Genomic DNA, 243,793 nt, shown 5'->3' with positions numbered 1-243,793 from the left:
ACTAACTGTCTGACAGCAATCTTTCGGCACTAACACCGGGACTGGTTTGAGATCCACGAGGCGGATAAAGCACTGTGCACGCCATGCCTTCCATCAGAATGTATGATTAACTACAAGTTTATCAAACATGGCTCAGTACAGTACTATGACACAACCATCACACTGAACAGTCTACAACAGCAGAGAGAGAGCATTCGAGAGAGAATGGTGTGAAGTTATGCACCGGCAGAAAAAACGGCCAGCAGATTCATGTCCATTGGTTGCATCACCCTCTGCTCTGGCAAAGAAAATCCATGGCAAAACAGTGGGGGGGGATCTGCCTAGACAGGAAGCAGAGCTGTCTCCAAAATAATGCTCACTAGCCTTCTGTGTATTCCTCTCCTTTTACCATCTACATGGGAACTAGCCAACAGGAGTTATTCTGCATGGACCTGTTGTGTTGGGAGTCAGTAAATGTTACTGTATATATATCCGGTTAAGCCCAAAGCAGTAAGTTCCTGAGATACAGAACACTGGTGGCAGTTAAAAAGTTTTGCTTACAAAACCAAAATTAAACCAGTCGAAGAGAAATACACACTGGTCTTTGCAAAACAACTTTAAGAACACTAACCGAGTTGCCTAGTCCACTTTTCTTAAGAACATATCAAACATAAGAGGCCAGAAAGAGTACATCCTCCAAAAATATGCACATGCATACAAAATTCTGGCTGTACTAGTTTGAGCCACAGAATATTTTTAAAAAGAGATTTTAGAACAGATTATTTCTTTGAACTTTCACCTAAAGTCTAAAACCAATGTAGTTAAGATTAAGTTTCAAAAGGTAATAGGAAAGAAGTGTATTACGGCCACACTGAAAATTAACCCTTGAAGTAGGCATCAAAAGGGTAAGCTAGTTCCAAGGGACACCTGTACTGCTGAGAAACCCAACTCAACAGAAATCATCTGCAGAACAGAGAGATGTAACATGAATGCGAAAAAAAAAAAAAAGAGAACCCAACAACCAAACAAACCAAAAAACCAAGAACAGAAACAGTCATTTGCAACATTATCCCTGCAACTCCCTTTAATGCTTATTGTTGATATCAAACCAAATTTCAAGCTTTTACCCATTTGAAATTATTGATACCCATCATTCCCTTTAATTAAAGGGATAATTATATATATATATTTTATTAAAAAATCAACTCTGTATTCTGTCAATACCAGGTAGGAATTCACAATTTGTGATGTTACTGAAAATCAAGATAAATGTTTCCGGAGTTTTGTTTTGTTTTGTTTCTCCCCTCTACCCAAAAAAGTTATTTACAGACTTAAAAAGCCATGCTGCAGAACTGAGCTCTCTTTAAAATTATGAAGATTTCCTACAATGTATTAAAATAAAAGTAGATTTTTATTATTATAGCACTTGGATTCAGAGCTTGTTATGTCACCTACTTGCAATCCTTGTTTTTTTTTAAATAGCTATAGATGCATTGAGTGTCTCTTCACGCACAGTGACTTGTATTGTGAACCTGATTCTAGCACCTACTCAAAACAAACTAGTAAGAAAAGAAAAAAAAAAAAAAACCAAGATTGCAGGAAGTTCTCTGAATATTCCACACAGTCCTGTATTTTCAATAGGCTTCTGAATACGTTGTCATGCAGGGAGACCCACACCAGTCTTGAGAAATCTTCTCTACAAATGAACACTATGCTGATAAGTCTCTACTTGTTGGGTGGTTGTTTCTGTTTTAAATATATAAAGAAATCTTTATAAGATATTCTTTTCCTTTTGTAGCTCTTATTGTATGTAAAAATGTTCCACTCCTTCCCAAGGACTGGGGTTTCCATAGCCAGCATTACAAATAAATAATTTATTACAACTGTTTGTCGCCTTCTTTCTTCAGTCGACTGAAAGAGAAAGAAAACTCATTTTAACAAAACGAAGGAGGTGTCATGACACTTCAGAGATAGCTTGCCTTCCCGCGAACCTCACCCAGGTGCCCTGAAGGGAACAGAGGTTGCAACAGGGCTTGTGAGCTTTCAGCGCAAAAACGGGAGCCCTCTCAATGGCAGCGGTAACACTGCCTGTTGCGGGAGGAAGCGACGACCTTTTGCTACTGAAGCACTCCTTACATGTGAGCAAGATCCTAGTGCCAGCTCACCAAGCTTTAGCTTCATCTGCGCTTGCAGATGTGACAGTCGGCTTCAGGCAGACTGGCTGCCCCCATGGCACAAGGCCAGCTGGTAATTTTGGATAGCAGGAGGACTGAAACATCAGAGTAAAGCAGTGCAAGGCAGATGTTTAATATGCTGCTTCCTATATACCCTTGCTACCCACAGACATGTGGAATGACCCTCGGTAGGCGCCGGTGGCGTTTTCTTCTTAGCTGACATATTGTCAGAGGTAACTGCCAAACAGCAGATAAGGTGGTGTCACATCAGGTAGGCCAAGAGAACCCCTCTACTACCAACACCATGTAGCATTCCGGGGAGAAAGAAATCCCATGATTCACCTAGGCATTCTCAGCTGGTAATGCAGGATCCGTATTATTCACACATTTCAACATCCCATTGCCTTTAGTAATTTCTTAAGATTTATGGAATTCCTCCCCTCTTTGCATTCACAAAGCTTTTACCTACCCTCTGCCACTGTTCTCAAGGAAGAGGGAGAGACGTGGAAGCAGCAATCGTAGCAACTATCACACTAAAAACCCCAATCAGGGTAATTCTGCAACAGTCTGCACCCTTTCAATACTTAAAAGGGGGACTGTAAGGAAGACTGGGACAGACTTTTTAGCAAGGCCTGTTGTGACTGGACAAGGCGTAACGGTTTTAAACTAAAAGAGGACAGCTTTAGATTAGATAAAAGGAAGAAATTTTTCACAATGAGGGTGGTGAAACCCTGGCACAGGTTGCCCAGAGAGGTGGTAGATGGCCCATCCCCGCAAACATTCCAGGTCAGGTTGGACGAGGCTCTGAGCAACCTTATCTAGTTAAAGACATCGCTGCTCACTGCAGGGGGTTGGACTAGATGACCTTTAAAGGTCCCTTCCAACCCAAACTTCCATGATTCTATGATCCTGTGCCAATAATTTGGACCTAGCTTCCAATTTGCCCTATCACCTATGCCCAAATTAGATCTTAGTACAGCTTCACCATCTTCCCTAACTCAGGATAGTAACTCAGCACACAGTAAGAAAGGCAGCAATTAAGAAAAAAAAAGATGGAATGCGGAGAAAGGTGAAGGAACCTGTAGCACCCCGAGACTCCAAAAGCCTTCATTGCACCTCTCACCTGTAATAATCTTCCTGACTTGGTAGATGACCACCATGCATGTGAGGATGCCCATGCAACCACTGCTGCTCCATTGCCAGTCTTTGCAGCTCTGCTGACTGGGCATGCATGGCCTGCAGTTGGTGGGCTGCTGACATAGGAGGTGGAATGGCACCAGGCAGATCTCGTGGATAAGGAGTACCTAAGAGAGAGTTGCCCATTTTTAGACACTTGTTTGCTGGGAGGTCTGCAGAGAAGAGCTGTCCCATAAAGCTTTATCTTTTTTAAACAAACCAAACCAACCAACCTACCAACCAACCAACCTCTGGCTGTAACCTAAGTTACAGCTCAACTCCACCAACTCCCCTTGCAAGAAATGCTAAGACCCAGAAGAAAAGATGACAGTTTAGATCAAGAGCCAGCCTTCATAAAGAACCATAAAATGCTCTCACCAAAGACTGGATGTCGGAGCATTTCATGCTCATGAGGTGGCTGCCCTAGCAACGGGTTGGGGATGGTCCCAGGTGGGTAGGGAAAGCGTGCCAAATGGGGTCCAGCTGCTAAAGGATCCACCAGCGGGTGAACAGGTCCTGCTGAACCTTTAAAAGAAGGAAAGCAAGCAAGCCATGAACTGCTTTGGGAAGCTCACTGTTGGGAGATCAAAAGCTCTGTTAAGATTTGAGCTGGATCAGCATCTGGCCTAACTGGCACGTAATTACCAGGAGCTTAGCTCCATCCAATTTGAAACCCACTTTTCTATCTTCAAGTGACATCCGCTTACCAAACAGTCTTAATTGTTAAAGCGACAGCCCAGGGCTTTCAATTTCTGCAAGAAGAAGAAATCCCCCCAGCAACAGGGGAAAAACAACAAAGATGGTCAACATTTAGAAACATTTTCCCCAAAACTCTCTCCTATTTTGCTTTTACACACATAAAATTGAAGGATCACTAGTGTCATTTAGTACAGAAGCACTTAAGCATCCTTCTGACTTTACCAATACCACTTGATAGGCCAAAAGCTGGCAAAAACCTTTGTTTGCAAAAGGTGACACTGTCACCATCCTTGTGTGGAGAGGGACAGCTGTAGACAACCTCTCTGATGTCACTTTACCATACAATGAAAAAAGAAACTGGCAAAACCTGAAAAACTCATCAGCTCATCTGAAATCTCTGCATGTTAAGCTGTTAGCAGATTGCAGAGGAAATTAATCCACGGATAAAAGGAATACAACACAGCTAACACAATTCTCCCTCGGCTGTTAGCCGGTCCAGAGCAGAAATACGTGGCCATTTTACACTCTATTCACCCCCACTCTTAAGGAGACACACAGGTTATGCACTCCAGGGTCTTACCCACCCGTGGAGCTACGCTGGAGCAAGAACTACGCAGAGACACTCAAGAGCCCCTAACTGTATTCTAACCTGGCATTCAAGATTAAAGCCAAATTACTTTTCAAATACAGGTAAGAGAGACTTGACAATGAACTGGCTTGTCTTTGTCTGCCCCAGTCTCTCGTTAGACTGAAAATGAAAATGTATTAGCCACGTTTTTCTCCAGAACAGGTAACTGGGGAGTATCTAGACTTACCCGCACAGAGGTGGCAAGTGACAACAGAATCCTCGTATAGACACGATCTATGACACATTTCTCTTGCTATCAATGGCCTATGCAAACCTGCCTCAAATTGAACCATTCTGTAATTTGAGCAGTGTCAACCAATGTCCACACTGACAGCTTTAAGAATGCTGATATTCAGCGCTATCATCTCCTACCTGTAGCCTCCTGCCCCGTAACAATCTCACAAGACCCTGCTGATTCCTTTGCTATACAATTTGGCTTCTGCAACAACACTCAAATTCCTTCCACGCTCCAAAAAGCAGACGTCCAAGATACATTTAATGCATATTGCTCCAAGGCAAAGTATGCTACATTTGTTTGCACAAACACTACATTTGTAGCCAGCTGTACTAGAAACTGCACTTTAAGTACTTGGACTTTTTTTTTTTCCTTACTTAGCAGCTACTGCACCTGCTGCCTTGCTTGCTATGTTCTCTCCAGTCTGCCACCAGAAAATCAGAAAAATTCTGCTTAGTGCCTCATCTTCCAGACTTCTAGAGGAGTAACCACATAGCTTGCTTCAGAAATTAGCAAGGCATTAATTCATTTTTGATACTATTAAATACTTCGGGGAAAAAAAATCCACACATAAGAATACACTGTGGCTAAAAAGATGCCAATCCGTAAATTTAGATGGTTCTTATGAGAATTGTGACAGAGAATTTCAGCTCAACTAAAGCCAGATGGTTGGCATGTCAGATGGCTAAAGAGATGAAGCCTGTCTCCCTTTTTTTTTTTTTTCCAGCTCCTATACGGCAACACCAGCTTCAGCTCCTTTCCATCTATAACTCATAACGTAACAGCCATTAGCATTAGCAGTGTTACCAGTTCCATGGCATCTCTCCTAGTGAATTCCCTTCACTCAGTGGAGTCTCCATCTGTACACCCCTGTAAGGTGGTGCTCTAGGACTTCAGTACTTAAAAAAAACCCCAAACCCAAAACAGCAAACCTTTTACAGTGACAGTGTGCAGCCTCAGTGAAGACTGCTGTACTGTTACCATCATTTACGTTATCACTATTATAAGTCCACCCTCACAAAAAGTAACTGTTTGCATTTCAGTTATCCTTATACAACCTTACACAGTACAGAAGCCACATCATATACAAGAAAATAGGGATTTTGCTACTTGAATTCCAGCATCACAGTCTGCCTGTTTTGGGTAGGCTGCTGCTAACAGCTCATGAGAGAGGTTCCCTAGTTAAGCTGCCTAGCCCACTTCCCGGGCTCACCTTGATGTAAGGGATCCTGCTGATGTAGGTGTAAATGCGAGTGTATGTGTGAATGTTGGTGATGGTGAGGCGTAACGTTGAACATCTGGAGCCGTGCCAACGGGTCATTTGTCAGCGATGCCATCCGCTCAGCATGTATTCTCTCTGCTGCCAGTCTGTCAGGGTAGCTCATTTCAGGCCGTAACTGTGGGCCTGCCAGTGCAAGTCTCTCTCTTTCAAGGGGGTTCAAACCCGGATGGAAGGAAGCAAATGGATGAGGTCCTGCTGTTGGGGGAATAGTCAGTGCACCATGCCTGGCAAAATGCTCCATGGGGTTAGTAGCTGGGTGCAGCGCATCTAGCTCTGGGGGCTTCACCTCAAAGCCAGGTTTCATCCTCTCTCTCAATTCCCTTTCCCGGATTTCCCGCTCCCGGATTTCCCGCTCTCGCAGCTCTCGTTCCCGAATGGTGGGATCCACATTGTAGAGGCCAGGCATATGGTAGGCCAGAAGTGGATCAGTGGGATTTAGAGGGACAAAGAAAGGATGATTACGGTTTGTTGGAGACATGACATGAGGACGGGCATATTCACTCAGTGTTCGTAAAGCAGGCGTATCTGGACCAATGTACGGTGGTACAGCAGCAATGGTCGTCGGGGGAGGTTCAAATGAAGGTCTCATATGTCCTGGCCCACTGAGCTGAGATTCTCCAAGACGGCCTTCATGGGAGGAGCTGGATACCTTCTGCTGCACAGAATGGGGAACAGAACTTTAGTTCAACACATTTGACTTAAAAACACAGCAGGCACACACTTCCCTTCTTGTGCTTCAAGCTCTAGGAGGAGGTAAGTGGAGCCTGCCGAGCCTCACGACTCCTGCAGCTGAGTGCTCCAATGTGTTTGGGGAAGAACTGGATTCTGTCTATCCTTTAGGCCACAAGAGAACTACTTTGTAGTGGCAGCCCCAAAGCTACACAAAGCAACTAGCTGCTACGTCACAGCTATGGGCAACAGTTGGCTGGTCCATCTCACTACAGACTGCCAGTCTTGTTCGCAGCGTGGTGTTCTCCTCTCCACACTCCCTTGCGTCCTAAAACTTGCTATAGAAGACTCATCTCCACGATGTGCAACACAACAAGCTCCATTCCTTTCACATTAGGACTCTGAATCCTGCTCTCTCCTCCTGCACAAGGGCAGCGTATTGCTTCTGGGGAGGGCAATAAGCACAGTTTACCCATGCAATTGCCCAAGGATCCCTATCCCCAAAACAAAGCAAAGCCCCCATACATGACACAACCCTTAATGGACAGATGCTGTATCCTGACTTTCATAATCCTACAGAAACACATAGCTGTGGTTCAGATCTGAAATGCACCGTGGAATAGGAAGACTGCAGCACCACCTTTTTCAGCATCAATGGCGTATTACCAGCCTACCACTCCTGTGGGCCCAGAAGTAATCATTCTGTTCTGACAGGCCATAGAAAAATGGATTAGTTGTATTGGCTCTTTGTACCAAGACTGGAGTTTGGGTCTCCCAATTAAAAAAAAAAGTTACATGCCTGTAAGTTTACTTCAAATTTAAAAAGCCTTTGTATCCCCTTTTTCCAGCAGACAGAACTCTTGTGCCTACACAGTAGTACAAGGTACACAAAGGCCTTCACTATATCGCAGAGTGCTTTTCTACTGCAAGTAAATGTAAATACTTGGCCTAGTTATCCCCAGCTGTGTTGGTTTCCCACACATCAGAAACAGACAGAAGTAGAAACTCTGCATTTCCTTTAAAGAGAAGAGAGTCACAGGGCGGCCAGGAAGTGCTCATAGCTGCTTGGCTTTCACTGAATACACAGGGCTCCCATGTTCATGAATACCTGACTGCACATGCATTGTAACGTTTCTGGGGATTTGCATTCCCTAGTCACCATCCAGGTCCGATCCTACCATCCCAACTCCCTTAAACAGCTCTTAGCTACAAACAGACCTACCGCAGCTCTTTCTGCTTCTCTTTCACGCTCCCGCTCCCTCTCTCTTTCCTTCTCTTTTTCTTTTTCTCTTTCCCTCTCTTCTCTGGCTTTCTGCTCTGCTTCCCTTTTGGCCTTTTCAATGGCCTCTTCTCTCTTCTTTGCCAGTTTTGATCCTGCCAGAGGCATGAAGTACAAGTCTGCTCTTGAGCATGAATTATAGCCACGGTCTAGGTGCTTATAGAACCTGAAAGAAACAAAACAGAAAGCTTAGCCCTAGGAAAGATGCAAGAGTCTGGGATTTAAGAGCTGTATGTCCAAAAAAAAAAAAAAGTATCACTCTACACCTATACAATAGCACTACCAGCTTTCCTGAAAGCCATGAGAAAATTAATTGTACCATACTACTCCACAGACAAGCGGAGTATAAAATCCCTCTCAATTACAAACTGTAATGCCATGTCTGAACATGCTGGCTGAACCAGCACCTTTCCAGAAAAACAGAGCAAAATCACGCTACAAAGAGGCTGACAAGATACACATTTAAAATAGACACAGCTCCCACAGGAGCCAACTTCTCAGCTTTTGGGAGAGCCCTGCTACACAGAAAAACAGAGCCCACTAAGGAAGCACTGCTGACAACCTCCATACCTGGCTGATTGACTAGCGTGACTTGGTGTATCCACCACAGTAGGTTCTGGTGATGGACTTCTGGGTGGAGGGGGAGGGCTTTCTGGTTCCTCAGCTTCATCTGGTACTTCTTCTTTGATTTGAATAGGTGGTAGCGTGCAAGCTGTCACCACTGGCACATTTCCACTAGAAGCTGCTGATGTGGGGATGGAAGTCTGAAGTGGAATGCCAGGCACAGTGGGTGGCGTGGAAGTGGAGGGGCCAGAAGGAGGGGTGATGGAAGGTGGGCCTCCTGGGACAAACGGATGCTGAGAAAAAGGGGGCTGGGAGGATACCTGATGGAGTCCAGATGGAGGGTGATTAGCAGGTGGGGGAAGGCTCTGACTCTGCGTCAGTACAGGAGGTTGGGCTTGCGAAGACTGCAGTGGTTGGCTTTGAGGCATCAGCTGCAAAGGAGGAGGGTGTGCAGATGGAGGATGATGAGTTGAGAGGGAGCTCAGAGGTTTTAAAGCAGGTGGCGGAGGCAAATTGGAGTTCATTGAGAATGGAGAAGGGCCAGAGAGATGAGGAGGGTGCTTGTGGGATGGAGCAGTGGGGAGCTGAGGGATTGGGGTAGTAGGGGGAGGTTTGATATGAGGCATGGCCATGGGTGCAGGAGGCAAGGGCTGCTCCCGTGGAGGCTGAGCCTGCTGCAGCGAGGTTGCAGTCGGCAGGACAGGCTGTGTTACCTGAACCTGGAGAGCAGAGTGAGAATGAGACGGCGCTTGTGTCTGAAGGGGAACCTGAGACTGAGATGACTGAGTGGGGAGGGAAAATGGCTGGGAAGGTACAGGATGAGGCAGGAGGGGCTGGCTCTGCAGGCTGTGAGGGGTCGGCTGGGCCTGACTGTGGAGCGGAGGCTGCGAGTGAGGTTGTGAAGAGGCGGCGGTCGGCTGGCTCTGCGACACACTCAGAGGCTGCAGGGGTGGGTGAGGCGAGGGGAGCCTCTGCGGGTGCAAAGCAGGGGCCTGCTGTATGTGAGAATGAGGAGGCGGCGGCGCAGGGGCCTGGGGCTGGCTGGGGGGCTGGGATGCTGACGGCGAGACCTGTGGTGGAGCTGAAGCAGCACTGGACGCTGCCGGCAGCGATGCTGGTAACTGGGCTGACATCGGTGGCGTAGGAGGAGGAGCCTGGCCAGAACCGCTCTGCGCCTGCAGCACTTGGGGCTGCGCCTGCAGCACCTGCTGTTGAGCAGACGAATCCGAGTCGCTCTCATTGTCTTGAGGGCTAGGGATGCTGGGTGACGTGCTCCGGTTATCCTGGTCGATGTCCTTGGGATCACTGCTCCCTTCGTCATTGACGCTGCGGCTGTCCGAGCTCTCACCTTCACCCTCACCCTCTGAGGGAGAGTTTGGCCTGCTGATCTCCTGCAGGGAGAGGGCGAAGCATAACCACCGTGCGTGAGAGAACTGCACGAAGAACACTACCAGCGTGCCACTGGACGCAACCTATTGCACATGCTGTGCAAGCACGAGTGCAAGTACCACCCCTTGAACCTCACGGGGCTTAAAACGGCACAGGCAACAAAGATCCAAAGGGAGGGTGCAAAGACAACGGAGCCAGGCTCTTTTTAGCAGTGTCCAGTGGCAATGGGCACAAACTGAAATACAGGAGGTTCTGCCTGGACATAATGAAACACTTTTTCACTATGAGGGTGACCAAGCAATGGAACAGGTTGCCCAGAAAGGCTGTGGACTCTCCACCTTTGGAGATACTCAAAAGCCATCTGGACATGGTCCTGCTTGAGCAGCAAGGGCAGACTAGATGTCCTCCAGGTGCCTTCCAACCTCAACCATTCTGTGATTCTGTCATATGGAAAGCTCAGTGCCAAAATTCTCAAATCCTGTGCACAGAGTGAACCTGGTCAGGTACACGGAGCTGAAAAAGACATCCTAAAAATACTTCAGCTGAGCTTTGATACCACTAAATTAAGAGAATTCCAGCGGTGGTGGTCTAACTTGCCACAGAAGAAGAAAAAACATTTCAATTAAAAAAAAAAAAATGGTGAAGAGGGGGTGGAAAATAATTCAAGTATACTCCTATATGGTTAATACTGGTATTAAAACTTACGGACTTACCCCGTATCATTCCACTGTTTTTCAACAGAAGGAACACATTATAATATGGGTTGCTTTCCAGCCGCAGATTAAGTTACAATTTGCTGTGGCTTAAATCAATTTCATGTTTTTGGTTCATTACTGGGTTTGCACCCCCTCCCACTCTCAAACCATTCTCCTAAGCGAAAATATTCCTCTGTAGGACTCACTTGAGTTTTGGATTTTTTGGCATTGGACCTGTCAGGTTCCTCTGTGTCAGAAGCTGCCTTTTCCCGCTGCCTCTTGGAGTTCTTGAGGGGAGAAGATACCTCTTCTTTTATCTTCTGCCACAAATGATGCAGAACACAACAGTTACTAGTGATGTAAATGCAAAAGTAAATTGAGCGTATGCCAGCGCTACCATATTTAATACAAACAAACAAGAAGGGTTCCTGTGGAGCAGGAGAACTGATCAGAAGTTCAGATAGTATTTAACAACAATCCAATACGCATCTGTCCCTCTGTTCAACTACAGGTTGCAGGGGAATCTGTTCTGGAGCTGCTGCTGTATTCCGCCATCTGCCAGGAGCAGCTCCCAGAAGACTTGCATCCACACAATGCTTCAGCCACTGAGGTCAAATTTAAGACAGAACACAAAACAGACTGCAATTTTACTTCCGCAGACAGAAACCCAAGGGGCAGTTTACACACAAACCCTGCACACATTTCTGACACAAGCCAGTAGGAAAAAGGAGCATAGAGTAAAGCATTTCTCATCATGCAGATGTGGTCTTGAGCTTTGAAAGTGAAGGAATATTTTAAAGAAAGCAGTTGTCTTCAGCTGTGCAGAATCGAGTCCATCAGGAACTCATACTAGATCAACTGGCCCAGTATGCTCTTCTAACGGAGGCCAACACCAGTTGTTAACAGAGGATGGAGCAAGAATTTCTACAGTAGACAGGCACAGGATAAGCCTCCTTCTAATACATGAAAGTCTTGCTCCTGATATTTTGAGAGGCATATTTTTATATCCCCTCAAATACAGGGCTACCAGTGAGTAGTTATTGCAAGATTACTACCTTCTTTCATGGCCTGGGACAGCTTTATACATCACATAATTACCTAACCTAACTTCAAATTTTGCTAAGGTCCCAGTTTTATCATGTGAAAACTTGCTTAATATGCCGGTTCTGACTTGTTTTTTTTAAAAAAGAGTATTTATTTTTAACTTCCTACTTTTCAATTTACACTGCTTAACGCCAAGCCTTCCCACTTCATCTGGCTTTGTTTCTTACAGGCACTTATGCATTTAAACAAACTAAACTGTGTCTTGCTCTGAAAAATCAAGCAAATATACATACAGAAAACCAGTAACAGAAGTAGTCTCAATTACTACATATTCATATTCCTTTCTAAACAAAGATTAAGTACTGCTTAAAAAAAAAAGCCCCAAACTGTCTACTTGTCTCAAATATAGCATTTCTCATCTGTATTACTTCCATGAGCCTAGTGCTTGCATTTGCATCTGAAATTGAAGGATTAATTTATCATGAGAGCAGTAAAGTTATGTGGGGATACTTTGATGGCTTTTATCACTACACATCCTTATGTACAGGAACAAAGCATCAGTCAGATGCAGCATTAAATTTTTTGCTTATCCACATAAGTAGGAAATTCTAGGTCACCGAGAGATTCCCTGGCCTCCTAGAATCGGCATCTCATTTATCTGACTGAGGCAGCCTTAGGTGTCCAGCCCTAACACAAAAGAAGGATGGGAAAATTGTACCTTGGTAGACTTCTTCACTGAGTCTGCTTTGCTGTCATTACTGGAAGTGCTGGCAGCGCTAGGAGAGTTGCGGCCACTGGAACGGATGTCTTCATTAATAGGTGAGGCTCTACCATCAGGGCTGGCTGGCTGCTTTTTACGACCACTACGTAGTGTAGACATCTATTTGTTTAACAGAAATAAAAGCGTATCAAAGTCAGCATTTGTCCAACCTCTTCATTTTTTTTCTGCCTTACAGCAGAGGCATGGATGGAGCACTCCTGTTAAGAGCTTGAAAATGAAAAACCAACAGCATTTAAACACTGTTACAATTTTTGCTTGAAAGCTCATCTGAACTTAAAAGTAAAAGTAGGCAAATTTGCCTACTCAAAAATATTAAGTGCTGATTATTTAGTAGTGTCTGCTAGAAATGACAACATTAGAAAGATGTTCCAAAGCTGCTGCTGTTTGCGTGCTAAATTTTCTTCATAAAATGCATGCATGCACAGTTGTAAGCGTGCATACACTCGGGGTGAATGAGGTAGGACGGGACCCTCATGCTCCATTAAAAAAAAGAAGTCTATCTGTTGGTATTCAAGTAGTCAAGACCAGTTTCTAAAGCCACAGTTGCAATGTGCTCCTGCTATGTGAGAAGGAATCACTGTAGGGTGTATTTCAATAATCAGTGCTGTTTCTCTCCCATTTTGGCAGTTTTCTGTAGGACTGGCTACCATAAAAACAATGAAGCCAACCTTACCTGACAGTGTAGCCTCACAAGGTATTTAGAAGCAATGGTCGTATCATCATGATCAGAAAGATGGAGAGGAGAGGGCAACCAAAACGCAAAGCGAACATCAAACTAACTAGAGCTGCTGCCAGAGTTCTCACAAGTGACCTGCGCACAGTAAGGCTCCTGGCATTTCACCTCAAGTAAAAACTCTGTGATAGAGCACGCTAACTATGGGAGCAACCTACAGTTTTCTGTAGGGAAGAGATTTTAACTCCAGTAATGAGGAGATCATGTGAATAGCATTTAATTTTTTAAAACTCGTCCTCTAAAATAAGCCCAAGGGCTTACCTCTGACAGGATCCAGCTCAAAGAAGGATACATACTAGTAAAAAATCTGTAATGATACACTGGTCAAGTGCCCCCTTACACTGACAGTCCACTGTCAGTCATTAAAAATATGAAAATAATGAGTTTCACTAGAACTCGCAGAAAAGACATTTCGGCTCTGTTGCCCGAAGAAAGCCTCAACCTCAGCAAATCTCACACTTGCATACACAAATATAGCAGCAGGCACATACCATGGCAAACAATCAAGATGGAAAATGGAGAAAGTGTCATTTTAGAGGTTTGACTACCTTTTTCCAGACAACACCCCCTCTTTACAGAAGAGGCTGCAATGCAAAAGCATTAAGCCTACCGAGCCCCGACTCCGTCTTGTCCTCATGCTATGCTTTCCACTAAGTCCATCATCTTCCTCTTTGACAGGCTTAAACATAAAGGGTGGAGGGTCTACAGGCTTCTCAATGGGTGGCAGCTCTCCGTATTTTTTGAAGTGAATGCGACAATCGGTGCACAATAAAATGTTTTCTCGACCGCCGTGGTGCCAGTCCTTGGAGGCTTGGGGCAGGAAAAGCAACAGCTTAGAAATACACAATGTACCAGATACTCACAGCACAAACACACTGCGTTATTAAAAAGCACGTAACAACTAGAGAAGTAGCTGCTTTTCTGTGGGCAGTAAAGTTGGAGAAGTTTCTGGAAAACTTTGTCTTGTTCCAGGCTTAGCCTGTGTTCCAGTGCACATCTTCAATATTCAATTTACAAACTTTGTTTACTTAAGCAACTACAGCTTTGAAAATAAAGCATGAAGCCTTATCTGCTCTACCTGGGAGCTAACAGGCAGCTGCTATTCTCCAAAGCTGTGGTTTCTTAAAGTGAAGTGAGCTATGAACTTCTCATTTCCTTCCCTATTTTGGGGCTCACGCTTCCATGCCATGCATATGCCCAAATATCAGAAAACCTTCAGGAATACCTACAGGAATGAGGCTGCTGTAGAGGAGATTTTGTGCAGTATAAAGAAGTTTTGTGTGCAACAGTCACAGTCCAATATTGATTTGCTATATCACAAATAGATTATTTAGATTACGGATTATGTAGATTTTTTCCTGTATGAAGGTCTACCTCTCAGGACTCTCCTTTGTCACTGCAATATTAATTTGCAATGGCAAAGCATGATTAACTCTGCTAGGAACACTGCATATTTTTGCTGATTCAACCCCACATTTCTTTGAACAGCTGTACATGCACACAAACTGCTCTCGCTTGAATGAGCCTGCGTTAAGTAGTCAGTAGAGAAGGGAGAGAAATACAGCAATGAATCAGGTGCGTACTGGTTGTGAAGCAGTGACGACAGGCGTAGCCCTTCAGTTCCTGTTCACTGTCCTCGCTGTCAAAGTCATCTTCACTGGCCGAGCTCAAGTCCACTGAATAAGTGAAGAACAAGGGAAGAAGGGGAAAATGGAAAAGAAAAACTCAGCAGGATTTTCTACTTCCTCCTACTTGGCTAAAATAACCATTAATAACAATAGTTCTCGCATAGATTTTGTGACTTCCTACAATCACCTTGCCTTGGATGGCCATTCTTTCCCATTCTGCAAACTAAGCAAGGCCAGACCTCATCAGTCTACAGATCAAAGGAGGATTCCAGGAACGCACCAAGTAATACAATTGACAGAACTTTTGATTCAGTACACAGTACTTTTCCAATTAAGTTGTCATTCAAATACTGTTCATGCTTAGTTAGAGGCTGTGTTCCAAAGGGCAATTTTCAAGAGAGAGGAAGTTTGTATCTCTAGAACCTGGTCAAATTTAAAATCAAATATTCTGTACCTAAATACTACTTTACTAGATTCCATGGACAGATACTGTGGTGGCTCTTCTGGTTTTTATTTTGTTTCTATAGACTTCACCTTCTCATCCAGACGGTGTCTGTTGCTATGCTCTGTGAGACAGGGGCTATATTTAACCCAAGAGCTAGATATGCTTTGCGGGTGGAAGAAATGATGCCTGCACATAATGTACCTGTTTGAAAAACAGGTTGTGATTCTTTTGGATGAGAGGTACTACAATGATACTACCAGCTTTCCAATTCTTACTGCAAGCCTCCTTAAGAGTTTTAACCTGTGGCAAACTTACATTTAATGAATGTTATGTTTTGAAGAAGTAGAGAGTATGGAAAGGGTCGCTTTCCATTGTGGCAAGCAGTACACAGCAAATTAGCTGATTACAAGTCTGTGAGCTAAAAAGCACCATCTAAATCACTGAAAATCTGCAGACATCACAAAAACTGTATCTTACCTCATCTTCTAAAACAACTCAGGCGTAAATCCTTTCTTATTGAGAGTACTGCATTTTTCTAACACCACCACTATAAATTCACAACGTAACAGGTCTATAATTTGTCACAAGCAGAAAGCCCTGTGGCTGCTTTTGTTCACATCTTTAATTAGAAAAGACGTCCTTGATGCAAGAATAGTGTTTTTCTAAAGGTTCCAAGAGGGTATTTTGCAATACATGCAGGTCATAGAGAGGGAGGGATTCTACAGTACTTGCCATTAGCCTTGGTCACCAACTCATTACCCTTCAAATTAACACAGGGCACTACCATAATTTCTACATTAATTCTTGTAGGTGTTTAAAACCTGACTGCAAAACTGACACCAGGCTAGAACTTGTTTTCTTTTACTGAATTGATTTTTATTCTCCTCCTGCAGCCGGATCCATATGGCTGGGGCCTTCCAGCCACAGGCACTCTGTAGTGCTGTGTACCTTGGATCGAGCTGTACAGTCGAGATACTCACTCCTTGTGCACGCAGAAATCGGCAATAAATAAATCCTATTAATTTCAGAAAGGAGAACTTAATGGTCCTTCCTCACTACCTAATATCCTCCTCTCCAGAACTCTCTGTCCTGCCTGCTCACCACATCCTCTACCTCCCCCTTATTAAAAGGTTCTGCCAATTTCTGCCTTCCATAGTCCCTTTTCTTCAGAAGGCACGTGAAATGTGCTGGGTTTAGTCCACAGAAAGCCTGAGAACTCACAGGGTAACATAAGCCTTTTACATAGGGATAAGAGTTTATATATCCCTGTGGACATTACTAATCATAACCCTTTGCAATGCAGGACATTTCACCGGTTTGGGTAATTATCCTTTGTTTAGACACTTGTGCTTCAGTCAAGGCCAAAGTTCTTCCAAGATGCATTAAGGTACAACAGTGCTGGCTGCAGCACACAGCCTGAGATCAAGCAGAAGGTATGGGTCACCAAGTAAGGATGAAAGGGACTTCCAAAGGGATGAAGGACTTCCTTCTTTTTGCATTTTCTAATTCCCATTACTGTAATAAGCCTGGAGAAAATACAACACAAAACCAAGAAAAGAGTAGGGAAATTCAGTACCAGGGCAATGTTTTCATCCTTGCAGGAAGCTTTTATGTTTAAGAACTGCACAAAGCACTTGGTGATCAAAGATGCCTACCACATTCCAGCATAATGGTATAGGAACAGGAGAGGGCGACTGCCTGAACTCCATTTCCTTGCTTCTTTCACTTGAAGGCACAGCACCATTATATTAACTGTTGCTCCCTGCATCTAAACAAAGACAAACGCATTGCTTTTAGCTTCCACTTACAGAATTCACTGGAGGGGGGCCTGGAGGGAGTGTTGACTGGAGTGGAAGCAGTTCGAGTTTTAATTCTCCGAAACACAGCCTGTCTTCGATGCCTACGGTGGGCTCGAGAACTTGCTGCTTCAGGGGTTTTCTTCCAATAGTAATAGAAGGTGATTAGTTCTCCCTGCAAATACAGAAGGAGTATGTTAGAGGGCCATGCAAATCTGACTTGTCAGCTTTTTTCCTCCCTTTTGCTCTCTGTATGCGAGCACGTGGATTTTTGTAGGAAGCTTCATGATGTATTTCAGCCAGACAAAAGAATTCTTTAGCTAAGACAGAAAAAAATCCTCGTTATTTTTTTGTTTGCTTTTGCGGGGGAGGAACAGAAGTAAATAAATGCCTTTCACTCCTCTCCTCCTCCACTAGGAAAGAGGTTGGGTAGTAAGTATCCAGCTTCCACCTGGATCAGCAACTCGGAAGGGGTGCCCTTGCCTTGCTGGTGACACCCTGCACAGCTCCGGAGCCACCGCGTCCGGAGGGGCACTACCTTCCAGGGAGCGGTCACAAGTAACTGGCAACCGCTAGGAACCCTCTGCTGTTTACAGAAAGAATAAGGATCAGTTCAAGCAGATGCTGCCATTTTGTCAACCTACGTTCTGAGTACAGATATTTTTAAATAGTCCCGTTTAAGAAGCTAAAAGTTAGAAAAAACCCATGTTCAACGAGAAGTCTATAACCATAACTCAAGCCTACTACAGTAAATAGTGTTTTAATTTGAATATATATGCCCACATCTAAATTAATTAAGCAGTTAGAAGAGCACACCTAGAGAAATGAGTGATAATTTCACAGCATAATGAATCTGGCTTACATTCAAAAACTGGAGCAGCTGCCATTCAAGCCGGCGGATGTAATGCCGAACTAAAGAACAGCATGTGGTTTTAATCTCTTTTCTCTTACTTTGAAACCCCATCATTTCCTGGCGACTTGTCTGCCTCTAAGGTAAAAGGTGGTGTTTCTTTCAAGTTGCAAAAGAAAAACGGAGAAGTTCTAACCAGCCCCTTGAAAAATCAACATCAGAACAAACATACCTGGATTGCCCACAAAAAGGGTTTCTTTGAACTGCGTTTTATGTGATCAAATAACATAACCTCAGCCTGCTCCCTCTGTGGGGAAATCCTGCAGCCCATACTCCGGGCAGATCACTCAAGTTAACTCTAATAAAGACACACCCTTAATTCAAACTCTCCCAAGGGCCTCAAACAAGCAATTACAGCCATAACCAACATCTGTACCACTGAAACACTTGAAAGACAAAAGGAGGATGTTGTTCTAGACATTAACTGCTGGCATTTGAGACACTTAAGAATTTACCAATGATTAACCTAAAAATAGAAACACCAGAAAAAGAACACAACCACCACTTTGATTTCTGGCGATGGACAGAATAGATGAATTTTTAATCTGCACTGCTACAGACCGCGATTGATGCTACTGATCTCCACCACAGACCTGAACAATACTCACACCAAACTGTATTCAGAGCGATACTTGGTGAGGAGGAGGTAGGAGTAAGTGGGCAAATTTAATTGTTACCTACAATTGTTGATCCTGAAGGACAAAAGCCCTACTAAAAAAACCCCAAGCCACACAACTCTTTCCTGAAGAGAATTTAAAACTAGAATGGGTGCAGGCTGGCGATGAGCGTTCAAGCTGTGTCGGATCTGGGCAGAACACGGAGCTCTGACACCCAGCTACACACCATGCTCTGCTACTGCATGTCCAACCGTTCCTGTTTGCTTTAGAAATAACATTTTACTTGGAGTCCATTAAAGGGGCTCAAAGTCCATCTGGCACAACTGTTTGTCAAACCGAGGATATGACCTGTGCCAGGCGGCCGACGAGGCTCTGCAGAAAAGCTTATGCAATCCTTTTCAGCGGTAGAAAGTCTGTTGCAAATGAAACCAGCTACATTTTACCTATAAATTCATTTATATCAAATCCGAGGTGCCAGCACCAAGGAGCAAGTCAGTAAATCCCGTGTCTTCATGTCAGTGAATTAACGTACCCTCTGACACGGCAACAGCGGAGTGCAAACCAATCTGTTTTCCTCCCATCTTAAAAGAGGAAATGGGAACCTATTTGAGCTCTATTTACACATCGCAAACCCGTCAGGTCCCAAGTGAAGTTTAACAACTTTTACATTGCGCTACATCATAAACCAAACTTTTAAAAAAGAAACGGTGTGTATTTATAAATGATCATAATGTTTTTTTTCCGGAGACCCTCTCAAAACTGCAGTCACAACTGCATGCAGCCAAAGATGAAATAGAAGTTTATTCAACAACCATTTTTACCCCATTTATGGGGGTGTATAACATCTGTATATATAGTATATGTACATCAATATGTAACATCTGGATATATTAAAGAACTAGAAAATATTTTATACTTCCAATTCATCGTCAGACTGCACAGCTACAGGTCAGTGAACGACTCGACTTTCTGACAAGGCTGGAGAAGTAAAAGTCGGAGAGGAAGCACCGACGGAGAATGTCAGCGTTATATACGTACACACAGGTTAGACATGCACTACGCTGAAAAAATTCCATGCCCGATCGTATCAGCTGCCTGGCCATCCAGTATTATATTGTCTACCTAAGGGACTAAATGCTGGAGCGGAGCGAGTCTGGAAGGATTAGCAGCAGCATACTGGTGACTGCACGGGCGGCAGAAGCTTGAGCACAAAGGAGTAAGTCAGGAAAGCTTTGGTTCTACAAACAGAGAGTAAGAACAGCTTCCAGCTTCACTGCAAGTGAAGTCAAATGAACTTTAATCAAACATGCATAGTGTGCACGGCTGAAACCCATCGCACATAAATTCAGGGAACAAAAGCTGTTGCAGAAATCAATAGCCTACTGAAACATTAACACAGGCAAGCATTGATCAAAAGCCCTTTTACAAAAGGCAGCCTTGCAAATTAGCTGCTGTTTTTGCTTGCAAGCAAACAGAAAAGCATAAACGCTGCTGACATGAATGGCCTGTAATGATCATTTTGTTCCTGGTGATCTCACCTCACCTCACCACAAGGTCTCACAGTCAACGCATCCTACATCTCTGTACTCTAATTGCGCACAGCATGATGAACTGAGGCGGTCTGGTGCTCGTTCACTGGGGGAGGGCTGAGAGCAGCTGCTCTGAATGTGATTTTCTGGGTAGCACATCTACACCCAGGGTAATAGTCCTAACCCGACCACCTGCAAATATATTTTATGTCTCATTTGAAGTTTTTTGTGTCAGGAACTGGGTATTGCTAGTAACACACACACACTAAAATCACACAAGATAAAGCAGACTTTGACAGACAATGAACCATCCTTCATTGGATCGTTACACTCGTTCAACTCAACAGGAGTGACATCTCCCTCATTTCCAAACTTCAGAGATAAATTAAGGAAAGGGTGAGACCATTGAAGCAACTGCTACCTGTGGTGAGGTCTCTGGCTGATGGTGGAAGAGAAATTCAAGGCTTGCAAGCCAAGTCCAGGGAGGGCTGAACCTGCTGCTTGAAATAGTGACCTTATTCATCACCCTCTAATACAGTTTAGTGGCCTGAAGTGCACAGACCATCTGAAGTTAGGAGGAGACTGCCTTCTTTTGCAATAAGCACCATCCAACTACTTCTGTCACCCTCTTCTCCGCTCTCAATAATACGCTCTTGCTTAGCCAAGGTCTGGAACCACCAATAAAACAGGTATTAACAACCACTGCAAAGCCTCACAATGAAACGGTAAACGTAAGGGATGCATGACCCAGCTTATCACCACTTTGAACGTGAACTAGCAAAATCTGATATGGCTGCACATACATGGGTGACCCATAATTCATATGCAAGTGAGTAACATGAATGCTCAATGAAGCAGGTCCTCATAGCACATGCAAAACCATTCCTCAGCAAAGCTCCCAGTCTGAATGAATCAGAGCAGTCGTAACATTCCAGATGTTTGGTGGTAATATCGCCACTATTTTGAGGCAACTGTCCAGCAGGAAGGGTTTCCACGTCCAAGTCACTGCTTCTTTCACCACATCTCTCAGATCCCCAGATACTGATGCTGCTGACAACTGTCCATTTGTATCACTTACCAATACATCCAGTGTTAGAAGGAACGTCCCAATAAAATGACCCACAAGTCTACTCCGACACCATCCCTCAAACAAGCAGCTCTAATTCCTGTACTGTGCCGCATCCAAGAGAGACACTATTAGTACCCTCCCAGATCAGCTCCATCAAGATACAGCTTTTTCCATTAGTGGGGGAGAGGATTCATTTCTTTCCCAGTCTTCTCAGTTGTTCATAGTAACACCCTCACCTCCACCTGATACACCACCTCTCTTTTCTGCAAACACAACTCCATTTTTCTATGTTAACAACTGATTGACTGTCCCAAGCAATTTATCAAACACTTATAAAGCAAAACAAGAAGCACTCTTCAGGCTTTTAATGCCACCTTTCCTTGAGAATATCTGATTTTTTATGCAGAGGGTGGTGAAACCCTGGCACAGGTTGCCCAGAGAGGTGGTAGACGCCCCATCTCTGGAAACATTCAAGGTCAGGTTGGACGGGGCTCTGAGCAACCTGCTGTAGTTGAAGATGTCCCTGCTCACTGCAGGGGGGTAGGACTACATGACCATTAAAGGTCCCTTCCAACCCAAACTATGGTTCTGTACATTCCCATTACTGAAGTTTCACAAGACAGAAGGGGGACACATTCTTCACTAAAAGCCATTGTTCAGCTTTCATCAATTTTGAAGTACATGCAGAGCTTACAACTCTTCCAATCTCCTGCCTTCTCCTGCCAAGGCCATTTGAGCCCATGTTGTAGGTACCTAGAAAAAAGTCACACTTCATCTCCTCTTAGCTCTGTTCTAGGGATTATTTATAAAGAGGAAGAAATGGTTCAGATCCACTCCCACTGGAATATGCAGCAGTGAGACCTCTGCAATTCAGCTCTGGAGGCTGAGCTGACAAAAGCCTTCAAGTGCCCAACAGCCCACACCCTCCCTACCCCAGCACCCCTCCTTGCACTGCATTTATTAGGAGATTACTTCCTTGGCATGTGGCACCTTTCTTTTACCTCTCCCACCATTTTCACCCACTGGTCTCACTCGTATTTTTTTGCAGCTCAGTCAAGCTCTCCAAGCCACATCACAAAACACCAGGGCAGGTTACAAACTCTTCCCATACCCTTAGCAAACTATGAGTGCCAGTAAGTGCTGCGTGTCCTGGTTCCTCACTTCTTATCAGTAGTTTTCAAATGTAAAATACACAATACAAGCTGTGTCCCATGTTTGTGTTTAGTCTTGCCTTAGGTAAGCAAAGGATTAACACCATGTATGCATTTCTGGATATGAGAGGTTTTGACAGCCCTGCTGCAGCAGAAGCTGCTCCCACAGAAGCCAATCACACAAACACATCAACTTACCTTCAAGTATCTGTTATGGTATAACAGAGTGAGCAAACATAATAATTGCTGTTTAATTTCCCCAGAGCCTAGCTCTGCCGGGGGGTGTGGGGGGGGCGTGGGGGGGTGGTGGTGTGTGTGTGTAATCACACGGGAGGGGAATAGCTTTACAGTAATTAAACAGAAAAGGTAAATGACAACTCTCTTCAATGGTTATAAACTAGTCATGGCAGACCAGAGGGGAACAGATTGTCCAGCTGTGGTCTTAATGAATTCACAGTCTTTCTGGAATGCATCAAGATTTTATTAAGTCAACTCAATTTAGCTAATGCTCCCTATTACTAAAGTCCTGTGGTAAAAACACTGTCCCCAGTGCCTCCCTCTTCCACTCTATCCCTGGCTTTACAGTCTTGGTTACAACATCTGCTCAAACGTTGCACGCCAAGGGGTATATCAAGAAAATGGACTGCACGTGCAGTTTTGCATAACGGGAGCCGTATAGTACATACCTTCGGTACAGACCAGTGTATCGCTGTCTGCCACCTCCAGGTTGCTTCCTGAAACTTTACAGAACAACCCAGAACATTGCCATACACTGTTAGACTGGGAAACAAAATTGAAGGTGTCAGTCCCTTCCATCACATGCATCTCCATACCCAAGAGCTGCTAATACAAGAGGCACGAATGTATGCAACAGACTAGCACAGTTGTGCAACCGATCCTCTGACCTCCGGAACAGCACAGCCCACCACACCAAGGCAGAAACGGCGAGTGGAGAGCACCGCACGGCTATTTCTCGTTAGGAGCCTAGATCCAGATAGAGAAAGTTTGGAACTCTTGTCTGGTCTAAACATGCTGAAATATTGAAAAAATGCAGCAGGAAAGAGAATAAACAGCTGTGTGCAGCTCAGAAGAGTTGAACCTAGATATTTTTACAATTTTAAGCTTGGTCTACATGCTTCTGCCAGCTCTGACAAATAGGTTTGCATGTGCTCTAATTAAGCAGTAAGTCTCAGCAGCTTGTTCAGTAGCACTGATTAATGTCCACCTTGGGTGCGCAGGAATACTGCATAATCTAAAACATTGCTGAAGTTTTAAGAGACATTTTTAAGAACCAAGCAATATTTTACTAACACTACAAAAACCACATTAAAAATTGCAGGCTGCTCTCTAAGGAGTATCCTGCAGGTCTCAGCTCTCTAGCATATTTTAAAATTATAGGCATTTTATCTAGAAGTTCCTCTAGCCACTTATCTTTCGGATGGCAATACAGCCTCCTCTGCCTGGTCTCTGCTAAGAACTCTACCTACAATTTTAGAAGACTGGCTGTCCTCATACTCCATTTTCCTTGTTCTGTAAACAGCAAGGTAAGCTAGCTGGTTTCATCTTTTACTTGAAACTCCTGGCAAAACAGGCTGGCCAAGAGGGCATCAAAAAAGGAGATAGGTATACAAGAAACCCAGGCTAACTCCTTGGTTATTTATGCTGTCAATCTACCCCCAATTCACAGGATTAGCTGGGAATCCAGCTAAGGCTCCATCTGTATTTTCTGGATTTCATTTTGTTGTGGAAAAAACCTGCTATCAGATACAGCCTTATGCTTTCTAACTGTTTCTGCTAAACGAGCACTGCTACGCTGCTTAGTCCTCTACAGGCAAGAGAAAGAGTGAGCTTCTATCTCCTACAAATTATTATGCTTTTGTTCAGAGAGCTGACACAGGCCTATGATACAACAGGTCATCAGAGAACCGTGTTGCTCCTGATAGTGCTGAAACAAGTTTGGAACCTGAAGATTTCACTCCAAAGTTCCTCAAGCAGTGAAGAGACTAAAATAATTTCATTTTTCATGTTGGCTAACCAAACGCACAGATCACTTTTGTAGTTCTCCCGAGAGAATGTATTTGCTCTCCTTCACAAATAAAATTAAAAAATAAACCCCCAGCATAACGGATGAGTGCAAACTAAACCCAACTCTCACAACAAAATTATGCATGGGAACTGGAAGTGGTAGGAGACACAAAGAGTAATGGAATCACTAGTACAAGAGTCAATGAACAGGGACTGCAAAGCAGGGAGGAAAAAAAAGAAAGAGATATAGGAGATAGGATGTAAATAATCTCTCATTTGTCACAAACATTTATCTGCACTAACACAGTAACACAACCATTGTATAGCATCTTCCATTTGATGACAAAGTCAATGAAGTATTTACAAATTAAGTCTCAGCACATCCTTTTTAAGTTTACTTTGTACAGAAAACTGTATAGAAACAGAGAGACAGAAGATTTATAAACTGGCCAAAATCAATCCTGTGTGAGAAGGACAATTGTACCAATTAACCTCAAACTATGTGAACAGCTCTACTGGTGGCACTCAGGCTCTAAAACTCCTTCATAATTCAAAACCAGGCCTACTGGATGGACTTACCCATACTTATTAAGCACAGTACGGGCTGACTGTTCCTCAACAGTTCAGCTTTCCCTTTGCCCTCCATACAAGCTGCTTTTTCTTCCAGTTGGATATTCTGGTTTCATTCCTACCTCTTGACTGTATGGTTTTAGCAAACCGCAGAGAAACCGAAATGTTATTGTCCATAGCCTGAAAAAACCCCACACAAATAACATGTCTCTGTGCCACATCTAACTCACAATTTTCATGTAGTTCATTTTTGCTAACCTCTTCCAGTGTTTGTATTTAATAGGTAGGAAATAAGATAATTAACGTATTCTGGAACTTGCCCTCGCTACTTGTTCTATGTGAACATTTTTTTTTTTCATTTATAGGGATTTAAATACCAGCTTTAACGGTTCTGCAAAAACAAATGCTTAGCACACTAGTGCATTGTTTTAAGCCTCAGCCACAGTTAAAAGCTGCTGACCCTCTCTCCAGCTGTACGTCATGCCAGAATGAAAAGAAAGCTTTTGTAATTAAGGCTTCTTCCTCCAGAGACTCCTCTTTGTTAATCAACAGAGTTTCTAATCCCCACAGGAACTCACAGACTGTTGGCTGCATCCATTATTAATTATTAGAGCCTATCTTTAATAGTGTCAGTTATAGTTCTCCAGGACCGCATAACCGCTACCAGCGTCACCAGGTATGCCCCACGGGGATCTCTGGCGCCTGATCAATTAAGAGGTTATCAAAATAGCGAAGGAGTTAAGAACCTGCTCGCCTTATACACATTTGTCGAGGATTTATTTTCTACTTAGCTCCCCTTTGCAACTCAATACCATCAACATTTCTGAGGTTAGAAATCCCGATCTGCTCGATCACCTCACTTCTCCTCCCCTCCCCTGCCCTCCCCAGCCTCCTCTCTGCCGCCTGCCTTCCCGCACAGCTCTTCAGCCGCCGCCCGGCGCCTGCCGGCTCCGCGGCCGCGGGGCCTCCCGGCACGGACGGGACGCGCCCCGGCGCAGCGCACGAACTGCTTCACGCGGAGCCTGGAGGGGGCAGGTGAGCCCCTGCGGAGCCAGCGCACCTCTCCTCCTATGGAGGCTCAGGCTGGCACACGCTGCAGGTTCCTTCCAGCCCGCAGTGGTTCCACAGCCGTCTGCTCTCCCTAGCGAACGCCAACACCCAGCCCTTCTCCCCGGTCACTTACTTCCCGATGCCACCCCTAACAGAACGCACGTGGGCCAGGTGAGTTAAGCACAACGTGCTTCTGAAGAACAGAGACTAAATGCTTTTGCAAAGATGGAGCAGTGCCTATTTTCTTGAGCCAGCAATTCTTTCGTTCCCTTTTACAACCCACATCAGAGTCCCGGGGTTCCCAGCTGTTTCATGCAACATCTTTCACTGACAGCCTCTTGTTAACTGGAAGTTCTCAATATTGGAGCTCACACCTCAGGACGAAAAGGAGAAAGGGGTAAACACCCAGATAAATTAAATGCAAAGTATTCAGAACAGCTTTCGGGGCAGAGCTCGCTGTAGTCTATACTGGACCGTTGTCTTTTCCCCTTCACGTACAATTTTCCATCAATTCTGCTGACATTGAAAATTTAGCAGCACAATACAAGGAATAGGATTTTCTCAAATGAAGGTGCCGAGCACCGATACATCATCCCTTTAACTGCACTTTCTTTTTCTACCAGCTCAGTAATTAAGTTTCTTGGTTGTATATTGCTAGAGTTCAGGTGTGGGACAAAAAAAAAAAAAAAAAATTACTGCTACTGGCTATAGTGCAATGATATGTTTCCCAACGCCTGTAATACATCACATTTTTGCTATTTAAAGCTAAAGTATCGGTGGTGGTTCACGTGGGTGAGTATATGAGAGAAGCAAGCCATAAAGCAGTTAAAACTACCACACTCCATCCTGTAAACATTTTTCTATTTATCTGCCCTTCATTACATGCACAATCTTATTATCTCTGCACATCCTCAAAGCGACAGCCGTCAGGGTCACCCTATAAAATATACATCGGCAATGTTACATTTAATGACTGGAGCGAGAAGAAAAATGAAGGATGGGAGGAGTGGAATACCACAGGATGTTTTAAAGGGATCATCAGTTATATCTATGCGTTTCCTGAGGTGATAATTGAATGACAGTGGCTGGGGGGAAATCCATTTTTGAGCTTGGGAAAGGACTGTTAAGAAAAAAAGTGGGTTTTGTACTGGCAGCATGTAATGGCTGCCAGAAAATGAAAAAGGTTCCTTCAACCACAGCAGTTCCTCTGTTTTATGGATTTTATATAGGGGCTGAAAATGATATCAAGTACAATCAGTTATTCAAACCAAGCAAAAAAATATCGACAGACTTTGGTAATTTCATCCCCAAGTAGACTTTCTGTTGTGGTTTGCATGTCAACTTTAATTAATTTAAATGAAAGACTAATTTGTGTATGTGCATGCGTGTGTATAAAGTGACATTTCAAACACAAGGATAACAGCATTTTCTGCTGTCGTAATTTTTGCTTAAAGTATTAAAAATTTAATTCTACTGTTCAGCAGTGAACTTAATCCTCCTGCATTTCAGTAAGGTATACATACGCTAATTCTGCACGACTGAAATTAGGCTTGCAATTATTAAAAAAAGTGTTACTACTTTAAAAATATTTTTATTATAATCGCCTGATGACAATTTTACAAATAGAATCAAACTATACTTACCGAAATGTTTCCTGTGTTGTAATTGTTAGATTTACTGGTTCTCTTAGTTGACGACTACACAGCAACAATACAAGTTGCTATTTAAACCAAACCACTTCCAGTTAATTGTCACTTAGAATCGATGCCCTGCACTACTGCAACACTGCGCGGGATGCCCCAGGCTCACCGAGGGACACCTACACGGAACGGACGGGGTGACAGAATACACTGACTTCGAGCTCATCCGAATTAGAAAGGTTTTCTCTCACTAGAATATCGGGGAGGGACAATAAAATAACCACCCCACGCTCACCCTCCTCAGCAGCTAAACAGACCACCATTACGTAGCTCAGCAAACTCCCCTCCCGTTCAGCTGGAAATTACACCGCGGCAAGATGGACGACATTTTCCTGAGCTGAAAAGATTATTTCGAACAGTTAAGTGCTTACATCTTGCCATGCAAGTTCCTGGCTCAACTTACCTGAGAAGACACTGGAGTCTCTAACATTTAACAAAGAAGTTTCCAGCGATCTTTCAAGCTCCAGTTTAAAAGTCATCAGTTAGTCTGTGAGTGGGGAAGCGGTTCAGGTCGACCAGACTAACATCATTCAACGCGTCTGGGACACCCTGGACGGTCTGTAAAAAAGTTCCAATCCCCAAGTCACTGCAGCTTGTCTGTAATAGTCTAATGTGGAAATCCTACACCACTTCACGAGCCACCGAGGACTGTCTTCCTGTTAATTAGAGCTGGTACTTCTGTTTGTGTCCTTGGATGAAACCGTCTCACACCTTCCCCAGGTTAAGTTAGAACATATTATATTACCAGGTTTCAAAACAAATCTGATTCTTGCCATATTCTGTTACTGGAATCTGACGTCATTCTCAATAGGATTTCTTTCCCTTGATGTCAGATAGGTTTTTCCCCCCTTATGACTTTGGAGAGTGGGGTTTTGTCTCTAGATTATTTGCACTGTGCTCTGCAATCCTAAACCCATTTCTTTCCTGGGCAGGCAGTGGTCACTGAGAAGATACGTGCCACAAAAGCAACGAAAACAAAAACACTCAAATATATAAGCGAACGGAAATGCTGAAAGTTTGATCAGATTTTCCTGTTTTAACAGGGCAAGAAGAGCTGAAAGTAAGGCATTAGCCATTTGTTTCTTGAATGTCACATTCTGTAACTGCCTTTATTTAAATATAGAAATAAGAATTGAAGGTCCACTCAGTTCTGAGACAAATCACCAGCAACTTTGCCACTAGCAGCACTGTTTCAGACTGCTGATGTGCCTGCATGCTGACCTGCATTCCACATTTCAATGTAACAGATGTTTTGGGTTTTCCAAACACATCTGTGATGAATCACACAAAGCCCGGCTTGTCAAACGGGGCACGCATTATCTCTCCTGACACACAGCTTCCTCCCTTTGCGGCCCATGACCTATAGGGGAGCTGCTGAGTTTTAACAGTTTATTATAAAAGTCATGTTAAAAACAACTGCATTCAGAAAATACTGAAAATTACACAGGAGGCAACAAACCTCGTAAAATAATCCTCACTGCTATGAGGAAAGTGAAGGTGCAATCACCTGGAAACAGAAAAAAAATTGCATCCTTTTTTTATTGCCGCTATCCTCAAAGTCTTCACAACTGGTTATTTCATGGTGGAAACTATCAAAACCCCCGGTTCCATGCTGAAGACAGCTAAAATTTGACCTCTTAATAAAAATCTCTATCACAGGATGCCCAGCACCTGAACACGCCAGATGGAGGAAGAACGCCATCCGTTTTACACCTGGAAAGCATCAAACAAACTAATGCAGACTACCAGGCTCATCACTGAGAACCTCTCACACGCTGCAGACACAGCTTAGGGAGGATGGGTTCCCGCTCTACTACTCGCTCTGAGTTACGGACACAGCAACAAACCTGCGAACAAAACCTCTCGGCCACCCGTGCCATCAAGTCGTGATTTTAAACAGACTCAGTTTCTCTCAGACCTGATCCCCGAACAGCTGTTTTCCTTTTACTGCTCTCCAAGAACATTTCTCTAAACCAGTAGATTTTCTAGATTAAGTGTGGAGGGTTGAGGGGTACTTAAGTGTTTTCCTGTTTATCAGAGCAGTATCTGAAACGAGGAACATCGAAGCAGGACACTGAGCGACCCCAGTCCCCAGAAGAACTGCCACGTAAGCCGCTTATCCCTCCGTTACTGTTGCTTCAACAGCCTCAAATTCTGTCAGGAAAAAATCCTCAGCAAGCAAAACTTCTCTAAAAGACAATGGTAAGCGTTGTAAAGCGGTATTAGAAAGACCAATTCATTGTTGCTGACTACAACACCTATACAGTGAGCTCAAAAGTGGAAAGAAATTGCTCATTCTTTAGAGTTCCGTTCCGCCCTGGTATCTCCAGCAAGCACGAATCCTAGCTACTCCCTTGGAAAGCGAATTCGATCCCCACTTTGTAATTAGGGATAAGGAAAAAAAGGCGCCAGTAATTTGGGGCATGACTTAGGGCTCTGACTCCTGAGCCTTGCAGATCATACTACAGTGAGTCCGGAGACGGAGCTGGGCTGCTGCCATTAATGCTGCCCGCCCCATTAATGGCCCACACGGCCACAGCAGGGGCGTCAGGACAGGCGATACGGCCGCCGCAGCTGATTTTAAAAAGTATTCTAACTTAAAACGTCATTGATTTCAGTTTACACTGTCAATTGCCATGAAACAGTGGGCTCGTTTTTACCTTTCTGTCGTGTCCACGACAGGGATGCTAACCTCTGATAGAAGAACCACGTAAGCAGGAAAGAAAAGTATGATGGAACATGGAAGTTAAGGCAATAGCGTTTTTCATCAACCCAAAAGTCAACCACCACTCAGAGCCAGAGATCTCAGAGACAGGAGTAAAACCCAAGAGCTCCGATTCACACCACCAGGCAAGCTAAACTTCTAAGAGCTGTTTCTCACAAGCTGGGCAAATCTCAGATTCTGACCCCCTGGATGACATAAAGCAGCTGCAGCGTTAGAAAAGGCATCTTCGTTTATCTGGCTCTGCACAATACCTATTACACAGAACTGTAGCTCCACGTGCAGTTATCCACCAGGGAGACAGAAGAGCCACTAAAGCAAAAGGGCAGCATTGGCAAAAGAACAATGGCTATAGACCTTATGAGCTTTAATATGAAGCTTGATCCGTTCGTGAACGGGATTTGAGAGATGGTTGCCTCCGACGACAGAACTTTAGATTCAGCAATCCCCACCCCAGCCTGTTCTGGCCCTGCATTCTTATGCTGGAGGAGGAAGAAGTGCAGACTCCAGGACGCCCGTCCAGCAAGGGCGCTGACCCGTTACACGGCCCGTCCGCCATTTGCGGAACATTCTCCTTGCAGTAGTCTGACAAGCTTCTTCTAGAGCTGCCCTTCTGCTTCCCTGGAACAGTTCTCTCTACATTTCACTTCACTACCCAGGAAAAGCTCGATCCCCTCACGTAAATAAATCAAGTCAGGTTTATTTCCCTCTTCATAGCATCAGGCTCGTATTGTCTCTACTTGCCTTCTTGAGTTGTTCTACAAGTAGAGATTGAGGCAGTTTCTGATAAAGAGGAATAAAATACCATTTTTACCCAGTCACCAATCCTCTGAAGACGAAGACCGCTTCATTGTACTGCTTTGCTAGGTACGCTACGTAACCGGTCCCTCTGAATGATGCTTGACAGCTGCCGCCTCGCCACGCGTAGCCCAGACACACTCGCCCACTCAGCCAGCCCTCAACTGCATCGACTTGCTTCTCATGACCAGTTTATAAATACTGAAGAGTCTCACTCCAGTTGCATCAGTGAGAGCTCAGAAATTCTTTACCATTACAGTTAAGACTATGCCAATATGCCTTGGAAACACAGAGACTGGCTGATCAGGTATTCCAAACGCACGGAGTATTACACCATTTATTCCCTGCCACCACGTCTTACAATCACAGCATGTTGATGCCTACCACTAGGCAGCATGAGCGATCATTTTAATTAGCAGATTGTATTCAACACAGCAACCAAGGTGTCAGAAACTAAAAAAGAACCACTTACAATAGAGAACTTCAAAACAACAAGAAAAAAGAGGTTATATCAATACTTGCTGGCCTCCTTTGAGAGAAAGCGAAGCCTACTAGCATACATTTATACTGGCGTGCCTCTTAAAAGGACACTCCATTATTAACTGATAAGCTGTAGCCACAAAGTCTCTGAAATTGTTGGAACATAAATCTTCATGCATTTACCAGCGGGCAACCTATACACCACACTATTTGCCAACAAAACTACTCGTAGAAGCATCCTGCACCCTCAACAAGACACTTCCACCCCTATTAGCCACCAAAATTCCCTGTTGCACATTTTCCTTAAACTTTGTTTTTCTGGAATCCTACACCTTCTTCAGTTGCTCCTAATGGTGACAGCAGGTTTGTAAAGCAATACCACTCGCAAATCAGCCCTCAGCACACATATCTTAACGACAGTGGTGCCACACAGGAGGCTCTACTTGAAGGTCTAAGTTAGCATTTCCATCATGAACCTGAAAAGATAGTACAGACCAAATTTAAACACACCACTAGGAAAAAAAAAATTTAAAAATCAAGGTGGTAAAAGCAAGCAGAACTGCAACTGTAAACTTAAGCTGGTTTTACCTATAAGCATATACTTTAGGAGTGAGGCTATATTGTCAGCTAGGACTTCCAGCCTTAACTTTGTGTGCAACAATACTTTCATTTTTAGTGATCATCTACAAAATCAGTAGTATTACGGGAGGATAAATCAGAGTGAAGTAAAAACTAGTGATTTACTGCATGGAAAACTCCATTAACTAGAAGTGAGTACATGCTGAGTTAGTTCAAGAATTCGCTCCCCTGAAAGAACAGATTTCTCCTCCCACCAACCAACCAACCTGCGGCTCTAGACCAGCTTTCATCTATTATGAAGTTGCATCACATTTTAGATTTGGTTTACTACAGCAAAATATTACACTATAAAAAAATGCTTCAGAAAGATGCAGAGACCCAGTGACAGAGCCCAGTGCTGAACAGAAGCTCGAGATGGATGTTCAGTCTGTTGATTTCACTGCCATGTGCAAGTTTGAAAACTGGAATGCCAAGTTCTATTCGGTGGGGACACATTCTCATTTTACCTTTTAACTGTGGAAGATTTCCATTTGCGAAACAAGATCAGTGTTTAACATAGTGTTTGGGCTCGGGGCCAAGTTCAGCAAACAACCACATGTAGTGCACAAGCTAACGTTTCCTCCAGATATCAAATACTTGTAACTTTTGTAAAGGGTTTCTCTGTATATTGCCCCATCACATCAAACTTGTAGTAGAAAGGCCAGCGTAGAAAGGCCACGTTGACATCATATGACAAATCATTTTGGGAGTCCTCCAGCTCCTATCTTTTTCCTTTCCCTGTCCACCCCAATCCTTACAAAGCCTCTTCTACAACCAAGCTTTGGAGTGATCTCTCTGTATCTTAACCGGTTTCATTTCACAGAACTTGGAGAGAAACTAGTCAAGCCAGAAGAGAAAGCCCACAAAAGAACAAGGAGATGAAGTCAGTTTGCTCTTTACAAGACTAACTTAATGGTCTGCCAGATCATCCTTCTGCTTTGTTTTCTGGGCCTCCCTTAAGGCTTTCTTCCTCCCTCCAATCCCTCTAGAATCTGAAGGTGAGAAATTCCCACAAGGGGCAGTGGCTGAGCACACACGACACCAAGACTCCTGCAATTCTTCCTGGCAGGGTCTAGGTGATGAGTGAGTGAAGATAAAGAGATGGTATCCTGCCTATTTAAGTAGTATATTGTAATATGCTGCTCATGTAAACTCCTCAAAAATACAAGACCATAGCAACATCTCGAAGAAAATCTCATTGGTCTGGTATTACAAAATTTATTTTCTGGGCAATGTGTAGACAGGCAAGCACTTTTTCCAAGGAAAGTGGAACACACCTCTGCGTGATGCAGGCAAACTTTCTGGTCTTGAGTGCTCTTGTGTCCAAAAGGAGTGAAGGCATCCGCGATAAAATGATGATCTTGCTCACATAAAACGTGGTTTAATTTAGAGTAACCCTGACTTGCTAAGACAGAAAACTGAATTTCAGACAAAGAAAGCAAGAAAAAAGGATTTTACATATGCCTTCTGTAGACCTCCACATGCTTTAGACTACCACATCCAAAGCATTTTATTTCCCAGCTTTAAAAAGAAATGTCCCTTTAACAAGCTTCTTTTGTCTGTAAGCAGTAGCTGAAGAAAACAGGAAGACATGAAGATCACAGGGTATCTGAGCTATGCTGAGCCAAGACACAAGGAATTATCGTTCTCCTGCTCCAACAGGTAGCTGCTTTCCAAAGGAGGATAAGAACAGACTTCACTCATGATAGCTATCACCAAGCTTTTACACTGGAAGAAATAATAAAAACCAAAGCTCAATCATAGCAAGATTCAGTGCTTGAAGACTCACTAAATAGATTCTGCAGGAGCACTGGGACGTCCCATTACAGATTATGTATGCTTCCTTCCTACCTGTTTCCATGAAATGGAAAAGTGTCAGTTAAGGGATAAAGCAAAACTGAAGTTTGGGCGAGAGAGAGAATCGTAGAATGGCTTGGGTTGGAAGGGACCTTCGAAGACCATCTAGTCCAACCCCCTTGCCACTGGCAAGGACATCTTTCACTAGATCAGGTTGCTCAAAGCCCTGTTCAACCTGACTCCAAATGCCTGCAACGATGGGGCATCCACAACTTCTCTGGGCAACCTCTTCAAGCGTCTCATCACCCTCATCATAAAAAATGCCTTCCTTATATCCAAACTAAATCTACTCTCTTTTCAGCTTAAAACTGTTGCCCCTTGTCCTGTCACTACAGGCCCTGGTAAAAAGTCTTCCTCCATTTTTATATGCTGAAAGACCACAACAAGGTCTCCTTGGAGCCTCCTCTTCTCCGGGCTGAACAACCCCAACTCTCTCAGCCTTTCTTCATAGGCGAGGTGTTCCAGCCTATGTGTTCCAAATGATCATTTCCATGGCCCTCCTCTGGACCCGCTCCAACAGGTCCATGTCTACCTTGTAGTGTGGACTCCAGAGCTGGATACGGTACTCCAGGTAGGGTCTCACGAGAGCACAGCAGAGGGGGAGAATCGCCTCTCTCGACCTGCTGGCCACACTTTATGCAGGTCAGGATATGATTTGCTTTCTGAGCTGTAAGCACGCATTGCTGGATCATATCCAATTTTTAATCCATCAGTATTCCCAAGTCCTTCTCGGCAGGGCTGCTCTCGATCAATTCATCACCCAGTCTGCACTGATACTGGGGATTTCCTCGACCCAGGTGCAAGACCTTGTACTTGGCGTTGTTGAACTTTATGAAGTTACTTACAAGCCATGTAAGGGTCACGACTAAGTCCAGTCAGAGGCATGATGCATTTGATTCAGTTTGGTCCAATAGGCATGACAGAGAAGGACTTTCTAAAGCTGTGTGTTAGAGAACAGTTCTTTGCGGTTGGTATCTTTGCAGCCTCTCTAAATGCAGAATCCTTGTGTTTTCCATATGAAATATTCAATCACCTAAGAATGCTTTCACCTTTATGTGCAGTTCTCCATCAATTAGGAGCAAAACACAGCAGTGACAGCCATCTCGGCTCTTAAAGGCATCTGCTGCTTCAAACAATTCATCACCTCAAGTTATTCAACAGCAACATTATTACCTCACAACAACCTTTCTGCTCCGCTTAACTCTTCTTCATCTGTTTGCCCAGTTTTTGAGTCGGTAGCATCCTGTTCTACCAATCACAAACCCCGTTATCTCGCAGGCTTAGGAAAATTCAAAGAAACAAAAAGCCATGGGCTCAAGATGCGAGCTCCCTTCTGATTACAAATACGTTCAATTACCCAACCAGCTGACACAACTCAGGCAGACATCTTGCAATAACAGGGATTTGAGACATTACACAACTCTGGAAAAGAAACGCTGTGACACATGAAGGACAGACCACAAACGCTACGTTCACAGTTAAAAATCACTTTACTCTGCTGGATCTAGCCACATACATTATAAGCACAAGGGTATGTTTTGAGCGCCTCATGTATCATTTTGTAAATAATTCTAGCTCTCATATTTTTTCCCCTCATTAAACTAAGCACAGCAACACTGATAAGATGCATCATTTATTCTTGGTCCATCCTTGCAGGTATTGTTTGTAAGGTAACCGAATAATTTCTCTGTTTATTTGTACATTTCTAGTGCTGAGGCCTCACTTGTGAAATCACCATCTGGGATTCAGCCCATTCCTATACGGACGCAGGGACAATAAGGATTCCCCAGGTCTAAACACTGCTGTTATTGGCTGCTACCAAGGACAAGAAGTGGCATCTTCAGATGGGAGTAAAAAAAAAGCACCAAATTAAGACAAATACAGATGTTTTCACAAATGGTACTAATGATAAAAACAAGAGGGAAAATGCAGAAAATGATGCACCAAAAAAAATGGAATCACAGGAATTTTTCTGTAACAGTGTTTTTAACAACAGTACTACCATCTCTTTAAAACGTTTCATGAATCTTTCACACACAAACACACACAAGAGGCCCAGCAAATACCTGACATTCAACGCAGGCACGTAAGTCTTTTTACATCGCTTATTTTATACCATGTAAAAACAACATCAGCAGCTCCATGTCCGAGAACACCAAGCTGTAAGCAGCAGGGCAACCACCACACATTCATGTCTCCGAAGCAGGAAAGGGACTTTGAATAGGTAAGATATGCAATTCTTCACTTCCGACTCACCGGTTCAAATCCAGTCTGAAGCATCAGTGACATAAAAGCTGAACAGCTGGCAGCATTCCCAAGCAGCAAATATGCATCTTGGGGGGGATCAGAATATCTGAAGAAGTCAAGGAGTCTAAATCCACTCCTAGCCTTCTGTATGGAAGACACACAAAACACTGCAAGAGAAAAGCAATGAGCAGCTCATCTGGACTTTGTGTAAATCCTAACACTGAGCTGCTTCAGCTTCCTGAATTGGCCTCTCCTCAGAGTCATACAAGAGGAGAGCAACGCCGCAAAACTCCAGACTTCTGTGAAATGGGTAAACTCTGACCTAAAGTTGAAGCTGGAGAAATACTAAAGCATTAAAAAAAGAGTAGGAGATGAGAGCGCAGCAAAGAAACACCCTTTGCAAATTCCACACTCTTCAGAAAAACCTATCTTTACAAAAGAAAGCATACAAATATGCAGATTCAAACATACACATAACCCATTAATCCTGTTAGCTGACTGTCCAAAGCTCCTTATTAAGTCAAACATCAGAAGTAGGCCATGTTAAGAACTGCTATTCCTCCCAGTTCCCTTACCTCCCCCCTCCTTCTTGGCCATCCTCTCCTCTGCAGAAACTCTACAAACCCTGAAACTATTGATCTTCCCTGTCAACACAAACCAGGTACAACCGCGCACCCAGTCCCACCCAGCCAACCGCACCTCTTCTTCCAATACGCCCGTTCTAGTCCTCCTCCCTTTTAGCAGCTTCACTCACCACCTGAAACAAAATACTTACAAAACGCACCAGCTAAGAAGCCCGCCGCGAAAGGCTGAGGCGGCAGGAACGGCTTGCGTTCAACATTTGTGGAGCAGCAGCAGGGCATCTGCTGCAAGGCTACGGCGAAAATGCTTCTGTCAACTCAGCCATCTTGTCTGGAAAATTATAAACCCTGGAGGGATGTTTGCTGTTAAAGTTTCAAGCGCTCGCAAAGCAGCTTTCTGACTAATGCAAGTGACACAGAATAACGCCGCTGTTATAAATATAATGTAATGTTTTAACAGCCGTTCTCGAGGATTTCTATTTCGCAAGGACCCATGCAACAATTTCCAATTGTCACGGTATGGAAATATGCATTATGCAAGGTTTGATAAATGTAAAATAAAAAAGTAACATCGACATGTGAAAAGAAAAAAACCTAAGTATTTCTTTCACGTCAAATGGACATAGCTTGGTAGATCTCACTTGTTTGTTAAATACAGAATAATTTCACAAAAAGAAAACGTATCTTTATACTAAGCATTTCTCCTGCGGTTGGCACTACTGGTTAAACACATTACCATCGTGCTCTACATTCAAAGTTTCAAGATGTTGTCAGTCGGACCGTATCTGTCTGTGCACATCATCAATCAATCCTTTTTCCCCTTCCCCATTACCATAACAGGCTTTTTATTTTTTTTAATAGAATGCCAAAGTTTTAGAGTACCACTTATTTCACCAGGCGATATTTTTTCTTAAAGACATTTTTAACTTCAACAGCAACACCGCAAGTAATTATCTGAAACAAGGTAGAATTGCTTAAAAGGAAAGGATGGGAGAAACACGGCATAAGACTCTCATAGAACATGCCCGAGAAAAAAAACACACACCAACAACTGCCATGTAGCCCTGAAATAATTGGCTCCATACTTTCAACATTAAAAGCAGCCCCTTTCAAGATAAAAGGAACTAGGCTTCCCATAGTGCATTAGTGTATAATCTCCAAAAGGCTGACGTTAAACGCACATTTGAAAACTAGCCTTCAGGAACAGTCATGCTGTCACAAGGCTGTTATACCCTTTGTGTTTGAAAACTCTGCCTGAATGCAAGCCTGCAGTTTTACTAGACTTAGGCAATCGATTTGGCATGATGGGGCTTTTGTGTGTGTTTTGACTTTTGTAGTTTGGGTTGGTTTGTTGGGATTTTTGTTTGTTTAAAACAATGCTACATTCTCGTATCGTTTTTGTTCCTTCCAATCATCTTTCACAGCTTCTGTCTCCCAAGGAAAGTGAACCAAAGAATGACGGGGGCATACCAATAATATAACGGATCAGATCAAAGCATAGCCCTGTTACCCTAGAAATGGGTTAACTTTTTCCAATAAAATTACACTGCTTCTGTACAAATGTGGTAGTCAAGTTTCCTATGTGAACACGCTAATAGTGAGACTACATCACATAAGGAAATTAATTGCAATTTTAATGCTACAATAGATACCTATGCATATTACTGCTTTCCACTGTAGAATGAACACTCACTGGTGTTATCACCTTAAAACCAAAATCAAGAGCAACTTGAAACATGTGCTTTCCTCCCATCCCGTCATTAACTAGATGACTGCATTGTACCCTAGGAGATTTGCTTGTTAACATTAATCCAGTTTTCAAACGGCAGGCAACTATATTATCAGATGCTTGACTACCACTGGCTATAACCGTCCTTCCTGGCAGCCCGGGTGGGTAGTCGAGGGAGAAAAGAGTGAGGCTTTCAGTAACGTCGTGTTAGCTTCAAACAGCTGGGTAACAGGGAGGAGGGAAACTGTTAGTATTATGTTTTTTCAGGATTATGTTGATCAGTAACAAGTCTGTTAGTCATTTTGGCTGCCACACACGCTGTACTCCTTGGAATAAATTCAAATAAAAGGTTAAGAAGTCCAGATAAGATTTACAGTTAAAAATCCCTGTGTTAGTTTCCAAGCCTGTGATAATTCTCCATACAGGAAGAGTTCAAAAGACAGTCAACCCGGGGAAAAAAGTTAACCATGAGTTGTAGTAAAGAAGGTAACAGGTCAGCAGAGCATATTGTGTCACTTGTGTAGCATGGAAAAGCTATACAGTCTAACTATCAAACTTAACTACTTTCCTACTAAATTGACTCGTGGTTCTTACCCAAGAGGAACAATCTGGCTAACAAGACTTGAATTGTGGAAAGGATAACAAACCAGATTGCTTCCTGAATTAGGATATTCTCCAAGCACTATAGTTATGGATGTGTGCATATTTTAATTTACTGTGAATGAAAATATTTAACACACCAAAAGAATTACATCCAACAACGTAGGAAAACACCAATTTCCTTTTGGCCTTAGATAAAGGCGCTAACTTCAGAAAAAGAACAGTTATTTACTGTGCAAATACACAGAATTCTACGAACATTTGAATTTTTAAATAGATTAAACATGTGGGACAAGGTGAAAGCATCACAAGATACAGCCATTTACCTGTGTCCTTTTTTGGTATCTATTTTAGCTGAGTACCCGTTCTATACTCAGTGCTCTGGCAATTACAAACAAAGCAAAAACCCAAAAAACCAACAAAACCTAACAAACCCACAACTAACACAAATTATTTCCTTACAGTCAGTCATAGCACACAATTACCTTGAGCAGAGAAACATCCAGCAGCAACAGCTCAACTAGACATAAATTCCCACAGCAGCCTTGAAAATTCAAACTTACAAAGAAGTAGTTGAAGTGGTAAAAAGTATGTAAGCGAATATCACACAACTCTGAACACAAACAGTCAGTTCTTAGAGTGGTTGTGTGTGTTTACTTTGGTTATTTTTTTTATGTTTAAAACCACGAAGGCCTCCTTAACTTGCATTTCCCTACTCAGAAGAAAGCTGCTGCTAACCCGAGGAGCAGGCACTCCTTCCTCCCTTTAGAAAAGACTCGAGAGACACAAGGCAGCAAGACAGGTTTTCTATTACTCATGTTTCCCTAATCCATCAAACACACGCTACTGCAAAGCGGTCTCATAATTGAAACCATTCTAATTGTCAAATATCTGAACAAAGCTTTTTCTGTGGTTCACTAGCCATTTTCTACTGCGGTTTGGTTACTCACTAGGCTTAGAAAAATTTGCAGCAACATGACCCCAGACACCCAGGAGGGCCAGTACAGGTGCACAGCCGGCAACCTCCTCGCACCAAGGTACGCAAGCTCACAGCGTTCAGAAGGTACCGCTTCACAGAATTCCGCAGAAATGCTTCAGAGCTATAAGCCTCCTACAAAAGGGCTTTTAACCTATTCAAGGATTTAACTAATGGGCGCACACTGTTTCTGTTCAGAAAAGATGCAGGTACCTGCAACTTCTGTTTTCAGCGTCTGCATCTCAGAGGTACACATCCCATGGCTAACAGATCCCCTGTGGAGTAAGAACGCAGAGCTGCCAGGAACCCAGCAGCCTTCAAGCAAGCAACGTCAACGTTAATTATTACAGAGACAAGGCAAAATAATACAGCGGCAACAAAGCTTTGGCAGCATCTAACTTACTTTTCTGCTGCCCTTCAAAAACACTTCTAACGAAATAAAATGGAAATCCCCACTATACACTGCCGATCAAGGTGGCCTTGGGAGGATGGGGAGAAGAGGAATAAAAGCAGATGGATGATCTTAGGAAACTGCCTGGTACCCAACAGACCAGCTCCTCCCCAGCCCTGTCCGTCCTTCTACCTGCTAACAACCAGTCCAAATGGACAGATCTAAGTGAAGCCTCGGGGCAAACCACGTCTATCAGTGTCTATCCACCAGGTTTCCACCGGCTAGGTTTTCCCCCTGTGTGGCTCAACCTGCAAAGCTTCAACTACAGACATTAACCCAATTAAAGAAACGACCTCTTCTCATTAGCCTTCCTTTCACCACTACAGTATTACGGCTTCAATGAAGTGGCGAAAGCAGGAGGTTGACTAGCAGAGCGTTTGGCCAGTAAGTCACACAATGGACTCTTTTCAGCACTGAAGGAGAGAGGATGTACTCCTGGTGAGAGACTGAAGCAAGAATAGCCAAAAAATCAGTAGCCCAAAGAACTTCTTACTCCTAAGAAGTCCCTGCTCTTCGGGGGGGCGGGGGGTGTTGGTTTGGTTTGGGTTCATTGTTGTTTGCTCCCCGCCTCATTTTAACATGACCTTTACGGAACGACAAACCAAGACCGAACAGTGCACCGGAAAGGCTGTTGATCTACAGCCTGCAGGATTCCATCCACATTTTAAGCTCGGAGATGACAACTAAAGCAATCAAACTTAACATGAAACTCAGCTTTAAAAACATCCCATCTCTTTTCTACCAAAGTTCACTTGAAAAGGTCAAAGTGAAGCATCAGTAATTCAAAAAAAACCCTGAAAACTTAGCACTGGTTTGGCACAAACATAAATATATAAAACTATTCATACAAATTTGTTACATACTACTTAACTGCTAGAGCAATGAACTTCTACAGTTGCAATTTTTAAATGCTGACAGCATGTTGTTGGGTTTGGGGGTTTTTTGGGTTTGGTTTGGTTTTTGGAGTCGTGACTGGAGATTGTGCGAACACTGGATAAGGACTATAAAAGAGTGATTGGATGAGGTGGGAAAATGGTAAGGCAGTTTTCACTTAAACACTTAACAATCCCATTGATTTGTCTTCGGCGGCACTATTAATATGCTCCAAGGAAAAATATTCAGAAGATCAGAGTGGGGCAAGTGGGGTCATTCGTAACAACCACAAACAGCAGCTTACAACCTCTATTTGTCTCTCTACAGTAGCTACACAGCTATTAAATAAAACATTCTAATAGCATATGCATTATTTCCAAATAAATTTTGGACAGCTATGGGTTAAAACTCTCTGGTTGTTCAAACCTAACAAGACTTTAGCTTTCTCCTTTTCATCCTTTATGTGAAAATAATTTGAATCATTTTTGAAAGGCTTACAAGTTTAAGAAACATACAGATTTCTCTGAAACACATTACTCGCCTTACAAGAATAAAAGTAAGAGAGCGGGAGGAGAGCTTTATGCCCACACTGAGCAGAGAAGCTCTTACACTCACAACAAAAGAATGTTCTCCTCCTAAAGCCAGGAAACAACAACAAAAATCTATCACATCAAATGGCGCAGAATAAGAATGAGCTAAAATTGTTAAATCAATACAACTTTAACGCAGCATTGAAGGTGGAAGGCCTTTGTCCATGTCACTTCGTAACAAGGTGAAAGTCCAGCTATACAACCCACAGAGTTATTCTACATACTGGATCTGATTTAACAGTGGGAATTAGGATAAATGCATTTTTCTATATGCTCTTTAAACATCCAGAGTGTGCAAGGTTTAGAGGGCATATTTTTCATCACATCTGAACCTGCGAGGTATGAAATTCTGCAGAACAAAACCAGGGTCCAAACCAAAACCACCTATTTCAGTAAAGTACATTCTTCCAGTATCTAAGCCGTTATACACTGCAGCTGTATTACTCTAATGCAATGAAAGGAAGCCTACACAGAAAGCATAGTCTGTGCAACATAAAAATTGCAGAGAGGTCAGTCAAGCTCTAGTGAAGCACAACAACCACACGGGAAGACGACTTCCCAGGAAAATAAAACTTACTACACAAACTAGCAAGTATACCATCACTGATGAGGTCATGCCGCCTACATGACACAACCTCTCCCACACAGACAAGCAACAAATGCGTCTTCGGGGCTTTTACAAAGGCAAAACCCTCTTCCCCTGATCTTGTGCTGCTAAATAGAAAGGACAAAACCAAGTAATGCAGTTAGCATTGCACAACTGTCTAAATTCACTCTTAACCCTAAAGACCTAAAAGAAACTTCAGGTATGGGAAAGTAACAGATGGGAAGTAATAGTGGTAGAGCTGCAGGGACAAGCGAAGGCGAAAGAAAAGGGTTGCTTTTATAGTTTAATGGCATTTCTTTTGTTTGGTTGGGTTTTGCTTGTTTGTTTGTTGGGAAGGCGGCATGATTTATTTCTCCAGGTCCCTCTCATTGCAATTCAGGTAATGAAAGACTTGAGCTTTGGCAAAGATCACCTCCCTTAGCTGTACAAAACAAAACAAAAAAACCCTGAAATTAAGCTTACCGGAAACAAAGCTAATCAAACTTGAACAGTAACAAAGAGCAACAGAAACATGTTCACTGTATCACATCTTCCTTGCTGGCCAAGAGCCCGGAGTTTTCATTACATTTTTTTTCTTCCCGGCCGCCCCGTTTCACAATAGCATTAACAAGCCCTGGCCCAGGACGCGTAGCTTTACAGACCGTGTTTGTAGGAGGTCAGCTTTTCTTAAGGCCAAAAACCCAGCATGTGGAAAGTGTTAAGTCTTTCATGTAGTAGAGGAGGTTCTTAAAACTACTACTGTGCAACTCAAAAATCTTGGAGCTTCACAGATCATTAGAGGTTTGTGAACCACAGAGAAGGGCAGAGTTGGCAAAATAAATCAAGAGTTCCTGTGGGATGTCCTAGTGCTTTACACAACACCAGGCACTAGGCACAAAGCAGGCTCAGAATTAAACAACAGGGAGGACTTCTCAAATTGCATGAGGAAAGAGCTGTTTTATAACCTGGAATGTACTCTCCCTTTCTTTAAAGGTTAGCGTCTGGAGGCATCGTACAAAATAACTCGGTTTGTGTCAGGGGCGTTGGGAGGAAGGGGAAAGGGAGCAGGGAAAGCATGTCTGGAGGAGGGGAAGGAGAGGAGTCAGCTCCACTGTTCCACCCAGCAAGAACAATCTCTTTCTCTACTGCAATAAAGTACTTATCAGCACCATTTTAATGCCAGATTTCTTACTGCTCTGCAGGAGTTTGGTATCATAAACCCCCCCCAATACTTCCTGCTCATTTTCTATATACCAGACGGCCAGAGGCAATAAGGCTTCCCAACCATCAGGACTGTCAGCAGTTTTGATTTTGTCAGTAATCTCGTACCACTTTGCCTGTTTCTTAGGACTCCGTGCAGCAGTTACTTAGGAAACCACCTCTTTCGTTTACTTCTCCCCAAAAGAGAAAGTTTCTAAGTTCACGTTTACAAAGAAAGGGGGAATTGAAAAGTTTAACCTCGAAAGATCCAAATCGGACAGAAACACACCCGTCAACAGTCTAAGATTTTTTTAAAAATAAGGGACGTAAAATACAAAAGGTTTTCTGTGGAACCGGCTGTCATTACTCAACGTTTGATGTGGCACTACATGCACCTTCTTAACTAGGCTAAAAGCGAGCAGTGAAGCGGCGTGTTGAACGCGCGACAACGCGGGAGGCACGGTCAGCAGCGGGAGCCCCTCGTACTCCAAGCAAAACGCACAAACAGCACAAATGGTGGACCCCAAGCGGGCCAGATACTTGGTACGCACAAGCATGAAGGGGAAACCCAAAGCCCAAGCGTTTCACGTGGCTCACAGCTTCATTATCTTCGTTTTCCGCATACCAGAAGACACTGACGTGCCTGAAAATGCATTCTACCTCTTGGCAGGGAAAGGAATCCCCCACTATAAATCCCTTATCATACACACGTACCGAGAGCCACGGTTCAGATTTGCAGCCCTCCTCCCACCAGCTGAACACCCTGCAGAACAGGCCTCCTCCCGCGCGCTGTTGTGATAAAAGCAGTAGAAGCTGACCCAAAAGAACACCACCGTCACCTGTAGTCATTAGCATTTTTATATCCTGAGAATTTGAATTCTATCATACTACTAAGCATTTTTCTTTCGAAAGAAAACAAAAGCAAATGTAGCAGATTTCAGCCCGTGATGTTGAATGTTTCTGAAAGTACAAGGCTTGCGGAGCCGGTTACATCCACAAACTGCCTCGGCCTCCCCTGCGGCACAGCCCCTTTAAACAAAAGCCACTATTCTTAACTCCCCATTCTCTGTTTATTCCACAATCTGTGTAATTCCTGGGAGTTTTCCCTGGCAAGAAAAAAAAAAACAACAAACAAACAACAACCCCCCCCAACAGTAATCAAGCATTGCTTCTTTTTTACAGCTGGTTTGAAACAAAAATGACAAAATGAGCGCATCTGTCTACTGAAGTTGTTATTGTCTTGTTCTCACAGTACAGTTATAGCAGCACATTACAGGATATTTAGGACTGAATAATGTATTTGGGGGCTAATTCTACGCCAAAAGAACACTGTAGATGCCGTTCTTACGGTGCCATCTGGGGCAGGAAGCAGCGATTAAGGCCAATGATCTGGTGTGTAAGAAGAAAGTTAATTTCATGCTCAGTGTGGCAGGCAAGATGCATTAGAAGTATACTTTACTCTCTGCCAACAGTCCATTTTTCTTCCCCCGGTGCACAATCTTTTGCCCCCAAATGGTTTGCTCTATTGAACCCCTCACGACCTGGACAACAGTGTTATGACTGTCTGTGTTAAGGAACTGAAAACTGCTTTGCACTACTAAGCACTCCAGATCACCCCGACTCCCCTGTAACGTGACTCTCTCAACAGGCCAAAGCTGTTTATATTTATTTACTTCTTGAACTTGAAAATTCAAAGAAAACTGCTGCAATAGCTTTTGAAATTGTAATCTCTGTCTCTCACACACCATGAAATGGCACCACTTGGGACAACGCCTAGATAACACCCTCAGTTATGGCAGCTACAATCTAGCTGCCCCTGCTCCATTTTTTCCCCTTAATAGTACATTTGTAATTAATCTTCATTATCCCTGACTACGATACGAAAGCAGTGCGGGTGCCGAGGAGGAGAGAAATCAAGCAGCAAGACAGAATGCTTGTTCCCCAAATGTCAGCAAGCCACCAGTCCGGCGAACGTTGTCTGTGAGCAGTCTGCGCTGGCTTCTAGTGGGTAACTGAGGATAAAATTTGGCCCAAATACACAAACACAAATTCAAAAGTCCAATTACATATAGGCCATAAACATCGAGTTTAAACACAGAAGTTGAACTAGCCGCAAAAACTGCTTGAGTTTCACTGCTGTTTTTTAGGATCTCAGACTGGAGCTATTGCCATGAAACTCACCACTTGCCAATCAAACCACTTGTCTCCCCATCTCCATCCTTTTCGAAAAACCCTTTTAAAAAAGAATTCCTTTGTTTGCTCCATACAGCAATTTTAAAAATTAGCATTCCCACTGCACTGGTAAGAAAGAGGGGTTCCAAAATGACTTGCATTGGTTGGCCCCTTTGGTCCCGTCCCATTCCCCCCCAAACAGATGATACCGTTTTAGAACGCCACGACTTTTTCTCTTTGCCTTTCTGAAAGCCATCTGCAAGTTTTAAAGCGTATCTTCGGTCACAGGAAACAAACAACATGCAGGGTTTGGTACACGGCATCCGTGGGAAAGAATCTTGCCAGGATAGGACACTCAACCATGAAAATAAACTGCACAAATTCTCGAATAGATACCTATTTTATGGACCTTAGGATTGATGTCTGAGTATTTGATACAATTTGACAACTGCCACAGAGGAATAAAAGCTAATATCTTTTATCACAGGGAAAGCAAAATACAGAATAAAAAGCATACAGCTCTTGATGAACAAAAAACATTTTAACCAGTCACACATACCCTTCAGCATGGATGCAAAAAAGAGAATTCACAATAAGAAAATAAAGAAAACTCCTTGTGATGGTGAATTATAAACAGAGGTAAGGAAAAGGCAGTGTAGCAGAACTATGAGGAGTCACAGAAGCATCGTGTTCTCTCAGTTGTTGAGGAATATCGTATCAATTTCCCAAATAATCTTGGCTTAGATCATCAGCTACATACCTTTCACTACAAAGCAGAAATTGTCCATTTTGGCGCTCTGACAGAACTCAATGCAATTGCCTAATGGCCCTCTTTTGTTTGCAACAATATTTTACCCCTACCTACCTCTAAACCTTCAGAGAAAAATAAAAAATGGGTTTCAATCTTGTAACATAAAACAATTAAAAAAAACCCTCCAGAGTGCAAAGTTGATTTATTACCCGTGCTAAATGCAATTCTAGAGTCCAGTTGGCACAGTGAATAACCCTTTTGGTTTTATGCTCTTCACCTACGAAGGTTTCTTAGTAAGAAACTCAAATACGCAGCCCAGTTTTTGAGCTGATGACACTGTAAATTACCTTTACAATACAGAAGGAAAATAACACAATGGAAAATTTATTCTCTTAAGAGAAAGCTTAAGAGATTTAAAACAAAACCAAGGCACATTAGGTACTTTCTTTTGTTTCACTCGCTTCAGCTGAAGTCGAGACACACAGGTATGCAAAAGGGCGTTTTGGCATTTGGAAGATGTAACCATAGTTATTCATCAGATGACCACAGACTAGTGGCACTGGGCCCTGAAAGTGAACAGTCAGTGTAAAAAGGCAGTTCACAGAGCAAGGATTTAAGAGCAATATGTACCTTCAGGATACATTAGGTCGAAAGAAGAAACTCGGGAAACTGAAACAAAAGGCACACGTGTGGTATATATATAAACCATGAAGCTGGAACGGTGGCCCAGGCTTGTCCAGTGAAGTACACAGTCGGCAGCTCTACTCACCTGTAAGACCTGAAATCAGTTTTAGAGAGGAAGACGACATGGTGTATACTAGAGTTAAACCTTTATGTCTCTTTAAAGACCTTTCCAAGCCTTCTGTTTTATTATCCAATAAAACGACGACATTTGCAATAGGTTTAACAACTAAACTTTTAAAAACAAGCCAAATCACAGTGAACACATATACTGAACATCCCTTACAGATGATCTGGTCTTTGTAAACAGCTTTCAGCTCAGTGCCACTTAAATTTAGGAATACCTCCATCTGAGCTCAGCTCCTATGAGCTCAGCATTTCATTAAATCCTTTGGCTTACTTATTCTGCTCCTGGTGAGAAGCGTGAACTGAGTTACTGTATGCCTCCTCGGTACGCTGCTTTACCTTAAAGCCAAACGTATTAATTTAGCGTTCTCCCTCAATCAGCTAAAATAGTCACACTCAAAAAAAACCAAAAACCAAAAAAAAAACCACAAAACAAAACAAAACAACCCCCCCAAAAAGCCACCACAAAAACGCAACATGTTCCCTACAGAAGAGTTTGTTATGCAAATAAATCCGTGGTTTCACTTACACAGGAAAAGCAACTAACTGATGCCTCTGCCCATTTTTCAAAATGGACTGAAGCCCAGTAGGATATCTGCTATGACTAACGAAAAAAGTCTTAGGCTATTATTTTTAAAACGTGAAGCCTATAGTCCCTGTTTTAACAAGAACAAAACCCTCCAACTGTAATATCCATGCAATGGAAGCACTAGCAGCAGTGAGCAGAGATGAAATGAAAAGAAGCAGTGGCTGTTTATGTTGGCAGTCGCTTCAAACTCTAATGGAAAATTTCAGCTCTGACTGCATCCAGGCTAGAACAAGTTATTAAGGAAAAAGGTTCAGCTTTCAAACAGAAAAGGCTTACATAGCTTGCCCCTTTCCGAACAACTCCTGCAGCAAAAGACAAGTCAGGAAATAATATGCCTTAACTATACAATGTATTAATATCCTATCATTAGGGGAATATACCATCAAATAAAATGTTATTTTCTTTTGGAAAGAAGAACAGTGATAATGCCATGCCACAGACACAAACTCAGCTATTGGTACAAATAAGTTATATCACTAAACGCAAATATTAAAAAGCTGATGTAGGGCAAACTAATCACTTTATACTAATGGACCAAAATATACTCACCTAATTATCCCCCTCTCTTGATCAAAGGAAAACTGCTATTTGAACGATTATATCAAGGGAAAATCTTTACCTTTCGTATGCTCATGAGAATTTTGAACAAATATTAAGGCTGTTGGTTTGCATGAATAGTATACAGTTTACCCCCAGAAAAGACAAACACCTTGCCAGCCTGCACATATGGTAACTGCAGCGACCTTTCCGCTACTACACATCTACACCGTATTTAAGAGCTACTCAGGAAGCCAGTATTGGATATTATGTAACACAAGATTGAGCATTAATGAGGCAAGAATAAAACTGTTTATCTAAACAGCAATCTAAAATTGAACAGAAGTTTATGCTGGAAAAGCTCACACTGCACTCATTCGGTCTCCTAACACGAGCAGAGCACAGCTTATTTAGTCTCCGAGATAACTCCCAACAGCATTTAACGTGGAGAGAAAGATTTTACTCTCAGAAGAGAGACTGTATTTCCTGAAGAAGAAAGTGATGCGTATTTAGTTCTTATGCACATGAATACAGCACGGTTGCAGGTATTTTGATCTAAGGAAAACAGCTGTTATTCATGACTTCTGTTTACGCTGTGTTTTAAAGCTAAATACCGAAGCATCCACCCAGAGGCAAGACCTTTTGACTGCACTCTGTCATCTCTCGCTAAGCAGCCAAACCAAAAATCACACACGCCAAAGATACCTATGGACTCAACAGGGAAATTCAAAACAAAATTAGACCAAAGTCTGCATGCCTCCACAAAGATTCACTGTCCTCTTTTTTGACTTCTCACTAAGCAAGCAGCTCCACAAGGCTCGCTAAGGAGCTTCAGCCTGCCAGAAAAAAGACAAGCAATTAGACCATGGTCGCAATCACAGTACCATAAACCTTCCCTGAAGAACGCACTAGGAGTCACTCGAGAACCTCAAAACATTCAGATAGGTGTCACCCCCTGTTTTAAGAATAGGTAGAAGCGATCGAAAGTACTTGGGCCTATTCCCATGAAAGACACAGTGCTTCCAAAACCTCAATTCAACTGCAGTAGGACACGGCTATCTAATGATACAACATGGTGTTATTCTTAAACCTATGTACGGCCACCAAAGGGACTATCACGTACATCCCCCTCCATTTCTAGTGGCTAACGAACCGGCATAAGAAGTTTGAGTTCCGCCGCTCGGACAACGCATCTGACACAAAGCTGGCTGCAGGAACTCCAGCCAGAGGAGGGGGAAAAAAAAAAAAAAAAGTTTCTTCTGGGACCACGGCCCTAAATAGTTCAGGCGAACTGAAACTGCACCCTAACTGAAGCTTACAGAAGTGTTCCTGCATGACCAGCACAAGGGTGGGCTGAGTGGAACAGGACCCAGCTCTAAATCTGAGCAAGCTGACACCACAACTTGGCATCCTCCTCCTGCTGCTCGGACTGGACATGACTGCCCTGCGCAAGCTCACGTTCATCCCACGCTTCTATTTGCTTTTGCATGTCACTAGCACAGAGTTAAGCTGTTTACAAGAACACAGTAAGTCAAGCCCCGACCTTCTTGGCATTTAAGTAAATTTATCTCAGGCCTATCCCAATGCTGGTGCTTCTAAAACTCTCAAATTCAGTAGCTCAAAGAATTCAGAGCAGGAGCATTTTGAATACTTTGAAAGTCCCATATTATCACAAAGTTTTAGGAAATTATCCCAAAACAAGCGGGGAGCGAGAGTGTGTGTGTATAAATCATGTTTAAAGCCAAATCAGATACTTAAGAAAACTTGTTGCCAGCTGTGTACCTTGAAGTCTCACAACATATGGATTTAAACAAAAGTTATTAATGAAAACTGTTATGTCACATAGGTGCCTCCAAAATTTATTTCTCGGCTTACCATGTAGAAGAAGCAAAAGTGCTGCTAAGCATGAACCAAATGAGAGCACGATACTTCACCAACCGTGCCATTCAACTACAGCTGCAACTAAGAGAAAATCATTCAGGAGGAAGGGGAAGGGAAGAAAAAGACGTGGGAGAAGAGATGATACACTGAAGACAGAGTTCAAAGGAAACCCATGGAAGTTTCAGAAGTTTGTATTTAATATAAATATATTTATGGATTTTTTTTATATATATATAAAATGTATGCTATTTCAGCATTCCCACTTCAGCAGAGGGCATGCTCAGCTAAGATTTTAGTTCCTGTGTCTTGCTTATAAAAGCTCGAAGAGGACGCTGCAGCTGTTTACACTCATGCCCCCGGGAGCCCCCTCGGACATACACTTTGAAATGATCCGAAAATTTCAAATAAACTGGAAGAGTGAAGACCTAAATGAACATACAGCTTTGATATGCAGTAAATATTTTCTTTCATAAAGGTTTTTTTTTTTTCTTCGCTGGTTACCATTTAGAGGAAGCAGTTAAAAAAAAAGTTGAAAAACTATGTTAAACTAGTTGAAGCTCACATTGACAAATACAGGGTTTTCTTAAAAGATATGGTACATTAACTGTAGAGAGGAAAGAAAGCAAAGGCACAACCCAAATAGGACATTCCTTAACATGCTTGTGAAAGCTTAGTACAGTGTGGCCTAATTCTCATCTCTCACCATGGGCACTTTACGTCTCCCAACATTACAGAAGAAATACAACGTCATATTCACTTCTGTATTCTGATTTCCTGTACAGTAGCATCAGCTTGATTTAATATAAAGTAGGCCTAGTCTCTACAATAATTTTGTATTTCTGTGGTACTACTCATCTTCCACTATTGCAATCTTCCAGCTGCAGGGCTTAAGGCCTTAAGGTTCTTCCCCTGTGAAAGCAGCATAAATGTAGGTGCCTAGAAAAGGCACGTATTATACAAGAAGCACGACAATAAAAAGATTTAACTTTAAGTGGGTTTTGCAGAGAGGCAAAAACCCTGGCTCCCTTCCCCACAGGCTTCAGTGACTAGTAAGGTAAACTCTAATAAATTAGAAACGTGCAGGATGTATTGACCTATAGCCTGGCTTCCATCTAGAGCAAGTCACTTCACAAACGCCCCTGGCTAATTTTCAAGTAGCTTTTGCAGAACTTGGGAGTTGCCGTAGTGCTTCTGTGTCCATACGAGAATTTTTAGAGTTTCACCTCATGTTAATATGGTGGCTAAACAGGAAAATAAGGCCTTTTTTCTAGTGTTTCTGGAATTGCTAGAGGGTTACTTGACACTGCGACAGAAAAATGGCAGGCAAAGTATCCGAAATTATTCTGCTGATGAAAAATACAGACAAATTAATTCCACAGCCTTCTAATTTACATTATTCATTATTCCACTTTAAGGAGGAAAAGCAAAACTGGATGGTCCAATATTATTTACTGTAGTCTCCATTCTGCATGCCTTACTATAGCAAAACTGCTGTAAATTTTTACTGAAAACGATCGGGGATTAAAACAAAGCAGAAGTGAGACCTGTGGGCAAAAATAGGAAACAGAGATTAAACAATCTGTTGTAGGTCAAAGGTTATTTGCAGATCAGTTACCACCAGGGGCTAAAAAAGCCTGCTCAAAGCCATCAACACACTGCTTCCCCGTTGCTCAAACTTAGTATTTAGTCCTCTCTATACTTCTATTACTAGAAGTAATGAAACAAAATAAAGTTTCACACCACTTGCAAACTTGCAAAACTTTTACAAAAAGCCTTAGGCCTGATACCCAGGTTCAAACGTAGAAGTCAAGCAGTACAAACAGGGTCAGACACCTGCCCCCAACTCTCAATTCTTTAGATATTCTTTCCCTTTCTCCTACAAACTCTATCACAAAGAGACAGTTTGTATTTAAAGGCATATTTCATAGCTGCTGTGATGCAAACTTGAGAAGAGTACTTTCACCTCCCAGTAACTTTACCATCGGCAGAATTCATTTCTAAAGTAAACACCATTTTGTTCTCAATACATTGCTAGGAGACATTCAAAAGAAAAGAGGAAAGGCCTGCTTAAGCTGACTATGTGCTGGATTTGTTAGATGTTGCTAAGAAGCACAGTATTTCAGCGTTCCTTCTAAGCTGCCGTCTTTCCAGCACTGGGCCTTCACACCTCAAGATCCAACAGAATACTAAAGCAAAGTCTACCTCCACTTGAGCAGCAATTAAGTTTTCCCATGACTCCCAGTAGAATCAGCGAACACATACACCAACTGAGGCACTCCAGGAATCGTTCCACCTTCCCCCTTTCTATTTGACTTATGCGGTGTTACTATTTACCAACGAAGACCGTGATACCACAGCACCGCCTCACAGAAACATCTCAGAAGAGAATGGAAACGTCCTACAGTAAGTGATAGGTATTAAAATATTTTTACAGTAACATTCTTCCCCTCTGAACATCCAAATTCCACACGCACAAAGTCTAAACAACCGGTTATGCTTTAGAATAAATATTTTCCAGGTCACTAACACGCTGCTAGAAAACAGTCTAACTCAATTTTCATTGAGTTATCCCACTTCTAAATTCAGAACAAATATGAAAACAGCTCTCCAAAACCACCCCCCCAATGACACCTGCAGAATAGAAACCGAAGCTTCTAGAGAAGCTTGGCAATTAGGACTAATGGAAAAGTAACTACATTCCCAAGGCTTCCCAAACCCTCTTGCCTTTGAAGAAGTCAACCACTCCTCCCTGTCCATCTTCCTTGGAAGCGCTTGCCAGGGCTTTCAGGAGAATGACAGTTATGTAAGCTTTATGAAGTTCAGTGGAGTAGTAAGCCGCAGATAATTGAGAAACTGAAGTTACACGCTTGCTGTCCACATGTTTAAGGAACATGAAGAGTTAAATACAACAACCGAGCTCTGCAGGTCGTAGGAGCAGCCGGCACATACCTCAATCTTCCAGATTCAATTAGATTTTGTTTTGTTTTAGGCTTTAATTACCCGCTGCCATTTGAGCCCAACTGGGTGACATAAATGTATTATCCCATCATAATGTCAGAATTTAAAATTAGATTTGGCCTCCATAAATACACTTCATCCAATCTCAGTGACTCCGTCCAGCAATGACGACTATTTTATATAACATCTTTCATACACCAAGACCTAAAAACTGCACTAAAAATTACAGCCGCCTTTTCTGGCTGTGGATTTCTCCTCCATTTATCTGAAGAGAATTCAGTTCAGGATGAAAAGGAAAGAGTTTTGTAAGATCAAACACTGAAGCAGCAAGAGAAAAAGCAAATTACATAAAGTCCAAATGTACTTACAGTCTCCTTATTCGGAAGCAACTCCTTTCGGATCCTGAAGAAGTTCTTGCCGTACTGCCTCAACCCCTTAATGAAACGTTTCTGTGATAAAAGATAACAGAAATAGTATGTCAGCAGAAAGAGAAAAAAAAAATCTTGCTAATCAGCACAACAGAAAAGCAATGTTCTTAGCTTGAAGACCGTCGATAGAAGAAAACGTATACCTACACAGCAACTGAAAACGGAGGAAAAAAGGCTTTAGAAAGATACCGAAAAATTCAAACTACCTTCTCTTCTACGTCAAACTTCCAACATTTGAAGCTTAAAAAAAGTCAGTACCACAGTCAGTTCTTTTCCCAAACGACCGAAGTATTCTGCTGCACGTCTCCTCTGAAGTCTATTTTTCCACTAAGAAGCAGCAGGCGAAGGAAAATACGCAACGCTGATTTTCAGGGGAGAAAAGTGGCTCTCCAGAGAAGGTGTCGCAGGGGTTAACGAGTCCTCGCAGACGCCAACCCTCCGGATTCACCCTTCCCAATTTTCCGAGGAATACCAGCGAAGGGCTTCCCGAGAGAGCCCTCCACCAGGCGACAGCGGAGCCGCCGCGGCCGCTCCCCCTCCGCGGCTCGCCGCGGTCCGCGGCCGCTCGCCACGCCGAGACACTTCCTCCTCTCGCCCTGCCGCCGGGGCCGGGGCCGCGGCCGCGCACGGCGGGGCCGGGCGGGACGCGGCGGTGCAGGCGCAGGTAGGGAGCGCGGCGGGGCCGCCCCGCGCCCGCGGCGATGGCGGGCGGCTGGGCTGCGGCGCGGCAGCGAGGCGCGCGGAGCGGGGCCGCGCCGAGCCGAGCCGAGGAGCCGAGCGGCGCGCAGGGCCGGGCGGGCGGGAGGCGGCGGCCGCGGCCGCCCAGCATGTGATCGCGGCGGGGCTGGGCGGCGCGGCACCCGCGGGGCGCGCCGCAAAAGGCGGCCTGGATCGCCGGGCCCCCCCGGGCCCCGCGCGGCGGGGCCCTCGCCCCCCGGGAAGCCCCGCCAGACAAGCCGCCGGATTCACGCCCGCCGGGCCCCGGGGGCTGCGTCTCTCTCCCCCGCCAGCTGCTGTACCTCATCTGCCGCACCCCCCCGCTGCCCTTCTTCACCCGCCGGCCCCCGTCAGCTGCCCCTTGCGCTCGTCTTCCCCCTCCGCGCTACCTCCCCTCGCGCGGCAACTCTTCAGCCTCGGGCTGCAAGCGTCGCTCGCTCCCCTCCTCCTCCTCCTCCTCCTCCTCCCCCCTCTCCGGGGCCAGCACCTTCGTCTGGCGACTGTGCTGCAGCTCGGGGACCAGTCTCGCCGACACCCCCACAGCCCCCCGCCATGAACGAAGACTGAAGGCAGAGCGCCTCTTTTGGGAAGGGGCAGGTCCGCGGACCCGGTTTCCCTGCCCGTAGCAGGCGTACAGGTATGGACATGAGCAAATACCAAATTGTGCCTGCAAAAAAGATGAGAGGTGGTGAGTATACGGGCCCTTAGATTCTGGAGGAGGGAGATGAGAATTAAATAATTCCCTAAAAAGAAACATAGCTTAAGGTGGCCTAATGCATTTTGGACCACAGCTTCTTGCACCTCTCTGCTTGAAGGAGGTGGGCAGGCGATTAGAGGCTGCCATATTGTGAAGTGACTAAGGAATCCCAGAAAGGGTAATTCACCACTAAAATAGTGCGCTGTACACCTCAAGCTCCCACCACAACGCCGAATACGAGCGAGCCGTCTCTTTGGAACCTCATGCATATTACTTTGCAGAGATGCTCCCACAGGGATCTATCCTTACCTAACCCGGACCCTCAAAACCAGCAGGACTGCTAGGCTTCGCCAACAACATGCCTGGGGGCTCGGAGACAGGAGTTAACCACCAGTTGTATACGCTTTGAGACTACAGTCCCTTCCAGTGTATGATTTGCTCCTTTTAAACCTGTGAACAGAGCGCTCCGGAGGCTTAAGCGACAGGGGTGCTTGGGCTCCTGAACAAGGGCAATTTCACTAATAGCAGGGCACCAGGCCCCTGTTCACAGGCAGAAGTCACACAAGTATCTACAGAGCGAGATATTAAGCCTGCCTACGATGTGTAACTGGTCACTAACGCACTTACTTCTCACTTTTTACCGTGTGAATGAACAAGGAATTTTCATTACACTGAGGGGGAGGACCACCACTCCCTGGCACCATATGCATACCGCTGCCATTTCGTCCTCCTGGGCAAGAAATGATGGCAGCAGCAGCAAGGCAAACAAACATGCCCTTGTTCCACTCCCAACATCCCAAAGAGCAGTAGAATTCCTGTCTGCAGCTTATCACAAAGAATGAAAATCAACTAAACCAAGAAACATTTAAAAAACAGGCAATCCAAAGGGAACTCAGATTCTCAACGATGCAGCTCAGTTCCTGGCTTTGACATCACTGCCTTGTGGACTGGATCAGAGGTGCGATGCTTATGCAGCATCAGTTAACAGAGCATATATAGGAAAACGTGACATAAAAGCCTGTAGAGGAATAAGAAGAAACCAGAGCTGGAACACTCCAACCGTGGATGAAAAAGCACAGGGAAATTCGAGACAGCACTCTGGTCCACTGCATAAAATGAAAAGCCCCGATTCCTTATTCCTCATTTTGCCAAAGACTTACTATGGCATATCTGAATTCTCAGGGAACCATTTTCTTTATTTTTTTAAGATTCCTTTTAACCAAACTATTTTACGTTTGATTCAACTCTGTATTAAAAAAAACTATGACAAACTGTTTTCCTTTGAACTCATGAGATGTCAAAAGTCCTTACTGGGAATGTAAGCCGAGCATATAGTCTATCTGAGTAACAGAGGGAGCTTGAAATGCTGTTCCAAATATGAATGAAGTCACAATCCTCCTGGCATTCTGAAATTTTGTCCAATTATGCTGTCACCTTTATCTGTGTCATACAGAATCATCACTAGGCCATTGAGGCAGTGCAAGACACCCAGCTATGAAATAGTTGTGTGACTCTATTGAAAGGCAAGAGAGCGCCACTTCTTAATACACAAAGAACAACAAAGCACACAAAAAGTAGTTTCAGAAACTTAGACAGAAATTTTAAAGCTTAACAAAATGATCAAGATTATTTTAAAACATTTTCTTTTTCAGATTTTCCTTCCTATTCTAGTCTTCCATTAAGTCAGGCATCATGTTCAGTTCTCCCTTAGCCTACAGCAAGAACAGCTGCTACTTTTCTCCAAGCACAACAGAGACCTCTAAATGTTTTTATATTTAAAAGAAATGAATAGTTGCACACCAAATCAGAAGTGACCTGTTGCTCTCCAGTGTCTCATAAAACAGACTGCATAACACAGTTTAGATTTTCTCTCCTCTGCACAAATGACATGCAACAAATTCTGTGTCTGCCTTTTAGTGGTGCAGGAGGTCTTGCACTGCTCACAGAAGGCATCCAAAAATGACAGCTGCTGAATTAAAATAGTCCCACAATACAGGACTAGTAGAACAATGAGGCGCATTGGACACATGGACACATGAGAAAAGCTTTGATAAAAAGTGCAAGTGGCTCTATAATGGTTTAAAAATCCAAGTTCTGTACTTTTAAAAATTAACGTTTCAATTTTACCACTTATGTTTAACTTTGAAACATTATTTATGACAGAATTCTGTCAGCATTGTTGTTTGTACGGTTCACTGAAGACAAACCGTAACATAATTAAAAAAATGCTATGGATAATTATTGCTGTGAAGTAGCACGAGGAAATCCCATGGCTTGCTAGGTCAGTCAGTGTTGACAGACAACACAGCTATATTTTATGAAGTGGTTACCATGGCTATTGACCAGCCACAACACAAGATCTCCTAATACCATTTCACAATTTGAGCTTCCCCAATGAAATGCATTAGATTCGGCAGTATCCTGCTACAACGTGTAAACAGGGAGCTATAAATAACCAAGGAAGAACAAGGAACAAGCATGTTAATGTTTGCATATGTGTTACTTGCAGGTCCCGTATTTTATCCCAAGAAACAAATACCATGACAAGATACACAAAGCCATTATGTTCTGACTAACAGAGCTCAGATGGCACGTTTATCAACGTGATGATAATGCCATTGCAAAGCTGTAGTTAAGGTTATGCGTCAGGGTTTCTATTAACAAGAGATTACAGCTTGGCAGGAAAAATTTGCTGCTGCATGCTGAAACTCAGCACCCCATGTTTTAACTGGGTTCCCAGGTCAGTTTTCTTCTTCGCTGCAGAAATCCAAAATAAAGCTGTCTCTAAAAGCATGCAAGAATAACATCTTGTACAAAATAACCTGTTTAATCAATTTAAGAATTTCAAACTGAACCTTCATGGGCTTCAGAAAGGCAGGAAAACTGTGATAAAACTCTAAATTCATAACTGCTACTAATATATCTCCTCTGAGGTGATGCTTCAATCAGGTTTAGATCAAATGTATTTTCTCTAAGAAAACCCATGTGCTCTTTCATTCCCTTCCCATGATTTCCACCTGGTTAATTAGTGAACAGCATGTTGTAATGCAATATATTTGCAAACACAAACAGAGCCTTTTCTGTTCCTTCTTAATCCAGGAAATAAGGGTGTTTTTTTTCCCCCGCAATCTTTCTAAAAAAAAAAAAATTTTCCTCTTTAGACCATATCCAAGAACAGCAGGTTCTTCTTGCAACCTTTTCCTTTAATTACAAGCATATAAAAATGGAAGATTTTGCTACCATGAGAGCAGTAAGTATAGTGCATGTTTTGAAATGCCCAAGGTTTTCCAGGCAGATGCCAACTGAAGTTGTCACCATCCTCCATATTTAATGTACCTTTTTAAGTTTTATAGTAAATATGGTAGGAAAATTTATGGGGTTTTAATTGTTAACAGCAATTAAATGCTAAATGCATAAAAGCATCTTTATTTCTTAAATTTCCCAGGATGAAAAATTATGGCAGTGGTTCTGAAAAGCAAATGGGATTTGGTTACATCTGTAAAACTTCCGTTAAATGGGCAGCACAGTTACAGATTGCCCCAAACAATTTTTAGCATGCAGACATTGTATATGCCTACTAGCTGAATTTCAGTGCACAGAGTACATTTCATTAAAAGCTTGGCTGAGTTTTAACATTATATTTTGCTTATGTGTGTACAGTGCAAATAAAGGCATTTGCTGGTAATGTTAAATTATACATACAGTCCTCTAGAAACAGAAGGATCCTGATAGTTTCCTTAAGAAGGCACAGTTTAACCTAAAGATGTCTGGTATCTTTTACAGAAACATAACTTGTGTTATTCACAATTTTTTTTCCCCACCAAACTACACCTGGCTGCAACAGAAAGCGTTACTAGTATTTATTGTGTCTTCACCTCAAAGGAATTCTATATGCTCAGTAACAGACAGGGCTAAGTATTGCTCGGTAAGTAATTCCATCAAGGGCAAAAAGAGGTACTTAAAGAAAAAGCAGCTGTCACATATCCAAGCTATTCTCAGAATCCACCTAACCACTGCAGACACATAGCATGCCTGTCTAACTCTTTCCACAAGCTGCTTTGTGCCCTGAACGCTCTTACCCAGGGAAGGTCCCACTGCCCTAGGATGCTGTAGCAGCTAGGACTGTGGCCAGAGAAGGGAGGGTCTCGCAGGGATGGGAAGCTGCAGTCGGATTGGTACGCCCTTGCCGTGCCCCATCTGCTTCCAGCCTTAGCTGGCAGGCTTTCTCTCAGTCCTGCCTTCTCCCACAGCCCAGCTGGGGACTTGCAGCTTGGCTAGAGCTGGGGGAAACACGTTCTGGCACTGGACCCAGGAAGGCTGCATGATGGAGAAGCAGATAAAGAGACGGACAGATGTTCTATCCGGTCAGAGAGAGAACAGGATAGCCAAAGACTTCCACGACGCAACTTTAAGATGCACAAATTGCCAGCTAAAGAAGAGAAAGCTGCAAGAGGAGGAGAAAAGACTTTTCTAGGGGTACAGGAGAGGGCAGGAGGGACAGACATTCCACAGAAATTTCTTGGCCCAAGAATGCATATCCTCAGAGCAATTTGCCATGAACAAGGATTGGTCCCAAGGTGACAGAATATTCTAGGTTACAACAGTAGCGTGTAAAACAAGGGAAAAGTGTGACGACTCAACGAAACTCACCTGAACTCTTTGTGAAAAAAAGAAATAAATCAGTCCGCCGGGAAAGAGGAACTATCAAGAAAAATCGACATTCAGGCCTCTGCTATGTTCCTTTAACGTGCCCTGCTGCTGGGAGCACAGGATATGCTTCAACCTCACCTGAACTTTGTTTTATTGTTTCCTGTCACTACCATAACTCCGCTTAATGTTTTTTAAATTTAATTTTGAAGTAGCAAGCAATTAGATACTTGTGCTGTTGTGTGTTACATCAGTTAACAGCAAGCTTGCAAAAATCACCTAGCTGGAAAAGTTGTTTTATAGGCAGATACCATAAGCCTTCCCTAAACGCCTCTTCACGTTGTTCCACAGACCTTGGCATTGTACCAGAGATGTGTGCGGGTCTCAAGCATGCAAGCAGAAGCAGTAGATCTTTGTGGGAATATCTACGTTCCCTCAGCGTTACCTGCCTTTAGCCTAGAGCACCGCAGATGCTCTGAGGTTAAGTTTACTGCTCTCTCCCATCTCTAACCACAGCACCTCGTTGTCTACTCCTGCAGGAAGGCAGGCTGCCACCAGCTTGCAGTTCAGAGCCTCCTCCTGAAGAGGCTGCGCCGAAGCACAGGACCTTGTTCTCTTCTCTGACACAACCACGCAAAGGTATGAGAAATTGTTCACGCAGTCTGACGACTGCTTGAAGATGTCTGCTACCACTCGTGACAAATCTCTATTGCAAGAGACCTCTGTGGTAGGGGAATGTCTGTGCCCTGATGGGCACCGACACTATACACACAAGCTCGTTCATGACCTCTTTGGCTTGCAGGAAGTTGGGGAATAATAGCAAGTAAAGATCCTTCACTGTACTTGGTGCACTGTACCTCGTGAAGCGTGAACAGTAGTAAGTGCCAGCCAACCCCTGCAGTGCCACTTCATGCTGCTTAATTACAAACTACACATTCTTAAGTAACTGATTTTGGGACGAGCTTGTTTGTGGGGTTTTTTTGTTTGTTTGTGTTTTCAACAGTCACCTTTCACAACTGTAAACAGGTAAATGTTTCTTAAATTGTGCCACAAACACGTTTCCAGACTTCCAGTCCAAGAGAGAAGGCAGACGTGCAGGTGATCATTTTGTAGAGCAAGACTGGAACAGAATAATCATACACATGTGTGTGAGTGTGTGTATAGATACTTTTTTTTTGTTTGAAAGCATCCCTTACTTCCGAAATACACTTACTCGATTTACTCCTCATTCAGGTACCAAATTCAGCTTTCTTTTAACAGATACTGATCTGTTTTTTTTTTTCTTGTCAATTTTTAAAAATGAAATAATTCTGTTGTGTCAAGACAAAATTGTACTGTAACCTTTTGTGGCATTTTGAAAATAAAATTATTTTTCACCATGTCTTTTTATTCAAAGACAGGGAAGAACAAAAATATTTTGATGGTATTCATTAGATACCGATCTATGTTAAAAGGCATTAACGTTCTCACTGGATATTCAAAGCACCTCTTCAGAGTACACTGCTGGTCATCTACGTGGGATAAACATCTTATACTCCTTAGGCCATACGCCTGTAAGATCAAGTATCCTCTATAAACAAACTGACAAGAAATACATCAGCTGAAAGGCTTAAAGGGGCTGAACAATTACCTTTCCCTCCCAATCGGATCCCTTTGTCTTCCCGAAAAATTACGCTGACAAATTAAACCCTACCTCAAACTGTAAGGGATTCAACACCAAAGCATATAGAGAGGCATATAGAGAGGCAGAGGGGCACACAACATCCACCAGCGCCTGTCTTCCGTCTCTCCGTAGCCACATACACAGACGGAAAGTCATTAAGCAGCCTCTCCCAAGGGAATGCCAGAAGATCCTGCAATGATAATGAGCCCCCTTCCATGGTGCCGCGCTGCTAGCTTTTGTTTTGAACAATGGCTCTCCCATGATACCTCTCGCTTGCTGAAAATATTGGTATTAAGTGAGCATGAGCACAGCTGTGTGTAAATTACATATATAAACAGATTAGATTTGTATATTTATACTGGATGCAAACACATTAATAGCACATTTGCATACGCAGTTGGCTAAGTGAGATTGCATGCAGAGCAGGATTACTAGTTACAAACACATTTATTTAGAATTTTCAATAAAGTATTTATACTGCCATCCGAGAGGTCAGAGTGGATTTATCATACTTTCTCTCCTCGTCGCCTTCTTAGAAGTATGCAAAAACGCTCTTGTCAACATGCTTCCTACATATTGCCAAGCCCTCAGCACGACGATTCTCGAAAAAGGACTCAAGCTAGCAGAAGAAACCGAACTGGAGCGCGTACCTAAAGGTTATCCAAGCTTCCTTCAGTTTAGCTTATTGAAGGTGATGTTGGGGGTGCGTGTGCATGCCCGAGTTCTACGTTTGACCACAGTATGAACTACTGCCTAAATGCCAGTTTATGAAACTCTTATTTCCCTCCTCTGTTTAATGCCAGGGATCAATGCAAAAGTCTGTATGAAAGGCAACATGATATCGAAGGTGACACAACAGCTCTCAGACGTTTTCCAAAGCTGGGGGAGAATCCAACTATTCCTTCACCCCGGGGCTTTGAGCTGTCAGGGTGCTGCTAACCTTATGTGCTAACCCCAGCTTTATTTTACCGTCGGTATTTCAACAGAGCTGTTTTTATAAAGAGAGAGATTTCAGGTTCACCCAAAGCAGTACACAAAGCTTCCACTCACTTTCTGCATCGCACCTATTTCTGCGCGAGAGCCTAGGTGAGAAGGAGAAAACGAACAGCAAAAAATCAATTACGTCTAAACGTGGAGCTTTTATTTTTGCTCTGATTGTGCCCTCTGACTGTCGGCTCCGGGCGCTTTCACCGCACATCCCCGGATAACGCTCCCAGGCCGGCCGGTCTCTCGCTCGCCTTCACGTTTCACGTCGGTTCCTGTTAAAAGGTCCAGTCCTGCCGCTTGGGTTCACCGTGCTCGCAGCCCCGCCGATAAATCATCTACCAACCTGCTCTCGGAAACGCGCTGGCCGCGGTGCGGCGGCGCTGGCCCGGGTTGCCAAGCAACCTGCGCAAGAGGGATGTCTGAGAACCGCTGACAAATAGCCAAGTGGCTGCAACAACAGGCTTCTCTCCGTCAAAGACGTGTTTGGGAGAAGTGCCTCCCCCGCCGCCGCCCTGTGCGCAACGCTGCGTGATTGTAAAATCAAAATCAAAAGGCTATTGTAGTGAACACACACTTCCTGCTCAATTACTAATTGTTAAAAAGCTGCGGGGAGGCTGCGATCACGCAGCGTATGGCAACAGAAATGGGATCCGGTAAACGAGATAAAGTCAACAGCGCGCCGAGAAACCTGATCTAAGAACAGCCTGCAGTGGCACATCAGGAGCTGATGCACAGATCAAAAAAAGGCTGGATATTAAAGCAGCAGCAAAAAAGAAAACCTGACTTTACTTTTCCTGAGCTCTAGGAGGGGTATTCAGTAAGCAACCCTGACTCTTTGGAAAAAGAATTCGGGGAGTACTACAAGCATTATTACCCATTGTAACACCACTGCAGTTGCCTGGTCCCACATTTCAAAGGAAAGACGAGCACTCTTGTTTGAAGACCGCTCAGTTTGCAGTGTCCTTTCCTCTAAGAAAATAAGGGTGGGAAGAGGCGGCGTTTATTTTCCCAGATCAGGTCTGGAGAACTCGCCAGCTGCGGCACTGCAGCAGAGGGTCAAGCTGCAGCAAGATCCTCCGAAGAGAGCAACAAGTCCCGGCCCTCCCGAAGGCTGGGAACGGACATCCCTTTGCCTCTCGGCCGAGCAGCGGTGCAGAGGGGCAGTTACGTTTAACGTACAGGCAAGCATTTCCTTATTCTGCTGAACTTTGTCGTTTCCACCGGCAAGAAACTGGGTAGGCCAGCTTGCCCAGCCCACGTTTATATTTAAACGCCCATGACAGAGCTTCTGCTGACAGGCGTAAAGGCCCACCTATGCAGGCACGACGGGCAGGTCCAGATCTGTACAACACTCAGCTGCTCCCAAAGCCTCCCAAGACGTTTACTCTATCGCGACCTTCAGAAAACAATCGTGTTGCACATGTCCGTGAACCAGGTTTCGCACAGTGACTCTAGAACTATCCCATTCTGTGGACACAAACCTTAAAAACCACCAAACTGGAGACTGCCTTCATTGACAATATTTATAAAACATTACCTGTAGATTATTGTCTCCTGTAACGAACAGTTTCTCAGTGCTGAAAGCAAAGCTAAAGTTATTTGAGTGTGCTTTTACATAAAATATATCTTAAAAAAATCACTTAGGAGTTAAAGCGAACAAAGGTCTGGCACATTTGTGACCCAGGGCAGCAAAACAACGTGCTGCTGCCAAGAGAAAACAGAAAGCTTTTGATTAACTTCAGATCGCCTTTTTCTATACACAAAGAGATTAATTTCTGATTGTTATTTTAAACTGCTGTTAAAATGCTAATTTACAAAAAGCCGCCTTATGCATCAAAACTAAAGAGCAAGTCAAAAGAAAAAAGTTTGGCAACGTGTTCCTTCTCAAGGACATACTTCCATTCCCATATGACATCTCAAAGCATGTCCTTTAATATAGATAAGTAGTAGAAATTCAGCACTTAACCTGCAAACTTCGAGCTAGAAAAAGACAAGCTATTTGCTTTTCATTTCTCAAACTCATGTTCACCCAGACTTGGTAAAAATGCATTTTCTAAAAAAATAATTCATAGTTCCAGGTGGTGGTGGTAGCGTTTTTTTGGTGATTTGTTTTGTTTTGGGGTTTTTTTTGGGGGGAGTTGTTTGGGGTTTTTTTGTTAGGTTTTGTTTGCTTGTTTTTAAACAGGATGAAACTAGCTGAAGTATAGAATCCAAAAGCAGAGATAAAATACACACATACAGAGCATATGTAATATGAACCAAAAAAAAGAAAAGCAGCACTTGTGGAATGTAAACAATGCCCTACTACACCACCTTTCCTCCAAAGGAATGGTTCTCATGCATCAATTTGGAATATCAACCTCTCTTCCTCACATACTCTGAATCTCAAATACCTGTACCAAAAGCTGCAATGCCAGTGCTTTCTTAAAAGTTTTATTTCCTTGAATAATGCCAACATCAGAATGTATATCATCTTCCACAGGGCTGAAGATGTTCCTTATGTTTCTTCACCTTTACTGGGCAGAAACAACCCAAGAGGAAAAATACCATATATTCGCCTCCCTCTGAATTTCATTCTCCTCATACTGTTTTTCTTAACAACAGGATTTTTACTCAACTTACAATACCATAGGGAACACCACGCTGTCCGCTAACACAAAGCGAATCTCCATTAAATCATCAATACTAAAATGCCCGTTCCAGGCAATAACATGGGTGGATGAACACAGATATACACCAGCCCCCAACCCTGTGAGCTGTAGTTCAAGCAACATCAGACCACAAGGCTAAAAACTAACGTGGGGATTAACACAAAATGAGCTTCCACTTCTTAAACATCAGAACACTTCCATTTTCTCCATCTTTTTGTCTCCCAAAAATTTTTTTTTTAAACACCTATCACAAAGTTCTGAAAATACGTGTCTGTTTAGTCCCGTTTAACACTATTACGCAAGCCTGAAGTTGTGCTCTTTCACTGTGACATTTTTTGTCTTTTCAGTCAATTTGTAACACTAAGCACAAGCAAGCTGCTCTCAGACCACTTGAAATATACTGTATGATCCTTTCAAGACTCGAACGTGGTACTTCTAGTGGAAGTTCCCTATTGCAGAAATATTGCTCCATTGGGATTTCAACCATTATTGTCAATTATTCTGGAGACTATTTCTGCCTTCAAACAGTGACTTTATGCAAATGACAGAAGGAAACAAATAAAACCACTTCAAGAGCTCCCATACTTCAGAGCAGCGAACAAATCCAAGAATAATGAGACAAAATGGGGACAAGAATCCCCAAGGAAATTATACATATAGAGAGGAAAATATTTCTGTAGGTGAATTCGCCCAGTAAATAATTAAACAGCAGGGCCATTCACGGTAGCAACGCCCAGGTTCGAGTTCAAGCACTAAGATACAAATTCCATTTTGTGACACTTACTAAAAACGACATAAAGGCAACCTCTGCAAAACTTCCTGAATTTCTCTCAGGGTAAGTCTGTGGCTGACTGCAGCGTACCGAAGGGTTACCCAAGAACGCAAATCTGGATATAAGAAATACTAGTGATGACAAAAGCAAATTCCAGGCTAAGAGACATATCCCCAGTGAGAGACCCTTCCTGTATCAAGCACAAAGCAAATTTCCTCCTGTGGCAGGAGTTCTTCATTCTGCCGAGTTGTTTACAAGAAAAATAGAGTGCTCTGATGTTTTTCAAGAATTTCATACTCTTTTAGTTAGAGAAATGAAAATTTAGTCATCATGACAGCCATTTTCACCTAAGATGATACAGCATCAGAAAACCTTGAACGCTCAAGACCAAAACAAGCATATTCAGAACACTGCAAACACGGTACAGCTCTTTAGAAAATTCAGTCTCCAAAGCCTCATAATTTAAAATTTAACTTGTGTTTTCTTTCTTCCACTGAGGCTTTTATTACAAAAAATTCTGCCAGTCAAAAAGTTAGAGATGAGAAGTCGCAGGGGAATTTAGGTACGTAATACTGTCTCCACTGAAAGGCAGCAGATTTTAGCACGTGAGCAAGCCCCTGAACTCCTCCTTTAGATGTGGTCTGGGGTAACAGTGGCATTGTATTTTGTGTCTGCGACTGTTACTCGTAAGCTCTGAAGGCTAAGGCCAGAAATATTACATTACTTGGGATACTTTGCACTGGTTAGAAAGATGAGTGACAGTTTAAAGAAGCGACTAACTTCCAAATAGTTACAGATACACTTCCTTAGACACTTTTATAAGAACTGAACCCCCAAATTTTGCATCCAAGTAACTTAATGAATTCTTTATTTCAGTTGTGTAGCCCAGTCGGGCCCAGCTATGTAGCAGTTCCTCGGACGAGGGGCAGCATTTACCTCCCACTTCCAAGACTCCGTGCTGAAATCGCATAACGTAGCCTTCTCTCTAAGTAAGGAAGAAAAAAGGCCTAACCTTTTCCAGGACTTTGACTGATTACTAAACAAAGATTGTTTTCATAGCCTTATCTTTAAAAGAATCAGAATGTAATAAACAGCACTAATGCTGTCATAATAGTAAGACTCCAATTCTTTAGCTACTGCCAGCTGCCAGTGTGGCTACAAGCAGCATCCAAGCACCAAAATAAGCAAGACGACTGCTTATAACAAAGTAGATGAATGGTCAGCTAAGGTTTCTAATTATAATTATTAATAATTTTTATTATTTTAACCACTAGAATCCCACTGCGCAAGGTTTCGGTTCCTTGCCAGCTCCTATCATGAACCCACACCACAACCCTCACTGTTCAGTTATCCGTCGTATTTTTGTCGGAAGCATCCAAGATTCCAGTAAAGTGAATGATACACTTCGGCAACGCAGCCATCCAATTACTGGCTCATATGGTGATCTTGGCAGTAACGTATAAAAATAGTTTTTAAAAGTATCAGACGATTCGTAAGTTCCCTTTTGTGTAAGGGGCCCTGAATAAAAACATCGGGGGGGCAAATATGAAAGGGTGACCCACAAATAAGAGAGGAGAGAAAAAATATTTTAAAAATGAAGGACCAGAAATGCATCTATAACAAAAGCAAACACTGGCAAAGGCAACTTGAAAGGCAGGTATTTGGGGGAGGGAGGCAAAGGGGAGGTGGTGCTGAGAGTATGGAATTACCTCCTCAGACACGTAGAACTGGACAGTATCTTCCATAGCAGATAAATGACATATGCACCCTAATAAAACAGAGGTGCTCTCTTTTGCCTTCCCCAATTTGTAACAAATAGAATGTTTGAGTGTTTGAAGCTATTCCAATGCAGTGGAGGGTAATATGCTGTGATGCTTATTTATTAACTCCTCTAAATGCATAAGCCCCTGTCTGATCAATCTCCCCACGTAGCCTAGAAGCTATATAAATCTGAAAAGGGGCAGGGGGGAAGAGGAGGAAAGGAACAAAAGAAGAACAACATGGTAGATCATGCGCAGTCGGATAAGGGAACAAGTGAGATATCTGCTTTTACTGGCCTCTTGAAGCAAAACCACAAAGCCAGAAGCTACGTGCACTTCAGAGTCTTTACCACAATATGTTCAAAACCACAGGCACATGAAAGTACAAAAGCAACGCTGGCCAAGGAGCACAAAGTAGTAGTTTTTAAATGCACCCTCATGAGCACTGGTCAACACAACACATCTTTTACACAACACTTAAAGGAGGAGGAAGGAAGAGAAAACCCAACGCCACGCTAGTTTAAGACTTTGCAGAAGCGCGGCAGCATTTACAAGCTGCCCGGGGACTGCTGTGTTGGGGCTTAGCTCTGCCGACTACGTAAACTTTTAAGGTTAAAAGTGAAGTTACTCCACCGCTGTGGACCGGAAAACACTATTCCAAGGCGGCATTTCCACACTCACATCCAAGTTTCTTTCCAGATCATCTGAAAACCCTCACGTTTGCTATGTACGCAACATGGAGCCAGACGTGGAAATGAAGCCTTCTCGGCTCCAGCAGACTTCCCCGGTACTAGCAGGTACTGACTATCTCTCTGCATCAAGTCCCTGTTTGCCGTCAAATTCTTTTTATGGCAGTATAATCATCAGCTTTACTGGCGCTGTTACCCTCGTAACTAATTAGGAAACTTGGACGGATGCAGAAAATTATTAATATTTAGTCACTGTGTGTCTACTACAGAAGCAGCCTATTACCAAACAAGTGACACCTCCACAAACTGAAATTAAATAATGGCTCCCGTAGGGGATTCAGAGCCACCGACAGAATGGCAAGTGATTTAAGTAGCATAAAGCTGAGCAACTGGTGATGGATCGCAGTTTTTTCACTCGCTCTGTTACAACCTGTAATAGAACAAACGATCGTTTTTCAACCTAATTGAATATGGCCACCTCGCTTATACACAAAAGGAGACAAAACTATATAATTTGCTTCATTGAAATGCACTTTTATGGCATTCGAAAGATTAAAAAAATTGGTGTTCTTGATATGGAAGATTAGAAAAATAAAATTTATCATGCAAACAGAACTGGAAAATGAGTTGTTTTTTGGCATTCATACTGCTTACGCTTGTGCAAGAAAGCTAAGTCCTCAATGCTAAAGCACATAGAGCATCTATATTGTGAGAGTAATCAAGGTTTCTTAAATAAGAATTCTGTCGCTACACCAATTTGAAGAAGCATTTTGTAATTTTCTGCTGCAAAGGCCACTGGGCCATACTAAATAGTTCTCAGACAAGGTGTCACATCGAACCACAGAGAATCTAGTGACATTTGAAAAGTCTGGCCAAAAAATTATTTTTTGTAATTATTATAGAGATCTCTCTAAATGTTAAAATAAAAATAAAAAATAACCCTGTTAAAAATGAGCTTTTTCCAACATCAAATGAAAGCTTCAAGCAAGAGTGCTGCATTTCAAATATAACCTTAATTATACTAAAGCTTTCCAAGACGCCATGTTTTGGTACTCTCACCCTCCAGAAGCCAGGTGGCAAACAGAGTTGGTTTTCCCCTCTCCAGTCCCCCCTTTAGCTTCCATTGCTTGCAGACGCCAGGAGGAGATCTAGGAAGCTAGATAGTTATTTAAAATTAGTTACCAACTGACACTAGGAAAGAAATTTGGGGGTTTTTTTCCGTATTTCAAGCTTGGCCATGAAAGCAACAACGCCTCTCCTGTTGGTATTACAGAATACCAGAAGTATATACACTTCTGGTAGCAAATGCCACTCTGGCAACGAACGTCCGTCCATCAAGCGCTGCCACAGCGCCAGAAGGGAGAACTTGGTTTGTTTGCCCTACCACGCATGGAAGCACGCTGAGCTCCACACTGCTTTCTGACTAAAATACTCTCACCCGTTTCCAGCTCTGCTCATTCGTGAACCTCTCTGACCTACACGTTCTACAGCTACTCTTCAGCTTTAGGATTCCCGTTACGTAGTCTGAGCGGACAGATCCCGTGTTCAAACAGAAAGATGGAGATCTCCAAACTAACACTGGGAAAAAACACTTGCGGGGCAAGGGGAGCAGGGAATTCAAATGCCATCTTGCCAAGTTGGAGACAACACTATGATGTGTCTCTGCACGTGGTTTGTTTTAGGCTTTTTTGTGTTTTTAAAGCAATCTTGTTAGGAACAGCAGATTGCCATTTCTCATGGTTTAGACAGTTGTCCCGGTTTCAGCTGGGATAGAGTTAACTTTCTTCACAGACACTAGTGTGAGGCTGTGTTTTGGATTTGGGATGAAGAATAACGTTGATAACGTGCTGGTGTTTTCGGTTGTTGCCAAGCAGCCAAGGACCCTCCAGCCTCCCACGCCGGCCGGCCGGCCAGAGGGCTGGGGGGCACGGGGGGCTGGAGGGGCACAGCCGGGACGGCCGCCCCAGGCTGGCCAGAGCCACGCGCCAGACCACACGACGTCACGCTCGGCGTATAAACCTGGGGAGGAGGAGGAGGAGGAGGAGGAGGACGAGGAAGCGGTGGGGGGACGTTCGGAGTGCGGGCGTTTGTCTTCCCAAGTAACGGTTACGCGTGCTGGAGCCCGGCTGTCCCACGGGCAGCGGGGAATGGATTCCTTGTTTTGCTTTGCTTGCGCGCGGCTTTTGCTTTCCCTGTTAAACTGTCTTTACCTCAACCCACGAGTTTTCTCGCTTTTACGCTTCGGATTCTCTCCCCCGTCCCGCGGGGGGGGTGAGCGAGCGGCTGCGTGGGGCTGAGTTGCCGGCTGGGGCTAAACCACAACAACAGCAGACAACTCTTTCAAAACAAAATAGTGATTTGCCGTATCAAGTAATCCATTCCTGGGCTCTATGTATTTAATAAAGTGTAATTCCAGCATAAATATTCCAAAATGAAACACTTTTACCTGTATCAAGTTAGACTAGTTGGAGAGATGCTGGAGATTTCAATGATACACTTAACATGGAAAAATACCAAAGCACTTCGCCAGTATTTATTACTATATTACTATTGCACTTTTAGGTATTAAGGAGGTAAGGGTCCTGTAGACCAATTTAAACTCCTTACCACGTGCAAGACAGATAAAATCAAGCAAACTACTGAAATGACAGGGCTATTGAAATAATGCGAAATCAAACCAAGAACTCCGGATGTTGCTGTCAATACAAGCCAGTAAACCAGTCACCCCTTCTTAACCACTAGAAAAGGTGAACCTAAATTTAAATCACACTGTTCATAGCGCTTCCAAAACAAACACACAAAAAAGTCTTCTGAAAACAGACAACCAACCAAGATTTCTTATATTTAAATGATAAAATTGCTTTCATAAACAAACTCATACAGCCCTGAACGTGGATGAAGTACACCAAGGAGCGTGAGCCAGAAACCTATCTAAGGCCATTTATTACATTTGCAGTCAGAATGGGAAGCAAACTGTGAAACGTATCTTACGAACGCTATCAGTCCTTTAAAAGTCAATCACACTATTAACAAATACGGATTATCTTTTAAAAAAATAAATTTCAGAATTTGGAAATTAAGTTATATACAAAGAAATGGAGAGTAAATAGATCAGTGGAATTTAAGCAAGATAGCTCTGATACACAGTATCTTTCTAAAATTAAATCAAGATGCCTCCCCCCGAAAAAGACAGATATAGGGCAAAAAAAGTTTGACCATGATCACAAGTGATGAACACTTACAGTCGCTCCCTCGGTTCCGATCGCTATGGCGAAAGCATTAACCCTAGAAAGCCCCAGAATTTTGATGACCCCTGCACTCTCCAGATGCTCTTACTGTTATTAATGGCATGACTCAGTTTCCTTTTGGACAAGGACAGGACACAGCATGATGTTATATTTAAACCAGATTCCGGATCTCTTAGCAGATAAAATCCGAATAAAAGGTCAGAGTATTGAAGACAGCCCCTGTGTCACTGACCAGAATATCATCTGATGGGGAGAAGGAGGACAGACAGACGAGTCCGTGCCGCGCATCAGCACGCTTGGGTTGTTCTCTTCCCCTGCACGAGGCTAGAGTGAATAGTCTTTGTTTCAGCTGCAATACTGCTGATCTGCGCAGCTCATGCTTCTATACATAGAACTTGTAAGATATACACGAACATTAAAACTGACTCCAGCTCTGTTGCTAAGAAACTACAAAAGATAGCTTTTTTGGCCCTCTTCATTTATAAAATAACCACTTTGCCCTATGGGAGAAAAAATGCAATCTCTCAAGCCCCCCAGTGCCTTGTTCTCATTTTTAAATGAACACAGAAAGATGATCGAGAATACTAGGAAGTGTAAGTGATCTCCATTTTTAAGATGCCCTTGAAAATGAGATGAAAAACATGGTTTCAACAATCAACTGCTGTCGTATTTATTAATCTTTCAAGCAGCAGATTCTTTCCCCTTGGCAACAGTGAACTATGTGTATGTGCTTCTGTTTCTCTATTATAAGCCTTTTTCTAGAAAACAAAAAACCCACGAGCTTCTGAAAGCACCTACAAATTATTTAGTTTATACTGGGAGTTAAACCTTGAGTTTAGAGTTTAGCTTCCCGTCCCCACACAGAAATAGCCTTCTAAGCCGTGGCAACTGGCCAGTGTAAATATTTGTTGTATTATTTTTTGGGATCAGCAATATGGTAAGTGCTTAATAGATAAAAATATTCCACATTAAGGCAGAAAGATGATGAACCAAGAAACATATGGCAGTTAAACAAAGCAAATAAAAAAAAAGATATTGTTAAGAAAAGACTAACTTATCTGGCAGCTGTGGGAAGATCAAGATTAGCAAAAGCAGTGAAATCACCAATTTTGAAGCCAAGGTCACTGACAGGATTTATAGATTTATCCCTGAAGGCAGCTTTTGCTGAACATGAAATGCCAAAATAATTTTTTTTTTTTAATCTACCCCCCCCCCCCCCCATTTGGGCTATCTCATTTGCTGGAGGCTTTTAAAATTCATTCCTTTTCACAGCTGGTTAAACAATGGAATCTTTCTGCAAACTAAAAGGACAAAATTGATTGCCCTACACAAACTTTTCTGCACGTATAATTGATTTTTAATTCACTGTCTTATTTCCAAAAGGACTTGACAATAAACTCAGTGCTGCATGTGCAATATTGATCCCTTTAAACAAGGAATTGGATCAAAGACCGATGCAAGATAATCACAACCAAAAAGATTATCTTTTGTCCAGAAACCTGTGTTTAAATTAAATTCACTTTTCCCAGCCATATTACACCTCATATTTTCTAGCTGTACTGCACCTTATAATTTTGTATACCTGTCAACTGCTAAGTAGTTGTAATTTTATGCAACTTTTAAATAATGAGTTTCTTCCCTCAAGCAGAATAACTTCATCCTTCATCGGTCACTTTTTACTGTGAGGACTGATGGTTCTTTTACACTCTTACATTCTTAGAATAAACTATAGAAAAGACTGTACATTCCCACTCTTTCTTAAACTAAAATCTTGTTTATTCTTCTTAAAGTAAAGGTCCTACTAGACTACGGCAATTTCTGTTTGGTGGTGGATTTTATTTCAACGCTCAGTTAATTTTCAGCTGTTCTGATTAACACACCTGCAAATGGAATCAGATGGCTTGATTTCTAAAGTCCAGAAAACGTTAGTTTAGTAGGGACTGTCACTCCACTATGAAGCTGTAATGTTTACTTTTTGGGGATAAAAAATTAAAACTAAGCGACAGCTGATATCTTAACCTTCTAAGCCCACTCAGTTACTCAACTGCAGCCCTGCAGTGCCAGCCTCCTTTTCAAATATCCCTGATCATCCACACACACACACTATACCAGGGGCTCCGGTTCAGTTTTGCTATGAGTTACATTTTCTATGGCTGCCATATAAACAGTAAATAAAATTCATGGTATTTTTGCCCCAGTAAGCAGCTCTGTCTTCCAGCATATCTGAAAAGCCTGGCTTTGAAGGAACAAGCAATGAAAACAATGTTTTCATGAGCAGATACTCCAAAAAGGGCAGATGAGAGACATTTGAAGATGATTCTAGGCAAAGCAGCCAAGCAAATAAGTATGTGTGTTTTGCGTAAGTAATTTCTTGACCAGCTACACTGGATTACAAATACTTGCAAACATGTTAGGAAATTAGTTTGCTCTATCTTGTCATTTTTGGCAGAAGGATCTCTACTTGTATTTTATGACAAATGAGCTTTAAGCTGAAGCCAGGTGTGGATCTTTTAAAATTTATGAACTTGTAAATCCATGTACATGGCCAATTAAGGTTTAATCGCCAGGAAGGATTAACTATCCCTACACATAAATTTAAGAGGCTGTTTGAATCTAGGTTGTTTACCTCAACTACTCTACATCAAAAGCAATGTAAAATATTTAAAGGGCACCATATTTCATGATAAAAGCCAGTTATCACGGTGTGTCATCGACAGTTCTGACATCTCCATCGACATGGAGATGCACAAGTAAAAAAAACCTTCTTAAGGAACACTTAGCAATTTCTTTTTAAGAATTTAACATCTATGAAAACATGGGACCGAGCGTAGAAGAAAAAAGAGGCAGTGTCCAAGAAATAATGCAAAACTACCGTTTCACCCAGATTAACTTTGGAACACACAGCCCTGAATTTCAAAGGTGGTTCAATTAGCCTCGCCAGTGTTCGTCATAATCAACATCGGAATGCTAATTAGCAGCACAATTCCATGCAGCAAAAGCATCCCTGTGCAATAAACTGCAACACAGCGGCAGTGAACTCTGCCTTTAGCTAGCATGCATAAGTAAACAGAATTAATAACTACCCGAGTGTGGACGGGTGACTTAATCTGTTTCGATTAGATGCAGCTCAGCCTGAGGCCTTTGTGTTATTTAAAATGTGTTCATCATGTTTAATTAAAAACCTAATAAACTAGGGGTTCTTTTGGTTCTGATTTGTATTTCTCTCTTCTGTAAGCCGTATTGATTTTGCGAGTGCTTTTGATACGATGACAGAAGAAAGCACATTCTGAATAAGGAGACAAAAACTCACATCAGATCAGCAGGACTGCTATGTGAAGAACAGCCAGAACTGGTCTGCTTCCTTCCCCGTTTCCACTACGGGAGGCATACCAGAACTGAAAACCATTTCATTAAATTAACAAACCTCCAGATGAACACCGTATCCTTTGTGAGTGATAGCCATTTGATAGCTTATTTATTTTTCTGAAATGGAAGGGTGCACAATAAGCTCATTTTTGGACCTGGAACAAGTGTAGGGTCAGAACTGAACTGACCATCACTGAAAGCACAAAAGCCATTTTGCAGAGCAGATTTTATCCCAAGACGGGTGGAAATTCTGTAAGGACGGTTTTTCTTCCGAAATATTTTCACTGAAACCACACGAGGAAATAAGAGTGTTTAATTTAACCTTAACTGAGAGAAGCTAATGATCATAGTTCCAGATCTGGAATCTGTGGACAGGAACGCAGCATATCATCAGGGCAAGCACCATAGTTTTAGATACAGGCACTCAGTTTCAGGTTTGTTGTACTTATTCCTCACAGACAGCAAACGAAGTCTGCATTTTTCAAAATACAATTTCAATGTCACTTTTTAAATATTTCCAACTGGAGAAAAAGAATTGACCAGCACCATTCCGTTCTTATTAGGGATTTCTGATTGCTTGCATCAAAAATGCCTCCACTCTGACATAGACTGAGAGTCATTTTTAGAGGTGACCATGAGATGCAGAGTAGAGCTCACGTCTCACTCTGACAATCCCTAGCTGAGTTTGACTGAAGCATCTCTGTCTTCTTAGTCCGTTGAAAGTAAGACAAATACTAACTACACCTTGCCTGTACTGCAAACTACTGTTGCACACAGAATGACGAAAACAGCGTTACAGAGACTGGGCACCACCAGGGCTTATGCAGACCGGAAAGATGGCTGAAGAAAATGGCATGAGGAAAGTGGTTACTCTATAATCTCATATTAGCGAAAGATACCCCATGGAACACCTGCCCAATGGCTAAGTCAGTGCCCCGTTCCAAGTTACGCTGACCTCGCTCTCGCAGTGGGCACCAACGCCGCGTGTCAGACGTGGCATTCGATGGTAGGAAACTTGGAGGGCACTGCCACCAGCTGCATAAAAAAAGACCTGCTCCATGGCTTCTTCCCAAATACTGCATCTACTTTGAACCACACCGCTTGCTATTTGAAACTGCAGCCTAACGAGAGTCCACCAGGAGATGCTGCTGAATATTGGGCTATAGGGTGCGTGCTTAGAAGGTGCTTAAATATGACATTATATATGACAACTGCTCAACAAATTTGTGCATGGACGTATCATGAGCATTGCAAGAGAAACCAACGCCTCGCACCAAATGACTGCTGGAAACCGATGGTGTCAGGTGAAGCATAAGCCTTTATAAACAGGAAACAGCTGCCGTTAGAGCTGCATGTAGACACAGCAGTGAAGAAGTTTCTTCAGCCACTTTTATTAAGCAGTGTGGAAGACTGGTTTTCACAGTATGCCTCTGAATTTACATACCAGAATAAAAAAGTAGTTTTAAAAATAGCCATCGGTTTAGAAACACAAGGGAGACAACAAACCTCCGTCTTCATATTTACAGAGCTTTCCATTTAATTCAATCACTGGAAAAATTTATCCTGTTTAATTTGATTTAAAACTCTGTAACCACATCATCAGTAGTAAAAATAACATAACATCCATCCTTTATTTTAATCAGTTCTGAGCACTGCGAAGGAGCTCTTACTTGACAGTTTGGTCACAAGCAACAAAATTGTTTTAATTAACAAGAACGGCTTGACCTTTGGGCAACAGATACCCCACAGAAAAAGTTAAAAGCTTTATAAATACATAAATTTTCAATAAATTTGAGTTATTCATACAGTGTTATATCACAAATACTACTGAATGCTGCCGAGATCTGTGCTGGACACAACAGTGCTATCATGTGCACAACAAAATCAGCTACATTAATCATCCAGCACAGTGGAAGTGGACTCAGTAAAAATACTTGTGCAAGCAATACTCCAACTAACTTACAGAGGGTTTTGACTTAGGCAAGTCTTAAGAATTAGTTTTGTACTAAGTCAGTTCTTTCCCTCCATCAGTGTGACTACACTGACACTTCACCTGCCCAAGTACTTGACCTTACCACAACGCTCCTTCCCCTCTGCTCCCTGTTCTCCGCCCAGCCACACAACCGTACATCTTCCCTGCAATAGAATTTGTCTGATGCTCATCTTAAAAAAAAAAAAAAAAAAACAACACAAACTGGCAGAAAGTTAAGAGTAACAAAAGGGGGAGTGTGACTTTTCGGGGGTCCGGAGGCATGGCAGGGGGCAGAATATGATTATAGGATTCTAAAGGCAGGAATGGAAAAACTGAGACAATACAAGCCATGATCTAAATTATTTCAGTTGGCCACATGCCAGAGAACCTCTCTCAGTTGGGGAGGTTAACTAGCCAAAGCTTCATACCTGGTGTGGTATCTGCTTATTTATACAAGGTGTAAAAATTAAATAAGCAGATACTTGCTGAGCCACAAGAAGAGATTAATTCTAAGTCCAGCACAAATAGAGACATGGTTTGTACCTGGATCTTCCACTTCCCTTAGAAGTGTCTCTTGGATTATCAGCCAGCCACATTACTAGAAGCTTCCACCTGCTCATCACTTGCCATCATGAGATGGGGGAGACAGGACACTTAAGGTTGTCATCAAAATTTCATTATTCTGGCCAGACTTTGGGTTTGACACATCAGTGTTTTCTGAAAAATACTTTGTTGTGGAGATTCTATGCAGCTTTAGCACCCTCGGTATCACACAGAACGAGTTTTCCCTCAGTTTCACAGAGCCAACAATACAGAAACTTCCCTTGCAAGTCTCAGAAATGCTCCGAAGTGCACTACAGCTGCTTCAATCTGGAGTTTTCTACAAACTGCCAGGGACAAACATGTTATGAAGTTGTGCAGGTGGAGCTTAGCTGTCTATAAATAAGAGCACAGTTTGATCTTTGGCTCTGCGGAGGCTGGAAGGCTGCCAAATGTTTCTGGAAACTTGGATGGAACAGAACAAGTACGATAAAATGAGCTGAGACTGACAATGATTTATAGAGTCAATGATCATTATTCTGTACTCACAGAGTTTGCAGTTTTGGAGTAATGTTTCACTTTTCAATGAACTTTGCTTTTTCTTATTTGTAAGGCTCTATTCTCTATCGCTTACTATGGACCACTCAAAAAAACCCTGAGCTGCAGCAGCTACGGCACTCACAACATAGTGCAGCTGATGGAAAAAAACCAAGGAGAGTGAAAAAAAAAAAATCTACACAGAAAAAGAGGTAGTAGCACTGTACAATTTAACCATGAATGTGGGAAAGAATGTACGCAGAGAAAACAAACTTACTAAACACAGGGCAGAGCACTTGAAGTATTTGTTCCGACGGTCAGTTCCCTGAACAAAACTCCCTTTTGTGACAAGATAACTGTAAAACTTATCAGGAAGCTGTGTTCTAGCCTTTTTACTCATCCTCTCCTCCGCTTTGCTGCCAGTGTCAGCACATCATCCTCTTTCACTCTATGACTTCGGGCGGTCTCCTTACCACAAAGGCTCTTTGCTGGATTTCAGAATAAGCCTACTTTAATACAGGTTTATATGGCCTGGCCGACCCCTAATCTAGCTCTTGCAAAAAGGTTTACATAAGGAGAGAGCAAGCACATGTAATTCATTGGAATAACTCCCTGAAAGACTTTCAGAGAAACTAGAGCTTAAAAAAAAGTCTCTCCAGCCATTGTCTGAATAATTAAAAAGTGCTAAGAAACCATTAAAGTTTCACCCATTACACATCAGTTCTATTTTATAGCACCAATGCAAATTTTATCACTAGCTTAACAAGACCACAAAATTTATTTTTATTTACTTCTTCAAATTCTTTACCAATTTATTGCTTCATCAAAGCTTAAAAAGTCATTAATTCAAAGAAAAAAAACCCAAAAACTTCTGTCACTTTTACATGAGCAATGCTGTCTTGCACCGTATTAGATTTTTTGCATTTGTATCCTGCTAAGTATGCATGACAAGTTGAATTTCCATCCCCATTTATTCCAATATGGTACATAAGAGAGAAGCTTTGACAAAAGTGAAAGGTAAAAAACCATAAGCGAGTCTGAAGTTCTTCTGTGATAAATATTTTATCATAACTAACTTCCAATCATCTGATTTTCTATTTTAGTGCACACTGCAGCCTAATTATTGAGCTAGGAAATATAAGATTTTTCCATTTTCACAAAACCAGACATGCCTAGTCAGCTTGCTAAAGAGGTACTGTCTTCTTGCATGTTACATTTCACATAAATCTATTCTGTTAAGCAACATCAATATCAGCATTAAAATGCAAAATAGTTTTAGGATGTAATCCAAGCGAACTTGTTCAGCGTTTCTCCTGGGTACTGAAAAAGCACGAGTTTCACGCTTTTTCTTTTTTTTAAACAGTCAAAGCTGCGAGCTCTGACAAAAGAAGGGTTGTAATGCAGCAGCATTTGGATTCCAAATCCTGCCAGAAAATGCATCTTGTGTTGAATGCAATACTTAAGAATCTGTTTACAAGGTGTCAGCAAATTAAGAATCTATAATTTGCTCCCAACTTCACACAGTTTATTTCAGCTTACAACCCTACAGAAAACTGTTTAATAAGCACAGTTGCATTATATCAGATGTATAAAAATTAAGCCAGCAGAAACCTCACAATTGCAACAATTAAGCTGCAGAATGAATGGCAAGAAACACCTTTGCTTCACTAATTCTCACAGATACCATCTCTCCCAAATTCTGTAAAAATAGCCAGAAATTGAAAAATAAAAAGTGGACTATTTGAATGTGAGGCGCTTTCCCAGCAGCACACTCTCTCTGTCAACTGCAGCTTTTATGAAGAGGTGTCTTTCTCAAGTCAAAATTATTTTTTCCACTAATCAGGACTGCAGAGCAGTATCTTTTAGTAGGCTAATAACAACAGTAACATCTCAATCCAAAGCCACACATACCAAAAGCCCCAACCTCTGAAGGAAAGAACGACACGTTCACAGTGTTCCTCCTCTGCCTGCACTAGAGCCCCAAACCTAGAAAAACTAACTACCAGCACATGCCGAAACAGCAGCCATATGGAAGAACCAGCACTGTGACTACTTACTTTAAGTAAGTACTTTTACTTTTTAAAGTACACGTGGATTGTATGGCTAAACACCAGCTTTCAGATAATCTACTTTTGGCCTGCTCTTCTTTAAAAATTCATCCATCAAGAACTATGCCAGTAAACGGTTTCTAATGTTCCGTGTGAGAGGAAGAAGGCACGTAATCTCAAATTCTGTTTAGGGGCAGCACCGATATCCAAACTCCCGTTAGCCAACTTGAGCTGACACTTTAAGCCTCTGACAATATCAGCAGCAAAAAAACCAGGGACAATACTTTGTATGCCTTTTACATCTTGTCCTACTCCAATTAATGAATATGGCCAGTCTTCCTGGAGGTGAAAGTGAAATTTAGAGTCCAGAAGTTTTGCAGCTATTCATTTACCCTATAGCATCCTCTCAAAACCAGTCACTTCATCTTCTCTCTTATTCTACTATTAGAAAGGTATTTTCCCCAGTCTAATTAGGTTCTGTATATTGAACGAGGGCCCAACAACTCAGAATTGTACAAAAACTTATCCTATGCAGCAAATTATTTGCCCCTCTTTCCCATAAAGATAACCTCTTTAGAAAAAAAAGAAAAGCAAGAGAAGCAACATGAACTATAAAGGCTCAAGGGAATAATTAATTTCCCTACCACTTCATCTTCAGTCCAACACTTCTCAATCAGTTTTGGCACAGGTTTCTTCACCAAGCGCTGCAGGGCTTTTCCAGCATCATAGTTACTTTCATGTAGCTAAAAAATAAAGACGACAAATAGATCATTCAATGGAATTAGCAGTGATCTGTTGTTGGAGAAAACACACTAAAAAGGGAGCCACATGAGATGTTCTATGCCTAATTATTTTTACTGTTTATATGAAGTGAAATGAAAAACAACCTGAAAGGTAATTGGGGCTTCATTAGTAGAATAAATAGCATTAAACCAATTATGTTTCCCCCTTCCTTCCTAAACTTCCCCCACATAATGTCTGAGCCCATAAAACACTGAAGATTTTTTGGCTAACTTTAAAAAATATTTTTTACGTAAAAAAAATTTTCCTTGGAATTTCTAAAGCTCCAACAAAATAGTTTTCAAAAGGAATTGTATTTCATGCAGCATGTTTTGTTCAGATTAGTAAAAGCAACTGGAAAAACTAGCATACAGGAGGGATTGGAAGCCATGGGATATCAAGTTTACCCGTCCAGAAAATTCTCCTTATTTTTATTGCACTGTAAAGATCATCACGTTGTTGGAAAACAAGTATGGAAAAGAAACAAACCTTCTACAGATAGCTACAGGAGTACATAAATGCAGCTAGGGATGTCTAAGTTGACATTACTGTTTCAGCTGGTCACAGCCTACAGTGTACCTTATTTTCTGCCATAAATTTGGCATCTATATGATCAAAAGCTGTCTGAAGTAGATAGTAGACATTTAAAGTCAGGGTGAGGTAGAAAAACAACTACACAGGCAAAAAAAATTCAGCAATGAACCCATGAGACTCTCCAGCTCTTAACTCTTCATGGAAAACATTTAGCACACCATAGATTTATAGCCTGTCCTATCTTCAAAGTGCAGTGCAATATTAGGAATTGAAGAACTAGACAGGAGCCTGCTCTATGTCTTCTAAAAACAATCAGAAAGAAAAAGAAATATTGCTGGGATAACAAAAACTTAATTATCTTCCTACACCCAAAAGGCAGAACGATTTGCATGACTACTTCCCTACAGACAAGGGGTAGTTTCTCTGAGCAAGGTGCTAAGCAAACCAAAGCTTCAAAGCGGTCTATTAATAACACAGTATTTTACAGACTCTCAAAAGTTTCTTTACAATAGGGACAACCGAAGTATGATTCTGTACATTGCCTCCTGCTTTTCCTTCCTCCCCAGAATTCATCCCAATCCATCTGCATCCCACTCTCTAGAAGCGTCCATGCTGCTAGACCTATGCTTAATCACTCTCAGAAAACATTTCAACGAGTACTGTAATTCTTGAACCTTTCCCAAGACTGATGAACTGAACAGGGATCAAGACACAATTTCCGAACAGCGACAAGATATTAACTATTTTGTAACTATTAAAGTTACAGCAAAACCCAATTACAAGGGGAAAAAATTTCTCATTTTTCTTATGTCAAAAGACTCAAATTTTAGAACAGAATTCTGCTTCAAATAAAGCCAGCAAGATTACTTTCTTACTGCTGCTCACTTTAGCTATTTATGTCTCTCCAACAATCCATAAGTACTGGTTATGTCCATCTGACAACGGTCAGACCCCTTCTGCCCTAGGGCCACCTGCTAGCAACACTGTTTTTTCCCTTGTATTGCTTCTTTTGTCTGTCTGGTCTTGTCTTGGTAAAGGCTGTAAGCTCTTCGGTGCACAAGAATGCCCTGCATTCATACCGCATCCAGTGCTATGATTCAGAAGCTTTTAAAGGCTGTAAGTAAATTACTCAAATTTACTTCTGTTAAGTAGGTTTAAGTGATTTCTACTAAGAAATAAAGGCAGACATCTGAATTGAGACAGAAGGGAAAAACAAATCACTGGCCATAGAGACTTTTTTTTTTTGTGAGACTATAATAAAAATCAGTTTCCACTGAAAGCCAGCTTTGTACAGTTCTCCCAGTAAATAACCCATGAAAGGTTTGTGCACTCACTTTTGAAAGCCACCATACAACTTGCGGAAGGAAGGAAGTCAAATGGCAACTTAGATTGATACGATGGCATTTACAGCAAAATACAGACATGCGTGCATGTGTGTGTGTTATAAACATATATGCAATATGCTTTTTTAAAGCTGAAACACTACTGAATGTAGGTTTTAGATGGGAGAAGCCCACTGTAAGAAAGCCAGCATGGCTCCAGAGCCATGGTACTTCTGAGAATGACAGGGCAGAATATTCCAGAAGTCTTCAAGAGCTGCAGCAGAACTTGCCAAAAGCTGGGAAATCGAAAGCAAAGCCCTGCACTCTGTACGTGGCCTCGTGCAGCTGTGAAGAGAAAACCCATCTGTAAGACCTGGAACAAAGCAGTCTTCACTTTCACTTGCTGGCTTTTGTCAACTCGGGTTTTAAATAGCTTGTGCATCCAAGCACACGGTTTTCTTATAGAAGTAATCACTTTTTCAATAAAAACGATACCATAAACGGACAGGGAATTTCACAGAACAGAAAGTGCCCGTTTCACACAAGGCACTATGGTCTGTCATTCTGCTGCACTGTCTGAAATGGCAGATTTTGGATACCACGTATCATGACATGCCATCTTCCCATCTATCCTACTAGCATCTCAGTTTTCTGGTCATGAATGCCACAGAACGGATCGTGGCAGCCTATAAAGCCAATCTGTCTGCAATACAAAACACCAGAAATTTCTTTGTTAGTAACTACCAGTTAGCTATAAAAACAGAAGTGCACGGCCCTCTAGAAAATCACGCCACTCAAAAGTCATACCGCCTACCTCCTACTGCCAGGGATGAACACATTATCAGTTGTGTTAAAGAAGAAATCAGTACATCGTGGGTTATACTTCACACAAACTTGCTCACAGCTTGCACTGATGAAGGTGCTCTTCCACCTTCAAGTTATTGGGGCATTCAAAAATTATTTATACTTGAGGGATTTTTAAAGAAAGTAAAGTATTTCTAAAAATAAAAGGTCACTGCTGGGCAAAGACCTCCGATCATTACCTGCACTGTGTTTTTAGAACAAACAGTGATGTCCCCTTAACTGGCAGCCTGAACATTTATTTTCTTCCTTACCAATAGTATATGGGGTGTCACTGCAGTAAAACAAGTGCTTAGCTAATATAGTGGGAACGAGAAAGAAAACTAAGCTAGGGCGGTTTTCTACTCATTTTCAGCTTTCTATACAGCACCTACGGGGAAGTTACAGATACTCTGTGCAATCATTGTATGCACCTTTGCAGAGTGACCACAGAAAACAATGCTTCAGCTTCCAAAAAATAATTTCCTCCCCACTCCCCTGCTTCAGCTACCTGATCTCTGCAAGCTACTGCTACGAGATGCGTTAACACATCAGAGCCATCAATAGCACCTCACGCTGCCGTGAGCCAGGGAGATGCATTACCCGAGATCACGTCGTAGAAACCATTGCTTTCAAACCTGTCTCCCCAGGTGAAATTTCCTAATGCACCGCAGAACGATGCCTTGTAAATGTGCCTCTGACTACAGCGGTGTCAGCTCCCGTGACTGCACTTCCACGCACGTGGAACAATGACCTCGGTCCATCTAACATAAGTCACCAGTAGAAAGCTAGACTTGCCATGCCGAGCGCTCAATGCCAATATTCAAACGCTACTGACTTTAAACTTTTTTAAACTTTTGGTTTTTTTAATCAGACTCCTGTGGTATGCAATAGCTACTTAAAGGTATGAAGATAAGATGTTGTCTTTTCTACTGGGTACACATTAATTTTTCTCCTTGTTTGCACTCCAGCACTGGGAACAGATCCATCTTAAAGCAAAAAGGACCGTTTGTTTTGCCAGCTCACCTTGCAAATGCTTTTTTCTGTGTATGCCACTACCTAAAATATTTTTTACTTGGGAAATTTGACAGTGTTGCAGAGAATAGTGCTTCTGTTTCTTTTCCTTCTTTGCTCCCTCCAAAAACATGCAGTAATGCCAAAGCCTCTTTGTAACTTGGAGGGCATCTTCACTTTGCCTCAAGGACAACACGTGGTTTTCCCTGGCAGCCCTACTGCCCAAGCAGTTTAATCTGCAAAAAATCAGACATGCCCAGAAAGAGTCGATTGGTCTAACAGGCAACTACTCTGGTTACTGAAAAATAGCGGAGTTTACAGGCCATCCGAACTGTCCCAAATCAACAATAAAAAATGTGAGCATTAACTTTTGACCAAGTAATTACATTAATAACGGTCACAAAACCCATAAGGACAGATGCCAACAAGAAGAGTCATGTAACAGAAAAGACACAGATGTGAAAAGAACTGACACAGGTTTAAAGTCTCCTGAAAAATGTTACTTTCAGCAAGTGGAAAAAAAAAGCTTTTTTAAGTGCCAGGAGTAGGATAATGCAGCAGAAAGGAAAAATATTTTCTTTCTAAGCGCCAGAGTTAAATTTACGTGTTTCAGTCTGCCTCATTCTCTGCTTATTACTTTCGGTCATTTAATATATATAAGCACTTTATTGGCAAGCAACTCAAACATAAATAATAGCTAATGATGACTGCCTATGGTTTCATTAACTTCTAGTTGAACTTTTCAAGGTATTACTATAAACACTAGATTACTATCCTGTCATCTAGAGAATCACCATTTTTAGCATTAACTCTGCCATCCAAATTTTGAACCACTCTGACATTATGTACATATACAACTGCAACAAAAGGAATCAACACAAATGTACTTCTACTTTGTAACAGAAAATACAGCAACTTCTGCATCACCGGACAGGATTTTAAGATTAAAGAAAAATTCTGCATGTGCACGTGCCCAAAAACATAATTTATATTACAACAGTCATTAAACAACGCTAGATCACAGGCAAGCCTTATTACCATAAAGCCTGCACATTACCACAAGGTTTCAAGTTTCTGCTATAGCTTCTCAGCAGAGCTGCCATTTTCTGTCTGCGTGATGTTGCCAATAAATTCTCCTTTTGGCATGGCTCAGCTGTCAGGCACCTCTGTTCTGTAATGAACCCATGAATTACATCTTGCAGCTCTGACATCTCTGGTCTTGCTCATCAAAATATTGTTCTTCAATTGTAATTTATAACTTAATTTAAATGTCCCTTTTACTGTGACCTTTTTAGATCAGAATGGCATTGCATCTGGCAGCTTCTACTTCAGCAAGGCAGCCTTTTGCAATTACAGTCATTATGATCTCCGTTGAAAAGCCCATTTGAGTTAGGCTGCATTCACGCTGTAATATTAAGTAATTGCAATCCATTAAAACTGTTAGATTCCAGAGTCTCTTTCTCTAAGGAAAAATTGCTACTATACAGTGATAAAGTAGTACCAAACTACTTTGAAATCCACCCAGAAAACCCAATAAATGCAGAAGGGATTGTTCAGCCAGAACACACTTTTGTGGGGATGCAGTCACGTCCAGCATTTATAGGATAGCACTGGGATTTAGGAGTTCTCCGGGTTTGAGTGCCGGCTCTTCCACTGAACGATCACTGGGCACGGGGAAATCACGTCACTTGTCAGGGCACGAAGATATAAAGCCTGATCTTCCAAACATGAGGTAAATACTACCAATATTGCAAGTGTAAGAGAGACAACTGTATTTGCCTGGTACTGCACAGACAATATTTACATAACATCCCTATTTAAGCACCAGTTACTGTAATCTATGCAGGTTTAAGAACGTTGTAATTATTGAGGGATTTGCTCCTCTCACTGAAGGGGACAATGGTTAAGATAGCTGGTAGTTCTGTAAAACCACAGCATGTTTAAGAAAGTAGAAAATAAAGAGGAGAGAGAAGGAAAAAGACAACAAGGAGAATGAAAAGCAGACCGAGAATTACTGTCATGTGGCTTGAGTAGCTAGGTCTTTTGGTGTAATTACTCAATCCAAGCACCTAATCTAATACAAAATGTAATTCAGGCCACTTCTTTCAGGAGCAAAGATGACAAGTTTCAGTTTGATGCAGATACTCTTTATAGCTACAGACGTCTTGCCCTACTATCAAATGGAATATGCTCCATAGCAAATATATCTTATGAGGTGAAACAGCAAAATCTATTTTCAAGTTTGCAGCATTCTTTGAAGTGCTCATCCTCCAAAATAGCAAGATTTTATTTTTATTAACCATGTCTTATACCCAGCAAGACACTAGTCCCAAATGCCCTTTAATTCCAGGAATCCTCCCCCCCCGCCCCTTGAAATTCTACCTCCTCCCCACCTGCTGCAACACACTAAACAATCTGGATCAGAGAAAAAAAATATACTGCCCTCTCAGACCACAAAACTACTTTGCTGAGCTCCCTCTGGTGCCCAAGGACAACAGAACCTTGAACCCATCAAGAACCTAAACTATAAAAAAACAAAAGGCTCTGCCCAACAATCTCGTTCTGCTAACATGATGTCACTGCTAACTGGAAAGTTTTGATTTATAACCAGCTGACACAGCTTGGCCAGCAACAGAATTTGAAACTAACAAAAAAGGTGACAGAAATCAGTAAAATACAAGAGAATACTACTACTAGTTCTGTTTTTTTAAGTATCTTATTTATAGTATCTGACAGCTTGAAATTACAGAAATCAGTCCCCACTGCTTTGCTCCCCTCCAAGCAACTTCCAGCTCTTCCCCCCAGTTCTAATTTATTTTAAGCTTCTAAATAACTAATTGCTACAACGTGATCTAAGATGCTAACGATGGAGATTAAAAAGCTAGATTCTTGCGTTACATCCGCTGTGCACACACTGGTACTGCCAGGGCTCTGCCAACCAGTTGAAAATACAGTTGCAAAATACAGAATAGTAGAGGGAGCTTAACTGTGCCAATACAACAGGCATGGCCAGTGCTGCACAAGCATCCAGGGCAAGAACTTGCCAAATACCTGCAAAACCTGCAACAGCATTTTAGAAAACAAAACACACACATCCCCCCCACTCTCTCTCTCAAAAAAAGAGAATATTTTACATGTTTAAAAACAATTTTTAAAAGTAACTATAGCAGTCATTTTTGGCCCTTTTTATCTGCTCTTTTTCAACAGTTTCTCTAGAAAGGTTTCCCGAGTCATCTCACAAATAAAGTGCTGAAGTTTTTCCCCTAAAAGCAAGGATAAGAATGAATGAAAATTCAAAGTGGCAAAATTGTCTTATGCAGTAGAAGTGGCTTCGTTTTCCAACCTGCCTAGGCAGACAGTGATGGCCCCTGAAGTGCTATGCTACCTCATTTGAACCATGCGAGTGGCTGTTAATTAAGATTCATCCAAAAGGAAAACTAGTAATAATAAGAAATGCTAACATATATTTAAATAATTTTTTATGCTTTCAACCTTGTCTGTAGTTAATGAACAAGAAAATCTAGTCTAAGGGCAAGTTGAAACAGGGAGTAATTTGTCTGGGTGACATCTTACTTAGAAGTGAATTTCCTTAAACTGATATTACACTGTCATTTTTGTCACTCATAATGACATGTTCACATGTAATAGTGTGTTATGAGAAGTCAGAGCAACACTACAGTAAAGAGAGATTTATACAATATTAGCATATGATTGTTTTGACTTTATTCCATGTAGTAATATGCAAGCTTAAGTGGTAGTATTTTCTTACCATGTGAGGACAGAGTTGCTGGCTCTTCCATTTCCCCAGCAGAAATAACACGCATACCAAACATGACGAAAAAGTCTGAGCTTCACCCTTACACGCTGAGTTTGCACATTTCCAATTTCTTTTCTAGGGTCTGCTGGTTTATATAACTGAAGCTCACACTTACTCTTGAATCCGAACAATGGGTAAGGCAAAACACTGAGAATGAATTATTACGATGATGGAACTTTTTAAAAACTGAGAACAAAGAAGTAATTTAACTCCTTCTTGACCTGGATTCTCTAAGAAAAGAACTGTAGAAACTCTGAACAGCAGGCATACGTCATAAGCAGCAAAGGGTAAGAGAGGTCATAAGTGTCTGACTTTGTATTAGTATGGAGCACAAAAAGGATCTTAAAACAGATCTGATACTAATCAGAGCTCTGGAAGACAGAGGCAAAGAAATGGGAGGAAGGGAAGAGAAGAAACTACACCAAGGTTTACCCCAACTCTTACTCCACAGCACCTGCAAGTAGCAGCAACAACTACGTTCATGCTCAATATTCACCATGTTACGATCTTCCCATGGATTGTCAGGTCTAGGGCATCAGCTTTCTACCATGAACAAGATGAACCTTCTGAACAGATTTTTTTCCCCCAAAGCTGTTTGTCAGCCATTTCTGCTCTCCAAAATCACTGTTGTAACATTAAACGCTGCTTTCCATAGTTTTAGTCTATGGGGCCTGCCAGCTCCAATTCTTGTAACAGGCCCCCATCACATTAAGACATTTTAAAACAAATTCTTCCAGCCTTTGCATACCTAAATTTTAGGTATGACAACTTCCTAATATCCTTGAAAGTTTTTGTCTACTCTTCTGCTGAAGATGAAGCCATGATCTCCATGAAGTTCTAACATTACCCCTACGGTGCAAAGTGAGATGACGACAGGGGAAGAGCCCCTTGCTCCCCCTCCTCCCTACACACAGCTCCTGCCATGCCTCCTAATACAGCTCTCTGGGACACCGGTAACTCCCGCACTTTCCTTTCATGATACATCAGAGGCAACAGCTCTCATTTCTTTAGAGAAAGTGAACAACTCTGAGCAACAGCGTTTTCGCTTGTGTGCCACAACCAGCTAGGTGTGCGAACAGACACAAGCTGCTGCCTACAACAAACACGGTATTAAGGCCCACCGTGGGCGATACCAGCTCACTCGGGCTCCTTCACTTAGCTCTATTTCTTGCATTATGAATGAAAGCACATTCAAAGTGCTAAGGGATTCAACACAGCTGCAATTATCACCAGCCTACCACAAATGTTGTGTTTTTTTTTTTTTAAAAAAAGTCTTTCTTCTTGCCTATTAACTTTGAAAAGGACATCCTTAAGTTTTAACACAGGGCAAGCCACCACCAATCTTCCTAGTGGAAAAACGATTTGAGATGTTCCTACATCCTCAGTCATGCCAATTCAACTTTTTGATAGCTGTCCTACACCCTGCACATATGAAATAATGTTTCTTTAGAGCATCCAACATGCGGTACGTGCTTTGTTTTGAAAAATGAACAAAAGCACAAAAGCACCACTTTGGAGGTCACATTAAAGCTTTCATAACCAGAATACTACCAAAAAACCACAAAACACTTCTCTGTATTTACAAGAGACCTTTGCAGATCCTTAGTAAGTCTACAACAATCATGCCAAAATCCTCCTATATAATTCTCACAATAGACAAAGTTGTGAAGTAGCATGAGAAAAGGAAGAAGCACTGAGGAAAACACCTGTGAAAACAAGAACAGTTACTCATTTGAAGACATGCTAACAAGACTTTGGGTAGTGTGTGTATGTAGCTGTCCTGGCTTCAGCTGGGATAGAGTTAACTTTCTTCACAGACACTAGTGTGAGGCTGTGTTTTGGATTTGGGATGAAGAATAACGTTGATAACGTGCTGGTGTTTTCGGTTGTTGCCAAGCAGCCAAGGACCCTCCAGCCTCCCACGCCGGCCGGCCGGCCAGAGGGCTGGGGGGCACGGGGGGCTGGAGGGGCACAGCCGGGACGGCCGCCCCAGGCTGGCCAGAGCCACGCGCCAGACCACACGACGTCACGCTCGGCGTATAAACCTGGGGAGGAGGAGGAGGAGGAGGAGGACGAGGAAGCGGTGGGGGGACGTTCGGAGTGAGGGCATTTGTCTTCCCAAGTAACGGTTACGCGTGCTGGAGCCCGGCTGTCCCACGGGCAGCGGGGAATGGATTCCTTGTTTTGCTTTGCTTGCGCGCGGCTTTTGCTTTCCCTGTTAAACTGTCTTTACCTCAACCCACGAGTTTTCTCGCTTTTACGCTTCGGATTCTCTCCCCCGTCCCGCGGAGGGGGTGAGCGAGCGGCTGTGTGGGGCTGAGTTGCCGGCTGGGGCTAAACCACGGCAGTAGTTGTATGTAACCAGCTTCCACAAGTTCCTTCTGTGCATCATGTTTAAAGAACTACCACTGTGATACAAGTACATATAAATACTTGTTTTCCAACTCAAAAAAGCCCCACCACCACACACAATGAATCTGGAGACTTACTGCTTGCTAAGTTTGCATGTTACTTTTTCACATGCACAAAACCAGGTTTCAACAAGACTGACCTTGCACTGGCTTGCCTATAAGCCCTCCATCATGTAAGAATTTGCACCTTTCTAACAAATGCAACAAAAAGGGACACTACTACTGAGGTATTAGTGTAAATTAACCTGGAGGAAAGGCTCACAGTACAGTTCCACTTTGGAATTTAAATTGCAAAAGCACTATACATGGCTCTGGATATTAAGAGAAGGGCTCATCCTATTACATTTGAAGGCAAAAACTCCTTTAGATTCCTAAGGAACAAGATGAAAACTACTCCAGTGATCCATATGGCCACTGAAATAAGCCTTCCTAGGGCTGAGGATATAATTTTAGATCTCAGCCCTTAAAATGACATCTAAGTTTTCTGGTATTCTTTGTTAATCTGAATTTTAATGATTCCTGATCTGAGAGTTATTAAAGGCAAAACTCATTTGTTTAAACTACTTCGTATTACTTTTTTCATAGGTCAATACTGAACTACATGGGAAAAAACTGAACATGAATTGTCTGATACTGCAAGCCACAGTCCAGTAATCTGCTTAAATGCCATGGTATGTTAGCTTAAATGTATTATGTGGACAAGGAGGATGTTCTCTGCAACAAGCACTAGGATCATATCTCTGAGAAGTTCTCAGGCCCACAACAAAGGAACACTCAAGTATTGAATTTCCTACGTCTAAAAGGAGTTTTGCAAAACGTAACGCCAGAATTGGAGTCTCTACAGCAACTCAGGAGAACAAGGGCATACAAAGAAATAAATAAAAATACAAAATCACCTGCTTGTCTGAACATGCTTCAATTTGATCCTGCCACAGAACTTAAGCGCAGGGTCATCTTTATTTTCATTTGAAAACTGGAACTCCTTCTCCCCGTGCTCCACATAAGTCCTACAGACGGCCCAGGTTACCCACCAATTGCATACGCTACAGAAGAAATTTATCCCCAAATAAAACATATTGGCACCACAATTGGGCATTTTTTAAAAGTTACTTCCATAAGGCTTTTCTTCCTTCTACAGAAGAGAACAAGACAGTGTGTCAGCTGCTTTCCCACAGTCAACATGTCATTAGAGTGGGCGATGCACTTGCAAGTAGAGAATGCTAAGCAAAATACGGTATTTACTAAACTAGCCAAACTTGGAAAGGGAATCAATTCTAAGCTTTTTCGATTGGTTTCTAAATTCCAATTAGCTTGGAACAAACCAAAAAAACCCCAAAAACCCACACAACACAAAACCCCACAACTGGCTGATTAAGTCCTGGCTCTCCTGCATGATTTTCTCACATGGATCTCCATAGCTATCTTTTAAATAAAGTGTTTTGTGGGGCTTTCTGATGGTATTCTGATTATTAAAAAGTGATGTTGATGCACACTTTTATCCCAAAAGTGCCGAAAAGGCAAAGCACATTACAGCCGAGTATTAATTACAAAACTTTCACATCAACCATGCTGGCTCTCAGAATGCAATAAAGTTGTCCACAGTGACCCAAAACAAGGTTTGGGAGTAACTCAAATTAACATTTCCATTTCCCTCTTCACTTATTAGGAAGATTTCTGCCTCAAAGCAATGTGGCTCTCCAGTTCACAAGATAGGAGGAACTGGGTAGCTATAAAGAAAAAATTAAAATGATTCCATCACCTAACATTTCACCGATAAAAATAGCTGCACGCATTATGACTCAATTCTAAAACTGGAAAATAACAAATGTACTGAATATCATAGAATCGTAGAATACCAGGTTGTAAGGGACCTCAAGGATCATCTGATCCAACCTTTCCTGGCAAAAGCACAGTCTAGACAAGATGGCCCAGCACCCTGTCCAGCTGAATCTTCTACGTATCCAATGTTGGGGAATCTCCACTTCCCTGGGGAGATTATTCAAATGGCTGATTGTTCTCATGGTGAAAAATTTTCCTCGTGTCCAATCGGAATCTCCTCAGGAGTAACTTGTACCTATTACCACTCGTCTTTTCCACGTGACTCCTTGTAAAAACGGAATTTCCATCTTCTTTGTAGCCACCCTTTAAATACTGGAACACGGCGATAAGGTCTCCCCTAAGCCTTCTTTTCGCAAGGCTGAACATACCCCGTTCTCCCAGCCTTTCCTCACACAGCAGGCTCCCTGGTCCTCTGATCATCTTTGTGGCTTTTCTCTGGACCCTCTCCAGCCTGTCTGCATCTTTTTTGCACTGCGGCAACCAAAACCGAACACAGTATCCAGGTGTGGCCTGACAAGCACCGAGTGGGATAGGGACTCCTTTATCCCTGCGGGTGATGCCACCCAGCACCCTGCTGGCTCTCCCTGCCGCAGCAGCGCACTGGTCACTCTTACTGAGCTGCTCGTCCACGGGGACGCCCAGGTCCCTCTCCACAGAGCTGCTCCCCAGCCAGGTAGATCCCAGCCTGTGCTGCACTCCTGGATTATGCTTCCCCAGGCTCAAGACCTTACATTTGCCTTTGCTGAACTTCGTAAGGTTCTTCTTAGCCCACTCTTCCAGCCTACCCAGGTCTGCCTGCAGAGTGGCTCTCCCTTCCGAAGTGTCTGCTCCCCCACTCAGTTTGATATCATCGGCAAACTTCATCAGGGTGCACTTGATCCCATCATCCAGATCACTTACGAGGCTATTAAACAGCGTCGGGCTCGATACCGATCCCCGGGGGACCCCGCTCATGACAGGCTGCCGTTTGAGGAGGAGCGATCTGCCAGCACCCTCCGGGCGCAGCTTGTCAGGCAGCCCCCCGGGCACAGACCGCTCTTCTAGACCGTCGCGCATCAGCTTCTCTAGGAGGAGGCTGTGGGAAATATGCACGTTTTTGTTTTACATGACTAGTATTTTAAGGTCTACTGCATCAAACAGCCTTTGTGCATGAATATTTAAATAAAGCACAAAAACCCAGCTCGTTTTAGAACATCGGCCAAATTCCGTTACCTGTTCTATGGTAGACAGGGGCTCTTCTGTTACACTAACTAAAAATATCACGGTGAAAGACTTCTAGGAACTGGTAATGCCGTCCTGCACAGCTCTCAGTATGGCAGCCAGCACTCATGAGGACGGCAATGAACTCCAAATGAAAACTTTACTTCCTTCCCAAGGGTTACAGTGACAAATGTGGCATCAAATGCCAAGAGCCAAACAAAGAAACAGGAGCCAGAGTTTACCTGGAATAATCATTTCAATGAGCTGATATATATGTTGCCTTGTGCCTGCCATGATCTTCATTTCTATTTGGTATAATTAACAATAAATCATTCTGGGGGCTACAGCATCTGTTATTACATAAATAAAACACTAGCAAAGGAGCTTGTCAAGACTGATTTATACGAAGGGCTGCTCTGAAGTTTATTGGATTTCCATAATAAGAAATCATACCATATCAATTTTTTTACATTAATTTTCTGGGTTGCATATGATAATTTCTAAACAAAAACATAACAGCGCAGGGAAAGATTCTTGTAATTATTTATCAGGTAAATCTGATATGCTTTAAATAGATGGTGAACAGAAAGATACAAGGGCACCATTTTGTCAGGACAACTAATTACTTATCTAAACTCTTAAGTTAGGCAAAAAAGCAGGCGCTCAGAAATAAGTCAAAGTTTCCTAAAATATCCCACCTGACAGAACTATCATTCTTAGGATAACACTCTTCTAGAAAAATTCAATGTGAACAAGGGAAGTATTTTCACTAGTTTCTAAAAATTGTGATGAAGAGCATTCGTACACAGAGTACATTTTTAACACATGAATAAATTAAAAAAAAAATCGCAGAAGCCTAAGGACCTTTCAAGAACCATTAAGGGCAAACCTTGCAGATTGTATTTTCGTGGAAGTACAACAGTCCATGTTCAGGGAGACTATTTAATGGGAACTACACTGTGTCAATACAAGGTGGAAAACTAGCTTAGAGAGGAACAGAGGACTTGCACCACAATACCTACAAAAGAGAAACTTCAGCAAAGCTGAAGCCATTGAGACACACACAAGAACACCACAGGGCAAGTCTTACTGCTATACATCAAGATGTCATATTGGGGGGGAAGGGGAAGTCATAACAGCAGCAGTCAAAAATATTACCCACAGACAAACAGTATTCTTAAGAGGATAAATTAAGAGTTTGTACAGTGCTTTTATTTCACAAGCGTGAAACCTCTTCCATTCCGAGAGTGGCTCAGCAGTGATTACGATGTGCACTAGAGATACAAAGAGAAAAGAATCAGAAGAACAGAATCAAAATATTTTGGGACTTATCTAAGTCTCAGAAGCAAGATGTCTACAAAGTGCAACTACAGGCTCCTTAGACTCCCAAGTGATTAAAGGGGGTAATTAAAGTAGACAGTGAAGCAGTGAAGTTAAACAAATTTTCTGCATTAGTCTGACAAAGGGAAAGAAATTCCAATTCCAAAAGCTTTGGTGATTATTGGCCTTAACAGAGATTTGAGTCACTAAGAAGGATGTCAGGGAACAACTTGGAAAACTCTAGAGTGGTCAGCCACCAGAACGTACCGCAACCATCCCAAGAGAAAGGAAAGAAATACAATGTAAAATAGGTAAGAGCCTGAAGTGGATGTGCAGTGCAGACTTAAACACCATCATTCTTACCAAATTTTTAACACACTGGCTACCTTTAGGAAAGGAACCAAAGGACTAAGATTTATACATTCACCTCAGTTCTGAAGTGCACTGTGAAGCACTAACACTGGACTTTGCAGATGTAAAAGTGAGAACAAGGAGGAAGCATTTAATTTGCATACAGAGTTTGATGTTGGAGTTCAGCTGGTTACACATGTGAGTGTATAGACTATATTTAAACAATTTTGCAGAATAGGAATGGACATTCTGTTGCTGTTTATTTGATAAAGTATTACAGGGGCACATTTTAGATCTTAATCCTATTTTACTCCTGCCTATTGCAAGAAACAAGACAAAAATTGATGCACTATGAAACATGTAATCAAATAGAAGCAGAAACAAAACAAAGAACCAATGCAAGTGGTTTTGGTAAGCTAAGGTTATGTAAATAACATGTTTCATGTTAAGAATTCAGGTATTTTAACTTTAGAGTAGATATCAAGTTGTACATATCTAATCATAGACTTGGCCAGTTACAAACCAGTTCTACAACTTACAGATCAAGCTTCTTTTTAACATTCTGAAGTATTTAAAAACTTCATGTAATGAGAAGCTTTACTGACAGTAAAAAAAAAAAAATCAGTTAGGCATATTTAATGTGATTAATTTGATAAAGTCAGTTCCACTCACTTCAATAAAACAACCAAATAACATGCTTTGGATACTTCCTCTAAACACACAGATCATCTGTTCTGTGTTGCAGCAATTATCGCTCAGTTTCTGATGTGTACCACAACCACCTACAAGCTTTTAAGAATTTTATAAATAAATGGTTAAAAAAATACACAATTGTAAATAATGAAAGCATAGCAAGCAGAGGCAGACATAATGTTGTGGTCATTAGGTGGTATTTAACATTAGCCAATTTGCAGGAGTGCAACACTTTTTTTTTGTTGGTATCACTAGTTGTTCTATTTTTACCAAATGAAACAAATTACTTGAACCTCAAGCATTGTGAGCAACATAACGTAACTATCTACAGCAACCGATAAGAGTGCTGGACCCTGAGGTACAATACGCTTAAAACTACTTCTAGGAAAGGAGATCTTTAAAAACTAAATCTGAAGCTACACACTGCACCCTCCCTCGGCAGTTTCACAAAAACATGCTCAACTGAAGTTGCTCCCAGCTTCCAGTCCCACCACCTGTAGGTGGAGTCTGTACATTTCTATTGTGATTGCCCCTAAAACATTTTAGGATTTAGCTAGAAACTCATTCAGCAAAGGGTACATCCTACCCTTTCCACAGCTTTCACAAGTGCACGTGATTAGAATGTAGCCAAGAACCATGAAAATGACAGGACAGAACTCAACTGTTCATACCTCCAAGATATATTTTATGGATAAAAGGTGACATAAAAAGAGGAAGAATGAAATTTGTTTGTTAGTAGAGTCAGCAGATCTGTCTACCTGTTTCTTCAGAGTAACATATACAGTTACGTAATTCTTTTTACTATATTTCAGGAAGGAAACAATGAAGACGCAATAAAGGTCAGCTTATACCCACTACCATCCCGGTTCTCCAAAAGCTGCAGACAGGGCTCTGGGGGAACAACCAACTATAGATTTCACGATGTTACCAAAAAAAAAGGGATGACAGACAAGTTTCTTCAGCTTGATCTTCAAATACCATTTAATGTACCGTAATTTACTGATGTTAGTGCCCCCCCCCCCCCCCCGTAATTGTTGTGGCTGCACTGAAACCATGTGAGCATCTCAAACACTCACATGTATGTAACTACTCAGTAATGATTTATTCATGCACATTATGTTTATGCAAGAGATAACTGAACATACATGCATCCAAATATAAATTATAATTAAGACTGGACCATAAGTGGGACAAATTCCAGACAATCATTACCACATACGTGACACTATAGGTCAGATGGCATTATGAATTTTCCTTCTAGGAAATAACTATTGCTTTCCTACAGCTAGAAGCTAGTTGGGCTGAATGAAAGGACCAATAGCCCAGTCAAGTGTCAGCTGAACAAGTAACAATTCCCGCTGGTGTACTTGACCTGAGCAGCTTCCCAGACAGAACATTCGTTAGCTGCCATCTTAAAAGGCACAACCCAAGAGTTTGTCACTGAAGTTCTGTGGGTTAGATTTTTGAAAACTAGTTAGAACTCTAGTTAAAAAATCTAGAAAGGAAGTTATGGTATCCTAGGCTAATATCATACTCATATTATGACCCCAAAATCTATTTATGCACTACATGCTTTAAGTAGTCCAGAAATAAATTGAAAGACTGGTCTTCCATACAGCAGTTCTATATACTTACTGTATTGAGTGCATTAAGCGTAGTGTCGTCACGGGAGGCTGCAACACACCCATCTTCTGTGGATCCTCCATCACACATGCCTGCAAAAGCTGCCATGCTCCTTTATAGTTTGAGGGGAAAAAAGTTTAAATTCCTCAGCTACTGTTTGATGCACACATCATGCAATACACAAACGGTATATTTACACCTTAAATCACAAATTTCAGGGCCTTGTGATACCGTGGAAACAAGTAAAATGAGGCACCACAAACACTGTCATTTGTTATGCAAATCTAAGTCACCTCAGCATGTGGAATAAATTCAAAATTAAAATCCAGTCTAAGTGGATTTCATCAATTAAAAATCTGCACTGCAGTAGTACCAAAGCCTCATCAGGGTTATGGAAGACAATCTCCAGACATGAGGACAGAGTCTCACCAGAGACAGCAAACCTGTTGTTGTGATCTTCGTTTCATTATGTTAGAAAATGGACTTAAATTGCAGATTCCCCACTTCTCTGAACTCTTGCAAACTACAAGTGTTTTGCTCATACTCTGAATTATTATGAGGCCCACCAGTGCATCCGATTAATCTACCAGGCATACCAGAGACCTGTATGAAACTGAAATGCTAATTAGAGCTCATTCAAAAAACATTTAGCCTCTGAAGGAAGCCTGTGCTATCATGGCTACTCTACTCAGAGCAGTTACTTCCCTTGTTACATGGTACACATCTAACACTCCTTCTAGCTAGCACATACTGATGGTTTTGCATTTTAAATCCAAAAGCCACAGCCAACAGAAAGATTCTGTGTTGGCCCAACATCAAATCAGAGCATTCTTGTCTAGAACTAAATATTTCAGCTTATCCAGTTGACACCCATGCTACATCAAAACGGAATAGAAAGGAGTGACCGTAGCCAACTACACATATGCGGCAGTCCACATTTACCACTACAGCATTCTAAAGACATTGGTAGTATCTTGGCTGAAATTACCTCGCTGCTCTAAGGTACATAAGTAAGTCACAGTCGTTGACTCCTGGCATCCACACAAGTTCCTCATGCTGTGTCACTGTGTCACCATCTGCGGAAGGAAATGGCTGCAGATCAGGAAGCTTAGCCTAGGAAGAAAGTGAAGAGTTCATACAGACATTACAGTTGTTAACAATGTTAGGAGGATGCACAAGTGTTATTAATAACAAAGTCTGTAAATTCTGTGGAATAATATAATCTCATAGATGGAAGATATTCAGACAACAGGTGGTGAAGCTATTTGATCCAACTTTCAGAAGTTTATAAGGAAACTGGCTCATCAAGCCCAATCTATCCACTTTATCCAGCATTCCTTCATTTAGGAGAGCAGTTCATTTTCTGACAATTATGCAGGGTTAACACCGCTTCTCAGTCCACCACCAGTGAAGCCCTTCTGTATATAGGTCAAGTGCAAGCAGGTCTGCAGAAATACCACAGCTTGAAAGTAAACCATTTTGTACTGCATATGTAATCCTCCGTTATACAGAAGTCAAACATTGTTGGACAACTTACCCTCAGACAGTCTTCATTTGTCAAAAAGACGACGTTACAAATCCTGCCTGCCAGGCTAAAACATACTTATATAGCATACCAATATGAAACAAGGCAAGAATGTGGCTACCGTATGTGTACCATTTTAAATCAGTAAAACCCTACTCATTTGACGTTTAAAATTAAGTCCTCAGTAAATCATTAAAACTCCGAAGAGAAACAAGGAAATTTCCTGAAAGCGAGATAGCTCAGTGAAATGAACTCTGCCACTAAATGAGTATTACATTGTATCCAGAGACCCAATTAGCATCTTTAGTCATTTACTGCTATGGGATGAGATAGCTGAGAGCCTCTTCAGAAACAGCTTTTAAGCCCTATAATTACCTCCTATACTTACAACGCTAAACGTATTCAAGAGGCAACATTTATACATAACCAGTAATTACAAGTCACAGGTTCAGATGTCTTTCATGTTCTGCTCTTTAATCTGTACTTTATTTTACTTCTTCCCTGGGAAAATGGGTATGTCATTGAACAACTCCTCCAGAAAAGGATAAGCAAGCATTATACCAAGATGAGTTTTCTACGAGAGCTATGCATTCTAGCAGCTAGGGTGCTTTCACAAACTAACATTCATCCTTACGTGCCCTAGGAACGTGCTTAATTACTAGAGTTACTCCTAAGCACAACTTCCTCTTGAATACCTCTGGTCATTAATTTGTTAGCCAAAATTTTTCACAGGAGAACCTTTAGTAGAGACCCACTCTCCTCCTCCTATACATGTGAATGTTGAGATCTGCAATTCTACAAAACATTTACCTTCACTTGTGTCTCTACGTGCTGTTATGGTACAAGTTGTCTTTTGAGGTAGTCAACAGTCCTCTAGCTTCTGTAATGTGCACAATGTAAGGAAAATTAAGGCAACAGGTATTCATCAGAAACCACTACTGGGACCTGAGAGTTGTTTCTGGATACTGCTACATATACCTTATTCTCAACAAGGTGGGTGGAGGAAAGCGTATCCATTCCCCGAGTTAACAAAGGCCAGTGTGTAGAGGAGACTGTGTTCACACTTTCCACAGGATGAATCAGACTACAGAATGGAAAGCAACAAATATCATCTTCAATCTGACTTCCTATCATAGCCTACAATCAACCACTCATATATCTTAGGATTATGCCTTATACTAATCAGCAGGATGAGAATATATCCTCTTAAGCGATGACATTTGTCAGAAACATAAATGCTCAGCAAATGAGTGAAAGAATAATGGAAGTTTAAAATAGTTAGCAAGCAAAAATTAACAGTAATCTAAATCAGCGGACCTTCTTCCTACTTTTTTCTATCTATAAATGCATCTGATAATTATACCTTACAGCACAGGTGACTAATACCTGCCAAAATATTAGATGACAATTTGAGATGAAAGTTGTTTTGAAGCTATCATTTACAGTATTCTTATTATGACTAGTGAAAAAAAATACTACCGGTTTAATTGCCAAGAACTTTTTTCCTCTATATGCAAAACAACCTTAAGAATGTTACATAGGTTCCATAAATGTTTACTTCCACTAGTTATTAAACAAGATTTTTAAAACAGTCTGAATATTCATCACCTGGATGCAAAAATCCAGCACTGACAGTACAAAGTCAATTCCACAAGTAAAGGAGAGCACCGAGATCCTAGTGACAGATCTGACCTTATAAACCAGAGTAAGCTGTGTGTTAATGCTCTTTTAGAACAGACCATTTTCGATGCTCATGAAGGATTTCCCTCAAATTAGAACTAACATACCAGGAACATATTAACATCTAGATTCTTAACCTTACTCTGCTTGCCGGTGTTTGAACACATTCAGCATGCTTTCTCAAGTTCTATTTTAACAATCCAAATGACGTAAGCACTGGTCTTAAGAACTTAACAGTTCTTATTGTTTCGCACAGTCAAACAAACAATACAATCGAGGTCTCCCTACCTTTAAAATCAAAACTTATCCTCTCTATAGCATCAGAAAGTTAAAGGAAAGCCTGCATAAAAAACTCCCTGGGAAATACAAAGATGATACTATAATTTTAACATGACTTCTGTAGACTAGGGACAAAAGGGATATTTCAGTCATCATCCAGAATTACAGTGCCTCCTAGTTAAAAAGACTTTGAACTGCTTCGTATCAAAATCACGCAGGTAAGAAGGGAGAGGACCAGCTAACCTCTGGAATGGCAGGGGAGAGGGTGTTGGTGACCGTGGCACATGGCAACACAGAAGAGGGTATTTAGAAAGAGGTCCATCCCCAACAGCTGCCAAAACTGCTCCAATTATAAATATTAACTTCATTTTTAAGACAACTGCTGAATCATAAATACACAATGCCCCCCCGACTTCTACGCTGCAGGACCGCAGTTGGCCCAACTCATTTCACACAGAAATAAGAAAACGCGCAGTCCTCAAGCGTGAAGATAGGTCAGCGAGGAGGCGACACCAGGCAGCGCTCAGAAACCAACTTAGATGGGGGAGCAAGTTTACATTGAATTCTGCACTGATGACAGCTACATTAACAGACATGCTTAAAAGCACCGTATCTGTGTTAAAAGATGGATACATACATACACATACATACATACATACGTCTATCTCAACACAGTTGCTATAAAGAAGACAAACCTCTCAGGTTTAAAGTTCCCCCATCCTTCTAATTTTTCTTGGAAATAGTTCTTGGAAAACTGCTGTCTTTTTTAATCACTTCTAATAGAACTCCATCTTGTTTAAATACACAGATTCATGAAAAGGCCTCTAAATGTTATAGGCAACATACTATCAACTTCACAATTTTACTATGCAAGTTAAAAGATCTACTTTTGATTGTAACTGGAAAACACCACCAAATTGATTTTTTGTGCTTGGTGAAAGCCAGCTGAGAATGCATTCATTTTTAACTCCAGAATGTGTCCAGCAATAGCTGGGATTTTTCCTTCATTTCCAGCAGTTACTCAGATTCCTTCCATCTTATTCTAGAATTAACCCAATAGCACTTCCACTAGTAAAAATCATTAACATATCAACATTTGACACAGAAAAACCTCATTAACTGGGCAGAGGAATTCTAAAGAACTCATGATGAATCTAAAAAACTCACTGCATTTAAACGCATACAATTTTAAATAAGTGTCCTCTGAACAGATCAAATGGCAAAAGCATGTCCTCTGGACACTAAAATAAGAACAAAATGCTTTACCTGATGGCTGGGTCCAACTCTGATTTCACCTTGAGTACTGTTTAGCCTCCTAATACAAAAAGAAAAAAACCACAGTAATCAGAAAAAAGTTACAATTAATGAAATTTAGAATAATATTCTGGATTTTTTTGTCATCGCATTTCCACTGCAAATGGAAGAGAAGCAAAAATAATACATTATTAAGAAAACAAGAAAGAATATACTCTGGTGTATTACAGGCCACACTGCAAATGGCAAAAACCAACAGGGCAATTCTGGAACTTTTAGTCAAGCAGCTGAAGTCAAGAAGAGGCTCAGTGTGATCTGTCCTCACAGCAACAGGAAAGCATTGGGCAGCTGATAATGGGACACACATCTTCCTACTTTTTATGCTTAAATTCACGCAATACAGAAGTAGCACTGATTGCTAATCAAGATCCTTTAAAAACCTCTACATATCTCTACAGCTCTGAACTGCTCTATGCTTTAGCCAGCCAACTCAAAAGCCTGGTATGCAGAGATTCACCTTCCAACAACCATCTGACTTCTACTAGTACTATGTTCCTTCAACTGCTTATTTCAACACCAAACCTAAAATAATGCAGACAACATGCTAAGCATTATGCTACAGATTAATACACAGGAAATACCACGTTCCTCATGAATATCTTTGTGGTCATTTTCATTTTGAAAGAGAAAATATCTTAAATAAAAATATTGGGGTATTAATCTTTGAAGAACCGAGCCTTGAATTACTAGAATTAGCAAAACAATTCCTCTTTTTCCAGGCAGAGTTCATGGAAAACCAGTCACGTTACTTTGGATCTCACATGCAAAATCATTTAGCTCTTGTTTTAGGAAGTTAAAATTATTACTGTTGCTGTTAATTTATTTACTAAAATCACATCAGAGAGCATGAAACAAAAGCATGGAAAAAAAATCTAAAAAGCAATAAAAACACTCCCTGCAACATTTGTAGAAGTGAATTTAATTCAATTCATCCAAAAGGGCTTCCCTTCTGCGTAATATACTTGGCCCTCGTATTTTTCCACTATTTTGAAAAGATATTTGCATAATAAACTTCAAGTTCCAAATGAACTGTCCTCCATGTAGTGAGAGCTATAGTCTGAAGGGCTCTGTGCTGCTCACACCATGAAACATCACGTTATATGGTAGAAGAAAAACTATTTTTTCATGTTGCAGTAGAATTACCCTGGCAACAATAGAAGTTGAAGGTATGTCAATATATACCAGAACACCACATCTGACACACCAGAATTTATTTTTCTTCCTAAATTTTGAACAGACTAACAGAGTAAATAAAACTATCACTGAAGAGTGCCCCCCTTTAACCCTTTTTTCTTTATTAGATATATTACAATATAAGCAACAAGAAGGCACACGAACAAAACTATTTACTGGCAATACTAATTTCTCAATTTTACAGCTGAATCCATGGGACCTCTCTGCTGTAATCTTGCATACTCAGCTCTTGTCAAGAGCCGGATCACTATAGTCTACAAAAACATTTGTGCCAGAGCACAAGGGATTTAGGATACTGAACGCAGCTACAGTCTGAGAACTTAAATGACCCTCCAGTAAAATAGCATTAAAGAACACAACCAAATCCCAGGAAATTCAATATCCTTAAGATTAACATTCTTCTTTTCCTATAAATTGTTCTTATTTAAACAGACATCTTTTATTTATATTCTGCATATTACGTTAAAAGGATGACAAAATTCAGAGCTGTTATAAGACAAACTTTTGAATTTAACTCTTCAATAACTGACATTTAAGTAAGGCTCAACACACCAGCAAGGAAGAGCACACACGAAAAACCTACAGATCACCATCTTTAATCTGGAAACAGCAAATTTGAATTAATCTTGCATTTGCTGTTACAGGAGTAATGACATAATTTAACAAGTAAGCTGCCACCCTGCAGTATTTCTCATTCACCCTGCTGTGTTCACAGGGATCATAAGCAATGACTGAGAAACAGTTTCCTTTAGTCTTTAAAAATTAAGATCACAACCATAAATTGCCAGCCCTGAGCTGAACTAACAATGGATAGCCCAAACCATTAAAACCTATTTGAAGTCAAAAAGGTTACTGGAGGGTTTGTTTTACATGATCACGTGCGTATCTTTATGAACATTTTCACCTCAATTTCAGAGTACGTTGCTTATATGTATTCAGCTAAACTTCACCTTACTGACCATTCGGAAATGTTATTTATTGGTGCACAAGCGGGTAAATGACAGCAGTGGATCTGAATGGACCTTATCCAAGACAACATGACAGGAAAACCTGTCAGACAGGAATAAACACCGGTTTTGTAATACTCAGTCTGATGTCTTGACGCCTAAGCAATGCCACCTTCCTGGTAAGCACATCAACCCACAAAAGTCTCCTGAAAAGAATGAGAACATGTCAAAATGGTTTTCTCCAATGTATATCTTTGCAAGGCATGATCTGAACACTGCTCTCTTGTTTTCAGGTTATGCAAAGAAATGACCGAACTAGAAAATCAATTTTATATTTACAACAAAGTTATAAGTTAAATACTAGGGTGCATTTGTTTCAGCTACAAGGTGTGAGAATTTTTCCCTGTGTGGAACGAAGAGGAAAAAGATACCAGAAAATGCTGACGCTCTTCCTTTATTCCCAGAATTCATTTTAAAGCCATGCACATCTCTACTAGTCGGTGCAAGTCAAACTTAAAACATGTCTATGCAGTTTCTGACAGCTACAATACTTCACACCAGCCGAAGGCTGCACAATGAAGCTATTTTCTCTTTAGAGAGGAGAAAAACATCAGTCCAAATATTCCCCCAAATCCCAATTTTTTCACTGCATCACACCAAATATAGTAAATAAAGCATTTAAGAATCAAGACTGATTAAGGATACTGGAGCATCCTCTAAGTAATCGCAATGGCAAAAGGCGAAGCTTTGGATGGGACTTATGCTCCTAAACTACCCGCGTGGAGTTAGCTGGGGAAACCACATGGGGCTATCCAGTCAGGATTCCTCACACCAAAACGAAGTGTCGAGAGAAATATTTCTGTATGCCTTTTCGTCCCTCTTTTAGCATTTCCTGATTATATTCACACCCTAAAGGTACTCCGTCCCCCTGCCCCAAAAGGTAAGGGCTGGCCTGAGTTAAGCTGCTGCGCAGGAAGCTCCTTCAGACCGCACTACATCACGCTTTCTTTAAAAAAGGGCACAAAGCTGATCGCTCTGCAAGGGCACGCAATCTGTTAAATGATTTTTACTGTTTCCACATCCCCAGGAACGGGTTTGCAAATGGAAAGAAAATCCTTGCTACGGAAACTAAAATGCACTGTAGATTTTTAAGCTAAATTACGTTGGTGGAGAGCAATTACAATAAGAACGGCACGGCACGCTGTTTATTCTATGGGCAAGAGAAAGAGAGGACCCAACACTGCATATGAAATCCGACACAAAAGAAACCCATGTAACAAAGCAGTATCCATAGCAACAACAACTTAATATTTCAGTCCTCTTCAGCTGCAGTGGATTAAATATAATGACAAGATGTTCCCTTTGAAAAGTAACCTGTTGCCATGACAACGTTGTATTCTGCAAAGTAAACAGGAGCTGGTCAGAAAGGAGGTGGAAGCCCGCGACTGAATATCAACAAGGCAAGAAGCTTCTGTAGCAGAGCGGGGCAAAACAAGCACGCTCTAATCCGAGAGGCTTGTTCCAAACCGTTCGGAGAGAAGAGAGGGGATGTTCAGTTCAATAAAGCTTTGTCCTTTCAATTCTAAAGCAACAGGGGAGGTTGGAGGTTCAAGGCCAAAAGCAGCCCCAGTGAGAGAAAACAGTTCAGAGGTGAGGACGAGAAAGGAATAGGAGACTGCACAGGGTGGCGCAGAGCTTTAATTTATCAGCTTTAGAAAGAGGGAAAGAGGAAGGCAGGCTGGCAACAACAGCTCCTGCATGACTTCCAACACAGAAACAAGTTTAACCCTCTCTGTTTATCATCCACCTCCTTGTCTACACTGTAGACCAGACTCATACCCGTTACACCAAAGCTAACACAACCGGCAGCCTTTGTCCATGAAAGTAACACAGCATTGCGATGCCATTAAGGACTGAACCGTGGCAACCAAAGAACTGCCACAAGACAGAATCTGAGCTGCAATGAAGTACACCAGATCCGTTTTTGAGGATAACTTGGGCTCAGGACTTACAACACCAACTGCTATTAGGTTACTGCCAGAGCCATACAGGATTCAAGGCTGGAAGCTCGCAGCAAAACCCTCCAGAGTTCGGTGGCAAAAGGCATTTGCAAATTTCTGCGTAGCACTTCTCTGTACTGTCCTATCTCCACCTTATCCTTGTCATGAATCCAAGCCAGTTCTTTAGCCAGCACACTTAGTGAAGAACTCTGCTAGGAAGCCAGGCTTCTGAAAGACACTACACCCACTGTACACATAACACGGACCTTCAAGGTCAGGGATTGCGCGTACAAGGTGCGACCTTAGAAACTGTGATACTGCTTCTTTTATGTTTTCCTTTCCACTACCAAAGTCCAGCGAGAAACGTGCTATGCAGTAACTGCGTATTATACTGACTTACATGCCTGAGACGGGGGGTGAGGGAGGTGGTACTACTGCAGGATGACACTCAACCCCCTATGTTCATCAACTCATTTCACCCAGCAACAGACATGGTTTAATCTTGCTCTGCTGTGGTCGCCACACACTGTGCTCTCCACCACATACTGCACTTCCACTGGCCTTCTGAAAAAAAATGCTACTAGCCAGCAACAGCTCAGAAAACATGAAAATAACTTAATGCCACCATTAAGGTTTAAAAAAAAAAAAACCACAAACCAAAAACCACCACACGCACCACCAAAAAACCCACCACAATCCAAATGCCACATATAGGACAGCATTCTGTGTTACCCTTTTAATCACTTTTAGTGTAATCACTCCCGATTCTGTGTATTGAGGTAATCTGCAACTAAACCAGGTGGACGATTCAAGAGAAAAAGGTTTTTAAATCAGCCAAATCACTCAGCCACAGACTCTGAGAGCCAAGACCTCTCAGTCTTTCCGATTCTCTTCAGAGCTCTCCAAAAAGCGTTTTCAAAACCAACTTGCTAAAAACCACTTTGTACTGCAACGTACGCATATGTCTAAGGCAAACTTCATAGTGCAAAAGAAGATTCAACAATTAAGCTAGAAGCACTATCAGCCCAAGTACCTCTCACCATCCTGGAGAACAGCCTGAAGGAGGGGACAGGGCTCTCAAGTTGAGACCAGAAGGGGTACCAGAATGGGGATGCCTTCAGCCATCGCAGTGTGAGGACAGATAGTTAGCTAAGGAAGTATGCAAAAACAGTTGGAAGAGGTCATTATTTTTATATGACGAAAGATTAAGACAGACACAGCTTAAAGCTCGGATATGCAGGGGTTTGGGAGGTGTGGTTTTGTTTTTAATAAGCAATAACAAGCTATAGCACTAAACAATCTTATGAGATTGGGGTTTATTTACGAAGACGAAGTCATTTAAGAAAATCAATGACTTGCTAAATAAAACCAAAACCAGATTAGAGAGATATATATTAGAGGCAGAATAAATTATAAATTGCAGTCATATACTTTAACATCGATGTAGCCAAACAGTCATTATTATTGGCAAGATAATCAGTCAAATAAATTGAAAGCATGATACAGTAAGGCAATTCCTAGATATTTGTGATTTCTATAATTAATATAAAACTGAGGTAGTTAGGAAAGAGAAAGTCTGAAGAAAAGGCTTTTTAAAAAATCCTTTTATGTGAAAGGTCCAATAGCCAAGATGAAAACAACTCTTCTTCAGAGGCAGTTCTAAAAACATCTGGCAAGGATCATTTTGTTCCATCTCCACAGGGACAAAACCAGAGAGAACAAAATTCCTCCGCTCCAACTTCAGCTGGTTAAAAATTAGTTTATCAGGGCCTGAAAAGGACTGGCATTACATTCGAGAGATCCATTTGGTAGGACATTCTGTTTCATTTTATTCTGTGCATCCATAAAACAAAATTCAGAACTTCCCTTGCCATGCTCCTCCCTCATCCAATGCTATGCAGGCTCTGTCTGAAAAAAATCTTAACTATTAAAAAAAAAAGCTTTAAATACATTTGCTCCTCTGCAGCACTAAATAAGTCATCAGATTTCACCACAGTGATGCAAAGTGGACTGCCCACAAACACAATAAGCTTCTGTCATACATCACTGCTGTATTCTCACTTTCTCCAGGCATCTGCTTACGTCACTGTTGGGAAACAGGATACTGAGCCAAGTGGATCCTCAATTTGACCCAAGACCACCATTCTTATGCATGTTATGTACCCACATTACACAGTTCAAAATACAAAAAGGGACAATCAGGTTCAGACCACTCAACCTTTAACCAAAAAACCCCCACAACTGCCACAAACCTGTGAGTTAGGTGCCTATGAATAACAGAATTGGCTCCTCCACCCCCTCTAAAAAAAAAAAAAGCAGTTCTTGCTTACAGTCAATGAGTTAGTCACATCGTTTTGTTTTCATTATATGGGGACCTATATAAATTTATAAATTAAACAATGGCTTGTTAGGTTTTCCCAACAATTATCTTCAACATACATTTTTTTTCTTAAAAGTTACCCAGTTTCATGTGTCCAGCGTGCACTTGTGCCTTAAACCTTTTTTTTTTTTTAAGCAAGATTTCAAAATCCCTTTTCTAAAAATATCTTAATGCTCAGAAAATATTCTTGCTAATGGTCAACCCCCAGTAAGTTTAAGTTTTGTTTAAAGCCTGTTGTAACAGTGTGTTGTAACTAAAAAAAAAAGCAGGAGCAATTTTGTGTTCCGAGTGAAAAAAATAAAACCTGTATTTCAGGCAAATGAACTTATATGGGAACGTTTTTAGTGATTGCTCAATCTAAAGCAGGAATGAGTAAACATGTACTAACATCTGTATCTTTAGTACAAGCCCAAACCTGCTGACTGATTGCAGAGTCAGAACATAAAGGAAGCGGAGGACCCAGTGGTTTGCACCGATGCTGCTGCTGGGAGAAGGAAGTAGTTTGAGTTTTGCAGAAGTTTGAGTCAGACAGAGAAAGGTTTTTCAATGTAACATTATTTTTCATCAGGTTTATATATGAGAAAAAAAGATTATACAGTTCTCAGAAGTATCTTCCCCTTCCCAAAAGGTAAGATGGAAATGATCATAATACAGCCATGCTGAGCCATAAGTTACTGCAAGGAAACAAGCATTCTCTCCACATAGAAGTTACCTGTGTGGGTAATATTTTGCTTGTAGTTTTCATTGATCACCTCTCTAATATTTCCCAGAGCAAATATTCATTATCGAAACAGACTGTACGATGCATCAGCACCATTTCTTCAGCACAATCACAGTTTATATGCAGGACAGTGGAACCAGGCAGCAACCTAGCAGTTAATTTTTTCCATAAAGCTTCATCAAGGTTATAGATGCAATGATCTACCACTCAGTCGCTTAGTTTGCTTGACAACACAAATCTGCAGCTTCCTTGAACAGCGGATACATGGAGAAGCAACAGCACGTGTTAAAGGTGGTTAAGCATGAAAAACATGAAGCATAAAACCAGCTTGGAGGTACCCCTAGTTCTGCCATACACCTGGAAATACAAAGCTCTAATTAAAACAAATTACAGCCTAAAGAACTGGAAGGAAGGGGGAAGAGGTAATCTTACTGATCCAAGTCTTGAAAAAAGCTAGAGTGAAGCCCAAACAAAGGGAAGTAAGACTATCAAGTGCTTGGCCATTATTTCTTCATCCACAGGGCAAAACAAGCACTTCCCGTAATATATTTGTAACTTCCAACAGTTGTTTGGAGTCAAACTGTAACTCACTAGACCACCTACCAACAGCCTCTGAACTGGAGGGAATCTTCTGGGCATCCAGCCAGATTATAACTTCACCATTAGTAGTAACTGCGCAAGAACACTCCGCAGCCTGATCAAGGAGGGAGGGTCTTTTCAGCGCACTAAAGATCTTGCCAGTACCACAGATAACTTACAGCAGACAGCCTTACTTCTACTACCAAGGGGTTTTTTTGGTCGTGGGTTGGGTTTTGGTGGGGTTTTTTTGGGGGTGGGGGTGGTTTGGGTTTTTTGTTTGGTGTTTTTTGGGGGTTTTTTTTTGGCAGGGAGGATGTTGGTTTTCAATTTGTGTTGCTGCTTTTTTAAAACCGAAGTGTGACAGTCTTGAACACCTATACACAAACCTAAGGAACTGCTTTTGTTAAACTGCCTGACCAATCCCACAACCGGCAATACAGGTGAGAGACACTTGTGTTGAAGCATGCGAAAGGAAAAACTGACATCTCAAAAATGCTCAAAGTCTGCTGTGAGGGGAATACTGCCATAGGGGATAGAAATATCTATACATTTGCTAGGAGCAGGAACCATCTGATTCTACACCAGCATAGCACAGACACCAGAAGCGTCCTTCAAGGGGGAGTTCTGGAAGCCAATACAACCATCATCACATCCACAAGTTCTCATGTGCAAGTGATTAAGTGAAGAATGCCTTATTTGGCATATTATTCCAGCAGTATTTGTTTTGCCGACTGTAATACTTTTGTTTGACAATCAGATTTCGTTTTGTTACAGCCCTAGAGATGTTTTCATTTTCTTCCACTTGTGCTATTGTAAGTTACCCTTATAGTTTTTGAAAATAAGCATGACCAAATTTTCATTTTAAGTTTAGAAGTGGCATTTTTTAAAAATCTTTTTTAAATGTATGCACAAATTATCACTGAAAAACAGCACAAAGCAGACTGCTTTGTACCCTCCCCATCCCTTAATGCATTCTCTTCTGCTTATAAGTTAACATTTAAAACAAATTAAGGACACAACGTGTCATATACCTGTACTCCTGCAGAGCAGTGTTATATTCCTGTACATATTCAAGTAGCTCCTTTATTAGGAATAAGGGTGTTCCTAAAGCCTAGGCCTCGGAGACAAGCCTTTCAACTACGAGGCGATTCAGACGGACCTAAGTTCAAGGGAATTGTGCTCTATAATCATTGGCATGACTGCTTCAGCCAATGGCAAAAATGACCAGTGACCCACACTACGTAGGTGTTCAATTTTTATGCTCTATAGGTATAAAAGGAAAGGGAAAAGGCAATGACACTTCAGATAGCGCCACGTCCATACCTGTGTGCTAACATGGGCAAAATTATGCAGTCTTACTCATCATCCATTCCTCAGCCTCTGACAAGAGAAGGAAGGTAGCCCCAGTAACGCACGCCGCACAGGTGAAGGTCTATGTGTGCAAGCCTAGAAGTCAGCCTTCTGCTATAAAGTTCCAGAGATTTCACTGTGAGCAGCACAAAGCATCCCACCACTTTCAAACTCAACACGCTCCGGTAACTCACAAACAAGTTACTCTGATTGAAGAACTTCCCCTCAGGAACAGACCCCACGGTGCCAAGATCAGTTCTGCGAGCCCGTGGGCTAGGCGGAGGGCCACGGCAGAACAGCGCCCAGTTTTGCACAGCTTCAGACACTATAGTGAGGGAGAACACACCGCGGAATCAAGCGTACTCCCATTCAACACATCCAAGTCCTCTCAAACCCATTTATACGTAGCAGTGACAAGTCACTGATGGCTGGCCCACAGGGACCTCAAAGCCTGCTGCAACCATACCATGATTACACAAAACCGTAGAGCCCAAGTCCGCTATTTTATTCAGATCAGACTAAAAATTTCAGTGTTTTGCAAGCCTGATAAATCCGATGTGGGTATTTCTTACACAGCTGTCACGTGACAAGCTTCTCAATGCCTAAGACGCTATTACTGCATTTTAGATGCGTGTTATTCGCATGTGACTGACAACCAAGCAGAACCACGCAGGCTACTTTTTTTTCTCCTTAATACTTGAAGAAGCATCAGCACAATCGCTGCCCCTCGATCCAAACGAGAGCCACCCATCCTCAGAACCACCAGTGGCTGGTGATCCACGACCCTCCCCGTAACATCAGCTAAAAAGTCTGCTGCAGGCCCAAACGTTTCCTAACAGCCCCTTCAGTAACGCTGCATCCTGCAGAGTGCCTCTGCAGCTCCCTACCGACCTGCCATAAGGTTGGCACGCAGACAGCACAACCGAAATTAAAACTGCACCACGAGGGGAAAAAAAAATAAGCCCACACAGCTTCAACGTTTTGCTACATGCACCCCGTAGCCAACAGATTCCCTGCTCAGTGCCCTCATGCACCGTACGAACAGCTGCGCAGCAAAGCTGATGTGATTACAAGGTTCTGAGGAACATGCAATAGTAATGAAATGATTTCATAAACATTTCAGAAGTCACAAATAACAGCAAAAATCATCATTGTTTAGGGGAGGCCAGAGTGATGTAGCCTACCTGCAGGGGCTGAATGGATCATCCATGACTATGACAGGCGCTTGTGGGTTTAGATGTATTCCTGAACCCTCTACTTAACAGCTAAAACTCTGCCTTTTCCACTCTACCAACTCAAAATGGAGGCACATGCAGTCTGAGAGACCTCAGAGAGCTTTCACTGAGCTTGTGCTATGACCTAAGCCTGCACGCAGAACGCAGAAACTTCGCCCTCGGACTGACGGGACTGAGCATGTGCTGTGACCCTCCCTCATCCACACAGTGTCTCACAACGCAATCAATCTCAACCCGGCTGTTTCCGTAAATAAAGCGCTCGGAACAGACTCCGCAGCTCCTGCATACCAAGCTAGTGTGCAGGGAAGTGGGGCCTTCGTGAGGGGATCTGGTACAGCCAACGCTGGAGAGCAGAGCAATTCAACGCCCGGCGATCCGTCTTCCAGCACCGTTTGTATCTTCTCCGAGGGAAGTAAACATTGATTTTAAAAAGGCTTCTAAAAGCTTTTTTCCCTAGTTTGGGACTAGCTTTTTTAAAAAGCACATTGATTAAAAAGCTTAGAGGTTTTCACAGGTACAAGCGACAGACGATTCACATTTTAATATACAATTTAGCTGTTAGGAAACGAAGCAGCAAGCCGATTCACAAAATACTTTTATTCTACCTGTCAATAATGCAATATAGGAGAACATTTAAAGAATATGAATTCTCAGCAACAATGCCATTGCCATTTACAAGCACGTGTGAGCAGAAGGAGAACCCAAGAGGAGCCAGACTTGACTCGCTGTTTGAACTTCCTTCAACACCCTCGATTTTTGGCATTCCTGTTTATTAATGTAATTTTCAAAAAAAATTCTTAGCTACCAATTATTGCCCATTAAGGTAACATCCCTTTCCCCTACAGCATAAAATGCTTTAATTAGTATACCTGCCTCCATTTTAGAGCACCCGAGATGCCTGAATTTACTGTGAGGCTAGAAAAGCATAAAGAGTTTCCCAAATTTTGAATTTTAAGACAGAAACAAACTAAGCAAAACAGATCAGGCCACAGAATAATCCCAAATTTTCTCTCTTACAATAATCCAGTGAGGAAAATTTATAACAACATCGGTGGATACACCTTTCTTGTTGCCTATATTATGTTACCTCCCACCCCCTTCTTGGAAACCTTCACCAACATGGTCTGGCTCCTTCAGTGAACCTACAATAATAATTCAAAAGCTCAGTAACTTTAACATGTCAGCTACCATGGCTCTGCAAAAACTACCTGATGCCACCAAAGCTCATTCATACTCTGAAGGAGCCAGTCCCTAAGGTACAGGACAGAGGGGCTTGGCTCATCACACTTGTTAAAAAAAAATCAAAACAAAACACAACCAACCATGATAAAAGTTCCTATTTTTTTTTTAATTACTAAGCTATACTAGGCTATGTATTTAAAACTTCCAGAAACACAATGAAGTTTTCTAAACTGCTTCAAAAAAAGACAAAGCCCCTGTAACATTCTATCAGCTCAATTCTGTTACAAAATTATTACAGGAAGCAACACATTCTGAACAAGACTGTCTGACCAAATTTTCACAGACCACAAACCAGAAAAAGATAACTACTCCAAATATGTTGCACAGTCTTTACCAGCTGACTAATTTAAGAAAAACACTCACAAGGCCACATGTATATAGTCCTCATTTCAACTACAGCTGAAATGTATTTCTGGATTTTTTTGTTGCTCTTGTTCCAAATCAGGCTTCTTCCCCTCAAGTTCTCAAAATGAACTCGAGAAAAAGTTCTCTGCTTTTATGCTACCCTCCAGTTCAGAGATAAATTGAGATACAGACACAGAGAAAGAATGTATTCCAAGTGATACTAGTAAGTGTGGTATCAGCTAGAAAGAACAACCCAAGGAAGTTATACATCCATTCGTCTGAATACAGTTTATTGGAGGGTTTTTCATCTGTTTGCTTAAAAGGAATCAAATGCAAAGCATTTCAATACATGACAATACCTAGTGACATGAAGTGAGGGTGCTCAGCATCTTCCGTAATTCTTTCCCGGCAATATTAGACAAGAGTGATACAACACAACTTTGCCGTAATTTAGCAAGACATACAGAAGCCATCTGTTTCACATCACATGGGCATACCACACAAACAGTCCCCAATTTCCCCCATCAGGAAGATTCCTGGTTGTATTTAAAACTGCTAAACCGATTTTAAAAAAAAGAAAATTTGGCTTACGATACACCGTAGGAATTGTCTTATTTAAACCAAGTACACCACAAACTGTCATGGTGTTCTACCAAGTGTAAACATAACAACTCCTCATTTTAAGGCTCTGAGACATAAGGGTGGATACATTTAAAAACCTTTGTGATCATTTCACCCTCTATCACTGCCCTCAGCACTATTATGTGCCTAGAATAAAAATATTCTGACTGCTAAAAATGCGCCAGACAAAAAGTTCAAAATAGCAAAAGAGCTCTGCAGTCTTCTTTAGGCCCTGTTCACATTTTGGTTGGAGATATTAATTTATCATTCAACTACATTTTTTTTCTAAAGAAGGCAACATTGAGAGGAAGCTTCGAAAATCCTACTTACATACAACTCCACACTGGCTTTTGACTTTGTAAGAATATACGCTATTCTTACCTGTTTCTAGACCAGTACTCCACCCAATATGCTTTCCATTGAAAGGAGGGTAAAAATAAAACACACCCAAAACACACCCCCAAAAAACCCCACACACAAAACCCAAGGTTCTTGATTCAGACTTTCAGCAGAAATCCCCTTCCAGACAACATAAAATAGGAAGCCATGAAGGACAAGACAAAGAACAAACAAGTCACCTTTAATTTCACTCTTGGGAACACCCCTCTCGGACACACCCATACTCATTTAGCTCACAACTTCACCAAATAAGAGCACTTCATAAGAAAAAGATTAAAAATAAAGAAAATGCAAATGTTGTGGAATAAAAACACGGACAAGATCCTGGTCTTCCCAAAACATCTATTCAGAACGTTCACCCATGCCTTGAATGTTTGGTGTTATTTTGTTCTACAAAGCAAAACAATAATGTGGAAGAGTAACTGTGATTCATGGCCATGAAAACTGTTTGTAGAATAATATCTGACTATTTCTAGTTCCAAGTAAAAATTCAGTATCATTTAAATACAGATGTCAGTATCAGACAAAACTTTTATTTATTTACTCCTGAGATCAAAGAATTTATTGCCTAATACATGTCAGTACACTACAAAAACAGGCCAATAACAATAATGGCATTCAGCATGCCTGCATCCTTGGATAAGATAGTTCAAAGTTGTTTCTATAAGTCCATACAGGATGTCAGAGCACAAAAAGAAGGACTGGAAGAAACTCTTGCCAGAATCAGCTACATCTGGCGCTATACTACAGCTAGGGTAAGAACTAGAGGTGTAGTAAATGAGTGGTAAGATGTGAGCTGGTGAAGAACAGTTGTTTGAGGCCAAGTGGCATGTTCAACAGCATTCCCAAGCCTTGCTGCATATTTCTTTTTAACAGGCAGAGCTGATTTCTCACTCAAATACCAAAATCAACAGCTTAACTCAAGCTGGAGCAGCTACCGATTTCCTGAAGTGGTACATCAGGTCTGTTTTTCTTTGTTCGTCAATGCTTCTTGACTACTATTCTATACACTTTGAAATGCTTCTAAACGAATTTCAGAGCATATACAATTCATCTAATATTTCGTCTTTGATAAAGCATTGGTCTCATTCAGCCATCTGGGGAACCCAAAAGTCTGAGTGGGATTCCATGTTAGTGGAATTAAGTCAGTGTCAGAGCAGTCACTTCTCTGAAGAGACATGGAATTAATTATTTTGTACTTAACATAAAATAAATTTTCTTTCTCAGCTGGCTATAAGAGCTTAGTGGATGCATTCCACACTCTTGAGAGCCAGGAACATATTTCTGGTCTACTTACTAGCTTGATTAACACTATCCAAGGCGACAACACTCAGCCTCTAGCTTTAAGATTAGCTTAGTTTTTTTTATTCCACAATCAGATTTTTCTCACTGATATGGGAATTACTGAAACATAGCATGTAATCTTTTACCAAACTCTGTAGAAAAAAACCCCAGCTTGATATATGCTGTAAAGGAAAAAGTTATCCCAAAACACATAGGTTTCCCACTTCCAGACCACAGAATGATCAACAACGTGAGCATGGTTGCTATTTCCCAAGCTAAACCGATAGTCAGCAAGCTTTCAAATAGAAATGAAAGGACAAAGCATACTTTTCTTTAGCACTGTGTGCTCCAAGAGCAAAAGGGCCTCTTGTTACACATCCACCACACCAGTGCTGTGGAAGTTTTGGGGGTCTGGGATTTTTGTGGGTTGTTTTGCTACTAGAACACAAAAAAACCCCATAGAAACAGTCAGATTCCCAACACACTCAGCTCCATTTCAGAGTCCTGGAAAAGTATATGAGCATCTTATGCAGAACACAAAACAAAAATCACTCAAACAGAAGTGTAGCTTTGTAGATGCTATCCACAGCTCAAGCTTGTTTGGGCTAAGAATGTACCCTATCATACATTTCTACAGGTAAATTGAGGAGGTCATGCTCCAGTATTCAGAACCTTATCTACAATATACTACTACTTCAAGCTACCATGAACATTTTCCATACTTTCCATGTGAAACAAAACACTACACTAGAAAAGGAGATCAAGTTCAAGATGAAGTTTTGTTTTTATCAACAAACCACCAACAGGTCAGGTCATCCTGGAACACGTGTTACAATACTTTTAATTCCAAAAGCAAAATAAATCTAGAATTAGGTATTCAAAGAAGCATGCACTGTAAAGCAGTAGCAAACACACAGGTCAAAAATAAATCAAGCAACCTAGACTCAGCTCCTTTTTCCAAACCTCCCCCCCTCCCCATTCCAAGACAAAATACAGACTTGAAGAGTTTCAATTAAAAAACCCTGGCTGCAACCAAATGGAAGAAAAACCTACATTAAGAGCTGGCTAGTCTGAGTAATTAGCTGATCACTAAGTGCTATGCTTTGTCATTTCATTGATCTTTTCAGGCTCATTTTCTAATAGCCAGAAGAATTAACAGCTACTTCTACACAAAAAGTGGGTTTACAACAGCACTGACAACTGGCATAAATGGGCTTTTGTAAGAGAAATCATCCATTAAACACAGAACTTGAACACGAATACAAATAGCTCATTTAGCATTCACACCCTCAAAACTAAAATGCATTGAAGAGAAGTGACAAAGTTAAACATAGCAGTCAAGCATGGTGCTGAATATCAGAGACCCGTACCATGACAGACTTCATAAACACCTCGCCTTGTTGGACTGGTCAAAAAAAAACCACACACAGATGATGGTACAAAAACTTTTTAACATACTGTATTTTAAAATATTAGAGGATTTCATGCCCTTTTCCCAGACCTCATCCTCATACGCTAGCAAGACTGCCTTGGGACTTACAACAACAGCACCTGCTATGAACGCAAGCTGAATCGATTAAGGGAGTTTACCTAGTCCAGTATCCCGGCTCAGACATATGGACAGTTTAAGACACTTCAGAGTAAGGTACAGGAAGCCTCGTAAATAGGCAATTGCATAATAATATGCCCACACAGGGATTTCCTTCCTAACTGCAAGCAGTTAGTGATTGGCTATGCCCTGAAGCACAAAGATTCCTATCTGCATTAAAAAGAGTAAATCTACAATGTAACGATTCAAATATTTATTATTAACATGCCTATCTAAACCCCACTTAAAATAATACTTTTCTCAACAGAATCTCTAGAAATCAAGGTCCACAAGCTAATTACATTTTCTGCATTAAAAGAATGAGTACAACTTTCAGTCGGCACAGACCTTGCCGAGCCCTGCTAAGCATTATTAATCTTTTAGTCAAGAGTTCATAGAAATACACCCCTAGACAGCAAAGTCTTTAAGGCTGGTATTTGTAAGGCATTCTCTGTGTTTACAGAACTACATAATTTACAGAATAAGTGTTAGGGTTTGGACCTGAAAAATAATGAAGGTACAGTCTAGTATGATTTTTGCTTTCCAAACAGAACTGATAAAGAGTGGTTGGATAACTACCAGGCAGATTGAAAGACCTGTGAAATGAAACAGCAAGCTGAACATGCCTTCTTCAAACATGTATTAATGCCCAAAAAAAGTGCCTTCTGTACCTCTAATTTGCTTTAGGCCAGCAAACCATAAACTAGGAATTATTGATATGGTACCCTATGTGAGTATTTACACATGAAAGCATGAATTTCCACACGTAAAAACTTTCAATTTTATTTCTTAAAAGTGTGTAAATTTTGACATTGCTTACTAGAAAACATGAATGTGTTTTTAGAAGTATCTAGAAAACATGAATGTGTTTTTAGAAGTATTTTCGGGGCTGGGCATTTAGTCTATGATACAGCTACGAGCTCCTGCTAATGTTTGCAACCTTTAAAAAAATTTCACAGTTCTAAAAACCTGTTTTGAAGCAGTACGTTATTTATCCAGAAATGCAACAGGATGTCATGACTCGCTGCACAATTTTGTCAACTGTTCATTTTTCTCCTATACATACACTCAGCAGCAAGAGATAGCTTCTCCCTCTCATTCCCTCGCACCCCCGTCTTCCTACCAGCATCATACGTGATTTTAACTTTTCTTCCCTTGAATACTTTTCCTGTTCCTACAGGCTCAGATTAGTGGTAAAGCTTGCCGTTAAAAGTCACTTCACTTACCTTGTCTCTGGATTATAGCCCAGTATGTAGAAAAATGAATCCACTCGGGCTTTAAACTCTCTAGCAGCAAATATGTCAGAGAAATGGGAGATATTACACTTCCCTCTGAAAGAAAGAGGGAAAACCGTATTAGAATTCTACCTCGAATAACAGCAATTGTAATTAAGTGCCACTGCAATCTGTGTGTAAGCCACAAGACATCCTTGTGTTCTCATCGATGTCTAAAACTTCATAAATAGAAGCCTGTTGTAACAAATAACCATGCAGATTCTTCCCATGGTGGAAAGGGAAGAAAATTCAGTTGCGATGTCTCAGATGGTGTTCTACAAGCATTCGTTATCTCATCCAGACAGCACATAGTCCTGAGGAGCCACAATTTATCAGACAACTGAACAATATCCACCTTAGAAAGACAATCCTGAAAATGTCTTATTTTCAAAGTTTTTACAGTCCTATTACACTTATGTCCTTAAGGAAGCTTAAAAAATTCTACTATTCATATTATTTCAGAAATTAGCTTTTTATTTAGAAAGTTAAATAAAACTTCACTGTAATAACAGTTCCAAAAAAGGCAAAGCTATGCTGTTTTCAGCAAGACTGCAATCCTAACAATGCACATTCCAGACACACAAGTTTCTTCCTTCTACTCTCACACGAGTGTAAAACACAAATACTTTTTTTTTTTTTAGAAAAAGAGAAAAGAGGATATTAGGTTTCTACAACAGATTGTTAATAACTTTTTAAATATAGTTTGTTTATGAAGTAATTCTCCTTAAGGATAAGCATGAAGACCAGCTGTAAGAAGTTGCATCTCATTTCTTCAAGAGTTTGTTGGACTGTTAATGTTCGACAGCTGCTCGTGTTTTGCCATTCAGTGCATTGCAGTTTACTGCCACCAAGTAAATCAGATCAGAAGCAGGCAGAGACAAACAGGCACAGGCAAAGGAGTAGTGCTTTTTATCTAAACCCGATTCAGTGCAATAAAGCACAAGATTTTGCTCTTTTTCAGTATGTCAGGCTTTCTAGTATACATACAGATAGCATCTCTTTTCACTTGTATGTACTGAATAGTATTTGCCATTATAAATAAGCTGCTCTGGGGCTTATTTAACATTGTAAAAAGGTTTGCCTGTCTTGGTTAAAATTGAATGAAAAGTGCTACTGCCACCAGTACACAAAGATGAACAATTATTTTGCTTGTAGTAATACTGGACATGTTTGCCTAGTCTTCTCAGCAGAGCTTAGAAGCACTGCATACTTTAAAAACTGCACTAGAAAGTTGAAACGCTAAGCTTGCTTCCCTTCCTACCGTTTTCATGGTAAAGCACTTCAAAGAACTTCCCAATCAACAGCCACTAAGAACTTTGCCTTGGAACATGAGCTCTCCGATACACAACATCAACTACTACAGGTGAGGAAAAAAAACACGCCAGAAGGATGAATAAAGTTGCCGACTGTTTTAAGACAAAATCGATACAGCTATCCTGTGAGCTGAGGCTGCATAATGGCCCTTAGGATCGCCTAATTTTCAGTCAGTTGCCCTTCTGGCAAAGGACGAAGCGATGCTGGATTTTGCACAGGTCACATCAGGTTGTGATGGAACATTAACAAGGTCTATAATTGAGATGTTGCACAGAAATACTGAAAGACAAACTTGTTCACCAATATTTATTTTATCCTTGGTGGCTGATACTGGTTTCCTAACTTAGTCATTTAGAAAGAAAGAAAGTGAGAAAGGGTATTTGGTATTTCAGATTAAATTCATATTTTAAAAGTATTTGGGGAAAAATACTTAATTTCCTTTAAATAATTCACCTGACAGTTAATCAGTGTTTTCCAGATAAGCGTGTATTACCTATATTCATGAAAGCAGTACATCTTGTCTATAGCATTTCAGACAAGTAGTACTACATATTACCACAGAAATTTACCATACAGGTAAAAAGGACATAACCTTTATCTCACACTTCCAACAGGGATCTACAAGTATCCTCTAGATAAATTTTTCCACTGGTTAGAGCAGAAGATTGGTAGTTACAGTCACTGGTTTTATTTCCCAGTTTGTCATCAATTCATTGTGTGACCAGAACCATTTGTCTGCAGAGGGCAGAGAAATAATCTTGTATTATAATAAATTAGAATTCCATGTTAACCCTCCTTTCACACATCACAATACATTCTCCCTACTATATGTTCTCAAACTGTAAAAACACTACATGCAATTACCCTTATGTTTATCTTGTACACTGAAAATTACTAACATATATTAATCACAATTCACTAGGAAAAAAAGAAATCAAAAATATAATCTTTATCCTGCAAAAGTATATTATCTTAATTATCAGCACCTTTAGAAACCATCTACAAGCCTGTAAGAATTATCAAAAGTATGAACAATCCAGAACACAACAAAGCAACAGTGAAACCATATGCCAAAGAGAAACAAAAGAGTTATCTGAAAGGTGCCCATGGTATGCACCTCCGAGCAAGAAGGCAGCAGATAAAACACAAGACAGGTCGAGGAAGTGATCAGTTTGGTCTTTCGGCAGCCTCCACTCTTTTTGGAAGGGGAGAAGAAAAGGTTATTTTTCAAGTTTGCTTGGTATACACATATGTTCCATTTTAATCCATCTTTTCTTTGAAGAGAGAAGCAGAAAGGATGTAGAAGAGAAGTGAAAATGCTCACAGGGAAAATTCCACACACATAGTTCAGTTTCCCTCTCTTTAAGCAGAGAGATTTCCAAGATCAGTTCCATCAAGACAGACAACCTCCTGCAGAAACCTTGTTTCTAAGCATGCTGATTTAAAATTGGAAGGTGACCTTCTGTAACTCAGAAAAAGCACTGTGGAATTTCACGATATAATACACCACTGGAATTTTCTGAGTTTATAAAAAGTCTAATACGTAAATCAAAGACTTCACCCATATAACAGAAGTTGCAGCTAGTTTGTCTTGAAGCTGGGGCTTCAGCAAAGTGACACTGAACAAAAAATGTCTCCAGATGGTTCTAGTGAAACACCATCTGAGCATTATTATCAGGGAGATTATTCAATTTGCATTTTGACAATATCCATGCATGTTTGGCATGTTGAAAATCTGCTGAAAAATAATGCCTCACTGCTTCTATTTGAAAACGTTTTCAAGTAATAGTGTGTCCTCTCAGCCTAGCCAAAGGTTAGCCACTTAAGTTAAAAACTTAGTAGGTAAAGATAGCAGCAACCTCCAGGAAAGGGCAGATAGTACAGAGTACAGGGGTCCATTACTCCTGTCTGTGCAGCTAGTTTTTAATGGGGCTCTTAGCTGAGCTGCAACAACGACAAGTGCCTCAGAGCAAAAGCCTTTAACGCAATTTAATCAGGGCAACATCCGAACAGTCACTTTACTAGGAGACGCTATTGTTAATAGTGAAATCAAACACGGAGCAGGGAAGGGTAGTATTTCTGTCGGAAGTAGCAATAACCTAAATTGGCAATGATGGGAAACAATATCTCCTGAGCAACATAGATTAACTGAGATTAAAATGAGATTGTAGAATTACAGCTCCTTTTTGAATGAGAGCAGATAACACAAGTTAATTACTGTAGGAGATGAGGAGAAAGCTGAGCAGTATGCTAATGATCCCCACGCAAACCCAGAGAAAGCAGCGTTCTCTCATTACGAGTTTTCTCATCCACCTCAGACGCTGCACCGCATCCTCTGCGACTTACCTGAGGGCAGCAGCGTGGTAAGTGTCAACATAATCTGAAATGAAGAGCTCTCGGTTCTTGATAACTGGGTCTGTAATAACAAGCTCTCGTCCAGAGTCTGCCAGAAAGCAAAAACACAAACAAGAAACCACCAACACATTAGCTGTAGTCTGAAAGGATCTACCATTGCCATTTTGCAGGTATTTTTTACAGGTCAAAATTTGAGGATGTTTCTTAGATACACACTCCTCCGGGTTAAGATGACAGACATTCAGATTGTTTACATGGCCTGCAAGGTATGGAAATAATGTGATACCCATTTTCGCACATGAATTCTCCCTTGTCATCTAGGGATGACAACACACCTTATCCACCAACCACTAGAAGTGGTCACTCCAAAGTGAAAGGAACTAAGCAAATCAATTTATCACTGGCTTTGAGTTTCTGGGTTAAGGTTTTGGTTGTTTTGCATATTTAATCTCAAATCATCAACAAAAATCTGCTTAGTGTTCTGGCTTAGAGATACATATTGATATTCATGTTCAAATACAAAAATCCTCAGTTTTAAAAAAATTGAGGACAACTTTTTCTATGACTTCCTTATAATACCTTTGAAGAACACACAAAAGTACTTCTCCACACGCACAAGAGTGACATTAAAAAAAGCAGCCATCTTATAAAAAACACTCACTTTTTGACACTGTGCCTATAAACCCATTGTTAGAAGTTTCAAATAAACTAGTAAGAGAAATGTTAGATTTGTGCAGCATTTGCTAAAAGCACACGCAAAATGTCCTTAATGCCTGCAAAACAGAGAATGTACGCTCAACTTTGTACTGTCATGCACCAAAAAGATGCTGTGTTCCATATTTCAAGCATCAACTTTTATCATCACAATTCACCTTGGAGTATCTTCAGAATTTTAACAGTTGCCTCAAGGAAATTTCCTGGTAAGAACAGAAGCAAATGTTATGTCTCCCCTAGAGGCAAGAAATAAATGACACTGGAATATGTAGCAGAGTTTCTTCTGCTTCTATTAAACCCAAGATCACGCTTGTTTTTGCAAAGAGAAAAGGGGGAAAACTCAGCTATTGAGTGCTTCGGTTACATCACTTACTGCAATATTAATCACAGTGAGTATTCATACGTGCCAGTTAACATGAATCTAAAAAAACGTAGTTCTCTTGACGCTATGGCAGAACCACAAAAAAGCAGAAGAGATTCACAATTTCCTCAGACAACTTGGTCTTCAGCCAGTTAGGTATTAGTACACTGTCCAGAAGGCCTACAAAGAATCCAGTGTTATTTTTCTTTTCTATTCTCTCTTAAGGTATTAGTATAATACAGCACAGTATTTAAACCTTACCTGAAATTAATCTGATTATAGCTATGGTTACAGGACATACACTAGTTAGAACAAACAGGGCAGGCAAGAAACACCATCATCCATCTTCTCATATATTGTTTTTATCAACAGTCCTTGCTTCATATTCCTATGAAAAAGTGTTCTTGCTTTCTGGACTGTTAAAAGTTAAAATGCAGAGTACAAGTAAAGAAGGCCTTACTCTACAGAGCCTAACTTACCATTCTCATTGTGTCTGTCCTGAACCAAATGCTGATAGACTGAATCTGGGACTTCAGACTGGCGATAGTACCATTTGACATTCATAAGGAGGTGGTCCCGTTTACTCTGAAAAAGAAGGTCTAAAGGCATTACTAAAAAGGAAATCAGACCATATCTGACACAATCTTCTGAAGTATAAAACTTATTTTCACACTGAAGAAAACCTGAGGTAAGCCCCAAAAGGGAGGAAAACATATTTCTGTGACAATGAAACAAGGGCAACGTGCTAACGACAGATTGACTTTCAAATTAGACAAAGGTGACAATAACCTACCGCATCACCATGCAGTTGTATCTCGCTAAATATCTGACCAGCAAATACTATCTAATCTACTCACCCACAGAAATCTAACGCAAGAAAAGAAGAGGCAGGAATCAGAAAAGAATTGGAATTTTTGGCCTCATGCAGCACGATCTTAGTCTGCCGATTTCAACAAACAAGAAGTTATTTCTGGCCAAACACAGAAAAAAGAATACCGATAGCAACACAATTCAACACAACCCTTCTTAACAGTTGTAACCAGGAGATACCAGGGTTTTTTTCCCCCGAGGACACATGGATTGAGACGTGGTTGTAAATGTTCTTTATTATACTTCTGCACACAAAAGAACAGCATGCCGCACTTCCACCCCAATAATTATAGTCTCTGACCGCTCATGTACCTCACAAAACCAGCAGCAAAATTTACACAAAACTATCTTCCTCAAGTGCTCCTTTTTCAGCTGAGAATCAGCTACCAGTTTGTTCCTTCTCAGAAGGAAACCGAAGCATAAACACCACTTTAAAAGAGACTTTTTAGATCAAATTATTACAGACTCTGTGCTTCAGTTTATCTTTGAAACGCTTGGTAGGCAATTCTTTCTACTGCTCCGAAACACTTGAAGAAACACAGGAAGTCCTAAAAGGAAAATTAACATTCTTTTGGAATGAGGCAACTGCAAGCACCGGTTAGTTTTTTCTGGACTACAGCTCTCTAGAGCCTTCTAAGACTGCTCTTAAAACATTTACACTTACAAGTTAAATCACAGGTTACTGGACCATAAAGTTCTTATCGTCTGTCTTGTTCACGTCAGCCTAGTTGTTACAGCGATTTCCACCCTTTCTGCGTATCAAACATCAAAATCTTTCCATTAAACGCACTTCTTGAAGGCGTTGATTAAAAACACATGTAATACCACAAAAAAACTGCTAGTGGCAGCATTGTGCCAGAAAAAAGTTGAACTAATCCACCGCTACCACACACGCTTTATGTACCAAAAGCCTCAAACATTCAAGAACATACTAAGCATACTTGTGCTGTACAGGAGAAGCCTGAACCTACTCTTTTTGTTTTTTTTAAACTAACACATTTGCAGCCAAAGACAATAAGCTTGTTTAATGCATGAAAAAAAATCGAAAGGACTGAGAGGCAACGCCGATCGCTGCGGCCTGCTGTTCGAAAAACGTGGTTGCAGACTTTGCATACGTTGTATGCACACATGGAGATTATAGCCCAACGAAAAGGAAGGGATCGGAACCGTCAGATGTTTTCATTGCCTTGGCGTCGCATACAGGCCTGTGAGTTGGCTGGTCACGATTTTATTTTTAATTAGGCCAAGACTGTAAAGGAGATGGTGATGCAATCCCTTAACTTCCCGCTCTCGGTTTCTTATTAGATCATGAAATAGCATGGAGCTTTTAGCAGCACGGGGATGAGGCCAAGGTCAACACTTATAAAGTATTCTGATACGCTTGGATAGAAGAAATTAGCGGTTGGAAGTGAGGTTTTTCCACTTGCTTGCCATAAGGGACCATCTCATTCTCTGCCCTCCCAAAAGGCCCTCCCAGTCTGTCATTCAGTCAAGGCAAAGAGAAGGCTTTGCTGATTGCTATGTCTCCTGTAAGCTTCACAGCAAACGCCCAAGTTCTGCAAGAGGCTTTAAAAAAAGGAATAGCAGGGGATTACACAAGAGCTTATTAGGACTATTCACACATTAATGTACAGCGAAGGCAGGCAAAGTATCTGCTAAGTTTTGCAGTATTTTATCACCTCATTACTCAAAAATCCCACACTTTAGGAAAGCCTAACATCAACAGTCCGGAGCTTTTTGCTAGTTAAGCATTTTAAATTTTACGGCAGGGTACTAATTTCCCATTTTGAAACTCTGTTCTCAGACTCACAGAATGCCTTAGTTGCTCCCTTCACTGCCGTTGATTCCAGCGGCTAGCAGTTACTCTGCACAGTGAAAAAGAACAATATCATTTCCTCCCCTGAAATCAGATTCACAATCAGGAAGAACAAGGGGAATGAGATTGAATTTCAGGAGGCTGGCTGAATCTAAGAAGTTTTCAGGAAAATGATGAATTGCCCTACACCACGACCTGCCAACAGGAATGGTATTGACTTCTTCAGGTTGATCATGTAGTTGCGAGGCATTGTCAGAGGGGAAGATTACAAAGAAAAAGAAATTACAGGTGTTTTCATAACACAGAAAAGTGGCTTTTCTTTCATTACACTTCAGAACAAAAATAATGTATCCTTAAAAAATACAGAGGGAAAAGATGAAGTTTGAGTTAGAACCTAAACAGATAATAAAAACAATAAATCAATCTAAATAGTGTGTACAAGCATAGATTTGAAGCCATGGCATACAGCAACCTTCTCTGCTTTTAACTTCTAAAAACTAAATTTTATGAAATAGGCATTTTACATTAATTATAAATCACAAGAAAAGATTAGCATGGCCAATGTAGAAGTCTTTAAAAACTATCACATTCATTACATATCTTTCATGAAAGCAAGCAGCACATGCTCGACAATGCTGACTGCTCTTCATCATTTGAATTGTAACGTGCCTGTCTATGGGACGACTCAATGCCTCTCTACATAAGGAACACAGCAACAAACACACCACCATTTACAACAGAGATGTGCGAGTAACTTTTTACTTTTATGTGCAAGTCTCTGGACAACGATGCAATTAAAAATATGCTGACATATTAATAAGCTGCTATTTGTGGTCTGCTGATAGCAGTTGGGTTTGGGTTGGTTTTGTTGTTTGGTTTTGGTTTGAGGGTGGTGTGTGTTTGATGTCCTTCCTAAATACATCTCTACCATGTTTGCTGCTTTATGTCCAATTAATTTAAAAGCTCCCTCTTGAGAAGTATTTTCTGTATCCACTCTCCAACATATGTGATTTTGCAGGTTTTAACCTGAAGTTGCAATCTCCCTAAAAATATAAAACGTCTGTCAGAATCTTGTTTTTCACATTTACATCCTTCATTGCACAGAAATTCCTAGACATGCTATTTTGTCAGCTAACTTTCTAAATATGTATGTCACTTACAGAGCACACTATACTCAGAGGTGTCAAGGCACCAACTTCTGTGCTAGACTATTTATTTTAGAACCATGTGCACACAAAAGAAGTGTCCCCAAGTTCATAAAGGTTTGTTTGGTTTCTTTTTCACCTCTACATATGAAAGATGCAGATAGCCACATGCCAAATTCAGACTTGCAGAAACCACAGAAATGGCAAGTCCTTTAAACTGTCTTTCTGTCAGCTCAAGAAGATTCCCTGTGCTACAAACTCCATTCTGCCCTTAAATGAAAATATCGTCTATCACTGCAGTGCTCAAAAAGTACTCATTTGGGCATTTTGTTGTTGCTGCTGTTTTGTTCTTTTGTTCCGTTTGAAAAACAGGAATCAGTTTTGGACATTCAACAAGAATTAGATGAAATCTGTAAATGGATTAAAGTATCCCAGTTCACAAGCATCTGGTCAACTTCTATTTAAAAATGAGCCTCTCCTTTAATAAAGGAAAAAAAATAATCTTGCAGATTCTCTTTAAATTTCCACAGCATTTGTGACAATTCTGAGGTGACAGTTTTCTCTTAGAGCACACTTGAAAACAGAGTTACTGCACGTTACAATTCACATCTTAAAGAGAGTCCACATTCTCTTCCCAGGGTTATGACTAACCAAATTGTGCAAATGATCACAGATGTCCTGCAGATTCTCTCCGAGGGATTTAAGTAGTATCCTTCATTACTTGTCCTATTTAGATACCATGTTAAATCACAACTAGCTTTGGAAACAATATACTAAATGCTGGAGATGACAGATGGGCACACTGGAGTCAGTGAATAGTAGCTATTTCAAAGGAACAAACAGCAAAACAGAAACAAGGAAAGGAACATCTTTCCTTTCAAATGTATTTTCAAGAACAAAACTTTTCTACCAGAAAAAAACAATCCCATGATTAATTCTAAGCTACCAAATTATTTGTATTATTTTAACAACATATTAAATATGTTAACAGCCACTCTGCTGTTCAAAATAAACATCTTGTGCACGGCAGGATAGAAGCTCTCGCTTCACAAAGCCAGTTTTCAAGTGGACATTATATTAATTTTTTTTAACACTAGAAATTTCCCCACTCCTTTGGGGCATTATTTGTCCCCCTAAAATGATTACTTCATTTCAGACAAACAGTTCTGATTATGCTCCATGACACAGTATTAGCCTGACTCCGATACGAGTGGTAGATTTGACTTGCTCCACTTGCTGTGCCTCACCCCTCCCTGGCCCGTCCCTGCCGTGTTGACTTGCTCCCCACATTTCTACTCCTACTGTAGAAATATTTTTACACTTACTCAATTTTGACATTTACTAATATTCAAAGGAGGAGGGCGGGAGAAACCTGTCATACCAGATCCCCTGGGGAAAATAAAAGCAGAGGAGGGACACAAACAAAATTATCTGGAAATCAGGAGCTAAAGAGATACAGCGAGGATCATTTTTCTTCCCACTCTGCAATAGCATATGTAATTCCCAGTTCTCAGGATATCTTTTTGTAGGCTGCCTTCTAATTAAATAAGAAACCTGATCAGCTGTTTGTAAGCCAAGAAAACCCAGCTTGGAAATACAGAGGTTATTACTACAAGTTTATGTTATTTTCGCAGCTTGATTATTTAATTCCAATACATGCATATTAACACACAATTACTTCTTGCAAACACAGAAGCATTGTCAAAAGTGAGAGCTATCGGTATTCAGCAAGAAATAAAAACGTTAAATAAGAGCACTAAATATGGCAACATGCAGTTTAATCCCCTCTGCCCCTCAAATACAACAACCCAAGGCAGCAGCCCTTTTGGTTCCTGTCCTCTTAACCCGAACCAACACAAAGACTGCAACCTTTAAACCTGTTAGTGTTCTCTAATGACTATTCCATCTACAAGAGCTTTTCTAATAGAAACATGCCTTGATGGCTTATCTCTGTGCACAAGGCAGGCCACAAAGAACCCTCGGCTTGATTGAGCGCAGTAATGGAAGGCAGGAAATGAGAAGGCTTGGTTAAGCCGCGGATAATCGATCAGTGTATTCAGTGAAGTGTGAGCTGAGCTGGGAATAAGCTGCCTGGGGTATCAAATATTGCTGTTTCCAGGGTAAAGTCCCATTTCTGTGATCTATGTAGGAGAAAGCATAGTTTATTGACAAAACAATATAGGATTTTTTTCACAATGTCTTGCTGTTGATATTTTGTGTTTGTTTACAGCAAGAATTTCTCTTGTGTCCCTTTTATTCACAAGTTCAACAAATGAACCTGCTTTTGGAATTCATGAAGTCACCTCAGCGTGCTGGAAATTAATTCAGTCCTGTGTACAAATAACTCAGATGTAAAACAAGCATCACACCATCCCCTGAATTTCAAACGTTTACACGCAGATGCATATGCACATGAACGCTCAGTACACCTTCAGGGACACGCCTGTCGTGAAGGCTATACAAGAAATGCAGTCCTCTCGCTTAGAGACACTCTGCTTTGTTGAGAATATTATTTGTCTAGATCTCTACCACAGTTTCTATGAAGTTTGAAGAAAAAAATGTTTGCAAACAACACCAAACATCATACAGTATACACAGGTTATTTGTAGACAGAGTCGCTTCCTACGTAAGGAGACGGGAAAGCATACAAGTCCCATAAACATACCTGTAAATCTCAGCCTACACACATATGCAAGTATAAAACAATCTCTTTGCCTACACCTTTAAACAATTGCAAAACGTGGCCAAAATTAGTCTTAAACTCATGACTCATTATCTGCAAGGTTGCGTTTTGTGCATTGTGGGGAGATAGCCAGATAGACAAAACCTTCGAATCCAGCTATCAAGGCTCAAGCCTTTTTAAAAACACTAGGTGATACGCTACTTATCCGCCTGTTAATTCACAGTAGCTGCCATATGTTGTCTCCTAGTGTGGGTGGTTTGGCATTATAGTTGCTAGACTGTCTTAAAAAACAAAATCTTCAGATCACCAGAACAACTGTATTATCAAAACTTGCTACACTGCCATTTTACGAACACTAGATGTTCTAGTGGGATAGCTATTACAGTCACAAGGCAAGAACTCCATAGCATGTGTGACAGACAAAGAATAATTATGGTAACTGAGAACTAGGGAAAGGTCCATCAGAAACTTCAAGAAACAGCACTAAAAGACTGCATGAACCTTAGCGAATTCAACCGTAAAGTCTGCCTCATAAGGATACAGGTTAGCACTGAATTTCATTGTGCTTCAACTAGATGCACTTCTAAGACAAAGCTTAACAAACTGAGCTATCTGAATGCATTTTTCTCTTGCCTCTCTCTGCTCCTCATAGCCCTGTCTTCCGCGCCACTTTTACAAAAATAACTAATATGGAATAAATGTTACCTAGCAGCTCTTAATTTTATTTAGTGTAATTCACAAATCTTCCCTTCCCCTCAATTTCTGCTTTCCAGATGTCCAAAACATCCTGAAATACTTAAGCCAAGATCAGCCCCAGTCACCCAAGGGCTGATACGCTATAATTCAAACAAAGATGCAACCAGTATGTAGACGCAGCTTCATCAGCAGACCTTCACAGTAAAATCAGTATGCTGGACTAGTTCTTTGTCTTCTGCAGACACCTCAACTACTCACCTACCAAAGCGGGGTAAGTGCTCGCAGATTTAGAGGTCACAATTCCATTCGGGTCTTTACCTGGGACGTGTTACTCATTAGCACTTCACTAGTCAGCCAAGTATCACTCCAGGAAAATGGCATCAATAAGGAAGAAAGCTCTGCACTCCTAACGTTACACTTTAGAGATAGGATAATCCTCTCCAACATATGGGTAACAGCTTCGTCCTCAAAGAGCTACTAACTCTCAGGTGGAATCAGATTCTGACAACAAATCCTTTGACACCTCTATTCCCTTCTTCTGCTACTATTTTCTCACCGTTTTCAAACCCATGCCCTGTAATCATTTGCTTCCAAAGGAACTGCCAAGGGGTGTGTGCCAGCAACTCCCCTTGACACAGAGAGGATGACACTGATTATGCTGAATGCCAACGACAGGATATCAAGCTATGAATTAGACATCATATTAAACAAAAAGGAAATACAAGGAACAAATGAAAATACCATTTAGGCAAATAGTAATTCCTTTCCAAGACCTAAGCTCATATGGAACAATAGCTTTAGTAAGACACTTGCCATGAGACAAGTAAGAATGAAACCTGCTTTCTCGAGTCTTGAAAAAAAATTTTAAAAAGCAAGTCTGAAATAGCCAGCTGGAGTGTTTAGGCTTTAACAATTTTGTTATAGAATAGGTAACTATTCTTTAGTTACCTATTCTTTCAACTTATTCTTTGACAGTGTTTCTTAACGGCATAGGGCCGTTAAAATTTACTGAGACAGAAAAACAAAGAGAAGTATGTAAAAAAATCTACTGTATAAATTACTCGTCCAAGTTAGAGAATGGCATACTTTTATATGTGCAAAAGAGAGTACATGTAATTATATAAAAACAAGTGCAAACTAGAATTGATCAAAACAAGACTACATGGTTACTTGAAAATAAAGCTATGAGAGCATCAGCCATCTGTCAAAGTAGAACAATTTTCAACACATCCAGCTTCTAACCAGCCTTTTGTATCCAGGCTATGTGGACTCCTCTCAATATCAAAAAGGCATCCATCTTTTTTCATTCCTTCGGAATTCCAGTCATATTCATGCCCAGAAAATGTGATCAATCAGCAACTGACATCTCTGTTTTTAAGAAGATTACAAAGGAGGTCAATTGGGACCAAACAAGAAACTACTATATGCAGTCTTTGCCCAAGTTATTTGTGTTATCTACCCAAATTCCCAAGGCAATCTCTTCCTTACCTACAACACTCAAAATTAATCCCGTCTTCCCTACTTCTATCTGGCAGTGACACAGAAACAGCACCCTTACATCCCACAATACATCAAATACCAGATACTAAGTGTATATTCATTCACAGGGTTTTAACTTTTGAACAGCCAGAAAACAGAACTGAACACAGCCTCATCCAAGTTTTAAAGGAGAAAAAGAACATTACTCATTTCAGGTAGTGACCATAAGAGATTTCTGTATTTAAAACAAACGATAGTATTTACTCCATAAACTTTTCAGCTTTACTAAAAGCAAAGCTGCATACTGTGCCAAGATCTAGCAAGTCACCTGTTTTCCCATCAGTGAAATACACTTAAGTACAACAATACCCTTACAATTTCAGTGCAATTCTAAATGACAAAAGATAATTTCATCTTGTAAAAAAAGCAGTTATGCTTAAAAACTGACTGGCTTAAAATAAAACTATCATAAGATCTTTCATGAAGGTTATGGGTCATCGCTTACTACCTCATTTAATCCCTCTGTGGTATCTTTCTGCTCCGTTTCCCTTTTATGTTCTTTGAATCCCATCTGTGGTTCATGGTGTCAGTTATGCTGAGCAAAAGCATAAAGTAACCACACTATTACAGTGTACAACTACCCAGGAACAAGCCTGTTTAATTATAGCTGTCAGGGCTAGAAGACAGTGTGTCCACCCATTTCCTCCCCACAAAAGCTTCTGTGACACAAAAAGCTTTCCCCCATTGACTGCTCCCTTCTTGGGGAAAATAAGCAGCTGTCTACACCAGTGGACCCAAACCAGCCCAGTGTGCATATACCTCATGAAACTTGTGCAGATAAACCTTGTTTGTGCTGCCTCCACAAAGGCCCAAGAAGAAAGCAGAGTACAGATGCACACCATAGTTGTGGACTATTTTTGTTTTAGCAAGCCACATCTTCGTGCAATACCCACGTAACGTTGCACTGTGCTCACGCTGAAGATTCTTCACAACACAAAGCTACGGCATTTCTATAAGCGCATATATAGGGTACACTCATCTCTACTGTACAAAAATCAGAGATGAAGCGGTGGAGACGTGACATCTCGGCTATTGTTTCACAAAAGCCCTATGCGAAAGACACAAACAGGGGTGAGAATTCATCAATAGGCAGTAATTAAAAATCTCTACTAGAGAAAGCAATAAGCACTATTTTTGATCACAGCATCTCTCTTCATGCTTGCTGCTTCTACGAACTCCACTTTGATTACAGATTATGCCTTTCCCATAGAAGCAAATTTGGCAGCAAGCTGCTGACGCAGTATTGATAGCGACCCTGCTTAACACACGGGCTTATTAGCATTTCTGTTGCTGCACCACATACGATGCCCATTGTACATCAAATACACTCTGTGTCAAGCTTAATAAGCAAACAGTTACCTAACAACTAATGGTATTACAAATGTATTTAACTAATCATTGAATATATGCTCTGGTAATTAAATGTCATTAAGGTTTTTTACGCATTATCCCAAAGAAATGCAGCACTGAAATGAAGATACCATTCTGACTCTGCCTGACATTTGCCATTAAATGTCATTTATAGTATATAGCTGAAATCTAATTGCCGAGCCCCACCAGCCGCAGTATTTATCACTTCTATTAAAACAAGCAGCACATAGTGGTGGGACTATCTGAAGCCATCATATACAGTTTAAATAGATTTCTCACCTTTTAAATATCAAGAGGCCACGTTTTCTTTAACATCTCACTAAGGGGTTTACCTTTTAACAAAGGGACACCAACAGCTGAAGGATAAAACAATCAGGAGATAGTTTGCTCTGCAAACCCAGTGCAGAGTTTAACGGTCATATGGCTGTTAAAATATCGCCGAGTAGTCAGGGGAATTTTAGGATGGGAAAAATTAAAGCACCTCTGCAAACTGGCCCATTCTGCTAGCAAGCTGGGTTTCAAAATTATAAAAAGAAAAGGAAAGAAAAATAAAGACTGATCAGCCAGATCCTGTGACTTGGCTGTTTCATCACATAAGCAAGTGCTTGTTCCTATGAGGAAACAAAGTGTATTTGGAAAACACATGCCTGGAAAATAAATGTTTCCTTGTGCAGCTTCTCAGAGGATGTCAGCATTTGCTTACTAAATGGTCAGTTAAATGTTTACATCCTCTAAGAAACAGCACCTAGCATGCTGTGTTACAGCAAAAGCTAACATTTTAAAATGGGGGGGGGAATCAGTTTTCCACACATGCACTTCATATATCAGGGTGTTCAGACACTGGCTGATAAGCAGGGTCATGACATAGCCTTAATAAACTTAATTCTGTCAGTAATTAATGTGAAACAAACCAGAGCAGCTCATCAAGAAACCAAAACAGCAGTCTTAAAAAAAAGTCAAGTTGTAGAAGATGCAACTGTTATCTTACCATGCAGGGAATTTCTAATACGGATTGTTGCTGTCTGCCACAATATCAATAGCTAGAATTAGCAACACTAGACTTCATTTTTTTTCTTTGTATTTATATGTAAATCAGTACTAAATAAATATACCCAAAACCAGGCCCAGAGGCTGCAATCTAATCTAAACCTGTAGATTGGAAAGATGGCCTCCATTCATCTGGAAATAGCTAGATATTGAAAATGCTAAAATCAGACATAACTACACTGGAGAATAAAATGGATGCATTTAACTGCTATAAAAGAAAAACGCTCAAAGGAAAAGTTGGGAGAGAGGTACAAAGAAGGTGCTGAAAGTCACGCGTGAGCATACAGGCAACTAAGATGAACCACAAGAAAATGAACCACAAGAAAAGGAGTTCTGAAACAAAGACATATAGTCTTCAAACAGATAGTACACATATCAGGGACACCATCTGCACTCTCATTTGAGTTAAGATTAGAGGAAATACAGATAGCCAAGCTAATATACAATTCTAAAGCTAATCATTTGTCTTGTGGAATATAATCATCACAGCACTACAACTTTAACAAACGAAGAGACTAATAGCTTCCAATCCAAGAAATCAAGGTGTTATTTCAGTCAGAGATCCTGAAGTAGAATGCTTTGAGACCAACTAGTAGCTCCATAAACCATTCAGTCCTCCTGTAGAATTCAAATTAATTTACTTTATTATTAGAGACATTGGATGGAACCCATCTTTGCCAGATTCAAATGCTCTCGACTCAGAAACCATTGTGTAGTGTTACTGAAAGTTTATACCTTTCCCATTGTTCTGGGCCCAAGGATTTATACGACGTATATCATCACAGACTTTTTTTTTTTTTTAACAGACTTATTGAAAACAACAGGACACTGATTAAGAATTCTGTGTGCAACCATTACCTATAATTGCAGAAACTGGCAGAGTACCTTGAAAAAAGAAACAACTTTGCATAAAACCAACCAAAACACCCTGAGTGTTACTAAAACTTATTAATGGAATTTGCGTAAAACCTTATTTGACTGATTTAGAGACAGCTCATTATATAGATTAGTTTCCTTTCTAAATACAATCTTCTCAGCATGACTTAAAAAAATTGTTTTTAAAATCACCATGAACTTAAGTTCTTCAAACTGCTTACCAGGAGTCTCACTTGGGGGAAAAAAGTGTTAGAGATCATGCAGTAAAACTAGGCGCTCTCCCTCTCTTTGATGCACGCGTTAGGAGGAGTAGACTACTTAAATACGTGCTTCAATATTAATTTGAGAGGCTTGTGTGACTGTCTGCAGTTCTGTCCATAACATCTCTCTGACTTCTGCGTGTCACAAGCTCATGTATTTGACTGAAGACTGGCAGAGGGCACAGACCATGCGCTCTAACGCTCAGGAAGTTGTGAGAATGCTTGGGAATGCTGCCAGGATGGAAAGGACCTCCTGTATTACTTGGAACTGGAGGGGAAAAGAAAAAAAGGGAAAAAAAGGGGGAAAAAGAAAAAAAAAGTCTTAGCTCACTGGGATCCCAACCTTAAAAGATGCGGAGCTACGTGAGTATTTATTACCTTAGAAAAGTGAAATAAAATATTCATGCACTGGCACAAGCGACACTGACAAATCCATTTTCCAACACTTAAACTAATGTAAACTGTAGCACTTGTCCTACAAGTGCTTTCCAATAAGTACAGTAATAAATGAATCTTTAATATAATACAGTATTTGCTCAAATTTAAATATTTACTATGCAGTTAGCGTATTTCAAATGCAGGCATGCTCCACATACTCTCCCAGCTGTTTATTTTCCTGGCCCAATGTCTTTACTGACAAATAGCACCCTTGGTTTAATCACCTCTCCACATTCAGCATCAAAAGGCAAATATTAAACACCAGCTAAAGCTACTGTATTAGCGCTCTTCAGCATCAAGACCAGCCAACATGTGGGGAATGGAGCACATTCAAAGGACATGCCCTTCCTAATCAGGAGTGAAGATTACGCAGTACACGGACTTACACCACGTGGCAGGCTACACTGGGAGACTACAAAGAGCATCATCACAGCTGCAGTTTCCAGCTGAAAGATTTATGATGGTATTTTACCACAGTTCATGGAGTTTTGCACTTCAGACTGTGAAGGTTTTAGCTTAAGGTCCAAACTACTTCAAAACTAAAACAGCTTATATTGGAAAAAACGTCCTGAGGGCTCAGAAAAGCACACAGAAACTGCATCTGAAATTGGTATACAATTTTCAGATATTTCCTTACAAATTTGCCTCAGCTGTTGCAGCGAAGCCCTCAATCACAGTCCATACTGGCAGTAATAATCTTCCTTGATCATAAGCACAGCAGAGGGAGCAAAATTCATAGGTTTACGAACAATCTTGTAATACAAATATGCAAAACACTACAAAACATCAGAACCAGAAAACTAACACCAAACAATAGCTTCCTTTTTTTGAAACCTATTTCTCAATCCTTTCGGCAACAGACATTCTTAAAAGCATCCACGGGAATACCTTTCTCCAGATTTCTTAACATACATTGCATGCATTGTGTGATATTATATATTATGCACCTTCTGCCTCACTAGGTCCTAAGGTTCAGATATATCAAAGCACTCAATTGTTTTTAAAAAAAAAAAAAAACAAACATGAAGAATATGAAAGCACATACTGAAGCTGGTCCTTGTTAGCAGGCCCATTTTCATCTCTTTAAACTCAAAGAGAGCAGTTCCCTTGAAAACTGTCACAGCATTTTTGCATTCCATAAAGAGGAAGTTCAACAGCCTTAGGTCACTAATCATAACTACAGTAGCTACAGAGCATAAATTACGTCTTTCCATTCCACAGTAGTGAATCATGTATATTCTTTTATCTTAATTACTTGATTCCTTCTATAAATTGAATATTCCAGACGTGTTTGTTGCCACTAGGGTGTAAACAGCTGCAACTCCGTTCTCTAAAGTAATATTCCTGGCATTAATGTGCCATCTCCTTTCCTTTCTGCAAGGTTATGTATAAACCTAATCTTAACTATCCCCTCCCATTTTCTTTTTCTACATACAACAAACATACAGATGCCACATTTATTGCTGTTCCTACTGCAGTTACTTGTAAACAAATTGGTAAAGCTGTCAAGTGGCCTTAACTCTCATCAAGAATCTTTTCTGTACACGAAAGCACCATTGTGTAGATGAAGTTGCATAGATTTTATGCTGCAGCTACTCTAGCATTTCTTAGATACTTAATGCAGTTCATGAAGACACACATTACACTGAGTCATAAACACGGGGATACAGACTTCCTAGGACGTTCATTCACTGTAAAGCATTAGTTAGCTTTCCCAGCAAATTTAGGATACGGAGCATAAAAGAGCAAGTGCAAGAGCAACCCTTTGGTGCTGTTAGGCTATTTGAAAAAAGCCTCTCTGAAAGAAACACGCACTGGAATTCTCCAACTGCAAGCCACAGCGGAAGGGATGAACATTTTTTTCCCCCCCAGTCATCAGTGAGACATAGCCAGCAACAGCACCTTTAAAATTCAGTGTTGTAAGGAACTAAATTGATTGTTTGACCTGCCAAAGTCCTCACACTGACTGTGACTAGCGATGAATTCACTTCATGGGAGTCTCAACTCTAAAAGAGAACACACAGCTTTGCACAAATACTTAGCTATGAAATCTGGATGAGCAAGACCTAAAAATTGAACAACCCTAGGTGATATGTCTGATATAAGAGGAAAGGAATTTGTCAACAGAACAACCTCCCTTACAGCTCATCAAATCTTACTAACAATGTCCTAGACTAGAGTCTGCTGCATTGGTCATAGAGGCCGACTCCAACACTCATCCCAGCAAAGATCCTATTGCTCTGCAGAGGGATCTGGACAGGCTGGATCGATGGGCAGAGGCCAACTGTATGAGGTTTAATAAGGTCAAGTGCAGGGTCCTGCACTTTGGCCACAACAACCCCATGCAATGCTACAGGCTTGGGGAGGAGTGGCTGGAGAGCAGCCGGCGGAAAGGGACCTGGGGGTGCTGGTTGACAGCCGGCTGAATAGGAGCCAGCAGTGTGCCCAGGTGGCCAAGAAGGCCAACAGCGTCCTGGCCTGTATCAGGAATAGTGTGGCCAGCAGGAGTAGGGAAGTGATTGTGCCCCTGTACTCGGCACTGGTGAGGCCGCACCTTGAATACTGTGTTCAGTTTTGGGCCCCTCACTACAAGAAGGACATTGAGGTGCTGGAGCGTGTCCAGAGAAGGGCAACGAAGCTGGTGAGGGGTCTGGAGCACAAGTCTTGTGAGGAGCGGCTGAGGGAACTGGGGTTGTTTAGTCTGGAGAAGAGGAGGCTGAGGGGAGACCTTATCGCTCTCCACAACTACCTGAAAGGGGGTTGTGGCGATGAGGGTGTTGGTCTCTTCTCCCAAGTAACTAGTGATAGGACAAGAGGAAATGGCCTCAAGTTGCGCCAGGGGAGGTTTAGATTGGATATTAGGAAAAATTTCTTCACTGAGAGGGTGGTCAGGCATTGGAACAGGCTGCCCAGGGAGGTGGTGGAGTCGCCATCCCTGGAAGTGTTCAAAAAACGTGTGGATGTGGCGCTTCAGGACATGGTTTAGGGGACATGGTGGTTCTGGATTAATGGTTGGACTTGATGATCTTAAAGGTCCTTTCCAACCTAGTGATTCTGTGATTCTGTGATCCTAAGATTGAGACATTACCTCTACCCGGGGTTTTACAGCAAAACTACAACTGCCATAGTTTGTGTTAAAACTCCGAGAACTCCCAAAGGGCTCCATGACATTAGGCTGAATTTAGGCTGCCTCTTTCACCTCTCTCCACTTTTCTGAAATTTCTAAGATAATTATTGACTTAAGGGGCAGGGGGAAGATTCAACCAGAGCCATGAAGATTCACTTATCCAGACAACTGCAAAACGAGTTAAGAAAAATCATTGAATAGGTACGTATCTCTTCTGGTTATCAGTGTATCTTCACAATTGTGCTGTTCCCACTTTATACATAAACAGCAAATTAGTAGAAAGATTTATCTGACAACAGAATGTATCTGGAAAAATAAAAACCACCCTTCCAGTTTTGTCACCTATAATTAGCCTCTTTAACCCAGGCTGCTTAACACACACCATCGCTTAAGTAATGAAGTAAGTACCTGACACATCACACAGTGAAAAGACAATTTCTTTAACTGTTCATAAAATGCAAAGCATGCATCGAATTTTGGTTTGGCAAACTGTAAGCTGTCAAATAGGTTAGTCATAGGAAGTGTCTCTGCACCTTTTCTTCATTATTAGGAAACGGGGAGACGAGGTCCCTCTTGTGATTCTTTATCACATATTGCTAAAGTCAACAGATCATTTTATACAGCTCATGTTTCAACTGAATTTTATAATATCCTGCTTAGCTACAGATGACCACCTTTTGGAAAGCAGCCTACAGACTGCTGTGAAGTCATTCCCATCATTTGATTAAAAAAGTCAGGGATTTGGCAAGACTCATCTTAAAAAATCCACAACAAATAACTACAGGAATACAATCGGTATCAAGAGGCCTAGTCCGTTACTCCATTCTCCAGTCTGCAAGAGTGCAGACTAAGTCCTCTCTCACTGTCACAATTTGTTCTGAAAGTGGCAGCTGCTGAAAAATACTTATTTTCATAGCATCACTCTCTCAGAGCTTTTATAGTGCCAGAACTTTATTTTGGAGAAGGATCCTTACATTTAGATGGATTTCTGCTTTATATTTCATGTCCTAATCACAACCGGTATCTTGCTATTTTAAAAAGAATGTTTTAAAAATAAAACGGAAACAAAGTTTGCTGTTTTATACAGCATTCCTTACATGAGATATATTAACAGTACATACAGGTGGATGGAACAAGAATTGCTTCACAGAACAACATAGCTTGTACCTTTTCCAAAAGAAAAAAGGAGTTCAAATGAAGTTGAAGATTCACTTAGAACAAGTTTGTTTGTTTTAATAACTTTGCATTGCTTTAACCTTAAAATGTGCCAACAAACAAGGCACTGAAAAGAATAAGATTAAAAAAACACAGAAGTTCTGCTTTGAAAGCAGAGCAGGATACTTACGCACTACTAATTTAATTAAAGAGTTATTTTCCTTTTAAATACCCTCTAATGGCCCAAAACGAACTCAGGCTGATTTAAAATCAATCACTTTAATCAAAACTACAAGTTCAAATTCTCCGTGGATTAGCGTTCAGTGACTACAGAGTCAAAAATGCACTTCCATCACATCCCTACTTTTTTACTTCCTCCAAGTGCCACGCAGGGAGGAGAACTGGATATCTCATTTCCACAAGACACGCAAATTTCGGGCCGACACAGACAGGCGGCTAGAGCCGACCCCTCAACCCCGCTTATGCTCTCTAAACTCAACAGACCTCAGGCCTGCCTTCTGCAGGGCAGAAAGAAGAATTTGCCAAAGATCTGAAACTCTACTAGACAGTCACAAGGTGAAGCCGGCTTGGAGCACTCTCCCAAGGGGCTCCGTCTCGGCTGTACGAACAGGGGAGATGTACTGCCTTTCCTGCCACTCAAACACAGAGCGCATCCCAGCTATGCAAAGAGCATCTATACTATTTTCCCTTTCACACGCCAGCATTTTTGTACCTCTCCCCAGCAGCCTGCCAGGACGTCTTTCCTAGGATTTTTGCATCTATACAAAATCAACACCTTTGACACAGTGTGGTGTACTAACCTCAAACTTACCACAGACAGACCAAATGATCACTTGCCTTCGAGAACATACTTGCTCTGCACAACAATCACACAGCAAGACTAGGAATAGTACATAGAAATGGCACATCAGCAGCGATCATCAAGAAAACTGACGTTTCAGAACATACACCAGTTGCCCCACATCTATCACATTTATCAAGTGCTGCACAGTAAAGAGGAACAATGGCTGATCTCTATGGATAGAGAACTGCTACCTGCTCGAGTAGCAGCACAACAGAAAAGCAAGAAATACTTGCAAGGGAAGCTACCCGTAAGTGAGAATGAACACGCATGTATGCCGATAACCTTAGAGTGTCCAAGCCCTGAAATCTTAAGGAAACCAGGGAAAAAGGAAGAAAGAGTCCAACCAACTCGATATGGGGCAGGGAAGGAGGAACAGAGATATCTGATTAGACTTACACCTCTACACAGATTCAGCTGTAGAGATTTCTCTATGAAAACCGCCAACATGGCGGACTCTTGCAACCTGCCACCTTCGACCATGTACTGTTATTCTAGAGCATTTAGGACAAAAGCTTCAGTTAGGCAGTCTCAGCAATGTTTTCTATAACTGAGGTCCACTACAACTCAATTGCACTGTCTCCGATGTAGCTGGGGAAAAAAAATAAAAAAGTCTATTTTACATATTATGCATTATTCTTTTCTTGATCGTGTTTTATTTTTAAGCATCCAGATAGGACTTAAAATCTTGGCAAGATGTTTTTTGCATCTAAGCTGCTCTTAACCATACCTACAGCATAGCTATTATGACAGTTTCACAGCTGTAACACAACACTGAAACACAACTCCCCGTTGAAGTCATAGCTAGCACAGATATCATTTTGGGTAGCTGGCAGCGGGATGTTTTTTGTGTCCTACACCTCCACATGCTACACTGAGCTTTTTATTTTCACAAAAGCATTACCACTACCTTGAAGAGCAATACGAAGCACATCAGGAAGGTTGTCCTTTCTCAGCAAGGAGCAAGCAAGCAAATGGTGAGGGATGGGACACACTAAAATTTAGTGGCCATAGTGACATTTAACATTCCTTCAGGAAAACCATTTTGAAAGCGGGAAAACAAATTTCTTTAATGAATTATCTTCACCAGCTTACGAAGCATAACAATGTATTTTGGAGACTTAGCACAGACAGGAAATCTGACAGTGCTCAAGTACCCCCAAATGACCAGAGAGAAAATTTCAACTTCAATAATCCTAAAGGTCAGAAGCATTATTAAACATGACAGATGCCCTCACTATGCAACGCTAGAGGACATGGCTAAATTTATTCTAACTCCATTTGCTCTTGCTACATGTAAAGCAGCTAATGTACCATTTCGTACCTTTTTTTCCCCCCCTAAAAGCTAGAAATAACATTTTTTCTCCATATTTTCAAGTTGACAACTACTGATTTATTTAGCAGCCAATTATCTCAACATCAGGTGTAGACGGTTTGCTTTGAGTAAGTAGGAGGAAACAAGACAGTAGAAAAGTAAAAAAAAAAAAGGCACTGAAGACTACACTACCATGACAATGGGCCTAGAACTAAAAATCTGGGCAAGTCACATGTTATTAACAAGGGGTGTTAATAAATTCTATGGTTCCAGTACCTACAATCAAGCCACTGCTATGAAACATGTTCCCACGTACAAATTATTAGCCACACATGCCCCTCTTGATAACACAGTATGGGAAAAGCAACCCCAATTATACCCCACAACCACAGCCTTGGTTTTCCCTGTTTGCTCAGTATCTGTTTTCATCCTTGGTTCTCAGTCAGATGCGGGGGGGGGGGGGTGTGGGGGGTGTGTGTGTGTGTTAATGGCGTTTGTATCAATTGCACCTCCTGCTTTCCTTTTTATAAAATTAGGAAAAACATCACAATAGCAATTTTGCAAAATGAGCATGGGATTTCACATTCAGTCCTATTTTTGTCCCCCTGCAATTCTTAGAATTCCCTTTTCTAGTTTTATACAGAAGCTGGCTCTCAAAATAAGACATTTTTACAATGAATGGGAGCAATTTTCTGATTTAAAACAAGCTGACAAGCATCATCAGCTCGCATTAAGGCACTGTCCGCCATGTTCTCTCTTCTGGAGCACATACGTAACGCGGTGCACACACGCAGACAAGCATCTCGCCACCGGGAGCGGTGCAGGATGTTCAGACAGCTCTGCTGTTGCAGGAGGGGCTTCAGCAGCTACTCACAGAGCCTTTGTTGGGGGCGAACCCTCAATAGCCTCCAGACAGGCTTTCCTTTTTCATGTGGCAAGAAGCCAGCACTGAAAATTCCAATTGCTGGCCCTCTGAATGCCAAGCGGTGCAAAAACAAACAAGGTAATCACATAAAAAAAAGCCAACCGAACAAAAAAACCCTATGGATTTTTCTGTGTCGTCATCCGCCTGTCGTCCCCCGTCGTTCCCCCTGAATGTAGCCTCCAAGCTGTAAGGTCTGGATTTCAATTGTAAAGATCTGGGAGTTGAGCCCTAAAATACATGCATATAGTCTTAACTTCCAGCTGTTTAATCCTTATTCTTAACAATGCTACAATCTGTTTTAAACCCCCAAATACGAATATTCTCTCTTTCCAAAAGACAATGATGCAATTGTGACATAATATTATACGTCTGTGTACATTAGTTTAGTTGTATTGGTGCATTACACTATCAAAGCTACTCAGAAAAACAAAAACCAAAGAAACCCACAAAAATGCTAAACATTCTTTACTAAACAAAATAATGCCACTAATGAAATTACAGATCTCTACCAGCATCAAACAGGTCTGAATAGAGTCTTCACACAGCCCTGTGCACTTGGGAATGCAAAATATGCTGGTTTAGCTACTTCAGAATGGATGGTTTCTGCTCCTGCCTTCAGAAGATATACAACAAAATAAAAAGAATGTTGCTATATTTTTCAACTAAGTTCAGTGAAACTCCAATACCCATAAATCCACAGAGCAGTCTCACTCTGAACTCTCATCTGAAAAACATTTCAAATACCTTGCTAATTTAATATGCCAAAAGCAAGCAAATCAACTCAGCACTTGGACAGTCTGTTACTACAAAAATAATTACTAAATTTTTTTTTTTTTTTTTTAATCTATGTGACAAGCCCAAACCCTACTGTGTACCACAACTTAGTATCAGTGTGAAAATTCAAAGTGTCATCCGGGCAAAGGTAAACACCAGGGGGGAAAAAAAAAAAATTCAGAGAAGGATTGTAAAAAGGAAGGGAATTATCAAAATGGATTCATACGCATCTGGAATGATTTTAATACAAAATGCCCAGCAAATCTCCCTGCACTGCTGACAAATCACCAGCTGAGGTAAATCCCAGATAATGAAACATTGTAAGAAAGGCTCTATTTAATAATTTAGCCCCTGTCAAGGAGTTTGTATTGATTCTTGTTTTCAGCACAGGGAGAGAATGTTATCTTCAGCCTTACGGCTCAATGACAGCACCAGTGAATTTAATCACTGTGCAGCTCCTGCCATGCAATCCTTACACTGTCACCTCTGATTCTTCATCATTCCTTGCTATTTTGTTCAAAGCCCCTTATATCCACATTTTCATACTAATCTCCCACCCCACGCGTGCCCCACTGTAATCACAGCAGCATTTCAACCTGCTTCACATTAGACATAAAAGCCAATCTCATTTGCAGACTAAATTTTTTATTTTAAATAATTCAGCACTCCTTCAAATGTCTCATTCGTCTATCTCTTATTAGCAAGTCTGCTCCGTACCTTAATAGCAAACTTAACCATACTGAAGGCAGAATTGAGCAATCATGGGACAGCAGTTCCAGCAAAGGTTTTGAGTAGAAAGAAAATCTTTCAGCCTTTTCTTGGCTCTAGAAGGGGAGATGAATCTGGAGAAGCAAGAATCTATATTAATCAGCATTTTTTCCACACCAAAAAGGAAAGGTCACGCTGCCTCATAACCAGCCAGGAAAAATTAGCCACAAATTAATTCAGCTGCAGTTCAGGAACAGAACATCAATTCATCTACAAACAGAATGAGGCTTTTAAATACATAAATTGCTTGTGGCTACAGAAACCTCAACCAGATATTTGCATTCAAAAACACTAGCTCCAGTAAAAGTGCAGAGAGTAACAGACATGATTTTAACATTTGCTAAAATGCAAGGCCGTATGCAGGAAAAATGCAAAGGAGAGGAAGCATATACTGCATAATTTAGAAAAAGAGGCTTCTTTAAATTTTTCCTCTTTATTCCAGGTGAGATGCAATACTTGCCATTTTATAATCCTTTGGATCACAGTAAAGTGATCCCACAGGCCCATACAGACAAGGTCATCATACACAGATTTTCTATTACAGGGCACGAGCGGCATTTCACAACTGTCTTTTTATGCACTCCTGCCTTTCCATCCAGACTATAAATTGTTACAAGGCCCTGGGGCAATCCAGCTGTATACTCCATTCAAATCAGGCTTCAAGGAGAAAGCATCACCGTCACGACGCTTCAATCAAGTAAACATCCAGGCACAAAGGGCAACTGCATCACAACTAATAATGTTTTCTTTTATATGGCAAATTCACCGTTTTTACATTTTGAAGTTTCTCTCTGATGCTCAGATTCAAAGTGTAGCCCATTAGCATTTTAAATGTAACATCAAATTAAGCCCAAATACGATAAATCAGAAGCATGCTGCTGAAATCCATTTGATAGTTGGGTTCTGACTCTCTCTAGAAAAAAGAAAAACCTTAAAAAGGAAATTATCAAACATTGGAAATTCATACCAAGAAAGGTTTAAACAACAGGATTAGCAGGCAGATTTGTGAAGTGTATTATATTTGTATAAATTACCTTGTGTCATGGTCAGAGATATCCTGTTACTACCAGCAGCTATGTGTTTCTTTGGCTGTCAGTTATCGCCCTTTGGTTTTGTTGTTCTTGTTTACTTAGCTGCTCACTTAACATCTACTTGTTATTGCAGAGAAAAAGCATATAAACTTCTTGGACAACAGCATTGTTTTCTCCTTCATTTTGGATGTGTCTTCCCCTTCAACTTCAAAGTTAAGCTGGAATTGCCTCAGTTTCAGTAAATCAGTCAGAACTTTATATTCAATATACTTATAAGCATAATGTTCTGTGACTATGTTTTCAAATCAGTATGCTCTTACTTGGGATGGAAGTTAAAACTTAGGTCTAAGTTCTACACTGTGCTTTGTTTTTCTCCCAAAACACTAATATTCAGTATTCTTATTTTACTACCGATCTCTGATAAACATATATCCAATAGACATGGCTGTTTACTACTTTTGATATTTAAATTGAGACAAGTAATCAAAGCTGGATACGCGTGGTTTTAGATGCATTATATAATTAACATTCATATTTGAAATGCAATTACTACTGTTGTGTCATATATTTAAGTCAACAGCTAGTTATTTAAGGGGAAAAGAAACATTTTATTGCAATAAAACGATCTTGTCACCAAGATCTGTAGGTTTCTTTTGGTCACAACCCACTAAAGCAGCTGCTACGGTCTCCTGAGGAAGCAGTTCGCCCCACTAGACAGATGAAGAGCTTGGTACAAAGTGTCCGTGTCTTGTGCTTCTCTGCAGAGAGAGAAATGTTTGCTTAAATTCTATTGGACTTAAAAGAATATCCTGTTGGATTTCTCACTGATATGTTACAGAGCTCTCCCTAAAGCCGGTTTAGTTTACGTGGGTAAACTGGGGGTGTGTGCATGAGTGTCTATGTTATAAGACAGTCACCCAACGCAGTGGCATGGGTACGCTGACGTTATCACTAACACACCTTCACAAAGGGCAGCGCTGGGCCGGTGACAGAGCCCACGCCACCAGGTGTTCAACAGAAAACCACCTGGGAAGAATAGGCAGCAGGGTGATCCTTGGCTTTAGCAGCGTAGGTTTCCATACCTAATAAATTATGTCCTTGAGAATTTCTAAAACACTTCGTCATGCCTCTCTGGTAGGCCCACTGAATACAAATGCCAAATTATTCAAGCTAGTTAGCCTTGCCTACATACGCCTATGCATCCGTCCTGCAGTCTGCCTAAATATTTCACACTAGTTGTAAGCCATTAGCTAGCACTAGATACTACCACCTTGCTCTCCAGCCTGCAGGATTGGAAGAAGCTTCCTTCCAGTTCACTGGGGCCCTGTGCAAAAGAGCATCAAAAGCCATCTCGGTGACCACTGTGCATGCGTATTAACTGTGTTTCTGTATATTAATTGGATTTTCTCATACAAGTCAGTCATCTAAGTTTTAATCATCCATTTTCATCATCTGGAAATAATCGCAATCAACGTTTTAATTAAGATAAAGAGAATGGACTGAATTTTAGGACTTGTTAACCATTAATAGAGAGCTAAAGAGAAACTTCACTCTTTATAATACACTGACTATAATGCAAACAATCTGTCAAGGTTTCAACTACAATAGAAAACCATTAAATACCATTATTTAATAAAAAACTACAGCTATGAAGCTATATCCTCAGTCTGATGAATCCAAATCTGTTTCTTCACATGGTCTGATCCAAGAAGAAATTCAGCAGTTTTCATTTTCAGAACATAGCCTTCTTCAATTAAAAAAAAAAAACATTAAACAATGACTTATTGTCTTTGGCGGGGGGAATAGAGGACTGAGTGGAATGAAGCAGCAAAACGTACTGGTGTGTGCAAGAGAAAACACGATTGGCTGAGCATATCCTTAGCCATTTCCTCAAGAAATTCCAGATACTATCCTTCTACCAGAAACTCAGAACAAGGAGATTTTGGCCAGGTTTGATTTATTCTTAGCAGAGCTTAGACTTCAATTCAGAGACCGCAATAACAGGATAAGTGACTGAAGTCAGGCTTACTTCTGAAGGACTACATGAAATAAGTGAAGACAGTATCAATTCCGAAAAAAAAAAAGGGGGGGGGGGGGGGGGGGAAGTGAAGAACCTTTGATTCCCAGCTACTTATTCCAGAACTATTAAAGTTCAAAACTTTATGTCTGCAGACAATTCACCCCTCTTCACTTCCTCTTCATTGCCAACTAAAAGATGACTCAGTCATCATTATTGCACTGTGTATGCTTTGATCAATGTATTCGTAGCAACAAAAAATATTTAAGAAATATTTTGTGAAGTCTGGAGATGTTTAAGATTTTTGACTCACGCCAAGTTAAAGTGAACAGAAAGTATGCTTTCATAACTTTACAATGACTAAAAAAATTTTGTATTTATGTCAGCAGCATGCTACTGTTGAAACAACTGCATTGTTAGAAATGCAGTGGTACTATTGCAGAATTAAGTTAAAAGCAGACTGATGTACCCAAGTCATCTCTTGATGTAAACAACCTTAATGGTTTCTCACAGAAAAAAAAGCTAATCAGAAAAACTTACAAGATAAAAATCACACCCCTAAGCATTAACTGCTTCCATTTTATTGACTTGTCAATGTCATTTAAACCCCAAGTTGTAAGACTGTTCCAAAACAAACAAAAAAGACCCCCCCACACCACACCCAACAGTAAACAAACCCTGAATTAAATGCCAACAGATCCCAGTTCTACTACTCTACCAAACACCATTTTCCTCCTCCTTGTTCAATAGTCAGGTTATGTCAATGAAGCATTAACGCCACAGTATTATGCCCTTTCACAAGCTTTATCCACATATTACATCCTCCCAATTATATTTCGCTGTTCTTTATTAAAAAAAATATTTTTAAAGTAACAGACATTGTAAGATGGATAATACAGGCTTAAAACAAATGGGCAAAGAAGTGTTTCCCAAGGAACAAAACAAGGTTAGAAAAGTTGCTCTAAAGCTAATCATAACCTTGCATAATCCAGATTTACAGAAGACCACTTAAACCCAACCACTTGTTCAGCTGCCCTGATGTGCTCCTGCTTGGAAGGAGGGAGAGCATTAAACCACAGAGTAACTGAGAGCTAATATTTAGTACCACCAGTGAAAGAGGAGCAACTGATAACCAACAAAAACATGTAAGGCAATAAACCAAAACCGGATTTAAGCATTGCTTCACCACAGTTTGTTCCTAATCAAAGTCCTTAAGGATAATCTGGTCTTGAATCCTGAAAGAGGATAGTATTAATCCAGAGCAAAATGAGTTAGCACTAAAGAAAGGTTAAAAAGAAGTGTTCCAGGTCACAAACAGCACAAAATAACCCAATCGGGGGGGGATATCTAGTAAATTGGTTTTGGTTTGTTGTTTGGTTTTGGGGGGTTTTTTTGGTTGTTTTGGGGGGTTTTTTCTAAGTACAGACAACCATCTCATAGTCTTTTGATAAGCTACGGCAATTTCAGTTTTAAAATGTATTAAGTTCAGTAATTCAAAACTGGTGAAGTGAAGCAAACAAGGAAAGCATTTATGGCATATTACACCCTTTCACATGACCCACAACCCCATTATTTTCTCTAAGGGGAGGAAAAAGTAGCTGTACTCTTAGCAGTCAACATTTAAAAGTATAGTAAATATTTTCTCATTTGAGGGATTTCCAAAGAACTCGCTTCTTAATGTTCTGCAGAAGTCCTAACAAAAAAAAAAAGACAATAAACTAACAAAATAGCATGAGAGCTACTGAAACATTATTCTGTATTTTTACATCTTCGATATAGCACTTCACAACAAAACTGCTGCCTTCAGAGAAAGCCAGAAGCATTAGATAAGGACAGGTACCCTTAGTGATCCAGCTCAGACAAAAGGGCATCTTGTTTTTCTACTGGGGAGAAGCACAGAGGCAACACAAATACACTACACACTGCAGTACAGCATAACACACCATTACAAAGAAAACGAACGTTCAGTTTAAGCACCACACATCTTTTTTGCTTTGGAGACGTCTGCTCTAGTGCCATGTAATTTTTATTTAAGCAACTTGGCTCTGTAGGCAACTGGGGAAGAAAAAGAAATATCCATTTCTAATCAAGATTCAAAGGAAACACTTTCCATTCCTGTATTTCAATTCTTTTCCATAAATTCCTGCTGTTTCCCTTCAACAAAAATGGGTTAACTAACCAAGTTAGCTTGATTTCTGCAACAACAGATACTTTCTAGTAAAAAAATAAACTCAGGTTTATAAATGAAAATGCACACATTCTTAGCACTTGAGGGTTCTGTTGTCATCGGTGGACAATACCCGTAACTAAATGTATACCTGAATATCTGCAGGTAGAAACTTAAATTACATTGCAATCACTGTTATCTTAATAAAAACTAAATTAACAAAAAAAAAGTCTATTAGTGAAGACATCTGGTATGGTAAAAAAGTTAACATAATGACATTATTTGGAAGCCTGTCTTTTTTTTAATGCAGCAGCTCTATTATTGCACTGTATAAGATCTGTGCATCTCTGTGGAATTTAATAGATCTCTGCACAGAGGAAGCTTTGCCAACTAGATCTGGTTCAGATCAGGCAACAGTGGGTTTGGCAGCTTTTTTTTTTTTTTGCCTTTAAAGAACCATCAACAAAATTACCTTTATGCTAAATTCTGTTGACTGCCTGAAGACTGACGGAGTTCCTATAGAATGCCTTACGCACACAGTTGAGATGGTTTATCAAAGGGCTCCCAATTGCCAGTGAAAAGATCACTGTGCCTCTCTATCGACATATCTAATAGATACTGGTCATCAGTTCTAGAGAGTTTATCAAACATAATGAAAAGAGAAAGTTTATCAAAATTAATGCCATAACTAAAATTTATTATCAATTTAACAAACCCCAGCTAGTGGCCACTGTAGAAATTGCAGCAAAATTCTTGATTATGTGAAGACAAAACAGATAAGGCAAAAGCTGAACAATATGACTTATTAAAAACAGTACTTTTTTTAATGGTATAAGGAAGCATCTGATTCAACAGATAAATTGGACCAACACTGCACTTCTAATTTGTTGAAAAATGGAGAGAAAGAAAAATACCTGCATGTTTTCCCCACTATCCCTTCCCTCATCCACCCTGAAATCTTACCAAATTTTGAACCTAAAAGGCTCCTACAACAGGCAGCCGGTTTTTGAACCTGCTCAGATCTCAGCACGCAGCCAGCAGCAAAATGTGTGAGTCTTCTCTCACTCCCAGCTTCTGCATATCATCCATCTGCTTTTTTTAAGCAAAGTTCAGACAGATGAAAACAACCAAAGAGATTCAAGACACTATCTATGCCTTTAAAATACTCACTGTTGCCTCACTCTTGATTCCCAGCCCTTCGCTTGGGTCCTAAACAAGCACTGCACTACTTCTGATTCTAAAAATAATACTACACCAGAAAGGAACAGTATGTGTTTAGCAGGTGTAGGTGTTCCACATCAATTGCCATTTTGTGGCAAGTAAAGAGAAGTGTGTTTGTACTTGCTGAGGTATCTTCCACTGAAAAAAACAGACACAAACGAAAACTTCCTTAAAGGCACACAGTAAGTTTTTCCCTGTGGTATCTTTCATACCACACATCATTCTGAACAATAAGAAAGTTAATTTGACTAGTTTCTTAAATATTCACCATTAAAATGAGTCTCAGCTATGCAGTAATTCTAAAATGAGAACACACTGGAGCAACACATCAGAGAACTTAAGCTGCCACAAGCTACTAAGGTATCTTCCATTCACATTTACCATACCTCTGCCAATGGAAAAACCTCCTCCTATTCGTACAAGCTCAAGTTTAAAGACAAGCAACTTAGTCACAACGTTATCAGACCAGGCAATACACTTGGAAACTCCTGGCTTTGTTCCTCTGGCTGCTGAGTACCCTCCCCGTCAGCTGAATTCAGCGGAAGATATAAAGCTCAGTATGTCCGCAAGCAATCCTTCCGAAATTACTCAAAATGTGCATTTACAGTACGACAAAAGATTTCCCAAAGCTGGTCTAAGCCTCCGAAAGCATAAGATAAATCTAAACTCAAAGCAGAACAGAACTGAGCAGTAAAGCGTTAGGACCGAAGCTCTAACAACATGAGTTTAGTTAAACTAAACTAAAAGGAAGACCTTATAAAAGCCATCGCAACATTAGAGAACTCACAATATGCAAGCAACCCCACTGTAGTCTTCATGCTTTTAAGCCATAAATAGCTTTTAAAGAAGGAAAAATTATTCCTGATTGCTTCCTCACTAAGAATATTCTACACATATCATTAGTCAGACAAAATTTCTTAGCACTCCAACAAATGGGAGTTACCACTTGTATTCAGACATCTATGGGAGAAAGGAAAGTTGATAAGCATTCCTATTTAAGACTAACAGATAGCTTTTTTTCATCATTTCCAAACCTTACTGGGCATCCTTGTGTACTGAAACATTATTTAAAAAAAAGAATCAAGAAAACCTCATCCAAAAAACAACCAGAACTATGGACACCAGACATTGGGGCTGGGGGGATATCATTCGATTAACACAATTCCCTCCAAGTATCACAGAGAATTAGGCATAACAAACTATGAAGTTTGACCAGGAATTGAGTGTGCATTTTTCCCTCTCAAAGTCTGAAGTACACTATACCAAGTAGATGCTAAATAGCAAGTTTGAACTACAGATGATTTTCCAGACTCATTACTAGCATTAGAGGACGAAAGGACAAGCAATAGAAAAACAGGTGAAGTCCCTTCTGTCACCATCTTTATTCCCTAGCAGCATTCTACAAGGCTCTCACAGGTTTCAAATCAATGCTTTTTCAAAGCCATTTCTCAGCGGCAGGAATATTCAGTGCATTTCTTAAAGGCACACCAGGAAGTTTGCGTAGCAGAGCAGTACTCCTATCATACCTTTGGTGCTGGGGTTATTTAGCTCTCTCCCCCTTGGGGAGAGACATATCAGACTATCAGCAAGTTATTGGAAGTGATTTTGAAAGATGATATTAATCTTCCAGTGAAACCCATGTTATGGAAGTACTGAAGCAATGGCAGACCAGGAAGGACATAATTACTTCAAGTGCCACTTCTTGTTGACAGTTTCCCTAAACAGAACGTATCATAGTTAATCATATTTTACTTCTCAATTCCACAAAGTTATTTACATGAATCCCAGAAAGCTTGAAGGAATCCAGTACCACAGAGAAGTGGTAAAGATAGTAAACATAGTAAAGACAAGAGGATAAAAGTTACTCATGACAGTTTCTAACATAGTTAAACCACATCAAGTAACTTCTTCCCACATGGCCAGCCTTAATGCACCATTTGATTTTTTGACTCTGGAGACAGACCTGGAAAGCTAGCTATGCTCCTCCAGTTACCCTCAACGCTTGGGAACCAAATCTGCTGCTTCTCCTCCCAATATCAGCTTATCCTAACACAAGAACAAGTACAACTCACAAAAGGGAATGACCAGTCTCTGCAGCACCACAGCTCTGCTTCATGTGAAGCAACACACAGCAACAAAACTGAGGGGGGCAACAGAGACAGATATACAAAGAGATTAGCAGTAAGTAAAGCTTCATCACAAGGACTTTCTGGCCATTGGTGAATTGCAATTGTTCTTCAGGAAAGAGAAAGAGCTGTTCCTCTAGTATAATTTTTAGTAGAACTGAAAAGAAACTTGTGATGGAAGTATTAGCTAATGCAAAGTATGCCATTTTCCCAGCCAAACTTGCTGGAACTGCAAAGAGCATGCATAGGAAAACAATTACTGGTTTCTGCAAGCCACAAGATCCAGACAGTAGAATACAAAACTGCTCTGAACTTATTTCTGCTTCTGGAGTAGTATAACTTCATCAAGTTAGAAAGTAAACTCATACCATTTTCCACTCTGATATTTGTAAGAGTGAAGCTGGCAAAACAGTTCTAACCACAAAGATGCTGTTTATGATACAACTTGAGTAACATGAAAGGGAGTAAGCCCATTTTTAGGGAATACACCACCCTACACTTCAGTACTTGCCTCTGCTTTCCTGGCCTCCTGCCATGTCTGTCAAATGAAGGAAGCGTGAACACTAACTAGAAGAAACTACCAGACTTCATAGGAGCAGTTTCTAGTTCCACAACAAACGAAATCATATCTAATTATGATTTAAGATCTTACTGGAAAAAGCAAGTTAAACTTCAGTTTACCTCAAGAATGAAACCAAATGGTACTCTAGCCTCATCCCCAGAATGACCCTCAGCACCTCTTACCCAGCAAGACAGCACAGGTGTACGTCAGACACCATGCGCTTTGTCATTTTTAACTCCTTCCTCCTTTTATTTTTTAAATGCAAACTTACATTCCTTGTTTTTACTATTAAAAACCCACGACCATCAACTCCTATGCCTGAACTGCACCTAGAACAACAGGAAGTACAGGGTAAGACTCATACACTCAGCCAAAAACTTTTAGTTTATGACAACCAACATGATAATGTGCTTAATTAGATGGCGACATCTCAAAGCTGTTGACTTTAACTTCCCTGGTTCACTTGGCATGTTTAGCTGAAGGCAAAACATGACTGTTTTCCTGTTGGTACCTTGCACTAGAAGAGAAATCAAGTGTCCTTTCCACTGTACATCTTTCCTTTCCCCTAACAGTAAAATCAACAGTGACAAGCACGCTGAAGATTCAGTTTTGCTAGCATTATCAGCATCAAGGGGGTTTTTCGGTTTTGTCATTTTTACAAGTCCCTTTTATGTATTATGTCAGGAAGGAAAAAAAAAATCTAGCAGAGAAATTAAAGAATTCAGAGCAGGCAAAAGTAAACATAAAACAATGATACTATTTCCGTGTGAAAAAAATATGCAAAATTGCCAGCAACCCTGATGTCATATGCTTTGCATATTGAAAACATGAGAAAAGAGAAACCACTCAAAATTTAAAGGTACTAAAACATACTGCAATACACTTCCCACATAGTTTTTCAAACCACTTTAAAGTGTTGTACAAGACCAATGTTGACAACAGAAGCTTCAGCTTTTGTTGTTAATATCCTGAGCAATTAATGCAACTCAGCAGGAACTTACTGCCCAGAACAGCAACTATCACATTGTAATTCCAGTCAGACACAAAAGCACCTGCTAATCTGCAAGAGTAGCACAACTGTGGCTTAACCCATTGCTAGAACCTGTTAACTACAAATCCAAGAACACAAAACAAAAAAAAAAAAAAAAGGAGGGAATGGGGCGGCAGAGAGAGGGCACACTCACAAGTGCCAAGCACTACCACGGACATCGATGTTGAAGAAAGTCTGCGTCTTCTCCTTCACTGTGGTCTCACAAAATGAACTCGTAAGGGGTAAAATGGAAGACTTGAGTAAGAAAGCTTAGAAAACGAAGATACATTCTGATAGCAACAGATAGTCGATGGCCTATGTCTGTAGACTATACACTGATAAGGAGGACAGTTTATTATGTATTCAGAAATTCCATAAACTAAAACCAGCAGGATCATCAGCGGTAAGTTAGTTGCCTTTTCCAAATATCCTGCTTACACTACCCAGAGCACTGCAAAGTCTAAAACAAGCATAGGTGCCCTTCGGGTTGAACAGGCAGCAGCTTCCTGCTCTGCACTGCATAAGCAGCAAGCGGTTTTCTGTGCAGCTACAGCATACTGGGAAGGAACATGTTTAACCTTTTAAGCATACAAGTTCAGATAAAAAGGAGCAAACCACAACTCCAACTAATCTATTCTTGCACAGGTCCTTGACTTTCATTTTTAAAGAAGTGCTAAAGCATTAAACGTTATATTTTTCCAAATCAAACTTGTCATATTGGCCTAGTCTCTCTTTGCATCCTCAACTGTCAGTCCACCGATGGGCTGAGATACACAGGCTACCACAAGTCAGCCCACACGCTTCCGTTTACACAGCTGTGCTATATAAAGCTAGAAGTAAAGGCACAGCCAAATTTAACTTCCCAGGAAAACCTTAACTTACTGAACCACAATTTCCCAAAAACACTTGAAGTTAATATTCCTGTCGATCACAAAACCTTATAATGACGTATACCACAATTTGAACTCCACAGCCCAATTAACTAAGTCTATACCAAGGATGATAGATCGCTGTCTTAATAGCAAAACAGGTACTATTTCAGGAGCTAAAGATTTACTCAGAAGGAGCAAAGAGCTACAGGAAGAGACACAGACTAAGAAATAGTGCCATCTCACTGGAGAATGGGGCAGGGAAAAGTAGGAGGAGATGTGAAAATTTTCCTTACCAGTTTGAAGTCTTGAATGCTGCAGATGAAATACGGGGTATTCGGCCGGCGACTTTCAATATATACGCAATCTTTAAAAAAAGAAGATTTTAAAATAATGGAAATTAACTTCTGTACCTCCAAGAAAGAACATAAAAACAGGATAAATTAAAAAACAACTTAAGCTTAGAAAGCACTACCACTTCATTTACATAACACATAATTTATTCCAAGTGTGATCTAAAAATAGAAACTAGATGCTTTATGATGATGAATAAGGGAATTAACTGCATAAAAATTAACTTTGATTTGAATAGACATTTTGCTAGAAAAACAAAAGAAAGCCATATAAGACCATTCTGAATTTCGTTAATAGAAGTGACCAGATCACAACCTATGAACCAGATCAAAATAAGACAGGAAACTAATCAGATCTTTTGTGGTTAACGTGCTATTAAGAACCTAGCACTAACATATTTTCTCTTCTAATTGTGAAGAAAACCAAGGCAACCAATCACAGATGAAATGCAGCAAGCTAAATTAGGTTTACCTCAGGGAAGGACTGGGCTTTCTCAAGTTACATTTGACATGACAGAAACTGAGTAATTATTTTTGTTTGCTTTTGACAACTGGACTCTACAGGGTTGCTGTAAAATAAGGTCTGTTGTATTAAAAACAGTCTTGGCAATAACAGCAACAAAAGCACTGCCTCAGAATAAAATTACAGCAATGATGGGAACAAAGTGCCTGATTAATGATAATGGCTTTAGAAATCAGAAAATTCACACACAGCTTGCTAGAAGGCAATGCTACTCCCAAAGCCAGACAAATATTTAAAGGACAGTCACTGTGTTCTCCTTTTATATTCAGATAGGAAACTGCTATTCAAAAGATAGAAGACACAAAACACCACCAGCTATTCTACAAATGATTCTCCATGAACCTATTTATATTTCTACAGAACAATTCCAGAGTCTAAGTTGTATAACACGTTTCAAAACGTAACTAACACTCTGCTTCATGTCTGGTAAAATCTAAATGTTGTTCAAGACAAACATTTTCTAGTCCTTATGCTCCACAAAGAGCATTCCTAAGGATGTCATCGTTTATAGCAATAAAACATCTTCCTCCTGAAAGAAAAAAGAAACCTTTCACTACTCATTTGAAACCCAACCTGTGCTCAGGAATTACCTCACCACTGAGAGTTAACTCACAGATCAATTTAAAAGAAATTTAGCAGCTATTTAGCAGAAATACCTCAGGACTATCAAAAGCGCAGAGTCTTAGTAGCTCCATCAACCAAGCTGGAAAAAGGCCAGGCATTTCAAATCTATAGCACTTCAGCGATACATGCCAGAATTACACGGTTGTGCATCTCATTTTAAACGTGGCAGCAGTATAATATCCTGTTCTAATGAGAGAGAGTGAGGGGTACAGTACCCATCTGCATTAATTTCAGATAACTGATGTTTTGCCAGGATCAAAGCAACTTGGCTGGCAAACCAAGCTTCAAATGCAGTTAGCACCTCTCCCCAAATTCTGCACCGCTTGTTGCAATCATGCAGGTCTGGGCTTGCTGCTTTTTACTACAAGCACAGTCATACCCAGCAACACTACACGATACTAGTATTCCAGTAAAATACCGGTATCTTCATTTCACAGGCAAGAAATCATAGTCTGAAGTAGTCAGGTGACAAGCTGAGATTTCAGAGTTGTGGTTTTGGGTGGGATTTTTTGAGGGGTTTGGTTTTGGTGTTTGTTTTTTTTTTTTTTGATGAAGCAAGAAAATGAACATTTAAGTTACAGTCCAATCCTTCACACCATAAAAAGCCTTCCTACGTCGGCACATTTCATGGCCACAGGATTTGTGTTCTGCTTACACCCAAAGATGTACCTCTCCATCTCAGTGGTGGGACCAAGAGAGGAAACAAGTTGGGAGATAGTTATAGATTTTCTACCACTCATTTTAAAGTGTGAAATTATTTTTTCTCTATCTTCCTTTCCTGTATTTTCCCTCATCTTCCTAAATTCTGTTTTCAGATCGCCTGCACAAATTTGAAAGTAGCCCTCTATTTTGTCCCATATCAGCAGTATGTCAAGGTTTCTAAAAACAACTAGTCCCAGAAGAATTACACCTGAAAACTAGTACACTGTGTCTCAGATGCAAAACTGTTCACCTCCAGCGTCCTCGTTATAGGCACTACCAACTGAACGGACATTTTTTCTTTTAAACTGCAAAACCATGACAGCAGAGCAGTACCTCTTTTCCCCAGTAGTAAATACTTCCCCCAGTGATAAAATAATCAGTATATACTAGTTTCAAATGAAGCCTGCTAATCAGTGTAACTAAAATTCCACATTCAGTGGAAGGAATTCAAAGCCAAAGGTATTTCTCAGATCCATGATTTCAACCTAGACTGGAAAAAACTGCTGGCCTTTAGGTGCTTACAATTCAGGTTGAGGTCACAGCATGTAAGTATCAAAGTCAGGCAGGTCACCTTGACTTCTGCAGAAGCCGCCTTCTGGAGAAACTCTTCAGATGACAAGCATACCTAACTGTGGTCTACATCCCCAGAGAATATGAAAGCTAGCAATCAGCTAAAAGCAACCACTTCAACTGTCACCAAAACGTTCCTGTGAGAACTTAAGTATCAGGGGCTTCTAAAACAGAACCGGGAAAAGGTTACTTAGACCCTCCTCCTCAGAATAAACCCATGTAGCTCAAATACTACCTAGCTGTGAATAGAGTAGACAATTCCTTGAATTAGAAAACTAAATCCATGTTCACAGAACAAAATATCTGCTCAGCAGCACCTCACAACCACGTGCTGAACTGAGGCCTAAGTGACCGCACCAGTGCGGAAAGGGTGGCCTGGAATGGAGCCGTTAGCAGAGAGGAGCATCTGCATCCCCTCCAACACTTATGCCTTGTAAAAGGCAAGAAGTCACTTCCTGCTGCTTTATCACATAACCATAGTAACCACCTGAACCAAAGCCTGTAAAGCCAAGCGTCAAATTTCTACCTGCAACACTATTCGTAAAACGGGTTTCTTTAGCACACCATTCTCCATCCATCACAAATTGCACTTTAATGACTTCACAACAGCATTCGATAAAGTCAAGTGGGCTTGACAAAATAGATTTCTTTTTTTAAGCCAAAAATCTATTGCTTATTTTATAGTAAGAGTCAAAGACACAGGATAAGAATCTGGATTAATCTGAAACCGTAACTTTACCAGCATCAATGAAGCTCCTCTCCAAGTATACAGAAGGAAACTAATTACAGCAGAGTTGTGTCCACATTCCTACTGGAAGTCACACAAATGTAGTAACTCACAGCTTGAGTGTTCTGAACCAGAGCTTAGTGTGCATGTTCCAAACCAAGCAGTTCTCCTGATTTTTTTCCCCTACTGATTATAAATTATCATTTAACTTAGACAAATTTAACTGAAATCTTTGAGAATTTCTCTTACTGTAGTAAGCTTTGATCATTCATTACAAAAGCATCCATGAAAACAGCACTGAAATGAATTCATTACTTCAGGCCACAAGTTCCCAAGTTACACGAGAAGCAGCACAACTGACCTTCCCTACGCTCCCTTTCGGATATAGCTCTGTATGAGTCCTGGCCTCTTTTGAAAAACTTCTCCACAGCTCTTTTTGCAGAAAAATACCAACAGAAGTAAGAATTCCACTTCAATACAGCTGTCATCTCTTTACCAGGTGTCCCCCTGATGTAAACTTAACCCCAACTAAATTGAGACAGTAACAAAGAGAAGAAGGATGTGGAATCCACTGAGTGAAACAATCAACACTAGAAAGGCAGGTGTTGAGAGACTTTTTTGTGCTATAAGCATTAAATGAAGTTTTAGAGCAAAGAATTTAAATTTTAAAGCAAAGTAAAACGGAAACGGTGGGAAAGCCAACTCACATACTGGATTTCTTACAAATCCTTAATACCACCCTAGCATTAGAGCAGAGGAGGAGACACAGTCAGGAGTACAATCTTCCAAAAATTCTAGTATTAACCAAGTATTTACTAAATATAGTGATTTGCCTTAGTGATGATGGCATCATAGAAAACTATGCTAAATAACAAGGCTACATAGGTAGCTATATGAGTAGTATCAGTTTGAAGCTTTCTGCTATGTACTTTCACTATCTATGACAAACCAAATGCCTTGCACCAAGAGCCTCAAGAGAAATAGAAGTTTCATGGATGTAAAATGCACTAAAGTCTTGGGTTTTTTTCTTTTTCAGTAAGAAAATAACGATACACAGTTGTATACAACAACCTCCAGTATCTCTGTAGAATCAAGAAGAATTACATACACTCAAGTATGAATTGCCTTTTCCAAACAATCGATTTCAAATTTCATATTTCCTAGCTAGGGTAGTAGCAGCTGTTGAAACAGCACACATACGTACATTTTAAAATATCATATATGTAATCAACCACCAACACCAGAAGAACGGTAATCTATTTGACTTCTAGCTCACACTTACATAGCACCTTTCATCCAAAATCCTAAAAATCCCACAGAGGCTATTAAGTCAGTCTCTCGTGGGAGGTAAGCATCTGAACTACCTTGCACCAAATGAATCCTCTTTGCCTCCTTGCATTGATACAGGGTGATTCAATCCAGTTTATTCAGAAGCTATAGCAATTTAACCATATCAAAATATTCCTGTACCATTTTGTTACCCCAGACTTCCTTGGCTAGTCATTCCATTTAGACAGCCCCCTCTACTTACTCAAACCAACTGCTCAGTATCCCACGTGAATCATCCATTTACGTGATGTTCCACCACTCATTTGCAGGAAATTTTTCAGGATTCACTGGGGAATATGTATTAAAAGCTACAAGAATTCAGATACAGGAAACATCTCAACTTCCAAGATTCCCCCCCCCCCCAAGTATCTGTTTTGCAAGCCTCATTTTCAGAGTGCTATTAGATAGCACACAGAATAAACAGGCATCCCTCTGAATTGGCTGACACAAAAGAAAGAATCTGGCATCCTCTATGGACAGAGCAAATGTACTATGGATAGAGCAAACCTGTTGACTCACTAGTGTGTTGCATTTAAGTAAGGCACTGCTGGCTGCCTGCCAAGATTTAAAACAAATATGACATCCAGTTCAGACGTCTCCAAAGCAATAGAGGCCATACAGATAAGAAAGCAAGTTAATCCAGGTGCAAAGCAATGTCACGAACACCAGAAACTGTAAAAATGCCAAAAGGAGAACATGTATGGATGCATTCACATTAGTTACTCAAAACTCACCATAAAGAGCAATTATTTTCATTTACCAGAAATCCAAGACACAGATACATTATTTTGAAGAACAGCTTCAATGTCAACCCAAGCAAAGAAAAATTGTGTATCATTTTTCTAATGGAACAAACCTGTGTAGATAAGACTTAAGCCCATGAAAAATACAGAATATTTTCTCCTCCTTATCCTTCGCGCACTGGAATGTGCTATTGCACCCTTTTTCCCCCCCATTGATCACATTTCTGGAACATTTTTATCTCTATATGACTGCAGAGAACTTCCGCATAGATTTTGACAACTTCAGTCAATTCTCATCACAATTGCTCAGGCTGCTTTGTGTCCAAACATCTATTGCCACTTTGACAACTACAGAAGATGCCCTGTCATAAAGAAACAGCTAAAAAGCTTTAAAAAAAAAAAAATCACAAAATAAAGATGCTCCCCAAACAAACAAGTTTACTTGCTTCTGAATTCTTTCACTGAGCAGTAGGTTTATACAAATTGAGTGACATATACTCTCTTCATGCTAAATGGAAGTCTGAAGCCTGCAGCTGTTTGTCAGCCATATGCACCCATATGAACCCATATGCACTCTCCCTTCAGGCACCCGAAGGAAATTCTGGTCAGTTATTTCAACACCTATTATTCTAGAAAGTAATTCACAATACAGGCATGTTTCAGACATCTATTTGCTCCTTCAGTATTAGAAGTTATTTCTATTAACCTTAACACTCAATCCTTTCTACACAAAGAGCCCAACAAAAAAAATCAAACTTAGTACAAATTTCTTAATTTAAAGCCATCAGTTGAATGGCTCAGTTTCATGTCCACTGAAGTTGCTTTGTGGTGAAACACAATTCCTAGCCCCTTGACTTTCAAAGAAATACTATCCAATATTCAAAGTGTTACTTACCTCACTACATGGAATTATGGACTGAGTGGCCCATAGTTGTAGTTAAGCCATTTCATTTTATGGCTACTCATCCAAGCTGAGCAAGTCCCTAGTTTGCCCTGAGTGTATTCTCAGACCATGGACTTGGTTGCAGGTGGCATTAGGCAGCTTGAGGGCAATACATGTTTGCACAGAAACCCTAACAAGTTACTTCCCTATAAAACAAAATACAACTCAGAAGGCCAGCAAATGCTTATGAACACCACTACGCTGGCTCCACGTCCAGTGCTTGCACTGTTCTATGACAACCTTCCCTCAAACTCCAGCTGACTAAAATCCAGTCTCACAAGCAGCCTCGGATTAAACATACACAAGTTAATCCCACTACACATAGTGCATCACCATCGTTCTTCCTGTTACCTTCTCCCTGCTCCCCTTAACTTGCAAGGTAGTGATAACCTTGAAGTCTTTTTCTCAGCCTGTATTCTGTCTACCTTCAAACCCTTCAAGTCTCCTTCTCTTCCCAGTCATTTTTTTCTTTTCTAGTCCTTATTACAGTTGCATCAACAATTACATTGTGTTGGTTGCTCTGTCATCTGCAGAGACCCCTTGAAAACTGAACTTAAGGACGTGTTTTGTTAGGCAAGGCTCATGACCCCCTTTATAGACAGAATCACAACAGAAAGTGAAAGGAGATGCCTGATTATCTACATCGACTCAGTGAAAATTCAGCAAAACAAAGAAATTGCTGTGAAGTCATCTATGAGATGAAATGTAGCAAGAAAAAATTGTTGCTCTGAACATCCTTACACGCTTACCAAAGTATAAATTAATTTCTTCTACTGAAGAATACTCATCCTCACATCATCCTGCATTTATTAGTAAATACGAGCAAGCATGAAGCAAGTAACCACACAGGAAACAGGTGTGCTGCAAATTCACACTCTGGCTTTCGCCACATGCATGTGTCAACTTCAAGGGCCACCTCAGACAAGTTAACCATCTGATCTGTTACACCAGAGTCTACTGGTGACAAACCAGCTAACTCTCCAATGGAAAAAAAGGGAAGAAAAAAAAAAGGGGGGGGGGGGCGCGCTTTCCATATCCTTTCCGCTACTATGGCAAAACAGAGTAAAGAAATCTTAAGTTCCCCGCGCAGCTAGTGGGATTCACTGCCTGTCTCCAACCATGACTGCGTTCGCTTACTTTCTGATTTCGTGTAAAATGTCCCACTGGAGATGAAGTACTTCTACGACACATGGTACAGAGTCATTATGCCTTTGGGCTTGTGATATTCACCAGATGTGCCCTAGTTCTGAAGGGTTACATTAATATTCCCACTCTAAAAGCTGCTTTTAAAATTAGAGCTTCAGTACATGCACTTAAAGATCTTTTGGAAAAAACCCAACCACCTCACTTTCCTGGACACATGAACCTTTATCAGCTTAAATGCTGCAGTTCATTTAGTATCCATCTTCATAATTAGAATCCTTTTATGTTTTACCTAACGATTCAACACTTGCATCATCCAAGAAACAAAGCCTTAGGCTCTCTGCACAGCACCACACTTCCACAGGAAAAATATTCCTTGAAAGTCATTACCAAGGAATTGTCTACAACTGCCTGCCACCATTTCAACAAGCTCAGACTTCACAGCGTAGCTGTAAGCAATCAGAATTCCAATATACACACATTTCCCGCTTTTGACATCCCAGTGTCTTACTGAACTACGCATTCTTTGCCTCATTTTGCTTTCCTTCAAGTACTCTATATTAAAGTTAGAGGTTCTGAACATGATGCACCAGATGTGTAAAAAACCCCACTCTTAATTCAGGTACAACTTGGGGGAGCTCAAAGTTTGATTAGTTCATGCATTAACTCTTATATTGTCACAAACAATTAGATGAATCATCAGGATCGTGTAATCAGTAGTAACACATGCTCTATACTCAACCATTCCATCAGTGTGCTAAAAACTCATACTTCAGGTAAACTTATCCCTGTGGCATAAGTGTACACGCCTGTTGCGCATCCACCACTAACTAAGAGATAGCACTTTTTCCAACACTCTAAGTCTACAGTTGCACCACCATAGGAATACCTGTGACAGATCTGAGAAACTGTAAAAGAAACTGTCCAAGCCAGCCCTGCAAAACGGGTTGGTTTGATCAGAACCATCCTGAATTTAAAAAAGGGGGGGAAAAAAAGAAAGATTATTTAGTGAGATGCAGCCCAATTCTTTGAGAGACAGAGAATTTTATTTATAGTCCTATGTACAAAAGGACTTGAGAGGGAAGTAGGGAGGGACACACTCTTTACGTGTGTGTGTGTGCACGCATATATGTGTGTGTGTATATCCTGAATACAAGTTGTGGGATAGGCAAATATTTAAAGCATATTTATATTCCAGAATTAAAGGATATTTACATTTGCCTCCATTCTGGTGTCTAAAATTAAAAAGCTTCGATGTCCTAGTGCCCTCTGCCAACCAGCGAAGCAGCATGACCAGGCAATTCCGAACTGTTCTCCAGAGATACCTTTGCCCAAGCCAAAACTAGTGGGAACCCCAAACAGCAAGGCTCTTCCCTTCAATGTCTCAAGTACTTAAATGCCACAATCCTTCACCACCACCACCCAGAACAGTTAAATGTGATTAGGAGTTATTAGCAGTTACAGATCATTAATAACCAAGTAGTACCTTTCAAAGGATCAGAAAAATATCTGCAACATTCAATGAATTCTAAATGTTGAAATCTGAATTTGCCCGTATTCCAAACACAGGAAAATTACCAAACCCTCGAAAACAAAGGTCAATAATGGAAACAGACCTCTAACTAAAGCAATACATTTGGCATGATGGTTTAATAACAAACGTAGAAACACAGGGAGGAATGCACTGGGAATGACAAACACATGGGTTTAACTAGAAAAATATTACCACTGACAGGTAGGGAGCTATACAGTTGCCTCTCTTCCCCCCATACGGCTGACAACAAACAAATTGCAAGTCTGATCTTTCAGTGTCACATCCTGCTGAGCAGATTTCAAGCAACACTGCTGGCGCCTTGTCAGAAAACAATGTGCTAGAGCCCGGTTCTGCAATAAATGGCTCAAGCAATTTACTGTGTTCATTTGAAACTCACAGGAGTATTCCCAATGCCTGGACTGTAGTTCTTATTTGGCAAATGATTTTATTATAAACTGGTATAATAGTGAATCCATTTTCTTTAAGGGGTTTTGCTGCTGTTTAATGGACTGTCAGTATAATTTAGATTTCATCTATTTAAACTCATTCAAGCCTGGCTCCTGATTGTACAATAAATGGAACATATTTCTATTCAACAAAATTAATGACAGCTAATTGTAGTCTACAGTTCCCAATTTTATAAAAGCAACTGTTCTGCAGTTCGGGCACCCAGCTACATGATTTCCCACACCAATTACTTTTCTGCACTTTTCATGCATGACCACAACACTGTACAGTTCTTCTTGCAAGATGCATTCAGACATACTTTGTTAACAATTTTGATACAAAGCAAACATTTTCTTACACAAAGTAGTGTTACCAAAAATGCCACACTGAAAGCAAAGACATTGTGGATGCTCAGCCACTAAGTCATGCTAGGATATCCTCCTGTCTTAGTATTGGTTTTCTTTTTCAATTAAACACATGAAAAGGGAGGAGGGGTGGGAATAAGAGTGCATGCAACTAAAAAAAATTAAATAACCAGTTAGCCTAAGAGCTCCTTTAGGAACAGGTTAAGTTTACTGCACACATGCCATTTAAAACAGGCTTTGCTGATCTTTTAAGGTCGCAGCAAACTTTTGTTGGAGGTGCAATATTTGCTCCCAACACACCTCTCTGATATTTTTACACGTGCCTGTGTAGCCACCTGTGTCTCAAACCTGAACTGGATGCACTTCAATAGCTCTTCACGAACACTCATTTCTGAAGGATTGCTGAAGACGAAAGACTAGCAGTACCACAAATGTACATTGCTGCATGATGCCACTTTTTTCCCCTATTAAAAATTCCTTAATGTGCACATTACAACACACTTGAATAACGGCTACGGATATCTCGAGACCTTACATGCAAGTATTAATAATAAGCCTCAAGAAACCAACAGAAGTTGTCACAGTCTACATGAAAGCAACTGAACAATCTCCATGGCATCTTCAAACAGAGCACGCAATCAGCCAATACACACACACAAAAATGGAGAAATTAAGGGAACAAGATTATGTATCAGTCAGATACAGAATCTTTCTTTCTCATGTACTTACCATTCACTCCTGTTTCCAATTGTTGGTAATGAGTCAATGGTGACATTAAAAGAAATCAACAATATACAGCTCGTCCATGAAGCTGTACTCAATGCAAAAACTGGTATCTTTACATGGCTTTGAGCTTAAGAAGTTCTTCCACCGAACCATAGTCCAACATAATTGTAACTCCATGATCTACCAGGCAAAACAAGCACACCAAGAGGACGTGGAAGAGAAAACTTAATTCCCAAGCCCACCACACAAACACCAAATGGTTGCTTAACTTCTCTCCCCTAGCTACTCTTTTGATAATTAAAGTGCACCACACTACAATACCTCATCAAAATATGGATGGGCTTTATTTATGTAGCCCTCAATGAGAAAAAGAAGTTACAGCCATTGCCATTTCCCTAGTAACTGGCCCATCACTTCATCTTCCTGACGAGACAAGTGAGAGTAACCCATTTTGTAAGTTGGTGCAGCCCTGAACAGAAACACATGTTCAGAAGGGGAACACTAAATGTGTCACTTGGGTGAGGATGATTTTCACAGAATACTGTGTTTCAAATACTGCAGTCTTGTTGCCCCAAAGCCTCCTGTGATGCAAATACAAACACTCCCGTCAGGTAAGCTTATGTGATATTCTCCCTATTGCCTGCTAACCTGATACTCACCTATCTGCAAATACCTAGCAGCACTGAAAAAACAGCTGTATTTAAAAAAATAAAATCAATATGTATTTTCTGAAATAAAAAATATTTTCCTATTATTTAAATTTGCAAATAGCTGAGATGCCTTTTATACAGAACAAATTAGTGCAGCAGCTGTAAAGCAGATATTACAGCAAAAGTGTATTTACTTTGTTTCAACATTGGTATGTTACTTCCTTCTGTTCATTTTAAAGCACAACGATCACACTACTATGCTAGTCAGCTGCTTAAACAAGAAATGCCCATTTCAGGAAGAAAAAAAATGCTTTCCTCACTATTAAGAAGAGAGGAGTACAATCACCACAGTAAAGATACAAGCATAAATTTTCAAGTCAAAGAAAAATATATGTCTACATTTAGGTATATTTCTTTCTTAAACAAACAATACAAATGAAAAAGTCCTCAATCTGTATCAGTTTTTATGTACATCTAGCCACTCCTTTTACAGCAGGGTTATTTAGTTTTCGTTTATTTAGTTTATTGCATATGCAGGTGTTGTCACTATAACCAAACACTCCTTTATCTAATGGTCAATGAAGGACTGGGTAGTTTCCACAGAGTAAAAGAAAGAGGGCCAGCAAATTCATGGACTAGAAGTTCAAATTATTTTAATTGAAATAAATTGAAGACAGGCCATGAGTAATTACTGCAATCACAAACTCCACTTCCACTCCTTGAAAACCACTCTTTCAAGGAATTCCTTCCCCTTAGTCCAATTTTTCCACAGTTTTTATTTCCACTGTGTTTTTATTTCAAAATTTCCATTTCCCTAATGTCATAATGGCACACTGCATTCCCCATAAAGCATTACTTTTAACTTAGCTTACAGTCTTTCTACATTCATCCTCCGCAAAAATAATTCCCTAATGCAGTCTGTAAAACTGCTCATACGTGTGTTCCACAGTTACCTATGGTAGTTAAACCACAGGTTTTCAACTATTGCTGTTGTAGTAACACAAAAAATTATGTCAATAAGGTGTACATGTAAAGTTTCACATTCATCCTGTAACAGCTACAATACACCGCACTTTCATTTTGCATTACAAGCTTCTCAGGGAACATGTTCTGAAGTTCGTTTAGTACACAGCATACGTTTAGAGAGTTCACGTAATCCACGTTACTTCAGTAATACTTCACTGCAGCAGTCAATGGTAGTACATCTCCTTTTGTTAGTGACCCATGTTTCGCTGTGATGGAACACAGCGGGATGACTCACAGAAGAAGTATGAACCACATCCTTATAGAGAAAATCTTATCTAAAATTCGCCACTTGCACAATTCATCTGTTATGAAAACACTATCACAACTTCATGTAATCACACAGACAACATGAAAAACTACCTGTTAGACCAATATTGGCTAAGCAATGTCCCCAGTCCAGACACCCAGCCCGCCTCCCCGCCCCTTGGTACGCTCACCTCTTTAGTGTTGCTCTTCATGATTTATACACGAAAGCCAAACAAAGCCAGGAGTCCATTTGCTGGATCAACCTCGATCTGCACTTAAGTCTCCATCTGTCAAGCACCAACAGCTGTACACATACAGGGCAATGCTTGCCTCATTTAAGAGCAAACGTGAACTCAGTAAATGTACAGTCTTTTTTCTTCCAGTCTGGCTTATGTTTTCTGCTTATGCTAACAGCACATATACAGAAAATCAGTTACACGCAGCTAAGTAGTAGATATATGCTGTCATGTAACCTTAATTATTTTCTACACTTAATATTATTCACCTACTCACCTGATCTTTAAAAACCACCCTTTTCTTATTCTCAACATTTGAAATTTTAGGAAAACTAATTACAACCGCTGTTACAGCCAATAGTATAGAATAACAACACAAGTTTCAGCTGCACATGGAAACAGTTCCCTACAGACTTCAAGCAACTTCAAAGAAAAGCCTTCTGTGACACTTTTGTGCATTTTTAAATGCATTTGTTAACCCTCCTGATATGTTTTAAGAGTCAGCTATTAATCCAGGCCCTTTCTCTATTTTTCACCCCCTTCTTTTAATTACTAAAGGGGAAATGGGTAAAGAATGCATTTGCTTCCATTGAAACAAAAGCCTTAAAGCCAGTATCTTCTAAAAGGTTGTTATGAATTTTCCTCACCACTATTCACATATGCAGAATGGTTGAAAACAGTGGTGTAAGTGTAAAAAGTAAGGGAACTCTTATAAACACATTAAGCAGCCACAGCTCCCCAAGTTATTCATGTTTACAGCAGCTGAAAGTCTGTCACTAATTGATTATTTCAATGATCTAGTATCACAGACCTTCAAATGAAAAATGAAATACAGAGCGCATTGTATTAGAATACACACTCATTTCAGCTATGAGGATTGAGGGAAGAGAAGACCACACATGCAAATACATGCATCTCCATGACAAACTTCGTCAACCCACACAATGTGGACAGAAAACAGTCAGTCCAAAGACCTCCTAAAATTAAAATGTACAGACAAAATAATTATTTCATTGCATTTCTTTCTCCTGCCCAAGCAGAAAATTCAAATTTTAAAGCTTCCCAGAAAAGAATTGATTCCCTCCCAAACCTTTACACTTGCCAGAACTTCAAGGTTTATAGAAAAAAAAAATCATGTCCATATTATATGTATTTTTGTATTTAATTCTGGCATGGCCACCCTTCTCAGCTGGTAAAGCTGTCACATTAGATACAAGGCAGCATCTATAAGAATGACAAACACATGGGTCAAAGTCAAACACAAGCCAATCACTGTCAGAGCATGAGCCAAATTCCCACATTTCAATCTCACCAACATTCAATCCAAATACCAGTATTGGATTGAATACCAATATTGAATAGAATCAATCCAATTCAATCCAAATACCACTTATTAACAAAGCAAATAGCGGGAAGAAGCACTTTGGTTCATTTTTTGTTTATCTATATATTTTTACAAAGCTGACAGGGGTTTCTAGATTAAAACAACTATTTCCACAGTTTCTGCGGTTACAACAATGCAAAACGCCTCTGCACTTGTAATAAAGGGAACATTTAACAATTAAATTACACCAGCAAAAACCAAAGCTTAGAAATTTAGAAGTCCTACTGCTTGCTTGCTAACCAATCTGACAGTGGATTTGAAGACAGCTAGAAGAAATCTCAGGCCAACTAGATCTTGGGTAAATGTAATCCTGGTTCCACTGTGACTGGAACTCCACTGGCCACACTCCACAGGACAGGCTTTGATGTAAGGCCTGCGGATTCACACAAAAGATGACCCACCATCTTTTGTTATTTTCACATTACGATAGTGCAATAACCCAATATCTGCAGGCTTCAAACCTGAGCCACTGAAGACTGCAAACTGTTTCACAGCTTATGAGGTGCCCCCTTTGAAAAATGGCCACGTACTCTATAATCATAGAAAGTATCAAAGCGAAAAGTATGTAAGATCTCACTTTGATACATTTGGTGACAACTGAGCAGCAGTATTTCACAACACTGCATCCAACCTGCAAATTCAGTCTCTTTTTCCTTCTCTGATGCTTGTCCGGATAATATCTTGTGGGGTTATGGTGCCTCCTAAACAGCACTCGGGGACAGAAGTCGAACAAAACTTTAAAGTGTTATCAACCTATAAATCCAGAAAAGTTAGTACTCAAGTTGTATTTTCCAGCAGCAATCTCTCACTTTCATCCTAGTGGCAGTGATTTCCCACACCTTAAAAAAAGCAACTAAGCCAAAGAGTCCAATAGGTGTCCCAAACAGTGATTGCCTACAACATCTCAATGTGGTAGAGGCACATTCCCTTTTTTTTTTTTTTTAATTACTAGGGGAGATGTTCCAGGATCCACATAAAGCTAATTCTGCCTCTTTCCCTGCACCGTTATCAAACCACACCTTCCACATCTAACACTCTGCACCTCTTCTTCCAGCTTCACGCAGATCATAAAGCACCTAGAACAAAGAGGCTCTCATGTAAGCTATTCCAAAGCAATTTGCTAGAAAACAATGAAGTCCCACAGCGCACTACTCTCCCTGCAGAAGCATTTCACCTTGTGTTACCTCATGTTGATTCTTCTTGCTGATGTGCTGTTTATATAGCTACTGACGTCACTGTAGAAACAGATCCTCATAAATCCTTTTAATTCCTGCACATCCTTTTAAATGTTTCTACGTAGGCAGAGCAAACAATATTGTCCTCATCTCCAGGTGACATATCAAGTCATCTGTTTTCCTGAGGCTCCAAATCAACTTAGACTTTCATCCAAAGTTTTTCCAGTCCAGCATTCAAGATGCCATCATGATGACATTACAGCAGTTTGCTCACTAGCAACAATATCCTCAGTATTAAGTTCTGTGGCTTTAATATAGTAATACCCCTCCCTGATATGTTGAGCAGACCGAGGGTGAAAGGGGACAGGGACCCTACAGCTTCCTCCAGCAAGGAAGGTACGTAAGAGTTCAGAGAGCAAAAAGGAATAGCGCAATAGAAGTATACACATAACCAGCTATTATTTTGATGCAGATGTTTCTGCCATGTACTTTTTCTGTAATCTTAACACACTTACTTTCTAAGAGCAATTTATCGGGCTACTGAAAAGAAAGCCTCCATAGTCAAGGACAAGCTGAAGATACAAAAGAAAAATACCTCCATATGGCAGGTTCTTGTGAGACTAAGCATGTTGTCCCCCTCCAGAACAGGGAAGGGAAAAAAGGTTCGGTATCATCACTACCTTTTTAGTCTTTCATTACATTGGCAAGAAATTTCAAGTTAACCAACAGCACTATTTGTTTTCCATCACATAGCTCCCTCTTCTAGCTAGACAAGTCATTCTCTTAACCAAGTATCAAAAGCAGGGCCTGTACAAAAGCCACTATTTTGCTCAGCGGTGTTTGGAGTAGCATGGCCCTTGGAAAAAGCCTGGAGAGCTGTTCCAAAAGCACCTTCGCCACTGAAGTCCAGTACAATACACTGACAGCCATTAGACTGACAGCACTTCAGTACATTTCTTCCAGAAAAATGTCAAACGGAGACCAATTGTCTAACCCAAACAACAGATGTAGTTATAAAGTCTGGTTTGCACAGCAGAGTATCAAAGTATTCATATTCGCTTACAGTCTGACAATCAAAAAAGTAGAACTGCAAAAAACATACTACAAAACAAGACAACCAATTTTAGACTACACCCACTTAGGAGCCATGTGTTAACCATATTGCACATGCATACAAACTGTGTGGGAACTCAACCCGTTCGAACAGTGCTGTATTTTGGCAAAAGCCGGTAGGATAGAAGGTAATCAGCCTGCACCAGAAAGAAGAGGAAACTTTGGCATTAAATAATCTAACTGAATCTAAAAGGAGAAAAAAAAAATCTCAGTTTTGATGCAACTATCTTAATACTGCCATTACTATATGCTAAGGAAGCCTATAAGCAAATCTGAATACACGTACGATAAAAATTAATTTGTTACCATGACAGTCATTTTGACATAAGCAAGGTAAGAACAGCGAGAGAAAAATAACAAGGAAAAAACCCAGCACAGATTAGATTTGGAAGAAAACGGGAGGGAGGTTGTGGAAACAGAGGACAGATGGGCAAGTGGGCCAACAAGCTTTTAGGATAGGCCTGTGTGATTTCCAACACAGCAGAGAAGATTAATTGCATAGTGTTGTCTAAGCTCTTCTCAATAAATTTTAAGTCATGGTTTAAAGCTATGCATACATTCATTATAGCTATACTATGAAATACCATTCTTATTGATTTGTAACGATATAGTGTAAATTTCATTTGAAAAAATTGAAATGATCTTCATTATTTATTTATAGTTTATTTGCTGTTACTCAAATATAGCTGCTGAGCTCAGCACAGAAAAAAGTAGTATTAAGCGCTGGATTAAGTACTGTACAGCAATGGGGTAAACATAGAATGAGATTTTAACCAAGGACTTCACAGTACGAAAATGCAGACCTTTAACATTCATCCATATCAGATAAGAGTATTTAAGAGAGAATCAAACAAATGGAAAGGATTTCCTTTCCTTAAAGCCTAAAAGATGTAAGCTTAAGACAGCTATCCGCTCTGCACACACCTTTAATTTTCATCTTTCTAATCCTTGCTGTGCAAGTCTCATTAAACTCCCTTAATCCCTCTTAAATTTTATATAAATTGTACCCCCAGCTACAAATACATCTCCCTATATGTAACCTAGCTAGAAGACAGAATCTAAGATTTCCTTCTGTAATAGATGCTAAAAATGCTTTAGAATATATTACACACTGGAATGTGTATTCAAGATCTCACTTCTGTTAAGAAATTATGTTTTAAATAAAATTTAAAACCAAGTATAGTCAATTAAGGTTGCACATAGGCTCATGTCCCTCCCACAATGAGCTAGCCCATAATGTGTGTTCTCATTGTTCTCTACAGTTTGCAAGACAAGGGAAAGATGCAAGTTTAAAAAAAAAAAAAGCATGAAGAGCAAACTGAACAGAAAAGATTCAATGCTAGGGTACATCTCTTATGCTAATTACCACTAATAAAATGGAAAATTTAATAAGCAGATTTTTAAGTTACAAAACTGGTATAAAATACCTCGGTTATCAAAAATTCTGTGGCTTTCCTTGTTCTTTCACCAGACAACCTCCTCCAGGTCAGACACAACCACTTCTCCCCACCCCCTTTTCTTCTAAGAGCGCAGCAGGACGGGCAGAGAGAAAACGAAGCAAGCGGCCTGTGGCCAGCACTAGTCTTAGTTGAGACCAGGCAGACCAGCTTTCAAATCCTTTACCAGACCATGCAAACTCTTCCAAACACCCCTACAAGGAGGAGTTGCGCCCCAAGCAGCCAGCTCCCTTATCATCGCCATCACCAAAGCATGGCTGACTAAGCGCTCTGCTTGTTAGAGCCGATCCTTCTCCCGCGCCCTCGGCCACATGCGCTCCCCCGAGGCCCGTAGGGCCCGGGCAGTACTTGGCCGGCATTTGCAGAGCATTTGCTGCGTGCAGGTTCTCCGACACATCTTCACGCCTGGGCTGTGACTGAGGCTTTACCTTGCATCTCAGTCCGTACACAACATCTCCCCCAGCGTGTAGCCGCTGGCAAGCGAGAAGGTACAAGCTGTAACTGAAGCTCTTGCCAGCGTGTACATAAAGAAGATTTCTTATCAATGGGTACTCTTTTCTTGTGCAAGATACAGCATAAACAACCCAAGCTCTCCCCACACGACCACCATTTCCAGGCTCTCTCCCCTCCTTTGTCAATCATCTGACAAAGGTGCAAACTCTGTGCAACTACAATGCTGATTCCCGCTGTTCTGCAAACACCCCTCCAGCCAAGTACTGCCACACCAGAGGTACCCCAAGAACTGCACCTACCGGATAAAGCGTGCCAGTACTCCCCCGTGCTACTGCAGGGTAAAATTGAGATCACAGACCGATTTTCCATCTTAATTTTAAACGAAGTCTTTTTGCAATAAAGCCAGTGTATCGCACGGTACTACTGGGCCCACACAACAGCTGTTCTTAACAGATTCTAAACTGTTTTTCATGCTCTGACACTGAAAATAAGATTGCCACCAAAACTAATGCTTTTGCAGGGTCCCTATTGCTACTGCTCAAGCAACAAATATTACTCAGCTAAAGCCCTGACCAAGAGAAAAACATACCTTTTGCATAGTCTGAAATGTTGTTTGAAGCATTTCAATAGATAAGCTAGTCTTACAAAGGTTGGTATATCTAAGTGAAAACAGACTCTACAACTTTCACACGGAATAACAAGTGTGGAATGCAACACCCCCAAAACCAGGAGACTTTCAGCCAATCTGTATCTGCAGCTGATAATGCCCACACATACAACTAGCATTTTAGAGCTTTTACAGCAACTGCAACTGGATAGAGCATTTAAAACATTTACATTTCTACTCATACAATGATATTTTAGTAGCCGAGCTATACAGCACCTCATGGAAAAAATCAAACAAGATTTTACCTCATTAGTTTCCATAGTTTTTAGTTTAAATCCATCTCTATTTTGCTCCAGCAGTGTTACTACAGCATACTGATAATTTTACAGAAAAATAATATAAAACTACCAGAGCCATTAAGCCAGTGCTTTGAACAGTAAAGCCAAACATAACTATTCCTTTGTGGTGGAACAAACAACTGCAATCAACACTTTTAAAATGCTGTGTAGATGAACACAGAAGTCTTTACTCAAAAATTAGGAATACAGCTAGACGAATAATCTAATTTTCAAGTACAAATTAATTTTGAGGAAAAAGTTATCTGGCAGCAGCCACAGGTTAGAGCTTGAAACCTAAAAGCCTTATGTGAACTTGGCAGTAATTAAGAGGCACGTCCAAGACATCCAGAGCACACTGCAAGCTTCTGCTTCTGTCCCCAAAACATCCCAGACACTTGCTGATACTAACACCAACAGCCAAGCGGCTGTGCACAGGCATTAGCTAGCTATGAACAGGGCGGGGGAATATCAATGGCCTAACAGGTATGAGATTTTAATTTCACAAGCAGAAGACGGGAGAAGACCTCTACAAAGAAATCCTAGATTTGCAGAAAAACTTGTCAGAAAGGTCAGACGGTATCTTTACATGCCACCTAGCCAAATCTCTAGCTCAGATCAGGTCTCATTTCAAAGTTGGAGCGAAGTGCGAAGTGCTTTACCCAATTTAGTTTCAAAATTCCCAGGGACAGAGATTCCATCCAATACACAGATAATTAACGTAGCAGGAAGAAAAAGAGAGTGGCTCTTTTTCAAAGAGGAGCTAAGTTAATTCCAACAAACAGGTATTACAAGATAGTCAAAAGCTTCTGCATGCATACCCATATTGGCCTCCAGTGGAAGTGTGGCAACCTGCCCCTAGGACAATCATAATTTAAATTAACAGACAGCACATTGTGCTGTCTGCTGCAGTCAACTAACTGATAGCTCTGGTGCACGATTACTTTCAAAGGAAGCATAAGAATTTCTTACCTCCAGGCCTGTATACAACATCATCCTCTGTGATAAAGGACGTTATTTCACCGTTGTCTGTTCTCTCATATCGGGACTTCTTCTTGGGTGGTTTCTTTTTGCTCTTCTTTGTGGACTCCTCTGTGGTGGCACTGTTGTTGTCATTGTCCTCATCTTCACTATGGTCACTTTCTGCATAATTCTTGGCACCTCCTTCCAACGTACAGCTCCGTCGAGGACGTGAGTTCTCACTCTCCCTCACCTTGTCTCTCTTGTCTCGCTCCTTATCCCGGTCTCTATCCCTGTCCTTCTCTTTGTCTTTGTCTTTTTCTTTGTCCGCTGTCATGATTCGCCACGTGCCTTCTTCTGTCCTCTCACGGCTGGGCCTCCGTGAAAGGTAGACAGTGAGCCTGGGCTTCAGTCTTCTGAATTTCTCACTCAAATCCAGGAAAAATTCAACCACTCCAACAACCCCAGCGTTTTAAAAAGGTTCTTGAAGGGGTGGGGGGGGGAGAAAGAGGGGAAAAGCCCATGTTAATATTCAAAATTCTTTCAATTTCTGAAAACAAAAATTAAAAACATAGAAAACCCCACATCCTAAAGCAATCCAGTATGGAAAACACAAGACAGTAAAATACAAGGTGGTCTTTTGAAGCAGTCGTAGAAATAACTTAAAGCGTCTGTAAAATGTTTGAAGCTATCTTCATCCTCAAAAAGACCTCACAAATCCTTAAAAAAAAAAATTCTTTTACTTACTACAGAAATATATTAACTGCCTGGATGGGAAGTGCTCACTGAGAACACATGTCATTTTATACCTAAAGCTGAATAGGAAGCATACAAGTGAAGGGGGGGGGGGGGGGAACACACAAAACACACACACACATTTAGGAAGGGACAAGTGCAAGAAAGGAAAAGTCTACAATTTTTGTTCTCTAAGCAAATGAAAGAGTTTAACAAACGGCTGTGTTGTTTTACATCTCAACACCACTAGCAGGGAATGCCCTACAAAGCTGGTACAGAGTAAAGAATACCATCTGCCACCTCCAGGGCAATCTGTTCGGAAGTCTTCGCCCTACCCCTGCTTTTCCAAAAATAGAGCTAACCTGCATTCCACAGATTACAGTAATGAATTAACTGAAACCAAACCACAGTAGTTACAAGTGCAGTGACAAAATCTGCTTTTCCACATATCAAAAATATGACCTTTCATGCTTGCTTTACCAATAATAGAACACGTGGAGATGGATTTTATAAAACTCATCACCTTCATACGTTCAGATTCCTGCTGGGGAATAGAAAAGGAAGCGAAAAAAAATTTTCTTTTTAAACATCACTCATCTTTTAATCTATACAGTTAACATAAACTGCATCTTATTTTTCCTTCCATGCAAGTTTTTATTTTAAAAAATTGGACTTGCTGTTATGAGAGTATTTGCAAGCTTGGACCTATAGGCCAGGATCCTCAAACTACAACCCGAGTGCACAGAACAGTCGCCTAGTGTTGTGGTTTAACCCCTGTGGGCAGCTAAGCACAACACAGCCACTCACTAACTCCCTCCAGTACCCTGCAGCCGGGGTCTGGATTAATTCCCCATGAGACACTATCACCATACTTCAGTCAAATGAAAGGTAAAGAATAGTGGCCCTATGCAGTTATATCCTTTATTCTTCTGACTTAAAACTGAGCGTTTCCTTAAAACATCCTTTCTATTGGTCAAATTGAAATGATCAGGACTGACAGGCTGCATGATACACCTTTGAGTGACAGCCAGCAGCACATACAGTAGAATTTTTTGTACCTTCTCCGGAAAGGCTCTAATGAATTTGCACCAATTGAAGTATTTGCAAGTGCCTTTTAATATTGCTCAATAGCAGCAAGTCTGAACAGTCACAGCTACTACTGAACAAGAATCACAACATACCATTTTTTCCTGTAAATATTCATGAAAGAAGGTTATTTCAAGAAGGGTGCATCCAGCATACAAAGGTAAGTTACCTTTTTTCCCTCCTACTTCACCAATTCAGGATAAAGCTGAATCTACCCACATCAAATTCATAAGTTTACAGGAAGCTACTTGGTGCAGCTCAAAATTAGTCCACTGTGTAGAATGCTACAGCATGAAAGTCAGGGACCTAAGAAGATTGAACGTTCACGCGCTAAGCATCTGAAACCACATTAGAGAAGGAAAAAGACTATTTTGATTTTTTAAGTCAGCTGAGAAGCCAGTGATCCTGTGTATTTAAAATTTCCTCACTCTTACATGAATCTCAGACTACAATATTTTTGTCCCTGTTGACTACTACTTCTAGCAGTGGAAATAGCCAAAGAGAGAAAAATTGCTTTTGCTGATACAATTCAGGCTGTGGCTTGAATCTCTCAGGCATTTCCTGAATGAACCGATCATCCAGGTAGGAAATGATTCTATTTTCTTTCCTCCTTATAGCAGCTGCTATCATTCTGGTAACACACAAGGGGAATCCAACAAAACTCTAGTAGAGGAGACTACGATGAACCTGTCAATTGCCAGAGAAGTTGCAGATAATAGTGATAGCAATAGTCTACAGGGACTCAGTAAGAAATGTCTTAAATTTCTAGAGGCTAGGAAATTCCCCAGTAGCAAGCTTGAAGTTTTTGTTGTTGTTGTTGATACAAAATTCACTTTAGAGAGTAAATAATCCATTAATTTGGAATGAAAACTAATTACTTTCCCAAGACAATCTAAAAATTGCAAGTAGTGGCATCTCAACCTATGTACAAGAGATATTTATGTGTTCTCTAGAGATCAGAAACTAAAGGATATAGAATACACATAAAAATTTTATTCAGTGACCTCCAAAGATGGATAAAGTCCAGCCACTTCTCATTACTCTTATATACTAGCCCCAGATCTCAAAAACTCAGTTTTCGAGTTAGGTACATAACTAAAAGAAACTGAAGCCTAAAAAAAAAAAGTTGTTCTTTTCAAAGCTTTTTCCATTGCTTCTCATCTTACGTGTAGTATTTCACTACCCTCTCCTGTTTACTAAAACTCAAATGTTGTTTACAAGTTAATTTTGGATAACTTAAAGGAAAAAGACAAGGAGCAAGTCCCTTTGCCTTGTTTTCAGTGAAGTCAGGAATGTTTCAGCAGCATCTAAGAGGCACTTGCACAGTCAATTATCATTAAGAGACACAGTATGGAACTCTGCTCACGTGCAGCTATACATCTCGCATTTACCAGTTAGGTTTACCACCAGCATAGGTACCAAAGTTCTTAAGGTTATGCAAGATGTGAGTTGCACAAAATCATGATGGAAAAAACACTTCCCATTCATTTAATTTTCCAACTGTGCTAACAAAATTTAGCATATGCAGAGGTAGTGACTAAATGCAATGCAGCTATGACCAAATGAATTTTTATATTCCACCATCACTCCTTTGACAATAGCCTTTTTTAATAGCTTAACAAAGGCAAAGAGATGCTACTTTCAGGAAACAACTCTTAAAACAGTCTCATCTGTACACAACATGTATTTTCTTCAGCTTTCTCTCCTAAGCATAAAGCACTAATTTTTATGATGGAATTACTACAACTTTTATCAAGAGACTTACTAAGTCAAGTGTCCATAAAGAAGCTGCATCAGCTTTTCTTTCCTCTCTCAGGGGTAGAGGCATATCTTCCAAGTGGAAGTTCTCCGTATCACCAACTTTTCAACATTATAAAATATTACACCCCTTTTCTGGCACAGTCAACTGCAGCACAAGCACGTTCTTTTGACTGCAAAGCATAGAAAGCCTTTTTTTTTTTTTAAATCATTTCCAAGTTAAAAAAAATAATAATCCAGTCATCACAATAGTTCATTATTGGGGATGGGTGGCAAATGACTGAAAAAGCAGGCTTGAACACTTGGCCAGCTACAGGGCTTTCTCCTTAAAGCCTCAAGATGAAAAGCTAAGAAGGTGCCAGCCACGCCACGTCACTAAACATAAAAGAAAAAGGAATTTAAAGTTTCTGACTGAAGGAAAAATAAACTCAAGTTGATTAGTAACTGGCAGATAACTTATCCATACCAATTTTATCAGCATCCTGAAACACTCAGCTCCTCCTCTTATTCTCTTAAGTCTCAAGAAACCAGAGTTGTGTAAACAACTCTGAAAAAGCACCCACAATTTCAGTGCAAACTGCTCCTTGCCAAACTTTACTCTGAAAGTGAATTTCAAGTGAACCGTTTTATACTAGTGGAGTCTGTTCAAGGGTCACCACCACATCAAATACACAGCGACCTCCATATGGCTGGCGGGTAAATCACTTTACAAAGGTAATATACCAAATGCACTTCCCCTTACTCTATTTTATCATCTTCATCAACACGTTTTATGGGCATAGGCAAAAAAACTTGCCAGCAGAGAGAAAAATCCCTCTACACAACCTGCCATGTAGCACAAGGAGAGAAGCCTCCAAATGTAAAGGGTCACACAAGCAGAGGAAGCACTGAGGAACTCCAGTTCTCGCCATTAACTAACAAGAACACTGCAGGACTTAACAGAACTCTCCACATAACTGCAGATTTAAGTCCTTGTTCACGCCCCCCCCTTTTTTTTTTTTTTGCACAACAAACTTCTGCATAGAGGAGTAACCTTGAATAAACAAACACTATGTTCACTGTAGGGCTGTGCAAGAGTTTGCATATACCACAATTTGCTCAGTCTGTTCATCTATGAAATTTCCAGCTACAAATACAGCAAAATTGTCACCCTCCTCCTAGCTCCTGTTTCAGGAGAACCCATACAAAAGTAATTTTCATAGCCATTGTATTTATAAACAGTACAGGAAGCCTCTTCATCTAATCAGACCCTCCATCTAGTTCGACTAGCATTAAAAGGCAAGTGATGAAATCTCATTGCAAGCACGATTCAACTTTCTTACAGAAATGTATCACATTTCCCAGATTATTTTACTAAAAAATATATTGAATTTCAAAAACATTGCAGGATTAAACCAACATCGTTATGAAACAATGACTACTTCTGTCTCTCTAAGAATGAAGTAGTCACATAACCTTAAGAGTAGCTGCACCACGACTCAGGGGGGCAAGAAACCAAAAGACCACACGCGAGAGGAAAGACACTATTACACAACCTCAACTGTGTAGCAGTAATACAGGACTATTAGAAGTGCAAAAAAATCGCTTTATCAGCCACCACCTAATTAAGATTAAGCCATTATTACCACACAGAAGTACTTGACAAATAATCTTTATTATTTAAGCAATGATCCAAACATGTTTTAAAAATTCTAAAAGATGTTTTGCCTCTGCAGCGAATTACAACATTCCCCCTTGCTCCCTCTCCACTTATTTACTAACACCAGAAACCAAAAGCAAATAGCTATTTATAAATAGAAGTATACACCCAATGTTTGGAAGGATCTTTTCAACCATAAGAGCAGAAAGTATCTTACAACCGAAATACTACATCATCTAAATTCAGGCATTTGCATTTCATCTCACACATTCTTACTTCACCCACCAACCACACCAGAACAGGAGAATACTATCAACTCCCTATTCAAAAAGATATAATATTGCCTAATCAGTCTTGACCAAAATTTAAATACCGTGAAAATGTATCTGCCGACTCAACGTTATTCATCAGTTATAGATGTAGTAGGTTAAGCACTTTTATCATTCCACATGTAATTACACATGAATATGGAATCCATAAAACTAACACCACGACAAACTAACATCATCACAAAAATGACAAAAATATTGCGAGCCTTCTTTGTTGTTCTCTAAAGTAAACTGGGATAATACATCATGTATATTGCCAAATACAGTAATCACACAGATGTTTAAATCTGGATTAGGACAGCAGAAGCAAATACACTAAAAATCTTAAGTGGTTTTTGGCAAGCTCTGTAGCTCGGATTTCCAGTAATTTTACTCACTGGCAGCTCCTCATCTCACTATACCAAACAACCACCAAAGCAGCTGCTTCTGTCATCATACTACAGAAAAGAAATTCAGGTCACAGCACCACAGGTTGAAGAGTATTAACTGCCTTTGATACTGGTTTACTGCTTCTTCCATAGAGAATTTTTTAGAGATTAATCTCGGAAATAAGTCATTTAAGCTAAAAGTGGAACATTCACTTTATAATTACTGAGACTGGTATACAAAGGAGTGGAAGAATAGACCTCATCCATTATTTGTTCAATGCAAGTTGAAAAACCCAAGGAAAAATGTTAGCTTCACTGCAATCACACTCTAGGATTATTTTGCTGTTGTTGTTTAACTAGAGCCTCAGGATATGTCAATTTATCCAAGTAAGTGTCTTACATCCAGCGTGGCATAACTTTATTTACCTCCACTCAGTATGCCGTCAGACATTAAAGGTCCTTGCTACCTTAAACTGTTTAGAAGTCAAACATAAGCCAAAAATGCATTTCAGAGCTACTCGTTAAAGTCTTCAGTTCTGTTTTCTAGCAGAAAATGCAGATACCCAGGACTTCAAATCACATTCAAACGCTCTTATTTTTATTAAAATGTTCTGGTCTCCAGAGATGAAGAAACTGAAGAAATTAGGATTCTGGTAGGAGACAGGAACCTTAATTTAGGAGTCTGGGCCAGACATGATGAAGGCAAGCTGGCAGTAAGCATCTCGAGTGAAGACAAGCCTGACAGCGGGTGCTTCACCAAGTCAGAACATTGCCCCGACAGCATTCTGCTACTTAGTAGCACATCCAGTGCTTGCAAACGCCCTTTTCATACAGAAAAGGTGTTTAACGTCGCACAACAGTTTCTCAGAACAGTTACGATTTGAACAGCCTCATACAAGCCTTGAGGATGACTCTTCTGCCCACAGAAGTTCAAGAGGAACACTTCAGGGCAAATTAAGATGGAAAGAGCAGCACTGCAGTTACAGTCCCCGCATTACTGAAATGGTCTTTGGTGTCTGTCGCCTCTTTGGCACGCAGCTTGAGAGCGGCATCACTACAGAAAGTAACACAGGTCCCAGCCATCTTTCAGCATACGGGATATACACACCTCTTACTATTAGTCCTTCTCTAGTCAAATCCCGAAGTAGCCAGGTGTTAGATTTTACTCTCTCACAAAATCGTTCTCAGTTCCACTCCCAAAGACAGAGAGAACAGAAGATATATAATGAAAATGAGTAGATCTGCCCATGCGTTTTCAAATGCAATCTAAAAAAAGTTACTGCCAAAGTATCTTAGGAGAAATCAAGCAGACATGATTTAACCTTTAAACTTCATTTTAAAAACTTCATTTAAAGCATGGAAGTTTGTGATCATTATTTTCAACCGATCATTACCCCACATTCACCTGGTTGAAGTTTTTTTTCTGGCATTTAGATCTAGTTCAAATTAAAGTTTCATCATTTGTTCAGACACAAAAACCTTCACATCCTCTTATCCAAGTCAGGAAAGCAGGATACTACTTACTACTCCCATGAGAAATGAGTTATAGACAGATCTAGGCACCGAGTTAAAATGGCCAAGCAGCAGTTACCCATTACACACAGCTCTACAGTTATTTGATCTATACACCTGGAAATCATTATCAGAGCAAAAGGCATATATACCACCTCTTTGCACATTAAGTACTTAAACCTCTTAACTAGTATTAAAGAGTCAGGTTTTAAAGATAATATGAAAGCAAGTCCAAAAGAAATGCTGTAAGACTGAAACAGGAAGGCATCTAAGTATGCAGGGTAACTAAAAATACAGAGAGGAGCTCCTTTTTCTTATTTAAGCCAGACAGATAAATCTTTTAACAAGATTTGTTTGGTCATGTGTTACAAGTCTTAATAAACACAACAGGACCATTCTTCTGTAAGCTTTTAGTCTTATACTGCAAGATAAAAAGGCACTGTTTTCAGCAAATGCCAGATTAAAGGGAGTATGTGCTGCAACTGCTAGAGTTCCTTCCACAGAGTTTTTCTAATTTTGATGTCAAGGAAGAGTTTTATCTTGGTTTTAGAGCAAGGGATTAAATTAAATTAAAAAAAAAAAAAAGAACAAAACCGCCCATAAAGATTCCCCCATATACTCATGAGGTTTAAAGAACTGCTTTAAGAAAACCTTCAAGATCATTTGTAAAAAATAACCCTAAGACAACATTAGTAAATCTCAGCTGTAACAGAACAAAGTGCTAAACTGCAAGCATCAAAATCACTAGCACTGTAGCTCAAGTACACACATGCCTGCTTCAAACACACAAAGGAGTAGGTTCTCTACAGTTTACACTTCAAAAGATCCCACCTTCTATGATAAAGCTCATTAACCGACCTTGAGGGAGGTACACAGGAGTTTAACCTTTAAGCTTCAGAAAAGACTAAGACCATCTGTTACCAACTTTCTCCCACATTCTTTCCCTATTTTCCATTTGCCGTTGAAAATGTGAGTTGCAAATATTCAGAGTGACAAAGTGTTTTAAGAGTTCATGCAGGATGTACCTCAGAATATTCCCTGTCCCCACGATGCGTTCATCATCCCAAACTGGAGAGCCAGAGCTACTAGCCTCACAACACCACACATCCTCAGGTTGCAAACTGACGTCAAAGTCAGTGAGATGCCAGCATAGGAAGGAAAAAAATATAGCAAGAGCTTTATACTGTTACACTTGGACAGTATTTCACACAGTTTGGAGTGAGATTTTACTAATCCCACTTTCATAATCCAGATCCTGCTGAATTTACCTACAGTATTATCCAATCAACTGCCACATACAGAGCCTAAACACGTATCTCTCCCTGCCAGTACTAGGGAAAGGAAAATGAACCTGGCTCCAGAAGGCAGCAGCAGAGAACTATCCTATCTGGAAGCATACATAGAAAATTGTAAGTCCATCAATACCAGAAATTCATAGATAGTACTGGGCCTTCTGTTCTGACTCTGTATTTCAACAGAACCCTAGACTTATGTGACATCCCACTCGACTATTCTACAACAGTGGATAGCTGCCAAGAAAAAGCTATTTGTGCAGTCTTTACTACTGTTGCACTACCTGTTGTGCTGTGTTCAGTGTAATATCGGTTTAATGTTGCTACTCCTGCACCTGAAAAACAAGAGTGAAAGCTCGGCAGGGACGGAGTTGAGAAAAGGTTGCTTCAAGTAAAAAGGCTTCTGACATGCTGCACAGTAAACTTTCATTTGTTTATTGTTTGGGTTTTTTTGGGATGCTGAGCAGGGGTGTTAGTTAATACTTTGAGAAAACAATGTGAAAGTGGTTTCAAAAGCTGTAAAGAAAGATCTGGTTATGAATGTGAATGCAGTCATGTCAATTCAAGTCACATTCTAATGTGAAATAGGAAAAGAAGATACAACCAGCTTACACAGCCTTGAACTAGAACAAGTCTTCCAGACTGATGTTACTGAAAGAAAAAGAAAATGTTGATAGCTAACTCTGTCTAACAACCCCATGCAGCAGTAGCTGTTGTAGAACCTTAAGACATCATAAAAGCAGCTGAGCATTTGTAAAGTTTTGAGATCTCTGAAGGTAAATATGATGAGCCTTTCATTACTTTAGGATTCATTCGCTAAGTTTTCTGCAAGCTTTAGAGGATAATTGGCTTCCAAAGTTCTCACACATATACATACACATGCACAAACTTTTTTCTTACAACACTGATGCACTGGTCAGTACAAAAGTTAATTCTCTTGCTTTATTTTTGTGCTCCTTGTGACTCTTCTCTGAGGACTGCCTCAATCTAGTTGGTGCCTTACCAGCTTTACAGCTGAGTGGGTGTTGAAGGGGTCCACTACCTATTCTTGCATGCTCGTTGAGCCTCCTGGAAGCAAGTTTGCTGAAAGTCTTTCAAAAAGCTCTTACCAGTCTCTCCAATGAATTATATGCCTCTTATCAGTTGTCTTCCCTATCTCCTTCAATGGCATTTTGAGTTTATAACACAAATATAGTACTGGAACACTTCAGCCAGTAATGGTCATTATGAGTTACATATTTACAGTCCACAGCTCTTGTAAGCCCTCTAAGTGCATGCAATTAAAAGCGTGTTTGTTCACTTTGAACTGCTCTCTACTAATCATCCCCCAACGGTTCAAGAAGCTAGTGTGTAGAGCGAGAAACAAACAGGCACTGACTTCATCAGCATCTCTCACAGCTGAGTAGTAATCATCACTTGAATAAAGGCAGACAATTCAAGGTGTTTGTCATGACAGACAATGACCTTTTTTTCCCCCTGCTATTTACCCAGCTTGACCTGAGAAAAGAAAAAACAAGAGATCTTATATTTCAGAGCCATGCCTTACACCAACTAAGCTCACAACTGTCAGTTTTTTAAATCACAGTCTGCATAATGCCGCATATCAGCGCTCCCCCACTGCACATTCCACCTTCACACTGATACGCTCTGACTCGGGATATTATGGCATCATTCTGAAATGCAGGTCGAGGGTCTGTTTGACAGACGACTATGCAGGATGACAGCTTAGATAAGATCGTAAGTCCCTCTCCAACACAATGTTGATGCTACAAAGCTTAAAGGAACAAGAGAAAAGCAGCAAAGCAAGATCTGATAAGGCAAAAAAAAATTACTTCTGCATTTACCAACAGAAAATGACAGACTATTTTGCATGCCTTCAGAGTTACATTTTCAGAGGAGCAACATGTTTCATTTCATCTTACTCAAGAATGTTTCAAGTATCTTTAAATCTTTCCTCAGAAAGCAGCCAGGTTTACCTGGCAATTGTGAGGATTTTAAAAGATTTGAGTGGTAAGGATCAAAGAGAGGGAAGTGACATTTCACTTTGTTTGTAGTATTTGAATTAGCATAGGACAGGTAGAACAACTATCTACCTGCAAGAGGTCATAAATTCAGCAAGTACCAAGAAAAAAATTCTACAAGACAGTCAGCTTTGACCACAAAGTAGACTGAAAGACCAGGTATAGTATTTGGGGTGAACTTACCAGCTCCTACCTCCTCCAAAAATGGTCACGCAACTTATGTACCATATTCACAGCAGTGATCCACGAAAAGCTTTCTGAGAACATCTGCTCTTAGACAGCTTTACACACAGGTTTCCAATAAAAGTAATGTAATTCCAAGTAAGTCACAACTTCTCCTCACATGAATTCAAGAGCAGCGACATGAAATCAATACAGTCTTAGGAAGCTTCTGTACTCCCAAGAGGCCTTCCCAATTTTAACAGATAAATTAGCTAGACTTTCTATTCTCTGTTACTGTTTGGTAAAGAATCTAAAAACAGCAAGGACACTGGAACTGTTTGCACACTCCTTTTGATATAAGGCTGTTAGCTTGGTCACCACCTCAGGAGTTCAGTCCTCCTTTACCATGCTGTGATACATAAAACATTGAAGACAGCCCCTCCCAAATCCTATGCCCCTTTCACCTCTCACACATACCAAGAAGCTTAAGGGCTGAGTGGCTAGATGGACACTTCAAAACCAGAGGGCAAGCAAGATAGCGAGCTATGACTATAGCACAAAAATTCAGATCCCAGTCCACTGTATTGATCCACTCTATTAAACCATGATACTTAGAACTCCTCTAGCCATTTTAAAAGGTGCTTTAGTGGCCTCTTTAGTCATAACGCATGGGAACAAACCGCGATCCACTGACAGTAAATACAAAGCCATGTATTTACTTCTTTTTCTCTAAAGTCATTCAGGCTAATGTAAATGATCACTACAATACAGGCCTGAGTAAAGTAAAGTAGTCATCCCATAACACCATTAAAAAAAAAAAAATAGGACTTTTTAAAATGTCTGTATAATGCAAGATAGTTCCCTCACTTTAAAAGGCTGTTAGGGGAGAAAAGGCTCAAGGGACCTATAAAGAGCTGCCACTGTAACAAGAACTATTGTCTAGGGAATGCAAAGCCATTTGGAGCCACGAAAACATCTGCATTATAAGGTTGCATAACAACATTTAAAACAGAAAAAAGTTAAACAAGAACTTGTTATGATACACAGCAGATTATTTTGAACAGATTATACTTTTATCAGCCACGATTACTTCGCTTTCCTTCCAGAACCATATCAAGCCAGAACTGGATTTGCAGGATAACTAGTCAGCCAACAAAACACAGATAAAAGACAAAAAGTGAGATTAGAGAACCTAAAACAAAAGGCAGTGGTCACCATTCCACTATCACCAGACTAGCCGTGGGACCATCCATAGACCAACAAATAAATTACACTTTCCCCTGATAAATCATAAAGTATTGTAAAAAAAGACTCATTTGCTGACAGAGGTTTCAGAAAAAGACGACAGACTTCCAGAAGCAAAAAGGGTAAACCTTGAAAGCATGCATACGGATTTCTTGACAGGCAAGTCCGTGGCAAAAAAAAGTCTGTAGTATGTTTACTAAAATAGGTACAATATAAACATTCACAAATGCTGTAAATTCAAACCAGGGAAACACCAAAGAAATCAAAGCATAAAGAGAAATTCTTGGTACACAATAGCAACCAAGTTAAAGGTAACATTAAAAAATACTTCCATGAAACAGAGTCCTATGTCCATTTTACAATAGTTCTAGTTTTAAGGAACATGTGACTATCAAAGTTACCAGTACATCACAAACCTATACCTTCCTGTGAAGTCACTTAAAGACAGAAATTAGTTTTGCATAATACTGAAAACATTCATTTGTGTATGTTTATTAGAATGAGACCACCGTTGCTTTGCAGGCAACTGCACATGTAAATGTATCTAGAATATCTATAACTCTACCCACTTACAGCTAATTTAAATTTCCATTCTGAAGTTTATTTTGGTACCTCCATCTCTGCAACATCTACAAATATCTACTGAACTGTCATTCCCTATATGTAGATATATAGCTTATGCTTTTCTCCATTGGATGCTCCATTTTTAAATGGCGAAACAGCCAGCTGCCCTCTCACAATCCTTTCATCTTCTAGAAAGCCTCCAAAATATCTTCATTTAAATCACTCAAAAAAAACCTAGATCAGGTTATTCTTGGGGGGGGGGGGGGGGGGCAGAATCTTTGAGCAGCAAAGGCAAAAACTCTGGTCTTCAGCCACATTAACTGTTTAATTTAACTCCATACAGCTGCTTGTGTATTTGAACTACTCAGAGTGGAAGAATAACAACTGCAGGGTGGACTCCTGTGAAGACCGACTGACCAGACATTTCCACTGAAATGTGGCTACAAGTAAAGCAATTTCTCTCTAAAAGCAGCATCCTGAGAGTTGCAGAGACTATCTACAAGACTAGCTAAAGCTATACCACTTAAGTGGTCCATAAAATTCCACAACAGCGGAAACAAAAGGAGTTCTGCTCTCTCAGTCCTATGACGAAGGGGGGGAAATCGTACAACATTATCAAAATGAGCAGTTTATATTAACAAGACATATTTTTTGTTGGCCACTATTTTAAAATACTTTTTACATAAGCATCAAGATAGATGATATTTCTGCCCAAAGAAACTGTCTTTAGTTTCAGGTATTGAAAGGCTCCTCATTTTCTGAGAAGCAGCTTATTTTGCTTAATGACAAAGCAGACGTCAGAATTTTCTTGCCTTCAAAGCCTCTCTTCCCAGTACAGAAGTACTGTTGTAATCATAAGATTAAGTGTGCTTATTCATGTGTGAAATGTAGCCTTGATCTCTGCCTCATATTATAGACTGTCTACAGCAAACGGTCAGCATATTCTTCATAATTTCATAATACTTAACTGAAATGTATTAAATTACATCTCACTTCCTTTGCATTTACAGAAAACAGTAACAAATACTTAGTATTTAAAGTACTAAAACCTTACTAGTGGAAGTATGAACTTTGATCTTTACTCTTCAGCTACACAAGCTGCTTCTGCTATGAGGCAGCAGGAATATTATTCAAAAAGCAAACATACACAATACTGTGTGCAAGAAAGAATAAGCACAAACATAGAAAGTTGTGAGACAGACATGTACTCTTTAAATATGTTTGTCTGCAGTAAGCCTATGCAACAGATAATTATCCTTCCACATTCTTGCTAAAGATTTCAAACACATGTTAAAAGGTATTTGCAAAGAGGGTCTGTATTTCAAGAGATCATACGATCTCTTGTATGACCTTAAGTGATAGAAGACCAAAGCTGCTGCCAATATTGGCATTTGACTGCAAACATATTTTCATCCCAAAAAATAGAGCTTGGCTTCTTTTAGACATGCATGAATACATCCAACTTGCCCAAGGTCACACTGAGACCCTGAGAGACCCGCAATAACCTGTCTCCAAACCATACTCATAGGACTCAGTAAGAAACAAAGCATATACCCACCTCCTCCTGTCAACTTCATCTCTATCACTCTTAGGGAAAAAAAAACACAAAAGAAAATCTACACTGCATACAGGTATATCACAGCAAAATTTGTTACTATCTAAAGACCCTGACTTTATCTTCCTGCCTCTTCAAATTGTAAGGACTTAAATCACCACACAATATCAAGGCACAATTCCCTTGTTCAACGTATAATATTGTGCAGTTGTAATACTTCGTTTCATTTTAACCAGAATGAGCCAGCTTACTCCCGTAACACCATCAGCTAAGACTGAGTATGTAAGATAACAAATGGGAGTAAACAGGTAATCAGGAAATATTCCATCCCTCGATGTCATAAGTTTTTTAAACACAAGAGAGAAATCACACTATCCCACAGATTTGTTTTTCTTGACAAACAGCAAGGAAAATTAGAAGAAGGTGTAGGTTATCTTAACTCATAGGATCATGAGGTAGAACAGATCAAATGAAAAACCCCATTGTCTACAGTTGTTTTTAGATTATTCTTTGTAAGTTAGGAAAGCAGTAACATTTGCTCCAGCACCAGCTAGTAACTTCTACAACAAATCTCCTGGTACAACTGAACCAGTTACAATTGTCAAAGCACTGTACACCCTAGCAAACCACAGCAAAGAAACAACACCGCTCCTACTCAGTTCCTACAGCTACCACCACGTGCAACACTGGAAAGTTCTTAGCAAGTTCACGTAGGCAAACAGACTGTGTTTAGACCATGTTAAACAGCCCAACGAACTCACCTACACACTGTTCCTGACAGTTTCCATACTACACATGAATACCAGATTCCTCAGTTGCTCCAATATGACTTCTCACCATACAAGCTTCTGTAAGTCTTTTCCTTTAAGCCTGGTTCACTGTTCTGGAAATCAATGAGCTTTCTTTAAAAAAAACAAACACAAAGGTACATAAAATCAAAATCAAACATAGCAGAAAAATTCACTGTCTTTGTAGTTGTTTTACTGCTCCTGGGCAGCAAGCAATTGAATTCCTCATTAGATTTGAGGCACGGGGCGGGGGGGGGGGGGGGGGGACGGGGGGGACAGGGACACGACACGAACGACACGGGGACAGCAGACCGCAGGTCTCATGGATTAGGTGTTTCAAGGCTATACATTATGTTTCAAACCGCAGTCTTTCTCTGCTACAAGAACTATTGCATCAGTAATCTGCTGGCCACTACGAATGAAACCATGTGAAAGGGACTTCATAACTGGCTGAGTCTTTCATGAGAAGAGGAAGAAAACATTTAAGAAATACTCCAAGTGATTAGTCTGCTTCTAATCTAAACCAAGAGGAAGTATTTTAACACTGCATATAGAACTTAAGTCAGAAATAACTTCTGACTTTGGTCACGCTTCAGACATCACTGTAATTTCCACTTCCAATACTCTCAGTAGATAGTCTTAACTATGGTATGACTTAAAGTAATGGAATTTCATGTAACAGAATGAGACAATAAAGTTGTACTAACATATTTAGGTCTGATCTTGTAAGCTGCTGGCAATGTTGCAAATTTAGACCATAAGCCATTAAGTGCAGAATAACCAATGCAAATGATTATTAAGCCCCACGTGAAATTTGGTGGCCTTATTCACATTACCACCACACCTCATCATTTGCCACCAATAGTAATGGGGAGATGGCAGAGGTACTGTGGAAAAAGTTCAATTTTGTGGCCTTGTGCCTCACCCTCCTTAAATCCAGGACTACTCATCCTTTGTGTACCAAAGGATACATTCTCACAAAAATAAGACGACATTCCAGACAAGAACAACAACAAAAACCCAACACACAACCACTGTTTTCCTCACACATTAAGACCTATGCTTCAAAACAAAAATAAATTGAAGTCACATACACAACTTAGGCTGTAAGAGGCTGGAAAGTATCAAACGTCCTAAAGACAATCATGGGGAAAGTTTCTATTATTCATCATCTAACTACGTACTTATCTGTAGGACTAAATCACTCGTTTATCTGCCTAAGAAGAACAGTTAATATACTTCAGAACTTCCATGAAAGCAAACCATGAAATATAGAAGGAACATATCCTTAGCTTTCATAATTACATGCTAATAGTCCATGACATGCAAATCAAGACCACACAAGCCATGTATCATAACGGTAATACCTTTAAAATGGACGTTATTTTTCCTAAATGAAGCAGTATGGAATTCCTAACTATTTTCAAGGTAAAGCTTGAAGGTTAGACACCAGTAACAGCTCTGAAATGACGGTAAAAAATTACTAAACTGTTTGCAGCCTATAGTGGACAAGACACGAGGATAAGCAGAGCACCATAGCAGTGTTTAATCAATTTGTGACCAAGGCACGTCTTAAGACTTTCTTCATTCCCACAATAACATAAACTAGGATTACCATATTTTGCTTGTTCTTTCAAATAAAAACCTGAGATGATCCCTTGGCAACCAAAGACAGCAAAATAAATTACACTATTTATTATAAATACGATGCAATAAAGTTTTACTTGTAAAAGCATACCTTTGAAGATTCTTTTCTATGAAGTTTCCATCATTTACTGCACATGAGCATTCAACAACCAAACAAACAGGAGTTTAGAAGGATGTCATGTCACGAAGTTTTTTCCTGAAACACTAACCTAGTCAGGAGATGACTTAAGAGCTACTTTCAAAATACTACAGAAGAAAATTCACCAAGTGCCAGTTACTCAAGCAACTGGGTCCTAATTAAATCTATCCAACACTTCAGGGATTAGCCTGGCCTGTTCTCTCCTGCCGTCCTGCAGCCTCTCCCATGAGGTAACATATACAGCTATGGCGAGACCTACCACTTGCTGACTAGTTCTTAACATATACTGAATTATGATCCGACCTGTGAATCAGAACAAACTTTGGTATAAGTGACATTTCAAAACAATTATGTAACTTTTCTTATTCAGAATATGAAATAAATTCTAATGTACAGCGTTTTAGTACCAAATGGCATTGATAGGGCCAAGAAAGAACACGATAAACTCCTATAGAAGGATATTTATCAAGCTCTCAGCCCAACAGCAAAGTGAAAAACTTCATGATTTTTCACTAGTGCTGTGCATATTATTTCTTTGTCCATTACTTCCTAGACAGATACAACTTCACTCACACTCCTCAGAGTTCCAAAAACTCCCACAAAGTAATAGCCTTCTTGGAGACGGAAAAGAAAAACAAAAGCAGCACCACCACACAAACCAAAAGCCAACAGCAAGAATTCCAAGAAAAAAATACCTATTTAATTCCAGACAAGAACAACAACAAAAACCCAACACACAACCACTGTTTTCCTCACACATTAAGACCTATGCTTCAAAACAAAAATAAATTGAAGTCACATACACAACTTAGGCTGTAAGAGGCTGGAAAGTATCAAACGTCCTAAAGACAATCATGGGGAAAGTTTCTATTATTCATCATCTAACTACGTACTTATCTGTAGGACTAAATCACTCGTTTATCTGCCTAAGAAGAACAGTTAATATACTTCAGAACTTCCATGAAAGCAAACTCAAAACAAATTTAAGCTACTGCTGCATGTGAAGTGTTCGAACTGCATTAAAAAGTCAATTTTGAAGAAAACACCACCAGTGTTTATGAAGCATATCCGGCCCAGTTAGGAGTTTCCTTGAACTCCAAGATATCCAGAACAGCAATGCAAAAAACACACTGCAAAACCTCATGCTTAGTTTAGTATTTTCAACGGGTATTTCAGCTGTGCCAGCTGTGTTTTGGAACTGTAATAAAGATGTAGGAACATAGAAAAGGTACCCTTGCATGGTCTGCTCTTTAGCTTGCAGCACAGTAACTGAGGCATGCTCCGGAAGCATCCCGGTAAGGACTTGATTGCTCAACTATGAAAAAGCCTAAGGTAGCATTTTAGCTTAAAGTCATGACATTGTACGAGTGTCAGAGTCTGTTCACACCATTTTAATAAAGCTCGTCCTGACTTGCCTGTGCAGAGACACTGTCATACCTGCATTACGCTAAGCTTCCACTTCTGCCATACCAGAGGCCTTTGCACTGAACTCTAGCCAGGACACTCATGCCGCCACCACCACAGCACCAAGACGGACACGGCAGCCGCTAACACCCAGCTGAGCCCAAGGAACCAAGCAGCTGAGGCTGGCAGCCTCTTAAAGCTCTCGTGAGACCCACGTCAACTTCACACTACATGTCATAGCACGGGTTTCATACAGCAGAGAACGACCTCAGAATTTTATTAACCTGACATACAATGCTTGCAATTTATCTCCAGCAACAGTTCTCTATATTCAAAATGAGTTGAGAGATGTGTACCGGGTGAAGATTTTGCTGTCAGAAATTTTGTAGTGCTCCTGAAATCCTAAACCACTGCTGAACTCACATGAATGTAACAGAACAAGATAGTTATATTTGCCTTTGGCATCTCAGATACCACAGTATGTCCTCAGAAGAAAAGCACTCAGCCAAAAGCATGGATTCAATAAAACTTTATGCCAAAATATAACTTTATACAGCAGCATCTGCTAAAAAAAGTCACACTCTAAAGTTCAGCATGTACATCTTCAGCTCCATTCTAATTTGTATTACTGACTCCAGGCATTAAAAATCCACAAGAATTGCTCTAACCAGCTATGGAGTTTGCACATCTTGCTAGGGTACATTTCAGACAATTAGATCAAATCTTCAAATCCAGACTCTGACTCTTGAGTACCAGTGGACAAAAGTGACTTGATCCAGGGAGTTACCACTGGCACCTGTCCGTCCTCATTATCACCCCGCTGGAAGAAAACCCAAGGGGGTACCTGCAACAGGGCATGCTGCTAAATTCCAGTATGTCAGCAACTGCCTCACAAGCAGCTACACCAGAAGGCAGGGGACTTCTAAAGGATGCGCAGGCAAAACAATCCAAGGCAAACCATTCCTCATCATGACTTCGACATCATAGCTACATCAAGCCACAGACTTCATTTGTGCACAAAGTCAAGTTAGGCTAAAACTTTTTTTTTTAATCTTAAAAATTCACATTAATATTCCCCATGTACTGGAGCATTTAATCATGTGCTACTTGAGTTAAAAAGTAGCACATCACAACTATTTCTTTCCAAACACCATCTTTTCTTAAGTCAGGGCTGCACAGAAATACCCTACTAACAGATGAAGTTGCGACAGCCCTGCTCAGTTGCAACTACTGCATCCGTTCATAAAAGAATTCTTTCAGTTTAGACCAGAACATACTTCAAATTCCCTTAGCAGCAGCAGCATGAGAACAGACCCAAGGTGAATTATCAAGAACTGAAAAACCTCACAGAAAACCTATACAAACAGATGGCATAATCTGGGGGTTTTTTAATGCTACTTAGCATTTACAGCTGGAAGTGGCAAATGTCTAACATGCTTTGAATATGCAAATTGTAAGATCAACACAAAAGAGGACAATGCAATTTCTTTTAAAGACAGGCAGTCATAATGTTGAAACAGACTGCAACCAATTTTCATACACTATTCATAATTACTTTATTACACTGTGAAAGGGTAATCAGTTTCTAAATGATCTAATAACCTTGGGCTGGTCTTAACTCTTTTATACCAGTCTTAACTGCAAGCACAGGCTAGGTCTCGAACTTTAAGCCAATTACAATATTAAACAAGCAGGTTAGATGTGTTCTTCATTGCATGCTCTCAAACCAACATACAAGATTATCTAACAGCATTCCATTAATAAGCAAGAATTGTTATATATATAAAAAAAAAAATCCATTCCCAGCTCTAATCTCAAAGGAATAGCTTTCTTATCCGGAAAGGAAAATCTGATTTTTAGCTCCTTTGTTAGAGATTACAGAACTATGGATTAAAATATCCAATGTAATGGCTAAACTCATTTGCACTTTCTCCAGTTCCCAACAGCAATGATGAAAACAGAGACCCTGATGTTCTAAAACAAGATTAACACACAAAACCTGACAATAATGTTCCAATTACTAAATGCTTTTAATTTTAAAAATCTAAACAGAATAAAAGCTTATCAGACTCCAGATGCTGCTGAAACACTTATTGCCTATTAAAAAAAAATTCAGTTTTGTTTCAAAAACAAGTCATTTTGATCTCTACAAATAAGCAAATTCAAAGAACACACTGACAAAACCGAAGCATTTTTTATTGCTGTTTTCAAGAAAATTCAAATCAGCGCTTAAGACAAGATGTATTACGTGCATAAAAATTGGTGTTACAGAAGCAGTGATGTATCTATTACCAAGACTGGTTGGTTTTAATAAAAGGTTTACCTATCATACAGGTTTTTACAGTCATTTCATTAAAAAAAAAAAAGAAAATCCGCAAGTACCTAACTTTTACGAATCAATACTAATGCATTCTAGATTTATCATTTCATACTGTATTGTCATCTTATATGAAAGTAATAGCCATTTTCAGCTAAGCCTAATCAAACCAAGTTTGCTTTCAAAGTTTACCGCTACTTCCCAAGAGAAAGTGTACAGCTATGTTGTTAATGCTAAATTTACAGTTGCCATTTCTTCTGTGCTTTTGCTAACATTAGAAAAGGCCTGAATTCCAAACCCACCACTGTACAAAAAAAAGGTAGTTATAAGAAAATCTATGCATCAATCAAGTACTATTTATTCTAGTAGTAAAATGTTTATCCAATCACCAAGACCTTTTCCTGGCAAAACTAGACAAAAATAGTTTCCTAAAGAAGGCCAGCTTGTTTTAATCATTTACATTTTTCAACACTATTTGTTCTCACTTTGTATCCAAAGGTCAGAACTTAAACCACTACCCCAGGCAAACTTTGGAATAAATATTATTTTCGTCCATTCTTCTGGAAAGAATTTCACCTCTGTTAAGAAAGTAAGTTGAAGTATAAAAAACCCCCAAGAAAACAGATTTCCCTCTGATCCATTTAAAACTGCTTCATGATATTTTTCACAAACAGAAAGCTATCTTACTGAAAGTTTTTCATGGGTCCTGTCCTTTATTACTTAAGAGTCTTACATTATCATAGCCTCTTGCTTTCTTTAGTAATAGAGGAATTTGTTCTGACAAGTACACACCCCAACATGAGAAACATTTAAGCAAAGAGCATGTCCGGTTGACAAGACAGTTTGAGCTATGCCAACTATGATTCCAGCTTCCCTGAGACAGCCTTTCTTCCCTAAAGAGCCCCTTCTGAAATAATCTCATTTTATACATATTAGAAGATATTTGCACATTAATCTACGTGTTATTCACTAGCAAATTACTCCAAGAAAAGGTCTGTCCATCTCAGTCAGGAATCTCCATTACATCAAATGCTTAAATCCCTACTACATGCAGCTCAGTGATGCGTAAGATCAGAAACCTGGAAGAACGTCCCCTTATACACCAAAGCCCCTTGGACAGACCTATTTCTAAAGCAATGTTCAGTGTTCCTCACACAAAGATGAAAAACTTTGTTTAAAGATTCATGCAATTGACTATCAATCTTAGAGATTCACATCAGAGTATTGGATAGCTTTCTGTTGTAGGACTACAGTGATTAAGATACCATTTCTCTTGTTTACCCTCAAAATCCAAAATAGAGCTACTCAGTGTTCTCATAAGTCATATACTGATTTGAGTCTGACATTTTAAATACACAAGGTTCAAAAGAAAAAAGTTACTTTAAAACAAGAAGTAGACATTACAGCTCACAAAATAAAACTAATATGCAGGCTTGTTGACTGACCCAGTCGCATCTGTAAGCCACCACTTTAGTGCCGCAGTCAAAGCTACTCTGTAGCCTGTACAGAGATGAAAGCGCTGAGCATTTGCACCAAATGCCACAGGCTATATGGCATTTCTGCTTCCCAAGGCCTAGAAAACACTGCTAGTTCTCTCCAGTTTTCCGAATCTCAGCTATGGAGCCAAGTAAGCCAAGTCCCCAACAACTCTCACACCCCTAAGAAAGATCTCTCAGGTGCACTTGCAACTTCACTCCCGAAGTACTTTTGTTTATTGCCTGGTGCACACAGCTAACGCAGAATTAGAATTTAACTAAAACATGTCTGGTTGAGAACAGCGGCAGTTCAAAACCAAGTTTCACTCACTATTTAGATACCCCTGCTTTGGGGACTAGGGTAACAATGGTCCCCAGAGGAATAAGGCCAACAGCTGGGGACTGTGACAACTCCAGTCATCACCTTTTAATCCATTCATCTGTCCAAGCCTAAGCTAATGCTGTGAAGAAATATCCTTAATTTGAAAAATCACTAGGCCAAAACAGCATTTCATTATCATCAACACATATCTATTTCTACAGTCTGCTTACATAACTTTTGGTTTTACCAGTAACTGGATCTCAGGTGAAATATCATGTTATCAGTATATACCAACAAATTACAGAAATACTGGCTTTCAGTGTTTTACAAGATGCTTTTACTCCTAGTTCAGCATAGACAGTACCAGCACAGTCTCTCTGTATCACTTGAAAGACTCCCAGAACCACTAAATATTAATATATGCACACTATTCTAACATTCAGAGTTAGCTCTATGAAGCTGCACATTCATTAAACAATACAATGCACATCTGCAAGAGACAGTCTTCCTAAAACCCTGCATCGCTCCGTTACCAACCAAGATGAAGCAGAAAGTTATTGGAAGGATGGCTTTTTCTTCCTATAAACCTCAACCCCATCAAATACTACCAAGTAGTTAATTTAGGTCCTCAGTATGGAATTTTTGGACTAGGAGCTGGTTATCAAGCTGTACTTGCAGTTGATTCTGAAGTAACTCCACTGCCTTTGTGGGGATCTGAATGTTTTTCACCTGCTGAAATGTGGTCCATTAAATCAAAAGTTTCAGCAGTATGAACACTAGCTCAGGTGCCAAAAAGGAATGGCATTGCTTCTACACTTAAGAAGTGGTAGGTTTTTTCCCCCAACAGAGAGTACAATCGCTCTTTAAGTGCTTTACCTAAACATAGGTCAATCACTATAGCAGGAACTCATTCACAGTGCACCAGGGAAGAAGAAAAAAACCCACACACAAAACAAAACAGCACACATCACTGTAGAATTAGGAAGTTAGGAGCTCCTTCTGGCTACTCTTAAGCAAAGCAATAGGTAGCATAACCTCCCTCAACCCAAAAAACAAGGAGGTTTAGAAATATTTAATAGCTAGCTTATTTTCTTTCCCATACACAAAAAAAAAAAAATCAAAACAAAGTGCTCTCACAGATGAGCTATTAACCACTCACATCAGGAAACAAAAGCCCCATCTTATCACCTTTACATAAATAAAAGTAAGCAAAAGAGGGGTTCACACAAACACACACACACACACCCCCCCGAGAGATTCTCTACAACCTGTAGTAAAATTGCAGTCAATGCATTCTGACAAAACAGCTGTATACATCATTATGTTAATTAAAATTAAAGTCTCACACTTAGCATACAAGCAATTCACTGAACCTTAGTGACAAAACGAAGGAACCATTTCCTCAAAGAGGCATAATCACATACAACTTTAACAAGTCGTCTGCTTATACTGAAGGCCATGGCATAAAGGAGATAGAAGAGTATTTAAGGAACAGCCCTGGGTATTTTAAGTAAAACAAAGCACTATCAACTATAAAACACACACAAAGGAAGTGGCAGGATAGATTACGTCAGCCCTTGCCTCAATTCATAAATCCTAACCACAAAACAAGACAAATTCTTAACTGCCTTTCTCTGGAAAGATGTTTAAAGTGAATATGAATACATGCAGCTTATGTCTTAAAACACACTACTGGACAACACTCGCTGATGCATCACTTCCAAACAGCCACGGAGGGGGGTAAAAAATGGTGTAATCCTGGTCAATTCTATCGTGCAGCCAGATCAAATAACATAGCAAGAACTGCCTGCCAAGCACCCAGCCTGCCAGAGTACAATAAGCACTCAAGTGCTCTGGACTCAAAGCCACCTTTCACTGGTCCCAGAGATCTTTACAAAATAGTTTAAACACTACTAAATTACAGGGTTGGAAAAACAAATAAAAGCTTTTAAATGCTGCTCCTACACAAATTCTCGACTTGCTGTTAAGCATCTAAAACGTCCGTCTTGAGATATTCACCAGGCATAAATATTCAAAAATGCGATTGCCTGTAAGAACAAAAACTGACAAAAATGCAGAATTGGTTGCACGTCTGGAACTAATTGCCTGCAGATTAACGGCTTTACATTGGAATAGCGTTCATCTGTAGGGTTTTAAACCCAGTTTACTCTAAATTGAGTTCCCAGAAGAAACACATTGGTGGAGCATCTGAAACTACACTTCACTAGATTTCTATTCTCCACTTTCCTCTACTTCATGCCTAACATCAAATTAAAAAAAAAAACCCAACCAAAACCAAAAAACACACAAATTAAGTCGCCTTGTCAACTACCATTTTCATTCACACACAATTAAAGAAGCCCCATATGGCTGTAAGGAGGCCATCCAGTCACACAATGCCCCATGCAGCGCAAAGCCACATGTACTCAAGGGGAGCTTAAAACCAACTGCAAAACAAAGCAGAGCTCGTTTCTTCCTCAGGAAACAAAGTGGCCAAGCACGTCTCCTGTCGCTATCTGAAAACACGATTAAACATCGCAAAAAGTTACACCACACATCGTACCAATTAGTACTTCAAAAGCATTCCATTTTATCAAGTGCAGTGAAAAAGTACTTTCTTTCAGGATAAAGAAAATGCAATCCTTATCTCTACCTCATTTGCTTAAAAAAAAAAAAAACCCCCAAACCAAAACCAGAATTAAACACAGCACTCCGTTTGGCTTAACTGTTTATATATAGAACACGGAGGTAAAGCATTTGTTATGGAAAGAAAACCCTGCAGTCTGAATTCCTTAGGCCAATAAAAACTATCGCCTCAGCTACCCAATCGATCCAACTTTTTCGGAAAAAAAAATGGAGTAGCCGAGAGGGGAAAAGAGAATTAAGTCAAGCTGCTTCTCCATCCAGGTGTTTTCTGTGTTACCATTGGCCAAATAACAATTAGTCAACTTTAAGAGCAACCTTAACAGTTTTCCTCTTGGAAATACAACTTGTATGCACAAGGCACCGAAGTGGCCCCATCAATCCGGTCTGGAGCCCGACTCCGTTAACCCTCATCTGTCATTTTAAAAGCAGACCCTAGATCCCCGCCCCGCAGCCCTGCCGCCCCGGGGCCTTCGCCAGCGCCGATGCGAAGGTCCCGCCGCTCCCGGCAAGGAGATGTGCACTCACCGCCGGCCTGGGGCTCAGGCTCCGCAGCTCGCGGAGGTGCCGGGCAAAGGCAACTCGGCCGCGATCCCAGCGGCTCTTACAGCCTGGCCCCAGCAAACCCGCACTTCTCCCCCGGGGGTGGGGGGGCGGCCGCCGTGCCCAGCGCCGCGCCGGACCCCGCGGAGAGGAGGAGGGAGCAGGGGAGGGCAGAGGACGGGAGGAAGCGAGGGCCGGGGGCGACGAGAGGGCGCAGTTGGTGAACAAAAGGAGGCCCCTCCGCCTCGCCGCCTCGCAGCTGGGCCGGGGTGCGGAGCAGGCGGCGGAGCGAGCGGCGTCGCCCGGGCCCGCCGCCCCCGCTCCCGGCCGGCCCCCTCAGCAGCGCGGCTGCGGGCGCCGCCACATGCCGCGGCCGCCGGCCCTCGCCCGGCACCGGGAGGAGGCGGGCGCCGCCGCACGGCCCCGGGAGGCGGCGGCAGGCGGCGCGGGGGAAAACCCGGCGCGAAACCCGGCGCGGAACCCGCCCGCCGCCTGGCCCCGCCGCCCCCCCCCCCCCCCCCCCGCGCGCCCCGCCCGGCTCTCACGCACCGTCCCGGCGCCGCTTCCCCGGTCCAGGCGGCGGGACGCAGGCACGCACACCGAGAGCCCCGCTCCTTCCCCTGGCGGCGGCCCGCCTCTGCCTCCTCCCCGCTCAGCCGAGCCGGAACCGGGAGCCCCGTGATTGATGGCAGCTCTTTAATAGCGTGGTCAGCTCGAAAATGCATCTGCAAGCAAGATAGGAAGGAGGCAAAGCATCCCCGGGAGTGATCAGCGGCTCACGTCCCTGAGCTGCAGCCAGGAATATTAATGCAACCGGCCCTCCTCGCCTCTACAAACGCTGATCAAAACACACAGGGGGTGGGGAAAATGCAGATAAAACAGAGGGGTGGAGGGAATGCATCCACACACGGCATTCATTCCCGAGACGGGTAAGAAAGAGATGTTTGTCCAGCGTGACATTAAGAGACACTTCTACAGACAGATTTTGTTGCAGTGTATTCAATTAGCAAGCCATTTTGTTTAAAATCCTTCCCACAACATCTTCCCTCCCCCCATCAGAAAGAGAAATTCATCTGCTCAGCAAAACATCTTCCATATAATTGTACTTAATTGGCGATTTTTAAAAATAGTATTTCTCTTACTATGTGTCTTCATGCAAACCTGTAACTTCTCTGAATCCTGCAACGTCTTGCACTGCTCTAACACCACAACCATGACCTTTCAGCTGTGAGTACCAGCTTAATTTTAGAGCAAGGCTTTGCTATTTCCCTTGCAAAATAAAATGCAAAACAAGTCATCTATGTAATCCATCACCTGAGGGCAACATACACTTTTTCCCTGCCAAGCAAATCCATTTCCTAGCCATGCAGTAGTATTTTACCTATTTAATAAAGGCGTACACATTCTTAGAGCTGGTTTTACAAAGCCAAGTTAAAAAAATAAAAATTAAAAAATAATAATCATGGACACAGTTAATTGGAGCTAGAGAAAGACCCTCAAGTGCTGTCTGCCAACTTACTGTCTCCAGACACTGTTAAATAATTTGTAGTTGTATATTTTCCCTCTACTTACCCATAGATATTTCTACGATGTTTTGTACTATAGCACAGGTGTCCCTCAGGAGAAAAAGGTCCAACTTCAAAATGTATGCTGTACTTTTTAGAAATAGCTACCTAAAACCACTAACAGCCGAAGTAGCTGATTAATTCTAACGCCCTTGCCACATTGCAAGACTGCTATGATCAATACAAATTGAAGATGGTGTGCAGCACAAGCTTCACCCCCGCAATATTTATTGTACAACAGCTTCTGAACTGGAGCCTATCTTTGAACAAACAGGTTCAAAATAAGCTTTGTAACCGAGTAGCCGTGTGATAGCTCCAAACCTGCCAGAGCTGAAATTCAATCCTGAAGTCAGTACAAAGCAACCACATTGCATTTATCCTCCCTTCAATTTTCTAATCCAGTGTGGCCTGACACCTGGCAAATCATAGGAAGGAACCTACTGCTCCAGTGTATATTTAAATGAGCGTTTACTTTTAATGACTTCCAAAAGACCTTCCCAGCAATAAGTTCATTCAGGCCAAGTTCCACTTATTTGAAAAACACCCTGTTTGATGGTATTTGTTCAAAAACACCTTATCCCTTTAGGACAGATGACCCAGCCAGCTTGGGCCACAAATGCTAAAAGTCAGTATGTATTGGCACTCAAAAAAAGTGTATCTGTAGAATTTTTTGTATACCGTTGGGATGAAAGTTGTTCAAACAGTGCAGAATACAGCATTCCAGTAGTTTGAACACAGCAAAAGAACTGGAGAGTACTCATGAATCTCAGACACCAGCTTGCAAATCCAAGGCAAACCAACTTCAGAATTCAGCTATGTGCTAAATGGCAGTGAAATCATCTTAAGTCCCACCTGGTTTTATACAGCATATTGGAGATTCTTGAATGAACAGAACAGCCACAGCATTTAATCACCGACATCAGAAACAACTGAACTTTTGCTAACTGGCTTTCCTATGAGATGTAGAGATCTGCCCCCATTTCATAGACTAAAATAAAAAACCCCATGCACAGAGTACAGCCTCAAGCTCCATTTTGCAATGGAGATTTTTCATCTTGTCTTTCGGAAACGGACTACAAAAGATGAAAACGTTTTCTTGGTCATGAAATACACCTTTGCTAGTCACAGCATTATAAACTTAACAGCAGCATTTCTTCCAGCATCAACACTAAAAGCATGCATGTCTAAAAAAAGCAAAAATAAAGGGAGTTATACAGACACAAGATCCATCAAGACTACTCAAGCAAGAACCACCTCCACAAGGGTTAGGCAAACAGACCGTACAGAATGAGACCTAGAGCAGGCTTGAGCAGCGATTCACTGAATGACAGCTTTGAAACAATTGCGAACAGGCCTCGCACAACATGTTGTGTTCGGTCCAGTGTGGATTAGTTATCTGGTGTTACACAATGAAATAAAGCTCAATTCCACCACATGCAAAATCCAGCCCAGTTTTCCCGGCAGCCGCCATTTATCAAAACAACCCTGTCACGTTGAGTACCATTAACAGATAATGAACCGAGACAAGGGATGCAGTTACAAGCAAAGCACTCCACATGCTACAGGCCTAAGCAGGCAGCCAAGTGAGCTGATATCTGACTTTATTATAAACATTATAATTAAACAGAATACCTAGTTGAAGAAACATTAACGTCGTGACAATAAACAACAGAAGCTGGAAATCCGAAAAAAGAAGGCTTTGACTTGCTGTCAGTAATTCCTGTCATTGTGTAAAGGCATGTACACATACACCCAGGTAAGCCTCCTCTCCTTACAGCTAAGGACTGCAAAGCACCCGTTAACGTGCAGTTTTCAGCTCTCAGTGCTTTCCGTGAATCCTCTAACACTTTGTACACGGTAGCTACGCTCTTCAGCTCATGAAAGATTGAGCACCGAGAAGTGACAGACACTGTATCTTCAAAGGGCTGTAAAATGTGCTGCTTTCTAGACATACTACTCATAACAAACACGAATAATTCATAACTTCACACAAGAGTCCTACCACATTTGAAGAATATTACAGACATTCAAATTTGAAGAATATTAAACACATATACTCTCTCCAAACTGCAAGATCTATCAATCAGCAGCATTCTCCACTTCTTCCAGCAGAATTAGCCATCAAGTACACATAAACATTTCACCCACTAGAAAAACTGCTCCAAAGGAGCAATTTCAGGTCTACCAGATATACATACACACTTGAAACACAAACTACCCGTAAACAGGCTTAATGAGATTATATAGGTTGAAAAAAAAAGTTAATTTACCTATTTAAGACATCCAAGACAAAGAGGTCCCACAAAGACTTAAAAGCAGCTCACTCTGAAGTCACGCAGTTAAGTCATCCAGTTAACTTTTTAAAAAGCAAGTTCAAGTACACCGTCTGGCTTGAACAAATTGTACACAAGAAGCCTTAAACTTACTTTAAAGTAACACATGGAGATGTGATCATGACAAGTGTTTTCTCAAAGCTAATATAACACAGCTTAGGCAAGCAACAAGAGTAACACGTTAAACCCCTGCTAAGCTGAACCTATTTTTAAAAGAGACTTAACACTGCCTTCAGAGTGTCACGTAAATCAAGCTCTCCCTTAGGATTTGGCATTGGGTAAGGGGGAAGAGGAAGGGAGTAGGTTCACGGAGAACAAGCTAACAGCTTAATATTATTGTCACAGCACTGTTTTTTTTGTGTGTCACCTAATTCCAGTCCTCATCAAAAGTTTCCCTTTCACTGTCAGTGTATATATACCCAGCCAAAACAACAGTGATAGCCCCAGTAAAACAAGAAGCCTGAAGTAGAGGTAGTTCAAGCTGAAAATTAGCTAGAGAATTCCTGAGGCCAACGGTCACCTGAAGATTCCTCAGCAGAGGAGAGGAAAAGTACTACTAGCTACTAGCATGAAAGGTCACCTCTTAACTGCTCAGAACAGGAATACTGAGTATCTGTTACCCATTTCTGTTTGTTTTGAATTCAACCAAGCATCTAGGCTCTACCTATTCTAAATACAAAACCTTTAGTCAGGTTAGAGGTGATGTTTTCTTCCTTTGCAAATAACGCACTGTTTTATTTGTATAAACAAACACAGTTGAGCATAAATGATACTCAACTCTTGATAAGACAGTTACTACTGGCTACACACAAATTTCCTTGAAACCTGCTTGAAGCATAAGTCTTGTCTACACTTGTAGATCTGCAAGCACATATGAATACACAACAGGAAACATGCACAGAGTTTTAAGCAGCATCTTGCCACAGCACTAATTCAGCTACAGCTTGCTCCACAATTATATGAGGGTGCTTTTTCACACTACTAAAATGTAATCTTTGAGGAAATTCAGTGCAATGTTGTTATTGCTTCAACATAATCAAAAGGCCATTTCATTCTGTAATCCAAGCCTGCCTAAGGAGACCGTAAACTCTGCACACAGTTAAACACAGAGTCTCGTCCACTTCCGCACCACCACGTTTACATACACAGCAGGCAGCAGTTCTTAAAAATCAGTACATGATGAGTTATTTTAATTTAGTGTATAACTGCTGAAATTTCGATCAAATATTTCCTTGCCCCTCAAATCCCCAAATGGAACCTGCACCCTTTACAGCCCATGAACCTTCAGAGGTTTGGCTTTGTCTGTTGGTCTGGATTTTGCTTGGTTGGTTTTGGTGTGGCGGTTTTTTGTTGTTTTGGTTGTTGTTTGTTGTTCGGGGTGTGGTTTTATTGTCCCCCCAAGCCTCTAGGTATGCAGCATCTAACCAAGAACCTGCTAAACGGAACTACTAACACAATCACACATTTTATGGTTCAAGGACTATGACCCCTTTTCTGTACTTACATGCCATTCAGGTCTATAGTTCTTAAGACCCCCAGTCAAGCGGTAAGTCCTTACAGGTCACTATTAAAATCTTACTACATGAGTACTCTGGGAAAGGACAACTCCATCAAGCACAGAAAGGTCTGAGGAACTTCATTTTAACCACTCTTAGGCCCAAGAATCCCAGGCACCGCCCTTCCTGTAACTGCCACCAACTGCCACCAACAACTCCTTTGTCAATCCTGTAAGGTAACACCTTTGGACCAAACTCCACCTGACAAGAGAGGCACAAGTGTCAAGAGCAGTGCACAGGCACAAACAAAAATCCTCCAAAGAAAAAAATCAAATAAATCCCAAGACCTGTGCACTGGTGGTACTTACTGTTTGTTAATAAAATTGCTTGTTACTAGGTAAAAACACAAGTTGCCTCAGACCCCTTCTCAGCCCGTCCAGAACCTGTGACGCAGCCAAAAAGTTACTGTTGGTACAGTCAATGCATCACTCAGCTGAAGAATGGGGATAGAGACTTCAAAAACACGAAGTCCCGCCTAAGGCCATTCTACAGGTCTTTGGAAGAAATCTGGTAGGTTATTTTTATACAGCATCTTGGATACATGCAGCATTTCTGTCACAGTAGGAAAGAAAAACCAAAAGTTTCTCCCCCGGGGAGCTGTGAAGACTATGGCAATTCACATGCTAGCATGTGAAATCTCAGCATTTTACAGGAAGGCCTAGCTTAGTAAGTAGGGGACACACACATGCCACCAACCCAAAAAAGCCCAAAAAACAGATACGGACCAGCCCACCAGGAGTTCGGTCTCAAGTCCCCATACAATTAAGTGAATGTGCACAGGGGTATCAATCCATACCCTTCTCCCTATTCTCCCTCCCTCCAAATGCTAAAGACTCAATTCTGCCAGCTATATAAACCCTTGAAACCAGACATCAGTGTGCCTAAGAAAAACCCCAAGAGAAAACAAACACGTGGCGGAAAAGGGGAGACAGCACTTTCCCACTTGCAGTTAAAACTTAATTCAAGACCATGCTCTAAAGTAGCTGCACCTCAAAAAGGACAAAATTCAGCCAGAAGGACAACATGCTTTCTTTGAGAGAACAAAAAAAAAAAGCAAACAAAAAGATTAATGACCTGAGGAATGCAGCAACTTGGCAAGATGTTTACAATAAAAGCTTTTACATGCATAGGTAAGCAAGTAGGAAGCGTAATAAACTCAGTCGGGATATTGTGACCAAGCTACTAGGGAACAAATAGTGAGACATGTAACTTGAAACCCAGATACAGCTTTCATATCTGGAAATCAAAACAAACCAGACAAGCCCAATTTAAGCAAAAAAGTTTGTGTCTGCTAATCACAGAAATCACTTTTTTCAATATTTCTCCTCTAGTTTGTTTTTGCTTCTCTATAGGGACCAATATTTAAATTAAAAAACGTCTGTAGAAAATCCCTGCCCTGGGAAACTCCGAGTTACAGAATGGTACACTGTAAGCCAAGAATATTAAAACAAAATCCAGTTGTGTCTGCCACATTTTGTGGTACTTATGGCAAGACATCAACCTGTTCAGAAGCTTCTTAAATTTAACTACGAAGTGACACATAGAGTTTATTTTAGAAGGTATTATCTAAAACAAAACAAGAAAAGAATGCAAATATTTAAGGAAAAGGTAATATTTCAAATGAAAATTTTACATACTTGGAAATTTAATAAATTTGGAAAAAACAACACAAGAAACGATTTGTTCTAAGCTGTATATTAAAAAAGCAAACAAAATTAAACTCTCAGTAGTTAGACGTACGGGGGCAGGAGGGAAGGAAGAAGCAAATGCATCTTTTTCAACTCTATCAAAGCAATTGTAAAACAATGGAAGTTTGCCTGCTCTTCCCTCCAGTTTCAACTAAAAGTAACTTTGGGAATGGAAAGTTTTATACCTCTATCAGCAGCCTGTAGTATGTTTAAACTATTACAATAAGGCATGTTCATACTCAAGCTGAAGGAAATGACTGCCAAATGCTTCCTTTACAGTCTTCCTTCCAGAATAAGATAGATTCTTCACCAAGAGATTCTCTCAACACACCAAGTATAGCAGAAATGGAACTAACAGATAGTAGGGTTTGCAATGGATTTACGGTCTTTTACTGAAATCACAGCAGAGATAGGAAATGTGACTACAGCTCACAGTTTTTAGTGTAGTAATCACTTTCACATTCAAAGGCTTCAGAAAATTCAATAGACTTTTTTTTTTTTGAAGTGACAATAACTACAGGATGTGACCATACCTATAATAATCTTTCCCTCCAGATGAGGAGATAAGCTCTAAAACCAGGAAGTTTCTACTATAATCTCGAAAAAAAATGTTAACAGTCTGAAACCACATGACTCCAGTTCAGTTACACGGGGAAGAAACCCTTGATTTCCCAAAACTATGGGAGAAGATACCTAGTGCATGAAACTAATTCAAGCATTGCTCTACCACACCCCTTCAGAATCCCCCAAAACGTGGAACAATGTGAAGCTTCCTAGTTTTTGACTCTTCTCCTTTTCCGTCCACAAATTCGTAAGAGTAAGCAAACAAGACTGCTTCCATCTCACAGGAAGAAATAGTGTCTTATGTCAAAACCTGGTATTTTCCCATACGCACATGCATCCATTTAAGAACCTTAACAAAAAAATATACCAGGGCAAGAATTGCAAGCAAGTATTAGACATGTATGTGTCTTGGCCATGCTACAGCCTATTATACTTAAGAAACTAAACCTTTTATCCTTCTGAAAGAGATCTCTCTACACTTTGGAAGACCTGATAAAGAGATAAATTCAAACCTGTACTGCTCAGAGTGCAACACAACCTTCTTTAAATCATGGAAATTATGTAAGCAGTTTGCTGGACTCAACTTATTTTGACTTGTTTTTCAAACAGACAGGGATTTACTGATGTAGGAACATCTTTCACACAGCAGTCTTCAGCCACCTACACGAAGCTTTAAGTGAAGACGAAGCAGCAGATTTTTGATAGCTAATATCAGCCAACTAATGGTCAGAAAGGCTTCTCAAAATTAGGTTCACAATACTTCCCACGCTGTAGATGAAGAGGTGGCAATAGTTAAGCACGGTTTACACTAACTTATGAAACACTCTCAAAAAAATGGATCCAGCTATACGTTTTAACATAAATTAGTTCTGTGCTACTTGTCAAAACAACGCATGTTTTCCTAACAGTATTTAACATAAAAAAAAAAATTCACACTAAGGTCTTAAAAATCCCATTCACGTAACTATATTCTCACTCTGAACTTCCTTCAAAATTTTCACGTAAAAACACACTAGTCTTAACTATGTTCACCTTGGTTTCATATGTAATGCAGCTACTACAGAAGCACACAAGTTAACACAGTATTTTTAGGAAGGCTATACTGGAAACATGCTATTTTTTCCCTGACACTATTCCTTCAATGGCCTATCAAAAAGAGAACTTTATGTAAAAGACATCCCAGGTATATTTAGTTGTGTCTTCTTGCTATAGGGAGAGAAAACACAGTAATCCACACAAAGACAGAAAAACTTAAAATATGTAATCCTCATCAGAACTGGGCAACCAAGTAATTTCAAGGCAACACAGTAATAAGGGTATGTGAGAACTATCTACGTAACTGCTTCAAGGTACTTGCCGAAAACTGCAAAACATTGGAGTACCATTTCCCTCCCATTCTAAATTGTGTTCCAGACATTACAACTTTGATGAAATCAACTGCCTGCAGATTGCAAGTCAGGACCTAACAAACACATGCACAAAGGGACAATTCCATAAAACAAGTTTTCATTTAAGAAAATATTTACATGTTCTACATTAAATCTACATGAAAAGCAAACATTCCTGGACAAAAGGAATGCCTAAGTTTCAGACTATGTGAGGCAAGTTTCTAATGTAACAATAACAAACAGCTTTAAAGCCTCTGCATAGAAACATAATAAATCTCTTTCAACAAAAGGCTCAAGAGTGATCAGCGACTGTTTTCTAATCGGGTGACATGGCCAAGCTGCAGTATGCCATCTAGTGTCAGCCTCCTAAAAGAGAGGTTATAAAACCCACCAAAACACTGTAAAGTCAACTAAGCCAAAGACCACGTAGAGACTTGACTTTGCAATTGCGAATTTTAAGTCTTCAGTTTTCCCCTACAGTGCTGACAACAGCCCAGCTGAAAGCATTACGAAAAAGACGTAATGCACAAAGCTAAGCAACACCTCAGGAAGTTCTTTAATACATTTGCTTCCCACTCCAGCTAATAATTCAATTCATTAATCAAGACATAAACTAAAGAACAACAAAAACAGCGTGCAAAGTGCACAAAAAGTGCAGGTCTTCTGACGTGTGATACGCAGAACCTTAAAAGTGCTCTTTGTTTGGTCCATGAGCTATTATCTCATTCTCTTCTGAACACAATGCCTAGGCTTTGACAAGGTGACTGACAGGACCTGCTGAATTTTCATGCTGGTGTTTTATCAGTAACAAGTATACATGTACACCTCACGAGTTCATTAATAATCCATTAATAAGACTTGTATTAAACTTGGCAGGCAACTTCCTCATGAAATAAAATCTGCCGCTTTGCTTTTTAAGATCTGAACATGCCACGAAGGTTGGCATATCAGGAGGTAAAAATATAATTTAGAGGTTATCCTTTGTTTCAGTTTCCCCTAACATAGTTATCATTAAGCAGTCACAGAACACAAGCTAGGTTATCCATTTTGTACCTGTTAATAACCTCCAGTCATCAAGTTTCAGAACATTTTCAAATCACGTGTCTACAACAGCACATATAACCATACACAGACAGCAAGAACTACTGCCGTCCCCCTAAACAACAGACCAAAAGGTCACTCTGCACATGTCTAATTTCCATGAGGATGCCCGTATGTAGCACAAGTCATGGCTGGAAAATATATTAAGCAGGGAATTGTCAGGTATGAACTAACAGCGGGGGGGATCAATTGAATAGAAGTTTAGAGAAGAGGGGGGAACTGGAAAGCTAACCAACTAGAATCAAAACCTGTATTTTCAGGCTCATTTGTAAAGCACAATTGTTAACAGTGGTTAAATATTAACAGTGAATGCAATTTCAAGACAGCAACACGAAGTGTACTCCATAGCCTCCCTTTACAGGCAGGTAAGCAATGATTGCTTAGTCCATTACCCAGTTTACAGGGTTAGAAGACATCAGTTCCAGCCCCAAAACAACCCACATTTTTCCAAAGGAGTGGGCAAGAAAACATATTGCTGTCATTCCCCTTGCTAGTTCTTTATCAGCAAAATCTACACTTTGGGATACAACAGATATATTTAAAATAAGTGGATCTCACTGGACAAATGCAGTCAAGAACAAGCCTGACAATCCTGTTTTATTCAGTTCTTGGACTGAATAGACATAGTGCTTTTCATGGCTGCTACTATAAAGAAACCCATTATTAGACTTCATTTTTGTCAGTTCATCCAAAGGTTGAAGATATATACAGGATGTGCTGTTTAAAAGGAAAGACTTTGAAATCACATAGCTCTCAAGAATATCACTATATCCATTTCAGATTAAGACTTCTACTACCTTCTCGCCATTAGACCAACTTAAGGTAGAAAGCACCATGTTTTGCTCATTAGTTTCAGAGCTTGTGTGGGGGTGTTCGGTTTGTTTGTGGGTTTGAGTTCTTTAAATAACATTTAAGATAGCTCTCTGAAAAATAATTTTCACCTTTCAATGAGTTTGATTCCTACTAGTCCAGACGGTAGAGAAGACATTGATTTTTACTATAGTCAGGATCAAGAGAAGTAGCAGCTTTGCCAATTAAACTACTCACCATGTTAAATAGAAAAATATGTCCACAGCAACAATGTGCAAGTGTCCAAAGCACCCTTCAATGCTAACAAAAGCTAACAGACATGCTTATAGTAACTTTAACCTTTAACTTGAGAAAGAAGGAAAGCTCTACATATTACAGACAGTTCAGCTCCTGTTAACTCTGCGGAAAAGAAGCTGTAACACTAAGAAAAGCTCAAAATTACAGACAACTCATCTTCCAGCTCTGAATTACCATCATTATACCACAGAAATTACCACATTGGGCTTCAGCCTACTAAAATAGAAGTCACAACCAGAAATGGTCTAGTAGGCTGCTACTGCTTCTCCTCTTAAATGAAGCTTTTATACCAAACAAATCTATACAGTTCTTGCATTATAGCCTTTCATAGAGTTGCACTGTAAATCAAGTATCCATTCCACAGCCTGCAGCTATTCCTACATTTAATAACTGACATGGGACACAAGTTTTAATCTCCATCAGGCTGAAACAATTACTATCCTCATAACCACTCAGGTCAGAGGTAAAAATTACAAGTTTTGTATTACCTGGTATATATGGGGGAAACAGTTATACTTTTCCAGAGGAAAAAGGCAAAGTATATTCAGTACAACAAAAGAGGGGAGCCTGAACAATCATAATCCCTAATTTTGCATACGCGCTCCAAGCAGTCAAGACAAGACTTTCTTTTAAGCTGTAAAAGAAATGCATCATTCTTGCCACAGAGCAGCAGAGACAAGAAATCTGAACAGACACTACATTGGCAGAGTTAAGTATTCTCCAACCAAGAACTTGAGCTACAGCTTCAGGTAAGATCTTAAACAACTCAGGGATGACTTTTAGTCATTAGGGAAATAGTTCTCACGCTCAGAGGAAAATCTACTGAAAAACTACCTGAATTAAAGGACCCAGAAGTCTGCCCTATATCTATGCAATTATTGCCAATGCTGTGTTTTCAGGTTTTAAAATACTTGTTAAAAGGAGTTCAACCTTTAATTTAGGAAGCTACTTTAGCAGCAAGAGCCATGACTGAGAAGAGCAATATCAAAACTCTCTCAATAATGCTACTGGCATTTCTAACACTCTGCCTTGGTCACATACAGCTGGCCCATGGATATACAACCTATCACAACTGCCAAAACTGAAAGGAATTTGATATGGAATGTACTGCCCTATGCTGCAGTCCAACTCTAAGCAACTAAGAACCATTAGCACTCTGAGGATCTACAATCTCTCACCAGGAAATGCCCTCCCAAGGACAGTTACTTAGTTGTTTGGGAAAGGATTGCAAGACTGTATGTAAATGCAAGAGAAAGAAGAAAATGTTACAGGGACAGTTATAACAGAAAAAAATCCTATGTGAAGTCTCTGTGGAATTTGTACGTTATTACATGTTTTACTACCAGTTTTTACCAGCTGCTAGAAAGCAATATTAAAAGTCACAGCAGGTCAAGACACTGCTTCTTTCTCTTTGAATATATTGAGAGAAAAATGCAGTATATTACCTTTTGTCCAAGAGAGGAAGAAAATGCCATCAAGTTTGAACCATTCATCCTTTTATTTATGCTCTATAAAGGCCTGAAAAGATACTTCAAACATCCAAATTATTTAAGTCAGCATGAAAACGACAGGTAGGATGTTAAAGCTCACAGTGTTTTAGAAGCCTTGTGAAGGAATCCCTCCAGAGCCAAATAATTAAGACGCATCTTCCAGAGTAACTCTCCAGGCCAAACCAATATTCATGTTTGCACTATACTGAGAGGCCATGTGGTTGGTGAGAAAGACAGAAGGAATGAACAGCAATTTTTATTGCTTTTCTTCAGAGCAAAACGTCACCTTTGCGTGTTGAAGGCCGGGAAGGAGAACACTCTGGATTTAGAACGCCCTCTGGAGTCGGCTCCCTCAACGAGATCAAACGCGAAGTGCGGCCGTCCGCAGGCTTCCAACAGCCAGGAACATTTTACACCAAAGCCGGTAACAGACCCATTACATATCAGTAAACACAATAGCGTTTTTCAGGCATCAGCAGATAAATGTATTCTTTTCTAAATTTACATACAGTATATACACACACACGTGTATACATATACACGCATACGCAAGTTACACATCCACCCCACTCCCAGCAGGGAAGAGGGGCGAGTAAAATAGCACAGCTGGAGTGGTGTCTCATTGCATGAAGCTATTTTTGCTGTTTTGAACAACCATCAACATATTTAAGCAGGTTGTTGGTAACTGTGTGAGAGTACACACCTCAACTTTCTCGGAGTTTAACTTATGAAGGGGTGTTGCTTTTACTACACACAGGGCAGCTTTTCTAAGAGTACAACGTCCACCGGAACAATGCTACACCTGTAAAATTTTACAGTTTTCCTGTAACAAGTGTTTAAAAAGCTCCTGGTCTTTAAAAAAAAAAGCTAAACAACAGACACCATGCAGCAAAACTTCTTATTCGGTATGCATGTGCACTTGCACCTTTTCTTCCACCTACTACTAGTGTTTGCATAAGCTTCCCCTCTGCCTCTCTGTGGGAAAAAAAAAAAGGTGGTTTTTTTTCTCTGAACTACCAATAGCCAGAGGGAGTTATTCCATCGGGCTGCTTTAAAAACAAACAAACACAGTGTAAAAAGCATTTTAGTAGTAACAAACTTGAAAATGAGACTTTTTGGCCTGGATGATTTTGAAATTCCTCTCACAAGCTTCCATTCTGAAAGCATGGCTTAAGTGAGACCACAATGTTGCAACATTCTTCCCAGTTATTTCCTAAAGATACCTTCCTTCATAGACCAACTAGTTTCACTTCTGACAAATTTTCCTAGCCATGAAATTTAATGGAGGGTGGGGAAATAGCAGCAAAGCTAAGAATAGAACTGTATTGTAGCCACCAAGCCCATTTTGTCATTAAGAGACCTGTCACAGAGCAGGAAAAGCTTATTTTTTTCTTATGTTGAGTTAGCACCTCTCCTTTTTATTTCTTGTCCCAGTTTTGTGAGAACACAGTTTTCCACAACAGAAACATCTCCCATATTCACAGCCCAGAAAAAGTTATGTAGTCTGTTAATAAAAAATACCAACATGCTTAGCTAAAAAGATCTTGAGCTTTTCATGTCACATGCCTGTTAATTATCTGCATTTCTATAGCTCATCTAAAAAAAAGTTGTTCGTGTTGGGCAGAGAGACCAATCATCTTTTCTACTGACAGGCAGAAAAGAAACTTTAAAAAAAAAAACCCCAGAGTTTTAAAGGAACACAGCTTAACACATGCCCTTTTCTGTACAAAGTTCAGGACATCAACACTTTGAAGTGGTTTAACTCTAGGAATTATGTTGTCATAGACAAGGCAACTGTTTTTAGGACTTACTTTTCATCACTTAAAGATGCAGGTCCTTCCATCCATCCTTATCAGCCATCTATTGAAGTGAAGGAAGCCACTATTTCTCAGGGTTTTTTTAGATCAGGCTGACTATGGATTTTGTTTTAATCCTCCAAATTAAGTAGACTCACAACTGATGACTGAAAACAGTGAACAAGTTATACAATGCAAGCAATTTCTAGTGAGCTGTGAAGGCAATCTAAGTTCCTAACCAAGAAGGAAGATGTTTCTCTCAACACTCCCAGCCCCCCATCTTTATTCTCCAGTCTGAGGGCCATATTTTCCATTACAGAAAAACAAATAAACATACAAGGTCATGTTCTTGAGCTTTACTCGCATATCTCATACTGGAGACCTATCTTCTGTTTCAGAAAAATCTATGATTATCCTTCAAATCTTTCTTGAAGAGGATATTCATCCTCCCTCTAAGGGGATTCAAAAAGATCTCTTGAGGACCCTGCTTTTGGACACATGCAGTAACTCTAAGAACTCTAAGGACCATAAGAATTCAGGCTCTACATAAATACAAAGAGGCAGAAGAAAATCATTTGTCTCTCCAACACACTAAGTCATTGCCAGGAAAATAAAGATTTGGGGAAAAAAGTCAGAAAAGTTTTTTGCAATATGAACAGGCAGAAACACTAGCCTACAGAAAGGTTATAATAAGCTTCTATCACAAAACTGCCTTCCATAGAGATATCGGTCGCAGGAGAAACGTTCAAAATAACAGTTGCTCTTGCAATTGCCTAACAAATACAAGTCAAAAACTCAACTTCACAGCCACAACAGCTATTTCATAGCTAAGAAAACCAGGCTAGGCTACTTGGACTGCAAAACACATCACTCGGACATCCTAGTGTGTTCAGTATAGTTTAGAGATTAAGCTGTGTCATGATTTTTTTCTTGGTTTTGACAATATACCAAAATAGCAACTACCTACATGCTTTTTTACAAACAGAAACATACATCTGTGTGGGTGACTGTAACATACAATAAAAGCAGTTTCTGTACACTAGTTAACATTAGGTTCCCAAGCCTTAAATATAATCACTCTGAATGTGATCTTCAGCAATATCCTGATGGAATTATGTGCCAAACTGACTAACACATTGCTGGATTAACAATCATTTGCAAGATACTGGGGTTTGAGCCACAAAAGCTGTAAAAATCACAGCTTTTAAGGTCTAAATTAAGTGTCATATACAGCTAACATCCACTAGACTTACTGTTCACAGCTCTATATTTTTTACACATACAAAGTTTGCAGTTTTATAACAGTTGTCAGTGCAAGAAGCAATTTGGAGTTTTAAACTCATGCCTTTGCATATGTTTATTTACCTTTGAACATCAAAAACAACAAATAATTGAGAATATCTAAAAATAGCATCTATTGAAAGACAAATCTAGAGCACTTGATAGCTACAAATCTTTTACTACATCTGTCAATATAGATTCCTTCTTCAAAAAGGATCAATAGTCTGGCCACTGTTTTAGCATCACCCATTCTTTCTGTAGAACCACTACTGCTCTGATTCTGAAAGTGAGCAAACTGCTGTGCACATAAAACCAAATTACCTACAATTCAACTGACAGTTTAAATAACCTTGGTAGTTTTCCCGTCTTTTGCTAAAGAGTGTTTCCTTACACTTCATTTCCCTTTCACTTGACCAAAACAGAAAGACTAAGGTAAGCCATTGACAGCTAGGAAAACTGAAACTTATTACACGTTACTTTTAACTAGCTACACTGAATTTAAAAACGTATTCAGAAATTATGCCATGGCTTTCATGAGCAATATTTATGCCTCCCAGAGTTACAGTCTATGCATCTTCTCTCTCCCTTATATTAGTGTTCATCCAACCATAATTCCATTAGTATTACATAACACAGACAATCATCTTAGGCATTTTATAATTATCTCACACCAAAATTAACGCACTGCACACGTACACTTTGACTGTACAAGTGTCAGCTTTCTAGACTTTGCTGACATACAAGAAACTGTCTAATGTAGGACTAAACCGACACCTTGAACTACTGAGCAGATCTGCCTGTATCCTTCACAAGACAGAAGGACAGCATCACTGGCAAAGCCATCTTTTCTTCATACATGCTCACGACATACTAACATTAAATTATTGTAACAGTTGTGATTCTTCCTTTAAGAAGAAAAAAAGAATCTTAAAAATACATGTAATGTTTGTCAACTGTCTACCTCTCCTGCATGCTGAACAGAGTAAATACTATTTGCAGTTATGGCTGTAATTTGACATTTTTTCCTTAATCTTCTTAAGACAGGGCAGGCTTGTGGATCATTACGAGGTTATTTAGCAGAGCACATTTGAAGTATTACATGAAGTGTACATTTTATTAAGAACACAAGTTAACTCAAGTTTTGTATTTCATCATTCATACACCTGAAAATAAATCAATCTCCTTTGGAGAGCAATAAAAAGATATACTATGAACTATTATTGCAACATAATCCTCTTTCGTGTGGTACAGTATCTGCTAACAAGATTGTGTAGCTTTCACGTTGGATCAGCAAGACTGTGACCTTTACTGACAGTTATTCTAACTAATATTAATGCTAGAGACGGACAGTACAACAGTCTTCCACATTTATGCTCTCCCATACAGATACCACACGGATCAGCTTCCACTGCCTGTCACCACTCGTTTCTTGCTCGCATCAAGAAGTACATTGATCAGGTCCAGCAATTATTTGTATTGCCTGTGCAACAGCATCAAACTACACAAAATGCAGGCTTTGCCAGAAAAACCCTTACTTTCGTGGTCTTTATTGTGCCATACCTCATTTAGAGGATAGAGCAAACAGGGTTTGGACCAAGCCTTTTCAAACTATTGACAGGGACTTCTGCCATTCTTAGCACAACCATTTCTGACTATGTTGCTTCTCTTCAAATACACGTAAAAGCAGTTAATGGGGGGAACTCCCTATAGCAAAAACAATTCAACACTGGGCGGCTGGTACCAACATTAGAAGGAATATATTACCTTCCTTCAACTCAAAGCTAAAAAACCCCAAACATACACATGCAACAATAAAACAGGAATAAAAACACCCGTAACTTATATACAGAGTGAAAAGTAAAGTGGATATACAAACCTGAAAGAACTTAGGCATTAGAAAATATGGCACAGTGAAAAGACACGGAGACAAGCCATTACCTTCAAAACCTTTAAAGAGCTTTTGAAAGTTAGAAACACACCCAGATGGCATTGCAACTAGCAGAACGTGGCACGACAATTTTCTTATGTGGAGAAGCAGAGGAAGGAATGGAGCTAAAACAGAATAAATAGTTGACTTATCTATGTGGACAACTTGTTTGGAGCAACACTGGAATAACATGTTGGTGTTTGTGGGTTTGTTTTTGTTTTGTTTTTTTTAAAGGCAACCAAGAGTCAAAATGGATTAGTTTAACAGTACATGAAGCACCCTTCATGAAGGATACACATCTACATAGAATATTGCAATCTAAATCCACAGTTTAGTTGATTTCACTGGAGTTTTTTTCCCCCCCAGGAAACAATTCTGAACCACTTGAAGGAGAAAAAAAAAAAAAGAGGGAAGGAAAGTCACCCTACTAGTCTGATCACTCAGCAGACCAAAAGAAAAAAGCAGCACGCCTTGACCACTGCCAACTTTTGTCTGCAGAACAGCGATTCTAACTGCACCCAAGACTCTTCCCAAAATCTAAAAGCCAAACCAACCAACCTCTCTCTCAAATAGATCTCTTTAGGCAACTGTTGTGATCCAAAAACATTCACACTTTTGAAGTCCACTACCCACTTCCCAAATAAAAATTAAAAAAAACAAACAACCCCACAACTGCCACAAGACAGAACTAGTATAGCCTCGTAACTATTCTTCTATATCCCCTACATGCATTCCTTTTCTACATACAAAGGTCTTCAGCCATGCCAATATGCATCTGCCACTCTTGTTGAAATTTAAGTTCCCAGTCGAGAGTTTTAATTCAGCCAATAAAGATGAGCATAAAGATAGCTTTTAAAAAAACTAGCTAGGCAGGTCAGCTGCTGAACTAACATACATTGAAACTCATACTACTACATTGGTGGAAGAAAGATCTAAACCAGAAGTGAGATGAGAGAGTAAGACAACACATACTAGGCAAAAATGCTGCCTCCCAAAATAGATTCAACATTCCCAAATGACATCCAAGAACGAATGAACTCACTGACTGGCACATGACAAGATGTTTAAAATCTAATTTGCATGCAAAAGTAAAGCCATAAAAATTACTTTTCTTAAGTTCAACTTTTGTAAGCAATTTTGCAACGTGCTTAGTTTCTAGAGCAAGCAAATTAGAATATTTCACTTGTTCATACCCTAGCTACTAAAACTAGTTTATGTAGAAAACAGGATGTGAAATAGCAGCTACATCTAGCAGCAAAATACTTTTTGCTATGTTTACAGTCATAATGCATTTTGTAATTCAATTGCTAATGTTGCAGAATCCAGTTTTAGTCAAATATACATGTAATTACGTTAATCACCTAGCCTGTAATTGCATTTTGCTGTTTTTGATTCCTAAGACTTTGCTGGGCATATTTGACAAAGTAATACTCCCTGGTTTCGGTTTTTGGAGTGGGAGGGGGTATCAATAGAGCCTGAATAGTTTTAAACATTATGTTTTCAAATTAATATTTACCTGGAAAACAGAACGTTATCTTCAGTGTACAATGTTCTATCTGTCATAATGGGACAGCATCTGTGTATGACTGGTCACAGTGTGAATAACTTTAAAAAGGACAAAAATACTACACTGCAACAGTCTAGTTTAAAAGTAGTACCTCTGAATACCAAAGTGAGCTTCCTAAATTGTTCTTTCTGCCTCTGAAAGGTTTCTTCCCAAATGATTACTGTAATTTCCAGGGGAGATAATCTACCAAAAACAAAGGAAATCCAATTTTTGAAGTTTTATTTGCACTTTGTGTTCATCTAGTGGCAAGAATGACATTTCAGTACCTTTTCCTTCACCAATAGAAAGGCCACACAATGAGGAATATCTTGCTTCAGGATTTTGCCTAAAGATTCCAGAGACATCAACAGTTATAAAAACAAACTCATAAAATATGAGCTAAGTAGGAAACTTTTTTGTTTTCACAGAAAACTGGAACCCAAAAGCAAACAGCCAGCCAGGCATTGATCATAAGCTTCCTCTCTGTAGTATGTAATTAAACAGACAACTTTTATTTCCAGTATCAAGACAGAGCCGAGTCCACAAAACAAGGAACTTAAAGTTTTGCCAGACCTCCCCATAATGACAACTAAACCAGATGGTTTGTTTCTCTGGGAAGTATTCTGTTTCTAAAAATAAAGATGCAGAATATCCCACTATGAGCTATCTGTTATTTCCCCAGAACAGTCATCAAAACACACTGGTTATTGTATGACTACAAACCCATAAACCACATTAGAATTATCACAGTTCATATAAATAATTCTAGTGAGTTCGAGTCTGGCACTGAAACATAACAAAAAGAAATCCCTGACCTTTCCCTGAGTCACTGTCATTCTTAAAGATGAATTACTCATCCAGATGCCACTACAGGTGCAAGTTGGTTTGATATATGCCAAACGGATTTTATTTTAAGCAAGCAATAGCATCCTTTCGAAGAGCAGGTACTTCTCAGCCATTGTAGCCTTCATCTACTGTATAATGTTTCCTGAGCTACTACTGGAATCCTTTAGAACCAATTCCCTAAATAGAGAGCCTTAAATAGAGAGCCAAGAACAAAGTTATACAGGGTGTTTACACAAACTTCCTTCCCCAAAACAATCACAATTACTGTCAAGATAGTAAATTACTCCGGCCAGCACTTGGTCCACAAAAACACTGTTTTAACTGATAAGCAAGCAGTAATTCTAGCTGAGAAAAAGTAAACCTGTTTTAAGAGCTACTTTTAATGCATTTCAGCTCTACGTGCCAGTTTTGGTTAAGAACCAAATACCTTTGGTCTTTCAGTGGATTAGGATCCAGTCAAGGTGTATTTGCTGTGATTTACATTTCCCAGAACATCCTAATAAGATTAAGCGTGATCAATACCACCAAGTATGAGGGTTTTTTCTACCAGACACTGCAAAAGACATCTGAGTTAAGGTAGCATACAAGTCAGCATGCCTTCAGCTGTGGTTCTAACTGACGAACTCGGTCCTCATTTAGTATGTACATCTCCACCATTTTGTATTTTCAGGGTTGGCTCACAGCTTAAGTTTTGCAAACAAAAGCAGTTGTGCTCTTGCCAACAGATTATCACATTTTATTATCATGGATAATTTTAAAACATCAATGTACATAAATAAGAGACTTGAACTGCAAGTGTCTTCTTTCAATTGCAGGAGAAATTTTTCTTTGTCTCAGCTGCAGACAGTGGAGCGTTTTGCACAGAATTGCAGGATAGTGTTTTCATCTACCACGACAGCTGAGGTTGTGTAGCTACCAAATACACAGTAAGTGTAGCAAGCGTTTCTTTTAATAAACTGCCACAGAAAAAGTATGAAAAAAAATGATTCAAGCTGAGGACATATTGATGGGTACAAAATCCTTGAGGCATTATGCAGCTCACACAAGCTCATGGATCAGTATTATTGCAGCAACCAGTAGCCGTCAAAGCCAATTACCCCAGGGACTTTCCTATGTGAGGACTGGGTTCTATAGATGCCTTCTGTAACTGTCAGGCTGTGCACACTGGAGAGAGGAGGGAGTGCTGAAAATCTGTCACAGCCAATTACTGCCAATGTTTTATTTATGTCAGGATACACCTGATCAGTGAACAATAAAGCCATTTTATAACAGATGATTACAAAAACAGAATGCAAAATGGCAACAACTGCTAGAAAAATTTCATTTATAGATAAACGCGGCACGTACACTTGCCACATAGAAACACGTAAAATAAATTCTCGATGCTGAAACAGTGACAAACACAGGTTTTAAAGCCTTTGACTCCAGATGTAAGACTGCTTTTTTCAAATGCCCTGACAAAAGGCTGATTTGTATACAACTTGTTTTAGAGACAGGAAGCCGCAAGTTGATCTACTACAATGATTTGAGGAATTAGATTTTATGTTGAAGGAAACCAGAGAGGGAAGAGAAGAGCAGAAAACACTGACACATCATGGAGATAAGTCCAGAGAACATCTTTTCTGTGCAACACCAGCCTTTATTTCAATCGCCCAGCTCTACTGACAAAAGAAAAAGGTTATCTACAGGAAAAATATAGTAATTATAAACATCCTCCAAGGCTTGAGAACCTGCTTTGCACTTACCTGTCAACTTAAGATATACTACCTGCATTTTAAAGTTAAACAGATTTAAATTTAAATCTGTCCTTCGGCCATGGGACTCAACATCAGATCCCCAATAAAATACTGATTCCCCCCACACACACCCCCCTCTGATACATAAACTATGGCATAGTTTTATTCAAGGCAATTTTCAACTCACTGGTTGCAAGAGGAGGGTATTGTACAAAACTCTTCTGAATGACCAGATCAGCTGGAGCCTTGTCAAGTGAATATGCTGTTGGGGATACCCTTCTTTGAGCAGAATTTACCTCCCAGGAGAAGTTGTATCGGCTACGAAGATGGAAGTTGTCACTTCTAGATAATTCTCTTCAATTATTTTGCTGCCTTAGGTTCTGACCGGCAACATCTCCTATCCTCTGTTAAAGGATGCATCATGATCCCCTCCCCAAAGACACCAGACACACATGTGCAGACGCAAAGGAGATTAGTGACTACACCCACCACTGCTCTGAAAAGGTGATTTCCGTAAAGTCACCTTTGAAAACAACTAACGGGCTAATGGTCTATACAATTTTTTTCTTAAGTATGGCCTTTTCAAGTACCAGATCTAAACTGAGGGATACTCCACTGTTTTGTAGTGTGCTTTGAAATCGATGGAGATACACATAATGTAAGAATTAAGAAAAAAATAATAACGCAATAACCCCAACAGTGGGGGAAACATCTCCACTTCTTACATTTCAATGTTGAAATCCGCTTAGAATAATCTAATAATCTCATCTACTACTCTGAAGAGCTACCACAATACTGGCTGCCGCTTCTGTTTACTCTTCAAAGTGTAACAGCTCAAGCCAGGGTCTTAAATTAACTCTGGCCCACACATGTACATAATTAAAGGAAATTCAAGAGACTATCATACAAAAGGTTCCCATCTCAACAAACACTGCAAATACTAGACCTGCTCACCAACAGGATCCAATGGCACTTACCCTCTAAAAAAGACAAAACCTGAACTTCTGACTTAAGATTGTTTCACAATAGTGCCAATATTAAGCAAGTATTATTTTCAACTTAATTTACCAGGAAGAGTTTACTGAAAAGCTGACTAACCTGTATGCCCTGATGAATCAAAAGGCACAGAACACACGAGCTGAGGAGTACGAAAACTCCACACACAATAGACTATAATGGCATCTTAGGTATCCTAGAGCACGAAGCTAAGTAAGCAACAGAATTTAAGGATATCCTGGTAACATCCTTCTCATTCCTCCTGCCACTGGGGAATTTGGCTACACAGAAGCTACAGCAACATTACAACCACAGTGAGATATGCAATAGCTTCAAGAGACTGAATCACATTGGCCATCTCTACCTGTTGCAACAGCCATCTTGAAGACATAGGAAGCCCAAAGATATCAGAACCAAAAAAGCAAGACTACATATACCACCTTAAAAAGGTACCAACACAGAAAATACACAAGAGTATTTGGGTATGGCCTTCCCTGGGAATACACTGTAAAGAGTGCAAATAATAGGCATTTCAGACCTGATACAAAACTATGAAAGGAATGGCTGTTAGGTGCCAAGCTGAGTATTAGATACTTGGATTGCCCTTTCCCTTTCACACACGGTATTTGCAATATTTTTCATACAGTCTTTTTGTTTACAAGTCAGACGCTTTGCAAGTACAGCTGCAGAATAAGCTGGCATTTTAACACAAAAATATACCCTCTATTCAGGGTTTCATGAAAACTTTGGTATATTTTTTTTAAAAGTAATCTGTCCTGTACCTATTAGGAGGAGATATACAGCTTACTGTTTTAATAGAGCTAAATGAAAAAGGATCAATATTATTTTAATTTTTAAAGGTCTGTTTATGAAATGCAATCATCTTTCATTAAAAATGCAAGCTGTGCTTCACAAGAGGTTAGTGTAAATGATTCATAGTTTGATATCTCTCCAGTATAATCATCCTCTCTCAGGAGGGCCCATCAGATGCTTCATCTCACCACTCAAGCTGGTATTATTAAAAAATACTTGCCCATGATGAAAAACTACCACATTTTTAAAAAATCCTGTCCCACACATTCTTCATCCTAGATACCCATAGATCTCCTACATACATATCTTTGGATAGTTGCCTATTTGGTTGGATTATCATACACACACACTCTGCGTTAGAGAAACATCTTTTACTAAAAAAACAAAAACAACCCAAAAAAACCACACACCACACAAACAACAAAATAGGAAAACTACCACCACACATTCTACCCTCAATATCATGTTAAGGGGAAGAAAAAAAAAAAAGCCCCACACAGTCTCAAAGTGTTTGAATTTGCTTACCTAGCCTGAAATTTCAGTATGACTACTGCTTTTCGTTACAATAAAAAGAAGATTTACCTTCAACATTGGACTTCAACAGGTTCTAAAGATTGAAATCTTCAAAGTCAAACCTATACAGCATTAAATGCAAGACCCTTCTATTTAAAAACACTAATTGCAGGTAACTGCTTCAAAATAGCACCATCTGGCTAATTATAACATGAGGTTTTAACTAATAAATTCTTTAATAATTGAACTCCACTGTTCAATTTCCTTCATACAAATAAAACAGCATTATATTATAGCAATTACAAACACTGTGGATACATCAGTTACAAAAAACTTGTATCACAGAAATCCCTTTTAAAAAGCTCACCAGCTGCTACATTAAAGGGCAGAATATCATGCTTATATTATAACAATGTCTATAGAAGAACTGTTCTTATGAGGTATTATACACGGATGCATATAGCCTTTATCTGGATACCAGATATTTCACCTCACTACCTACGTATGCATAACACACAGCAGTTCTGTTTGTGCCTGTTACAAGACTATCTGCCAATAATTTTCATCTTTGTTCTTTTCTCTCCAAATACACGCCTTTGAGTTTAATATAACTGTATTACCATCACCCAGCGTATTTATGTATGTGATGCTGAAAATACATTTAATCAAGGCAATATTACACACCGAGCTCCTGAAGTTCCCTAGAGAATACATTTGGTTTAGGCTTTAATACCTGTCAGGGACATCCCTCCCCTAAAAAAAATAAAAATCAGAAATATAGCAGATCTGACAGAATATTTTACAATGGAGTTGCACAGTATATGCATTCAATCGCTCCATTTCCCAGAAGATTCATTACAGTTACATTAGAAAGTCAAATCAGGCAATTCTGCAGTCTGGTGAAAGCTAGCATATGAAAGCAGGTTAATACAAAAGAATTTCATTTTAAATAGAGGACATTTAGGACTTTTTAAAAGCAACCTTATGATAAAAATTTCAGGGTGTTTGTTCTGGCTTCAGAGCATGCTTTTCAAGTCTTGTTTCAATGATGCAGCTGATTTTCTAAGGAAAGAGGGAGGGGATGTTAGATCTCCAAGGTTTGCCATCTTAATTATCCTACTGCTTCCACACATTGCTAGGAATCACATTGCAGATACCAACTGTCCACTGGCTGTTGAGAAGTGCATCAACTCTTAGCAGTAAAAACTCTAAATGCATTAGTTAGCATTTACAGAGGCTGTGTATTACACACTAACAAATCACCGGGAATTGCATTTTAGACAAAGGTATTATTAAGTACAAGATACAACCTGTTTGAAGTTTTCTGCTTACCTTACAACAGAAGTATTATATATAATTATTGCCACATTACTTGCTGAAATGGAAGCAAGGTTAAGTGCAGATAGGGAGTGTAATTGCTTACTAAACTAATAGCGTAAGAATTGAGTGACAGGGTGGAATAAAAAAAATTGTTCAAAGCAGTATTAACTTAAGTCTATAAGCTTATCTGGATGAAGCCAACTAATTTTAAAGCGATTCTTTACTATAAGCAAGATGCCTACAAAAATACAAGCCATATTCACACAGTTACAAGCAATAGCAAAAAACCCACGCCAAAACCACGGAACACAAAAAGTAGTTGTCAACAGCACCAGCTTTTGCAGCATTAAAGATGAACTTCATGCACCCCGCCTATGTTTAATTTAATACAAAACTAAATGCAATCAAAACATCTGGTGCATTATTGATGGTTATAATGATACATGAAGTTTGACATTTCACAGGAACTCATTAGATATTCTACTTACACCCCATACTTACAAAGTGGAAGACCTACATTTGTTTCTGATTTTACATCTTTTTGGAAAATGTGCATTGTGTGGATAACTGAGACCATGAAAAGGCAGATGCATGTATCAGGAACTCTCATTTCTAAACAATATTTAGAGCTCATAAAAGAAATACTTGCATCCTTCACATGGAGGAGGGCACGGAAGGCAGCTCTTGGGGTTTTTTTTCCTCACTCACTTACCAGCTACAAGACTTACATTCATACCATTCTAAGGCAGAGGAAGGTACCTTAACATTGAATCATCTAATCTCTTCCATAAGAGTTCTGACTTTCTAACAAGACAGACCCATTTCTTTCTTATTTTCCCTCATCCCATTTCACAATTTTATTCTCACTCATCCCACCAGGTAACAGGCCATTTAAGAAAAAAAAATTCTAACCATTGCTCTCCACCCCTGCATTATTTAAGTAGTCACCTTTTTTCCTTACTTTCCATTTGCAGTGTTATGGAAAACCTGTAAGTTAAATTACCAAGACAGAAACAAGAAACAAGTTTTTACTCCTCAAGTTTAATTCAAGAATACTGTTTACCACTATCACTACATAAATTTCTCAGTCAGGCATATAATGTTGTTTCTACCAATGTAGTCAAGTTTAATTTTTTTTTTTTGCATGAATATCCACTGTGCTATTCGCATGCATTTGATTACATTCGCTCTCTCTTAAATTATTCTGAGACAAACTAAAGTCCCAGCAGTACTCAGAGCCCAATATGTTTACCTGTTACTGTCTTAATCTGAAGGGGGGGAATGAGGGGAGGAATCAAGACTCACAGGTTTTCATATCAATCTCTACTTCATCTTAATAGAAATAGAATACCATCAATTACTACACTGGACTACCAGAAGAAATTGAGCTGATATTTCTGACCCTCATATTGCAAAGGAATCAACTTACACAGCTGATTATTAGTATTGAGCTGCTTGTACAACCTATGAAGATTAACTGGAAAGCATTTTACGTCAGCCACTTCACTTTACAGTGTGAAGCAGGTATACCAAAACTGGCAAGTGAGTATTAATTTGAACTTGAAAGTCTGAAAAAACATGGGTTATTCTCTTGCCCAACCTCTAATGGAAAGGACAAGAATTTAAGCACCACAAACCACGGCGGTTTTTTTAATCCTACTCTACTAATCCCAATACTACTGAAATTCAAGATAATTTTTGTAGCATTTTGCACCATTTGAAGGGCAGAGATCACCAGCGGGGACAATACAGATACAGGGTCATGCAACTCCTAAACAGAGATCAAAACGTGAACTCACACCTCTGTTACAGTACTACCATAGCAAACCACACAATGAGGCTTCATGCAGCCTTTTTACATGTCTACGTGAAGTAATGCTATACATCAGGAATAAATACACTGCAGTCTAACTAAGAACAGTGTTTCCCTTTCATTTCTCACATCTTGACTCAAGAGCTGTACAAAAAGTTATTAAAATTAATGCAAACTATCATAACTCTGTCTTTTTTATTACTGGTAATATTCCTTCTAAAATATTAGTCTCCTTGGCTGAACCAGCATGTCTTTTTGAAAGTTGCCTTTGAAGATCAGAAACTCTTTAGCATAAAAAAGTGAAACATGCAATCATGTTAATTTGACAAGGTAAGAGAGGGAGAACAAGGGGAAAAAAAAAAAAAAACACTTCAACTTAGTATTTCTGAAACTCAAGCTATTCTTTCATTTTTTTTTTTAAAAAAGTATTTTTCCTTCCTGGTTCCCACTGCAGTAATTGAAGTGAGTACGTAACAAAGGCTTTTGGTACTCTAAGTATTTTAAAAACAAAACCAGACAGTATCAAACTTGGCAAGTGACCTAAGTAAACACTTCCCATCTTAAACAAAATTAGTAGGTTAGAATAACTTGCTAAAGCACAAACAACTCTAGCAATCCAGTGAGTAGTCATTTTTCCTTGTTTCCATAATAAATACCACAGCAATGTATGTATGCATATATATACATACATTAAGGAGGCAAGAGCATGAGCACACATGTGTTTTTTTATACAAAAGAAATTCAAGCTGGAATTTCTCACTCTTCCTTCCGAAGTTTAAGTGAGCCACATGCTTAGCCAAAACACCATATTATCCAGAACTGTTTTGTCAAAAGCAAAAAGAGAACCCACACATTTCAAGTTTTTGTACCAAAAAAAAAAAAAAAAATCAAAAACATTATGAGTTGACAGAAGTATTACAATTTCCCAATATTCAAGTACAGTTTATGGTAATACTTCATGCATATGAATGTTATACTCTCAAATCATTTGTTACTCTTTCACCTGCTTTGCGCCAGGAAAAGCAGGTACTGCACTTGAAAGACTTAGAATAGTTCATTTCTCACTACTCCCATGTACCACCCTGTTCTTCCCAAGTAATTCGTGCTACCATTACTGTTCCTAAGTATTTATGAATACCTTTACAGTCAATAATGGGCCTAGAGTGCAGAGTTCCAGTATAGTACATCTGCTGTGTTGATCAGCACTTTGAGAATTGCATGCTTTTCAGAGTCATCCTGTGGGACAAACTGAATGCCAAAATTCAAGAATGAAAACAATGCTGGTATATAATCCTATTTGTCTGAAGTTATATTTTGCAGCGGTATTCCCTTTGAAACCAGAAGTTCTACCTCTATACATATGTCAAGCTTTCTTCAGGACAGACATCCACATTTTGCAGACATGCAAATCAATACACACCAAGTCTGAAGTCACTAAACAAATACATAAACAGAAATTCTGTGATTGCTATGACTGCTGACTCGCCAATGCTTGTTCAGATACTGAATACTCAACTCTAACAAAAGGAACCATTTACAGAAGTGGCGACTAACCTCCTTTTCATAATTGCTCACTCAAGTTTTAAAAGCATGTTCCTCTCCCTTACAGTTATAGAATTATTTCAAAAGCATGAACCCATTAAACATTTGCCTCAGTCTGCCCTCAACAATAGCCTCAAGAGATAAAAATTCTCATTCATTTCAACAGAGGCCCTATTGATTCTGCTGTCACAGAATATGACTATTTTCTCCTCATGCTGCTTTAGAACAGAGCATTCTGTCATGGAGCTATACATTTATTTCCCTTCCTGCCTCTTTAGAGGCTTTGTAGCAGTGGTTTCTCACACCACACCACCCTTCTCTACCCCAGCAGATAGCTTTCAGCAGTCAAGATGTAGGTAAGTCTACTCCACACACACAGGAGAGTTAATGCAAAAAAGCAACAACGGGTGGGCTTTTAATCTGCAGGCATTCATAACCAAATTGGGGGGGAAATACCAAAACTCCCTTCACTACGATACATTCTGTTTTGCACTATCCAGTAAGAACGTCCAAGAGCAAGTTGGAGGTGAACTACCCATCTTATAGAAGCCACCCACTGCATCACACAAATGCTTATGGTTCTTTAGGAAAAAAGCTTAGGAGACTTATTACTGGCAATTCTGTAAATGCGGAAGTTTCCAGGCATGATGCTTGGCTCTCACTGTAAAGCTGCCAAGTTTTATTAGAACTGGGGAATATCAACTGCATTCTGTCCGTTGAATGTCAGTGATCCTTCAAGTCGAGTCAAGCGCAATTTCCACTTCGAACGATGCAGTCTGCTGATAAATTCATGTCTTGATTACAGAAGCTTAAGAACAGCTGTTTAGGAAAGCCAGTACTACCTATCACAACTAGATGTAACTAAAGGTGTTCTTTACTCAACCTCCTGTACACATCAAAGATTGGGACTGTCTAGTCCCTACAAATCATTCAGGCATGTTGTTTCCCAAGAAGCAAGCCACAACAACTAAAAAAAGTAGTTCTGTGAGCAACAAAACCAAGCACCTTCTTACAGACTTTTGACTTTTATTGGAGGGGAAGGGAGGTTGTTTTTAGGCAAGGTCACAAGGAAGTCTTTCTTCCTTTTACCTCCACAGATACCTGTGAGGTGTCCCATGCCTCCCCCCCCCCGCCAATCCTCCAAAAAACAAAACAAGCTATGCTCATCAGAAAAAACACAGATGGTATCTTGAGTTCCTACAAACAAGCTCACCATTATTTAAATGTTATGCTCTCTCCATACCTCTCAAACATAACTAGTCGGCCCAGTTAAAGACATGAGACGAGAAGCTAAACAATGAGGTACACCTTCTATTGCAGACAACCAAACTACTGACAAGATTAAAAACTGCACTCAGCAGTAGTAATTCTCTCTCCACCCAGAATTAAAAAAATCTGATTACTCTCTAAGAACAAGAGGATTTATGGTTTTGGGTTCCACATCTCCCCAAATACTTCAAACACCACCAGTGGTTTAAGTTTTATTGTGCTATCATTTCTCAACGGATTCAATTTCACCACAGATGCTGAATTTCCGAAGGGCTATCTTTCCTCCTTTTATTTTTGCCATTATTTAAATTACTTTGCATTCTTCCTTATCAATAAAAGATTTTTTTGATTTTATTTTTTTAATGTGAAACATTACATTGGACACTCAGTTTCTAATCTTGATAGTTTACCACCCAGAAGTATTTACTCATCATTCTACATTACAAACTAACAAAAACCTAGAAAAAGAAAATTGCAGTAAGACAGATGGGGAAGCCTACATAAAATTAAAACCAAAAGCAAGCTATGTGATAGGTATTTTTTTGTACCAACTGCTTGCAGAAGAGCAAACAAACTAAGCAGAAAGACCAACAGCCACAATTCATAAGATATGTCCCTGCTGAGTGGGCTTTTCAGAGCTTGACATTGAAGACTAAGAACTATTACTAGTTTCTACAAACAAAGCAAGAAAGTGTTTAGAAACCACAGACCATTGCTACAAATGTTTAAATCTGCATCCCACCTCACTGGTACAGTCTAGCCAGGTAGAGAAACCACTACAAAACCAAAAAGAGTGTTTTCAGTATTGATCTTAATTTGGCCTCTAAAAGACTAACTAACTATCCCATGAAGCTTAAAGGCAACCTGAGCAAACCCTAATTTTAGTTAATTTTCAGGTTCTCTCCAATATCTACTTTCCCCATTGCAAGATATGAGGTAAGCAGAACACCACAATGGAAAGAATTTTCACAACAGAACCAACTTCTCATAGCACTCAATTCAACACTGTCATCAAGTTACCATAAGCTAACACACACACAGAATGAGTAATCTTAGAAACCTTGAACCTTTGACTATCCACTTAGACATAAAGCTGCAAAAAACACACACAGAGACATACAAGAAAGCCAAACAATACACCAGAAGAGAAAGCACTGCATTTCAGTCATGTCATCTTAGCTTGTCTTTGTTCAGCCTGGGGCTGACAATTTGAGTAGTCAGTCTGCTACAGTATTTTCTAAAAACAATAAAAAGCAAGGCAATACAACTTACAGAAATTAAAAAAAAAAAAAATCAGTTTGCTAATATTTGGGTCAGTATGGACCATACCTGAAACACTTCCCACTAATGTAATTTCCTCCACAATAAGGACTAAGGGCATCAGAATTTAGCAGACTAAGTATTTTACAGACCTTACAGTTGGACATAAGAACATTTTCAGTGATCTTCCAACTCCGCTTTAGTTATAATGCTGCACAGTCTCACCTTTAGCTAACTAAAAAGAGATGCTGTTAAGTATTGTGACATTTCAGCTGCTTTGACAGTAAGGAAAGAGCATTTAGTAACCTGTATTTATGAAATGGATTCACATTATCAATATGAGAGATTTGGGGATGGGCTAAGATAATTCCAAGAGCTACAGGAAGCCGCTTAGTCTCAGAAGCCAGCAGTGACAAAATAAGAACTCTTCATGACCTTAATACCACCATGAGAGACTACCTGTATACCCTACCATCAGGGCCAGATGATTTTCTGTAGTAGGCAGCTCATTGTCTTACTGAGTTCAAGTGTTTCCAGTCCTAGCAGACTATTCTGACAGCCTTATAAATCTCCCCTTAACCTCTCTACTTTCCTAATCCTCAGAAGTACAAGAACTTTTTTCCAGCATCCTGAACAGTTTCAGTGGTATATAATTCACACTTGAGAGCTAACATATGGTTCAAACAAGCATCAGATTGTTGCATGGTTTTCATACCAGCCCTCATAATCCCTGGGTTCTTAACATCTGTCTTTCATTTGTGATATAATTACACATTTATTTTCCATTTTACTAGTTTAATTTCATATACCGTTTACTTGATCTTGGATATGATTTTGCTGCAGCCAAGGGATATCATGCTCCTTCTTACCAATATGAAGATGTTTCATTTGAGCTTACAAAATTCTGCAGTATCTAAGAAAATTGCGCATAGGTTTTTTTCCCACTAAACTACAAACAAACTCCTAATAATTCATAAAAGTCTATCAGAAAAAGTTACAGAAGCTTGACCAGTTCTTCTACAGAAAGCAACTACAAAAGCTTTAAGAGTGTATTGGAAGGTAAGGGGGAGAAAGAGGGATCAATATTTAATCTATTGCTAAAAACGTAGCATCAGAGCTGCATCAGGGTGGCATAATGTTGCAGCTGATTCCATTCTTGTCTTCTGACATTAAGAAACACGATTTTCCTTTTGCATTATGTATTAAATAGTACATATTTTAGAATCTCAGAAAATAAACTCTAAGCCTTGATAAGCCTCTAATTGGAAAAATTGCATTTAGCATTTTACCAGCTAGACATGCATGAAATGCTCAATTCAAAGACAGAGCTAATGTTAATTTCTTGATCGTCCTTTTTGATATATACCCCTTCTCAAACTCACCATTCTGTTTTCCAGCTGTAATCAATGTAACTAATATGCCTTAAAGCATGCTTGCATTCTTCATGTTTGAGCAAAGAAAGTTAAGACTTTGTATCCACACAAATTCCTTTGCTGAGAAAATTGCCACCATGTGGTGACTAGCTATCATGTATATATTGCCTATCTGTAAGAACATTAAAAAACCCTAAGAAGTTATGTTTCAAAACAGTGATGCAATCAGAAGTTCTGCAATGAAAATCTGGTTTTGCAGGTTGCTATAGACAGGTATTGCATCTTCCCAGTTCAAAGCAGAACACTACCAATGGTCACAGCTTTATAAGCTTACAAATTAAACTCACCGTCTCACTCAATACGCGACCTCTAAATACAGTCACGTAACACAAAGTCTTTCTGTAACTTCAGTAAACTAGGCACATGTTTACACTAACAACATAAAGCAACCATCATTATGGGGCAGAAGGAAAGCTGGATGAAGATAAATTGAACATATTGTTAACAGAATACGCTTTTGGCAACCAAAGAGCAATTAAGATCGGAATTCTTAATCATCTCAAACATCTCCAAATTTGAGATAAGTGTATTAGCATGTGGAAGAGTTAGCGGTAACGTCAAGTTTCGCAGTCATAATTAGTTTGCAACAGCAGGCTTAGCATTAGTATTGCACAATGTTAGCACAAGCCTGCTATGATGCCCTGACTCAAATTATTCACATACAGATAAATCTACTTCCCCCCCCCCGCCCACAGAAATTCAAAGAACTACAAGGGAAGTTCTTGTTAAAAGTGGGAGGGGAAAAATAAGACATACAGAGCAGAATAGTGCAAAACATTTCTGTAACATCACAGAATGCGCTGGAAACTGGTTTTACTATATGCATTAATATGTTACTCCGCACAAAAATTCATCCCATAGCTTACCTTTCAAAATAATGGGTCACGTTTACACAGTATATCTGTGCATCACTGGACAATGTAAAAGTTTGGACCTATCATCTCTCATATCTGTTTTTCCTTGTTGTAGCTACAGTTGCATGTATTTTAGCTAAGAGTTCTACAACCTGCCTGGTATGCATTATTAAAAGCTAAACAGATGTTTACTCAAACTGTAACATCATTGTTTGTAAAGCATATAGGAACTGTTTATATCAGCACAGAATGGATGCCATTTACTTCCACTGCTCTAGGATGAATCAGAAAGCATAACAATGAAAAGCATTCAAGCACAGCAAAACTCACTAATGGATCTTGATAACAGCAGGGAGACACCCACTGTATTCCTCGTTACTGCTGCAACGTATTTCACAGTTAATTCTAAACAGATCTAGATGCATACAATCATACCAAGCACTGATTTCAACACGTTATTTATCTAAGGCCAGGATTCCTTCAACACCTTTCCTATATTGACTAACTGACCAATACAGCAAGGATTTAAAAGTCCGCTATAATGGAAGCCATCTTCTCCAGAATCTGCTCATCCGTTCTGTGCGCTCGTTTGTGCCCTCCATGCTTTAAGTGGTTTTTCCATTCTTTAATAAAATATTTTTCTGGTCATACCATTAAGAGTATCATCATAAAGTAACAGCACAGAAACGCTGAAAAAACTATACTTCCACTCAATATTTCTAAACAACTAAACATCACAGTAAAAATAATAAAAAAAGACTCCAAATAAAAAAATAACAAAAGACTCCAAAATACAGCTTGGTTTTGTCAGCTAGTGTAGATTTTAAAATTCAGATCCTTGCATTTTACTTGTCTGCCATTAGTGGCAAAGTAAAGCTATGAACAAATGCTGCGTAGGCAACAAATAACTCTACCAACATGCCAACAATCACTTTAATCTCTTCCACTTAACAACTCATGAACCTTTTATGAACGTAATCTTCTAGAAGGAACTGGTAATACAAGATAATCCCAGTACAAGTTTAATTAAAAATACAAACTACATATAGCTCCATGCTTACCAACTCTTTCATGCTGAAAAAGCAAGAGTGGCTATTAATAATAGCTCTGTTAATCTGGCAAACTGAAGTGCACAGAAACAAGCTGAAGAAGCATTCAACAGACTATTTCACACTGAAAAAATAATATTCACAAATTATAACTTGCCTTAGCATAAGCGTTAAAAACACTATTTTAGATAGCTAAACTGAAGGATGCTTGCAGAATTATGGATCATACTCTTAAATAAAATCCAGCACAAGATTATTCATTGTTACAGGCTACAATGGAATTCATATAAAACTTTAAAAAGCCATTTTCCTTCAAGAAACATAGAATTTGAGTCTCTCGGCTGTCAGATGGAAGTCAAGATGGCATTCAAAACTCAAATGAAATCCAAGAACCTTATTTGACTGGACATAAAATACATTTGCTATTTTTAAACATACCTAATATAATGATTTAACCAGAGCCCTGTAATTCAAACTGGGGAGCTGTTTTCACTTTAAAAAGAAGTGATCAGAAGACAGGTCTTTACAGTTCTGTTTAAGTGGTGACTTGCTTCCGTAAATACATTTTGGACTCCCAAGCTCTCCTAGTAATCATCTCCACAGCTCTTCCCCCTTCTTCTAAATGCAGTTAGAAATATTTCAAGCTGCCCGAAAGCCTCCAGAAAGCTTTTTCTGCTTACCTGTACCACAGCCACTGCCTCATACCTGTGGCAAGCAATAACTAGTCCAGTCAGGGCTGGACCAGATCAACACCAACCACACAATGGACACTCATTCATGTATCCATCTCTTTGCTACTCTGACCAAGAATAATGAAGTCTGAAGTTCTACTCTACCATTTTATGTGGTGCTAACCATCAAACCTGCTGCCAACACACAAGTAGCATCTAACTGTATCCCAAAGCTGAATCAATTTCTCACCTCAAAGATTTCAGCTGTGTAATTCTGAGCTTTATAGTTATTCAAAGTCACAAAAGGAATTCTCTCTAACATAGAAAAGTAAATATATTTATAATGAACTATCCTGACACACAGAATGGAGCGATGCGTACGTGAGCTGTGGCATTCTTCTTGTTGAGAAGCACATTCCTCAAACCAGCAAGTTTTTCATGTACTCTCCTTTTGGATTAGACTATGCTATGATGAAAGGCACTGTATGGGCTCTTTTCATACTGATAAAACAGCAAGAAATCCCACACCGGAGGAAAAAAAGTAAGTATGTTTACAAGCAAGCAAAATTAAACCTTGCAATCTAATGCAGTTTTCTTTAAACATGTTTCAGCTATGACACTTCACTGAGAATTAAATGCATAGCAAGTTCTACAAGAGCATCAAATTCTAGATGCAGCTGAGCTACCACTATGTAGAAATGTGTGTTTCCTCAAGCTCAGGATCATCAAAGCAGCAAGACTATATAAAGCCTTTGTCTTTTCAGGAATATAATCAACTAATCATAACAGACAAATGTAATGCAAGTGCATATCCATCTCTTAAGGGATCAGGGAGGGGTACTATTGCTCAGAGAAGTTCTTCCACATTTGAAACCCACTCCTTTATATGCCATTACAGTGCAAGATCTATCAGCTCCCTCCTCTTAAATAATTTGATGCATTTCATTACCCAGGGCTACCCCCAAATGTCAGACTTTCTGCATACCCTTTCCTCCTAAGCAGTTTCTCACTAACGTGAAAACTTCCAGTTCAAGCTCCTGCAGTGTTCAGTCCCCATAGCGGTAGAGGTTTGTTTTGATACCAGTGGTTTAAAAAAAACAAAACAGAAAAAATTGTACTGTGCTATAGAGACAACACTTACAGCCCACCCTGACAGCCAATTTATCTACAGTCCAAATTCATAGCTAATCAAGTCACTAGAGCAAGCATATCAGCCACATACCATGCTCTGCAAGTTCCTTCTGACAAACACTTAACATGTGCAGCCTTTTGAAACATAAGACTTTTTTTCACAGCTACAGAAGTCAGACTGTGCTATGGATGACTGGCCCCTAAAGTCCTACTTCTGCAAGTAGGAACTGTTGACCTGAGAACTGTTAACACCAAGGAACTAAGCAAGCAACAGTCTCAAAGGGATGTTGAAGTGATGCTACCCAAATAGATTCTTCCCACACAAAAATCCACTACTTTCAAAATTTAAAATACTGTTTATCATTAGGGCATTTGCCTGAACTTAAACAATGAAGAATGTCTTTCTGCATTGTCATAGTGTGGAAAATGAACACAGTGGATACCATCTTTGTTTTCTCTCAAAAAAAAAACCACCCCACCCCAAACTAGCAGGCAGGAAAAAAAGTGATAACATTCAACAACTCATGCATACTCACACATATGCCTAAGTACTTTCAGAAAAGAAGGAGAAGGAAATCCTCTTCCCCCCCCCCCGACATGTCCCCTGATAAAACTTGACATAATACAAACAGTTATTTTAAAGTTTAAAGAATATTTTGGTTTTACTCATGACACCAGTTCACTAAGCCACCACCTCTTCTAATCACAGACTAGACAGAAAAGCTATACAAGCTCAAAAACATATCCAGCCACACAGAGAATAGTCCTGGTTGGACTTCAAACAGAAACTTAAGATCACAGAAGGATCAGCCTGGTTTTTGTACTGCAAGTATTAATCTCTTCTGCTAATTTTCTTCTCTGGAGCCCTTCCTTCCTCTCACCTGGAGGCAGGGGGGGAAAGCAAGCTACAGACAATATGAATTTTGTTCTCCATACACCCACTGAACCACAGACTGATCTTAGAGAACCATATTTAAACGAGGTTCAAATTATGTTCCTACTGAGCTAGATTCTAAAGATGATACTTTTATTAAGAGCAAACATGTACATAGGAGATAACCTTCTGGCTTTCCCTAGCTTACTAAGGGGTGACACCACCTCTTTCCATCTTGGAACGCTCATGCAACTTTTATATATTCACCTTGTACACCTGAAAGCAGAATCCCAATTTCATTCACTTCAAGAAGTTGGAGAGACTGTTATTCAGAAGGTATTTCCAGTATTGGATTCAGAACTGTTCTCTGAATGAGCAAATAGTCAATTAGTAACGAGGGAGACCGAGTATAAGAGCTCTCCATTAGTAATACCAACAAACATCCTGCTACTACAAAGCATAAAGGCATCTGTTTTCTGCTAAAAGCACAAATAAGTAAACCAGGGAGCGAGAAGTTACAACAACTCCTACAAAGTTTATTTTGAAGGCAAACTTGATTCAGGACAAGAATTGTAGCATAAAACCAGTTCTGAGAACCATGGAAAATAGCAAGCCAGAAATTTACTTGAAAACTTTAAGAAGAAAACTTAACATAACTCAAATTTGGCTGCTAACAGAACAGGCATTATAAAAAAAACATTAAGAATCATTCCCATTCAATACTGAAGAACTAGATATTTTCTACAGCTGCTGTTATCAGAAGATCCTTAACTACTTTGATACGGACAAGTAACACCAAACAGACATGATGGTACATCAAGACACAAAATAACAAAGCAAAGATACAACAGAAAGTTGCCATTGGAGTTAGATTCTGCAGTAAATGAAGAGCAACCATGTCTTAAATTAAAGGATACAGTGAGAAAGTGATGATCTGTAGCCACATAGAAGAGAGCCCACTGGCACCTGGATGCAAAAATACCACTTAATATATATTACCAGCCTCCAGACATCAATATAGGAAAAAAAGACCCACCAAAACAACATCCATACTTCTAAAGCACACCTTACCTCCCCTGTTATGTTCCAACAGGGGTAAAAAAAGAAAAGTAACATGGTAAAAAACAAAAGAACTTCACTCTTCACTGGGGGGGCGGGGGGTGTGGAGGTACAAGTAATCACAATAAACTGGAAAGAAGGCTGCTCAAGTTATATTTTTGAAATTTGTTCAACTGGTTAAGAAATGACTAACAGGTTCCTGAGAGTTCCTGTAACCCACTGTTGGGCACCAACTGCCATTAAAAAAAAAAGAGAGAGAAATCCCCACATATATCATTATATAGCTCATTGGTCCTCTATACCAAACAATAACATACCACAGAAAGAAAGCTAAAGGCTTGCCTCAGCACAGATTGTCATGGTTCTCAGCTATCAAGTCAAGTTCTCTCCATATTGGGGGTGGCCAAGCTGCTAGGTCTGGGAAGATTTTTTTTGTTCTTTTTAAAGCATTAACTAGCTATTTCATGATCATTGCAAAGAGGAAACATGTAAAGTTTACTTTGCTAATCTGAAAATGTATGTTAACAGGTACAAAAAAATTAGCATTTTAATATGGCTTAACATCTGTAAAACTTCCTGATAAAGATTACGAAGTATCATCACACCTCTCAAGCAGAAAAACACAATTGCAATGAATTGTTCGGCTCAAGGTCATGCAACAAGTTATGTTTGTTTTGGTTGTTTGGTTGGGTTTTTTTTTAAGTGCCTAGAGCACTATCCAAATATTGCAATACCAATGACATCTAAATTCTTGTTATGAATTAACAACATGCAATCTTTCCAGCCTCTCTTGTTGTCTACTTGTAGCATGACCCTTTATCATCTTCAGGAATTAAACATATGACCTAATTAAAATATATTTGGTATTTAATAGAGGAAACATGCTTCATTTCAAACAGAAAGTTATAAACAAGAAGCCTCATTCATTAACGATCCCTCCCAGACTTTGCTTCTATTCAAGAATATCTAACATGTGCATTAGGACCTCAGAAAAGTCCCAGAAAGGAAAAATGTGAATATAACTTATCAGGACTCAGAAGACTTCACTAAACATACAGAAAAGTAATTACTTTCCACATCTTACTAAACTTGTACTTTGGGACAAAAGCTATGGAAGTAGTTATTTGATGAATAATTAGTGTAGGGAAGAGAACAGGGCGCTCATTAATTGAGGCAAGCCTGCATGGAAAGAAGTGACATACAATGAGAATACAAGTGGAGCCAGTTTCATTTTTCATATACTACAGACATGGAAAGAAAAGCACACAGTTAGACAATAGAATTCTACAATAAAAGACTAAGTCTATTCAACATGAAGAGAAGCAGGAAATAAGAATCAAATGAGTTTTTCCAGCTAGAAGAATGAGCAGATATGCTGTTTCCAGAACTATGTTTAACCAAGCCAGCCCTGGAAGGTAAGCTATGATAGTGACTGAGACTCAAATTAATCGCCAAAAAAAGTGTAACAGCAGGTAAAGCCTCAAAGTCTACAGTAGGGAAATTGGCATAATTATGAAAAAAACACATGAGCAGAGGTACAAAATAAGTATGTTCTGAGCCACATACATTTCTACTGACCTCTTAAAGGAGATTTGACATACAGCAAGATGTCACTGATAATTCTAGCACCTACCTATAAATTAGTACAATAAAAAAAAATCTTAAGACTACTAGACTATG

At 40.3% G+C, this 243,793-nt stretch overlaps 1 protein-coding gene across 1 annotated transcript; it reads right to left on the bottom strand.

Moving 5' to 3' along the window:
• Positions 1-1,856: 1,856 nt before the first annotated feature.
• On the bottom strand, positions 1,857-178,812 carry RERE (arginine-glutamic acid dipeptide repeats; the record flags this gene model as incomplete). Its single annotated transcript, XM_082009482.1, has 21 exons — positions 178,061-178,812; positions 157,974-158,044; positions 125,467-125,572; positions 123,904-124,000; positions 120,196-120,300; positions 103,037-103,085; positions 99,275-99,399; positions 98,299-98,398; positions 81,187-81,285; positions 54,189-54,269; positions 17,209-17,371; positions 14,911-15,003; positions 13,938-14,137; positions 12,532-12,693; positions 10,976-11,089; positions 8,692-10,076; positions 8,065-8,287; positions 6,105-6,825; positions 3,708-3,854; positions 3,277-3,457; positions 1,857-1,890 (listed from the first exon to the last, which is right to left on the bottom strand). Exons 1-21 carry the CDS (start codon positions 178,383-178,385, stop codon positions 1,857-1,859), a joined length of 4,581 nt encoding a protein of 1,526 aa, XP_081865608.1. The 5' UTR covers positions 178,386-178,812.
• Between the last annotated feature and the right edge of the window lie 64,981 nt (positions 178,813-243,793).

The sequence above is a fragment of the Phaethon aethereus genome (genome assembly GCF_964289735.1).
Source record: "Phaethon aethereus genome assembly, chromosome: 21".
NCBI lineage: Eukaryota > Metazoa > Chordata > Aves > Phaethontiformes > Phaethontidae > Phaethon > Phaethon aethereus.
Note: the sequence above shows the minus strand (reverse complement) of the source record. Positions and strands in the feature narration are given on the sequence as shown.